The following is a 288,358-nucleotide window of genomic DNA, read 5'->3' as shown; positions in this document are numbered from 1 at the left end:
ATGTCCATAAAAAGATTAATGAATAAACAAATGGTAGTATATCTATGTATTGTTAAAGTAGTTAGCAACCAAAAAGAATAAACAATTGATATGTGTAGTAACATGTTTGGATCTCAAAGTAAGAATGTGTGGTGTAGCAAGAATAATGGGGGTGAGTGGGAGTCAGGGATTGCATAGTGTTGGTGGTGATAGTTTCATTATCTTAACTGTGCTGAAGGCTTGAGAGTAAAATACATATATTCAAAAATCAAATTACTACATTAAATATGTACTATTTATACCAACTGTACCTCTACAAATACTAATAAGCCCCAAACCAGCTATGTTGGTTGAATCACCTTTTCCAAAATTCCTCAAAGCTTTGTTCTCCTTCCTAAACTATTATTTTTTTACTGCTTCTTTAGATTTTGCCTCCTTCCAAGATCCATCTCATACTCCTTTGTTTTCATAAACTCTGTCCATAGCAGTTAACCTGATTGACTTGAAAAAACTGAGTCTTAAAAATTGTCTTATGCATGTGCTAAATGCTTTTCAAATTGTCAGTTATATCCATAATGGGCCACACCTTATACTCATGTACCATTTATAAATATAATGTTCTTCAAACTAAATTGTTACTACATAACAATAACATGACTGAGTCCTACATAATGTCAAGCAAAACAAAACATGTATGTATGTATATACATATATATATGCATATTGCATCATCATATTCATAAAAAGCTCAAGAAGAGGCAAAACTAGTCTGCGGTCATAAAAGCAGAATAGTGGCAATATTGAGGGGTATTGGTTGGGCAAGGTACTATTCTTTGTGTAGGGTTTCTGGACTATGTATAGTGTAGTCCTCCATGGTTATGTCATAAATGTACATATACTTTGTTACAGTTTGCTTGATAAATATCCAAATAAGAACCACATAATAGGGTTAGTCATTTTGTCTCCTAAAGGTCTTAATCTATAGTTTTTTAACTTCATCACTGACCTGATATTTTGTACTGAAGAATGATTGTTTGTCATAAGTATTTCCTAAAGTCTAGATTTTGTTGATTTCATACCCGTGATGTCAGTTGATAAGTTCCTCTTTCCTCAGCTTGTCCTATAAATTGTTGGTTGTAGATGTTCCAACAGATGCAAGCTCAATTTCTTTGGCAACATGGGTGGCGCAACATGTACAACATGGCAACCTCCTATAGAAGTTGCATAAGTTTCTTATGTCTTATTTTTGTGATGTTAGCAGTTGATGATCAATGACCATTAGGGACTGAAAAATTGTGACACTCTAAGTCTATTATTTACTCCCATTGTTGAGAAAATTATTGAATTTCTAGGGAGAAAAATCACCCTTCTTTCATTTTTCTTGTATCCTTTGGTAAATATTCTTGTGTACTTTCCACTCCAATTGCAATCATCCAGGAATGACGTGGATTAGAGTAGAAGAGATAAGACAACTTGGTCAGATTAGGAATAATTGAAAATAGCTAACATTTACTGAGCTCTTGCTATTTGTTCAACTGAAAAACACACAGAGCAGTAACTATGTTCCAGGCACTATTATCAGCACTATGTTAATTCCAATTCATTAAATTTAATTCTAGTGATCCTATCAAGCAGATATATTTGCCAGGTACAGGGTTCATTCCTTCTTATAGCCAGTAATGCTTCTGGCTCTTGCCAAATTCCTGTGCATGATTTTCAGGCCTGACTACAGGTGATTACAAAGACTCCACCTGGCAGATAGGTGGGGAAAGCGGCCAACCTGCACCAGATTTGCTGTCCAGTGTGCTGGGGAGTCTCTGGCAGGAGCTGCAGTCAATGCTTAGCCGTGGTTCTCACATGCATTTGCAGTGCTGACCTGAGCACCTTGGTAGTCCTCTGTTTGGGGCCAAGGCCTCCTTATCAAGAGGAGGAGGAGGAAAAACCTTGAAGACGATGCCCTCCACCCTGAACCAGTACTCCCACTTTCCTACTCCCAGACTCGCCCTTGTTTCCCCTTCCTACATTCACCCCCAGCTCCTGGGTCCACAGAACTGCAGGAGCATCAAGTTCAGGGGCCACTTAGCAAGATGAACTACAGGTACACCTAGCCCTGCACAGGCCTGTTCCATGGGGCAACATGGAATCAGGAAGGGTTGGTGGTTTCTTGGGTTTCATACCCTGTTCTACCCCTGTTTCATACCCCTGTAAGCGACTGCAGATTGACAGTTTCTTTTTGGTTTGTCTTTGGCCACTAATACCAAAGGGCTCAGCTCTCTACAACCCAGCTGAGGTCCTGCACATTCCTCTTTTGACTGGTCAAGTGGGAGATGGGAGAAACCCCATTCACAAATGAGGAGTCTGAGGCTGGCTGTAATTGTTGGCGGTCATTCAGTGAATAGTGTTCAAAGCAGAATTTGAACCCAGATCTATGTGCCATGACTTTACTTACTTAGAACAGGATTTTTTTTTTTTTGCCCAAATTACATGTTGTGAATAATTAATGGCTCTTGAAAATATTATAGTTGTTTCAACTAGATGTAATGCTAGCTGTTGTATTGTTTTTGCTTTTTTGACACTGGTTTCAACGATATATGCTAGATAAGCATTAAAGGACAAGGTCACAATAAAAAAAATATTATTTTAGCCACTGGTCAAAAAAGCTATCACGTGGGGCCTCCCCGGTGGCGCAGCGGTTGAGCGCCGGGTTGCGAGGCTGCGCGCAGCCTCTTCCGGCGCCGGTTCGATCCCTGGCTGCTCCCCGGCCACCGGGCGAGGGTCCCACATGGCGCGCAGACCTCTCCTGCCGCCCGCTGCTCCCCTCAGCAGTGTCCTTCGGTCCTTCTGCCTGCTCTGCTCCCCGCTCTGGCTCTGGTGAATCCTCTCACCCTCCCGCGCTTCTGACTGTACCCAGTGCTTGTATAAATAAATAAATAAATCATTTAAAAAAAAAAAAAAAAAAAAAAAGCTATCACGAGCTTAGGTTTTTTGCCATGCAATTTCATCCCTGTAAAAGCAAGCCTGTTCTCACTAGAAATGATCATATCTGTTGCACTGGATTTCTAAGTGTTGAAATGCCTACAGTGTGTGTAAAGCCTAACAGTGTTGTGTAAAGCCTACAGTGTGTGTAAAGCCTAAGTGTTGAAATGCCTACAGTGTGTGTAAAGCCTAACAGAAGCCTGACATCTGTAGTCTACAGGCACTGGAGGAGTCTCCTTGCTGAAGCCTGTACCTCTGTGTGGTGCACAGGGTTCCAGCCTACCCTGCAGCCTGTGCTTGTCTTGATTCACTCTCTCTCTCTTTTTCTCTTTCTCTCTCTGCCTGCTCCCCACCCCACCACCACACACAAATCATTGGCGCTTTTTACAATGTTTCTTAGTCCCAAGCCCCTCCGGATTCTGAAATGATTGAGAAAATAGATACAAGAAGCAGAGGGAAATCAAAATATTGGCATCAGCTGGACTGAAGGCCAGAGTTTATACCCAAGACTAGAATAGGCATCAAACAATAGGATGCAGTACAGATAAAGATTTTTTTTTTCAGTCTTGTTACTCAGTCAATGCCAGTTGTTAGAGTTTGTGTGAACCCACTGTTGCTGCTGCTGGAGGGTCCCTGTGAATTCCAGTGACAAGCAGAGACCCACGCAGTATCACACTAACCTTTGTCATGATCTTACCCTAATGAGTAATGAGGCTGCTTAAGCGTGACAACTGCTGCTAATGTTTAATCTCAGTCAAATCAATGACATATGTCCCCAACTTTATTGAGGCATAATTGACAAATGAAATTATAAAGCTGTGATTTTTCAATAGCAATGTCACTTTTAATTTTTTTTAATTTTTTTAAAAAGATTTGTTTGTTTATGTATACAAGAGCTGGGATACAGGCCAGAGATGCCGGGGATGAAAGGATTCACCAGAGACAGAGAGGGAAACAGAATGGGCAGACTGACTGAAATACACACTGTCGACAGGAGCAGCAAGTGAGACAGGAGAGGTCTTCACCATGTGGGTTTCTCCCTGGCCGGCCTGGGATCGAACTCATGCTGCAGAGGCTATGGGTTGCTTCATAGTGCGGTGCTTAAACCCTTGTGCCACCAGGGAGGCCCCAGTGTCATATATATTTTTCATTTTTGCACAATGTATGAACTTTCATGTTGTTTATATTTCCCATACAATTACAGCCCATTATTTTGACCCCAATCCCTGTTCTCCCCGCTCCCCCCACCTGTAGTGTGTCTCTGGTTTATAGTTGCTTATTGATTTTGATTTTTTCTTTTTATTTATTTATTTCTTATAGTTATTCTTTTTCCTGGTCCCTTATTTAGGTTTTCTAGATTCCTGCTATGAGTGAGATCATCTGGTATTTTTCTTTTTCTTTCTGGCTTATTTCGCTGAGCATGATCCCTTCCAGCTCCATCCATGTTGCTGCAAATTGCATGAGTTTATCATTTTTGATTGCTGAGTAATATTCTATTGTGTATATATACCACATATCTCAGTCTCATTTAGGTTCAGAATCCCCCTTTTCTATCACATATCTGTTGGCCCTTTCCTCCCCCTCATTCCCGGCTTTCATGGGCCACAGACATCTGGTTTTGGAATATAGCTTTCATGTCCTTTACATTTCTTTTGCCTACTCTCTGTGCTCCCTCTTGAGAAGGAATGGCCATCTCCCAGTGCTCAATTCTTTATATAATTGCCTGTTGATGTAAGTTTGCTCCCCCCTTTTACAATTATTTGTGATCTCATTTTATGTACTTAGTTGTTCGCTTGTCTCTCTCAGTGAATAGAAAGCAGAGTTCTGTCTTCTTGACTTCTCTACCCCTTGCCAATAACAGTTCTTGACAAATAATAGGCACTCGGTTAATACTGTGCTGAGCGATGACTCTCTGATTATCTAGCTCAGTGTGTGGATTCTAGATCCACAGGTGATGGGTCAGTCTGCTGATGCAGACACCTGTTGTGAGGCAGCCGAAGCAGTCTAGGTGTCAGGGGTTCCTGAAGGATGGGAAGGCGTTGGCGCAATTGTAGAGAAATGATAAGGGAGGGGGAATGGGGAATGAGGAGACTGGACACTTGATCAGGGTGCAGGCATCGTCCTGCTGAGGGTCTCAGCAGTCCTTTATTTATACATTTCAAGCAAACCATGGGTGCATAAGCATATGCATTAAGGTAGGACGATAACAATCATCACATGTTTTTTCAAGGGCAGCCAAAGGTCTGTTTGCCATCCTGCAGAGGTTATGACATTAATTATTCTTTGTCTTAAAGAAGGCACAGTTGCTAAACAAATTTTTCAAAATAGTTATTTACTTTAAACAACCAACAGTTATTATATTACTAGTAAAAAGCCCATGTGTCTGCAACTAACATTTCCAAGTTTGTCATGGTGAACGATTAACTAAGGGCTAGAGGAAGTTACCTGGGGGAGGGAAACAAAGGGATTTTTTCTAACTAACCTATAAAGTTTAGACTAACATATAACTAATCGATTAAAGTAAAAAACAGAAGGCTTTTATACAGAAATCATCATCTATAGTATATTGTTTTTATATTGATTCGATATTAAGGAACCAAGGGCCTGGAGGGCGTTAATGCCAGGCAAGCCACACTGAGTCTTCTTCCCTAGCTCCCAACTCTCAGTTAAGGGAGGAAGTTTCCTAATCTAACAAAAGAGTTTTTTACCTATCACTCCTCTACTTATCTAGACAGCCTAGTTTCCGTATCTAACTTGAAGATCACGGGACATTTCCATTCTCTGTGAGATTGCTGGTTGTCATTTTAAGGAACTACAAATATTTCATCAGGGACAGGGCCGGAGATGGTTATAGCTTTTGGTTTTCATTGACTATTTCCAAATGTATTATTTGTGCTGCCATGTTTATTAGCTTAACCAGTAACAAAATTGTTGTTGACTATTTTCGAATGCATACTCTAACAGCTACCATATCAATTGTTACATCCAAGGGAATTAGCCCTAAACAAATAAGAAAAATTTAGCAGGAGCTGGCTGTGGGTCTCCTGGCTTAACAGGAATTTTCTTAAGGACTTTGGCCAAGAGATGTTTACAGCCTTTTGTTCCCAGAAGTTTTTTCACTTTGTTAATATAAAGCCGAATGTTGAATTACTGCCTTTTGGCAGAGAACTACTAATTTTATAAAAAATGTAATATTTGTATCATGCAGTGCCATTTGTCATCAAATTGGTTATTTAGTAATTGATCAAACATCATTTGAAGTTTTACCTTAAATGCATATTTTAGCAATAGTAGAAACTAGCCATAAACAAATGAGGAGAATCTTGGAGTCAGCTAATGAGATTCCTGATTTTTCAGAAATCTGCCCCATGCCTGGACTTTTGTCAGATGACATGAGTAGCGCGGCTCCCAGTAGACACCCAGTCCCTCAGAGGTTTCTTCTTGGGGGTGATCCTCTTGAAAGATTTAGCTGGAGATTCTGTCTGGCCAACAGATGGAGGCATCGTGTCTATAGTCCCTGTTTTGTGTGCCTCTTTGCCCGTGCCCTGCCTGCACCTGTCCTTTGTGTCCTTATCTTGAGACCTGTGGAAACAGGGTGGAGCCACTTTCTGTGGAGGTGTGAGTGGGAGCACGAGGGCAGCCATCCTCTCTCCTCCAGGGTCTTCCCCTTTTGCCTGGCACTCACACAGGTTCCATGTCATTGCTTGGCAGTCATCCTGCCAGGGAACATCATGCCATGTCCTGCAGACACTGACACTCTACAGGGCTGCCCACTGCTCTGCCCCAGAGGAAGATACTGCAACCTGACCTCTACACTTTTAAAGAAGGGGATCAACCTCTGAGGTCTCCAGGTTTTTCTTTGTTTTCTTTTCCTTTTTGTATATACGAGGGGGACCAGGGCTTGCTATGGGTGATTCTTCTAGAACTCTTTCCATGATTTTGACTCTCATATCCACCTTCAATAACTCTGGGAGGTAAAGAAGGATCATAACAAGTCATTCATAACTTTTTAACATACTGGAAAAGGAAGGTGGACGAACAATAGGGGAGTAAAGTTAAAGCATTGGTTTTCAGCCTTGCCAATCAGTTAGTGCCAGCTCTTAGAGCTTGTGTATATTCCTAGTTCTCATGTGTACTCCCCCTAGGAGTTTCCCTATGAATTCCAGTGACAGGCAAAAACCCAGGCCAATCGGCTTTCCCCCTATCTTGCCTTTTCTGCTTTTAATCCTCATTAAAATACAAATTGGAATACGAATTGCTTCCTGGTGGCAGTTCCAAATGCTCTTTCCACCAGCTATGATCACTTGCAGTGGGACCAGAACTTCTGTGAAGGCCTGTCTCCTAGCACAAGTTGAGAAGTAAGACAAAGAGGGTGGAGGATTAAGAGGAAAAGCCAACTACATTCTCACAGTACTCCAAAGAGGACCAACGGGATCTGGGTGGACCATAGTTTGGAGCACTCACCTTTTGGCGGGAAATGCCTAAAGGAAGCTCTACCCACTTTGAGGAGAGCATGTTCCAGCTCTGCAAGGGTTTTTCACCCCACAAGGGTTTTTCAAACCCCCAAGGGTTTTTACCCCCGATAATGGTATTGTGACTATAGGAGAATGTCTTTGCTCTTGTACCCCTGTACTGAAGCATTTAGGAGAGGTGTTTCACAATGTCTTGACCTAATGGTTCTGGGAAGTGACAATTAATATGTATTTATTTATGGAGAGATAGGAAGTGGATATGAAAAATATGAACAATTCCTAAACCTAAACAAAGTGTAGGCAAGTATTCACTGCCAGATTTTTGCAGCTTAAAAATTTTCAGAAGGAGGGCCTCCCTGGTGGCACAGCGGGTTGATAGCTGCCCTATGAAGCTGTCTGCAGCCTCTGCAGTGCGAGTTTGATTCCTGGCCGGCCAGGGAGAAACCCACATAGCGTGGCAGACCTCTCCTGCCTCACCCACTGCTCCCCTCAGCAGTGTCTTCCGTACATCTGCCTGTTCTGCCCTCCGCTCTCTCTGATGGGTTCTCTCACCCTCCCTCACCTCTGACCTGTACCTCAGTTCTTGTTAAAATAAATCTTTATTTGTTTGTTTGTTTGTTTGTTTGTACAAGCACTGGGTACAGTCAGAAGCTTGGGAAGGTGAGAGAATTCACCAGAGCCAGAGTGGAGAGCAGAACAGGCAGACTGACTGACGAAGTACACTGCTGAGGGGAGCAGCAGGCGGCAGAAGTCTGCGCGCCATGTGGGACCCTCGCCGGCAGCTGGGGATCGAACTAACGCTGCAGAGGCTGTGGGCAGCTTCGCAACCCAGCGCTCAACCACTGCACCACCTGGGAGGCCCTAAATAAATAAATCTAAAAAAATTACTAAAATTTTTTTTTCAAAAGAAAGCAAAAAATCAAAATATGTCAAAAAATAAAACAATAATGAGCAGATTAAGAATGCATATATCAGCTTTCTTACCAGCAAAACTGGAATGAGAGTATGAAGAGTTAAAAGAAAAATAGGTGCTTCCTGCTCCTTCCTGAAGTCACCTCCTGGCAGAGCAGCTGGAGAACCCCAGGCATTCCCCACCTGCTCCCACAGGCTCCTCCCCAAAAATGCAGTCACTCTAGTGGGCCATGGGGAATATATTTGGTTGGGTTTTTAAATTCTTACCTTGTCACTTGACACAGAAACATAATAGCTTTATTTTCTAGAGTTCCTGTTTGTTTTTGAAGTCTGTTGATTTTCATTGTTTTTGGTATACTCATCACTGTCATTGCATACTATATCATAATAAGTAAAAACAAATTTATCCATGGTTATCTCATCCTGTATCTGCCAGTTCTCAAAGCAAGCATCCACTCTGATGAAGCAATCACATTTTTCCTCTTTGGCAATCTTGTGTCTGAAGTCACGCTAATTTGCGACTTGGAGAGGCTTATTGTGAGCAGATGTGAGAACTCTCCACTCTGCTCTCACCACCTGCCCCCATGTGGAGACAATCTCACACTCTCCCAATTATTATTTCTTAGAGCAGGTGTCTCACACTCCGTCTCCACCCTCTCACTGTTTTGAAAAGCAATAGCCCCTCAACCCTGATGACAAGCTGACTTTCGGCAATGCTCACTCCCTATTTGGCCTCCACAGAGGCCCTGCCACCTGACCCTGTGACTCTCAGAGTCTCCAGCCATGACTTCAAACCTCTAGGGCATCTACTTCTGTGCACACTCACCCCACTTCCACATACCCCCTTCTTGGCACTAGCCTGAAGAATCCAGGCCCCGTCCTGTCCTGAAACATTTCAGCCTTTACAGCAGAAGGTTAATGTTAACTCTTCATTGTCCACCCAGGCCCTGGTGAAAAGTTACGAAATCATTATCTTAGCCCTCAAAGTGGGCCATTGCCTGTGCGTATTTCAGCCTGGCTTATCAGCTCACCTTCAGTTTTTTCTCGCCCTGTGAGAGTTGTGGCATGGCTCCTTCAGCCTCTGCAGTGCCGGTTCGATCCCAGGCTGCCAGGTGAGGGTCCCGCATGGCGCACAGACCTCTCCTGCCACCCGCTGCTCCCCTCGGCGGTATTCTTTGTCAGTCTGCCTGTTCTGCTCTGGCTCTGGTGGATTCTCTCACCCTCCTGCACTTCTGACTGTGCCCAGTGCTTGTACAGATAAATAGATAAATCTTTTAAAAAAAAAAAAAAAAAAGAAAGAAGAAATGCAGAATGGTTTTGAATTTTATTCTTCAAGCCCCCCACTCCTCAAGGTTTTAACTGCTTCTTACCTATTTGCCAGACTGGATTGCTGACAAACAGATGTTCCTTTTTTCCAGGTGATGCAGGGACTTTGTTGTTTCCTCTTCCAAGATCTGCAGGTAGAGTTGTTCTAGTTCTCTCTCCATAAAAAGAGTTAAAAGCTTCCAGGGGGACACAGGAACATCTTTTCAGCGTTCGTCCTTGGGTGGACTAAAAGCCGTATGACCCGTCCACCATCTCGCATATAGGACTTGCGCTGCTTTGCTCAGCTGCCTTGTCAGTGCTTCCTTTTTCTTTGCCATCAGTTCCATCTGAGTCCACACACATGGGGACTATCCCATTTTGTTGTAGAATCATCCTCATCTGGATGCACATGCACAAGGTGTTTGTGGCATGGGGTGTGAAGGAAAGGTGGGGGCTTCCATGGCCTTTTTTATTTCTATCCCCCATTTTTCTGACAGTTCTCATACAATTTCCTCTGTAACACTTTAAACGGTCTCCCTGTAACACCATGTAGAAACTCTCTGACTGCAGTTAGTAAGTGGGATGATTTGGTAGCATTGATTCTACCCTCAAGTTTATTGGCAGGTTCTAGCTAACTAGTGAAGTCTGTAACTCTGGACAAGGTGTTTAGGCTAGAGATAATCATATTTTCTCAGTATAGATGAAAGAGTTTAAAAAAAGACACTTATGGACATAGTTGACAGCCAGTTGCCAAATTCTAAAAGATAGGATGGTACAATGATACATATAATTTCCATTTTGTGACTTTTTGCTTACTTGCAAATGTCACATTTTGCTTACTTGTGTCCAAAAATCATACAAATAAGGTAATTGATTCATCACAAAAATATAATTAAAAAGTAAATGTATTTATTTACTTTGAAAACCTGGAAACCCTCTCCAGAGAGATCTTACCTGTTGTCGCAGGATGAAAGCCCTTCATGTGTTCCTATTACATAATACAGTTTAATTTTCTTCATACTGTCTGTTACCAGCTGAAGTTTCATGTTTATTTGATTACTTATTTATAGTCTCCTGCATAAAATTTAATATCCATGAAACAAACACAAATCTTTCTTATTAACCACTTTTCTCCATGTCTAAAACAGCATAGGACCTATACTGAAGACTCACTGCTAGTTGAATGAACCCTAGCCACAGCTCAGGATTTTCCACTTAACATTATCCTCAGCCCCTTGTTCACATTCCAAAGGAAGGGGGGAACATCTTTGATAGTAACTCTTTTGGAAAAGTAAGGATGATTTCTTTTCCCCCAGAAAGCAAACACACAAAAATTCCTTGATGTAATTAGCCTGTATCAGGACATATGACCTCTCCTAAGCCAATTCCTTTGGCCAGAATTTGGTCTTCACTAATTGACTTGAGCCCATCAAGAGCTACCCATATTGCTGTGGGTAAGAAGAATCCACTTAAATCAATTTGTGAAGGATATGAAAGAGGCAGTGCCCCAAAAATATTCTGGTGAAATTACCATGAAAAAAGAGGCACACACTCTCCACCATACCACCCAACCTCAGACAAGGTGAGGACATTTTTGGCACTGTGGATAACAGGGGACTGCACCCAGAAAGCCTCTGACTTGTGTTAGGTGTACAGACAAAAAATGATGTCTTCCTTATAACATTCTTCACCTTTCCTTGGCGTCCACTCTTTACCTAAGTCATCCTAGGACACTAACTAACCATATACTCAATCTATCTTTATAAACCCTTTCCGTTCACAAGCAGCTGCTGCTTTGAAGTGTTCCCTGTTCCAAATCATGTGGCTTGGTGACTCTTTGTTCATGGTCCTGGTACAGTAACCACAACCCACAAAGGAGAGGGTGGTACTCTACCTTCTTCACTCCTGTGGTTTTTGTTTTTTTTTTTTAACTAGGTGGTCTGTGTGAGTGTCTGATCATATGAGTCAAAGGTTCCAACCAGACTATAAATAAGATTCAGCTCTTGGTCCAAAGAAGCCAATGTCAGATGGTACAAACCAGACCATATGAGGTACCATAACCCTGTAAACTATTGAAATCCATTCTCCATTAATATTTCTAAATGCATCCAAATGATATTTTTTATTGGGTTTCTAAAGTGGCAACTTTTTCTAAATAGCCCAGTCTTACTTTATGCATTGAATATGTATGAACGTTTGGGTATGTAGTAGTGTGAAATAAATAAACCAGTTAATCTGGGAAGGTTTACTTGCCTGGGCTTTTTCTACTTCCATTTGAAGCACTGGTTTTCACCCTCAGCACCACAAATCTATAAGAGCTATGATGGAGGGAGATTTGGGAGTGGAAATGGATAGGGCTGAGAGCCTTGTGCCAACACTATTTCAATTAGGACTTTGGCTTTGGTATATTTTATATTTATATTTTGGATTAGATTTCACGTGAATAAGTAGTCCTGCCATTAAAAAAAATAAGAAAATGGTTTAAATCAAAACCAAAGTGAGATATGATCGAGATATAATTAAGCAAATTGTGTCCTATTATCAAATGGTGAAGAGTAAAAGGTATTAGATGTTGCCCCACCTCCTACAGTCACCTCCTACAATCACTGTCAGTGACTAGAAAGTGTGTCCCTTTTCTCTCTTGTTCATTGTATTAGGTACAAATGTATGTGTATGAATCATTTACAGGGATGAATGTGTATAAGAATCATTTACAGGAAAGAAGGAGAATCTAGACAATGGTATAATTGAGAAAAACAAAGTTAGGATATTAATGGAATACATCATTTTGAGCTTCCAGTTAGCATTATTTGTGATTTAAATGTTGCATTAACAGGGAAATGGCTTTGTGCTTCAGGTATTTATCATCCCACATGATCATATAACACACTGATGTGAACTGTTAAGAGAACAAGGTCTTGTTAGCAATGTGTTAAAATTCTGATTAGTTACATTTCTGTAATGAAATTTATCTAAGATTCTCTTTTTAAATCTATTAGAATTACCCTTTTCATGAAATTGATAAAGATCATTTTGTGAGAAATATGCAGTGATTTTCCTAATCGGGGTTCAGCCCAATTACCCTCCACGCCATTGGCCTTTTCTGGGCATCCTCATTCAAAATGGAACTGCTTGATTTCATCTGGTCCTTTCCATCTCTGAAAGTCTGGTGTGGCTTTTTCCATGATGTCTGTGCTGGAACACATGGAGGGAGTGGGAAAGTTCCAGTTGGTTTTATTGATTTATTTTTGCATTTCCTTCCACCTTAATTCTGGACTGCTGTGGCTGGGAGGGAGTTAGGGGGTTGGGAGGGTAAGCTTTGTATCATTATTTTCCTTGAAAAATAAAAATCCTTGTCTTAAAAATAAGAATAATTCTGAAGGAATAATTCTTACTAGGAAGTTTCCTGTTTTTCACATACAATGTTCTTAGAGGGGAGTTTTTCAAAGCAAGGAAAGAAGTCATGCAGATGTCAGGCTCACAGGTGGACTTGTCTGCTGGTGCTGAAAATGAAGAGTCTTCTTTCACTCTATTTCTGGGAAGATGGCTCACTGGGGGTATTGAATCCTGCAGCTTCATTATCCACCTTGCTCATTGTCTTTCCAAATGTGGTTTCAATTTTAAGATGGGTCTAGTTTCCTTTGGCTACTCCCTGAGTCTAAAGCCCAGACAGCTATCTGTCATCCGTGTTTTCAATATTCCTTTCCTGATATTATGTACTAACATTCCACGTGCTTTATCATATTGAACAAAGACTTTTGTTGCCATTTAAAAGTCTTCCTATCCATCCCAAGTGCTGTCACCATCTCAAATGACGTGAAATGCACTTAATGTGACCTGTGCAACACCCTGCTCCCTTTGCTCCATTTCTGTTCTTCATGTCATGACTATAATTTGGTCTTTGTTATCATTCTGGAGTGATGACTTCATTGATCCCAATAACTTAACCATACTTTCTATTCTTCCATTCTTCCCACTTTCCGCCTATACCTTGGCTGTACTCTGTGTGTTCACCCATCTACATCCTCTCTTTTATCCAGAATTTCTCTTTTGCATACATCAACATGATGAATTTTGAATAGAGAAGGATACACAGAGGCAGCAGTCTAGAGGGGTTGGAGATGTCAGGGCTGGGGAGTGGAGAGTAGAAATGGTGTGGAGGCCCACACCTTTGGTGCCAAGTGAAGGATCTGAACTGCTCCAAATAGGTGTAACTCAAGCACAGAGGGCAACAGAGAAAGTACTCTAGTCTACAATTCCCTCTCCTCCACCCCTCAAGATCTGGGTGGGCATCTTGAAGAATATGTATTATTTTATGTATGCATTTGTAGTATTTTTATAATATATTAATATATAATATCTCATTATATATTGCATTATATGTGTTATATATACTAATATAATAAAATACTATAATATATAAAGTAATAAAATAGTATTTTAGTATATACTAAAATATATAAAGTAATATAAATTCTATATTAATATATATCTGGTATACACTCTCTGTATATATGTGTGTATATATATAGACATATATACACTAATATGTAGCATATATATTATGTCCTATATAAGCTAATAATATCCTGTATACAGACATGTTAGGTTCATTCCTTCACATGTGGTTGTCCAGTTTTCCCAACATCATTTATTGAAGATGCTTTCTTGCTCCATTATATGTTCTTGACTCCTTTGTCATAAAGGAATTGTTTATATATGTGTGGGTTTATTTCTAGGCTACCAATTCTGTTTCATTAATATGTTTGGCTGCTTTTAATCCAGTACCATGTTGTTTTCAGTATTATCACTTTGTAGTGTAGTTTGAACTTGGGGAGTATAACATCTCCCTTTTTGTTCTTTTTTGGGATTGTGTTGGCTATTAGGGGTCTATTGTAGTCCCAAACAAATTTTATGATTTTATTGTTCTATTTTTCTGAAGAATGCCACTGGGATTTTTGGTAGGGAATGCATTGAACCTGTATATTGATTTCTTGATAACATGGCCATTTTAACAATGTTAGTTCTCCTATTCGATGGACATAGTACATCTTTCCATTTGTTTGTGTCTTCATTTACTTTCAACAACATCTTATAGTTTTCACTGTACAGGTCACTTCATTGGTGAATTTTTTTCCTAGCTGTTAAATTCTTTTGATGCTATTGTAAATTGGTATTGTTTTCCTGATTTTACTTTCTGCAATTTCATTGTTTACAAATAGAAATGCAGTTTTTTTTAATGTATTGATTTTATAGCTTGACACTTTAATGCATTTATTTATTAGTATTTCTAGCATTTATTTTCACTACAGTGTTTGGGATTTTTAAGTATATTTCCCCTGCAAGCAATCTCACTTTCATTGTTTCCTTTCCATTTGGATAGTTTATAGTTCCTTTTCTTGTCTGATAGCTCTGATTATGACTTCCCATATTGTGTTGAATGATAGTGGTGAAAATGGACATTCTTGTCTTTTTCCTGATCTTAGAGGAAAAACTTCCAATTTTTCATCTTGAGTAAAATTTTGGCTATGAATTTGTTATGGGTGATCTTTATTACATTGAGGCACAGTCCTTCTCTACCCATTTTGATTACTATTTCAGTTTCCTTACTGATTCTATCAGATTTTCTGTTATTCTTTATTCAGTTTTGTAATGTATGTTTCTAATAATTTGTTCTTCTAGATTGCCCAACTTGTTGCCATATAGATGTTACAATATTCTCTTATTATCCTTTCTATTTCTATGTAGTCCATTGTAATGTCTTCTCTTTTGTTTCTAATTATTTTAATTTTTTCTTTCTTCTTTGTGAGCCTGCCGAAAGGTTTATCTATTTCATTGATCTTTTCAAGGAATCAACTCTTGGTTTCACTCACCTTTTGCCATAGTTATTTGAAACTCAATTTCATTAACCTTTACTTTCATTTTTACTATTTCCTTTCTTCTACTGACTTGACTTCACCTTTTCTTCTTTTACTAGATTCTTTAGGTGTACAGTTAGATTGTGTGTGTGTGTGTGTGTGTGTGTGTGAATTTTCCTCTTTGCTAAGATAGATATCTATTGCTGTAAACTTTCCTCTTAGTATCACTTTTGTTTGCATAGGTTTAATCTGATGATTCATGTGTTCATTTTAATTTGTCTCTAGGAATTTTTTGGTTTTCCTTTGATTTCTGCATTGACCTAATATTTGTTGTTTCCAAATATTAGTGACACTTTCCTTCTTTCTCTACAGTGTGTATATATATCCTGTGTATAGTAATATATCATTTACATCCTAAATGGTATATATACATATATAATTATTGTATTAATTATCCTCTCTGTACTATATAGTTTATATATTCCATATATAGTATATATCCTACATAATATTTATCCTATATATCATATGAATACTAATATATATTCTATATATCAATATATAGCCTATATTTACTATATATATATATCACATATGGCCTATGCTTACTATATATGTATATTATATATATGCTCATATATACTATATATCCCTATATATGCTAATGTATTTTCTATATACTAATATATATCCTATATACATACTGCTATACATATGTAGGTACTAATATATATATATATTATATATCAGAACATAATAAGTACTTATGTACATACTACTTATTATGTAACTTTCAAACATTAAGATGCAATCTCATGTGTAATCAATATATAGAAAACAAATCTAAAAAACAAATAAAGAAGAGTTGCTCTGTTAAAGGGTCCCCACACTCTTGAATTTCCCCATATTATGTTGAGTTGCACTTGTGTGGTATTTCTTTGGGCCCCAGAAGAAGAGTTTAAAATCCTCCATGTCAGACACTGGAAGAAACCCTTAACTCTGATAAAGAAAGTCTTTCTCCATGCAGATCGTGCTCTTAAACCATACATTTAGTATTTACTAAAGCTATCTACAGCATTGTCTAACAGGCATCCCTAACATGTTTAAATAAAACTCTTGCTATCTTATCCTTTGCCTCCTCTACCAACAAAGTCATTTCTCTCCATCTTCCCCATGTAATAAATATCCTCACCATTAACTATATTAAGCCAAACCCTAATTCCTTTCTGTCTCTCACTTCATTTTTATTCTGACCTGCTTAAAAACCTTTCCACCTTATCCCACAGCATGTAGTAGAAAATTCAAGCAAAAATACAAGCAATCAGAGCTGTATGAGATTTGATCTGACCCTTGCCTTCTGCTGCAGGAGGCCTTGTTGCCCCAGGCAGATAAGACACTGGCAAGCAGCGAAGCTAAAGGGCCTCACACCGTGGGGCGGAAGGTAAAGGGCCTCACACTGTGGGGCTGAAGATTCCTTGTGCCTCACACCGAGGGGCTGAAGATCTAACATTCCTTCATTTTTTGTTCTTTGTCATAAAGAGAGACAAAATTTATCAGAAAGTAGATTTAGGCAATAAAGTATATGTATCAGCATACTGTAAGTATATGGCATGGAAAATTATCTGTTTAGAAATTAGTTATTAAACAAATTGGCCCACTTGACAATGGGAGACAATTTATTGTGTATATCTGACAAGCAATCCAGCACAACTATTATAGTAAGTCCTTCTTTTGCTTTTTCAGAAGTTCTTTTTAATTTAGAAGTTTTTAAGAAAGTTTTTTAATGAAGTTAACTGTGTTAAGAAGTTTGTAGGTAGAAAAAGTTCTGATAGCTGAGTAGCAACTGGTCTCCGGCTAAAGGCCATATGAATAGAATAGTCTTTTGATGCTTAGACTTCAGCTGATAGAGATGTACTGGCGGCTATCCACTGTCTTAGGTAATTGTCTAACTGAAATAATAAGTTTTAGTGTTAGGTTTGGTTTTTTATCTATTAACCTTGAAGGCTACCGTCTAGCTGGGACCCGTAGGAGCCAGTAGTCCATGGAAATAAAATACACTAATTGTTTCTGCTTTACACATGATAATGTATTTTTTTTCTGCTTACTAAAAATAAATAAATAAAGACCTGCTGAGTCTCTCAGCAGAAGATACTTGCACCTCATCCAGTGTCAGTGTCTCCTCACTACCTCATTCCCTTCCCCTCAGCCCTTAAGTTTCAGCCCCTTACAGGTCGCCTAGGCCGTCTCATCCTTTCAGGAACCCCTGACACAATATTTTGCCAGAGGCTGGTCCCCAGCAGCCTTCTTCTCCAGCTTCCTGGTTGCTTTTCTGCTGGGAACATGTGTCCTTCCTTAGGACTCTTGTGCTTCATATTCCTTCCCATCTATTTTGATCATTGTGGAAAGGTTTTCTGTTATTTGCCTGGATATGTTCTTAACCTCCATCCATGCTCTTATATTTAAGGACAATTTTGTTTTACATGTTTATCACTGTACTTTCAGCCAGCTAAGTCATATGGCTTATAAATCCTCCAGTCACTTTACTTTACTTTACAGCTTGAAGAGATTGTTTGTCCAACAAACTCTTTCCAAAAGAAAGCCAGAGGCCAAATCATGGAGGGTGTTTTGTGATTCACCAGAGAACCTGGACTTGATCATGGAAACTATGAAGTTTAAATGCAAGAGTGTCTTACTCAGATTTGCATTTTAGACAGATTTCTCTGTCACCCATATGGATGCTACTTTAATCTCCATTTTCCAGGTGAGAAATTTGAGCCTAATGTTCGATAAATTCTAAGGGAAGAAGCCAGATTTGAATCATGATTTTCTAGCTTTAGCCTCATGATTGTTCCCTTAACTGAGTGAAAGGAATGAATTTTCTTAGGCTAAAAGTCTATTTATCCTTTCCTTTAAAATCACTTACTAAAATGCTTACAATGTGCTTTGCCTGGTCCTGAGAATGAAAAAATAAGACGATCCAGTGCTCTTTTGAACTCGTGGTCTTTTTATTTGTTCACTTTGATTTGATTTTTAGTAAGTCTGTATTTCTCTGCTCCAGGTGGTGATTTGTTCCTTTCCCCATCCTCCCTGGTGTGAAGTGAACACAGAGGCATAGTATCCTTCTGTGGCATTTGGGTGGAAATTGCCCATGTTTCAGTCTAAGAGCAGCCTGACCATTCTTGTGGCAGCTGAGTTGGGTTGGAAGATAAATAGGAATGTGACCAACAGCTACACTTGACGTTGTTCCTACATCATGAACAAGTGTTCTAAGGACTCTGGTTACACAAACCATCCCAAAGTTTCCAAGAGAAGGGAAACTGAACCAATGAGACTCTGAACCTCACCCAAAAGGAGTGTGTGTCCAAAACAATCAATGGTCTCTTTAATATTAAAAGAGGAAAAGAAAACATTTGTACATTCTCAGAGGTTTAAGCATCCTTTCAGTGTCTCATCTCTGAAAATATTGCATTAACCCCAAGGGTCATAATAACATTTTTGGTTTAAGGACTATTTTGATTAGATGAAAGATGATCTTATACAGTGAACAGTGTGGGGTCATATAGCAGATACATAATAAGTTCAGTGATGGAAAGTAATGATTAATAGTGCTAAACACTTAAATAGGACTTCAGATTTCTCAAACCACATTCATTTTAACCTTGTAAGAACCCTGTGGTTAAATGGAGAGCAGGTACCCATGTAACAACCAAAGAAAACTAAAGCACAAAAGGCTGACTCATTTTTTTAAAGTATCAATGATTGTGCTGAGGTTAAAAGCCAGGTCTCTAAACTTCCAGATTAGATATTTCCTATGAAATTATACTCCTGAGGTAGAATCAATGAGAGTGCAGTCTTAGAACTCAGACAGATCTAGCCATGACCTTTCTGTGTGCCACTTCATTTGTGCCTGGAGCTTTTCTCTATACTGCATCTAGGTTCACTCTTATTATGTTTTAATTTGTATGAAATATTGTTGTTGCTTTACCTGAAATCTAGTAAAATCTAGTATAAGGAATCTTGGGTGAGAGAATTTAAAGTGCTATTAATCATCTTTTTTAGCTACAACCTTGACCTGTGAAGAATGAATAGACCACACCTGTGTACCTTAAGCTACACTGCAGTGGTGGAGAGCACATGTCCTTGAGGAAGAGAGTCTGAATATATGTGCTGGCTCATTTTTCATCTGTGTAAACTTGGACAGTTATTTAATATTTCCATGCCTCAGTTTCCACATATATTAAAAACTCTACTTCATGGGATTGTGAGGAATAACTGAGAGAATGCATGTAAAAACACTTAGAAAAATGCCTATCACATACTTGGTGCTCGTTAAGTGATAGCTACTATTGTATTGTTGAAATTATGTAATTTTGAGTCACTCATATATGAGAAACTCTCCTAACTCTAGTAACTGGATATTTTCTTTTAATTTTTTTTATTATTATACTTAATTATTTCCCAACTGAAGCCAGATCATGGCAGCCAGCCCTCAGATATTCCATCTTGCCTTATAGACTTAATACAGTTAACAATGGTAAAGACAGTTAACTTTGTTTTAGCACGTTATCTTTCCTTCTAAAGTAAATTCAACTTCCTTGGATAACTGTGCTTTACTCTGTTATGAAAATGCCAAGGCCATACTTGGAAAACATATATGTATATTGACTTTTTCTTGATTAAATTCATTCAATAAATGTCCATTAAGTACCTTGTGGTCCCTGCCCTCAAGAAATGTATAGTCTAATAGGGAGAAAAATTATTTACAAATAATTCTAACTCTTAATCCCTTTTCAAGCTGATTTTGAGATAAAGCATTGCATGCAGGTGGTTCACATGAGAATGTGAACCAGCAAGGACATGAAAGATGGGGCACCAACTTTTTTCAGTAAGAAAAAATGCACTGAAATTGTGTGTTGTAAAGTTGACCACTGCTTCAGGTAGCTGTTGCTTGATTTTCAAGGAACCTTATGAAATATATCTGCACAGGAGACAGGAAAGGGATGCGTGTATCCATTAGTTCCTGTATTCCATTGGCCAAGTGTGTGCTCACCAACTCAGACTTCCCTGCACTACCTAATTACATACTGTGGGTGGTGAACTAATAGCCACAGACAACCCATACAATGGCATCAAAAAGGCCATGAACCAGAAAGCCAGAGGTACATATCATGAAACCCACCATGGGGCACTGCCAAATTTCAACTCCATGAAGCTTGTCAAAATCTGAGCATATATGATCTCCTCTACAATGGCTGGTATGAAATGTGAAGTTTAGAATACATGAGACTGTGCACAAGAGTACATGATTCAATCCATCCCTCCAGTTTGTTCTAGCCCTCTATTTTTTTTAAAGATTTATTTTATTTATACAAGAACCAGAGTACAGGCCAGATGCAGGGAGAATAAGAAGATCAGAGACAGAGTGGGGAACAGAACAGGCAGACTGATGAAATACACTGCTGAGGGGAGCAGCAGGTGAAACAGGAGAGTTCTGCTTGCCATGTGGGTTGCTCTGAGGTCAGCAAGGGATCGAACTGGCACTGCAGAGGCTGTGGACAGCTTCACAGCGCTGCGCTCAAATACCTGCGCCACCAGGGAACCTCTGCTCTAGCTCTCTATTAAACCCAGCACATCATGGGCTCTGCTTTAAGTGGGGCGGCCATTTCACAGTCTCTGCAAAGACTTCATGCAGGTTCAAAGTTTTTGCTATTGTTACTGGTACCAAGTCAATAACTGGTATTCATTGTCTCCCTCCTCCACTGTCCAGTTTAGATTTTTCTCACATTTGTCAGCACTCCAATTTATCTGTATTTCCCGTAGAGTTAATGCAGACCTTCATCCCCTGAGATAAGCTCTTACTTGTCTCTTGTCAGGAAATAAATGCTGTCATTGCCCATTTGTTACTAGCAGTAGACATGGAAACAGCAATAGATGTCAGCTGTCTCCAACCTCAAGCACCCCATCATTTCCAGAGGACCCATGAAGGTATATATGGTTGCAGTTAGTGGGGTTATGCATGGGTCTGCAGAATAGCATCCTTCTAAAAAAGCCTAATTTAGCTCCTGCCATGGCAGAATGTCTGATCTGTCATTCGAGAGGTCCATTGTAGGCTCTTAATACAGTGTGGCCAGTCACCTACTTGAGAGAAAGTTGAGTGAGTATATCAGATCCCTTTAATCCTGGGGCAGTGATTTATCCTTGACAGAATGATCCATTCTAGATTTGGATTTGCCTTCTCTACCCAGAGAGTAGTTCCTTGACAGCAACACCATTAGAAAATTTACAGAGTAAGTCATCTGTGGGCATGTTGCCCCACATAGATGATTTTAGACCAGGAAACCTGTTTTATATAATAATAAAAGAGGTACAGGCTGGATGCACAAGAACAGGCTATTCATCTTACCATATACCTCACCATCCTGAAACACATGACATATTGGGATGGTGAAATCCTATTAAAAATTCAACCAGAGAGCCAGCTTGGGGCTAATGCTGACCAAATGTCAGGGTGCTGTCTTCCACGACATGGTGTTATTGAATCAACAGTAAGTATATGGGGCAATGTCCTCTCTTATTGTTGAATATCTTAAACAACAGAAATCTTTTTCTCCCAGTTCTGGAAACTGGGAAGTGCAAGATCATGGTGAGGGCAGAGTCAGAGTTTGCTGAGAGCCTGCCTCCCTGCCTTGTACCTTGCACCTTCTCCTTGTGCCCACATGCCCTTTCCTCTATTGTACCAGTGGAGAGGGGTCTCTTCCTCATCTTAGAAGCACAATAATCCCATTATGGACTTTTCTTCTCATGACCTCAGCTAAGCCCAATACAGGTAGACCCTGCTTGGCTTTTATAACAGATCTACATTTGTTAGTACCTGTCTTCACCAACAAGAAGAAATATGAAGAGGATCCCCCTTTTCATAACAAAAAAAGTCAAAAACTACAACCAATGTCAGCGTGGGTTTGCAGCAGCCCTTCTAGAGGCCATGGCACCCCAGCAGAGAGGATGGCCCTGCAGGCTCCTTCTCCAGGAACTACTTCACTCAGGCTGTGTGTTTATTATCGCATTCCCGCTTTTACTAGATGTGAGTGTGATTAGGTTTCATGTGGCATTTGGTATGATTTGGTAGGTTATTTTGGGGTCTGGGAACCCTCAGAAATGTTTCCATATAAATGAATGGTAATTGCTTCTTTGCTTTTTGCCTTTTCCACTTAGGAAGTTTTCGTAGAAATGTCTGTTTTTGGATAGTGGGGCAGATCTATACCTACTAAAGGGCCCACCTCCAAATACTATCACTTTGGGAGTTAAGGTTTCAATGTATGAATTTAGGGGCACACAGGTATTCCATTCATAGCAACATCTCCAATCCTGTCCTCCCAAAATAACCTTAGCCACTTCTCCATAAGTGAGTCAGGCATCTTTCCAAGTAATTCTGTTGCTGAAGCCAACAGCACTAACTTGTGCTCATGGACTCTGTTTTAGTGAGTTACACATGGGAGAGAGTCATGTGGTCAGGCTCTGCTGAAACCAGTGGCAAAATTGGCATTCTAAGCCCAGCTGCTGTTTCTAAACAATGCTAACTAATGGGTGGTGATATTCTGTCCACAACCAACTCAGACTCATGATCACAACATAAAATTTCTCTCAGCCCACGCTGTTGCTCTGGTCAAGGACCAGGCCCATGCTTTAGGTAACTCTGGAGAGAAGCATGTAACCCAGGCAGGCTGAGATTACCCTGTGCTATATGCTAGAAACCAGCAAATGTTTTCTGTAGGGGCCAAATAGTAATTATTTTAGGCTTTGCAGGCCACATGATCTCTGTTGCTCTATGAAACTTGGCAATCACGGCATAAAAGCAACTATAGACAATGCACAACTGAAGGCATGTGGCTGTGCTTCAGTAAGCTGTATTACCAAACCAGGCAGGAGGCAGATGGGGCCAACAGCTTGCAGCAGCCTAAACCCAGCCATATGCCATCCTCCTCCTTACATCTAGACCCTCTCCAAATCCAAAACAGGAACATTTCTGGTCATTGTAGCACTATAACTTGCCTGCACTTACAGCCTTCCTTAGAACCACCTTCCCACCATTCATGCTGTCCCCACTGCTCCTGACTGGTGAGTGAACCAGCACTGTACCCCCGTTCTGGAAACTGACTTCTACGAACCACTCCTTGCTTACTGTAATTTGGCTGCCCTGAGAGCAGAGACTGAGCTGAGGACTTGGGTGATGATGTTTTATCTGGGATACTATCACAGGACCCAGGAGTAAAATAATGAGGAGAGAGAGACAGAGAGAAGAAAATGTGAGAGAACATTATCAGAGCCTCTGTCATGGGTCTTGAGGACCTTAAGAGAAGTGTGCACAGTACTTTCTAGAATGGTCACTTACTAGTCCAAAGAACAGGAGGCAGTGGTCCCAGTATACTGGCTTTTGTCTTTTGATGATATTGATGGCTCTGAATTCCTGGGCTTGTGCATGGCCAAGCAGAGTCTTTTGGGATCTTGCAGAGTTGGAGCAAGCCCTGGAACAGAAAATGAAAGGACACGAGGAGTCTTTTGGCTGTGGGTGCTGTGGGTGATCGAAGGTCGTGCTGAACATTCATCTCAGCAGTGGGCCAGGGAATGACCCAGCATGCCAGATGGAAAAATGGGCAGGTGAGCTCCCCCTAAAGGAAAAGGAAAATCCAGGTGGAGTGCTAAGTAAGGAACATTTAAATGCACAGAAGCTTCTAGAAGCTGACAGACTGATGGGCGAAGGGGTTGGTCTCACAGGCCAGCCAGTGGGAAAGCTACTGTGCCTAGGCAGGGGGCAAAGCTAAGACCAGTTGTCTGAATGGGCTTTCACTTCCCTGTCAGAGGTATGTCTGGTTTGGAAGCCCAAGGTTGTAATCCATGGTAGTTCAAGACAAAGCAGGGCGAGTCAGTCCCAGAGTCAGCCTCTTAGCCTTTCTTCTATCTTGTTCTCCAGAACCAATAAACTGCTGCTTAGACAACCAGAAGCTTCTCTCTTTGATTTATTTCCCATTTTACTCCCAAAGAGCCTCAGGGTAAATATGATATGACCTAAACAGAAAATTAAAGAACAGAAAAAGAAAGACACCAGTAAGATCAAGATGTTTGTGTAATTCTATGTTTAAAAATGAAAGAAATAAGCTATAATAATAAATCTAAATGTCAAAAATATAATTGTCACATAAATTGTACCTATTTTAACATACCCCATGCTATTAAACTCATAATTTAACAATATTCAAGTATATTAAGCACAATATTCAAGTGATCTCAGTATGAATGTAAGTGTGAAAGAGCAGAATACAAAGCTCACACATTATTAGTGAGTCTTCATTTTATTTTATTTTATTTATTTATTTTTTAAGATTTATTTATTTATTTATACAAGCACTGGGTACAGTCAGTAGCGCGGGAGGGTGAGAGAATTCACCAGAGCCAGAGCGCTGAACAGAACAGGCAGACTGATGAAATACACTGCTGAGGGGAGCAGCCAACGGCAGGCGAGGTTTGTGCACCATGTGGGACCCTCGCCGGTGGCCAGGGATCAAACCGGCTCTGTAGAGGCTGTGGGCAGCTTCGCAGCCCAGCACTCAATGGCTGTGCCACCAGGGGAGGCCCGTGAGTCTTCATTTTAGGCTAGTTAGGTGCTAGAGTTTATTTTTACTCCAGGCTTGACTTGCCTATTGAGAGCATTCCAAGACCCCCAGAATGATGTGGAAGCGAACTGTTCAAGGAGTGACCACTTAAAGAAGGCGGAGACCAGGTCCTTGAAGGTGGGGTCTCAGGCTCATATTCCTCTGAGCTTAAACAACTGAAACACTTCTGTTCAGGTCACAGACCATGCACAAATCTTCAGATAACTTAGAACCACTGTGAAGTGTCTGCTCAGCTTAGCAGAGTCCTGTGGTGCAGAATAGAAGTGGTGCAGGGGCGTGGGGCCCTGTTGTGTGAAACAGTCTTGGGACAAAGAGGACTTTCTCCTCAATACAGAAACATCAGAAATGAAAGCTGTTGGTAGCATAGCAGCGCAGCTTGCAGTGACTGATGTTCTGTGGCCCTTTCTAGGATAATAAAATGTAACAAAGTATATGGAGTTTGGCCTTAAAATTATTTCAGCTATTTCAGGAACACAGTCCTGGACAACTTGTTGACACCCTGGCAAAAGAAGGATCATTCTCAACTCAGTACATCATGTCATGAAATAAAGACAATGTCGATGATCTGAGGGACTCCAAACCTGAATAAGAGGGAGAAAGGGAAGACAAAGTTTGTAAACTAGCATTTTCAAGAGGTTGGTTGGAAATGTTGTAATTGGAAGATCCTCATTTGCAGATCAGAGGTGAGGCAGGCATCATTCACTTGAGTTCTTGAGTGGCTTAAAATATCGACCTTTTATTTTGTGTTCCAGTGGTGGGGATCACAGACAATGTCAGGAGCACCTATCATGGCAGGAGGGTAAATTAGCAGTCCTCCACCTCTGCAATGATCAGCTGTAATTCTCCTTTACTTTGGCTGTATCTAATGTCCCTTCAAGTCAGGAGCAAATTTGGCTTTTGCAATTATTCAGTGATTATTTCATTCCTAACCTAGGTCTGTTTCTGCTTCTGAAATCAGGGAACTCCTTGGTTCTTTGGATAACAAATCACTACCTCAGAGATAAAATAGAAAGGAATCTATCTTAAGTATATAAAGCCTAAGTAACATGAAATTTTGGAAGTTTCAAGATGGACATACTCCTAATGGAAAGAAAAGTAGAAATTGCCATTTATTTGTATCAAAATTTTAAAATATTCTTCCAGTGATGCAGTAGACATAATGATTTAATGAAACTTGTCTCTGTTTAGTGTAGTGGCAATATTTCTGGACATCAGCAGAACTAGAGCATAAGTCTTTGTGTCACCTTCTGAACTATTGAACTCCCAGTACCTCTCTGGCTGTTAGTTCTCTCTTTCCAACACCTTGGCTCTTCCATTTCATGAGGATCTGTTTTGAGTTCATTTTCAGTGAAGGACAAGCAACAATAACTCTAAGTCTTCTTGCCTAAAACAAATATTCTACCAGGGAAAAAGAAAAACATGATATGTTACTTATAAGATATAGATAGAAACACCATAATTTTATTAAGTCATCTACTCTCTTGGCAAACAAAGAATAATCCAGTTCAAGTACTGACTCACACCACCTGGAAGAGTAACTACAACAAAAGCAACTAAGATTACCCATCATACAAATAACTACCACGAGCAATTTAGCCAGCTGAGAAAGCTATCTAAATAAATTACTGGCCATCATATATTTTAGTGCCAAATGCTCAGAATTCTTTTTTTTTTTTTTTTTTTTTGTGGGACCCTCGCCGGCGGCTGGGGAATGAACCGGTGCTGCAGAGGCTGCGGGCAGTCTCGCAGCCCAGTGCTCAACCGCTGCACCACCAGGGGAGGCCCCAGAATTCTTGTTTCTATCTTTTCTAGAGAATAATGTTCTGTTCATTTAGTATTTTCGTGCTATCTCTAAAATATAACTACAGCAACAACTCAAACACAAATAGCAAAAGTGAACTGTTCATTAAATGCACACACACACACACACACACACCATGTGGTCCTGGTGCTTAAGGGGATTTACAAGCTTTTCAACATTCCAGGCCAGTGGTTTTTTAAGACACAGTATTACTCGATTCATTTCTTCTACAAACAGAATAAAAATTAAACAAATAAGGTGCATTCTATGAAGTGGGCATAAATTGCAATTTCCTAACAATGCATTTCTCAGAATGTAGCCTGTTAAGTGATATATAACCTTTCACAAGAACATGAAGATGCAGTTCCAATTGCGACAGCTCCTTCCCTAACACCCCTCCCTATCTCTGGATTAACCTGAAGTATGAGGGGAAGGTGCCTCAGTTTTACCAAAGCATTTATTAATCAAAAATTCACATTCTAAGTTGTCCAGCTCAGCTCAGAAATATCCACAAAAAAGTACATCTACAAATATCACCCACCAGCAAAACTGTAAGAAGGAAAATGGTTCTTGAGTGGTAATAGATATTTTACTAGTAACTTTATTCATTCATAAATATCATATATGCAGCCTGTAGAGTTCCATTTTATCCTCTTCACCAGACTCCCTTGCTCTTCTTCTGATGAAGAAACTTGAAGAGGCCAAGTGATGAGTCCTGATTCCTGTAATAAGAGGCAGAACCACTGTTCAAACTCGGATGTGCTCATGTTCTTTTCATGACCTTAAAGCCACTGTCATGATTTTATATATTGATGTTTTAATTCTTTACATTCATTTTATTATAAAGGAGTAGTAAATTTTAAACTCTGTCAATCATTAGATCTTTAAAGAGAAAAACAAACTGAAGATAGAATAACCCCTGGACCATTTCAGTGGTTTTCATGTAAACTCAGCTTCCAAATTTGAGATCTTCTTCCTCCAAGTTTCTTATGCAGAATCAGCATTCTAGTAGTGCTGTGTCTCAGGACAATTAATTTTGTCATTCAGTTTCTGACATTTCAGGTCATAAGTGATTTATTTATCAGCTCAATAAAAATTTGGGGAACATGGTGTAAGAATCTGTCTTTGTGTGGTTGTGATTCATAGAGCTTTTTTTTTTTTTTTTTTTTTTTTTTATAAATTTTATTGTTATATTCCCCATACAATTGCCGCCCCCCATTCTGACCCCAATCCCTCCCCTCCCGCCCCCGCCCCCTAAAAGTGTCTCTGGTTCATAGTTTTTTGTTGATTTTGATTTTCACTTTCTTATAGTTTTTCATTTTCCTGGTCCATTATTTAAGTTTTCTAGATTCCTGCTATGAGTGAGACCATCCGGTATTTTTCTTTTTCTTTTTGGCTTATTTCGCTGAGCATGATCCCTTCCAGCGCCATCCATGTTGCAGCAAATTGCATGTGTTTATCTTTTTTGAATGCTGAGTAATATTCCATGGTATATATGTACCACATCTTCTTGATCCAGTCATCTATTTTTGGGCATTTGGGTTGTTTCCAAAGCTTAGCTATTGTAAACAGTGCTGCTATAAACATAGGGGTGCAGGTGTTCTTTGGAATTGATGTTTCTGTGTCCTTTGGGTAAATACCTAGGAGTGGAATTGCTGGGTCATATGGAAGCCATAGAGCTTATTTTAAAGCTTATTTTTGAAATGAGAAAATTGAGGTTAGAGAGCTTTGGTGAATAACTACATGTCCCATCATCATTTCATGATAGAACTTTATTATAAAGACTTTCTTGATATCTAAAACAATATATTTTTTCATTATGTCATAATTCTGGGTGTTCTACCTGCTGGTTATATTCACCTTATATTCATTTGGGAAAAATACTTTACTTCTTAAACATTTTTTCCCTTCTGTCAAAGGGTTTAATAGTAAAATATATATATTGTGGTATATGTTTTAAGAGTAATTTCTTTTTCTCCTTACAAAGTAACTTCTTGTTTCTATTGGATGGTCACCCTCTTCCACACAACTTTTGTAGCAGCTTTTCTGTCTGGGATATATCCTTAGTCTTCTAATGCAGCCTAAGAAACACTCCCCTTGTCAATAGTTGATATAGGGGTGAACATAGTACCTAATTATGACTATTGATTTTTGAGAGGTCACATTATGAAAGAATAAATCTACCAGTAAAGACTTAGCACATTTTAAAGTGATATTATCAAAGAAGGGGGGAGAGAAGAAAAAATTATAGATCAATTGTACCTCATTAAGCTAGACACAGATTTCCTCAACAAAATATTTCTCAAGAAATTCTAACAACATATAAAACACATATTACATCATGTCCCAGGAATGCAAGTTTGATTGAATTTTTGAAAATCAGTAAAATTCATCATATGAACCCAAAAAAGTAAAAAAAATCATTTTGAAAATTGCAGAAAAATAATGAATTCAGCAACTACTCGTAACAAAAACACTCAGCAAATAAATAATATAGTGAAACTCCTCAATCTATTAAAGGAAAACTATAAAAAATACAAGTAATATAATAGATAATGGTAAAACTAATTCTTTCACCCTAAAATCAGAATGTCCATTCTGTTCTCCTTACTACTGCATAAATTGACTTAAGCCCCTGTGCTACAAGCATGATCAAAGAAAAGGCAGGTCCATTTCTGGGTGTAAACACTAGAAAGATGATAGATAGAAAGATAGATAGATTTAGTATACACATGTATTTATGTATATACACAGTGTAATATTTTATTCAGCCTTAAAAATGAATACTTTTTGCAACCACATGGATAAACCTGCATCATGATGTGCTAAATAATCCAGACACACAAAAACAAATATTGCATGATTTCACATGTATGTGAATCAAAAAAACTTTGAATTCATAGAAGCAGAGTATAGAATGGTGGTTGCCAAGAACTGGGAAGTGGGGAAAATTTGGACAAGTTTATAAAAAATGTACCTTTCATCTTGAGAGATGAGTAAACTGTGGGTCTATCACAGTATGGTGACTATGGTAATATATATATATATATATACTTAATGTTATATTATTAAAAATTGCTTAAGTAGATCTTGAGTAAATTCATCACCAAAAGGAAACTACAGATTAACTACATGCAGTAGTGGATATCTTAATTTACTTGATTATGGAAGTCATTTTACAATTTTTTCAATTTTTTACATATATCAAATCATCGTGTTTTATACCTTAAGTAATTCTTATTTGTCAATTATACCTCAATAGAGCTGGAAACTATTACTCAGAGGAGAAGAATCTTGTTGGCATATAGATGCTACTAGATTGGTTGCATGCAAATTAAAGTTGAACCAGGAGAGGTGTTCAGGGATTGGGGGAGATTATGTAACTGTTGTCTGTATCACCAGTCTGGTGATCACCAAAGTGAAGCAAGAAGATATACACAGAAATGGCTTGTGCAAGAGTGTTTTTTTTTTAACAGCGTTAGCCCCAAACTGGAAGAACTTCAAGTGGCCAGCAGCAGTAGAAAGATAAACCTTGTTGTTTTCATACCAACGAATACTACTCAGAATTGAAAAAAAAAATCAAATACTGATCCATGTAACAAGATGAATCAAAATCAAAAACATTCCACTGTGTGAAGTTCCAGAACAGGCACAATTTTATGGTGATAAAAATCAGCACAATGATTGCTCCAAGGAGAGGTGGAAGTGGAAAAATTGACTGAGAACAAGGAATTTAGGATCTTTGTGTTTCACTGCATTTAAATTATACTTTCCTTTTTCATAAGTGTTGTTTAAAAAAGCCAAAATGATACAGAGTGGGTCTTGCTCCTCTTCTGCTGCATAATCAAATTGCCCTTACTAAAATAGGTATTAGATGAAGGCAGGAATTTTTATCTGTTTTATTCATAATTTTATTCCCATTCTCTAGAGCAGTGCCTGGCACATTTTAAATTTTCAATAAATATTTGTAGAGTGAATGTTGGTGTTGCTTGGAACTACTACTGACATCTTAAAATCATGAGTCCAATTAACTGAGAGCAAAACCAAGAGGCTGAGACCAAGGACAGAGTATATAACTTGATATGGTTGGGCCACTGATTATCCAGCTCAAAATTTGTTTTGTCTTGTTTCTTGTGAATATGAAAGAGGAAATTACATTTCCTAATTGTTTGTTTAATGTTGTTTTCAGAACTTTACACATTGCTTCCTGTGTTTGTTGAAAAGATCAAATGAGATTAGGAATATGAAATGCCTTGTGTAGGGTAAAAGTGATGCCAGAAAATGTAAGCTACCTGAGGATGATGATTATTTGCCATTATAACATAATCCTTCTACCTAGAAAATTAGATAATTCTTACATGGCACACACAATGGCATAGTTGTGTGATTTTTTTCTCTTTTTAAAAAATATTTTTAGATTTGCTGCGGCAACTCGCATATCTAACCTAAGGTGCACCAGCATCAGAAAGATTCAGTAACCTCTGAAAACCCTCTTCAGTGGAAAAACATTGAGGACCATGCCACTGAGGAAATGCCCTGGATGCTCGCCTGCCACATCTTAGTTTGAACAGGGCTGTTTGCAGATGAGGAAGGTAGGATTCCCGCAAAACAACAGTGAGAGCTCTTCCCCAGCTTGATTCTGATAAACAAGCTTTGGGCTCATGGCTGAACATTGGCTAAAGACAGAACCATCTGGAAAGCAGAGTATAGAATGATCTCTGTTTTTCCAAGAATCAAAGCAAGGTGGAACATTTCTGAATGAAGCTTTGGATGTTATTCATCAAATCTGGGCCACATGAGGTTAGAGGCATATTGATTTCCAGTCTAGGGATGAATTGGCCATGGTTGGCCTTTCAGGAAAGTGACCACAGATTAAGCTGATGAAAAACAGATGCCACTAGTTGAAGCTTCAATTAGAAAGCCCTAAATGGGCTTGATTGGCAAAACAGCCATAACAACTGTGTCCTGCCACAGATTGACGGAGGATGACAAATGTTTTAATGTGGTGAAGATAAACTTGGGTCTTGCTGCTTCTGAACAAATGATCTAGCCAGTTTGAAAATGTTTGCAGGAATCAAACTTGCCAATACTTACCAAGTTCTGGGAAGGCCTTATATTTGACCAATTCCATGTTAGGATTAGTTTTGAGAATGAAACACTATTTTAACAAGAATGTTTTCTTAGATGCGTTCCTTGAAGAATATCCACACCTAGCAGAGCTTTGAGAAAGTACATACATAGACCTGCCCCTGGCTTGTCTGGAATGCTCAGGCCTCCATCTTTGCTGCCTCTTTCTCTCTTTGATTTGTCCTTCTCTTGCCATTACCCAAAAGCCTGATAACTGACTAACTAATGTTGCATTATTTGCTTTTATGGATAAATCTACAATGCTTAAGTCAGTGAAATGTATCATTAATGATTGAATATTAGTCTCGATGATATTAGAGGCATAAAATGCTCAGTATAATTTATTCATAAGGGAAGTATTGATATTCCCTAATAGAACATCTTTTTGTAAGTTGTGATGAAAAATATTCTTCCCTCTAAGAGTTTACAAATAGGAAAGTTAAGAAATTATGTGCACAAAAAACTATTCATCTGGTGCCTGATGTAGGTCATGTGACTTTATTTTTTTATTTTTTTAATATAAATTATCTTATTTTATATAATTCTTACATAATCTTTCATTTTTGCATAATGTATGCATTTTCATTTTGGTTTTATTTCCCATACAATTCCCACCCTTCCTTATTCTGACCCTAATCCCTCTTCTCCTCCCCTGGCCCCCACTGTAGTGTGTCTCAGGTCTATAGTTGCTTGTTGATTTTGATTTTTACTTTATTGCAATTAGTCTTTTTCCTGGTCCCTTATTTAGGTTTTCTAAATTCCTGCTATCAGTGAGACCATCTGATATTTTTCTTTTGCTTTCTGGCTTATTTCACTGAGCATGATCCCTTCCAGCTCCATCCATGTTGCTGCAAATTGCATGAGTTTCTCTTTTTTTGATTGCTGAGTAATATTCCATTGTGTATATATACAACATCTTCTTGATCCAGTCTTCTATTCTGGGGCATTTGGGTTGTTTCCATAGCTTAGCTATTGTAAATAGTGCTGCTGTAAATATAGGGATGCAGGTGTCCTTTTGAATTAATGTTTCTGTGTCCTTTGGGTAAATACCTAGGAGTGGAGTTGCTGGATCATATGGACGCTCTATCTTTAGTAGGTTGAGGAATCTCCATACAGCTTTCCATAGTGGTTGGACCAGTTTGCACTCCAACTAGCAGTGCAGGAGAGTTCTTTTTTCTCCACATCTTCACCAACATTTGTTGTTGCTAGTTTTTTTAATATGTGCCATTCTCACTGGTGTAAGATGGTCAAATAATCTTTGACAAAGGAGCAAAGACTATGCATTGGAGCAAAGAAAGCTTGTTCAATAAATGGTGCTGGGAAAACTGGGTCACTACATGCAAAAGAATGAAGCTTGACTACTACCTCACACCATGCACGAAAACCAACTCAAAATGGATTAAAGAACTAGACATAAGACCTGAAATCATAAAATATATAGAAGGAAATATAGGCAAAACACTACATGACATGCACTTCAAAGACATCTTTACAGACACATCACCCAAAGCAGTGACAGTGAAGGCAAAGATAAACAGCTGGGACTACATCAAATTAAAGAGCTTCTGCACAGTAAAAGACACAATAACCAAAGGAAAGAGAAACCCCACCGACTGGGAGAACATTTTTGCACCCAACACTAATGATAAAGGACTGATCACAAAAAATCTACAAAGAGCTGACAAGACTCAACAAAAACAAAGAAAATAATCCAGTCAAAAAATGGGCAGAAGAGCTAAAAAGAAACTTCTCCAAAGAGGAAATGCAAATGGCCATCAGGCATATGAAAAAAATGTTTAACTTCACTTGTAATCAGGGAAATGAAAATCAAAACTACAATGAGATACCATCTTACACCAGTGAGAAAGGCACATATTAAAAAAATTAGCAACAACAAATGTTGGCAAGGATGTGGAGAAAAAGGAACTCTCCAGCACTGCTGGTGGGAGTGCAAACTGGTCCAATCACTATGGAAAGCTGTATGGAGATTCCTCAACCTACTAAAGATAGAGCTTCCATATGATCCAGCAACTCCATTCAGGTATTTACCCAAAGGACACAGAAACATTAATTCCAAAGGGCACCTGAATGCCTACATTTATAGCAGCACAATTTACAATAGCTAAGCTTTGGAAACAACCCAATGCCCAAAAGTAGATGACTGGATCAAGAAGATGTGGTACATATACACCATGGAATATTACTCAGCAATTTGCAGCAACTTGGATGGAGCTGGAAGGGATCATGCTCAGCGAAATAAGCCAGAGAGAAAAAGAAAAATACTGGATGGTCTCACTCATAGGAGGCAGCTTAGAAAACCTAAATAAGAGACCAGGAAAAAGAATAACTATAATAAAGAAAAAAAATCAAAATCCCAAGCAACTATAAACCACAGACACACTACGGGGGGCAGGGGAGAGGAGGGATTGGGATCAAAATAAGGGGGGGGCAATTGTATGGGGAATATAACTAAGATGAAAATGCATACATTGTGCAAAGAGGAAAAAAGATGTTAGAATTATATAAAAAAATAAAAAGAAAGAAAGAGCAAAAGAAAGAGAGAGAGAGAGAGAGAGAGAGAAAGGAAGGAAGGAAGGAAAGAAGGAAGGAAGGAAGGAAGGAAGGAAGGAAGGAAGGAAGGAAGGAGGAAGGAAGGAAGGAGGAGGGAGGAGGGAGGGAGGGAGGAGGAGGGGGGAGGAGGGAGGGAAGGAGGAAGGAAGGAAGGAAGGAAGGAAGGAAGGGGAAGGAAGGAAGGAAGGAAGGAAGGAAGGAAGGAAGGAAGGAAGGAAGGAAGGGAGAGAATATATATCCCGTGAAAGTTCAGAGAATGGAGAGAGAAGTTCTAAATGGAGTGTTCATGGAAGGTTTCAGGGATGAGGTTGACCCTGAGTTGTCCAAGAAGGATGGGAGTCATGAAGCTGGCAGAAGAGACACAGTCTGGGTGGGGGAAGGGACTGAGCACAGGTGTGGAGGAAGGGCAGGTGTGAAGAGGGGGCATCTCTAATTTCTGCATGAGTGACTTCCAAGGACATGTGGACAGGATGATTTTCTTGACTGTGTTACAAGGTCAAACTCTGTTACAAGGTCAAAGCTCTTTTTTTTTTTTTTTTTTAAACACAGAGAAGAATTTTATTGGTGCAAGCTAGGTAATAAAAAAGCTGGGCCTCCCCGGTGGCGCAGCGGTTGAGCGCTGGGTTGCGAAGCTGCCCGCGGACTCTGCAGTGCCAGTTCGATCCCTGGCTGCTCCCCGGCCACCAGAGGAGGGTCCCACATGGCACGCAGACCTCTCCTGCCGCCCGCTGCTCCCCTCAGCAGTGTACTTCGGTCCTTCTGCTTGCTCTGCTCCTCGCTCTGGCTCTGGTGAATTCTCTCACCCTCCTGCGCTTCTGACTGTACCCAGTGCTTGTCTAAATAAATAAAGAAATCTTTAAAAAAAAAAAGAGCAATCATCCTTTACTGGAGTAAGTAGTGCTAACTGAGGGTATGCCTGGAATTATAAGATACAATGTTGGAAAATGAAAAATCTTTCATTATTTGCATTCTATTTATTTGTTGTTTTACAGAACAAAGGTTTATTTTTATTTTGCTTAGCTCATCTGTTTTTTTCTCTCTATACCACACATGAGTGAAATCATATGCTGTTTGTCCTTCTCTATTATTTCACTAAGCTTAATTCCCTCTGGGTGCATCCATGGTATTAAAAATGGCAGAATTTCATCTTTTTTTCTTTGTCATTTTTTAAACAGTAACTTACTCAAATAAAGGAAACTTAACTGATTGAGAACTGAAAGTAATTAGAAATCTATATACAGTAAAATGTGAATAGTATCCACACTGAGAACTATATAACACCCTCGTTTTAATTTTTTTAGATTTATTTATTTATGCATACAAGAGCTGGGGTGTAGGCCAGAGGTACGGGGGTGACAGGATTGACCAGAGACAGAATAGGGAGCAGAACAGGCAGATATGCTGAAATGCACTGCTGAGGGGAGCAGCAGGTGAGACAGGAGAGGTCTGCTGTGCCATATGGCTTATCTCCCTGGCCGGGGATTGAACTCATGCTGTAGTGCTGCAGGTAGCTTCATAGTGCTGAGACTTAATCCCTTGCACCACCAGGGAGGCTCCTAGTGTTTATTAAAGTCTATGTACTAGCCCAAAACTGGAAATAGCCAAAGTACCCACCAGTAGATAAATAGATGAAGAAAATATGCTGTATATACACAGTAAGATGCTTTTTCTTCATTTTTTTTTTCCATTCTCTTTTCATATAAGATTCAATATCTCTTGAGAGCCACTTGGTCTACTAGTTTATATATGCCATGTTTGAGTTATACTTTAAAGGTTTATCTTACAGAGGGAAAAACAGTCCTTAAAAGCCCTAGTTTTCTTTTCCTTCTCCTTGCTGAATCAAATTAAATTCTCTATATTCTGTCTGAAATTACCAAACTGTTTTCTTCTTTAATAAGGAGAAAAACACTAGCAATAACTGCATCCTCAAAATAATCTCCAGAAATTAGCTGATCAATACTTCTGTTTATTAGTATACTTATTTTATTTCATAAACAAAGTTTTTGTGTTAATGGTTTGAGGAATAAGCAACAACTTAAATAACCTGGATTTAACATAATAACTAGGAAATTAGCAGAGATCATTGTCATAATTATTTAGATAGGAATTTTCTCTTTGCGGGGCAAGGATTCAGACGTTTTGTCCATTAAACTTGCACAAGGGTTTGAGATACCATATTTGAGAGAATGGTTGTCATTGTTGGTATTATCCTAACTTTGACGACTTGCATAATTATAACGGATAAGACATCTATACAAGAAAGTTCACTCAAAATCTGAAGCGCAATGACTAGTTTCAGCATATTTATATCTTCCTGACCGACACACATGGACAGAAAATTTTATTAAATGCTTTTTCTACATCAGTTGAGATGATCATACCATTTTTATCCTTTGTTCTGTTAATGTGGGATATTACATTGTTCATTGTTTGATTTGCATGTGTTGAAACATCCTTCATCATAGGGCTAAATCCCAGTTGATCATGGCATATGCTTTTTATAATGGGCTGTTGCGTTCAATTTGCTAGTATTTTTTGAGGATATTTGCATCTATATTCCACAGGAATATTGCCCTGTAATTTTCTTTCCTAGTAGTATCCTTATTTGACTTTGGGTTATAAAGATCTAGATACCTAAAATGAGTTTTGAAGTATTCCTGCTCTTCATTTTTTGGGAGTGTTTAAGAAGGATTGGTGTTAAGTTCTCTTTACGTGTTCGGTAGAATTTATTCATGAAGGCTTGTGACCCTGGCTTTTCTTAGTTGAGAAGTTTTCATTACTGCTTTAATCTATGTTCATGACTATGATTAGTCTTCTTAGATTTTTAATTATTTTATCATTCACTCTTGGTATATTGCATGTTTCTAAGAATTTGTCCATTTTTTCTAGGTGATATTATTTGTTGGCATATAAATTTAATTCTAGTTAAAGTTCCAGTTGAAATTATGACTGTATAACATTATTGCATCACCATTTGGTAGCCAATGGGCCTGTGTCTCTTGGATATTAGGGGCATCTAAATAAAAGGCAAAATGGATGCTCTGTGGCAAAACTGGTGACTCCACCACTCTCTGCATGTCCTCGTTCAGACCTATTCTCTACCTTTTCCTGCCTGTCTGGTAGGCTTTGGCCAAGGGAAAGCACTGACAGATTTTGGAAGGCAGAAGAAATGAAATGTCATCTTCCTCTCTGTTTCCTCCCTGCCTGTCTCCATCATGTCTGGTGTCAGCTGTGTCCCCTAAGTCACAGCCCCCACCAGCCCTGGTCACAATTTTCCCTCATGTCTCAAGGAATAATTGCTCTCATTTCTGATATCTTCAAGGCCCCCTGCCTTTCTTGTCCTCTGTAGTATGTCTCCTTATCCCCTATACAGGTCTTTCCTTTGAACCATCTGAATTAATCTGATGTTTGCCAGGTCTCTAGATGATGATCACACATTTGCTTCTACACACCCCTGTATGCACACCTGTGTGAAGGTACACACACAGCAACCCTATCTTAGAGCAGCTGACTGTGTGGAGGAAGGTATCAAGTTTCATGTGACAGGAAGAGGAAAGACACTAGGACAACTTATTTAAATAAATCATGTTGTGTAGCCCCTTAGCAGAATATATATAATTATTTCAAACATATTTAATTATTTTGAGCATCACCATTTTCTCCTTTCTAGGTCTCCTTTGCAGGGGGAATAAAAATTATAGGGTAGACATATGACCCAGCAATTCTACTCCTCCTTTGGAATCTATCCAAAGGACAAAAAAACATTAGTTCAAAAGGAAACCTGCACTCCTGTGTTTATTGCAGCACTATTTACAATAGCTAAGATATGGAAACAACCCAAATGCCCAAAAATAGGTGACTGGATCAAGAAGATGTGGTACATATACACCATGGAATATTACTCAGCAATCAAAAAAGATAAACTCATGCCATTCGCAGCAACATGGGTGGAGCTGGAAGGGATCATGCTCAGTGAAATAAGCCAGAAGGAAACAGAAAATAATGGATGGTTTCACTTATAGGAGGAATATAAGAGAATGAAACAAGGAGTCAGAAAACAAAACTAGCAGGCAACTGTAAATCAGATATATACATACAGCAGGGGAAGGGGAGGGAGAGGGATCAGAACAGGGGAGGGAAGAGCACAGGGCCTGTGTGTGATAGTGCATAGGAGAATTGGTGGTGGGAATTTTAGGGGAACGACACCTGAGAGGAGAAAGCATATACTGCACAAAAATAAACAATGAGGTTAAATAGAAAGAAAGAAAGAAAGAAAGAAAGAAAGAAAGAAAGAAAGAAAGAAAGAAAGAAAGAAAGAAAGAAAGAAAGAAAGAAAGAAAGAAAGAAAGAAAGAAAAATAAAGTTGTTTATTTCGCAGCATCCCAGAGAAAAAGGACAACAATGCCTTCACAAGCTGTTTTTCATCCTCAAGGTGAAATCACATATTGTTATTATTTTGACATAATTTGCCAGTGACGCAGGTTCACCTACCATCTCTCCATCTCATTTTTATTCCCAACATCAGATGTCCCTCTGGAAATCCCAAGTTAGGATCCACTGGTTAGGATCCGCTCACCAGCATCCACATGACCCCCAGCTGTCAGGGGAGTAAGCCGTCTTCTTCCCTTGTTCCAGTTCTATGCTTGGATGATTTATTGTTTCTGGAAAGTTGGCCTTGATGTTTAAGATTCCTGGTGGAGACCTGTCATTTCTCTTATGGACATGTGACAGGCACACCAAATCCACCCTTTGACCAAATACACTCTCACTTCTGACTTTTGACCAAGATCAAGTTAGGCAATGGAAAGGATTCTTGCTGAACCAAGAAGACAAAGCTGATGAACCAACGGTGCAGAGGTCCTGTGGAGGAGGCCAGGGGAGGGGCATGCTGCCTCCCAAGCCAGCCGGGCAGGCACCAACCTAAGTGCCCCTCACTGTACTGGATCTGGGATATGCTTGGGGTATTTTTCCAGATCTCATAGCCACCAAGGGTGACTATTCTTCCTAGGAATTCATAAATCTAGCCAATATCCTTCTACAGATTTTTCTTTTGAACCTCAAGTTCAAACAAAAATTGATTCAATTATTTTCCTATACTGGCTATCTTATAAAACTGTTCTGTTTTATTTCACTGTTGCATTTTCTGATTCCCTCATTCTCCCCATTGCCACCACCAAAGAAACTTACTTTAATGTCTCGGTATACATGCAGGGATGTGTATGTGTGTGTGTGTATACACATAGCATGATATATACATATATATATATATACACAAACATAATTTATATCATATCATATATTATTATATTTGAAAAATGAATCCACTGGTCTAGGATTATGTGTTTTTAAAGATCTGTGTTTCTGTGTGTACCTATAACATTGCCACGGAGTGAAACATAACAGTCTTCAATCAGTTTTTACTTATCCTTTCTCCTGATTATGAAAAATAAGGTTGCTTCCAACTCACTGATACCATAAGCAATGCTCCTGTGTGGACATAGGTGTTCTCTCTGAAGTTTACCTGGTGAGGATGATTGACAGATCATGCAAGATACAAAGAGTGGCTCTATCCGGCTGCACACCCCTGAGGGAGCATTCTGCCACTCTTACTTTTCCAGTGAAGAGTGCTGCTCATTTCCCTGATTACAAGTTCACTTCTTTTACTTTTTATAGGTGTTAGCTACTTCTCTGGTGAATTTGCATTCATATCCTGTATCCATTTTTCTTTTAGTTTTTCCACATTTTTTATTATTTATAGATTCCTTCTAGACATTAATTCTATGCCAGTCTTAAGCCTTGAAGTTATTTTCTCCAAATATGACATTTACCCTTTAACAAAATAAAATAGTTTATGCTTTAATTATACAGCATTTATTTCTATTGTTTACATTTTAGAACTTGGACTCAAACAAAGTCCGTTAAGGTATCTTCCATTTCTTTGGTGATCGATAAAGTGATTTCCAAGGATTATTATTCTGATTGATGAAAATCCTAATGCTTACATGGTTTCATGGAAATTATTCTCTACCTTTCCCTATGTTTCTTATGAGAAAAATCCATTACTTCCTCCTAAATACGACATATTGTCTATAAAACTGTCTCAAAATAGTACAAAATAGAAAGTTTCATTAGCTGTTGGCCATGCCATATTCATTCTAGGTGACTGTAGTTTACACAAATTATTTCCTTGGCTGTTATTAATAAAAAGAAAATAATATCTTAATATCCTAGGGAACATATTGTTGAACTAGGAGTTTGAGACTGTGCTATTTAAACCTCTATAGAATATGCTGTGGTTAGTGATGATGGCTCAAGTTTCTCAGAAGTGGACCCTGAGTTCTTGACTGTCCTCTTCCCTTGTCCCCACACCGCAACTCCCTGGAGCACAGAAGTTCCTGCTGGAAGAGACATTGCTTTGCGTAATTGTTGCTCTTGCTGCTTCTCCCAGGCCCCTGTGTAGCTCATACTCCATTGTCTTAGGCTCCTCCAGAGTAACACAACCAGTAGGATATGTATGTACATAGAGAGAAATTTATTGTAAGAATGTGGCTCACGTTGTTAAGGATACTGGCAAGTCTAAAATCTATAGGGCAGGCTGGAACTTCAGAAAAACTTAATACCATGGTTCAAATCTTACTCCATTCAGACCTTTAATCAGAGATGCCCACCCACATTGTGGAGGACAATCTGATTCATCCAGTATTCACCAATTTAAATGCTGATCTCCTAAACATTTTTTTTAAAGATTTATTTATTTATACAAGCACTAGGTACAGTCAGAAGCACGGGAGGGTGAGAGAACTCACCAGAGCCAGAGTGGAGAACAGGCAGGTAGACCGACGAAATACACTGCTGAGGGGAGCAGCGGGCACAGCAGGAGAGGTCTGCGTGCCATGTGGGACCCTCGCCAGCGGCCGGGGATCGAACCGGCACTGCAGAGGCTGCGGGCAGCTTCGCAGTCCAGCTCTCAACTGCTGCACCACCAGGGGAGGCCCTCCTAAACATTTTTTAAAGAAAATCTTGATATATATATATCCCTGCTAATTCAGGATAAATCACTAAGGAGGAATTAGTGACACCAAATGTTTCTCCATTTTGAAAAATCTTGTTTTTCTCAACACTGACAGTCAAACTGCAGCTATGAACACCCTTGTTAGGGTCAGAGGGAGCTCAGGGATAATCCCATTTGAAGATGAGCCTCTGTCTTTAAAATGACATTTGGGAAACTCAGAAAGGAGCGAGGGATCCTAGATGTGCAGGAAATGATGCCTGATGAGATGAGCGCTTTCTCCCTCTCACAGGAGGTGCACACCCCACACAGAAACCCCCTGTGGGAGCTACCTGGAGGCTGGTGCTGTTGTCTGAGAAGGAGGAGTTGAAGAAGCCACTGATGATTCTCATGATCAACTCGGTGACACACTTCTCCAGGGAGGTATCAGTGTGTTTCCTGCCTGTGGTCCTATTGCACACCTGGAGAGAAAAGTGACATGGTTATGTCTGGCCCCACCTTCAAACTGTGATTCCCTGCTGGAACCTTCCAAAATGATCCTGAAATGGTTGTTTACAAAACTGTCTTCTGCTTTTTCTTTCTTTTTTAAATTTATTTATGCACACAAGAGCTGGGATATAAGCCAGAGGTGCGGGAGAAGGGGGGTGATGAGGGCAGGGATGAGAGGATTCACCAGAGCAGGGGGCAGAACAGGCAGATCTACTGAAATACACTGCTGAGGGGAGCGGTGGGCAAGAGAGGATTGGTCTGCTGTGCCATGTGGGTCAGCTCCCTAGAGGGGATCGAACTCAGACAGCAGTGGCTGGCCATAGCTTGATAGTGCTGACACTTTAACCCCTGTGCCACCAGGGATGCCCTCTCTTCTGCTTTTTAAAGGTGCTCTGAATAGAAACATTTTGACCTAAAAGCCATTAAAATCTTGTCACTCCTTAGATAATAAGAAAGTAAATAAATGTTAACCTCATCCAAAAACACCCTCCCAGAAGCATCAGAATGTTTTCTCATAGGTGAGCACCATGGCCTGGCCAATTTGGCCCATAAAAGCCACCATGGTACTGGGAAGCTGCACTGTCCTCCCTACCTTAGCAGGGAATTGGACATAGGCGGTGGGCAAGGTTGCTTGACTTTCCAGTGACCAGGCAATAAAGACAGACTCAAAGGATGTTTTTTCTGAAAAGATCCTAAGGGAAATGAGAGAACAGCAGCCCAAGAAAGATGGTTGAAGGCATGGCTGGTGTCCACTCCATTTTAACCTCCACTCCTCCAGTCTCCTCTCTGCCTCTGCACCAGCCCTCCCATCTTGAGTTCCTGGACGAATCCCCGTGAACCCCATTGTGGACCAGAGTAAGATGGAAACAGACTGGGCTCCCCGGGCCTCCCTTTGAGCTGATGTGTCCTCAGGGGTGCGTGTCACCAAGCTTAGAAACAGGAATTTGCAGAGCATCAGGGGCGTATTTGCAGATCATTCAACAATTAGAAAACTGATGAGGAGCCGGGATGCTATTCATCACCAGCATGTGTTTGCAGTTTCAAACAAGATGGTGATGTAATACTCTCACCACCCCACAGACCTCCCCCACCACCCATCTGTCAGGCCCTGACATGCAGACGCTTCTGGAGCATGCATGCATGTGCCAAACAGCTGCCTCTTGCTGCAGCCCCCACAGTGCAGACATGGAGTTCTCCAGGCCAAGTGTCTGTCTCACCCCACAACCCCTCATCCCACGGTGGAGGCCAGTAGGCAGGGACACTCAGTGCATTGTGTTAGAGGCAAGCTAACACCCCAGGAAAAAGGCAAGAACAGAATTTCAGTGCCAGGGTGACTTGGTTTCATTTACTCAAGAGACATTGAGGAATGAAAGCACACACAGCAGGAACAGCAGCTCACGTGGGGCATGAACTGGCCTACATAGCTAGGTGCTCATCCCCCCGATCAGCGCCTGTGGGGGATCCTATACGCCAAAGATACAAGCCACAATGTAAACCACTTTCACCTCAGAAACAAATTCAGAAACAAAGACGCTGTGACACCTGCCATGTGCTGGACAATGTTCTCTTCCGGAGGCTTGGAGTATAGCAGTGGGCGGTACACACAAATGGGCGATGTGGGCACTCCTGCTGCTTTAGTGAGCCTACTAAATCAAACATAAACATTCCTGTCTAGCAAAAACATCAATTTTCAGTGGCAGACTGTGTAAGCATACAATGAGGAAGGAAATGCTCTCCTTAGCGCCTGACACCTGGTCACTGGTCTTCCCTGGAAACATCCGGATCCACTTCTTAGCAGAGCAGGTTTTCTTGTGTTTTTCTCAACTGGATGACCTGTTAGAAAATGGGGAACCCCATTCCCTCTCAAAGAGGCAGCCATTGATAGGTAATGTGGTTTTTCTGTTTGCTATTCTTTTTTTTAAGATTTATTTTATTTTTTCATTTTTAATTAATATTTTATTTTATATAATTCTTACATCATTTTTCATCTTTGCACAATGTATGCATTTTCATTTTGGTTATATTCCCCCTACAATTGCACCCCCCCTTATTTTGACCCTAGTCCTTCCTCCGCCGCCCCCCCCCAGTGTGTCTCTGGTTTATAGTTGCTTGTTGATTTTTACTTTGTATTAAATAGTCTTTTTCCTAGTCCCTTATTTAGGTTTTCTAAATTGCTGCTATGAGTGAAATCATCTGGTATTTTTCTTTTTCTTTCTGACTTATTTCGCTGAGCATGATCCCTTCTAGCTCCATCCATGTTGCTGCAAACTGCATGTGTTTATCTTTTTTAATTGCTGAGTAGTATTCCATGGTGTATATGTACCACATCTTCTTGATCCAGTCATCTATTTTGGGACATTTGAGTTGTTCCCATAGCTTAGCTATTGTAAATAGTGCTGCTATAAACATAGGGATGCAGGTGCCCTTTGGAATTAATGTTTCTGTGTCATTTGGGTAAATACCTAGGAGTGGAATTGCTGGATCATATGGAAGCTCTATGTTTAGTAGGTCAAGAAACCTCCATAGTGGTTGGACCAGTTTGCACTCCCACCAGCAGTGCAGGAGAGTTCCTTTTCTCCACAACCTCACCAATAGGACTGAGATTTTTCCTTCCACCCAAGGAGGGCTGGAGCAGAGAAAGGAGTTACTAGTGAAGAAAGGCAGAGGCGAATTTTTCAATTTACTCATAGAGATCCACATGCTTTGCACAGTGGGAGGACCAGAGGAAAGAAGAGTGTTTCTGGGATAAAGGTGTGCCAGTCATGGTTAGTGAGAAGCAACATTACAAGGTCATTGGTCTCTTGAAAGGTTCTTCATCACTTTGATAATGTATTCTCATTATGACAGATACAGATGGGAAGCTGCTTCAATTCAGTATTTAAGATTGGTTATTGATTTTATGCCCAAAGCCAGAAAGATTTTCTCTTGATATAATGAGATGAGGAAAATGCTTCTGTAAATATAATTTTTAATTGTGCCAAGGGAAAAAACGTGTGCAAAATTTTGTGCCATTGCTACCAACTACTAAACTTTGCAAAGAGGATCTCTGTTGGCAGCTCAGCTCTTCATTTCCCAGGCCTGAAATGCTTTCCAGAAAGTTACCCCTGAGATTAAAAGTGATGCTGGTTGGGATGCTCAGAAGGGCCTCTTTCCACATTCTGCCTCTTAGTTGTCCTTCCAAATTGTGAGATATGTGGATGGTTCTGGCCCGGGGAAAATGAGACACGAATGTCATATTATACTCAACAGTATTCTTACCATTCTACTTTTCAGACAACTTTCCGTGTTTTAAATTGCTCTCACTGAAATATACGTAAGTTAAATAGCAGATTTCTGTAACCACCAATGATCACCCAAAGCACAGATCAAATTAAAAGAAAATTTTTTAAGAAAAAAGAATGGAAAAAGGAGGGATAGTTGCCCCTTTTTGTCAGGGTGCTGTACTAACTACAGCAATGCAGTGTATTAAGTGTATTAAGTGCAGTGTATTAAGCCGCTATGAGTTTAGAGGTTACCTGTTACCGCAGTTAGCTTCTATTGACCAATACAATTAGACCTACTGTCGGGTTTGGTTTGAACTTTGTTGTCTTATCGTGCCCATGTTATATTGGGCTATAAGATCCTGTTATAGTACTATTAATGTGCAATGTGCTATTATTAGAATAAGTGAATTTCCACCACACACCACTAGGTGTCCTCTACTAATAATTTTCACTGAGCTCTTGAAATAAGAAACACTTTGTCATGCATCCCTTTAACTGTTCAGGCTGAACTCCTCAAAGCTGGACCAGGACTCCACCTTCCTGAAATCATGGCTAAAACACAGACAAGTTCATTAGAAAATTAGAACCATGAGCCCTTTATTTTTTAAAACAGTTAAACGTGTCATTCTTCCAAGGAATAAAAGTGGACTTTGTCATATTATAAAGTTGACCAGGTAACAGAGACTGGCTGATGACTTATATGAACCTGTTGAAGAACATATTTAAAAGAGGCAGTTCTTCTGCACACCTCCTTTATCTCCCTCCCTTATTCTCTAGTCCTCTAGCACAGTCAGGAAATGTCCCAGACAACATCAAATTCCACCTTGAAAAGGAGAAGAAATTACCAAGCGGGATGTCTTGGAAAGGAATGGCTCAAAGATACTTCTCTTGATTTCCTATATGTACTTGAGGGGAGACACTGGGACTGGCTTAAGATCATCTTAAATGGCTCTTGGTTAAACCACCCCATCCTCCTCTAGCTCAATATTTCTATTGGATAAGAAGAGAATAGGAATGAAGACCAGGAGATCAGGCTACTTAGGTAGGATAGCCAAGAACCAAGATGTCTAGAACTCAAGCAATGGAAATGGGCAGCAAGAAAGGGAGATGGATTTGACAGTCATAAACCAGGTAAAATAGACAGGATCTGGCAGCCACTGTGTGTTTGGGGTGAGAGGGAGAGCCTCTCCAGAGTTCCAGCGGCAGTGCATCTGAAGCAGTGGTGTCTCTTCCTGAGGTAAGAAAAATTGAAGGAAAGAATTGCAGTACAAGGAAGAAGGAATATGTTTTTGCTTTTTTTACATTAGTTTTGATGTATCTGGGAAATATCCAGCTGAAAATATCGAATAGACTGCAATAATTCTGAAGAAGATTTTTGGTTCAAGAAGAGGGAACAGTGGAATTTTTACTCTTTTCTGCTCCCTCAAGCTCCACCAAAAACAAACAAAAAAAGTAAAGGGAAAATAATCTATCTTCAATGAAACATGGAAACGAACACAACCACAAGCCACAAACTAGGAGGCTTAACTGCCAAATACTGTGAAGTCTAGACTAAGATGAAGAAAGAGTCCAGAGAGCCAACCCTTAGTACCTAGACCAGGATAACCAATTTCCCCAAAAGTTCATGTCACCAACAACTTAAAAATTCCTTTGATTCATATGTCGAGCTGTATGGGTATAAGGACGTGAGAAAGAAGGAATGTCCTTTGTGAGACCCTGGGTGACACCCAAGGATGCAGGAAGGGTGCAGTAGAAGAAAAAATAGTGCTGACCTGCCATGTGTCTGCTGTGAGGGGCAGGAGGAGGTAGGTGGGGTGAGGTATCTATAGATGAGGGAACAGGAGAGGGAAAGCAAGAAGACTCCATCTTCTAGCCAAGGGAGACCTCTGAAGGTGAAGTAGGGTGAAAGAAGGAGGGGAAACGGTTATTGCTAGTCTGAAACACAGACCTTGTGACTTGAAAGACTTTGCTGTTATCCTCAACCACTCTTAACCACAGTATTTATTATTTTATTTATGTATTTATTTTTAGCAAGTGGTTATCTTCCATTTGAAGATGAGTAATAATTATAAGGAAACCAGCATGGGCTAATATATTAAAACACTGTGTGTGTGTGTGTGTGTGTGAGAGAGAGAGAGAGAGAGAGAGAGAGAAATTACCTCAAGGAAATAGAGGAATTACCCGAGAAAGTAGATAAAGAGTGGTTACCCACATGATGTAGAAACCTTGTGATCTCTGTTTAGAAGAGACAATGGGGGTGAGATAGGGTTTGCCACAGATATTTGCTGGTTTGACTGCCAGGCCTCCACTTCCTCTTCTTTTGGTAACACTACCCACCCTGCTTTCAGGAAACCAAAATGTTTAAAAGAAAATGCCCTCTCCCCCCATCACCCCAACTCCAGGGATAATATTTCAGGAATGGACCAGAATGGTTCAGGAATGGACCTGTGACCTAAGTCAGTCAACTCATAATGAGGTTGTTATTTCTGTACAACATTTGGGTTAGGAAAAACCCTTTGCTCTTTTATTTCCATGTAAATGAAAAATGAAGTCCTGGAAACTGCTGGGAACCATTTTATAACCACAAGGGGAGCTCTTGCCTGAGAATGGAGCCAACAGCAAAAAGACTGATTGCCAAAAGTGAGAGGGAGAAAGAGAAACTGTCTTTGAACATGTTAATTTTAACTTTGAGTAAACTCATTACCCCAGATCTTCAAGATCCAGTCAGTTTTCTCTTATTAAGCCAACTGGATAAGAATTATTTATTTATAATTTCAGACACATTCTTAGTTGAAACACAAGAGATCAAGGAAAGAAATTTAATTGTAATAGATGACATTATTGAAAGTTCCTTTTGTACCAGGTACAATATTAAGCCCTTCCTCTAGGGGTATAATTTTGATATCAGCAATTCTAAATGGCTACGATTATTATTTCCACTTTACAAATGAGATAACTGAATGGTGCATATGAGATAAACAATGTTTCCAAAGCCACAGAGCTAGTGACAAATTGAGCAATAATTTGAACCAAGTAAATCTAACTTCAGTGTTACACTGCAGCTGCTTCTACAAAAGATCATTTAGACAACATAAGAGAATAAATAAAATATATATATCTAAATTGGAACATAGTAATCTGTGTTATATGTCATTCTCTTTGTACGCCATCAGTTTGTATCTTCTTTAATACGTGCAAGTCGGTTCTCCTTATCATCTTCCATATTTATAATCTTTTCTATAATGATGTTTATATCCTTGTTCTTTCACAATTTTGTCAGATTCCTTTAAGGCTCTTCATAGTACTTTGGTGACATTTACTGAATTTGTGAAAATTTATTTGCTTTATAATATTTTCTGTTTATTTCTTCCTCTTCTGACATTTCATCTCTTGTTTAACCACTGACATGCTCAGCCTTGCACAAAATGCTAAGAAATCTGTGAAAAAGTTACTACAATTAATAAAAGAGTTTAAGGAAGTTATAGGATACAAGGCTGGTATACACAAGCTAATTGAAATACTATATACTGGGGCCTCCCCGGTGGCGCAGCGGTTGAGCGCTGGGTTGTGAAGCTGCCCGCAGCCTCTGCAGTGCCGGTTCGATCCCCGGCTGCTCCCCGGCCACCAGAGGAGGGTCCCACATGGCGCGCAGACCTCTCCTGCCGCCCGCTGCTCCCCTCAGCAGTGTACTTCGGTCCTTCTGCCTGCTCTGCTCCCCGCTCTGGCTCTGGTGAATTCTCTCACCCTCCTGCACTTCTGACTGTACCCAGTGCTTGTATGAATAAATAAATAAATAAATAAATCTTTAAAAAAAAAAAAAAAAAAAAAGAATACTATATACTAATAATGAGTATTTGGAAATTAGAATTTGAAAGGCAATACCATTTGCAACAGCATCAAACAATATAGAATAACTAGAGCTAGATTAAACAAAGTATGTGTAAGGCCATACACTGAAGACCACAGGCACAGCTGAGAGACATGTTAAAAGCCATAGTGTAGGGATATGCTATATTCATAGATTAGAAGATTCAATAGTCTTAAGAAATCAATTGTGCTTAAATTAGCGCATAGAGTCAACAGAATGCCAGTCAAAATCCCGAAGGGTTTTTCTGTAGAAATTGTCTAACAAAATTGGAGGACTTGTGCCGCGGACCTCAGGGTTGAGAGAAGCATGCAGGGTGGTCAGGGCGTCGGTGAAAGAAATGACAAACAGACACACTTCAACAGTGAAAATCTGAGTGTAATTTTCTTTGAGTTTGTGACCAATATATATATGTTTTCCAAAAGCACAGGGACAATGAATATCAATGAAATCAGCTTGCTCATGGGCTCAGTCGATCACCATCAGGGAGGTGATCTACATAACAAGCAATGACTTTTATAGAAGAAAGAAGGAAGTTTAGAAAGACAAATAAGGGATTAAAGTTTGTAGTTCTAGAAAGACAGGATAAGATTTTTAGCATTCTTGTAGTGGTTCCTGGTGGTCCTTATCTTTTGATAAGCTTCTGCCTTTTCAGGGAACTTCCACTGTACTTCCTCTGCTTCAGGGTGTTATGCTGTTCTCCCCCTGCGCGCTGGTTGCCCAGCCGGACCTAGGGAAGGTTAACCCTAAAGGTCACTGCAGGGGGAGGTGCAGCAACTTGCATTAATATTTACTATAATTACTATAAAGCTTCAATCAGTACTATAAACTGCAATAAGTAACAATAAAATCCTGACATGTAGCTATAAACCATGCCACAAAACATGGAATCCAGAAATGAAACCACATATATATGTAATAAATTGATTTTCAACAGAATTATCAAGGAATTAGTGAAAGTATAGTCTTTTCATAAAATCATTAATAATGACTGCATATACTTAAAAAATCAAATTAATCTCAACTGTAACTTTGTACCACATACAAAAGTTCATATTAATTAGATCAAACAACTAAATATAAGATGCAAAAACTATAAAACTTCTAAAAGAAAACATAGGAAAAATCTCTGGATCTGGAATAACATCCATCTTGCATAGATTCCTAAAATAAACCACACACATAAAATAGGTCATTAGAGGAAAAAATGACAAATGTTACTTCATTTAAGTTAACACTTGTGCACTTCATAGAGTAATGTTTATAGAGATAAAGAGAGCCCCGGGTAGGGAGACAGTATCACAATGTGGTTATTTGACAGTGGGCAAGTGTCCAGAAAATAGTGAAGAACACTTGCCACTCAATAATAGCAAGACTAGCAACCTAATCTTTTTAATAGGCAAAAGATTTGAACAGACACTTCACCAAGACATATAGGAATAGCAAATAAGCACATTAGATAAATTTGTGTCCTGAGACCAATTTCCCATGTGGGGAGAGGAGCTTCCCCATAACTACAAATAAGCATGCTCAGATGCTAGCAGGTTATCTGAGAGTTCAACTGAATTCATCTCAATTCTGACATGTTCTACCCAAAGATAGTATCAAATTCCACAACAAAAGGACTCATTTTACCCAAGACCACCCTGCTCTTTGGATGTCAGTGGAAAGCCCAGGCTATGGCCTGTGCTTCCAATCCACTGGCTACAAATTGGAGGTTCCAGCCACCCTGTCCTTAGGCTACAACTATTGGTCACAAACCCAGTTTATTGACCTCTGCTTCTGAATGATTAATTATAAATAAGAGGTTTCCATATTTGATTACTTCCTAATATTTGATTACTTTGCAAAATTGTTGATAGCTCACAGAACTCAGAAGTAACATTATGTATTCTGATTTTGTATCTTATCACTTCATCATGATCACCTCATTTATTGTTTTTAATAGTTAGCCAGTGAAATCTTTGCTTGTTTTCTATGTGCATTAACCTGTTATCTGAAAGTAGTGGTAGTTTGACCTCCTTTCAAATTTGGACACCTTTTATAGCTTCTCCTTGCCTTATTGTTCTGGCTAGGACTATGTTGAGCTATAGTGGTGGTAGTGGACATGCTTGTTTTGCTCCTGATTTAAAGGGAAAAGTTTTCAGTTTTCACCATTAATTATGCTAGTAGCTGTGAATTTGTCATAACTGGTCTTTATTATGTCAAGGTACATTCCTTCTATACCCATTTTATAGAGGGGTTTATTATAAATTGGCATTGAATCTTCTCAAATGCTTTTTCTGTATCTGCTGATATGATCATATGATTTTTTATCTTTCCTTTTGTTGTTGTATTACATTGATTGATTTGTGGATGTTGAGCCATCCTGACATCACCAAAATAAATTCATCTTGGTCATTATGTATGATTTTTTTAATGTATTGTTGAATTTAATTTCCCAAGATTTTTGTGCAAAATTTGCCTCTAAATTCATAAGAGATGCTGTCTGTAGTTTTCTTTTCTTGTGATGTCCTTGTCTGGTTTTGGAATCAGAGTAATGTTGACCTCATCAAATGAGTTGGAAAATGTTTCTTCTCTTTCAATTTTGTTGGAAAAAATTGAGAAGGCTAGTTATTAGATCTTCTATGAAAGTTTGGTAGAATTTTCTAATGAAGCCATGTGGTTCTGGGATTTTGATTTTGGAGAATTTTGATTACTGTTTCAATTTATTTCCTCATGATTGGTTTGTTCAAGTTATCTATTTCTTCCTCATTCAGTGTTTGAAATATGTGCAATTCTAAGGATTTGTACATTTTTTCTATATTGTCCAATTTGTTGGTGTATAGATCTTCATAGTAGTCTTTTATGATCCTTTGTATTCCTTTATTATCTGTTGCAAATTTTTCACTTTGATTTTTGGTCTTTTTATTAGGGTTTTCTCTTGTTTTTTGCTTAGTGACCTTCCCTAAAGGTTTATCAGTTTGGTTTTACTTTTCAAGAACCAGTTCTTGATTTCATTGATTTTTTAGATAAATTTCGTATAGTAGGCCATAGTAGTCTGTGTCTTTAACTTTGTGTATTTTACTTTGTCAAATTGTCCACTATGTAAATTTCCAATATTTGTCTTTGTCATTCTGACTTGCTTTACTACACATAATTCCCTTGAATTCCTTCCATTTTTCTGTAAATGGCAGCATTTTATCTTTCCTTATGACCAAATAGTATTCCATAGTTTGGAAACCATATCTTTTTAACTCAGTCTTCTGTTGATGAGCATTTAGTTTGCTTCCATGCTCTAGCTATTGCAAATAGTTTTGCAATAAAAATTATAGAGTATACAATTTTTTTTAGTTGATGTTTTCATATTCTATGGATAGATGCCCAAGGGTGGGACTTCTGGGCCATGTAATATTTTCATTTTTACTCTTTTTTTCTCAATTGTGTAGTCCTAACTCCTGATTGCAAGTTAAGAATTGATATGTATGTGGCTTTATTACTGGGCTTTCAAGTCTGTCCCATTGATCCATGTGTCCATTTTTATTCCAATACCATATTGTTTAATGTTGCTTTCTAGTAAGTTTAAAGTCATATAATGTGATGTTCCCATTTTCCCCTCTTTTTCCTCAGGATTACTTTGTCTATTTGAGACCTCTATGCTTTCATGTAAATTTCTATATTTTTTTCTTCAATTTCTTTAAAAAATAGTGTTTTCAAATGGCTTGCATTAAATTTATTTATAGATTTAGGTAGAACAGTCATTTTGATTTTGTTGATTATCCCTATCCATAAACATGGAATGTCTTTAATCTTATGTTTCTATCTAAATCCTTTAAAAATGTCCTGTAGTTCAGAAGCGAGAAGAACTCCCAATTACCATAATCAAAAGAAAGCTATGGCAAGATACCTAATAGTAAAGCTTGCAAGAGTCCAAGACAGGGAAAAAATAATGCAACTGGCAAGAGGGAAGAAACAGATAACTTATAAGGGAAAACCAATCAGGTTAACTTCTGACTTCTCTGAAGAAACATTATGGGCAAGAAGAGAATGGAGTAACATGTTCAGAAAACTTCAAGACAACAAATGCCAGTCAAGAATACTTTACCCTGCAAAGCTCTCCTTCCTCTATGAAGGAAAAATATGGACCTTCTCAGACAAACAGAAACTCCAGAAATGCATTAAAACTAAACCCCCACTCAAAAAAATTCTACAAGAAGTCCTAATGTCAAAACCAACAGAGGAATGGACAAGAAGAACAGAATAAAGCAAGGAATAAAATCACAAAAAAGACAAACAAAACAGCAAACACAGATGCCAACATATCAATATTAACTCTAAATGTAAATGGATTAAAATCATCAGTAAAAAGACACAGAGTAGTAGACTGGATTAAAAAACAAAATCCAACCTTCTGCTATCTCCAGGAAACACATTTAACCACAAAAGATAAACACAGACTGAAAGTAAAAGGGTGGAAAACAATCCCACAAGCAAATGGACCAAAACAGAAGGCAGGAACAGCCATACTTATATCAGATGAAATAGACTTCAAATTAAAAAAAGTTAAGAGAGATATAGATGGACACTATATTATGATCAAGGGGACAATACATCAGGAAGATATAATGCTCATCAACATATACTCACCAAATATACTCATATACTCAACATATATCAGCTCTGAAAACAGAGATTAAAGAAAATACATATATAGTGGGAGACTTCAATACCCCACTCTCACCAATGGACAGATCAATGAGACAAAAAATAAACAAAGACACTAGAGCCCTAAATAAAGACATAGAACTCATGGACTTAACAGACATCTATAGGACACTGCACCCAAAAAAATCTGAGTACACATTTTTCTCAAGTGCACATGGATCATTCTCCAGAATCGATCACATACTGGGCCACAAGACAAACATCAACAGATAGATGAAAATCAAAATCATTCCAATTATCTTCTCCAATCATAAAGGCATCAAGCTAGAAATAAATCATGAAAAGAAAACAAGGAGCCTTCCCACTTTACAGAGATTGAAATCCACACTACTGGAAGACCACTGGACTAATGAGGAGATCAAAGAAGAAATTAAAAAATACTTTGAATTGAATGACAAGGAGGACATCACTTTCCAGAATGTATGGGATGCAGCAAAAGCAGTAATAAGAGGAAAATATATAGCAATACAGGCTCACATGAACAAACAAGAGAGAACTTAAAGAAACAACCTAACCTCACATCTCAAAGAACTAGAAAAAGAACAACAAAAAACCCTAAAGCCAGTAGAAGAAAGAAAATAATAAAAATCAAAGCAGAAATAAATGAATTAGAAATTAAAAAAAAAAACAATCCAAAAGATCAATGAAAGCAAAAGTTGGTTCTTTGAAAAAAATAAACAAAATAGACAAACCTCTAGCAAGGCTCACAAAGAAAAAACAGGAAAAAACATGTATAAATAGGATTATAAATGAAAGAGGAGAAATCACAACAGACTCAGTAGAAATCAAAAGAATAATAAGAGATTACTATGAACACTTATATGCAAACAAATTTAACAAGCTAGAAGAGATGGACAAATTCCTAGAACGATATAATCATCCAAAGCTGGACAAAGAAGAAATAGAACAACTAAACAGACCAATTACAAACAGCAAAATTGAAGCAGTAATCAAAGCACTCCCCAAAAACAAAAGCCCAGGCCCAGACGGCTTCACAAATGAATTCTACCAAACATTCAGCAGTGAATTAGTGCCTATCCTACACAAACCCTTTCAAAAAATTGTAAAAGAAGGAATACTACCAAATACATTCTATGAAGCCAACATTACACTAATACCAAAACCCAATAAAGACAGCACAAGAAAAGAAAATTATAGGCCAATCTCCCTAATGAACACTGATGCAAAAATCCTCAACAAAATCCTTGCCAACAGAATCCAACAATACATCCATAAGATAATTCACCACGACCAAATAGGATTTATTCCAGGGACACAAGGATGGTTTAACATCCTAAAATCAATCAATGTAGTCAACAAAAAGAATTACAAAAACCATATGATAATATCCATAGATGCTGAGAAAGCATTCAACAAAGTACAACACTCATTTATGATAAACACACTTGAAATTCTCGGGCTACAAGGAACATACCTCAACATCATAAAGGCCGTCTATGACAAGCCCACAGCCAATATCATTCTCAATGGTGAAAAGCTGAAAGCATTCCCATTAAGATCTGGAACAAGATGAGGATGTCCACTCTCACCACTGCTTTTCAACATAATACTGGAAGTCCTAGCCAGAGCAATAAGACAGAGAAAGACATACGAGGAATCCAAATAGGCAAGGAAGAAGTCGAACTATCACTATTTGTAGATGATATGATAATATACACAGAGAACCCCAAAAACTCCATAGAAAAACTGATTAAACTAATCAATCAGTTTAGTAAAGTGGCAGGATACAAAATCAACACTCAAAAATCAGTAACCTTCCTATACACAAACAATAAATCTGAAGAAGAAGAAATCAAGATAACCATCCCTTTTATTATTAAAACAAAAAAAAATCATATACTTGGGAATAAACCTAACAAAAGAAGTAAGGGACCTATACAAAGAAAACTATAAAACACTGTTAAAAGAAATAGAAGTAGACACAAAGAAATGGAAAGACATCCCTTGCTCATGAATCAGAAGAATTAACATTATCAAAATGGCCATCCTACCAAAAGCAATTTACAGATTCAATGCTATTCCAATTATAATTTCAATATCATTCTTCAAAGAAATAGAAAAAATATTGATGAAATTCATATGGAACAATGAAAAACCCCGAATAGCCAAAACCCTCCTGAAAAAAAAGAAGGGAATGGAGGCATCACTTTCCCAGATTTCAAACTATAATACAAAGCCATAATATTCAAAACTGCCTAGTATTGGAACCAGAACAGACACATGGACCAGTGGAACTGAATAGAAAACCCAGAAATAAACCCATGGATCTATGGTCAACTAATCTTTGACAAAGGAGCAAAGAATATGCACTGGAGCAAAGAAAGTTTGTTCAATAAATGGTGCTGGAAAAACTGGGTCGCACATGCAAAAGAATGAAGCTTGACTACTACCTCACACCATGCACAGAAAGCAACTCAAAATGGATTAGAGAACTAGACATAAGACCTGAAACCATATGTAGAAGGAAATATAGGCGAAACACTACATGGCATTCACCTCAAAGACATCTTCACAGACACATCACCCAATGCAGTGATAGTGAGGGCAAAGATCAACAGGTGGGACTACATCAAATTAAAGAGCTTCTGCACAGCAAAAGAGACAATAACCAAAACAAAGAGAAACCCCACCAACTGGGAGAACATTTTTGCACACAACACTAATGATAAAGGACTGATCACAAAAATCTACAAAGAGCTGAGACTCAACAAAAACAAAGAAAATAATCCAGTCAAAAAATGGTCAGAAGAGCTAAAAAGGAACTTCTCCAAAGAGGAAATACAAATGGCCAACAGGCATATGAAAAAATGTTCAAAGTCACTTGTAATCAGGGAAATGCAAATCAAAACTACAATGAGATACCATCTCACACCAGTGAGAATGGCACATATTAAAAAAATTAGCAACAACAACTGTTGGCGAGGATGTGGAGAGAAAGGCACTCTCCTGCGCTGCTGGTAGGAGTGCAAACTGGTCCAACCACTATGGAGAGCTGTGTGGAGATTTCTGGACCTACTAAACATAGAGCTTCCATATGATCCAGCAATTCCACTCCTAGGTATTTACCCAAAGGACACAGAAACATCAATTCCAAAGAGCCCCTGCACCCCTATGTTTATAGCAGCACAATTTACAATAGCTAAGCTTTGGAAACAACCCAAATGCCCAAAAATAGATGACTGGATCAAGAAGATGTGGTACATATACACCATGGAATATTACTCAGCATTCAAAAAAGATAAACACATGCAATTTGCAGCAACATGGATGGAGCTGGAAGGGATCATGCTCAGCAAAATAAGCCAGAAAGAAAAAGAAAAATACCGGATGATCTCACTCGTAACAGGAATCTAGAAAACCTAAATATGGACCAGGAAAACGAGTAACTATAAGAAAGAAAAAAATCAGCAACAACTATGAAGCAGAGATACTCTTTGTTGCGGGGTGGGGGGTGAGGGAAAGAAGGATTGGGGTCAAAATCGGGGTTGCAATTGTATGGGGAATATAAAAATAAACAAACAAACAAATAAATAAATAAATAGATAGATAGATAAAAAATAAAACAAAAAGGGGCAAAAATGTCTTGTAGTTCTCATAGTATAGGTCTTTTAATTCTTTGGTTAGGCTGTAAAACAGTGGTACTTCATTTTTTTTTCTTAATGGGGGCAGATCCCATTCTTTATTATTATTATTATTATTATTATTATTTTATATATTTTACATAATTTTCATTTATGTACAATGTATGCATTTTCATTTTGGTTATAGTCCCTGTAAATTCCCACCACCCTTGTTTTGCTCCTACTCCCTTCTCGCCCCACCCCCCCATAATGTGTCTCTGTTTATAGTTGCCTGTTGATTTTGATTTTTACTTCATTATAGTTAGGCTTTTTCCTGATCCCTTATTTGGGTCTTTTAAATTCCTGCTATAAGTGAGACCATCTGATATTTTTCTTTTTCTTTCTGGCTTATTTCACTCAGCATGCTCCCTTCCAGTCTCATCCATGTTGTTGCAAATGGCATTTTTTAAAAAGTATCTAAGGCATAAGGAAATTCACTTAATAAAAGTATTTTCTATATTAAAAAATATTCTTCTAGTTGTTTTTTGGTACATTGAGTATAAAATGGAAAGCTGGATTTTATGTTGCATAGAAAGAACAGTTACACTGTTGCTGCTTTTGGATATGCGTGGATTATGAAGAGGCAGTGTACAGGGTTTTATTTGGATTCTTTGTAGTATTCTTTCAGAGTCTTTTCATTTTACTCTAGTTTTAACAGGTTTCTATTTGAAATAGGGATTCATCCTTTCTTTTGGGAACTTTTATTTTAAAAGTATTTTACACATTTCCATTTGCTTCTCGTCACTTCACTTTCCTTCAGGCAAAGCCATTTGCAGTCAAGGATCATAGTTACTTTTCTGAAACTGACCGACTGCTGATTCATCTTTCACTTAATAATGAGAAATGGTAAAGCTATACAAAGAGTAAAGATTGTTTAATAGTATCTTGTTGTAAATGCTTCATGACTACTTTTTTGACAGAAGTAATAATTGAGGAAAATTACTTAGCTGCACTGGTGAAGAATTTTTAAAAGCAATTTTTTTGTTTGTTTTCAACTTTAATCTTTATTTTTTTTAATTTTTTACTTTTAAAAAAAATATTTATTTATTTGTACAAGCACTAGGTACAGTCAGAAGCGTAGGAGGGTGAGAGAATTCTCCAGAGCCAGAGTAGGGAGCAGAACAGACAGACTGACGAAATACACTGCTGAGGGGAGCCACAGGCAGGCAGGAGAGGTCTGTTGGCCATGGGGACCCTCGCTGGGGGCCAGGGATAGAACCAGCACTGCAGAGGCTGCGGGCAGCTTTGCAGCCCAGCACTCAACCGCTGCTCCATCAGGGGAGGCCCTAATTTTTTACTTTTAATGTATATATTTTTCACACCTTTGTTCATTCTCCTCTCAGGTGTAATCCCTAGAAAATTACCACCACCAAGACACCCGTGAACTTACACCGTTGCCTCTTAGGCTCTTCCCTCCCCTGTTTTGATCCCTTTCCCTTCCTCTCCGCAGCTTAATGTCAGCAATTTATAGTTTGCCTGCTAGTTTGGCTTTTTTTTTTTCCTGATCCCTTGTTTGGTTCCCCTATATTTCTTCTATATGTGAAACCATCTGCTATTTTTCTTTTTCCTTATGACTTATTTCACTGAGTATAATCCCTTCCATCTCCATCCACGTTGCTGTGAATGGCATGAGTTTATCTTTTTTGATCGCTGAATAGTATCCATTGTGTATATATGCCACCTTTGGGGATCCAGTCATCTTTTTTTGGGCATTTAGTTTGTTTCCATATCTTAGCTATTGTAAATAGTGCTAGTGCTTAAAAGAAATTTTTTTTTAAAGATTTATTTATTTATTTATGCAAGCACTGGGTACAGTCAGAAGTGTGGGAGGGTGAGAGAATTCACCAGAACCAGAGCAGGGAGCAGAATAGGCAGACAGACGAAATACAGTGCTGAGGGGAGCAGCAGGCATGGCAGGAGAGGTCTGCGCGCCATGTGGGACCCTCACTGGGCGGCCGGAGATGGAACCTGCGCTGCAGAGGCTGTGGGCAGCTTCGCAAGCCAGCGCTCAACAGCTGTGCCACCGGTGAGACCCAAAAAAGCAAAAAAATTTTAAAAGCAAGAATACGTTCAACAATTCCACTTCTGGTTATGTACCCCAAAAATGAAAAGCAGAGATTTGAGCAGATATTTTTAAACCAATGTTCATAGAATTATTTGCAAACACCAAAAGGTAAAGATAAAGATAATCCAAATGTTGATCAACAGATGAATAGTGAACAGGTACTTGAAAATGTTATCAATAAATCTAATCATCAGGGAAATATAAATCCAAACTGTAATGAGATATCACCTCGCACCTAAGGTGACCATATTCAAAAGTCAAAAGCAAACAAGCATCAACAGGATGTGGAGAAAATTTATTCCTTGTGCACTGTTCATAGGAATACAAATTGGTGCAGTCACTATTGGAAACAGTAGAGAGGTTACACAAGAAATTGAAAATTGAACTATCATATCATATGATCCAGCTATCTCAGAACAAATAAAATCACTATCTCAAAGACATATCTGCACTCCATGTTCATTGCAGCATTATTCACAATAGCCAAGACATGGAAACAACCTATGTGTTGGTTGACAGATGTAAGAGAAAGAAAATATGTGGCATACACATTCAATGGAATACTATTCAGCCCTTGAAAAGGAAATCCTGACATTTGGGACAACATGGATGAACCTAGAGGGTTATATGCCAAGTGAATAAGCCAAACACCAAAAGACAAGTACAGCATAGTATCACATTTACGTGCAAGCTAAACAAAGTCAATTCATAGAAGCAAAGAGGAAATGGTGGTTTCCAGGCACTGGAGACTGGGAGAACAGGAAGAGGCTGATAGAAGTATACAAACTTCAGTAATAAGATAAATATAGCCTGAGTATCAATGGGTAACATGGTGGCTATAGTTTATAGTAGTGTATGACTGGAATTTACTAGAGTAGAACTTGCATTCTCACAAAAAAAAGATAAATGTTGGAGACCTTTCAAAATGTATACTGCATTAAATCATCATTTTCTTTTTTTTTAAGATTTATTTATTTATTTTATACAAGAACTAGGGTACAGGCCAGATGCATGGGAGGGTGAGAGGATTCACCAGAGACAGAGCAGGGAACAACAGGCAGACTGATGAAATATACTGCTGAGGGGAGCAGCGGGCGAGACAGGAGAGGGCTGCTTTGCCATGTGGGATTCTCGCTGGCCGGCAAGGATTGAACCGGCACTGCGGAGGCTGCGGACAGCTTCACAGCACGGTCCTCAACCGCCTGTGCCACCAGGGGAGGCCCTAAATCATCATTTTCTATACTTTCAACAAATTACAATTATTGTGAGTTATAAAAACAGGAAATATCAAATTTACTCCTTCTCAATCAAGGTGAATATTGCTGTGAACTTTGTCCAAATGAAGAAACTGAAGCTAAAGAATGTTAAGCAATTTGCCTGAAATTAGTAACTGGTGGCAGAGTGGAAATTAGAAATGGAGTCTAATTTCAAATCTCATACTCTGAGTCATTACAATATTTGTGAATATCTCCATTTTAGTTCCTATCACATGTTATGACTTCTTGTATGTATGTGTTTGTCCTAAAGTTGAAAGACATGATACCACATCATCCATGACAAAACTCTATGGTGTCCTCCAGTCTTAAATTTTACATGTCCATTTCCTTGTCCAGCATTAGTTCAAGCTGATGTCTAAAAGCCTCCTCTATCCTGCTCCCCCGTCAACTTGCCTATTTTGATGGAGGAAGTACACATATGAATATTTATAAATCATCTTTCAGTCAGAGATGGAAAGAATGGAAGAAAAGTATCTGGAGACTCTGACTCCTTCACAAATTCCAGAGCTCAGTGAGCTAATGCAGAGAATTATGTCTCTATGCATGTGACATGCTCACCTGGAAGTGGCTAAACATATGGCTTTACATAATTTGGGCTCTGCACTTGTGGATTCAGGTGACACCCACCAGACTTATTCTGTTTCCTCTCTTACAAACTTCTTAATTTTTTGTAGGAAGCCACTGTAAAATGCCTAGACTCTAAAAGTCTTTATTTAGGCTGTGTAGAAATATAAAAGTAACATGGAAATCTGGGCAACTTCTAGATAAGTCTTTGAAGAAAAACTTGATCAAAAATCGCACCTCAGGGCCTCCCCTGGTGGCGCAGAGGTTGAGCGCTGGGCTGCGAAGCTGCCCGCAGTCTCTGCTGTACCGGTTAGATCCCCGGCCGCCCACCAGGAGGGTCCCACATGGCTCACAGAGCTCTCCTGCCACCCACTGCTCCCCTCAGCAGTGTATTTCATCAGTCTGCCTGTTCTGTTCCCCGCTCTGGCTCTGGTGAATTCTCTCACCCTCCCGCTTCTGACTACCCAGTGTTTATAAATAAATAAATAAACAAATCTTTAAAAAAAAAAAAATGTGCACCTCAGGCCTCCCTGGTGGCACAAGGGTTTAAGACGCAACCTATGAAGCAATCCACAGCCACTGCAGCACGAGTTCGATCCCTGGCCAGGGAGATACCCACATGGAGCAGCAGACCTCTGGTGACTTGCCCACTGCTCCCCTCAGCAGTGTATTTCAGTCAGTCCTCCTGTTCTGTTCCCCACTCTGTCTCTGGTGAATCCTTTCACCCCCCCATACCTCTGGCCTGTGCATAAATACATAAATCTTTAAAAAATAAGTGCACCTCCTCCACCATCCTCTATTTTTAGAATCTTGCTTTTGATGAGTAAATATTGATATGTTCTTATTAACTAAAATGCATAGTTTATATTAGAGTTCACTCAATGTTGTACATTCTGTAGGTTTTAACAAATGCATGACAGGATGTATCCACCATTGCAGTGGATTTAATACCCTAGAGAATAATGCATCAAGTTCCCTGCCTTAAATATTCTCTGTTTACTTCCTTTTCACACCTCCCTCCCCCAACTTTTGGCAATTCCTGAACATTTTTCTGTCTATGTATCTTTGCCATTTCCAGTGTCATATTTAATAATTGAAATCATACAGCCTGTAGCCTTCCAGATTAATTTCTTTGACTTAGTGATATGCACTTTTCCTCCATGTCTTTGTGACGGGGTAGTTTGTTTCTTTTTGGTGCTCAATCCGCTCCATTTTGTGGATGTACTATGATTTGCTCATCCATTCACCTAATGAAGGATATCTTGATTGCTTCTTAGTTTTGGCAATTATGAAAAAAGCTGCTATAAATATCCATGTGCAGATTTCTGTTTGTGAGTTTTCAATTCAATTGGGTAATATCCAAGAAACATGATTGTTGGATTGCATAAGAGCTTGTTTTATTTTGTGGAATGCTTTTTCCAAAGTGGCTCTCCCATTTTGCTTTCCCACCAGCAGTGAATGAGAGTTCCTGTCGCTCCACATCATCATTTGGAGTTATCAGCATTTGGAGTTGGTAGATGCTGATAAATGTGCAGTGGTCTCTTGTTTCACTTTGTATTTCCCTCATGACTTATGATGTTATCTTTTCATATGCTTTTTGCCATCTGTTTTAATGAGTTCAGGTACTAAGTCCAATTTTTAATTGGGTCATTGGAATTTTAAGTTCTTTGTATATTTTGTTGCACAGCCCTTTATCAGATATGTCTTTTGCAAGTTTGCTCCCATTCTGTGACTTCCCTTTTCACTATCTTACCACTGCCTTTTGCAGTGCAGGAGTTGTTAATTTTGGTGAAGTCCAACTTAATCATTTTTTCCCTTTTATAGATGGTTCTATCAGAGTTGTAGCTACAAAGTCATAGTTAAGCCAAAAGTTGCCTAGATTTTCATTCATGCTATCTTCTAGGAGTTTCATTGTTTTGTGTTTAACACTTGAGTCTTAAAAATACTATTTACTACTAAGTTTGTCTTAGCATTTGAAAATTCTAACAAAAAAAAAGCTTACTGGTCTGACTGTCTGGCTAATTATTTTCTGCTTTCTCTAATGGATTTAGATGGTCTCAATCTATACATTTTTTTAAAAAAATGAGTATTTTTCCTTGCTACAATTTTCTGTTTCATTTCTCTTAATTGTGTGAGTTTAAAATAGATTGCAGAGAAACTGCTGAATTAGGTAGAACTATTACCTTCAGAATAATAATACAGGGCTTTCTCTTAAAACTTGACCTGAAGTTTTAATCATCTTTATCACAACAAAAGCAATGACTCCATCAAGTAGTCTATGATTTTTCAGGTCTCATTTTCAAGGCTAGGACAGACCAAGGGGAAGCAAGAGGGTACGAGAGTAGAGGTAAAGGGCAGGCACACCAAAAGGAAGCCCCTAAACTCAGGAGTTTGAAGGGAGAGTGCCCAGGGTAGTCCTCAAAGAGTATGAAGCTGGGGCTTTCTGCAACTGTGGGTGGGCATTTTCTTTTGATCATTACAGTGTCTCAATATAACACATTTTAGATATTAAAACATTTAGAAACATTTCTGTTTTTAAGTACGAAAAAGAAATAAAAGTACAGAATTTAAATATGTAAAAAGATAGAAGGAAAACATTACATATGTAAAATTAGATCAAGTAAAATAAATTGTGGCATCTGTAATGCTCTCCATTGGCATCAGATAGAAAAGGAAAGATACTATGGAATCTGATGATGCTAGCCAGAAAGACTGAGATTTTATTAAACATCTCTGGGCAATGAAGTCTTTCAAATGTTGATAGAATCTGTTCCCACTGAAGATGTCAAATGGTTCTTATCATCAGTGAACATGTTGCAGAAATAATGAGGCCAGTCATATACAGAGGCCATGTCAACTACGACTTTGCATCTTGGAAACTAGGACTTATGTCAGTAAGACCAGGATTTTTTCTTTTGCTGAAAACAACAAAATTCCCTTAAATTCCCTTTTTCATTCAGATAAAATATTTTTCTGTGTCCCTGCTGGGATGAAAGCAATTGTTATGATTCCAGGTTGAAAAATATGTTTAAATGTTGTGGATACTCCTCACTATGTCAATAATTTTTCATTTTTCTTTCATTATGTGATGACTCTACCTAGTATTTATAGAGTACGGTACAATGCCAGACACTGTACTATGCAACTTGCATTGGTTATCTTCTTTGGTTTTCATAGTACTTGATAAGATACCATTATTTTCATTCCCATTCTAGGTAAGAAGATGAGACTTGAAGATTAAGAGCTTGACCAGGATCACAAAGTGATGCGCTAAATCCAAAATAAGACCCCACTCCAGAGCTGGCACCATACATCCATGTGATGTTTTCTTATAAGTACCATGAAACTGGAATTCAATGATATTTTTCCAGAGCTCCAGATTCCTCCAGAGCTCCACCTGGTTTCTTACTTTCAGGCTTGTTCCTCTCAAATGTATCCCTCACAGAGTCACTATTGTGATTTACTGAAAATGAAACCTACTCATTTTATTTTCTGCTTCACGTGAAGGCTTCCCTGTAGCATGAAGAAGTCCAAAGTCCCTTTGCAGAACATTCCAGAGCCTCTGAGGTTTAGATTCCTGCTCCACAACCCCCAGGACCTTATTGCAGCAACACAGACTGACTGATGATTCCTAACATGCACTCGATGGTCTCTTCTCCAGTTTCTGAGAAACACAAGCCTTGTTCTTCCACATGCACAGCTCCTGGCCCCAGGTAGGCAAAACCTCCTTCAGCAGGGAAACATCTCTGACTCTTCCCCGATAATCCTCACCTGACCAAACATTCCTCTGCACCTCACATGCTTCCCTGGGTAGTGCACCCTCCCCTGCATTGTCAGCTCATTTCCCGCAATGTCATTTTTGACCTTGTATTAGTGCTGTGATGCAAGGGTGGGTCCTCGCCATGCAGTGCAGGGACTCTGAAGGCAGGATGTGCCACATTCACTTCTGATTGCATAGACACACTGGACAAAGAGAAAGCAAGATCACTGCTGGAGGTAGCAGAGTGGTCCCAGCACCACTCACATCACTGAGTTATTGCTGCTAAGAAAACTCAGAAGTAGAAAGAAGGAAGCCTGGTAGCCTTTGCTGAGAACTGTAAATCCAGGGAGCTCCCAGCCGTAGTGTTTTCAGCTTGGAGCTCGTGAGGACATGACAGAGCCTTCAAGAGTGGTGAGAAGTGGGCCTCCCCGGTGGCACAGAGGTTGAGCGCTGGGTTGTGAAGCTGCCAGCAGCCTCTGCAGTGCCGGTTCGATCCCCGGCTGCTCCCCAGCCACCAGAGGAGGGTCCCACATGGCGTGCAGACCTCTCCTGCCGCCCGCTGCTCCCCTCAGCAGTGTACTTCGGTCCTTCTGCCTGCTCTGCTCCCCGCCCTGGCTCTGGTGAATTCTCTCACCCTCCCATGCTTCTGACTGTACCCAGTGCTTGTATAGATAAATAAATAAATAAATCTTTAAAAAAAAAAATAGAGTGGTGAGAAGTGGGAGAGAACTCAGTAATCAGCTGTCACATCAGAGGAAGGGGCTGGGGCCACTTGTTGAGTCAGTGGTCACAAAACCCCCTTGCATCACCACTTCTTTAGAAAGATCCTAACTGAAAGCGCCCATGTTTCACCTCAGGTCTGGCCTTGCACATAACTGCCACACCATGAAGCTTAACACACCGGCTTCCTGTCACACTCCTACCAGCCTGGCACAGAACAAAACATCCATGTTCTACATGACAGAGTTCTTTATCTCCCTCCAGTTCCTTTTAGAATAATGAGTGATCAAAGGCCACTGCATCCCATTTGGCAAACCTGACACTGCTCACTTATTTCTTGGTCCCAGCCACTTGCCTCATGGGTCTGTGTCCCAGGAGAAGGCGGCACATCACAGAACACCATGATGATCTGAGCGTCAGGGCTGAGAATGCCATTTTGAAGTGTAAGACACTGCTCCATTTATTTTAAATAAATGGAGCGCACATTAATTATCCTGTTAGATTCCCCATCCCTTTCCTCTCAAATTGTGGAATAAGAGGAGCAGTTGCGTTATTTCCCAAGAAGCAAATATGTCAAAACCAAGGATGGAGAAATTCAGTTTTGCTCACATTCACCTAAGTGCATGCTCTTTGTCTGTCTCTGTCTGTCTGTCTGTCTCTCTCTTTCACACACACACACAATTTTAGGCTAAGGTACTCTTCCCATTCTCCACTGCCATCAATGTTGGATCTTTCATCTAAATATATTATAAATTTAATTTACTCCAACTAATTTTTGGTGGTTTCACCTGTCAAGTAGGGAATGATAGTAATGCCTTAGAGCAGTTGTGGGGGTGAAGCGTGCAGTTATGTGGAAAGTGCTTACTTGGGTGTGGCACATGCTCAGGTAAGTATGTAAGTGTTAGGTAGCACTACTTGATAATCTAATTTATGCCCATGCCTCCTGAATTTGTCAACATAAATTAGAGGAAATGTCTGACTTCTAAAAATATTATAGCTTTTGGATAAATAATAATAGCTGACTCTTAACTGATATGTATCTAATAGGGATGTACCAGATATTACTACAACAGATATCAAGTAGTGCTACCTAACATGTACCTACTTACCTAAGCATGGGCCACACCCATGAAGGTGCTTTCCATAGAATTGCAGGCTTCACCCCCAAAACTGCCCTAGGCAATATTGTCATCCCTACTTGACAGGGAAACCACCAAAAATCAGACGAAAGCAGAGATGCTGGAACTAGCTGAGCAGGGCTGCAGAGAGGGGGTGCATTCCGAGGGGAATAGCAAGTTACAAAAAGGAGGAAAAAGAGGCAGCCAGCAGAAGAGGGGGATAGGGCAAGGCAGGAAGGTTGGCATCAGGTGAGAAGAAAAGTGAAGATGAGGTGAAGACTGCAAATGGAGTCTGAACTCACCTGGCCAAGACCAGGCTGCCAGCCATCATAGAAGCAGAAGAGGAGAGAGAGCTGGAGGAATTGTTTAGCTCACAATATCCAAGCAGTCCTGGCCTCAAGGTGGTCACTGGTGCTTTTCAATATGATGAAAGTGCCAGAAGTTTGTGAAAACAGAAACTTTAGAGTCTCTGAATAGCTCCTATTTTATACACAGTACCCAAAAGGAAATGTCCCTGTGCCTCCAAGCCATGGCTGCTGCTTATTTAATGGAAGTTGGCAAAAGTCTGAGCCTGTGTCCGCGACAGAAAAGGGCATTTGTACCAGCAGAGGCCTGTCAACAGGTGCACGTAGTCCTGGTGAATGGGGTGACACAGAGCCCTGACTAAGCCACGAAGAGACACTGAGATGGGCGTATGCCACCATTCACAGAGTTATCTAAGGGTGCACGACCCATCAGTCTTGGGCTTTCTTTGCTCAGACATATTTTCAAAATTTTTCAAGCAAGCTTATTTGACTTTTATTTTTTTAAAGATTTACTTATTTATGCATGCAAGAGCTGGGGTACAGGACAGAGATGTGGGGTGTGAGAGGATCCACCAGAGACAGAGTGCGGAGCAGAACAGGCAGATTGACTGAAATACACTGCTGAGGGGAGCAGCTGGCTAGACAGGAGAGGTCTGCTGTGCCATGTGGGTTGCTCCCTGGGTAGCTGGGAATCGAACTCATGCTGCAGAAGCTGTGGATTGCTTCATAGTGCGGTGCTTAACCACTTGCACCACCAGGGAGGCCCCTTATTTGACTTTTATAATTAAAAAATTTTTTCAAGAGCAATTAAAAAATCACCAAACTGAAGACTACGAAGGCTGCTCCCCGGGCACACCTGAGACTCCCTGCTCACACTCAGCAGATCCAGCCCCAGGCACCAGCAATGTGCCTTCACTAGCCAATGGCCTTCTCTCAGGCTCAGGGGGGCGCGCTCCCCACTCCCTGAAGTGACACCATCTCACTCTCAGGCCCCAGCTCCATTTCCTTGGGTAAACTGTGCAAGACACAGACCGCGCATGTGTCTTTATGCCCCGTGTAGGGTAAAGAAAATGTCAGGCTTTTCTGCCCTCCCGCCATCAGGATAGATGATGGATCCTTGTCCTGAATGCATGCCTGATGGCGGGCACCTGGAGTAGATTGTGGGCATAGGTAGATGGGATTCAGCTGAGCTAAGACTGTGCTTTCTAAGGGCGGCGTCACGGGGACGCCAGCAGCAGCAGTAGAAGCCAAAGTAGAAGCCGAAAGAGAAGAAGCCCGAAGCAGCAGCAGAACGAACTCCAGAGAGCTCAGATAGAGTGAAGACTTGCTGGGGGCTGGGAGGCTGGCAGGCCTCCCCCCAGCCAGCACCCCTGCCTGCCATATGCCTGGTGAACTCCAATAAAAAACCTGCAAAACTACTGAGGACTCTGACTCCTCCTTTACCTGGTCTGCATGGGATCAGAGAACCTGCACTGTGCCCGGTCCTGGCCCTTACACCCCGTCATCTGGAGAACCTTTGGTTGCTGCTCGGTTGACCCCTCTGATTAGATGCACTGAGTACAGTTGTTTAATGGAAAACCCCTGAGTTTTGGAGGCAGCTGGACTGCAGTTTGGAAGTCAGTTCCATCAATGATTCACTGCATGTTAGTTAATCCATGTTTCCATTTCTGAAATTATAGAAGGAAGGAAGACTGTGTGTGGCTGAAAGGTGGATTTTGCTTAATTGACGTGGCATTGCTTCATAACCTCAATCACAATCCAGGTGTGCAGCTCTGAGCTTCCACATGAGCACGCCCTACATTCAGCTGACCGCTACATCCTTTCCCGCATCATGTCCTCTGTCCCTGGATTTGCCCTTCCCCTCCCCTTCTCGTCTATAATCACTGTTGCGTTTATGATCCAAAAGATTATTTTGTTTTATTTAGTTCATCCACTTGTGGTTTCTCTATATACCACACATGAGTAAAACCATGTGGGGTTTGTCTTTGTCTGAATTGTCTCACTAAGCATCATCTCCTATAGGCCCACCCATGATGTTGCAAATGGCAGGATTTCATCCTTTTAATAACTGCAGGGCCGTCCACCGCGTATCTGTAGCGCATCTTCTTCACCTGGTCATCAGTCAGTGGGCACCTAGGTTTGTTTCCAGTTCTTGTCGATGGTGCTGCAACAAGCAAGGGGGTGCAAATCTCTTCAAACTAGTGTTTTTGTATTTGGGGGGCAAATACCCAGAAGTAAGATAACTGGATCATATGGAATTTCTATATTTAGTTTCTTGAGGACTCTCCAAACTGCTTGCTGTGGAGTCTGCACTGTTGCCTCCCGCCAGCAGTGTGCAGGGTTCCCTTCACTCCACATACTCTCCACTGTTGCTTCTCCTCATAGGTGATCTCTCACTGTGCTTTGATTTACAATTCGCTAATCATAAGAGATGATGAACATCTTTTAATGAGGCTGCTTACCATTCATATGTCTTCTTTGGAGGAAGTTGTCTATTCAGATGGAAGGTGGATATAAAGTGCTTAGTACAGTGTATGATAAAATATAAGTTGCTCAATTTAAAAACAACCTGCGGGGCCTCCCTGGTGGCACGAGGGGTTAAGATGCAGCCTATGAAGCTACCCACAGCCACTGCAGCACAAGTTCGATCCCCAGCCAGGGAAGTGACTCACATGGCGCAGCAGACCTCTCCTGTCTCGCCCTGCTGCTCCCCTCAGCAGTGTGTTTCAGTCAGTCTGCCTGTTCCGTTCCCCACTCTGTCTCTGGTGAATCCTCTCACCCCACTCCCCATACCTCTGGCCTATACCCTAGTTCTTGTATGCATAAATAAATAAATCTTTAACAAAAATAAAATAAAAACAACCTGCCATTACTGTTATGTTGGGAAAACAATCTAATACAATTGTCTTGGTGCTTAAAGCACTTGCTGTTTACTTGGGAGGCAGAGACCAATATGTCCTATCTGGCACAGATGGCACTGGAACAGGTATGTACTGGGGACATGGAGGGTGGGGACACTCATCAAATTGCTAGGGGATAGGCTTCCTAAGTGATGCTTAAGATGAATCTTGAAGGGAAAGTGGAACCACAACAGAACCAGGGAGCAATGAAACAGTGAGGCTTTTACCCCAGGCACAAAATTCAAGGAGGCCCAACATGCTCTTAATTGGTATGAATAAATCATTATTTTAAAAAGCTAAGGGCTTCCCTGGTGGCACAAGGGGTTAAGATGCAACCTATGAAGCTGTCCGCAGCCACTGCAGCAGGAGTTCAATCCCCCACTGGCCAGGGAGCTACCCACATGGCGCAGCAGACCTCTCCTGTCTTGCCTGCTGCTCCCCTCAGCAGTGTGTTTCAGTCAATCTGCCTGTTCTGTTCCCCACTCTGTCTCTCGTGAATCCTCTTACCCCCCACACCTCTGGTCTGTATCCCGGCTCTTGTATGCATAAATAAATAAATCTTTTAAAAAAATCAACTGAATTGGCAAACTACAGCCTGCAACTGTCAGTGCCTGTTTTTAAAAAGTTTTATTGGGACAGGGGCTACTTTTAGGGTGAGGTGAGCATGGCAGGCTTATGGAAAGATGGTCAGATGCTGTCTTTATTTAAAATTTTTATATTTTCCTCATGGATGTTGAAATACGGTGTTACTATGTTGTTAATCTTGATTACTGTGCCTATTGGCACCCCCTTAGATGTCACACGTGTGCTCATAGTGCTGGAGACTGGGAGTGAGACCAGACTTCCTATGTGAGGACATGGACGCTGCTGTCACAGTTCATGAGAGGTCAACTCTGTGGGCTGGTGCAAAGGGGCAGAGAGAAAACAGCAGGAGGTGAGGTCACAGAAGAATTTGGGGCCAGATTTTGAAGAACTGCATGTACAAGCCTAAAGTTACTAAAATCTGGAGTTGCACTGATAATTCTCATGAGAACAGTAATAGCATAACATGTTTGCTTGAGGAAAAATAATTCTGGGAAGAGTCAAGACGAAGGCATATAAGAAGCTACTGTACCCACGCGCTCAAAACGACAGTGATGTGAACTCAGTGGGAAGAGAGAAAAAGGTTTAAGGGGTGGCATTTAGAAGATGAGGGAAAGCTGACAGAACACTGAAAATACAGATTTTGGTGTTTTCTTCTAATCCTCTTGAGCCCCTACCATTTGTAGAACGTCCACGGACCGTCCTTGTAATGTAAAAATCTGTAGGTAGTGTCACTCCGTTTCACCTGGGAAGTCAAAAGACCAAAGCCTAGGGTACGTGCCTGTGGGAAGCAGAGGCCCACATAGTGAAGGCAGTGAGGACATGGGCAGATTCCAGGAACAAAGCTGAATCATGAAAGCAAAGAGGAATCCAAAATTGCAGGCTGACCATGGGAGACACAGGGACAAAGTTTCTTGGATGGTGAGTGCATAAGTGGCTTCTCTCTGCCTCATTTTTCCTAGCTGAAAAATAGGGATATTGTAGATACTTCAGCAAAAGATGTTGTGAGGATGAAATGAACTAAGTGTATGATATCCTTGGAACCAGGAACACAGTAGACATCATGCAAATGTCTTTTACAAAATAAATGATAGGCTTTTTAAAGACTTGACCTGTATCAGGCCTCCCCTGGCACAGCGGTTGAGCGCTGGGTTGCAGCACCAGTTCGATCCCCGGCCACTGGTGAGTGTCCCACCAAAAAAAAAAAAAAAAAAAAAAAGACTTGACCTGTATCAGTATGTGTCTCCTTCGGATACCGAGTAGTTTTCACTCACATCACAGCTGAAGTTCACCCACAGCCAAATGTATATCCAGCAAATTTCTAGGAGCAGACTTCGCTGAGCTTTCTTGGTTTGGCTTACTTGACTGTCTATGTCTGGGTTTGGTGAACCTGAGGCAATGACAAGTCTGCCTTTGCTAGTTGTTAAGGTCCTTATAAGGAGAACAGTTTCATTGTGTTCCAGTATAGATGCCAGTCGGGGCACACCGATCTACCACAAATGAGTATTTTTCAAATTGTAGACAACTCAACAGAAGCAACCACTCTGTGTCTCTTCTGATTTTTATTACTATAGGCTAGCTTTGTTGTATTGGTAATATGCATCTGCTTTGATTTTTTTCTATAAACTATGTGATTTCTGATTCTACATGAATTCTAATTAATATATATGCAAGTCATTTGAAGCAATTCTTAATTGGCAAGAAAGAAAAGAGAGGGAAATTTTTCTACTACATGTTCTGTGCTTTACACATCTGTAGGGTAAGGGAAAATGTCAGGCTTTTCTGCCCTCCTGCCATCAGGACAGATGATGGATCCTTGTGGTCCTGAATGCATGCCTGATGGCGGGCACCTGGAATAGGGTGTGGGCATAGGTAGATGGGATTCACCTGGGCTGAGACTGGGCTTTTAAGGTCGGCGTCACGGGGACACCAGCAGAAGCCAAGGAGCCGAAAGAGAAGCCGAGAGAGAAGCAGAGACGCAGAGAAGAGAAGCAGTAGCAGTAGCAGTAGAAGCAGAAGCCGAGAGAAGGCCGGAGAGCCCAGAGTGAAGACCTGCTGGAGGCCGGGAGGACTGCCAGCCTACTGGCCCCCCAGCACTCCTGCCTGCCGTGTACCTGATAATTAAATAAAAAACCTGCAAAAGCCACTGAGGACTCTGATTCCTCCTTTACCCGGTCTGCTGGATATTAGAAAACCTGCACTGTGTCCATTCCTGCCCCTACAACATCTAATTCTCAATACAAGCTTATAAATTTAACATTATTGTCCCCCCATTTTTACAGATCAGAATGACAGCAAGAGTAAAAACAAAAGCAAGCCAACAAGAGAGAGAACCTAGAATTATTTTGTATAATTACACCCTGAAAATCATCTTAAACCTTGACAACTTATTTTGTCCACCTTTTCTTAAAGAGTGAACCCCATGTGAATGATGATGTAATTGAAGTAATGCAATGTTGTATTTTGAAATTTGAATTTATCTTTGGACTTCAGGCCCTTCTAAGACCCTCACAGGCACTACTCACTGCCTACCCTGGTAAATGCTTGATTTGTACATCCGACATTCTCACAAGACTCCCCAAATCTTCCAGGAATGAAGGCTCAGACTTGCTCAAGAGAAAACATTTAGTGCTGTGTTTGAGTGTGGTTAATTCTGACCATCTAAAAGCTGTTGACAAGGTTTAATGGAGTACCCGTGGGACAGGTGCCTTTTTATTAAAAAACACAGCTTTCTATAATGACATTGCATCTTCGCAGCCAAAAAATTTTACCCAAAACAGCAAAAGGAGGAAAAGTTACCTAATTTCAGCCTTTAACTTTCCAGATTTAGTGGAGTGGTATTTTTGTTTTTGAGGGCTCTAAGTAGATCAGCTGAGAAGAATTTCTCCTTTATCAGGTGCTTCCCTAAAAAGCTTCAAAGCTGCTTTGTTCAACAAAGCAAAATGATGGCCAAAAATATCATCCAAAACATCCCCTCATCTCCTCTTTCTTCTATATTTTTTCTTTGGTGTCACCATCTAAAAGTACCAACATGGGGTTTTTACTCTTGCTTTCATGATGATCTGTAAAAATGGGGGAGGGGGGGACAAGATGCCATTGCAGAAATTTATCAACTGATAATTATGCCACTTTAAAGTATTTTTGTTGAAATTTAAATAAATTACATCTATCTAATTTGAGCAAAAAAATAAATGATTTCATGGGAATAGTATGATATTTGTCAGAACCCAGGAAAAAATAAAAGATGGAAAGCTAGGAAGCTCTGGGGACCCAGTTGCAGAAATGTTGTCTAGAGTTATTGAGCTTCCAGAAACTTTTAGAATCTGTGCCTTTTGGTTCATAATTCTAAATTCCTAGAAGGGAAAACCTGGTCTGTTTGACCAGGTGATCAGGTGATCTCCTGTGGATGAGTCAGTTCTGATTACAAGATCAGAGTCTTAAAACCCTTGCATAGCAATATTGCTCTTCACATCAAGTCCAATAACTGACAGGACCTACAGGATCTGGCATCATCTGGTTCCTGCCTATTCTCCAGAGTCTTCTCGAACCACAAGTTCTACTCCCTACACATTCTTGCTGACCTTTTTTCACTTGTTCTCTCACCCCATCACTCTTTGCTACTCTTTCTGATCTTTAACTCTCAGCCTCAGTGCCATCTGATGGAGCTCTTCTTTGGTTGTTAGAACATAAAGCAGGTCTCCTTATTCTCAGTCCTGTTCTGGTCCTTCCAAGCACCTAGCACAATTTGTAGCCCAATATTATCATTGGAATATCATTAATCTCTCTCTAACTATAATCTGTGAGAGGTCAGAGAAACTTGGATTCTTTTGTTCCGGCTTCACAACTGGGATGGTACCTGAAAGGCAGCAAATGGTCCATGAACATTTGTGAGTGAATGAACAATGACTGGTGGAGTACACCCTTGTTTCAGGGGAAGTTCTCAAAGAGGGTAACAGGTTATTGCCATATGTAATATCCAGCAACTGAATATGGGGACAACTGACTGATTCATTTGAAAAATTAAAGACAAAATTGGTAGGATTTTTACCCAAGAATGATTCAGAATCACATTACTTTTCACTTTACATAATTGATTTTCCTTTACCAGAAAAGCAAAACCTGATAATATTTATTGGGGGCATGTATCTAAATAAGATTTAGATCTATCTAAGTAAGATTTAGTTTGATTTACATGTGCCCGATATGACAGTTAGATGGCCTTGGTACAGTTAGATGGCCTTGCCCGTGGTAGGGGCTGTTCTCATGAGCCATGGGATCCCATAGCATCTGACTCTACATCTACTGCAAGGATAGGACACAAGCCTGTTATTTGGGAGGGTGAATTAAGAGCAGGCTTACCAGTCTTCTTGCCGCAGGATTCTGCAGTTGCACTATTTTACTCACCCCTACTTCCCACAGCCATCTTTGACTTCATTTATTCTTGTCAACTAGACACATTCAACGTCTTCCTATATGCTACCTGTCAAAATCATTCTTTTTCTTTCTTTATTAATAAGCTTTGTTTTTCGAGCAGCTTCTGGTTCATAAAAAAAGTAGAGTGGGAAGTGTAAAGAGTTCCTGTATGTTTCTCTCCCCCCAAACATGCACAGCCTCTGACACTTGCACATCACATGGATCAGTTTGTCATGAACCTACATAGAGGCATCATTTTCATCCAATACCCACATTTACATTAGGGTTTACTCTTGGTCTTGAAGTTTCTGTGGGTTTTGACAAACATAGAGACATATATCCACCACTGTAGTGTCATACAAAATAGAGTTACTGGGCCTCCCTGGTGGTGCAAGGGGTTAAGCACTGCACTATGAAGCAATCCGCAGTCTCTGCAGCACGAGTTGGATCCCGGCTGGCCAAAGAGAAACCCAGATGGCGAAGCAGACCTCTCCTGTCTCGCCCTGCTGCTCCCCTCAGCAGTGTATTTCAGTCAGTCTGCCTGTTCTGTTCCCCACTCTGTCTCTGGTGAGTCCTCCCACCCCCGCATCTCTGGCCTTTACCTCAGCTCTTGTATGCATAAATAAATAAATCTTTAAAAAACAAACAAAAAAAAAAACAAAATAAAGTCACTGCTCTATAAACCCCCTGTGCTCTACTATTCACCCCCCATTAATGTTTCACAATCATTAGACTTCTTACCATCTCCACTATTTTGCCTTTTCCTTTCTGTCATATGGTTAGAATCACACAGCATGCAGTCTGTTCCGATTGGCTTTTTTTACTCAGTAACATTTACTTTGATGTACTCTATGTTTTTTCATGGCTTCGTAGCTCATTCCTTTTTATCACCAAATATTTCACTATCTGGTGGGGTATACAGCAGCTTATCCACTCACCTACCACACACTATCTTGGTTACATCCAGGTTCGAGTAATTATGAATAAAGCTGCTGTAAGCATCCATGTTCAATGTTGTGTGGTCATAAGTTTTAAGTTCATTTTAGTGACTACAAGGAGCACTGTTACTAGAGTGTGTGATAAGAGTATGTTTAATTTTGTCAGAAACTGCCAAGCTCTCTTCCAAGGTGACTGTGTCATTTTAAATTTCCACCAGCAATGAAAGGGAGTTCTTATTGCTGCACATCCTCATTGGCACTTGGTGATATTAGTGTTTTGGACTTTGGCTATGCTAACAGGTGTGACCACTATATTTGCCCCATTGTATTTATTGCCTTTGCTCCTTTGTCAAAGATTTGTTGGATATATTTATGCAAATCTATTTTTGGGCCCTCTATTCTCTTCCATTGATCTATTTCTCCCCTTCACCAATACCACACTCTTGATTACTGTAGCTTCTTAGTAAGTCTTGAAGCTGAGTACTGTCACTCCCCCAACTTTGTTCTACAACATTCAATTGTCTCTCCATATATGCTCTGAGGTCTGTTGCTTTCCATAAAGTACCTTGTGACATTTTGATTGAGATTGCACTGAGAAAAAAAAAAAAGACAATATTGAGTCATCCTGATCTTGAACATGTACTATCTCTCCATTTACTTAGTTCTTTGACATCTTTCATCAAAATTTTGTGATTTCTTTATATATAGATCTTATACATGTTTTGTTAAATTTGTACCAAAGATATCATTTTGGGGTTGCTAATATGAATGTGTTTTTAATTTCAAAGTCAACTTTTTCATTGCTGGTATATAGGAAAGTGAGTGACTTTTGTATAACGTTGTACCCTGCAACCTTGGTAGAGTTACTTGCTAGTTCCAGGAATTTTGCTGTTTGTTGATTCTTTTGGATTTTTTCTCCCTAGATGGTTATGTCATTTACTAGCAAAGAGAGTTTTTTTTTTTTTGGTCCTTCCCAAACTGTATACCATTTTTTTCTTTTTTCTTTTCTTTTTGCATTAGCTAGGACTACCAATACAATGTTAAAAAGCACTGGTAAAGGGAACATTCTTGTGTTATTCCCAGTCTTGGAGGGAAAGATGTGTTTCTCATCAATAAGTTTGATGTTCACTGTAGCTTATTTGTAGATGGAGTTTTGCCAAGATGAATAAATTCTCATATATTCCTAGTCTGCTGAGTTTTTATCATGAATGAATGCTGGATATTGTCAAATGACTTTTCTGCATCTATTGATATGATTATGTAATTTATCTTCTAATCCTGTTGATGTATAATGGATTACATCAATCAAATTTTATTTGTTGAAACAATACTTCAGAACTGAAATCAATTTTACTTGGTCAATTTTAGACATTCGGGATTCAATTTCCTCATAGTTTGTTGAAGAGTTTTGCATCTATTTTCATGAGAGATCTTAATCTGTAGTATCTTTTTTTCTTGTAATACCTTTATCTGGTTTTTATATTAGGGTAATGCTGGCATCAGAGAATGAATAAAGAAATATTCCCTCTACTTTGTTTTTGGGAAGAGATCCTAGAGAACTGGTACAATTTTCTTCCTTAAGTATTGGGTAGATTTTAATTTTTTTTCTTTCTTACAGTTATTCTTTTTCCTGGTCCCTTATTTAGGTTTTCTCGATTCCTGCTATGAGTGAGACCACCTGGTATTTTTCTTTTTCTTTCTGGCTTATTTCACTGAGCATGATCCCTTCCAGCTCCATCCATGTTGCTGCAAATTGCATGTGTTCAAAATCAACAAACAACTATGAACCAGAGACACACTATGGTGGGGAGGGCGGGGAAAGGAGGGATGGGGTCAAGATAAGGGGGTTGCAATTGTATGAGGAATATAAAAATAAAATTAAAAAATAAAATATTATGAGCTGTCAATAAAAAAAATAAAAAATAAACCCCACCAGAATATAGTATCCTCTGCTATCAACTAATAGTGTCACAAAGCATAAGACATGGGTCCACAGAGACCCATAACATATCCTAATATAGTCTTATTAATGAAAACCTATGAATTACCTGCACCATTATCCACAAGTTGCAAAACTTCAATTTTTCCACTCTGTGATTCAATGAAAGCAATCACATTGGCTCCAAGAATGGGTGTATAACCTTGGAGAACTTCTACATAAACAATCATTGGGCTGGGAAAAAAAAAAAGTATTTGGTAGAATTCAAATATCTGGGATTGTTTATTTCTATTATTTCTATTTTGGAAGGTCATTAATTATTGACTCAATTTCCTTAATAGATATATAACTATATCAACTATATCATCTATTTCTTCAGTGTGTATGTGTGTACATATACATATTCAAATTTATTTGAGATTGGTTTAATAGCAACAAGGTCATATTATGAATGTTTTACAGCATATTACTTTCTTTACACACTAAACCAATTGCTTGTAAGTAATTTAACTAGCATAGCTTTATTTTATTTTATTTTTCAATGTCTTTGTAAGAGTCACTAAAAAGGATAGGCCTTCTATTAGTTCCCTATGGCATTCTCATAATAACATTCTCAAAAGACCCTTGATGTTTTGACCCACAGTTTGAGAAACTGTTAGCTCAGAGTCTTCTACCCTTTTTATCAGGAAAGCTGAGTTTAGTCTTCACTTGTTATACTTTAACAACTTTCAATCAAGAAGTTACATAGCTTTTAAAGACCTGTATATCTCCATGGGGAGAAGAAGACATAAAAAAGAATTCTGTAAAGATCCATATCTAGATGCTTCATAAAAATGGTCACATAATGAAAAATAAATTTCCTTATGCAAAAGAAACTTGATAGAGAGCAACACTCTGTTTTTATTATTGCTGCCACCTACCCTTTAAGTAAGTGCCAAGTCAGCAGAATCCAAGATGGCACCAAATCACCACTCTAGTGTCCATGCCCTGTATAATGCTTTCTTCTTAAGGGAGTGAGACTGTGTCTAAGGTTGGTTTTTCTCTTGTGATTATGTTAACCAATAAAAATGAAGACCCCATAAAGTTGGGGTTCATTGAAAGTTCATTGAAAGTTTTGAGTTCATTGAAAGTTAGATTGTCTAAGGTGGCCATCATTTAATTGGGTGGCAATCCTTAAAATGGTCAGAGAGTTAAAGAGAGAAATATTTTCTTCTGCTGGCTTTAAAGAAGCAAATGCCCATGCTGGTTGCGTGGGTCCAGGGGTGGAACAGGCGGGAACAGAACACTAACAGAGTGGCCTTGGACAAGATATTAAGTTTAGTATTCCTCTATGAAGTGAGACCACTTTCTAGTTCTATCAGTAGAACACTATGTTTTTATAATTCTACCATAGGTCAAAATTAAACTCACTCCCATGATACCACCAGTCAACAAAAACAGCATTCACTTAACAGATAGCATTGGAGCCTGTTTTGGAATACTGGAATTGATTACAATCTCCAACTTCTGGAGTTATTAGAATGATATGACATATGATTTTACATCTAGCACATTTTCTAAGTGTTTTGCATCATAAATAAAAACTCAGGCAGGTTTACAAGGAAACATTTGGTTTATGGGGTTGAATATAATGGTGAGTCCTTGATCAAGGGGGAGGGAAGGAGGGAGAGAAAACTTTGAAAGTAAAGGTCAATTGTAATAATAAACACCGTAACAATAACTAATTTCTCAAGAATGACCATGAGCAGCAATGGTTTTGAGATAAAAATCTGAAGACTCTCCTTTAATCAAGCCAACATGGAACTGAGTTCCTATTCATGGGAGTTGTATGTACAAGGGTCTAGAACAATTGAACCCATTTCACAATATCAGAATCCTCTTCAGTTTCAGCTGCATCTAAGGAGTTTTAATTTGAAAGATGATGAAATCTTTGGCATGTTGTCTGCTCATTTCTTTAAAAGTAGATGAGAATTAAAAAAAAAAAGACTCTTTAAAAAAATCCATTTGAAATGATCTTAGACCATGTGTTCTTCTTTCAAGGAAAAAACAAAGAAGTCAATACATGGACTTCTCCCCCAAAGAGATCTCCTGTCTCCGTGTCCAGGACTCTGGAGTAGATTGCTGGGCATCTGACACAATAGGAGTTGCTTCTGTCACTGCTCTCAAGGCTAGAAGCCTGATATAAAGGTGTGGCTGGACTCCTGGAGGCTCCTGGGAAGAACCCTGCCTTCTCTCTCCCAGCTTCTGGCTGTCCACATACCTTGGCTTCATTGGTTTTTGCCACCTCACTCTAATTTCTGCCTGGGTTTTCTATTCCCTCGTGTAATGTGGACAGGTATCAAATCTTGTGCTGCCTTTGTCTTATGAAATCACTTGCCATTGGATTTAGGACCCACTTGGATATGCCAGGGATTTTTCTCAACATCTTTAACTTTATTAAGTGTGCAGAGACCTTTTTCCAGATAAGGTGACTTTCATGATTCCAGGATTTGCACTAGGACATATTTTGGGGAGCGACCATTCAACCCACTCCCTTGCCTTTGTTTATTATCTGATATGAATTAATTGAGTTCTGTCTTTTTCCCTATCATCCCCTTACCCCCATACATATACACCAAAATCAATACTCCAGTTAAGTCCTAACCCTCAGTACTCCAGAAGGTAACCTTGTTTGGCATGAGCTGTTGCAGATATGATACATTCAGTTCAGAAGATGTCGTTAGAGTGAGCCCTATTCTGATATGATTCCAGTACTTTTTAAAAGGAGAAATTTGGGGGACTCCCTGGTGGCACAGCAGGTTGAGTGCTGTGCTGTGAAGCTGTCCGCAGCCTCTACAGCACAGGTTCAATTCCCAGCCGGCCCGGGAGAAATCCACATGACTTGGCAGACCTCTCCTGCCTTGCCTACTGCTCTCCTCAGCAGTGTCTTTGGTCCGTCTGTCTGTTCTGCTCCCTGCTCTCTCTGGTGAATTCTCTCACCCTCCCACGCCTCTGACCTGTACCCCAGTTCTTGTATAAATAAATAAATCTTTTAAAAAATAAAATAAAAGGCGGGCCTCCCCTGGTGGCGCAGCGGTTGAGCGCTGGGTTGTGAAGCTGCCCGCAGCCCCTGCAGCGCCGGTTCAATCCCCGGCCACCAGCGAGGGTCCCACATGGCGCAACAGACCTCTCCTGCCGCTGGGGCTGCTCCCCTCAGCAGTGTATTTTGGTCCATCTGCCTGTTATGTTCCTCGCTCTTGCTCTGGTGAGTTCTCTCACCCTCCCGCACTTCTGACTGTACCCAGTGCTTGTATAAATAAATAAATAAATCTTAAAAAAAAATAAAAGGAGAAATTTGGATGGACACACACGCACACACATACACACACACGGAGACCATTATGTGAGGGTGAAGGCAATGATTGGAGTTATGCTTTTACAAGCCAAGAAGAACCGAAGATTACCTGCAAATTATCAAAAACTAGGTGTGAGTCATGGGAGATTGTCCCTATCCAGAACCGTGAAAAAATAAATTTCTGTTGTTTAAACCACCTAGTCTGTGTACTTCATCCTGGTTGCTCTACCAAAAGAATACATTATCCACATGTGAAAATCATTTGAGGGCCTCCCCTGGTGGCGCAGCGATTGAGCGTGGGGCTGTGAAGCTGCCCGCAGCCTCTGCAGCGCCGGTTCCATCCCCAGCCAGCGGCGAGGGTCCCACATGGCGCGCAGACCTCTCCTGCCGCGCCCGCTGCTCCCCTCAGTGGTGTATTTCATCAGTCTGTGTGTTCTGTTCCCTGCTCTGGCTCTGGTGAATTCTCTCACCCTCCCGCACTTCTGACTGTACCTAGTGCTTGTATAAATAAATAAATCTTTAAAAAAATTTATTTGAAATGATGGTAATGAAATTTTGAATTTTGACTCTACAGTAATGTTGCATTTTATTTATCAACATTTTGCTGAAAGTAGTTTCCAGCTTATAACATCATCATAAATACAAAATTTTGTCTATATGACAATTCCCTGTTTGTGGCTTATTTTCCTTTGGATACATTCTGAGAAAAAGGTTCAGAACAATAAAAACAATTGGGTGACAACATTTTATGCCTTGGATATATGCCACTAAATTGTTTTCCAAAAGAGTTGTAACAATTTATCTTCTCCCTGCTATGTAATGAATGGCTTCAACACATTCTCACCAACATTGGACAGTATCATTCAAGTACTTTCATACATGTTTCCTGAAAACACTCACATGTATTGTTCAGAAGAGGAGGGGTTAACAAAGAGCTTATTTGTTTAGTTCTAACTTTTCCTTTCTTGCTTTCAGCCAGTTACCAGTGTCTACAGACTAAACTTTGCTTAAGACAATCACTACAGAAGGTGATTCAAGATGGGTAGGAATTAAAATTTTTATTTAAGTAACAGTGGTTTATAATATTTATGTAGGTTTCAGGTGTACCACATCATAAGTCAGCATCTTATATAGTGTATTGTCTTTACTACTAAAGGTCTAATTTCATCCTTCACGATGTAATTGGCATCTTTTACCTATTTTACCACCACACACACACATCCTCCCTTCCCTTCTGGTAACCACTAATTTGGTCTAATAGTCTAGTAGTTTATTTTTGTTTCATTTAGTTCATCTGTTTGTTGGTTCTCTATGTACTACATAGGAGTGAAATCACATCATGCCACACCTGTCTTCTGCGTTTCCACCAAGCATCCTTCTTCTAGATCCCACCATGTTTGTGCAAATGGCAGGACATGTATACACCTGAGTAGAAGTTCATTATGTCTACATACCACCTCTTCTTTGTCCATTCATATCTGTCCATGGACTTATATCGTGTGCCTTTGTTTAAGAGATGAAATCACTCATTTCATTAATCCACCCTTCATGAATTAAATCTTTTTCTTTAGTTGTGTATCTATTGTAACGAGGAGCATGAGGACAGTTTATAGGGTCATATTCCCTTTTGGTTTTCTTAACACAGCCTATCAGGGTTTATCTTCACCTTGTCCAAGAAATTAAACTGGCGTTGGAAGCTTCAGCCTGTCCTGAGAGGAGGGACTCACAGGCCTGCTTATGCCTCTACAATCTTCCTGACGACAGATCCAGTTTTTCCGTTAAAAACTGAACAATGACCAAACCGAATCTCAGAAAAGCTGTTTCTCCCCTACCCCCTCCCTTTAATGTAGAGAAGCTCTACTGAGCAGGTCGTCCTGCACCGCCGGTCTCTTCAGTCTCCATTTGCCTACATGCACACGCACACTCACACACATGCACACCCGGGCACCTTGTGTCCACACAGCCTGTGGTGTGCGCTCCCCACCCAGATGGGAGTGTGCCGCGCCCCGGGCCCTCCTGGGGTTTCTAAGGCGCCCTGCGTGGCTGCTCAGGGCGGGCGTCTCGCGGCGTGCAGCGGACTGGAGAGCATCCCTCCCCGGTGCGCAGTGCAGACCAGCTGAGCCAACTCCGCGCGGCTGTCTTTTCAGCTTGCGTGGGTGGGAAGGTGTGTCCCCCGAGCCTTCACCCTGAACCTCTGAATGACTCTGTCTGTCTCTCCCCTGCCCCCCGCCCCCAGCGTTGGAGCTCTCCCTTTGCACACCAGAGTGGGGCGCCTTCCCCTCACCCACCAATTAAAAAATGAAAAAATAAAACCCCACCCCACCCGGAGCCGGGCGAGCGGGCCGGCAGGTGCGGCAGGAATGGAAACTGCGGGGCGGGGCTGCGCGGCCTGGAGGCCCCCGCCCGCCCCTCGCCCTCCTCCCGCCCGCACCCGCCGCCCAGGCCGGGCGGCCCCGGGCGCGGACGCAGACGGCCGTCTCCTCCCGCCCCGCACCCAGGCTCCGCGCCCGAGAGCCGGAGTCACGTTTGGGAGCCGACAGACGCCAGCGGTTCCCGGCGGCCGGAGTCCGCGCCGGTGAGAGCACCAGGCTAGCCGCACCCCGGCCGAGGTAGGAAGGGCGCCCAAGCCCCCGGCGGGCGAGGATCCGGCTGGGGCCGGGAGGGCCAGGGCGGCGGGGCCCGCGGGGCCGCAATGGGGGCGCGTGGTCCCCGAGGCTGGTGCCGGGGCTGCTCGCGGACCCCTGCGGTTAGGCGACGTCCCCGCAGGTTTGGCTCCCGCAGAGCCGGTGCAGCTGGGGCGCGTGGGGAGGCCGGGGGCGACGGGTTCCAGCGCCCGAGAAGGTTCCGCCGGGGCCGCGGGGACTGGGCGGAGAAGCGCCGGCGGGTCACCCCGAGGCGGTTCCTGGAGCGCGCCGACCCGAGGCCACGTGTGCGGTGGCCGCTGCCCTGCAGGACCCCGGGCCCGGCGCGCTGCCAGGACCCCGGGAGCGGTCCTCACCGCCTGCGCCCCACCCGGACCCGGCGCGCCGAATCCCGCACTGGACCTCGCCAAGGTGCCCAACCCCGGGCTGGCAGGGATCCGAGGGCCAGGGCGGGCCCGTCCCTCGTGGAAGTTTTCCACCTCTTTCTGTGACCTCGGGCGTCGCGGGAGCTCCAGTTAGAGAGGCTGGCGGGGGGCCGCGCGCGTGGCCGCGAGTGAGCTCACCTGCGCCACCATCCCCTTCTCCTATCGCTGATGACCAACTAGCAATGGGGTCCACCTGCCAACCTCCTGAGTCTTCTCACCCCTGGGTGGGCGGGCCGAGGAGCGCTTGTTCTCTCGTGGCTAACTTACCTGGGCTGAGCAGCCACCCTTCTCCTGGGGCTGCAAGAGCTTGGGTGATTGCCTGCCCATGTAGTGTGAGGAGCTGGGACGCCGTGAGACCTGGCAAGTGAATCATGTATTTTTATTAAATAGAGGTTGCGAGGGGAGAAGTAGACAGCAAGCGTGTGGACGTTGGAGAATCGCCCTCTGGCTTCGGTTACCCATCACCGGTATCGCCGCTTATCCGACTCCGAGATTTGGCTGAGGAGTGGATTTAGTTTAAGTCACATAGGGGAAAGGGAATAAAGGAAATTTCAAGATGGCTATTCAGACTTTTCAGCAAAACCCACGTTTAGGGATGTTTGTGTGTGAGGCTGTCAGAAGATGGCCCTGGGGGTTTTAGGACAAGACTCAAGAGTCACCATTTTACCTATAGTATTTCTCAGGATGTAGGTCTTTTGAGTAATTTTTCCCTGACTGAGGACAACTTCTGCATCTGTTTAATTAACAAAAGTCCTTATTCTACTTTCAAACATTGGATTACAATTCTTTATAAAACAGGTCAGTCAGCAAGAGGTGGTAAACCTTAGGTAATATGTTCCTTCACATTTAAAGGAGGGGATGCAACATCTAATTACAGAAGAATTAAGAATTAAGAATTAGGGGGTGAAAGCAAAGAAAATACCTCATTTGGGTATTGCTCTGGGATTTGTAAAGATTCTGGTTATCTTGACCAAAGTTTTACCATTTGCTAATCTTCTGAAGATGCCTTATTGGTTGCATTTCTTCTTTCAACATCCGAGCACCTTACGAATGCTTTTTGGTATTAATTCCCATGCATGCATGAAAACTCATTCATTCACAAACACTTCTCCTGAAGGGTCACGTGCAGACTGCTTGCTTGCCTCTGCCAGTGTATTCTGATGCTTGTGAAAGCATAGACTGCTCTCGAGGAAGTGTTTTTAATGTTTTCTTTTGTTAATAGATCAGTTTAAGAATCTTATAAAAGCTGTGGAATATGAAACATATAACACATGAAGCAAATGTGTGTACATTCACAGAATTCTGCCTCTCATCTATGGAGTTGACAGCCTCCTTAATCTAAAAGTCAGCCTTGCAGAGATCCTGTGCAGGGCCAGCCTCTTGGTGGTGATGGGAATGAGGGTGTCACACAGGGCCTGGGCTAAGAAGGACCCCATGCTTGGCTCCATGCCCTGCTGTCACTGCTGCTGTCTTAAACATTCTGATACAAGGAGCTCCGAATTTTCATTCTTTGCTGGACCCTGAAAATTCTGTAGCCATTTCTGACCCCCATAGACAAGGCTGTTCTAGAACTTTCAGCATTGCCTCTTAGCAATCTTACATATCTGGTGAATTCTCCAACACAAACCTGGGCGGGGATTTATGTTTCTCAATGTCCCGCTCCTCATTGTCTAAGTGAAGGTAACAGACAATGCCTCTACTCTACCCAGCTTAAAATGCTGTTGTGAAGACACTCTAGGTAAAGAGATAATTGTCAAAATGCCTACTTCCCCTGAGCATTTCTGTGCCAATAAAGATGGTATTATGGCAAACTTCCCTTTTTCACTTCATTTTTCAGAAGCAGCTTGAGGAAGATTGGTTAAGTACAGTAAAAAGGTTGCAGAACTTTTATAACCCTTATATTTTGGTGGATAAGTCCCCCAAAGTAGCTAAGGTATTCAGTATTTTAAATATTTCTTCAAAATTATTGTTTGAACAAGATCAGAATTTGGCAGTGAAAAAAGTACAGAATATTTCTTGGGGCCTCCCTGGTGACCTAGGGGTTAAGTCTCAGTGCTGTCACCACTAAGGCCTGAGTTCATTCCCCTTTTCTTCTATTCCCAGCCAGGGAGCTAACCCACATGGTGCAGCAGACCTCTCCTGTCTAGCCCGCTGCTCTCCTTGGCAGTGTATTTCAGTAGATCTGCCTCTTCTCCCCACTCTGTCTCTGGTGAATTCCCCACACCCTCCTGCACCTCTGGCCTACACCCTAGTCCTTCTATGCAAAAATGTAAATAAATTTTTAAAAAAAGGTTCACCTGAAAAAAGAAAACAAAAAACTTCTTGGTCCCAAAGATAATTCATTGATTAAAGAGAGGTTTCGGTCAAATTCATCCAAAAATTGAACAATGGAAACTTGAGTCAATAATTTGAAGTATTTTGAGGAGGTGATTGTAGTGGCAGGATGGGCACAGAGCAGGTTTTCTATGATTCAAGCAGACTGGGTAAAGGAGGAGTTCTGGAGTCCTTGGTGGCTTTCTCCGGTTTTTATTGAGCTTTTACATGTAGTGCAGCAACCAGGTACACGGCAGGCAGGAATGCTGGGGGGCCAGAAGGCCTCCAAGCCCCCAGCAAGTCTTCACTCTGGCCTTCTCTGGCTTTCTTTCTCCCCTTCTTTATCCTGCCTCTGCCTCTCTTGGGAGATATCTCAATACTGCAGCCATGGCCAGCAGAAGTAAACATCATAACTTATAACAGTGTAACAAATGCAGGTGCCCCATCAGGAAGGGCAGTCCTAATGGCAGGAGAGCAGAAAAGCCTGAAAACCATTTACCCTACAGTGAAAACCATATACCCTACCTCTTTGATAAATTAAGATTTGAAAATTAGGGGCCTCCCTGGTGGCACATGCAGTTGAGCCCAGTGCAGTGAGGCTGTCCATAGCCGCTGCAGTGTGGGTTCGAGCCAGGCCGGCACGGAGATACCCACATGGTGCGGCAGACCTGTGCTGTCTCGCCCACTGCTCCCCTCAGCAGTATATTTCAGTCAGTCTGCCTGTTCTGTTCCCTGCTCTATCTCTAGTGCATCCTCTCACCTTCCTGCACATCTGGCCTGTATCCCAGTTCTTGTATAAATAAATCTTTAAAACAAAAAAAGATTGAAAATTTATATTTTCCAAATCTCTATCAAGTCACTGTTAAATATTCTAGCAATATTTAACAATATTGTATACTTTTATAGCAATAATATACTTATATAGCATAATACTTTTATAGCAATAATATACTTATATAGCATAATACTTTTATAGCAAATAATATACTTTTATAACAATAAAAGTATACCTACCTAGTCCCTTGCCAAATTTTCACCTGTTGTAACACTAGGGGAGGAACTGAGGAACTTTAAGGAAGTCTTCTGTCCCTACACTGTTCCCATTACCTGCCTCTTTGCCCCCAGGCCTTGCCCATTTTCCAGCTTTCATCTCCACCGTAATGGTAACACATTCTGAAGAACTGGGGAAGAAAATAAAGTGAAGAGAAATGAGCCCAATTCCTATATCAGAATCCTATAATGGGGCCCTTTAGGGGCCCATGGAGATGCCTCCATACAAGCATGTGCACAGGCAGTCTGTGTGCTTTAGAATATGTGAAATCTTTAATGAGACAAATTAATGCAATGTAAAGTGTTAATCGGTAATATCAGATTAGCTGTTTTAAGGCAAGATTAGGCAGCAGATGAATGATACAGAAAATAAGCAGTGAATTCCCAAGAAGAGAATAAAATACATTGAAATGGTTAGTGAAGCTTAAGAAGTGAGATTTATGAGATGTTCCTTAAAGTCTGCTCCTAATAGAGGTAAATAAAGACTTCTGGGTGATTGATGTACATAAAGGTAACAATCTAGACAGCCTAAATTTCATATAAGTAAAAACTGGAGATAAAACTAAGAGAATGGTCCACTGGCTGTTCAGTCATATAAGATGTCAGTAAGCCCATTCCTTAATGACTCACGGTGCTGATTTTTCTGCATTTAGCATTGAGTAAAACAGATGTGTTTCCTTTCCTTTGGGAACTTACAGTTAAAAAATTAAATAGTAAGAAACTTGAGAGTGGTACAGAGAACAACCGTGTCATGAAAAAAAAGAGAGGCTAACTGACATGGTGCTCTGGGCTGGTTTCTTGGACAAAGAGTAATTTAAGTCGATATTTGAAAGAAGCATTGGGTTAACTTGGCAAAGAAAAATGGGGAGTGGGAAAAGCAATCTGGGTAAAGAAAATAGCAAATAAGACTGTAAGGAGAGGCACAGAAAGCAAGACCCAGTGTTAGGGAGGGGTGTGCTAGCTGGACAAGGCGGGGTGACAGGGCCAGGGGCTGACACACCTCACAGATCTTCATGGAGACTTTGAGTTGGATTTTCATGGGAAAGCATTGAAGACTTCAAGGGCAGGAACTGTCCAGTTTATATTTTAAGGAGATCTTTGGCTGCAGTCAAGAGAACAGACTGGAGAGATAACAGACTAGAAGTAGGAACAGAGCTGGCAGCAGTGCTGACAGGGAAGATGGAGAGCAGTGGGGAGACTTGAGGTCTCAAAGTAGAATTGAAAGAACTTGGTGATGGATTAGACATGAGTGGTAAGGCAGAAAGAAGAGTTAGAAGGAGTTGATATTTCCTCATGTTTGCAATCTAAAATAGTAGGTTCCCATGCATGTGATTTAGAGTCGCCACCATAACAACTGAAATGGACATTAAACTGATAACCCTTGTAGGACCGATTTCTCTCCCCAGAAAAGGCTTTTACCAGGATGTTCACAGTCGGCCTTTTCCAGCAGGTGTCACCTTGGCACACAGACTAAGGTCAGGGAGGTCCCTGTGGGCCTTACCAGAAACCGACTCCTTTCCTTACCAAATGCAGATGACCTGATTTCGGAACCTCTCCAGAGGTACCAGGCTGTGGGGTCAGAGATCAGGGAGAGGAAGGAAAAGACTGGCTTTTCATACTGTCATTCGTACTGTTGAGATTATTTTTCAGATCCACGTGCAACTGATCATTTTTTAGAAGGTTGTAGCCTCAACAAAGAGTGTTCCTGTTTCTTGGGCTTTAGCAATGGAATGAACGTGGGGTCATTTCCTGAGATGAAAAGACTAAAAAGAGAAAGACCTGATCCTCACCAGACAGACTGTTGTGAACCCGACTCACGGCTTTCAGCCTGGTCTGCGTGGGTGTGGGTGTCTGTCCCTCATTATAACATTAAGTGAAGGGGAAAAGCAGGCTTCCTTGATCCTGTAAGTTTGAGAAACACTTGATTTAACCTAGTTCATCAGTTTTATTGCAGGAATCCTCAGGGCCTTTAATATACTAATGAACATAAAGCATCATCAAGAAAGAAGGGATATTTTATGCCACATTTCCTAGACTTATTTGACCTTGAAATGCTTTTTTGGCGGAACATCTAACAGAGTCAGCACTCAGCCTAACACGCTTGGGGAAATCTTGCCCTACATTAATAGATTAAACCTTTCCACATCCAAAGCTCTCCATTAACCATCCGCGCTCTCGTCTCCTTCATGCTACCTAGTTGGACCGAAGCACGAAACTGGTAATAGGCTTTAGGATGATGATGACAACAGTTCTGCCTTATGGATAAGATACTGAGACACCCAAAAGCAAGATGGGCAGTCTGATTAAAGACATTTTATTTTCACGTATGGTTTCTTGGCAAGGCTATGCAGGACTCCCCCGAGGTGATTTCTGTTCAGTGTAGATTACATGTGGGTACCCGGAAGCATAGACTATGGGACGACTTGACACAGCTTCTCTGAGCTCCTTGAAAGTCTGGCCTTATTTGATCTTGTCCTATATCTCCTGCTGAATCATGGCAGTGTGAGTATGCAGCGTAACTATGAATCCAGGCACATCCTTTCCTGTCCCCAACGTATTTGCATGTTGAGGGGTTGGAGGCAGGAATGCAGTCTGTGGCCATAGTCATCAGCCACAGTGCCACAGAGCAGAGCGGGAGCACAGGCTCCTGGGGCGGTGGACACCTTGCAACCCCACCACTCAGGTGCGCTGGCCGAGGGCCAGATCTGGCCCCTGCCTGCTTCTCTATGTCCCTTGAACTAAGAAAGGTTTTGCTATTTTTAAGATCAATCCAAAGCAGAATAATGTTCCATGCTACACAAAAATAATATGAAATTCAAATATCTGTTTGCAGAAATAAAGGCTATTGCTGTCCACCTTTTCATCATGTTTTCTGTGGCTGCATCAGTGTTTCACCAGTGAGCAGTTATGACCTGGAAAACCATTTTTTTTTTTAATTGAGGTTATTGGTTTACAACACTGTTTATGATTCAAAGGTACAGAACCATACCCTCCAGATGTAACATACACACCCACCACCAGGCCACTCCTTGTCCTTCATAGTCTATTGGGGCCTCCCCCTACTTTGTTCTGCCTCTTAACCCTGCCACTCTGGGCACCTCAATTCTACAGTCGAATTTCTAGGTTTTTTTTTTTTTTTTTTTTTTCAATTGATTCAGTTGTAGCTGACCCTTTGTTTTGTTCCTCTTTATTCCATATGAGTGAAATCATCCAGAATTTGTCTTTCTCATTCCGACTTATTCCACTTAGCATCATTCTTTCCAGTTCCATCCATGTTGTAGCAAATGGCAAAGTTTTTTCTTCTTTTTTTTTAAATAGTTGAGTAGGATCCCATTGTGTTTATATACCAGATCTTCCAAATTCGCTCATCTGTCCATGGACCCTTAGGTTGCCATTGTGACTTGGCTATTGAAATAGTGCCACAGTGAACCTAAGGGTGCACATACCCCTTCAATTTAATGTTTTTTCATTCTTTGGGGGGATATCTAGAAGTAGAATCACTGATCTTATGGTAGGTCCATTTTTAATATTTTAAAAAACCTCCATACTGTTTTCCAGAGGGACTAGACCAGTCTATATTCCCACCACCAGTGTATGAGGTTCTTTTTTCTGGTCTTTTTGATGTGGGCCATTCTCACAGTTGTGAGGGGTTGTGGTTTTGCTTTCATTTCCGTGATAAGAGAGGCTTAACATTGTGTTTCTTCTTTGGAGACATGTCTCTTTAGTTCTTTTACTCATTATTTGATTGAGTAAAAAAATGCTTTGTTTTGTTTTGGTTGAGTTGTGTGAGTTCTTTGTAGATCTGGGCTATCAGCCCCTTGGCAAATGTATGATGTGCAAATATTTCCTCCTATTCAGGAGTTTGTCTTTTTGGTTTAATGATAATTTATTTTGCTGTGCAGTGCTTTCTTGTCCAGGGGTTCTAGTTCCATTTATTTATACTCACTTTTGTTTCTTTTGCAGTTGGAGATAAATTCACAAAAATAACACTCAATCCAACATGATGGAGTTTTTTGCATGTTTTCTTCAATGTGTTTTATGGTTTGGGGCCTCACATCCATGTCTTTAATCCATTTTGAATTAATTTTTGTTTGAGGTATGTAGAGAAGGCAAAAAGATTGCCTCTCCACTTAGCCCTTCTTCAACCTCAGCTGAGGAGTGGGGGTCAGGGACATCCCCTGGTAAATAACAGATTCCTCAGAGGAGGCAGGAGTATTTCCTGAGCCAAAAAGTGAGCAATTAATTATGAGAACACTGTACATTTTAGACCATTGAAGAATGGTGCTTTATTGATCTCAGCTCAGAGAGAAGATGCATGCCATTAAGGACAGCATAGACACAGGGTATCTTTGAGGGCAGGACTGTGGGAGTTAGGAAGACCACAAGATTACATCTCTGGCACCTGCATATTTGAAGTCACGTAAGCAGTTCAAGCCAGTGTACAGCGCTGTCAAGAACTCTGGGGACCACAGTGATGTAAGGAAAAAATTAATTAAAAAAAAAAAAAACACTGTCAAGAAACCAGTGGAATCTGCCAGGAAAATAGCGTACACTGAACACAAGAAGCTGTGTGTGGCAGTTTAGTACATGTGCATGTATTAAAGATGTTTTCTCATTATTTTCACAAAGGGACACTCAACACTAAAAGGGGTATGGATAGTAGCAATATATCTCATCCAGTAATAAAAACTCTTACAGAGGGACAGTGATCATTTGATAACAATATAGTTGTGTCTAAAACTTAAGAGGAATTGTCCAGTTAAATCCATATAATACATGAAGGTAAATAAGATGCCCCACTAAATATTAATGAGATTAACTTTCTGTGTGTATTTTTGCTTCTGTTAGACTGCAACAGAATTAAGAATATTGCAGCCATTCAGATTGTTGTCTCATTCTGAATTGAGTCTTCAATTGTGTTTCGTTCACACAAGACTTTCAGGACCTGTCTTCCCTGAAGATCACGGTGTGATCTCAGAGATGGAGACCTGTTCTTTCACCAAGAGACTTGGAAAGCATTAAGGTCGACTTAGAAAACTCTCAAATGGCAGCCATCTTTGATGGTTTGAAAGAGTTAATTTTGCACATCCACATGAGCAGTTTCCCCCTTCTTCAGCACCCTGTGCTTGTTAGCTCTCTCCTCAGCAGACTTGTGACACTCCCTCTTCCTCCTCCTCCTCTTTCAGCCCAGGCCTGCTGAAGCAGTGGTTATGCAAGTGCCCCCGAGAGTAGTGCTGATCACAGGACTGCACGGAGGTAAATTTAGGTCTCCGTTTCTTTTAGGACAGAGCAAAACGTCCTCAAATTAGACTACCCTGAACTCCTAGACGTACTCTATGTTGGCACATTTCACACCATCTTATCTACTCTACAGTGTAATGACTGTAGATAGCACTGCCCTGGCTAAATATATTCACAGTGGAAGTTAGTTAGTTCAGTCCTTTCTCTATATTTGGTCTGGTTCCCCCAATTTTTAGAAAAGCCAGTTGCAAGGACAAACAGTGACTTGTCGCACTTCTGTCTAATGAGGGGCTATAAACTAGTACCGAGTCTTACCAGTCGAGGTTCCATGACCCTTCCTTTCATTTTCTTATTCACTCATTGATCCTATTCACTCCAGGTCTACCATGCACTAGACTGGGTGTTCAGCTCTGCAGACACAATGGTGAGCCTGCACCTGCCTGAAAGCCTTAGCACCCACTTCTCTTTGGGTAACGTTTGACTAGTTACAACTTTGGGGTTTGTGAAGTCTTTCTTTAAGGATCCTCAGTGTAAAAACACAAAATACTTACATGTCTTTATTCTGCCTTCTCTCCCTCCTAACCTGCCTCTGTCAATGATTTTATTTCCCACAGTTCTGAGCAGTTAACACCAATAAGGGCATGTTGAGAAGTGGAGTTAAATATTAAAAGTCTACAAGTTAGATAATGCAAATTCTTCCCAAGGAAACAATGTTCTACTTTATTCACCAAAAGCACTGAAAATTAATTAGCCTTGTACCCTCCTCTCAGTTACTTGGTCTGTCCCCAGGTCTCTTCTTTCCCCAAAATGGGTTCCACCCTCAGACCACCATGTCTTGGTGTGTTAAGTGATTCACTGCTAACCATTGTGGGCTGGGCCAATGTAGGGAAGTTGCAAGTTCAGAATGTTACCTTTGTCTTGCCATAGGGCTGTCGGTTAGTTGCTGGTTCCTTCTGAGATGATGCCTGCAGCCATCTACCTTTATTTCTAGAAACAAAAGAAAAATTTCTCTGCCTTAAATATCTTTTCCTGGCTTATAATCTGGATAAGTGTAGGCAATTGATGAGAGGATCATAGCTTTCAACAGACTTTCCAAGAAGGCGTGGCCAACACCAGAGTTCGTGCTCCTTCAGGAACTCTCCAGAGGTCGTGGCCAAACAGGATGCTGTGGCAGAAATCCCGTGGCCCTTACTCTCTGAAGTGCAGTGGACCTCAGCCACAGGTCAGGGGGATCCCTTGGGAGGCTTTCTCATGGGGATCGCAGAATAGTTTGGGATGCTCAGGTTTGTCCCACATTCAGTATATCTCATGCCTCAGAGCACAGCATCATTACAAAACAGAAAAAGGCACCACTGGGTCAGTTCCCTGCATAATGTCATCCATGCCCCACCCCCTTACCTGAAGGAGCCCTTGCAGGTGGGATCCTAGTTTAGTGTTGCGGCATGGGGGTGGGTGTCCCTAGTGAGAAGCCTTTGGAACATTACCATCACTCCTACTCTCAGGCTGGGTGTCTGCAGGCAGGTCACTTAACCTTTGGGCTTCTCATGGTGTGCTGTTTGCGTGGGCTACTGTAATAAAGTGCCACAAGCCGAGTGGCTTAAACCACAGAGCTCTACTACCTCACATCTCTGGGGGTTGGAACCCAAAATCAAGGTTGGTTTCTTCTGAGGGAAGGCACTGTTCCAGACCTCTCCTCTTGGATTATAGGTGGTCGGTTTTTTGGTTTTTTTTTAAAGACTTTTTTATTTATACAAGCACTGGGTACAGTCAGAAGCGTGGGAGGGTGAGAGAACTCACCAGAGCCAGAGCGGGGAACAGAACAAGCAGACTGACGAAGTACACTGCTGAGGGGAGCAACGGGCGTGGCAGGAGAGGTCTGCGTGCCAAGTGGGACCCTCACCCGGTGGCCGGGGATTGAACCGGCGCTGCAGGGGCTTCGGGCAGCTTCACAACCCAGCGCTCAACCGCTGTGCCACCGGGGAGGCCCTAGGTGGTCGTTTTCAAATCACCTTAGCTCTGTGCTGGTCTGTGTCTCTGTCTCTATTTCCTCTTTTTATAAGGGCAGCAGTCATGTTGGATCAGGGCCCACCCTGCTCTGGTCCGACCTCGTCTTTGTTACATCCCTAACAACTGTTTCTAAACAAGTTCACATTTTGAGCTGCTGGGATTCAGACTCACACATCGGAGGTGAGGGAGACAAAAAGCAACCTGAAACACCCAGAACACTAATACCTGACTGCCTTATCACAGCGGAACATGGTTACAAAACTGTATCTGCAAAGCACTGTGTTCTAAAAAAATGCCCTAAATGCATTTTAGGTATGGGTTAATAATAAACATTAGTAATGGCCATTGCCTTCACCAAGAGTTTCTTCTCCATGTGATTTTATTGTGTTTTATGAGATATATAACTTACATGTGGAAAAGCAAATATATCTTAACTGTAGTAAGTTGAATATACTTAAGCATTTCTTAGATTCCAGCTTCCAGATTTAAAAAAACAAAACAAAACAGTTATAGGTAACCCAAATGTCTAGTCATGCTTTCATTCAGTCACTACCTAGTCCCCCAAGAGTAATCATCCTCAATTCTGAGTCATAGATTAGCTAGAGTCAAACAAAGATTAACTTTCCCATTTTTTGGAGTTCATATTAATGAGATTATATGGATTGTATTCCTTCATGTCTGACTTCTTCACTCTATGTGGTGTTTGTGAGACTTATACAAAGTGTGTGAATTTGTAGGTCATTCCTTTTCATTGCTGTGTAGTACTCCTTGCTGGGAATATACTCCATTTAACTTACGTGTTTGAATATTGATAAAGAGTGATTTCTACATGGAGTTCTTAGGAATGTTGCTGCCAAAAACGTTTTTTATTAAATATCTTTGTTGAAAATATTACACATTTCTGTTGGGTATATCTTGGTATGGAATTAATGTAGAGAGCTTTAGTGAAACCTGCCAAAGAGTTTTCCAAAGTGGTGGTTCTTTTTTTTTTTTAAGATTTATTTATTTATGCATATAAGAATTGGGGTACAGGCCAGAGTTGTGGGGGATAAGAGGACTCACCAGAGACAGAGTGGGGAACAGAACAGGCAGACTGACTGAAATACACTGCTGAGGGGAGCAGTGGGCGAGTCAGGAGAGGTCTGCTGCACCATGTGGGTAGCTCCGTGGCTGGGGATCGAACTTGTGCTGCAGAGGCTGTGGTTAGATTCATATTCATAGGTTGTGTCTTAACCCATTGCGCCACCAGGGGAGCCCCAAAGTGGTAGTTCTATTTATCCTCCCTAAAGTGGTAGTCAAGAGATCATCTTGTTCCTCATCCTCATCAGAACTTTGTTTTCTTGCCCTTTCCGTTTTAACAATTTGGGTGTGAGAGTGATTCAACGACATAGTGGTTTTATTTGTATTTCTCTGATCATAGGTGAGACTGAACAACTTTTCAAAGACATATTGGCCATTTGGATATCTTCTCTTGAGAAGCGTCTACTCCTTGCTTTATTGTCCATTGTATTGATTCTCTTTTCCATAATGGTTTGTGCATGTACTTATATATAGTGAATGCAGTTCCTGTCTTAGATTTATTGTGAATGTCCTTTCCCAATCTTTGGCTTCCTTTTTACTCTTCTTATTTTGATGCATACAGATTCTTAACTTGAATGGAGTTCAGTGTATTAGTATTATTCTTCTACAATTAGTGCATTGTGTGCATTCACGGATCAGGGAGATAAATGTTCTTTTCTAATGGCTTTATTGTTTTGCCTGGCATACCAAGATCTTCTAGCTATCCAGAGTTAATTTTTATATGATTTGAAAAATAAAAAATTCTAGGGCCTCCCCGGTGGTGCAATGAGTTGAGTGCAGCACTGTGAAGCTGTCCACAGCCTCTGAAGCACAGGTTTGATTCCAGGCCAGCCAGGGAGATACCCACATGGTGTGGCAGACCTCTCCTGTCTTGCCTGCTGCTCCCCTCAGCAGTGTTTTTGGTCCATCTGCCTGTTCTTCTCCCTGCTCTGTCTTTGGTGAATTCTCTCACCCTCCTGTGCCTCTCGCCTCTACCCCAGTTCTTGTATAAATAAAATAAATCTTTAAAAAAAAGAAAAAGAAAAAATTCTATCTTTCCAGATGTATATCCTCCTATCTCTGCACCACTTATTATCATGTGACTTTAGATAAGGGGACACAGTGGAAGTCAGGGCTCCTTTGTTTGAACAAATACATTTTTTAAAATTTTATTTTATATTTTTTTACATCATTTTTCATTTTTGTACAGTGTATGCATTTTCATCTTGGTTATCGGCCCAGTAAAATTCCCACCCTCCTTGTTTTGATCCTACTCCCTTCTGCCCCCACCCGCTGCCCTCATAGTGTGTCTCTGGTTTAGTGTTGATTTTGATTTTTACTTTATTATAATTAGTTTTTTCCTAATCCCTTATTTAGGTTTTCTAAGTTCCTGCTATGAGTGAGACCATCTGGTATTTTTCTTTTTCTTTCTGGCTTATTTTACTGACACATTTTTAAGGCATAAAGTAATTTAATTCCTATCTCCCTTTAATGACTTCTGAAGTTCATTGTGACTGTGAATGTTTTAGGTCAATGATAGGGTAAAAAAACTTATTTAACCTGCTTGCAGAAATCTTATTCCTAGTCTAATGGATTATGAGAAAAAATATTTTATTTCACAATCTAAAGGTGATATATAAAATCGAAAACAAGCAAATAGTTACTGTGCATGAAGAAAATTATTGTGCTAATAGTGTGATAAGTTCATAACCAAAATTTGGGGAATGGAGTTCCTGTGGCACAATTGGTTAGCACATGGTATTTACACAAAAATTTGGGGGACAACAATTAAAAGGCATATTATTGGTTATTAAGAAAAAAGGTAAGGGAAGGGTTTCCTTGCTTATATTGTCTTTGCACACTAAATGCCTCACTAATTTCCCCAACTCACTTCAAGATAAAAGGATTTGTAACAATAAAAAATTAAAGGTAAGAAGATTAGCTAAATGAACTTTCATTTTCATTCTTCCATGTATTCATTCAACAAATATATTTAGTGATTACTGCCAAGTATTGCGTCAGATCCTGTGAGTATTTTTCAATTGAGGTATAATTGACATATAAGATTATATTAGTTTCAGGTGTAGTGCATGATGCAATATTTGTATATATTACAAAACAATAACTGCAATAGGTCTAGTTAACATCCACCATCATACATAGTTTCAGAATGTTTTTTTCTTGTAATGAGAATGTGTAAGATTTATTCTCTTAGCAATTTTTGTATGTACAGTTCATGTTATTAACTGTAGTCTCTATGCTGTACATATAACCCAATGTATGATGACCTGTATGTTTTATCAGTGGAGGTTTGTACCTTTTGACTCCCTTTACCTATATTGCCCAGCCCAGACACCCTGACTGTCTACCACCAATCTGCTCACTGTGTTTAAGAGCTGTTTTTTTTAGAGTCCATATATAAGTGAGATCATGCAGTATTTGTCTTTCTCATTCTTTTAGCACAGTGCCCTTAAAGTTCATGTATGTTGCTACAAATGGAAAAATTTCATTCTTTCTTAATGGTTGAATAAGATTCCATTCCTATATACATGTGCATATATACACACACACATGCATGCCACATTTTCTTCATCCGTTCATCCATCAATGGTCACTTGGGTTGTTTCCATATCTTGGCTACTGTAAATAATGCTGCATGGAACATAGGGGTTCATAGTCTTTTTGAATTAGTATTTTCACCTACCCAGAAGTGGAATTGATAGATCATTTGGTAGTTCCGTTTTTCATTATTTGAGTACTGTCTGTATTTTTCATAGTGGCTATACCAATTTACACTTCTACCAACAATGCATTGGGGTAGCCTTTTCTCTATTCTTTTACCAACACTTGTTATTGTCCTTCTGATAAAAAACCATTCTAACAGGTGAGAGGTAATAGATCATTAGAGTTTTGATGAGTAATGGTGAGCATCTTTTCATATGTCTGTGGTTATTGACATGTTTTCTTTGAAAAAATGTCTGCTCAGATTATCTGCCCACTTTTTAATCAGATCATTTGGGTTTTTGGCTCTTAAGTCTTAAGGGTTATTTATATATTTTGGATATTAAACTCTTACAGTTATATGATTTACAAATATTTTCTCTCATTCAGTAGGTTACCTTATTTTGTTATTGTAGAGTCTGTGAATATTAAAAAGAATAAAACACAATCACTTCCTGTAAGGTTTTTGCAATTGAGCGGAGCAAACAGACCAATTAGGAGTCTCTTACACAGAATGTAGTACTGAGAACAGGGGTCCTGAGAATTTGATTTCAATTCAGCTCAGAGTGAGGGAGAATTTGAACCAGCTTCCCCTGAGCTTTGCCCAGGGAAGTGTAGGGCATGGCAGGTATCCTGTCCTTCAAGGAAAGGGTAGGTTTTGGCGGGATGATCTAGGACTTGACCTCTGAAGCTAATCAACAGGCTATGTCACCTGAGATCATTTCTCCATGCTGTCATTTCCAATTTGTAAAATGGGGCAAAAATAGTAAATACCATAGAGTTGTTGTAGAGATCCAAAACTTCTTACATGTAAACCATTTAGGAGAGTGACCAGCACTGACTCAGTGTTCCATGAGTCAAACTGTTGTCATATACCTGGGTTATTACTGGTCCTGAAGCTCTGGAAAAGAAAAGAGGTATTATCAATAGCATTAATGTGATGAGGACATAGGTAGAGAAAGAAGAGCAGATCAGAACTCAGGAGTACAAACTCACGACAGGTGTGCATTAGAGAAATGACTAGATTATCTCTGAAATCTCATCCAGTTCTCATGTCCTGTGACCCTGCGGGTCCTGTTGAGATAGACTTAATAAATATTTGTATTCTAGTGGTAGAGAAATGAGAAAATAAATGAAATTTGATTCTGAGATTTCCATCTAGGTGACTGGGTGAGCAGTGATATCATTCGAGAAGAAATAGGCAAGTCACAAGGCATTGGTCTAGGGAGATGAGAATGATAAAGCCAGATTCATGGGTAGGATTTTTAGATTGAAAGAAACTGTTTCTGTCATTTAAACTCCATGTGGTAGAGAGGCAGTATATCTCAGGAGTTAATAACAACCATAGAAACAGGAACCAAATCATCTGGGCCCAGGCTGTACACTTCCTAGAAGCTTCTTAAGTGTTTGCCTCTTGATTTTATATGTAAAATGCAGGCTGAACCATCCACAGTTGCCATTAGTAGGTCAGAGTAGTTGTTTTTTTTTGTGACTCCATGTGGTTCAGTGGAGTAGTAGACATCCTCTAAGGGGTTGTCCTGAAAAGTAAATGTGTCCCTGTGTGTCACTTGCTAAGGACAGTGCTGCACATGTTCTACAGTGCCATAGAATCTGTCTCTGACCACTGAGGCTGTTTGGTTTGCTCCAAGTTTAACTTGGCAAAACAATTAGGCATGGCATAGTATGTCTCTCCGTGCCCCCTTTCCATCCTCACGTCGGCAGAGGTCTGGATTAGGCACTTCATCTGTAAAGGTTCAGCCGAATATGCTCCTACCACCATTTTGCTTTTTTCCAGTGTTCATGTGTTTTAGTGTTCATTGATTTCTACACTTTTCCAGCTGCTTCTCCCTCTTCTGTCCTCTCCAGCCTTTGCCTAATTAGCTTCTCCCTCCGGTGCAATGTGGGCATGGTGCTGGCATGGTGCTGGCCTCCACCCTCCAGGTTCTTAGGTGTTCAGACACCAGCCTGGCCCTGCAGGCAGGGTAAATGGGGCTACTTAAGGGTGCACCTGAGTGGAGACCCAGATGAGGGGACTTGGGGATGGGGGACAGGCTAGCTTTAAGCCACAAGCTGGGTTGAAATTACTGGAAAGCCAGGCTCTGCTTTGTATGGCTCTGACAAGCATTGGTGCATTTGTAGGATGAGGATCCAATTGTGCATGAACCCAGGTGCAGAGGGTTATTAGAGAAGGTACAGAAAAAAGAGAAAGCTGTCAATGAGCTTTCCTAAGTAAGAGCAGGCCGGCTGCTGCAGTTCCTTGCATACTGTCCACTGGCGGTGACCACGTCACTATGCATGCACCACTCACCTTGTTGGGCTGGTATGACATTGGTTTGTAATTTGTCTTTTGATTTGCCTTTTGCTGTGTTTTGAGGAAAAGAATATCTTGCTGTTAGTGTTGGTGCATTTAGCAGATGTCTTTTCTTTCTATTGAACTTTGTGTCTTGTTTAAAGAGAGCCTTCCCTAGCAGCATCACTTTTTAAGTAATTTGTTTGAGAACCTCTCCTCAGTTGGGCTGTGGGGTCAGCCTCTAGGCTTCTGTGGTCTGTTTCTTCTAGATGGTGTCAGCTCAGCACAGTTCCCACAGCGAAATGCCCTAAGGAAGAAGTGCAGGATAGTGCCTCAGGCCCTTCTGAAGGTTTAACAAGCCAAGGTCCTGTGCAAGGCACGTCACAAATATTGGCTCACCTCAACCTGTTACAGATGAGCAAACGGAGGCCCGGGGTTTAAAATATAGCCAGCAGGCAGGCATTCACATAAAAATCTAGTCATAACTGAAGCATAACTTCAGTGGAGAGACTTGCCAACTCAAAAATCTATTTCGAGAACAAACCTAAAAAAAAATGCCTTTTGTATTGAAAGCTTTGGAGACAGTAGATGTGTTTGTATTAAGAGTTGCAGCATCTTTTCCTGAAAGTCAGTGATGATTCTATACTCATTTTGATGAGCAGTTAGTTGCTTAGGAGCAGAATCATGGGTTTCTCTTACTACCAAGGGATAGTTTGGAAAATAATTGTACCCATAGTAAATGTGTGAAGCCTCCAAGTGGAAATAGGCTGTTGAGGTGGAGTCTCCTTAAACACTGAGTACCTCAGAGCACCCACAGTGCTAATTTTCTAATACCTGATGGTCATGGAAGACACCCAGAGCAGGGCCTGGGGTGTGCCAGGTGTTGTAGGAAAAGCAGGAAGCAAATGAGCACCTGCTTTGAGGCTTGTTTTCCCTCCTTACCTCTGGAAGTCGGGAGCCTTCAGTTTCTTTTATCAAAATGTAAGCATTGGCTCTGTCGCTGGTATTGGGCTTCCCCAAGTCTGATGACTGTTGCTCAGCTTCACATCAAAGGATAGTAGCATCTACACGGTCCCACCACCTCCAGGTTGTCAAGTGAAAGTACTGGAATGTGCACATGAAATACTTTAAGAACTATTCAGATCAAGTGGGAGCTATTATGAGAAAATTGCTCATAGTAATAGTAACAGGTGTTGAAAGCAGATGAGTGATGATTGTGAGAGAGAGAGAGAGAAAGAGAGAGAGAGAGAGAGAGAGAGAACACAGTGATAATAGTAATCCTGTTGAAATGATGGTCAATGCTCCTTGAGAGCCTTTCGGTGCCTTCTTTCCTGTGAGCCCCAGAACAGTCCTGGGGGTGTGGGTCCCGTGCCCTCTGACCCTTCCATGTTGCTGGTGTGTATTTATTCCCTCCATCCTAAGAAAGCCTCTCCCCTTTAGCAACCACTGTAAGCCTTGTAGCTATCACCTTTCATCTCCAGATCGTTCTCTGATATTTGTCAAATGTGGGCTCATATTTATCTATTGCTTTCCAACTCCTGAGTGTGCCCTTCAGCTCATGGACCACATGGAGGGACACTGAGGTATCTGGACTTCACACCTTCACTAGCTTCATTTCAAGCACCAAAGCATCCCATTTTCAGATACCAACTTTCAAAATCAACCCTTGGGCTTCAGACTTTCTGCAACTGCTCCCACTGAAATCTCTACGTGCTCACACTTGTACCATGGCATCCTTCCCTTCTAATGCTCTAACTGTCTCCTCCCAAAGATCCTGTTCCACTCAGAAAGACCTCCTGTTATCTGACTCCATTTGGACGTGCACACACACACACTTTCTCATAGCCCATGAGCTTCCTTTAACTACTCTTTTGTCAGCTCCCTCTATCCCCTACCTTCTCCATTTATTTCCCCCTAAGGTTCCACTGCTCACGCCCCCCAAGTTTAGATCTTGCCAACAATTCATTTTCCTTGCTCCAGCCACAGGCCATCAGTCAGTTATTGGTGAAGAAAGCCAGGTAAATATTTGTGTGCCACATGACAATACAGACCTGTCCCTCCTCTCGGTTGGACTATCCCTGCCCGCTGCTTCTTTGCTGGCTCTGGTCTCTTCTCTTTCTTGTCAAGAGCAGTGGTTACAAATATTTACCTCTTTCTGGAGGCTCCTTCCTTTACTTGCATCTTTAACTGACAAAATGTGGTCTTGCCTCATACTCCTTAGAGAAAAGAGAAGTAGCCAAAGATCTCTCTGAAGCTCCAACCTTCAAACCTCCCAACCCCTAAAAACCTCCTCCTTTTTAGGGGTCAGGATAACCTACCTGGGTTCAGAACTGATGTCTCAATCTTTTCTACCAATTTTACTCCCTCTGAACTTCTCCAGAACCTCAGTTCCACTTGCTTTACTTTTCTCCTTTTCTCTTTAATTCCCCCAGATTAGGTATATGCTTAAACATCCATTTTAAAAACCCTCCCACACTCATGTTTTTATTTCTTCTAATTATCTATTCCTGTCATATGGAGCATTTTGCCTCTGCAGTTGAACTTCTCCCAGAGGTAAGCTCACACTATCTGTTCCAGAATTGTCATAAACCATAAATCAAAAAACAGTCCATAGATTATTCTGACACTTAGTTGGGTACTTTACAGCGTGACTTTCTTCTTTCTTTTGACATTTTACCTTAACCAGTAAGAATGATTTCTTAGCACAATATGTGAAAAGCACTTGCTGCTTTGACCAGAGACTGGACATGATATCAGAGCACCAACTCCAAAATCTCGTGATGGAAACAAAAGCTTTAATTTAGTTATGGGGATTATAGGGGAAATTCATTATTCATTACTGATACGAAGTTCTTAGAGAAACAGTGATCAAAAATAAAAGATGCAGGGCAAAAGGATAAAGACAAGGTGGCAAAAGGTTAAAGACAGTGCTACCAAGCTATCACCAGCCACTGCAATATAAGTTCGATCCTCAGCCAGTACATAGCACAGCAGACCTCTCCTGCCTCTCCTGCTGCTCCCCTCAGCACTGTATTTCAGTCAGTCTACCTGTTGTGCTCCCCACTCTATCTCTGGTGAATCCTCTCACACCCTGCACCTCTGGCCTACACCCCAGTTCTTGCATGCATAAATAAATAACTCAAAAAAATAAAAATAAAAGGTACAGTCAGAATAACTGCATGTCTACAGAGATGAAATACAAATGGTCTCCGTACTGAGGGTCCTAAAAAAGATGGCGAGGAGGATCCGCTGAGAATGTGTCTGTGAGGCATCAACACAGGTGCCAGGGCAGCCGCCTCTGGGCATTGTCTCCTGGCAGGAAACCAGTGACAGGTGGGAGTTGCTGGACTTTGCTTCTTGCTCTATAAAAGAAGAGAGTGCAATTATTTGAACACTCACCTCTGTTTATAGGAATTCCTGAGAGCTATGATGCAGTGAGGGCACATGGGAGACCTTTTACTGTTCACAAGTGTCAGGTTGCCCTGATGATAGTCCTGGGCAGCTCCAGAGTGCTGTGTTTGCTGGGGGAGCAGCCCCGGAGGGTGCTAATTTAGTGCATGTCTAGTTGCTGCCAAAGATCTTTTGGAAAGAACAGACTCAGAAAGAAATGTTTAAAAACAATTCAATTATAAATAATAACAATTTAACTTGGAAAGATGCAAGAGTGTATTTTAAGATGGCTCATATACTTTACTCCATTCAGATGATGAATAGAAGAATGTGATGTTCATGTAAAGATTCTGTTGTACACTCTTTCTGTGCACATATTCATAATGAATATTCTGTTTTTAAGAGTTAAACCTGACTTAGAAAGTCAAAAGCATGAAAAGAATTGCAAGGAGGTTTGCTTCAGGAGGGACTGCTTGACAAACCAAGAATAGTTCATCTTTAGAAGGAATCATTATCCTCATTTTATAGATCCTTTGCTAATTTTCCCCAGGATTACTTGTAGTCATCAACTTTATAATTAAGCAGAAATTGTTAGCCTAAAAATTTCAGCTTCTGTCTGTCCAGAAACAGATTACCTTTATGACCAAGAACCATTGAAAATGATGGGAGGAAAATTGAATTTATCTGTGAATGAACTATATGGCAGTACAGGATCAGTGGATACTCTATACCTTGCCTCCAAAATTTCAAATTCAATTAACAGCCTCTGCTAAGAGACACATCACTCACAGTCCACTAAGTGGAAGCTAAACTAGTGATTTTCATCCGGTGGTCAGTATAAAATTAATGGCCCTCAGAAACAGTCATTTAAAAGATGCAGTTCTGTTGTAACAATTACCACAATAAAAGTAGCTATAGCAAGGAATTCTCAATAAAATTGATTTCTTGTACTGCCACTCTTTTATGTTCTTAGATGCCACTTACGTTAAGTGATTTTTCTTTAAATGCCAATAAAATTAATGTTTTTCTTACAATAAAAAGGCGGGGAAGCTTTGTTTTTCTGGAAAGACCAGGCTCTTTGATACTGCCTCTTGGGATATAAAATACATGAGCTAGAAAACTGTGCTAGATGACTTATTAGAAAACTATCCTCCTTTGCTGATAACATATGGCTTGATTTATGTGTTTAGTGAATTTGTAGACTTTATTTCACAGGATAAATTCACTAGGGCTGTCGTAATGAGGTGCCACAGACTGGGTGACTTCAACAACATATGCGTGTGTTCCATTATGTTCACCACTACAGGTGCAATTCTGTCATTTACTATACAATGGCCCCCTTGTACCTAATTTTTTAAAAAGATTTATTTATGCATACAAGAACTGGAGAACAGGCCAGAGGTGTGTGTGGGGGGTGAGAGGATTCACTAGAGACAGAGTGGGGAGCAGAACAGGCAGACTGACTGAAATACACTGCTGAGGGGAGCAGTGGGCAAGACAGGTGAGGTCTGCTGCACCATGTGGATAGTTCCCTGGCTGGCGGGGGATCAAACTCGTGCTGCAGTGGCTAGCAATAGCTTGATAGTGCTGTCTTTAACCCCTGTACCACCAGGGAGCCCCCCGCCCTTGTTCCTGATTTACTCACCCCATTTCCTTCCTTTCTAGTAACCACTAGTCTTATAACCTAAAAGTTTTTTTTTTCTTTAGTTCATTTTCCTGTTTGTTTTCTCTATACACCACGTATGAGTGAAATCATATGGTGTTTGTCTTCCTCCATCTGGCTTATTCACTAAAAATAATTTCCTCTACTTGCAAATAGCAGGATTTCATCTATTTCTATAGCTGAATAATATTCCATGGTGTGTGTATACCATATCTTTTTAGTCATTCCTCTGTTAATCCAGCTCTTGACTGTTGTAAATAATGCACATGTCTCTTCAAATTAATGTTTTTGCATTTGGAGGGTAAATGCCCATAAGTGAGAACACTAAGTCATATGGAATTTCTACTTTCAGGTGTGTGTGTGTGCATGTGTGATTTATTTTTTATTTTTTAAATTTTATTTATTCTCACATTGTTATTCATTTTTTGCAATAAATGAATAAATCCCCACAAATCTCCCACCACTACCTCAAGAATCGTCACTATAGTCCCTTGTGCTCTTCGCACCCATCTTGACCCCTCCCTCCCTTTCCCCTACTGTATGTCTCAGATCTATAATTTGCCTGCTAATTTTGTCTCTTAAAAAAATTTAAAAATGAAAACTTGCAAGCAAACTGTAGATCTGAGACACACAGCAGGGAAATGGGGAGGGAAGAGGTCAACACAGGGGAGGGAAGAGCACAAGGGACGGTGGTGATGGTCCACAAGTGAGGTGGTGATTGGAGATTTATGGGGATTACACCCCGGGGAGAAATCGAATATTGTGCTTTAAGTTTTTTTTAATTTATTTATTTATGCATACAAGAACTGGGGTACAGGCCAGCGATGAGGGTGGTGAGAGGATTCACCAGAGACAGAGTGGGGAACAGAACAGGCAGACTGACAAAATACACTGCTGAGGGGAGCAGCGGGCACGACAGGAGAGGTCTGCTGCACCATGTGGGTTTCTCCCTGGCAGGCGGGAGATCGAACTTGTGCTACAGAGGTTGTGGGTTGTTTCACAGTGTGGTGTTTAACCCCTTGCACCACCAGGGAGGCCCTGTGCTTTAAGTTTTTTGAAGAATCTCCATACCTCTTTCCATAATGCCTGCACCACCAAGCATGGACAGCTTCTCCTCTCTGATGTTTGTTGTTCTTTGTCTTTCAGATTACGGCCATTCTCAGGTGTGAGGGGCTAGCTCCATGTTTTGATTTGTATTTACCTAATGATAAATGATAATGAGCCCCTTTTCACGTGCCTGTTGGCCATCTGTATGTCTTCTTTGCCCAAGTGTCTATTTAGGTTCTCTGACCATCTTTAATCAGGTTTTGTTGTTGTTTATGAGTTCTTTATATATTTTGGAAATCTACACCTTGTCATATGTATGGTGCAATTATCTTCTCCCAATTAATAGGTTTCTTGTTTATTTTTATGGTGGTTTCTTTCATGGTGAGGAAATTTTTTAGTTTCTTGTGGCTCTATTTGTTTATTATTGCATTTGTTTCCCTTACAGTTGGAGTCAAATCTTCAAATACATCTCTAAAACCAATGTCAAGGAGCTTTCACCAAGGTTTTCTTCTATGTATTTTATGGTTTCAGATTTTACGTCCAAGTCTATTTTGAATTTATTTTTTTATAACTTGATATTTTAAAAATTTTATTTACTTATTTTTACATAGAAAAACTAGGGTGTAGGTCAGAGGTGCGGGGGGTGAGAGGATTCACCAGAGACAGAGCAGGTAGCAGAACAGGTGGATTTGATGAAAAACACTGCTAAAGGGAGCAGCAGTGGGCAAAAAAGAGGAGGTCTGCTGTGCCATGTGGGTAGCTCCCTGACTGGGGATGGAACTCAGGCCATAGTGGTGATAGCTCTGAGACTTAACCCCTTGGCCACAAGGGAGGCCCCCTATTTTGAATAAATTTTTATGTATGGTGTAGATAGTGGTTTAGTTTCATTGTTTTACTTGTGACTGTCCAATTTTCTCAGTACCATTCATTGAAAAGATTTTCCTTGCACCACTGTATACTTTTGACTACTTTGTGGTAAATTAGCTGTCCACATTCTTTTGGTTTTATTTTGCACTCTCAGTTCAGTTCCATTGGTCTCTGTATCTGTTTTTATTCCAAAGCCAGGCTATTTTTACTACTATTGCTTTGTAATAACGTTTGAAGTTGGGGAGTGTGACCCCTCCATTTTTGTTTTGTATAAGGAGTGCTTTTGCTATTTGGATGAACCATATGTCATGATTTTTTGTTCTATTTTATGAAGAATGCCTTTGGTATTTTGGTATGCACTGCATTCAATCTGGATTTCACCTTAGGCAATAGAGCCATTTTAATCATTTGTTTCTTTCATTAGCCCTGGATATATTTCCATTTCTTTGTGCCTTCTATATCTTTGAAAAATGTCTTACAGGTTTCAATGCACAAGTCTTTCATGTCTTTGGCTAAATTTATTCCAAAGTATTTAATTCTTTTTGATGCAATTGTAAATGGTATTGTTTTTCTCTTTTCTCTTTCTGTTAGTTGATTATTTGCAAATGGAAGTGCAACAGAAATTTTTTTTAATTAATTTTGTAGCCTATTACTTTACTGTGTTCATTTATTATTTCTAATAACTTTTTTGCTGGAGCCTGAGATTTCTACATCTATTACCATGTCATTTGCAATTAATGATAATTTTACTTCTTCCTTTCCCTTTCAGACACATTTATAGCCCCAGCCCCAACCCAATCCCCCCCTTTTTTTGTCTAATTGTTCAGATAAGGCTTCCAACATCATATTGAATAACAGTGGTGAGAGTGGTCTTCCTGACCTTGTCCCTGTTTAGGTTTGGAAAAGCTTTCAACTTTTTGCTAGTTGGTTGTGGCTTCATAAAACTGTTTGCAAGTTTCCCCACCTTTTCAATTTTTTGAAGACAGAAATATAGATATTTGTTCTTCTCTGAATGTTTGGTTCAGATTTGTTACAGTTCACTGTGAAGCCATTTGGTCCTTGACTTTGGTTTTGGGGGAGGCTTTTGATAACTATTTTATTTTTTTTTGACCTGTGATAAATATGTTTAGATATTGTTTCTTTCTGATTCAGTCTTAGAAAGATGTATGTTTCTAAGAAGTTGTCAACCTCTTTATTGTCCAATTTTTTGGCATCTAAGTCTTCATAGTACTTTCTTAAGTTCTATTTTCTCTTTCTAGTTTGGGTTATAACCTCTCATTTCTGATTTTATTTATTTGTGTTTTCTCTCCTTTATGAATCTGCTAAAGATTTGTCTACTATATTAATCTTTTCAAGGATCCAACACTTGGTTTCATTGATCTTTTTGTATTTTGATCTTTATTCCTCTGTAGCTTTTATTCTATGATTTTCAGTATTTTTTTTTTTCTTTTTGTAGTATCCTAGTGTGAAAGCTTAGCATTTTTATTTGTGATTCTTCTTTTCTGAGGTAGGCCTGTGTTATAAACTTCCCTCTTAGTACTGCTTTTGCTTTATCCCATGGGTTCTGATAAGTCATGTTGTTACAGGGCAGGGAGAGGAGCAGCCCAAACCCCACAAACCTGCCATGCACCGCATTAACACAAAACATGAGACTTTAATGGGAAGGAACTTTAATGCAATTAGGAAACAATACAGGAAAGGCAAAGAATCTAGTTTCTAAATGAAGCACCCAAAGTTACCTGTCCCCTCGTGGGTAAAAGTCCATCCAAATGGGATTGGCCCAGAGCAAGGCCCCAAAGCCTGCCACAAGTCCAAAGCATCTTCCAGTGGGGACCCACAGAAAAGGGTCGGAAACAACCAGACAAGCCCGGAAGGAAAAGAGCAAAATCAAAATCAAGATAAAAGCTGCCACTGTCACCTCCCCACGGGTCTCACCCACATCTGTGTCACCCAGTCCATGACCAAAAGACAAGCGCAGTTTCTTCACATGTCACTAGGTTCCATGTGCCTCCTCCAGGCTCCTTCTGGCTCCATCATGCTTCCTTCCTCAGACTCCTCTGCAGCTTCTTCTCTCCCTGCTCAGCTCCACCCTCCCTTGGGTGGGACTGGAAACCTGGAACCTCCCCCTTTCCTGGGGACCACCCTGTTACAATGTCTCATTTTCATTTGCCTCCGGGTACTTTTTATTCCATTTTTGATTTCTTCATTGACCCAATAACTGGCCAGTAGCATGTTGGCTCTTCTCTATGTGTTTGTGGTTTTCTCTCTTCTTTGATTTGTTTCCAGTTTCATACCATTCTGATCTGAGGAGATGCTTGATATGATTTCAGTATTCATAAGCTTATTGAGACTTGTTTTTTGACCCAGCAAACAAGTCCTTGAGAATTGTCCATGTATACTTGAGAAGAATGTGTATTCTGTCATTTTGGGGCTGAATTCTCTGTAAATATCTAATAAATTCATTTCATTTCATTTCATTTGTCTTTTAAGACCATTAATTCCTTGTTGATGTTCTCTCTGGATGATCTGCACTCCTCCAAGTAGGTTTAAACAACAGAAAGTGTCTGATATCTGAGGGATGGATGTCAGAGATCAAGGTGTAGATAGAATTAGTTCTTTCTGAGGGCTATGAAGGAAGGGGCTTTTTAATTTTCTCTCCAGGCTTGTAGATAGCTGTCTTTTTCTTTTATATTTTCTTCCTTCGGTGTATATCCAAATTTCCTTTTTTTATTAGAACAGTCATAATAGATAGGGTCTACCCTAATGACCGGTTTTAACTTAAGTAAATTGCAAAGATGCTGATTCCAGGTATGCTCACATTTGGAGGGACTGGGGATAAGGAATTCAGCATTTGATTTTGGAGGATATAATCCAGCCAACGACACTGGGTAATTTTTTCCCCCTTCCATCATTCCATATTTTTTTTTTGGCAGGGGTACGTGTACATACCCCCAAGAGCGCATATTCAGAAATGCATTCTCCTCTGTATTAGTTTGCTGCCATAACAAAACAGAGGACCACCGTGGTAGCTTAAGGGTTAAGTCTCAGTGCTATCACCATTAAGGCCTGAGTTTGATCCCTGATTAGCCAGGGAGCTAACCCACATGGCACAGTAGACCTCTTCTGTCTCACCCCCTGCTCCCCCTAGCAGTGTATTTCAGTAAACCCACCTTTTCTGCTCCACATTCTATCTGTGGTGAATCCTCTCATGCCCTGCGCCTCTGGTCTACATCACAGTTCTTCTATGCAAAAAATAGGTAAATAAAATCTTTACAAACAAAACAGAGGACCACCGTGGTAGCTTAAGGGTTAAGTCTCAGTGCTATCACCATTAAGGCCTGAGTTTGATACCTGATTAGCCAGGGAGCTAACCCACATGGCACAGTAGACCTCTTCTGTCTCACCCCCTGCTCCCCCTAGCAGTGTATTTCAGTAAACCCACCTTTTCTGCTCCACATTCTATCTGTGGTGAATCCTCTCATGCCCTGCGCCTCTGGTCTACATCACAGTTCTTCTATGCAAAAAATAGGTAAATAAAATCTTTACAAACAAAACAAAACAAGAAACAAAGCACAGACTGAAAGGCTTAAACACAGAAACTAATTTTTCCAAGTTCTGAAGGCTGAAAGTGCATGATCAAGGTGTCAGTGGATGTGGTTTCCTCTGGGGCTCTTTCTTTGGCATGCAGATGACTACCTAAACACACACACACACGCATATGCATGCACGCACGTGCACACATGTATACCTGGTTTCTAAATTTCATTTTCCTGGAAGGACACCATTCTGATTAGATTAGGATCCATCCTAAAGCCCTCATTTTAATTTAATCACTTCTTTAGATAATGATCTCCAAATAAGGTTATGTTCTGAGGTACTGGGGCTTAGATTTCAACAAATGAATTTGGGGAAGGAGGAAACAGACAGTATCTGAACTTCATTGCATCCGAATCCTGAGGCCAACATTCAGGAAGTAGCTGAGATATATAAAGCAGAAGGGGAGAAGGAGGAAACCCACCATTTGTTATGCTTCTCCCCTGTGTGAGGTGCCACCCTAGGAAGTTAGACATCCACATGCCCTGTGACCATCTGCAACTGCTTTGCCCTGTGCCAGGACTTCTGCTGATACTGCCTAAGAGCCTCACAATGGAGCTTCAAACCAAGCATAATGCACACTTAACAGAAGGCAGATTGATGCACACAGGTGATCCACACCTCCCAGAGGTAAAATTCACACCCAGGCCTGTCAGACTACCACTGTCCTTCTGTCTTCCTGCCAGCAGGGAATGGTGTGCCTGCCTTCTCCTCTCCTCACAGCACTCCCTGCTGTCCAACTTGCACCGCCTCAGTCCAGGAACATTTCCCTGATATGTGGAGAATGGAGGTCCAGCGAGACCTGACCCAGCCTGCCCCCTGTCTCCTCCGCTTGTGTGATCTGTCATCTGAATCAGTTACTGCATTTTAAACTATAGTTGTCTCAGTCAGATAGAGAGGTTTACAGCACAGAGCATTGTTGATGGAATAAAATGGCATATTTTCCATATCCAGCAGCCCCCCTAATCTGTGGGAACACACCCCCCCTAAGGAATGCTTGAAGTTGCAGTAGTACCAAACATTATATTTACTGAGTTCTTTCCTATGATAGCTGAATTTATTTTCCTAGGTTCTGAAGACTGAAAGTGCATGATCAAGGTGTCAGTGGATGTGGTTTCCTCTGGGACTCTTTCTTTGGCATGCAGATGACTACCTAAACACACACACATGCATGCACGCATGTGCACACATGGACCCATCATGTTGAATCCCATTTGTTTGGTGGAAAACAAAAAGAGAAGTTGTCGGTGACTCTGATAGCCACAATAGCTAATAATAAAATAGAAGTTAAGATAATATACTGTAATAACAGTTGTGTGAACATGATCTCTCTCAAAATATAACTTATTATAAATAATATATTTGGACCAAGTCTTACTACAGGTAACTGAATCCATGGAATGCAAAATTGTAGACAAAGGGAGACACTACTGTAAGAAGTTTAATTCTGCTAATACTCAGTCCAACAAGAGAAAAGTGGCGAAGGGAAAACCATCCCAACTTACAGAGTTGAGGGATGAGGTATACTGTATCAAAGAGGTTGGTGTTATCTCATATTAGAATTTTCCTTTTTAAAAGGAACTTTGAAACAGACCCTCCCCTTGTGGTGCAGGCGGTTGGGTGCAGCGTAGTGAAGCTGTCTGTAGCCATCCCGGCCGGCCTGCGAGAATCCCACACGGCACAGCAGACCTCTCCTGTCTCATCTGCTGCTCCCCTCAGCAGTGTATTTCAGTCAGTTTGCCTGTTCTGTTCCCTGCTCTGTCTCTGGTGAATCCTCTCACCCTCCTGCGCATCTGGCCTGTACCCTGGTTCTTGTATGCATGAATAAATAAATCTTTGGAAAAAAAAAAGAAACAGTTAAGTGATTCTCAAGATTAGTCAAAAAAAGCTAAAATCAGCCAGCTTCAGGAGAAACATAACAAAGATTTCTTTCAAAGGCTTTGTGTTGCCAGCAGAAGTTGTGTGTGGCTAACTTAAAGGCAAATTCACTGTTGGTGAAATAAGAGAATGCATAGTGAAGCTGTGGATATCTCCTCTTTGATCTAAAAAAGAAGAAGAAAAAAACATAATGCTTTGTAGTACAGGAAATGTTGCTCACTACACCCTAAATGTTTTGCAGAACATCAGTGACCAAGTGGTCATGTTAAAAATGATTCTGCAGACCCATTTTAGATTAGATCATAAAGACATGCAAGGGCTTCAGTATGCCTCTCAGCAATTAGCTTCTTTCAAGAGGAATTTCACTGCCCTCATGCTGCCTAATTGCCCTCTCCTAGTGAAGTCTTCATCCCTTATCCTTGACCTGGAGGGAACTTCTCCACCTAAATTCTCCATTCACCTGTGGCCCTCCTAACCCAGTCTTTTACAGTAATTAGAGAAATGATGCAGTCACCTTACAGGTGGCCTTTGCAGATAGTGTTTTCAGTCCTAAGGACTTTTAGGGGGGAGGTGCTTATTTGAGGGATTCTTGCCTCTCTTCAAATAACTTGTATTTCCCTGAGATCACCTGCATTATTCAGTGAGCTCTGGCTGTCTGTCTTCCTATAGTTCTGTTGATGTGTGTATCTATCTACTCCCATCCACCCACTCTCCTCTCTCTATAGTCTATCTGTAAAAACCACTCCCCCCAAAAAAATATCCTGGAAATTTCTGGAATTACTATCAAAGAATTTGTCAAACATTTATTAAATTATCCTATGTGCAGAAAGAACTTGGTAAAGGTGGTGACTGTGTGACATCATGATGTATTAAATGTAACTGAATTGTACACATTAAAATGACTTATTTTATGCTTTGTGCATTTTGCATTAGTAAAGGAAAAATCAACATAAATGCAGAAAATCTGAGACCCATCTTCTTCCTCCATGAAAGGACCTACATAACTATTGATACACCAGGAAAATTCTCTATGCAGGCCACAGAAATCAGTTTGAATCTGCAGTTCTGGAAAAGATTAGGCCAGGGTTTACATAAAGAAGTTGTAGGCTAGTTAAACTGTCACTGAATGCATAAATATTACTGCAGTCCAAGAACTGTACTTCTAAATTACGTGTTTTCACTGTGATAAATTATATATGCTGATTCCCAAGATTCATTTAGAGGTTGATCTATATCTAATCTTTTTGTTTTGTTTGTTGGTTTATTTTGCTGATTATGATGTATCAATATAGGTTTACCAGTTGCAATGAATGTAAGTGATATTGGTGCTGGGGGAGGCTGTGCCTGGTTAGGAGAGGAGTTACATGGACATTAAATGAGCTATTAATATCACATTTTGTCAATCCTTAATGTTTATTGAGGTGATTAATACAGTGCTTGGCATGATTAAGCAATAAATATGGAATTTGGATTCATGGTACAGCAGGGCATAAAAACCAAAGAATAAATACACACACACATGCACAAACACATGAACACAATCATGATCTCTAACATTTGAGTCGTATGAACAAAATAAATTAAATGAAAAACTCATTGTTCAGTGAGGGTCTCAGAAAGGTGTATGAGGGCTGTCAGAGTTGTCATAGGGCAGCTAAGAGGCCAGGATGATGGTTTCCTCTGAGGGCTCTCTGGCCGATGTCCACATTCTTGTGGGGTCTGCACTTGGTCCCTCCTCTGTGTCTGATTGCCATGTGTCCAAGTTTCTTCCTCTTATATGGACCCCAGTTTGATTGGATCAGGAACACATACCTAATGCCTTCGTTTTTACCTAGTCACTTTTTTTAGGCTCTGTAAATATAGTCACATACTGAAGTACTGGATATGAGTACTTAAGGTTCAACTGATGGGCTGGGGGGCAGGGGTGGTCTCAGTTTATAACAGCGATATCATCTTTGTTCTTAAAGATCCCTAGAGAGGGATTTTTTAAAAACATTTGCTGGCATTGTCTAGTATCTCAATCTGACCCTCAATATTTGCCAGTTTCCATAAAATCTCTCCTTTAGCTTTCAAGTGCATTTCTTTTATTTACAGTTCCCTATCAGAATAGATAGCAGTTGATCTAAACCCTGTGGATACTGCAAAACATTCATATTACTGCCGGTCTTCACTCACCAAACTTCACAAGCTTATCCTACAAGTTTTGCTTAATACATTTTAATCCATCTTTATTTTGTTTTTTTATTATTATTTTATTTTATATATTTTTTACATTTTTCATTTTTACACAATGTATGCATTTTCATCTTGGTTATATTCCCCATACAATTCCCACCCCCCCCCCTTATTTTGACCCTAATCCCTCCTCCCCTCCCCCCCAGTGTGTGTGTCTCTGGTTTGTAGTTGCTTGTTGATTTTGATTTTTACAGTATTTTCATTTCCTATACCATTTCACAGGGTTCCAAACTAGATACAATTGTTATCCCAACATACATGTGGAAAGGTTAATTTGTTCTTTCAGTGTGCTGTCCTTTTCTTCTCTGCATGCAAATACCATCACACATTACTGCTGCAGTGAATTAAACTGTGCTTTCACACTCTAGTCTCATTTGCTCTCTGTCAACCCTGTGTTCTTTCCTTATGTAATGCTGTGTTATGCTCTGCCTTAGGGCTCAGTTTGAATTCTAAGTCTGGGTGTAATGGCAGCTCTTGTCTCTCTGAAATGTTTTGAATTCTGTGCATGTTTGCTATTAAAATCCTTTTGGTATACTTCACTCCAGCTCCTCCGAGTCTGGAATTCCAATGCTATTTCCAAAACATCCGGCTTTGAGCTGGGACAGACTATTCTTCAGTGTCTTGCTCAGGTGGAAACAGATGCTTTGTCATCTTTGCATGAACGTGAGCAATACCAGAATAGACCAGAACAGGACAGGGGAACAAATCAGGAAGCAGGTGAAGCCATCCCAGGTGGTGTGCAGCCAGAGGCGCCACCAGGATTAACACAGAGACCACACAAGAGCCACAAGTACAGAATATGAAGCTCAAGTGCAACCACTCCAGCTCTCTCCTGACTTGGGAGGGGAAATTCTGAGGCTTGGTGTATTAACTTGCTATTGCTGCCAGAATAAAATGCCACAGACGGAATGGTTTAAATAGCAGACACATATTTTTTCACAGTTCTAGAATCTAAAACTACAAGATCAAGGTGCTGAGAGGGTTGGATTTCTCCTGAGGCCTCTCTCCTTGGCTTTCCTTCCCTCTGTGAGCGATTTTTGGGTGTCTCTGTTCATATTTCCTCCTCTTCTAAAGACATGAGTCAGACTGAGTTACAGTCCTCTTTCTAACACCTTCACTTATGGTTAATCTCTTCTCTAATGACCCTGTGTCCAAAAGCAATCACATTCTGAAGTGCTAGGGGGTTAGAGCTGCAATATGATTTTGAGGGGACACAACTGAGCCCATAACAGAGATTTTACCACATTTTATGGTATTGGGCTAAGAAATGAAGGCCCATTTGCTTATATGGTAGCTGGCTTACTCTTGCTGTTTGGGGTGTTTGCCATTCCTTTGCCATACCCCACTATCCTCAGACATTCCATGATTCCCACCAATCTTCCCCTCAAATTCTTTTCTCAGAGTCAGCTTCTAAGGGAATGAAAACTAGGACATACACAAAGGAGGAGAGACATCACAGTGCTTGGGGATGACAAGGAGATCACCAGCTGCCGTCAGATGCCCAACATTCAACTTCTAGTCTCAAATTTTGCACTGGGAGCCTCAGGTTGCCCACCTCCTTAAACCTCAGTTTCCCCTCAGGTAAAATGGAGATGATCAGAATGGAAGAATAAAGCTTCTTTCAGTTGCTAAATAAATGTATACAATATCATTTATTTTTTAATATTATCATTACCATAGTGAGACATAATTCTCTGCCCTCAAATTATATCTGTGAAATTTGGATAGGCAACATGTGGTATAATTTCAAATGAATGATTGATCCCACTACCATAGTCACTGCTGAAAATATTAAATAACACCAGATTCTAACTCAACCCTGGAAGCTCTTCTGACCACTGGATCTCTTTACTTCTCTGGACTCTATTGTTCATTTGTTATGGAAGAGAGAGTTTGTATTAGAAAGTGTTTCTGCCGTCAGAGCTGAGGATCCTGCTTTGGCACAAGCCTGGTAAATAAATGAATTCAGAAGCAGCAGGTGGCAATTTGCTAGAATGCTGGCAGGGTAAATTTCATACACATGTAGAATGTCATACAGGTAAACATGAAGGGTGATTTTGTAGTTCAACCCATGAGTAAGTCTGTCATTAGACACTGGGCTCAGATATTAAGAGAGAGTAATTTTCATAAAACCATGACCAGAAAAGGGCTTTAATAATATCACAACTGTAGCATCATAAAAATCCAGCACTGGTCAGAACCTTAGCAATCTCCCAGCCTATTCTTGGTTTTCAGCATAGCGTGAATTCACCAACCTTACCCTAGGGTTTCTGGACTGGTGAGGGTGGTGTTTGGGGCTGTCATGATTGAAGACTAGAAAGCAGTGGCAGGTGGGACCTGAAATGCTGTGTGTACTGAGATGCAAGGGGGCGTGCCTGCCAGCATGGCACTGTCCTGACCTAGCCCCCCACTAGCTTCCCACTTGCCTCCCCAATCTGATGTTTAGAAAGGTAAGAGGTCCCTCCCAAATCTCTGGGTCACAAATGGTGCTCTCTGATAGAAGTACCTCATGAGTTATAAATGCAAGCTATACTTAATTTTGAATTTGCTAATCATGTTAAAATATTTTAAAACTGATGAAATTAAAAATAAATTTTATTTAACCCATTGTATAAAATATTATTTTAATATACAATGAATATAGAATTATTCATGAGCTATTTTATGACTTTTTGAACTAAGTCTTCAAAATCTGGCATATCTATCTCAATTCAGGCTAGTCACATTTCAAGTACGTAATAGCCTCGTCACCTGCCCCCAGTGGCTCCATATTGCAGCTCCAGGAGAGTCTGTGTTTTCCTGAACTATCTCTGGTTTTTGTCCACGAGGCATGTTACCGGTGCAAAGTGAGTGTCACCCTCAATGGAGAACTTTCATTATTCTGTCCCTTTAATCACAGAAAAAAATGAGATCGGACTGACTGAATGTGTTTTTCAGAAAACTGAAGTCAGGTCAGTTATTATTTTGTTCCTTCTGATCTTCTAAGCTGCAAATTGATTTCTGGATGAGTCACTTTAGTATTTTTTTTTTTAAGGTATAAAGCAAAATTGACCATTTTGTAATTCCAGGATTGACGTTTTTTGAGAAAATAGGCAATCTTTTTGCCATTTACCACAATTACTTTCATTATTCATACAGAATGTTACCTGCACACAAATTTTTAGCCTTTCCTGCTAAAATTTTCTATAGCTTAGTTTTTAATGACTGTTTAATAGTTTGCCTGAATTTTCCTTGCTGAAATTTCCACAAGTATTCTCACATATCTGCCAGCTAATAAAGCTGTTTCTTATCCATTTTTATAAGATCAATTTTAGGTTTTGCTAAGTGCCTTCTGGCATTTTTTCATGCGGTATTGAATATAATTATTTTGTCCATTTTTTCATTTCTCCAGAGCTCAGTTATTAAGTGATAACCACTTTCCTTCGGGTATTATATGATTATTTTCATAAATATTTTATTTCTACTGACTTTCAATAAAAATAACCCTGAAGTGAAACACATAAATACACTTTTTATATTCAGATATCAAGTATATGACACGTGAACTTTTAAATCTTTAAACCCAGCAGGAAATAGATTTTATTTTTTTTTTAAAGAGGCATGTATTTTTATTTATTTATTTGTTTGTTTGTTTGTTTGTTTATACATGCACTGGGTACAGTCAGAAGCGCGGGAGGGTGAGAGAATTCACCAGAGCCAGAGCGGGGAGCAGAGCAGGCAGAAGGACCGAAGTACACTGCTGAGGGGAGCAGCGGGCGGCAGGAGAGGTCTGCGCACCATGTGGGACCCTCCTCTGGTGGCCGGGGAACAGCCGGGGATTGAACCGGCGCCGCAGAGGCCGCGGGGAGCTTCGCAACCCAGCGCTCAACCGCCGCGCCACCGGGGAGGCCCCAGGAAATAGATTTTAAATTGTATTGAACCTGTATATCAGTGACTTAGATATGAAAAAGAAATAATCATGTCTTCTGAAAATGTTTAAGTGACTGATTTATCCTCATTTTAGCTAGAATTTGGTAACTTTATAGTCTGAAAGTAGACTAAAGTAAATGGCCATAACTAGCTCACATACTTTTTTTATTGTCTAATCCTCAACTAAAATATAGCAGGGAGCCTCCCTGGTGGCGCAAGGGTTAAAGTCTCAGCAATATCAAGCTATTGCCAGCCACTGTGGCATGAGTTCGATCCCAGGCCAGGGAGCTGACCCACATGGCACAGCTGACCTCTCCTTTCTAGCCTGCTGCTTCCCTTAGGAGTGTATTTCAGTAAATCAGCCTGTTCTGTTACCCACTCTGTCTCTGGTGAATCCTTTCCCCCCTCCACTGTGACCCCCACACCTCTGGCCAAGACCCCATTTCTTGCATGCATAAAATAAATCCTAAAATAAAAAAAAAATATAGTATATAGTTTTATATTCCAGGCAGTGGACCTGTCTGCTTTTATTTAAGTGTCCTGGCTGAATTTTCTATAAAGATATACATTGTAAATATTTTAGGCTTTCTCTACCCAGAGTTCTTTATCCATCTGCTGTGGTTGCAGGAAAGCAGCCCTGTAACATGTGTAATGGTATCAGCTTGGCTATGTTCCAATAAAACTTTATTTATAAAAACAGACCAGGGGTTGGATTTTGCCTCATGGGCAGTAGGTTTTTGGCCCTTGTTCTAGGTAGTCCAGAAGCACTCACTTTGTTACAGGGCAGGGAGAGGGGCACCCCAGAGCCCCAAACCTGCCTGCTCTAAATAGATTCTGCCATCCGCTGCCATCAACACAAAACATATGAGACTTTAATGAAAAGGAATTTTAATACAATTAGTAAACAATACAAGAAAGGCAAAGAATATAGTTTCTAAATCAAGCACCCCAAGTTACCCATCCCCTCATGGATAAAAGTCCACCCAAACAGGATTGGCCCAGAGCAAGGCCCGAAAGCCTGCCATAAGTCTAGAGCACCTTCTAGTGGGGACCCACAGAAAAGGATCAGAAACAACCAGACAAGTCTGGGAGGAAAAAAGCAAAATCAAAATCAAGACAAAAACTGCCATTGTTATGCTCCCCACGTCTTTTACCCACATCTGTTTCAACCAGTCCAGGAACAAAAGGCAAGCACAGTTTCTTGATATGTCTCTCTGCTCCGTGTGCCTCCTCCAGGTCTCCTTGTGTCTCTCCATCCTGCTTGTTTCCTTCCTCAGTCTCCTGTGCAGCTTCTTCTCCTCTCCTTAGCTCCCCCTTCCCCAGGGTGGGGCAGGGAACCCAGAACTTCTGTGCTTCTTGGGGATCACCCTGTTACAACTTCTCTTTATGCATACAGGCTCTTTGATCTCCCATCCTGATTCTGGCATAATCTTGAATTTTTTAACTGAGCTTTGAATACAAAGAAATTAGGCCTAGAGAACACTTGCTTTTCCCCATCCATGAAACTGTATTGTCTTTCCAGTTCTCGTAAATCGTTTATACTTCTGCTTTTAATACCAAATGAACTCAGTGTTTACATTATTGTTTTATTTCAGTAGTTTCCCTAGTTTCACCCTCAGCTTTGAGTCCATCAGTTCCTTACTTTCCGTCCTTCATTTTTTTTAAAAGATCTATTTATTTATGCACACAAGAACTGGGGTACAGGCCAGAGGTGCAGGGGGGTGAGAGGATTCACCAGAGACAGAGTGGGGAGCGGAACAGGCAGACTGACCAAAATACACTGCTGAGGGGATTAGCGGGCCAGACAGGAGAGACAGGAGAGGCCTGCCCCACCACGTGAGCATCTCCCAAGCCAGCCGGGGATGCAACCCGCACTGCAGAGGCTGGAGACAGCCCCACAGTGCTGTGCTCAACCCCCTGCACCAGGGAGGTCCCCTCCCTTCATTTTTATTTATCTCCCACTTTGAAGACTGGTCAATACTCCTAAATGTTCTGACTTACACCATAGTGTAAAAACAGCTTTCTGATTCACCAAGGAGAATCTATCATAATTGTTACTCCATAAATGTGTAAAGATGCATTGGCTAAAATTGACAATTGCAAGATTATGTCTTGTTGCAGCCATCACCACCAAAAGAAAAAATTTGAAAAGTTTAAAAAGAAAAGTTTCAGATGGTTTCACTTACAGGAAGAATATAGAAGTACTGAATAAGACATCAGGGGGAAAAAATAACAATACAAAACTAAACAAAAACAAACAGACAATTATAAACCAGAGACATCCTGCAGGGAAGGAAGAGGTAGAGGGCTTGGAAGGAGGGAAGGAAGGAGAGAGGAGCACAGGGGACTGAGGTGATAGTGCACCTGGTGCATTGGTGAAGGAAATTCTATGGGGACTACACCTGAGGGGAAAAAAAGGCAAACATTGTTTAAAAATGAACAATGATGTAAAACATATATAAATAAATAAAATAAATAAAAAGCTTTAACCAGTAAAATCTAAACACAATGCTTTTGAAATACTGATAAGAGTAAACATACCCAAACAAATTCAGCAAAATAACCAAAACTGTTCAGTGACAGAAAGGCTTAAAAACCACTAAAGAAATGCATTCTCTGGTTGTGGGTACCCTGGTGGTTACTGTTGACATGTTAAGTGGCCAGGTTACAATTGCTATGGGAACTGTAACTGAAACTTGACCTTTGATACATTTTCATGTTCAAGCCTAACAACTGTATTAACTGGCTTTTGCATTTGCCCATGTGTTTGCAAGTGGCTTTGCCTCAGGTTTTCAAGTAGATTCACTTTGAAAGATTGAGAGAAAGAAGGCCAAAGCTTGATCCTTTTTAGAATCTCATCCATTCCCAATATCAGAGTTTTCTTCTGCAGAGTCAGTTTATGGCAATGCTTTCAGAGTCAGTTTATGTAGACTCCACCTTAAAAATAAATAGTGGACACTTATTCATCAGAAAGTCAGTTGCAAGCCTGTTTGTCTTGGTTGATTAGGGCTTTACCTAATCAGGTTGATTTCCTGTGACTTGTCAGAAAGTAAGAGGAGATTTGCAGTGACCCAGCGAGTGGCATGTATGAAAATAAACATCATTAATTCTCACTTTCCCCATTGCATCAATTCCAAATTGAGTGAATCAGCACAATACAGTCATCCTCACCACTATTTCTTTATCGAACCTCCACTAATTAAATCAATTAAACTATCCTTTATGACTGCAAAGTTGAATATTCTGAGTAGATACCAACTGTCAGGCTCATGAAACCCATATGGGGTTTGAATGCTGTATAAATGCTATCTCATTTAACTCTCAAAGATTCTCTGTGCAACGAACCTACATTACAGATTTTTCAAGAGATTATTTTTAAAGTTGATAATAAAGGTGTTAAAATCTGATTTTTTTTTTCTAACGTTTCAACCTTAACATTTACAGGAGGGAGTCAAAAGCTGGCCATACACTGCTTTATGAAGTATTTTTTTAAAGTGTAGTAAAGTGTTGTAACAGACAATGTAACAGAACAGGGTTGTTCTGAGTTGTGATGCAAGAATGAAGCTTAGCACATCCATTTTCTGTGCTGGTCCATTGAAGTTAACTACTGCCCCCTGCAGGCATTGGCATTTGCCTTCCCCAGCATAGAGCTGTTCCTGCAAATGAAATGTGTATTGTTTTTTTTTTTTTTTTCATTTTTTTAATAATTATTTTTTTTATTTTTTACTTCATTGTTCTTTTTTAAACAATTATTTTTTATTTTTTTAAGATTTATTTTTTATATTCCCCATACTATTGCACCCCCCTTATTTTGATCCCAATCCCGCCTCTTCCCGCCCCCCCCCATAGTGTGTCTCTGGTTTATAGTTGCTTGTTGATTTTGATTTTTTCTTTATTATAGCTATTCTTTTTCCTGGTCCCTTATTTAGGCTTTCTAGATTCCTGCTATGAGTGAGACCATCTGGTATTTTTCTTTTTCTTTCTGGCTTAGTTTGCTGAGCATAATCCCTTCCAGCTCCATCCAAGTTGCTGCAAATTGCATGAGTTTATCTTTTTGATTGCTGAGTAATATTCCATTGTGTATATGTACCACATCTTCTTGATCCAGTCATCTATTTTTGGGCATTTGGGTTGTTTCCAAAGCTTACCTATTGTAAATAGTGCTGCTATAAACATAGGGGTGCAGGTGCCCTTTTGAATTAATGTTTCTGTGTCCTTTGGGTAAATACCTAGGAGTGGAATTGCTGGAGCATATGGAATCTCTATCTTTAGTAGTTTGAGGAATCTCCATACAGCTCTTCATAGTGGTTGGATCAGTTTGCACTCCCACCAGCAGTGCAGGAGAGTTCCTTTTTCTCCACATCCTGGCCAACATTTGTTGTTGCTAGATTTTTATGCAAATAGCCAACAGGCATATGAAAAAAATGTTCAACATCACTTGTAATCAGGGAAATGCAAATCAAGACTACAATAAGATAACATCTTACACCAGTGAGAATGGCACATATTGAAATGTGTATTATTTCTTAAGGAAATAAGCAAGAAAGGTGTGCTGTCATAATCCATTGCATGAGTTTCCACATTCTTTTTTTTTTTTGAGGTTTTTTTTTGAGTTTTTTTTTGAGTTTCCACATTCTAACGACTAGTTTTCAACTTTTTAGTTTATGAAATGTGTCATGGCCTTGTGTTTAGCATTGATAAGTTTCAATGGAATGGATTCTTGGTGTATGAATGAACAAGAAATTGATGTATAAACTAGAATTCTGGTTTATTTTCTCTTGAATGTAGTTTTCTTCTGGGTGCTAAAATTATTGAGTCATCTTCTCAAGGGAACTTCCTTCCTGTAGCATGGTGCCTGAGTGTTGTGAGCAGCCCACGCAGTTGAATGGATCTACATCCAAAATTTGGTTTAGATTTCCAAATTGTTCATCACACATGTGAGTGGGGCTGTGCGAGTGTGTATGTATACGCGCACACACGCGCGCACACACACACACACACACACACACACACAGAAAGAAAATAAGAATTTATTCCAATAATGAAGCATTCTGGGAAGAGTCAGGCAGACCTCTTGAGCTAATCTGAAAATTACTTTCGAATGGGTAAAAGGAGGCTGGCTCTGAGTTTTATGGTAGTTGAGGCCAGAATGTGGGTTTTAGCATGTGGTTTGAATTTATTTCTTGTGATAAAAGGCCTGAACTTGCTTATCAGTTTCACCAGATGTATGGCAAAAAGAAGAGGCAGTTTTGTTGCCAAACATCAAATGATGGGATTAAACTATTACATCACACTGAGGCCTCAGATTTCTAGGAAAAAGACTGTCAGTGAAAATGGAATTTGCACTTGCAATGAATCCTCTTGAAATGTTCCTGCCAAGGATACGAGGCAGTAAACACTAGTGGAGGCCAGCTCCAACAAGTTAAGTCCCGTCAGCCTTCAGAATTTCTGACTTTTATGTCTTCGCAAGTGCTGGGGGGTGGGGGGTGGGGAGATGTCTATAAATTCTTATTCTTCTGCTCATGAGATTTTTTTTTCTTAAAACATTCTTTGACATTAGAGAATTCAACAAGCTTTCTGCCAGTTCTTGCTTTTTAACCTAGAATCAACGTATCTTTTTCAGTGGTTTTCTCAGATTCATACATCTCACCTGTTGTGGATATAATGAAGCCATTTTAACTCCTAGTGTCCTAAGGAAAATGTACTACACACCTTCTACAACCACTGTCAATTGGCAATTTCCCCCCTGCTGCCTTATGGGGTTTTATCTCGTACATTATTCCAGAACTCTGACCCTGGTCTAGCATGTCATCATTTCAAAAGAAAATGCTGTGTGTATTGTGAAATATTGGTAACGGCAGAAAAATTTCCTATAAACCACTATGTAATGCATGCAGAGTTAAGTAATAGAGTTGAGATCAGTTCTGAATGGCTGACCTTGTGCCATATCTCCCCTGAGGGGAGAACAAAAGAATATACTCAGAGTAAAATAGAAAAGACTCAGAATACACTTGATAAACATCTGCAAAGCCAAGAAAGGTTTGGAGAAAAATCTTCTTGTCATGGGTCTCTTTTAAGCTGTTTATTTTTCAGTCTGCTTCTAAGAGCAAAGTAGGTTTGGTGCCTGCAGCTGTCCATGTCAGTGGTCCTGGACCTGTTTGGGATCATAGATCTGTGGGAGAATTATTGAAAATCCTCAGTGCAGAGAAAATTTGTGCATCAACATTTTCATTTGACTTGTGATGTGCATTATGTTATATAACACTCAACTTGATACTGAGTGACAGATAAAAGTCATTCCAAAGGACAAGAATTTGTTTTGTGAAGTACTTAGTCCCTATTAGAGAAATTTCTCACTATTGGCTGGCTATATTCCTTTAGCGTTCCTAGTTTGTCTCTGAACTTGTCTTTGTTGCATTTTGTTATTCAAGTAAGACCTCATTTTTGAAAGTGAAATATGTCACAGTCTTATATTTCTATGTTTATATTGTGGATTAAAATGGCCCCTCAACTGGGCTTGCAAGATTAGAAAAGAAAAGAATAGCAACCTTTGAATGAATGGCTACCATGTCCCAGCACAGTACAAGGCACTCTTCCAATTACATTACCAGGCAGGGATTAGTCCATTTCATTTGTGAGTAAGCTGAGGATTAGAAAGGTTAAGGGATTTGCCTAAATATTTATTAAGCACCTCCTGAATGTCTGATGCTACAGAAGATAGAAATGAAACAAAACATGGACTTAGTCAACTTCTAAAATTGGAAGTTTTTCTTAATAGCATTTCCAAATGTCTGTGTGTGAAATAATGAAATGCAGTTTCCAGCCTTATGGTTTAGTTACATCTCAAAGTAGTGACGTGGAGAGCTATCTCCTTCAACACTCTGTGAGTATTCATTTAAGAAAAAATGTTTCCCATCACAAGCTCTGTTGATGTTGGCAACTGAGCAAGCAAATGGTCCCCCCTATAGATGAACTAAATGCAGAACAAAATCTCAGACTTAAATGCAAGACCACTTTTATGAACCAAGAGCTCATCTTCTTGGTTTGTACATGTAGGAGATGATGTATACATCTAAATAATGACATTATTTATACCTAAAACAGATGTGTCTTTGCTGACTCTTTATAGCTGAACAACAGTGTACTTTCACAATAAAGCTCTTTTTAAAAAATGAAAAAGAAAAATGTGCATGAAAAGTTTCTTTTTCTGATAGAGTATTCATACTTTGAGGTAATTTTGCCCTTTTATAGATTTAGGTCTCTCTGAAACAAAAATGTGATCAACTATCCAATTCCACCTATAAGGCAGAAAAAGTGACCTGAAGACACTCTGTGTCATGAGCATTCTTTTCCTTCCTGTACCACCTCCTTACTCCACTTTCCATGATCTTCCAGAGCCATCTGAAGTTCATTAATATCCTTCCTTTTCTTTCCCTTTGACCATCACATACTTGTTAATATTTATTCTGAGGGCCTCCCCCGTGGCGCAGCGGTTAAGCGCTGGGTTGAGAAGCTGCCCACAGCCTCTGCAGCGCCGGTTCGATCCCCGATCCCTGGCTGCTTCCCGGCCACCGGAGGAGGGTCCCACATGGCGCGCAGACCTCTCCTGCCACCCGCTGCTCTCCTCAGCAGTGCACTTCGGTCCTTCTGCCTGCTCTGCTCCCTGCTCTGGCTCTGGTGAATTCTCTCACCCTCCCATGCTTCTGACTGTACCCAGTGCTTGTATGTATAAGTAAATAAATAAATCAAAAAAAAAAATAAAATAAAATAAATTGAAAAATGTTTAAAAAAATTAAAAAAAAAATATTTATTCTGAGATGCAGGTACTAGGCAGTGTCAGACATGCAAAGTCAGAACCATATTCCTGAATTCTGGGTGAAAGTCTAAAGGGAAAGATAGATTTGGGAGCTCTTGCAGTGACCCTAGGTAAATACTATCGGAGTTTTAGAAAGGACCTTTGACCCAATCTGAGGGGTTCAGTTGGGCATGTTAAGAAAGCCAAACATAATGTCTTTGACTAAAGTGTAGTCATGAGTTAGGAGAAGTGGTAGAAGTTAAAAAGGAAAAAGCCTGCAGAAGCAGCTCACCTATTCCAGTTCCATACCACAACTGGGAATTCAAACTTCATCATGAAATCATATCAAAATGAGACAGAAACTTTGAAGACCCTTTAGCAGGAGAGTGATATGATAATATATGACATAATATAATAAATACATTTTGGAAAGATTCTGCTATAAGCCAGATGAAGTAGAATGGTCCGGGTTGCCAGAAAAGACAGTGGGCCATCTTAGGGGTGGTTAGCGCTCCAGGCAGCTGCTGAAAGAACTAGGGATGCATGCAATAGAGAGACTGGGGTAGAAGCTCCGGATTTCTAGATGGCTCTTACTTGGAAAGTGAGATGGAGATAGTTCTCAAATTCTGACTTGAGGTGTCTGGTGGACAGTGGTAGTGTTAATTAGGATTGGGGATCAATCATCTTTTTAATATGTTGTGTTGGCAGTGCTACTGAGCATCTTCATAGAACTGTGTTAAACCAGTTACCCTTGAGTCTCAGGCTCTAGAGAGAAATCTGGACTTGGGATAATGCAATGATTTAAGAGGTGGCAGAAAGGTGGTGACTGAAGGCAGATATGTGAGTGAGGTCATCAATAACTAGATTAAAAATGAAGGACAATGGATTGGTCCAACTGTTATAGGACAGGGAGAGGGTCAGCCCAAACCCTGCAAACCTGCCTATTCTACATGGGTTCTGCCAACCGCCGCATCAACACAAAACATATGACGCTTTAATGGGAAGGAACTTTAATAAAAACTAGGAAACAATACAGGTAAGGCAAAGAGTCTAGTTTCTAAATGAAGCACCCAAAGTTACCCATCCCCTCGTGGGTAAAACTCCATCCATATGGGGTCGGCCCAGAGCAAGGCCCCAAAGCCTGCCACAAGTCTAAAACATCTTCCAGTGGGGACCCACAGAAAAGGGTCACAAACAACCGGACAAGCCCGGAAGGAAAAGAGCAAAATCAACATCAAGATAAAAGCTGCCATTGTCACCTCCCCATGGGTCTCACCCACATCCGTGTCACCCAGTCCACGACCAAAAGACAAGCGCAGTTTCTTCACGTATCTCTAGGCTCCATGCGCCTCCTCCAGGTCTCCTGGCTCCATCCTGCTTCCTTCCTTCCTCAGTCTCTTCTGCAGCTTCTCCTCTTCCTGCTCAGCTCCACTCTCTCTTGGGTGGGGCAGGGAACCTCCCCCTTTCCTGGGGACCACCCTGTTGCAATCCCCCCTTTTAATTTTTACTCCACCATATCTATGGTGGCACAATCTCAGGGTGTAGTCTTAGGAGACAGTCTTTTTTAGGGTTACAATGTGTGTAAGAGAAGCAACAATTAGTCAGCAGCATTGTCTATGAATGTCCAGTATGACAGTTTTCCATTCTGAAAAATAGTCCATTATACAAGCCGAAAGAAAAAAAATTGGAGCGTTAGCTAAAACAAGACAGCAAATATATCAAAATCACAGGGAAAAAATGTTAAAATGGTTCAACTTATGCAAAAACGAATTCTCTCAACCTTGATCCCAAACTTTAACAGCATAGCAAAAGTTTGCAAATTAAATTTACTTTTAAATCATTTTTCCTATTTTTGCATAAAATCACAGGGCAGAAATAACTAACAGCAATTTTTAGCTGGCTTTGTTGAAATACTCCATACAGGATCAGAGCGAACCGGTGGCATCCAGTCGATGTATGCTTCAGGTATAAAGTTGGTCTCATCAGACTCCACCTGGGCTTTCCTCTTCTCGAGGGTACCAGGGCATTTTCGTTGGCCGGGTTGTCCAGTCCTGCCAATGGAGGCAAGCTTCCTCACCTTCTTTGGAGGTCTCTGGAACCCTACAAACAAGGCAAACAGGTTCTCCTCTTCTTGGTTCAGCTCTTTTTAAACTTTCTGGAAGAACTCTACACAAAGCCACACAATCAAACTCACGTCCAATTTTCGTTAAAACAGACAAAATCCCTATGGAAGTTATGCAAAAACAGACTCTAAGATAAGTAGCAAAAATTACTACCACTATTTGTATGCACAACCACAAAGGAAAGCTGTGTGGACATTCCACAACTTATGAAAAATGGATCTACCATATGACTGAGCAGTTCCACTCCTAGGAATCTATCAAATGTCACCAAAACTAATTCAAAAGAAAATCTAAGATATGGAAACAACCTAAATGCCCAAAATCAGATAAATGAATCAAGCAGATGTGGTATATATATATACACTCAGCAATCAAAATACTACTCAGCAATCAAAAAAGATAAGTTCATACCATCTGTAACAATGTGGATGAAGCTAAAAGGGATTATGCTCAGTAAACTAAGCCAAAAGGCAAAAGAAAACTATCGGATGGTTTTACTTATGGGAGGAATATAGGGAAACCAGACAAAGAGGCAGGGAAATAAAAAGACAAAACTAGTAGGAAAATTATAGATCTGAGACATACAGCAGAGGAGGGGGAGGGATAGGTGTCAAAACTGGAGGGAAGAGCATAGGGGACTTAATGGTGACAGTTCACAGGTGATGTGCTGGTGGGAGATTTATAGGGACTATACCTGAGGGGAGATATAAAATACTGTATAAAAATGAACAACAATGTAAGAAAATAAAGTGAAATAAAATAAAATGAAACGAGGAACAGTGGATGGCACCCAAGTCAAGTATTGCTGTCTTGGGGGCCAACCTTGGGAGAATTCTAGGCCACAGGGCACCTTTGTTTGCATTAGAAATTATAAGCCAGATGTAAGTTAAACTATGCAGTATTTGTCTTTCTTCTCTTGACTTAATCTCATTTGCTTAAGCCCCTGTAGGTCCATCCATTTGTTGAAAATGGCAAGAGTTCATCTTTTCTTGTAACTGAGAAACAAAACTTATAACTTTTCTTATAACAGAGAAATAAAACAAATAACAAACAAAACTAAACCAAAACAAACCCTAGAAATTTGACTGCAGAATTGAGGCTGCCAGAGAGGGAGGACAGGGCGCAGGAGCCAAGGGGCGACAGCAGCCAGCGGACTGTGGCGGGAGACTGGAGACTGTGTTGATGGCGTGGCGTGGGAACATATATCTGAGGATGTGTGAAACTGTAACCGTAAATCATATATGGTGTTGTGAACCAACATTTCTTAGAAATAACACACAAAAAATAAAAACAGCCAGAGAGCTGTTGTGGTGACTGTGCCCATCTCTGGAGTCCTGTGTGAATGGTGCCCCTGATCAGGGCACAGCCTCCTGCAGCATGTCAGTGGCCAGTAGGGACAAGTCCGCTGGGAAGGAGGACAGACAGAAATCAAGTGGTGTGGCAGAGATGAGGAGAGCAGAGTTCAAGGGCAGAGAGCACGGCTGGTACCAGCACTGACTCAGATGTTGGGTAGATGTGGGCTGACACTTCTAGGGAGATTGTTTGAGGGACGCTCCATTCTGTATCTGTCTCCCCCTAAATGTGGCAAGTCCCTCCTGCTGATGCTTTAATGCTAGCCACTGGCCTCCCGCTCTCCGCCCATGTCACAGGGAAACCCCACACATGACCTCCCTGCCTTGCACTTTCCCTTCTGCTTCAAGAACTTTCATTCTCCATTTTGGATCTTCATTTGTTTTATTTATTTATTTATTTTGTTAAAGATTTATTTATTCATTTACACAAGAGCCGGGGTACAAGCCAGATGTGCAGGAGGGTGAGAGGATTCACCAGAGACAGAGCGGGGAACAGAACAGGCAGACTGATGAAACACACTGCTGAGGGGAGCAGTGGGCATGACAGGAGAGGTCTGCCTCGCCATGTGAGACCCTCGCCGGCCAGCCCAGATCAAATCGGGGCTGCAGAGGCTGCGGAGAGCTTCACAGCGCTGCGCTCAACCGCCTGCGCCACCAGGGAGGCCCGATCTTCATTTGTTTTAATCTCTTTCTCATCCATTCCCATTCACAACTACCATGACCTAACCCAGTGTGCTAATTTCACTTTAGGCATCAAAAAACATCTGTTTTTATCCCAAGACTAGTAGACACCATTCCCCTTTAGACAGAATCGTGAGCATTGATATTTGCTTACAGGAAAATCTTCTCACGGAAAGGGACGTCTTTCTCATACTCACCCACATCTTCTCAGATAAGAAGAATCTTATCAGCCTGGCTTTAGACAGCCCTATCAAAAAACCCGGTGTCTTCACTCAAGTGAGATTTCTGCCACCTACGTCTTGGCGTAGGCTGCGAATAGAGGTCAAGGGGTGTGCTTGCCAGGAGGAGAGCTTCTCTCAAAGTCCCTCATGATGTGACTGGTGACAAGATGATTTGTGAGTCTCAGGTACACGGATGATGGCAGTGTTCCTCTTCATTGTGAAAGCTGACCTTGCTCCACCTAGATCAAATTTGAGCTCATTATTTCATCAGAACTGCGCTGTCCAGTAGAGTCATTGCCACAGGTAGCTATTCCAGATTTAAATTTAATTCATTAAAATCAACAGAAAACCAAAGTCACTTCCTGTCTAGGGTTGCTGGACCCAGTTCCCTCCTGAGTGTGGGTGCTTCCCACACCGGAAGCTTGTTCAAGGATTTAGCTCAACTCTGATACAGAAGCCTCTTCTTGCCCCATAGGCTCTTAGAAATTTGGACATAAAGGTTAAAACCACAGTGACAGTTTCTGGCTTCAGCGCTTGGAGTGGAATCCCTGTCTCCTGAGACCTACACCAAGTAGGGAAAGAGCAAGCAATGGGGTGATATGGGCACCAGCCCCCCCCACCCTCTCCTCCCGATCATCAGAAACAAGATCTCTCAGGGGAACAGCCCCTCCTCCCCCTCTGTGTTTTAATCCCCTCCCTCCAAATTTAATGGCCATTGGATTCTCTCTTAAACTCTTCCTCTCAGGAGAACTTCCTCTCCCGCTGCTGGACATCATGGGCTGCACCTTGTGTTTCTTGGTCTGAGTAGACCTCAGTCAGCCATCCAGATGGGTATGCTGCCATCTTTTGTGCTTCCTTATGGTGCCCAAGTGTGTGTGTGACCAAAGTAGGCACAGCCCAGCCCAAAGTCAGTGTCTCTCCTGCAGACCACTGCACCCCAGGGTGCCAGCGTGGGCCCCATCTATCAGCCCGGTTCAGACCTTTCTCTGAGGGAATCTCTGAGTCTGTTGCTGCCAGTCCTTATTGGCAGTTGTTCTTCCAAGAATCAAGAGCACCGTGTCTGTGTTCGGTGTGGCTGGTTGGCTGCCTTGTCCCCATGTCCAGTCATTTCTGTGACCTGGGTGCACACCAGCTGCCATTGCGCAGGGCTGTCTGCTGCTTCATTGCAGTCACCTCCCAAATCTAGCAGGGGGTTCCTCTGATAAGCATCACATGTCCTACTTTAAAGTAACCTTCATATTTTCATAGAGCACCCTTTTTTAAAATTTATTTTTCTTACATTGTTATTCATTGTGGTACAATAAATGAATAAATCCCCACAAATCTGCCACCACCTCACCTGTGCACCATCACCATAGTCCTTTGTGCGCTTCCCTCCCGTTTTGACCCCTCTCCCACCCCCCTGCTGTATGCCTCAGATCCAGAGTTTGATAGGGCGCCCTTTAATACGCCAGGTTGCCATTGCACCCCCAGCTGACCACAGGACCAGGCCTTTGATTTCCAAAGCATGGGGCTTTTATTACTGCTCAACAATACTGTCAGGGCTGGGAGTCCAGTGTGCAGTCCAGCGCAGTGAGCACATTTGTTCTCACCTTCCTTCTTCTGAGTGTTGACCTTTCAAACAGATGTTGCCCACGAATCAAGCAGCTGTTTGCTGCTCATTTGCAGACCCTTTAGAGGGCACAGTGTAAGTGACCATAGATCCAAGATCCTCAGAGGTTGGTTCCAGTCAGTCCTAGGGGCAGAGGCCCTTCACTTGGGGGTACCTCCTCCTTGGTTCCCCAGATAGCTGCTACCAGATAAACTGTTTCCATCTCACTGTGCAACTCATCTGGGCAGTGCCAGCCTCATGGGTGTTTCAGGGCTCTTGTCCACAGTCCTGGAATCCTTGCTTGAGGCCCACCCAGTCATATTCACAGGCAACACTCTAGGGAGGGCCCTCGCAAAGCAAACAAACTCCCTGCCCTCCCCACTCTTGTGCTTCCATTCCACATGGAATCTGCTGGATTCCCATTTAACACAGCCTGAAGGGTAGAGTCACAGGGTTCTGTCTTAGATTAAAAGGAAGGGGAAATCAGATTCATTGTCCAACCCCATACTATAATCAGGTAAAATCTACTGAGTTCTGTACGTAGTATCTGCTTAAATGTTCCAACTGCAGGCGGCCAGCCCTTGTGGCTACTTTCTAATTGCAACCTAAGCATGGAACTGCATCTAGTGCTCTGGGTCCCCAACCTGGAAGCTGGGACCCCCAAAGTCCCTCCTTTTGGGGTCTTGTGAAGGCGTCATTACTTAGTTATGATTGATTTAACTGCTCATTGGCAATTGAACTTAACCTATAGCCTCCTCTTGAATTCCAGAAACGTGGAACTGGAAGTTTCAAATTTCTTATCAGATCCTTGGTTCTCCTGGCAGCCAGCCCCCAGCCTTCTGTGCTTCCCCAAAGCAACATCATCTACATAACAAAGGATACCTTTATCCCTCTTACCACTTAGGAGATCCCAAGAGTGTTGGTGTCTGAAAGCTAGGGACTGTAGATGATATGAGGAATAGTCTGGTCATCTGTATGTGTTGTAGATCACATATTGCACATCCCCAGTTATACAGGCAACAATTATAGTGCACAGTAGCCACACGTGGCTCATGGCTGCCATTGGGGAGCACAGGTGCAGAAAGTTCCCCTTCGTGAAGGGTGTGTGAATATAATAGTTTTCCTTCATGGAAAAATTGTGTGGCTGACAGTGCCCCAGAATAGCATTGATTTGTCCTGTCAGTCACTATTTTTGTGATGACTTTGAGGAAATTAGGATGTGTCTCAGCTGTATTGCACAGTTTACATTATACTACATGGAGGATTTTTTCTTTTTGTTTATTTAATATAAAAGGGAACTTCTGTTATAGGGCAGGGTGAAGGGCACACCAGAACCCCAGACCTGCCTGCTCTAAATAGGTTCTGCAATCAGCCGCACCAAGACAAAACCTTTAATGGAAAGGAACTTTAATACAATTTGTGCATAATAAAGAGAAGAGATGGGAAAGAATAGATAAAATAATGTACAAATCAAGCACTCAAAGTTCCCCATGCCAAACAGGAATGGCCTAACGCAAGGCCACTGAGGCCTGAAAACTGTCACATGTCTGAGGCACTTTCTGGTAAGAACCCATAGGAAAGGGACCCACAGTACATCTGGGATAGAAGGAGCAAAATTAAAATCAAGATAAAAGCTGCCATTGTTAACCTCCCCATGGGTCTCTCGCCCATATCTGTTTTAATCAGTCCAAGACCAAGAAGCAAGTGCAACTTCTTCACAAGCCTCCCTGCTCCGCGGGCCTCCTCCAGGTCTCCTTCTGGCCCCATCCTTCTTTCACCTTCTCTAGTTTCCTCTCCAGCCTTCTCCCTCCTGCTCAGCTCCAACCTTCCTTGGATGCAGTAAGGAACCTGGAACCTTCCCTTTCCCTGGGGATCTCCCTATTACACTTCCAAATAGCTCCAAGTATTTATGTCCACTGTCTTATTTCCACTCATATTATCTTGTTGTCATCATTTTGCAAATAAACAAAATAAAGTTAAGAGAGAACAAGTGGTGGGATCAAAATCAAACTCCTTTCTGACCCAGAGCTTATTATTTGATACCTTCCCTGGATCACCATATGACTACATTTTTTTTTCCTGCAAGTGAAGTAAGTATGGATGTTTGGGTTATACTCAGAAGATAATAATAGAACATTCTATTTAGGTTTTCTAAATTCCTGCTATGAGTGAGACCATCTGATATTTTTCTTTTTCTTTCTGGCTTATTTCACTGAGCATGATCCCTTCCAGCTCCATCCATGTTGCTGCAAATTGTATGAGTTTATCTTTTTTGATTGCTGAGTAATATTCCATTGTGTATATGTACCACATCTTCTTGATCCTGTCATAAGGACTAATTATAATAAAGTAAAAATCAAAATGAACAAGCAACTATAAACCAGAGACACAATACTGGAGGGGGGAGAGAGAAGTGAGTAGCATCAAAACAAGGGTGGTGGGAATTATATGGGGACTATAATCAACATGAAAATGCATACATTGTGCAAAAATGAAAACTGTTGTAAAAATATATTAAAAAATAAAATTAAATAAAAAAATAATAGAATGTTCTAGATCCTTCAAGGAAGTTACTGTTTTCTCAAATGAACATTTATTTAACTGATGAACGTATTGGTAAATAAAATGTTCACACTTTTTTAAGAACTCACTAAATAGTTCATCTATTTTCTTACCATCAAACAACATGTCCTGGCTGAACTCTCAGTGATATTACAGCAGAACAGTGACCCCAGTGCCGTTCTCAGTGGGTCTTCATGGTGAATGTGAGAACAGTTAAAGAAATGAGTCTCAGTAATCTTTTTCCAGAATATGGATACTGTTTTGGTCAAATTATACACTAGACACTGGGAATTCATGGAGACACGATAGTATATGTGGTTTTGTAGTTTATTCAAAAATGAGGAAAGAACTGATACTTGGTAGTTAGCATCATACAGAGAAGAGAAGCCCTTTACCAAAGGACTCACGTTTGGATTTAAAGCAGTGGTTTTGGTTTGTGTATAGTTTTGGAATAATTACAGGTATTTGTTATATTGTTGCTTTCATGGAGAAATTTAAGATTATCAATTGAATTATTGTGAAACCTACTATTTGGAAGTATTCATTCCTTCAGTCTATAAAAATCACTAGTATATCTGTGATCAGGTGTGGTCATAAAAGTTGTTACACTCAGGAAATGTTGCTCTTTGGTATCCTACCAGAAATGAATCATTACAGAGATTTTTCAGAGGTTATGGAGAGAGATTTGTTATGCATGAATAAAATGCTGTTTCCTCTGCTCTCCAGAAAGATCAGGCCTGGTAATTTTCATTATATTTTTATACTGTTAAAACCTCTGCTTTTTTACCCTACCTGTTCCACTGATCTGAATGCACAAAATTTGCATGTTTGTTGAATGACTAAATGAGGGGAAAATGAATGAAATGTAGATATGTGCCATATTTTCAGCTCTTGCTATTTGGGTGAACATGCAGTGAGAGGACAACCAAGTGGCACCCAAAGCTAAGGGCATGCTCTGTCAAAAGACAATTAAAATGGAGAAAATGCCTCATCTGATACTTTCAATAGGAATACAGTATTGGAAGATGCCACCATCAAAGGGTCTTACATAGAAGGGAGAACACAAGGCCTGTGCAGTTCTCAGGTGTCAGGCTTGAGGAAACCACAGCAGGCAGAACACTAAGGAGGGCTGCAAGAAAGTAGGCAAAGTGCAAAGTGTCATTCTTATTTTCACTTATCTTCAAAAATAAATCTATATTTTATTTTTCTGACTTGTGGCTACTAGATACCCATTATGGAAAGCTTATTTTAAAACAACTTAATTCCATCACTTTGCTTAGAGCCCAGGGACTGTGTCTTAAGGACAGGAACTCCCAGAAGCAGATACAAGGTTGTAGTTTCTTCCACGGCTGCTCTTGAAGCAACTCTCCAACACCCAGATCCCTGGGAAGCATGTCACATGCAAGTGTGTCCTCACTTGGTAAGTCCCGCACCTCCTGGCTCCTGGCACATTTCCCCAGATCTCGGGGAGAATCATTGGGGTCCCAGATCCTTCACCCTTGTGCAGAATTGGACCTGGCACTAGCTTTCATCATGGCTGTGTCTTGGATCACTCTGTCTTTTCTAGCACATATGAACTTTTACTTGTTGCGATGTACATGGAAGAACACATGTACCCACTACTCAAAACAATTAAGAGTTGACAAAGTGATACTCAAGTTTGCTTAACACAAATTCTCAACTCTTTGGCACTAAGATTGAGAAACTGCGCCAGCTTTTCCCATTCTCGGCTCCTGTACAACAGTGAGAGCTGCACCTGCAGCCCTGCAGGGTGCGCCCTCCCACAGAGCCACGTGGGCTGTTGTGCAGGGAGCAATGCTTTGGCTTCACTTCTGTGCTTTTCACCCCTTTCAGACAAGCAAGGCTATTTATCGACCCCTAACTAAATGGCAGGCAGAGTGAGATTCTATGCTCATTGTTTGCACCTTTAATTGGAGAATTAAGACACAGGGACATTTGGGGAAGGGAAAGAAGAGGGCGACTGCTAAATAAGAATTAAAGATCATTGCAGGTCATGTCCTGAGGCAGCTGGTGATTAGTGGCTGCGTGGGCCTGTGGAGGGAGAAGATTGCCTGTTTCCCCGGCGGGTGTCCTTCATGAACTTGGACTTGATTCTCACCCTGGGTGGTTCAGTGGATTTGAGTCTTCCTGGACATGAACATCCTCTGGAGAACTTTTTAAAAAATGCCAAATGGGATACCCCAGACAGGTGTAAGGAGGCTTGGGGGTGCCATGAGAAGAAAGAGAAATTTTAAGAAGTCAAGCTTGTTTTGGTAAAAAGTTAGTATAGGAGGAGAAAAGGAAGCAGACTATCCAGGTTTCTACCTGGTTTCAGGTAGGCCCGTGTGCCCAGCTGGGGTCTTTAGGAAACTTATTTGGCTCAGATGGTGGGGTGCAATTAGTCCCAATGCCTGATATTCACATGTGGAGAAATGTTACAGTCAGTCACTATAACAGAACTTCACATCTCGCTCTTCCACCCCTGCTTAGAAACCTACCTTTGACAGAAATTAACTGTAGCCAGGTCCTCGCTATCTCAGATCCTGGGTCACAGCTATTGCTCTGGGGATGTGGCAACTCATAAACTGAGTGCCACTGCAGTGTCCAGGTTGGCTGAGAAACAGCAGGAGGCATGCCCCCGAGGCAGCACATCTAGTCTCTCCAGCTCGGTGACCACCCACACCTGCTGGCCTCTGCTTTGCCTTGGATGAAAGGACCCACATGGTGCTGCCTTCTCCTGCATTGCACAGATGCTTCCAACTTTAAGCCACTGGCTGCTTTGTTTTGTTTCTCTACCTTTTTCTCTTTTACCTTATTCAAAGCTAGGACAAAGTTCCAATTAGCATGGCAAATGCTGGGCTGAGACTAGATGGATGAATGGATGGTGGATGTTGGGTGGATGGAAAATTTTCTGAAAACCCCGAAAGTAAAAGGAAATAATTCAGCATAAAGCTGGATTTTCAGAAGATTCGCTACACATAAAATGCTGTTAGATCTTAAAAGATAAATTTCATACCAACATTATTAGTTTAGGAACTTCAGCATAGCACATAGCAACATTAGTGACAGAACTCTGTCTATTTACATGCTAATTTATGACCCCGACTGATTTAAGTCTGCGTGTGAGTGTTCCATGTCTTTGCCTCACCTCTGACTTAGAAGCTCAGGCTGTCTTGGTGAGATAAGTACAGGCTCACAACCCCATGGGGTAAAACCCATATTCTGAAAGCAACTGAACTCTTGCTGTCCTCTGCCTCTTAGTTGAAATTTAAAGATCGTTTTCACTTCTGCTGGCTGCCACGGGATGCGCTCGCCTCCCCACCACCACCACCATCTTGCACCCCTGAGCAGCCACAGTGTTCTGGGTAAACTCCAGTAATGGGGGACTGGAGTCCTACTACCTAGCCCAGTGAAATAAGAGAAGACTTTTCTCAGGGGCCAAGAGTCAAAGAAGACTTCCTCTCTGATTTTTTATTTATGTCTTGTTTGTATCGCCTTTCTTAGCAGAATGTGGCCAGTGGCTATAGAAGCCACCACACTTGTTCATTTCTTTATTCTTAATTTCCATTTCTCCTGTCAGTAACTGGAAGGTTTACTCAATGGATTCTGTAAGAAGAAAAGCAGTTGTCTGTTATTCAGTAGTAGGAGGTGTTATGGAGAGTGCTGGTCTGTAACTAGAGAATAGGAAGAGAAAAGAGTGTGTCTAGCCCTTAAAACTCTGCAGACAAGACTATAAAATCTGAGCCAGTTGAAGAATAAATGACTCCTACAGGGACAAGCTCCCGCAGCTACAGAACAAGCTCTGGGAGGGTGTGGTCATGGCGCTGGTGTGCTTATCTGCACATGGGGTTGAACTCATGTGTGGGAGGTAATGTTCAAGTAGTGGGAGCAAAATAAGCAAAATCAGGGGAGATTGTACCAACGGCAAAATGCAACCTTGCTGCGATAAAATCGAAGCTGGTACAGGCAGAGCAATCTGCTTTAGTCTGGAGAAGATATCCATAAATCTCCGGGAGGGGGAGTACAGGTAGGAGGCTATTGCAGAATTCAGGTAAGAGGTACTTTGGACTGAAACTAGGATTGAAGTGCTCCATAGGAAAAAGGAGAAAAAGCAAGAGGGATTTCATTGAAGAGCCCAGAGATGCAAAATCTAGGTAAAAAGGAATTTCAGCCATCCGATTGTTCAAAACTAACAAAAGATTTTTCTCTGGTATCAGTGTTTTAAGCAAAGGTTTTGTCTTTAGCATGTTTTGATTTTGCAATGGTCTTTATAGTCTTGTCGCTACCATTCCCTTTTTTACCATAGATGAGGTACTTGAGGTCAGTCATCAGCATGTTCATGGACTAGCTTGGGCTCCACATCACCCAGAACTGAACCTGCACACTTCAGAAAGTGCCGCCTGCCTTCCTGACAGGCTTCTTTGAACATTTAGGTTTGAATAAATCATGGAGGATGACTTCACCTCCTCAGCCTGTGGAAGGAAGTAATCACTGACCTGGACTTCTAGTCCTTAGGGTAGAAAAATGGAGATGAGGCTTATGAGATTAACCAGGTGTGCCCCCAGATACTTTCCCATCTACTGACTGCTTCCTTGGCAAGCCCTGGGGTTTCTTCTTCTTCCTTACACTTCTCTCACTTTTTCTCAACACCATCCTAACAGTTGTCATTGCGAGTTCATGTAGAAATGTTTCCTGTGAGGGCCTCCCTGGTGGCACAGGCAGTTGAGCGCAGTGCTGTGAAGCTATCCGCAGCCTCTGCAGGGCTGGTTTGATCCTGCCGGCCTCGGAGCAACCGCATGGCGAGCAGACCTCTCCTGTCTTGCCAGCTGCTCCCCTCAGCAGTGTATTTCATCAGTCTGCCTGTTCTGTTCCCTGTTCTGGCTCTGGCGAATCCTCTCACCCTCCCGCGCATCTGGTCTGTACCCCGGCTCTTGTATAAATAAAATAAATCTTTAAAAAAAAAAAAAAAAAGAAATGTTTCCTGTGAGATCAAAACTGTAATCAGGGCCTTCCTGGTGGCTTAGGGGTTAAGTCTCAGTGCTGTCACCTCCATGGCCTAAGTTCAATCCCTGGACAGGGAGGTGAACCACATGGTGCAGCAGACCTCTCCTGTCTGGCCCGCTGCTCCCATCAGCAGTGTATTTCAATGGACCCACCTGTTCTGCTCCCCACTCTGTCTCTGGGGATCCTCTCATCCCCCGCACCACTGGCCTACACCCCAGTTCTTCTATGCAAAAATAAATAAAATCTTGAACCTCCCCTGGTGGCGCAGTGGTTGAGCACTGGGCTGCGAAGTTGCCCACAGCCTCTGCAGCACTGGTTCGATCCCTGGCTACAGGCAAGGGTCCCACATGGCATGCAGACCTCTCCTGAAGCGCCAGCTGCTCCCCTCAGCAGTGTACTTCATCAGTCCGCCTGTTCTGCTCCCCGCTCTGGCTCTGGTGAATTCTCTCGCCCTCCCATGCTTCTGACTGTACCCCAGTGCTTGTATAAATAAATAAATAAATCTTTAATAAATAAATAAAATCTTAAAAAAACAAAAAGAAAAGAAAATGTCATTCATTGATTTATTTAAAAAAAAAAACAAACAAACTATAATCAAGAAAGCAGAAGCTCAAAAACATGTCCAAAGCCCAGGACTGATGTCCAGGCCTGAGATCCATGGGCTGCCTCCCGCTGAGGATGCCTGCAGCCCATGTCCGCAGCTAAGAGTAGGTGGCAATGGCTTGGCCCTGTTTAGGGAAAAAAAAACAACAACAAAACCTCTAGTGTTTAGAGGCATTACCATGTCAGTGAGAATAGCGAGCTCTTCCATAGCTGCACAGATTTTTTATTAAATATCCATTTTGATTCAGTGTTAGTAAGCCAGCCCAGATTTAATTTTTTTTTTATTTTACTTTTATCAAAAATGTAATTCCTATAAGTAGGGAAAGTCATTCTTTCTTTTTACATCTATATTGTTTGCTGAGAGCAGTATATGGGTTTCCATGGAGCAGACCGAGTTCATGGGGCCTGCTGAGTTGCGTTCTTCCTGTTGGCATCCAGGCTGCTAGGTGCGGCTGACCTCCCTGCCTCTCGTGTTCTCTTCCTGGAGTGCACGCAGTCCGCTGTGTTTGACTGTCACCTCCTGTCAGCGCATCGCGACCAGATGTGTGTCTGCAAGTTGAGAGAACTAATGGCCCAGAAGTTCAGATGTCAAAGGCATACCCTGAAACCTCATGATGGGTCCATGTTTGCCAAGAGGTAATGGTTGATATGAATAGTTAAGGTGAAGTCATATTGAAGAAGGAGGAACTGTTCCATGGTGACAGGTACCCTTATGAAAAGGGGAAATTTGGACTCAGAAACCCCTGTGGAGATGGGAGCTCTGCTGTCTCCTGCCAAGGAACTACCACAGGCAACAGAGAGGCCTGCCCCGCATCCTGAGGCAGCATGGCCTGCAGACACCTTGATTTTGGATTTCTGGCCTCCAGAACTGAGAGGAAATTAAGTGTGTGTAGCATTTAGCCCCACAGGAAAATAGTGCAGGGGATTGTGGAACAGAGGGTGCAGAAAGGCAATGTAAACTACATTAAAATGGGAGTAAACTCAGCTTTTTTCTCTGACTATCTATATTGAATAAGACCATCCAAAAAGTAAAAGATAAATTCAGTGTTATCCTGGTATCACGCTAACTTGTGTTATAGATGAATAGACTTTCATGTTTGGAAGGAAAGAAAAAGTTCTCCTAGTTCAACCCTCTACTGGATACTGGCATGTCCAGTGGTGTCCCGGCAGAACAGCTTTCTAGCCCCTGCTCAAATCTGCCACTTACTGCTAAGGCGGTCACTCTATCGGCAGCAGCTGTAATGATTAACATAGGATTTCTTCCATTAAACCTACTGTACCTATGTGGAGCTTTCACCCATTTATTATAGTTCAATTTCTTAAAGCAAGAAAGAACAAATTTAATTCCGTTGTGGATGTTATCCTTCCGATGTTTGACAGCCAATGTATCCTCCCAAAGTAATTCGTTCTCTAAATTAACCCTGAGTTCTTTCAGCTGTTACTCAGCAGAGTTTTTAGCTTTGTGTCCTCTGCGGTCAGCTCCATGAAATGGATCCAAGTTTGTCTTATCTCTTTTAGAGTGAAAACACCCAAATCTTGATTATAGTCACAATAGTGCTCATTTGAACAGAATTAAACATGCTACTATTCTAGTAACTAGTCTTCAGTAATGCTTAGCTTTGGAGGGGGTGGGCATCAGTGTTCAGTAATACTGTCCTAAAATTAACTCAGTTCTCATCTCTCTCCCCATTAGATGAGTACACAATGACAAGCTTTGCTTTGGCTGTCAGCTGTCGGAGCTGACATGTTATTTAGTAAGTGGGTGAATAGATACCCTAATGCTGACCCACACCTTCCCCGGGACTTGCACCCTGGTTTTCTTCACATTTCAAGCAGAGAGCCCAAGCCTTTTGTTTTTGTTAAAGTTAGAGAATATGTACCTGAACCAGTCAAGGTCCTGCCACTTGTCATGTCTTTCCAGACATCAGAGCTCTCCCTTGTGTTTATGAATCGCTGTAGCCTCTCCGGCTGCTTTCAGTAAAATAGCCATCTTAAGACTTGGCCCATAGCTGTTCTTTAACTGAGACTTACTCTATATTTCAGACAGTTGACTAAACTCTCTGTTTTCTCCATCTGTCAGTGGTACTAATATAGTGTGTGTGTGTGTGTGTGTGTGCGTGTGCATTAATTTAGTAGTTATATGTGTATAATTTACAGATTAGACACGTTATATTTTTATGTTCAATATATTTTATTTTATATAATTCTTACATAATTTTTCATTTTTGCACAATGTATGCATTTTCATCTTGGTTACATTCCTCAATTGCACCCTCCTTATTTTGATCCTAATCCCTCCTGTCCTCCCCCTTACCCACCGTAGCATGTCTCTGGTTTATAGTTGCTTATTGATTTTGATTTTTTCTTTATTATAATTAGTCTTTTTCCTGGTCCCTTATTTGGGTTTTCTAAATTCCTGCTATGAGTAAGATGAGATGGAAGAGATCATGCTCAGTGAAATAAGCTAGACACATTATTTACAGATAACCACATATAACAGGATTTTTACACTAATGTAAAAAGACTATATTTTTTGAAGATTTACTTATTTTTGCATACAAGAACTGGGGTATAGGCCAGAGCTATGGGGTGGGGATGGCGAGAGGATTCACCAGAGACAGAGTGGGGAACAGAACAGGTGGATTGACTAAAATACACTGCTGAGGGGAGCAGAGGGTAAGACAGAAGAGGTCTGCTGCACCCAGTGGGTAGCTCCCCCCTGACTGGCCAGGGGTCTAACTGTAGATAGCTTCACAGTGCTGTGCTTAACTTCTTTCACCACCAGGGAGGCCCAAGACTATATTTAGATCTTTGTTAGTAGTTACTTAATAATGCAGTAAATTAGGAAGCCAGTTTTGGACTAGAAATATAAAACCCAAAAGTATTAATTTATGTAAAGAAGGAAAGTGTGTCAGTTGTATTCTATTTCCGTTTTTCCAAATGAATTATTCAGTCTCCAAAGGTAATTGAGTTGATTGCTTGTGCTAATTTTCCTATATATTGAATGAAGAAAATCTTTCTCCATGACTCACAGAGATATTAAAGGGCTGATGGTGTTCCATTTATAAAGCAGTGTATGAATTAGAGGACACAAACATTGACCAAGAAAAATCAGTGTTTCAGAGTTTTTTTCTTAATAAGTAATTTTTCACAAGCAATATTTTCAATATCTTGAATTCTCTAGTTGACATGCTTTGCCTTTCTTTGTTGTCTTACCAAAGTAAATTGTCATTTTAATAAGAAAATACTTAATGATTTCAAATGAAACATGAAGAGATCTTCAGTTTTCCATTTAAATGTCAATCAAAAATTCTAAAGCAAAACATAAAAACAGATGGTCTGTAAGGTTTTGTTTTCGTGACATCTGATGCACCCACATACTTCAGTCATGAATGAAGCCCGTGGCACACCAATAGACACCAATCGAAAGGTTTCCACTTTGTCTTTATTAGAAGAGCAAGTCAGAGAATCACTGGTAAAAGGTGCCAACGTGATTTCATTTGAAATCTCTTAATGAAAAAAGAGATTGGAATATAACATTGTCTGTAAGTGACTCAAAGGGCATAGAAAAATGACACATGCCAGCCATTTCTATGTCGTACCACTTACGTAGCTATGCGTTCGGGCATGCCAGCCCCAACTCCTTAGCATGGTGCCTGTGGCCAGACGCTATTTTCAGGTAAATCCAGTTTCAAATATCCTGTTTTATCATTTCTATAAGTATAGTCTTTATGAACTAGAACACAGGAAATGATATTTTTTGCTTAGTGCATTGACATGTGACATGTTTTCCATATTATTACACCCAGCCACATTTTAATAGCCCACTGTAATTCATTACATGCCTAAACTAATTTCTCCAATCTCCTTTGGTCAGATACTTGTTTTCAGTTTTTTCCCCTGACTATAAGCAAATCAGTGATAACTAAGATCAAAATTTGATTAGGGAAAATGGAAAATTATAGAGCATGGGGCCCATCTCATAGGTCTTGGGAAATGGAGAAAGAATAAACAGCTTGGGTGATACTGGGGCAAACATTGGGGGTGTTGTGCTGGAAAAGTAGGCTCCAGGAAGAAAGAGAGGGTATCCAGGGTCTACTTGACCTCCCTTTACAATCCTACCTAGAACTATCACCTGCTTGTGAGGAAGATACACCCAACTCTTCCAGAAGCTACAAGACTTCACTCAAACCAAAGACAAAAGATGTCCTAACTGCACATTTGTGGTTGACATATCCTCTGTGTTAGTGATGTTTTGGTTAAATGCTTTAAAAATATGTGGTTGTTATAAATTCCCCAAGTATGTTTAGAAAATATTCTCTACTTTTTACTGAGAATAGATAAATGCTCATCAAGATGCTGCCAATAAAAGTATCTGAATCTGAACCTGAAACAATATAAAATCTGGCTTCTATTCCCACCTCTGCCCTCAAAACTCTCTTGAGAAAAAAAATGGCCTATTTCTAGCCTTCCTCTTTGATGCCCTGCCTGTCCATTTCGCTCTGATCACTTCTATCTTTTATGGCTCCAATTTGTAGTTGTCACCTCTGCCCCAGGTTTCTGTTTTACTTCTGTCATTCGCTTCTGACTTATTTTTCATCTTTTATACATAGAGCTCCTCATAATTCTCTTTAGCCCCTTTCTCTGGTGTCATCCTCTTCTGTTATCCTTGATATGCTGCTGTATATGCAGGTGCCCCCAAAGTCTGTACCCAATACTTACCTGTTTCTAGATTCACCACAAAGCATGTTACAAAGGTAATGACACCTAGAAAACTACTCTGAAGTGAAGATGAGGAGAACAATCTTAAAATCTGTTGGAAGAGGGGAAAATTGCATTCAGAGAAACCATAGTAAAAATAATTACTAACTTCTTAGAAGATATGAAAGTCAAATAATGGAAGGATACTTTTAAAATGCTGAAATAAAAGCCTCCCCATTTAGAATCTGTAACTAAGATCAGTATTTTATTCCCCTCCCTTGTAGGGCTGTCAGGAGAATTAAATGGGTTAATATTATAAATCACTTTGAATATTATCTGGCCCATATAAGTGCTAAAGATGTGTTTATTCCATAAAATAAAAGTGACATGGCAGTTGGAATTGTAAATTGCTACATTCTCTCTTGGAAAAAAAAAATGCCTGAAGCCAATGGAAAGGTATGAGCTGTTCTTACAAGTGGTATTTATTTGCTTCTTCATCCTTTTCTATAATCATGAGCTATGACTAATATTAAAGCAGGATGACTGTGATGGGAGGTGTGCCCCCCACAAGCAGGGACTTTGTGAGCTGTGTGCATCAAGGTGCCCCTCAGCCCTTGAGAAAATCTTTACTTAATGATAATTTATACTCTGTGTGCTGCAACTGAGTAGACAAGAAAGAAAAAGAGAAGGAACTATTAATGTTGAGACCAATTTAAGTCCTTAAAAACTAAAATTGGGTTATTTGCATAACTATGAGTAAGTCTGCAAATGCTATTCGTCTGTAGTACAGATTGCAGCTCTTTCATTTTCAAAAGACCCCCAAGGAGGAATGTAATAGCATCATTTGGTTCCATTTTTTCCTAAAAGCTTTAGTGTTTCTTATAATTCAGATGCAGAAAACTTTTGTTTTCCTTTTTTAGAGATCAAAAAATGGAATGAACAAGGGAAGCATGCCAGCAGATTGAGAAACCTAGAAGCCTGAAATGTTAAGGACCAAAGCTTTTATTACACTCCCCATTACCTGTAGTTTTAGAGCCAGAGAATCTCTTAGGGAAGCGGCTCTGCACATCACAAGGAACAGTTGGGGTCAGCAAAGTGACCACGGGAACTGTAACTCAGGACTTCTCTTTGACATTTAAGATCAGCTTATAATAGACTTGGGCCTTGGCAATTTTCCTTTAAAAATCTCTCTCACTTTCCCATCCAAACCTTTTCTTTGTTAGCTTTTCCTGCTAAAAGATGTGAGATCAGAGCAGTATTGAGCACTTTTTGGGAATCCAGTGGGAGGCTTATGCTAGCTTCTTCCCATAGATTAAAAGCAATAAGAATCCTATGAGTAAATTTCTTTGAGCATATTAGAAAGATTTTTAATTTGCAGTAATCCTAAAGGTAGGTACATTTATTCTCCTAAATGAGTTGCTGTATCCACTATTAATCACCTGGATGGCTTTGACATTATAATATAGAAATCTAAAACTTGAAATTTAAAATCAAGGACTTTTTACTATTTATAAATGTATCCTTCAGGGAAAATAGTGATTTACCTATTAAAAGTTAAAAGTGATTTATAATGAATACTGTAAAGTGTACATTTCCCTCCAATTATCAGTATATTTCCTCTCTTTTACCATTCTCATCTCCTAATTACTTTTCAAAATATATCAGTCAGGCTCCAGAAATGCTGTGACTCTTTAATTAGAAAAAAACTATCATAACTAGTTATTAATTCCTCTTCTCTTCAAAATGTATTTAGGCTAAGCTGAAATTGAACCACTTTTAATGCCCTCTCCATTTGATTCACTTTTTGTTTTCCAGTTTGTCAAATTATTTCAGACGCTTTGTTTCCTGCTAAACGGTGTACCGCCACAAAGCCAGTTTTCTCTCCTATTTAATCCTGCAGTTACCATTTTCTTATAAATTGCATTATTATTTCTGATAAAGCATTATTATTACCACCAATGTTAGCAAATGAGTTTTAGAGTCAGCACATCTAGTAACCTCTTATTTTAAACGTGTGTGTGTGTGTGTGTGTGTGTGTGTGTGTGTGTAGAACAGGGATGAAGTCCAGAGGTGTGGGGGTGAGGGTGGTGAGAGGATTCACCAGAGACAGAGTGGGGAGCAAAAGAGGCAGATTTACTGAAATAGTCTGCTGAGGGGAGCAGCGGGTGAGACAGGAGAGGTCTGCTGCGCCATGTGGGTCACCTCCCTGGTCAGGGATTGAACTCAAGCCATAGCCCTGATAGCGCTGAGACTTAACCCGTGGGCCACCAGGGAGGCTCATAACCTCTCATTTTAAATGAGAAAAACAACTACAGATAATGGCTAGGGAAGCAGTTTACACTTCCTGTGCCTTTGTGATCTTCCCTGTTCACCTTCATCTCCCTACTCTTTTCATCTCCCTACTCTTTTGAGAAAATCTGTCTCTTCCTGCCAAGTTCTTCCAGTCTATCTGAACATTCCCCTCCTTACTATCTGTAGAGACTTAATTATGTATCAGTCGTAGTGCTACTTATTTCTGTTAAAGAGGAATTACTCTGATAATTTCTTGTTTAAAATGTCAAGAAAGATTTTATTCAAGAGTCCTGCATAAGGGGAGAGAGGTTGAACCACAGAGACACGTGGGGATTATTGCCAGTTGGCAAGATGAGGAAGTCAGAGGAAAAGTACTAGAAACTTGTTTAGCTGTCAAGGTCAGGGGTGAGGGGTGGAATGGCAAGGGTAGAGGAAGAAGAGCTTGATTGACTGTCGAAGGGTTTTCAGTAAAATGACTTTTTGCAGGATTTTTTGCTGAAACTGGGGTCAGAGGGGTCAAGGTCCAGATCAAGGCATGGCAGAGAAGACTCAAAGGAACCTGGTCAAGGAGGGAGGGGTCTTTGTTACTGTAACCTTGCTAAATTTTATTTACCTAATTTAGAATGGTAGAGGTACTGGCTTGTTCATTGCCTTGCAAAATAAGCTCCATCATTATTCATGAAGCGATTAGACATGAGTGACACCAGCTGTCTGCATCAAAACAAAACCTTCCAGCAGAACTGCATGTACAATGACGATTTGTTTTATGTGAAATCTAGGAAATATGATTTATGTCATAGAATGAAATTATGTGCTGTATTTACACTGGCTGACTATTTGCCAGAAACTGTCCTGAGTCATTTATGAGGTTTAACAGCTTTAATCCTCCCTACCATCTCCCAAGGATAATCCTATTGTTGCCCTCACCCCAGGATGGCAGCAACACTTCCGCACTTAGCACTTACACAACTAGTCCAAACTTAATCAGAAAACTCAGGGTTGTGATTGGAACCTAACCATCTGAGGAGGTATTCCTACTGTGTCCCCTGTAAAACTGTTCCCTCCCTTTCCCCAAGTAAACACATAGAAGTAGAGATGGATAGACAGGGTGTGATGATCTGTATGTGTGGAAATCCATATATATATATATATATATATATATGTATGTATGGATTGCGTATATATATGCACTCTTCATGGTTAGAACCTTTTATCTCCAGCACCCAGGGTGGTAATGCATACAGAGAAAGTCATCAGTAATTGTTCTTGTGGAATATATGATGGCTTGAGTGAAATACCAGATGACAGATAATTATTTTCTGATTAGTTTCAAGATAACCAAATTGTATTTCTCAAATTCTAATGTGTTGATGATTACAAAGGCAGCATCTTAAGACCTGAAGGTATTGTATGCATTTCCCAATGCACGGGATGGCAGCTGCCCAGGTAAAGCCCAGCCCTCAGAACCTTCCAGTGGCAACTGAGGTGAGCTGGAGTTCAGGCACAGGGATATAATAAGGTGATGGAGCAGCCCTTTCCTGAGGTTCTAGAACCCTTGACGAGGACTGCTGGCTGTGGGATGCAGGGAGTGCCTCTTGTGGCTTTAGACCTGACTTTAGTTCTTCTGTCACATTTCCTCAGCATTAATCCACTCCGTCAGGTTTTCAAGAAATCTGAAGTCAGAGAAATAAGACAACAAGGTAAGATGAAGACAAGCAGTGATGTCTCAGGTGTTGCTGAAGCTGTTGGCAGGAAGACAAGCTGCATAAGTCTTGGAGGGTGAGAGGCTGGTCTTTGTACCTCATTTTCACTCTTCCCTGGGCTCCATGATAGTTCATCAGAACTCATTTATCTCAAGGAATCAATGACTAATTTCCTGTGAGGTAGCACTGATAAATCTGCAGTGTTCTGTATTGGTTAAAAATGAGTGTTTCTTTCATGCGGTGCTGTGAAGTACAAGCCAAATAATTGTTGCAAGTTATTTAGATGTTTGAATGAAGGAAAATTGCTTTTCACTGTGACTGTATGACATGAAATGCTAAGCTCTGTGTGGAGGTGGGAATGGGTTGGTGTGGGGTGGGGTAGCCACGCTTGTTGCCAGTCTCTGAAATTCAATTCTCCCGAGCATGTGCCTCACCCAGTCTCTTTGGCACATCTGGTGCAGATTTATAGTGGAAGGATTTTCATATGGGATTCAGACATAGATGAAAGCAGAAGGCAGCTTGAAAGCTCCAGGGAAGAACATGATATTTCAATTGCATTCGATCATTTTATTGAATTTTCCTGGAAAAATCAATTAAACAGAATTTAATTTTCATACTCTGATGAGAGGTTATTCATGCCAGCTCATGTCTGACAATAGTTTTTTGTGAACTTTTTTTCCATTAAATAATCAACTCCAAAGTGCTCAGAAGGCTAATTGTTCTTTTCTGTTGGGCAGGGGGATTGGAATAGGGCCTTCGTTCCATGAACATTTCACCCACGTTTCTTCCTTTAACTCGCTTCTCCGTGGAGCAGGTGCCAACATTAACACACACCGATGCAGTGATGTCTTAAGCGCAAGCGGTATTTTCAGAAACCTAGTATCAGCCTATCTCAGGGGCACAGTGCCAGGTGCCCAATGGAAGGAAACCCATAGGTGGCTACCACATGCATGTTTAGTTCCTTTTGGGATCAAAAGGATACAAAAATGCTGTTGGGCCTCCCCGGTGGCGCAGTGGGTTGAGCACAGCGCTGTGAAACTGTCCGCAGCCTCTGCAGCACCAGTTCGATTCCCAGCCAGCCTGGGAGATTCCCACATGGCGCGGCAGACCTCTCCTGTCATGCCCGCTGCTCCCCTCAGCAGTGTATTTCAGCCCTTCTGCCTGTTCTGCTCCCCACTCTGTCTCTGGTGAATCCTCTCACCCTCCCACACCTCTGGCCTGTATCCCAGCTCTGGTATAAAAATAAAAAAAATCTTAAAAAAAAAAATACTGTTAACTAACCACTAGTTAACTTTGTAAATAAAAATCTTTCAGGCAAATGGCTCGACCTGTTTGAGCCTCAGTTTTTTCATCTGTCATATCTGCCCTGGCTTCGTAGGCTAGTTAAAGGATGAAATGAGACAGTATGAAAAGTATTCTTTGCTCTTGTTGTCACTATTTAATATTATTGTTGATCAAAGTTTCCTGTTGCAGGACAGCTCTGGTTGCAGTGTCTAAACAATTAGCGTAATTTTTTTTTAGTGGGAATATGGGATGCAGGGGACTCTGGAGGGCCCTGTAGTCATATTTTTAGTGAGAGTGTCTTGAGGTAGGATCAGAGCTCACACAGGTCTCTGGCCTTCTGGCAACTCAGCAAGGTAATTAGGGCAAATTTTGATGAGCCGCAGTTGTTGTGAAGGCAATCACACTCTCCTGAGATGCAGCTTCTGGCTCTGCTCAGCAGTCAGCACATGATGCACCTTCAGGTGACTCCAAGCCTTACCTTGCTCCTAAAACTATTGCCAATCTAAGTAATAGTTCCCTGGGCCCAGAGAACTCATTTTTCACTTCATGGCATTACCGGAAGGGTTGTATGAGAAAGTCAGTGCATGTCATAGGGGACATGGTGACAGCTCAGTCACTGTTAGCTAGCCATTTTTTTTTCCTTTGGTTGGATACCGTTGGCACTAAGAACTTCTGAAAGATAAGTTGACACTTTTAAAAATTTTAAGAGTTTATTTGTGCAAACATTGGCTAGAATCAGGCAGTGCGAGAGTGAAAGTGATTAGAAAGCCTCCACCTCCACGAGACCTTCATAGAAGAGATGAAGCAGAGCCAGGGATCACTTGATGTGATCTGTCTGTTGCATGAGCAGGTACATTACTTGGGGAATCCTAGTTAGTTACTGGTGATTTGTTGTCCTTGGCTTTTTATTTCTTTTTACTTTTTATTTCTATTGAGAACATTGCATTGTGAGTTTCAGGTGTTCATCATTGAAAATCAACATGTATCTCTAGTACATTAAGCTCACCACTGAAAGTCCAGTTCCATTCTTGCACATATGGTTGACCCCTTCTACCTGATTTACCTACCCACCCCCCCCATCTCTCTTCCCTTCTAATAACCACTCATTGGTCTTAAAATTTTTTTTTGTTTTATTTAGTCCATCTGTTTGACATTTCAATATACCACACATGAGTGAAATCATTCAATGGCTTATTTCACTAAGCACAATCCCCTCAAGGTCCATCTATATTGTTGCAAATGACAGAACTTTGCTTAATATAGCTAAATATTAGTCTAACTTTGAGGCATTATAGGCTTAGATTTTGTTTTGCTGATGTAGGGTGCTAAGGCACTAGAATTACCTCAGTCTAATGGTCTCCTTGTTTAATGCTTTTAACAGAACTTAGATGTCGTTCTGGTTTTAATGTATGGTTCCCCCTGTGAATTAAGTTGACTCAGAGTAAAGAATTAGGAGAAAAGGGAATTAGAACTCTTGGCGCCAAAACCCGTAGTTCAAGCCTCCCATAATCGCTTCATTTATTAACTTGATACACAGAATCTGAGAATTGTCTTCAAATTTAAGCTGTTCCTCTTTTCATTTCTGTACTGAAAGGCCACAAAGTATTGACACAAGGTCTTTGCTACTAATGTAATTGAAGGAGTTAATTAGCTAAAGGTTAAGAGATGCAAATTTTGTACTGGAAAAAGGTTTAAACTATTAAGTCTCCTTTCCAAACTCTTCTGGAAACACAGACCTAATATTGATGGCAGTTCTCCCCAAATGAAATCCTAATAACACAAGGTCATTCTGATTTAGCATTGTGGAATGGACATGGGCTTTCTGCCTATCACATCAGAGTTAGGTTATATATACAGTTTCACTCTTATGTTCATCCCATTTTAGTGGGGGTCCCAACCTGTTTCTGAGCCAACACATGGCACCTCTAAATTCCTCTAAACAGACATTTTGCATAATGATATAGAACACAACTGAGTTCTGTTAGAACCAAGCTGCAAGATGGAAATAACCTAGCAGAACATCTACAAAAGCACGATGGCTTGGTATATTTGAAGGAACAAGGAACATATTTTTTGAAAACTAATGTAGATCTTTTAAAATTAAGATTAGGGCCTCCTTGGTGGCCTAGGGGCTAAGGCTCAGTGCTACCCACACAATGGCCTGAATTTGATCTCTGGCCAGGGAACTCTCACATGGCATAGTAGACCTCTCTTGTCTTGCACCTGCTCCCCTCAGCAGTGAAATTCAGTGCTTCTGCCTGTTCTGCTCCCCACTCTGTCTCTGGTGAATCTTCTCACCCACCCCCCATACCTCTGGCCTTTACCCCAGTTCTTCTATACAAAAATAAATAAAATCGGGCCTCCCCTGGTGGCGCAGCAGTTGAGTGCTGGGCTGCAAAGCTGCCCGCAGCCTCTGCAGCGCCGGTTAGATCCCTGGCTGCCAGCGAGGGTCCCACATGGTGCGCAGACCTCTTCTGCCATGCCTGCTTCTCCCCTCAGCAGTGTATTTTCATCAGTCTGCCTGTTCTGCTCCCCACTCTGGCTCTGGTGAATTCCCTCATCCTCCTGTGCTTCTGACTATACCCAGTGCTTAAATAAATAAATAAATAAATAAATAAATAAATAAGAAATTTTTTAAAAACAATAATAAATAAATAAAATCTTTAAAAAAATAAGATTCGAATATAAAATCCAAAGCAACTGTAACTTTCCCCTTGATGAGGATTTTTTTTCAGACTTGATTTCTGAGAGTGTAGCAGTTCCCAGGTTTCTGCAGAGCACCCTGTGTGCTAAAATTGTTATATTTCTGACCTCTGGTATTTATCAACAGATTTAGCTCCTCAGCTGCTAAGAGCTAGGAAAACATTTTGTGTAAGATATATTTGATTAGCAATATTAAAAGAAGTTATTAAAAATTGTTGAGAGTGAAAGAAAAGACAAACATTAAAACAAAACCCTCTGGGCCTCCCCTGGTGGTGCAGGTGGTTGGGTGCAGCACTGTGAAGTTGTCCGCAGCCTCTGCAGTGCCAGTTTGATCCTGGCTGGCCAGCGAGGGTCCCACATGGTGTGGCAGACCTCTCCTTTCTCGCCCGCTGCTCCCTTCAGCAGTGTATTTCGTCAGCCTGCCTGTTCTGCTCCCCTCTCTGTCTCTGGTGAATCCTCTCACCCTCCTGTGCCTCTGGCCTGTACCCCAGTTCTTGTATAAATAAATAAATAAATCTTAAAAAAAAAGAAAACAAAACCCTCTGAAATAAACTGTCAGTGTAAACGTATAATAATTTTTCTGCTATGCCTGACACAGTGGTTTCTTCTGACAGTGAGCAAGCGTTCTCCCTGTCATTTTCCTTAGGGCTAATGAACAATGAATGGGTCATTTTAAAATATAGGTAAGCAGCACATCCCTTTTCTTCCATAATTGGCTTTTCTGTTGACCAAGCCACTTGCCCCCAGGCTTTCGGCACTGTCCATTTTGACCATTTTGCCTTTGACATGGGAGATATTCCAGTGATTATCTCCAGGTGTCTTATTCAGGCAGATTGCGTCATGAAACCCATGAAACCTATTGCTTCATGAATCCCAATTTTTCAAGAACTTTCGGAGACAAAGAGTTTTAGTGTCAGCCAAGGAAGACCTGCGAACAGGCAGCATTCTTTTCACTAGGGGAAAAATTCCTTTTCCTAAGAATTTTTATGTTGCATTGAATCTCCCTGGCTCATTGCCATCTGCCCTGTTCTAGACTTAACACTCAGACACAGTAGCCACCAACAGGGTAATGTTGGGGGTATACTTTGCTAAAGTCAAGAAAAATGACTTCCATTTCAAGAGTGAGTTATTTAAACCTCATTACTCTCCTAACCCAGTTTACCCTTTCCTGAGTAAAATATTCCAACAATCCTGTATTTCAACTTTTGCTACTCGTTGTTTTGTTTTCAAATGAAACAAACATTAAAATTTTTAATTGTAAAATATTGGGGTGCTGTCTTTGTTTTTTCCTCTGAAAAAGAATCCCCTCTCTTAGGAGCACCCATACTCTAAAAGATTTAAATTTTCACCAAGTTAATTATCTTTCAGTATTATATTATCAATTTTGACTGCTATGCTAAATACAATTTTAAGTATTGTACTAAAAGCTTCATTTGGGAAAATTGCCCTAAAATTGATTATTTTTGTAGTGAGTCTTGTCAGATTTTCCTCATATGCTGGCAGAAAATCGTAATATTCCCTGAAGTGTGGCTGTCCCTGACTGCCACCCTGTAGCATCTTAGGGTGAAACCCATGAAAGAGTGTCTTTCTTTTGGGCGGGGGGGGGGGGGAAACAAAAAACAGAAAGACTGTTACAGTCTTTCTTCCTTGTTTACAGACACTCAGCAATGTTTTTTCTGTAGTTACTCTGTTTGGACAATCTTGATAGCAAGGTCAGCAGTGTGTGTTTTGAAAAGCATTTCCACCCCTGGCAGAGTGTATCTTCCCTGCTAAGCTTCCTACCTGTTACAGGACAGTGATCCACTCTGGAGTTGTTTTCATCCTTCTTCCCATACAGAAACAAAAGAAGATAGACTGTGAGGAGCCTGAAAGGCAGCTGGGAATTTTTAGGAGATACAGATGGAAACCCAACCTGGGTGCGAGCTCGGGAAGCTAAGTCTTAAGCTCCACAAAAGGTCCAGACGGTCACCCCTGTACTAGCAGCCCCCCTAAGTTCACGATGTACCTGCTGACACCTTCAGCACCACGGCACCTGCTCGTGTGTGCCTTTGGCCACATGCCTTCCACAGCATCCTTTCTGCCATTTACCTTTTGCACAGGGACATGATCACTGGTTGTTTCCAACAATTTGAGGCAACTCAATTTAAGGAAGATAGACTGAAAAATACAGTAGTTTTGAGCAATAAATAGAAACTGGTTGGTGGAATACAGGTATGGGAAACTTTTTGAAAGGAGTGTATCCAGTTTGTTCCTTCATTCACTCAAGAAACTGTTTTTTAAAACAATTTGTTTCTTAAAGTAACGTTGGCTTACAGCATGGTACTTGATTGAAAAATATAGAATCCTACTTCTTCAGCTATATGTCATCACACCACACCCATTACCAGCACCCCCATATTCCTCCACCAGAGCCCATAGAGCCCCCAAAGGAAACAATATAGTTGGGAGGAGTTGAACCTGTGCTGGGGTGACCCCTGTGGGCCTCTAGTCCATTGCTTCACCACTGGACCATGACTACACTCAAGAAGTTTTTATTGAGTACCCACAGGGCCAGGGCCTGGGACTGAATCCTGAGAATGCAGTGATGAGCAGCAGCACAGAATGTTCCTGCCCTCATTGAGTTTAAAGTCTAGTAGGGGACAGATCAGACAGATAAGTGCAAAATTATTACTGCGTTAAGTGATATTAGAGGAAGGTACAGGGGAAAGCTTCAATGTCGGATTGAGCTGAACGTGGACGGTCAGGAAGATTTCCTTGGAGAAGTGACAGTGAAACTGACATCTGAAAGATGATTGGGAGCTGATAAGTCCAAAATGGGCCGAGACCAATAGAGAGGAGACGGCATTCCTCATGCCACCACTCTGTATCAGTACTGAGAGAATCCCTCCGTGAATGAAGTAAAGTGCACACACACACATATACACACACACACATACACAGGGATTACTTTGTAGTTCAGGGAGAAAGAGACTGTGAACAAATGACCAGATAAATATAAATGATGCCCGGTAGTTATAAGCACTATAAAGAAAAATAAAGGATGAGTTTAATAGATAGTGCTGGGTGTGGAATGGAGGTGGGTATTTTATAGGCACAGCTGGGCTGTCGTCTCCCTCACAGATGCCTTTGTGCTGAGACTTGAGCGGGGACAGCAATCCTTGCAGCTTTGGGCAGGGGGTGAGTGGGGAGGTTGGGGGAAGCAAGAGAGCCCTTGGGGTAGAGTCTCCCGATCACATTCGAGGGACAGGAGGGACTGTGCCTGAGTGTGTGGAGGCAATGGCAGAAGATGCCATGGGAGAGGTATGATGGGGCCAAATCATTCAGCACCTTTTATGTGATTAAAAGGGCACCCTCTTAGCACAGAAATGACAGGTCTCCCTTGTTCTTGAGAAGGGCCCAGGCCATCATTAGGGCAAAAGCAAAAGCGACAACAGCGAGAACCAGGCAGACCTTGTTACCATCATGGCTTGGATGAGTCTGGCATAAGCACAGGTGGTAAGAAGTGGTCAGATCCTAAATGTGCTTTGTAAGCAGAGTTGCTGAGGCCTACTGAGGACAGGATGCCGCCCAGACACTTGCTAAGTTGTGTAGTTTATAGAGCTTGACATGACAGGAAACTGCATGGCAAGTCCAGGGGACCATATTGTCCACGGCGCTGGAGAGGTAGCCTGGCCGAGCCACCTCAGGCCTGGGAGGTGGCCTTGGAGATCCCGGCCTTATCCTAAATGTATGGGAAGACACAGGTGTTCAGGAATATGTAAGTGTATCAGGGGTTGGTGTGGGTAAGAGTGGATACAGGAAAACTCATCAGTGTATACAGCAATCCAGACAAGATGCTGTGGTGGTCACGTGGTGGTGGTGAGCCTGGGAAAGGAGGCAGTTGGTCAGAGTTAGCAAGCAAACATCAGGACATCTCCCAGGCAGATGTGGAGATGAGCGAAAGGAGGTATCAAAGTTTTGGCATCTTACAACACAGTGCACATTGATTTCACATAAGAATAGAGGGAAAACTGAAATAAGAATCAGTCTTTGGGGAAAGATAAGGTTGTCTTGCTTACATGATCGCAAGTGGAAATGTCAAGTAAAACAGCTGTGTTTCTGGGGCTAAAAGCAGGGCTAAGGTCTCAGCAGGACAGATTAATTTGTAAGAGATACACCAAGTCTGAAAGGAAGGTTTGTTTTGAAAGAGGCTGATTGAAATGCAAGAGAGGGAAAGTCACATTGCACCCAGAGCAGACTGGGGAGATGTACAAGCAAGATGCAAAACCAGGCAGGGTTCCCTCTATGGGAAGGTTGAGTACAGACACAATAGATTGCTTTGCATGCTTCATTCATTCAGCAGACATACATTGTACACCCACTGTGTGTCCTGCAGAACTCAAATTGCTGGGGACAGAGAATAAAGGGAAACAATGCTCCCCATTAAGGATCTCCCAGTGCAGTAAGAGAGATTGTGCTTGTGCAGCCACAGAACAGAGTTCTGGAGAGCAGTGAGAACGTTGGGCATGGTTAGATACACACTCTGGAGCTAGGGAACAGAGGTTTTCTAAAGTTCAGAGACTAGATGGGCATGATATTGCAGCCAGTGATGCTGAAAGGAGCATTTTCCAAGGGGGTTGGGAACCCGAATACAAGAGCTGGGGTTGTATATTTCATTCCTAGGAAGAGACATGAGCTGTTTCTAATGCAAGGCAAGACTCCAAAGATTGAGTAAATTGTTTGCGGTCGTAGTCTGATTCTTCCAAGACATTTTCCCACTAACTTTGCTTTGCAAACTGAAGAAAAGGCCTCCACCTAGACTTGTTATCAAGCCTCCCATACTCCAGGGAACCACGTTGACCCTGTGCGGCTTCCACGGGCCTCATCCTTTCCACCCTTGGCTGATTCCACATCGCAGACCTGTCCGCCCCACACTATGGCCTCTCTGTTCCTCTGAGGTCTTCTCTCTCCCCAGCACTTCCTTCTTCCCACCACCTCCCTCCCTCATGATCATTTCATCATGTTTGTGAATCCCCTCTGCCTTTGTCACCTCCTTGTTTTATTTATTTTTTATTTAAATTTTATTTTTATATTCCCCATACAATTACAACCCCCTTATTTTGACCCCACTCCCTCCTTTTCCTGCCCCCACCCCCCATAGAGTGTCTCTGCTTCATAGTTGTTTGTTGGTTTTGATATTTTCTTTCTTATAGTTATTCATTTTCCTGGTCCCTTATTTAAGTTTTCTAGATTCCTGCTATGAGTGAGACCATCCGGTATTTTTCTTTTTCTTTCTGGCTTATTTCGCTGAGCATGATCCCTTCCAGCGCCATCCATGTTGCTGCAAATTGCATGTGTTTATCTTTTTAGAATGCTGAGTAATATTCCATGGTATATATGTACCACATCTTCTTGATCCAGTCATCTATTTTTGGGCATTTGGGTTGTTTCCAAAGCTTAGCTATTGTAAACAGTGCTGCTATAAACATAGGGGTGCAGGTGCTCTTTGGAATTGATGTTTCTGTGTCCTTTGGGTAAATACCTAGGAGTGGATCATATGGAAGCTCTATGTTTAGTAGGTCAAGAAACCTCCTTGTTTTACATAGAAATGTAAATATCCCATTAGGCGCTGTGTCAGATCATCCACTCTTGCATCCTGAGGTCGGAGGGTATTCAGCACTCTGATATCATAGGCAGTGCACTTCCAGATCTCTCTTTTGTAGGCCATGCAAATGAGATTATTATTCTCCCCAATATCACTCCCTAATATCATCAACCCCTTATCCTTTTCCCCCTACTCTTACATAAGTTTGATATCTGAGTTGTCTCATCTTATTCCAGATACTGCTACGTCAGTGTGGCCCACCCAGCAAGTAGCTTATCCTCCCCAGGGTTCTTTGGCCTGATCACTCCCAGTGGTCTTCAGGAGAACTCCTCGTTAACCACTTTCCCCACAGCCACATCATGGACCTTATTAGCTGGAGGTGCTTTGTCTCTGTTGCCCAGGTTTCTGTCTCTTGCCTCCTGAAAACTATCTGTTCTTGAAGAATTGGAACTCCAGGGCTGTCATTACTATTTGTGCCCTCTTACCTCAATGAGTGTTCCGGTCCCTTACCCCTTCATTATCTCACAGCCTGCCAGCACCCTCTTCCCAGGCTTCATCTCTACTCCTAATTGGCCTTGACTCCATAACTGTTAACCATTCTCCTAAACCATTTTCTGAAACTATACACTCAATTCCCTTGCTACCTTCTGGACTTACTTCCAGAATCCAAATCCCAGGGAAACTCAAGTGCGCACCTCGTCTGCATCTCTTCATGCACCATCTGTGGAGAACTGCACATGTACAATGAGGTCTAGAGCCTCAACGTTCCCAGTAATACATTAGCCTGCCCTGGACCTCTCCTTCTTGCATTCCTTCAACCGCTCCTTCACTCACTCACCACCATCCTTACACCCTTTCACCCAGAGTTCCCCATGTCATTCTCAGCTTCTCATTTCCTAACTCTTTAGGTTGAAACTGTCCATTTATCCTTGATTATATCTCAAGCTGACAGTGCTTTAACTTCCTTCTCTTCCCCCTGGTCAGTCCCACACCTACTTTCACTTACCTTATGGAAATAAGATCAGCGTGTCTCTCCTGGCAAAGCTTACTTCATGAACTTGCCTCTGGTTCGCATCTGTATTCCTCTCTCCTTTCTCTCTATCAACATTCTGTAGTATCTTGGCAATAGGAAAGAGCTTCATAAAGAAGCCTGGTAAGATTAATAGACTAGAAGAAAATGAAGTTCCTGAGTCAGGATTACAAATAAATAGTGTTTGGAATTTTTTAAGTGCAAATTAGAAGATCTCATCGTATTTTCAGTATGTACATGTTGGGAATGTAATTTTGGCAGCTTTGTGCATTATGAAAATGTACCTTTCCTCATCTCTCAGTATTTTTCCACAATTCATTCACTTGAACATTTGCTGTTACTGAGCCACTTCCTCAAATAGGTCCTGAATTGTACAAACAGGAGGTACTGCTCTGGGAGTCCTACAAGAGGGCAGCAGAGTGAAGATGCCATCGCATAATCACAACTAAGTTGTAGCAGAGCATAGTAAATAACCCCTAAAAGACAAATGGGCAGCTGCAGTGCTCACCAGGAGCAATGGTCCCACAGAAAGAGGTGGGAAAAACCTTTACGGAATTACATTCACTGTGAGAGCAGGGCAGGACCACCCACAAGAGGGAGGGGGGCTGCCATATGGAAACCACCGAAGCTGTTGACTTAAAGGCTCCTGCCCACACTGGGGACTCTTGACAGCTGGCACTGCCCTGGAGAAGGGACAACACAGTTGGCATCCAGGGCAGAGGTGGCACTATTGGGGAACTTTAGGAGTGGTGGCGCTAAGTGTTGATTACTGGTTTGAGCCTGAAGTTCCCAATAAGGAGCCTGACGTTCCACAACTGGAGCCACCCCACAGAGCCAGGTCAGGTTGCTATGTCTCTTGACACGACATGAGGCTGTTGCTTGCAGCCAAGGCCATGCTGTGTAGCCTTTGGCCTCCCCAGGGCCAAACTGAGACAGCCTACTGGTGGGAGTTGCTTCATTTGTGGGGTTTCCTGCCTTTCCTTCCTGCAGAAGCCCCTCAGCCATTCTGGGGAGGAGGTGTGGGCTCCTGAGACAGGGCTGATGGGTGAAGCCAAGCACCCAGAGTGCTCATCTATTAGGTGAGGAGACACTCCCTTCCTGCCCAGAGCCCACAGGGAAGTCACCTCGCATCCAAATGCGGGGCCACGGAGGAGTGGAGGGCTGAGTCGGCTACTCCACACAGGCCTGGCCTCGGGATCTTTTCATCCATCCATTTCAGGGCACAGCATCTCTTGTGACACAGAGGATTCACACAAGTGTTGACACGAAACTTGAAGATTTCTAGGAAACTGTGTAGGAAAGTTTGTGGGAATTTCCTTTAATATCTTTACTCCACTTAGATCTGGGTGACCTGAAAATGATGACTTAATGCAATAACTAAAACAGAAACCCTCCTTTCTATAGAATTTTATTATCCTTAATCAGCTCCCCTTCTTGGTCTGTTAATACCATGTACAATCAGCCCCTCTAGCCATGGGTGGGGAGCTGCTTACTAGCAGATTTTTTTCAATAAATTCTTGAGGTATCAAATAATGCAGTGCAGTATAGAGAAACAGTGTTAAATCGTTTATAAATGTACAGCAACAGTATTTTCTCTATTTTCTTTAGAATTATTTTATTAAATCATAAATGTACAACAGCTTCTTAACTCTACACACACTTCTCTATAATTTTCCTAATAACATCTTCCGACTTTAATTCTAAGAATACAGTAATACATGTAACATACAAAATATATGCTAATCAATTATGTTATCAGTAAGATTTGTGGTCAGCAGCAGTGGTTAAGTTTTGGAAGGGGTCACATTTATATTCAGATTTTGACTGCATGAGCAGGGAAGGTCAGCAACCCTGCCCCCGCATGGTTCAGTGGCCAACTGTGCTAGTGAGTTTGTCCAGGACTCTAATTTAGTGAATGTCTACATGCTAAATTCTGCATCCAGGATCTAGCTTGTTCCTTTCACATGCCTTTAAAGTTACCTGAAGGCTCTCATCCAGTTGTGAAATGCCCTCATTCCATCATTGGGGTGCAGCAGAAGTAGGCAGCATAGAGGTCCCACAAATCCATGACAAGACTTAGTTCCCATGAGCAACGTAAGTGTCTCTAGCTTCCAGCTCCAGACCTATTCACATATTTGATTCATGGGAAAGAAAGATGGAATTAGGGTTCCCATTACATACTTCACCTCTGAGTGGCGCAACTAACCCTATAGGAGTAATATCCTCCTCGATGGCCTGGAGAGTAATATATCCTCACCCTTGAAAGATACAGGTATTCACTGCCTCCTAGGAAAGATACAGGTGTTCCAGAAATGCGCAACAGAGGACAGTGGAGTGAAAGCCTCTTTTGTCTGTTCTACATTTGGGTCATGGCACATGGAATAACTTTGGAATGAACCTCACACTGCCACTTGAGTGATCCCATTGAAAAGATAATCTCTATAAATTCCCTTGTCTGTAGAGTGCATGTAATAGCTGCATGGCAGTGAATGGAGACCAAACGCACGTGAAGCAAAGGCTATATATTCCAAGCTCGCTGCTGTGCAGGAGTCAGTCTCCATCACCACCTGGCAGAAGGTGGAGGAGTGGAGGAGTTTGAAGGTGGAAGAGGGAGCCTCGGATGTGTCCTGAGGGGTCTGTTGGCCTGGGAAGGCAATTGGTGGTTGTACTTGGCTTTCTCTGCTAGATTGGAAGCAGAGACAAAAATTAGGGAAGCTGTGAGTTGTGAATCAGTCCCCGGATGTTTGGAGCCAGCTGTTAGAGGAGTTATTGTTACCTTCCTGGATGGTCACTAGAGATAATAAGTTGACTTCCTGAAAATCTGATTTATAGCAGGTAAGCTTCCTGCATGGTGTGTTGGTAATGGGCACTAGTTTCCAGAACAGGTTGTGGGTCCAAGTTCAGTTTTTCTTTCTGCTCAGGCCATTGCCTATCTATGCAGCTGCTCACCTGCACCTGTGGAAAGGGTTCATCACCCACTGCCTGGCTGCAGGCCCTCTATGAAGTGATGTGGAGTCTCTGCTGTGTGTGAACACTCTCCCTGGTATGTTTTTCTGATGTCAGTGCAGGAGTTTGGGTCAGAGTAAGCCAGATTATGCTGGGAAAAAATTCTGTGGGATTATATCCTATCTATTTCGGCCTATCAGTTGTTCACAAAACAAGTGTAAACCCCTTGGGAGAGGCTGAACTTGTCCATTCTGTTTGCTTTGCTTTTGGGAAATGTCCAAGCCCAAAAGAAACTCCAGGATCCTAATGGGTCCCTAAATTCTTCCTGAGTTTAGGATGTGTTCTGGAGAAGCCTCTGAGCAGAAAGCCAGTTGCAGTTGTTTAGAGCTCTGTAATAAGAACTTGCAGGCAACGAGACACAAATCACCTTATCCCGAGAAGGTAGGTGTCCTGTTCATCACGTTGTGCTCAGCAGCCAGCACAGATCAAGTGCTCCATAATAAACATAATCCTGGAAAAAAGGAAGAAGGGAGGGACAGAGGAATTTCCCAGTACAGATCAAGTGACTGTCATGAAGCTAGCTCGTGTCACTGTGTCCTCTTTGCCTTGTAACTTAATTGTGCCTGTACTTTTTTTTTTTTTTGCCAGATCTCCTAGTCATCTGACTGAGCTAGAGCAAAAACAAAAATAGATTTGCTTGCAGAATTTATCGCAATAGGCAAAATCAGAAATGACTATTTTAGGAATCATATACAGTCTTACGAACCAGTGTTATTTCATTAAAAAATGACTGTTAGGGGGCACTTCCTCCCCCTGAAACCCTGAAATCTGGATAGAAATTACCAATGAACATGTTAAGTGAAATTTTAAAATACTGTTCAATGAACAGGAAAGAAAGAATGACTTAAAATAACTTCAAATTCATATTCATGTGAATTGGTGATGAATTTGAACCTTAGATGTTAAATGTGTTGAAATGACTTTGCAGAAATATGTTCCAAACCAGTTGGTTCCCACAGCCTCTTGGGGACAGTCCATCTCAACAAAGAGGTTCATCCTTTTTTACCGCAGAATCCCCAGAGACCTGCATTTCAGAGACAGGCACCCCGGCTCAGCATCTAGCCATTCCTAGTGTGCTCTTTATCTGCCACTACCCGTTTCTCTGTCCATTTGCTCATGTGTTCATTCACTGAAGTTGCATTGATGGAGCGCCTGGTAAATTCCAGGTGCTCGGGGTAGAAAGTGGATCTCCTGTCCCTGCCCTCCTGGAGCTCAGGTGTCTGGCAGGAAGTCAGGGGTGAACACAAATGCAGCTAGCAACAAGATCTGATAGAATGTATTCATTCAGTATGGTATCTGGACTACAGAATGATGAGTAAGGTCTCTGCTGTTGAAGAACTGAGCTCTTGTACAGCAAAACACTCATGGACCCAAGCAGACAAGACAGAACATGGAGGAAGGGAGAACGCAAAATGCCCTTCCAGTGTTACCAGGCCCATCCCATTCCTTCTGCTACAGCTTCCTTGACCCAACTGTAAAATGTGCTGGCTTCTGTCCACCCTCTTTTTCTTTAACTAAATCTTCCCAAGATTATTGTCTTCACTTTATAAATGAAGAAAGAGTATCTTCCGGTGGCTGAGTCAGTGACCTAAGATCGTGGCTGGTGAATAGCAGGGCCACCTGCCTTACTTAGTTATCGGGACTTGTCTGAGAATATTAATGCTTTTCACTTATAATTAATGGCAGCCTCATCCCAATCTCTAAATCAAGATGGGAAAAGAGGTGGGAAGGAGTCTCTGAATCTGCAGTTTTAGCAAGTGGACACCCCAGATGGATCTGGACTGCTCTATAGTGTGAGAACTGCCTTGCCCTGGTGAGCTCCTCCTCGCCCATGGCCTGAGGACTCCAAGTGTGTGATTTACTCTCCATCCTCGGCCCCCTGTGGATTTTCATCCCCTTGCTCAAAAATTCCCAGACCCTGTGAAGACTCATCTCTCTATCGAGGCATTGAAGCTTCCAGTCTGTTGTCGTCTGTTCTTTTAGCCTAGAATTCCCCGCATTCTCTGTAGGAATTCTCCATGGCCATACAAGTGTGTGCTCAGAATCCATACTGGACTTTCTCATGTCCCTTTCCTTTACTATCATCAGTGCCCCAAATGCCCCAAATGGTTCTGAATGTCCACGTCTTCAGTAACACTCACTAAAAACCAGTACATGAATGATTGACTATTTGCATCTAAAGAGGTAAGAACTCCCAGTCATCACAATAATATTTTCCATTGTTATACATGTTAGATAGTATTTCATATATTACAGGTTTTTCCTTTTGCTGTCACAGTACATATATTTTCTTTCTCATTGGAAGTAGACTCTTACAAGACAGAGAAGAGCCTAGACAAGTCAAAAGGAGATGAGAATTTATTTTTGATTGATAAATATGCATAGTCATTTGCTCTAGATACAAAATAATTAATGGAGCCTCCACTGTGGCCTAGGGGTTAAACCTCAGGGCTATCACCCCTATGGCATGAGTTCGATCCCCTGCCAGGGAGGTGACCCACATGGCGAAGCAGACCTCTCCTGTCTCGCCCGCTGCTCCCCTCAATATTGTTTTTCAGTAGATTCACCTGTCCTGCTCCCCACTCTGTCTCTGATGAATCCTCTCACCCACCCACCCCTGCCATATCTCTTGCTCACATTCCAGTTCTACGCAAAAACAAATAAATAAAATTTTTACAACAAAACAGGTTAATGATAAACCATATTGACATACAAATTTGGAAATAATGATTCAGATTTAGACTAGAGGGCAGAAATTAGGTTGTGAAACAGCAGCTGTAATAATTTGAATGTTTGATCCTGTCCATAGAAAAATAAACAGTGATTTTATTGTCCTACCTCATACCATGAAATGCATATGAAAGTAGCCGGTTGGATGGAATAGTGTTCATTATTTAGCATTTTTAAGAAAGCTTAAAATAGAGTCAATATTCATTTAAATTACATAATAACTCAAGATGCAAACTGCCTTTTTATTTTTCCTTAATGTTAAACCATTAAGCAGGGGAAGTTTGGGAAATGCTGCTCTGCTCCATCATGACTTCTAATTGTTTGCCCCTCATCTCACAAAACTCATGTTTTTCTACCCATACTATATAGCCACTGCCCACAGATTACTATGGCTATGAAATATCCTTTTCAGATCTGTGCCTTCAAGATTTTGTTGATCTTTAATCTAATTCATTGCTACATTCAGTAATATAGTTGATATATTTAGTGGTATATCAAATGATATAATAATAATTTTCTGTAATTATCATGAAAATAAGTGCTTTTTATGGCTTATTTTTTTCTGACATAGGTCTTTCACAAAGGCCTAGCTGTCTATCTCTGAACAGCTTATCTATGTTTAGACATTTCCAGAGAGACTGTCAGTTTATTGGCACAGGTTCTGACCTATAACTTCCATTAGGAAATAGAGACTTCCAATTTACCATACTATATACATTTATATTTAATTGATTAACCTTCATATTAACATTTTAAAAATATAATTTCCCACATGATTCAAGAATAATGAGTTGGAGTATGGCAATGACTAAGATTTTCTTTGGACAGATATAGTTAATAAATACTATTTAATACATGCCAAAGTCCAGTAACCCACATAGGTTCAAAAGAACTAAGTGTTTTCACATGTAAACCATTGTAATTTTTTGATGCAAACAATTTGGTCTTTGACTTTGCAGCCATTTTTCAGTGTTACTCTATCAATTAGTTATCTTCTTGGTGGACTAATCTCATGATCTTAAATGACTACTTTTATTTTTATTTTTATTTTTTAAAGAATTATTTATTTAGTTTTACAAGCACTGGGTATAGTCAGAAGCGTGGGAGGGTGAGAGAATTCACCAGAGCCAGCGTGGGGAGCAGAACAGGCAGACTGATGGAGTACACTGCTGAGGGGAGCAGAAGGCACAGCAGGAGAGGTCTGCGCACCATGTGGAACCCTCACCGGCGGCCAGGGATTGAACCGGCGCTGCAGAGGTTGTGGGCAGCCCCATAACCCAGGGCTCAACCGCTGCACAACCAGGGGAGGCCCAATGACTCGGCTTTTAATCTGGCCTTGTTAAAGACCTGGACATATTCCAACTCGTTTATTCCCATGCAGTTTTCTTGGTTGAATGAATGGTTGAGATGTAGTTGTATAGACTGGGAAATAGAAATCTCTCACTTTATTTTGGAACACTGCTTGGATGAGTCTGAGTAAGTCTTTTAACCCAAATGAGTGGCAGACTGTATCTTGTCAGAAAAAATGAGCTCCTTGTGATAGATAACCCTTTCATGCCAAGGCAATGCAATATGTCTATTAATCATTGGGAAGCAATGTTACTATGCATAGAGTTACACTATATTTTATTTTATTTTTTTTAAAGATTTATTTATTTATTTATACAAGCACTGGGCACAGTCAGAAGCGTGGGAGGGTGAGAGAATTCACCAGAGCCAGAGCGGGGAGCAGAGCAGGTAGAAGGACCGAAGTACACTGCTGAGGGGAGCAGCGGGTGGCAGGAGAGGTCTGCACGCCATGTGGGACCCTCCTCCGGTGTCCGGGGAGCAGCCGGGGATCGAACTGGCGCCGCAGAGGCCAACGGCACCTTCGCAACCCAGCGCTCAACCGCTGCGCCACCGGGGAGGCCCTACACTATATTTTATAAAATCCCTCCAGTAGCCATTTTGTTTCAACTTTCGAAAGCAGTGACACAGAAAAATGCTTGATTATTTATGTTCATTGGTACTTTCTTACCAGATTTCAGCATTTCAGGGGGAGGAAGTGTCCCCTAACAGTCATTTTTTTTTATTTATCTGAAAAGATGTGTCTCCTCTCCACCTCTTTTAGTGCAGTGTTGTCATGAGCCAGAGTGGTGAGCCCTGATGCTCATAGTAAACATTTAAACAGTCTCTCAATCAGAATGACCTTGGTATAAGCCAGAGGTCACTGGAACACAGACCTGGGCTGCTGTATCTATACCAAATGCACCTACTGCTGCTTTCTAACTGTGCTATCCAAATTCTACTATCATCAGAAGTGAGAATTCTCAAGGAAGCTGATTATTTTATGTAACTTTTAAGAAAAATAATGAATCACAGCGATGACATAGGTTTACACTGAAGATGCAAAAAGAGGTACAAAATATGATTTAAGATCAGAATACACTTGGTCACATTCCCTACATGGGCACACCTCGTGCTACTTGCACCTGAGTTAGCCAGAATGTTCTTTAGCATGCATCCACCTAGGCCTGACCTCAGAAGTTCTAAATCAGAATCTCAGGTCTAATAAAGAGCAATGTTACAAACTTCCCAGATGATTCAGTGCCCACTGGGTACTGTGAACCACCTCTGACTTTTTATTGATTGACTAACTGAATCAGTCCTTTAGTCCCAGCTGATGCAATTATTGAGCCAGTTCATTAAGTAGCACTGTGCAAGTTAGCTTGGGAAAATGGTACAGTGTAAAAACACAGCATCTTCCCAAGATGTTTTACTACCTAACTGAAGTGGCAAGATGTGTTCTCAATATTTATTAAAAAATAACCACAAGGTTTTTGGATTCAAGGTCAAAGCGGCATTGATACCATGACATGTGATGTCTAAAACAAGAGTAATGTCAGCTCTTCTGGACAGATAACATTAACAAAGCACTCATCTTGCTTGGCCATTACTTTATTTGATTATTTAAACTGTTATATGAAATAAGAAGGAATATTTAAAAAACTAGCAACAACAAATGTTGGCGAGGATGTGGAGAAAAAGGAACTCTCCTGCACTGCTGGTGGGAGTGCAAACTGATCCAACCACTATGGAAAGCTGTGTGGAGATTCCTCAACCTACTAAAGATAGAGCTCCCATATGATCCATCAATTCCACTCCTAGGTATTTACCCAAAGGATACAGAAACATCAATTCCAAAGAGCACCTGCACCCCTTTGTTTATAGCAGCACTATTTACAATAGCTAAGCTTTGGAAACAACCCAAATGCCCAAAAATAGATGACTGGATCAAGAAGATGTGGTACATATACACCATGGAATATTACTCAGCATTATAAAAAGATAAACACATGCAATTTGCAGTGACATGGTGGAGCTGGAAGGGATCATGCTCAGCGAAATAAGTCAGAAAGAAAAAGAAAAATACCAGATGGTCTCATTCATAGCAGGAATCTAGAAAACCTAAATAAGGGACCAGGAAAATGAATAACTATAAGAAAGAAAAAATCAAAATCAACAGACAACTATGAACTAGAGACACACTGTGGGGGGTGGGGGGCAGGGAAAGGAGAGATTGGGGTCAAAATTGTATGGGGAATATAAAAATAAAATTAAAAAAATTAAAGATAAATAGTCTCACACACACACACAAAAAAAAGAAATAAGAAGGAAATTGCTTAGCAGAAGAGAAAATGGAATCCCTAAATGGCCCAGGTTTGAGATTCAGTCACAGAACAGTTAGCAGTGAATTTCCATCTAGATACTATGCCTAGTCCAGTGCTCCCCTTTCTGTGTCCACCTTGTACCTCAGTTATTATTTGGTTGCTCTTTGCACCATCCAGACACAGAAGAGTTGAGATCCAGTGAAATTATTTCAGTAATGAATACTTCAGTAGAAAAACAAAAGAAAAAATTCCAAATCAAGTAAATGAGACTTCCTTCCTGTCAAGGAGTATGTTATGGCCAGTTGCTGTCAAGCAGGAAAATGTTAATGAAAATGTGGGGGAAGTTCTGAGCATGACACATGTGTTGGGAGGAAATAGGGTGATGTGATAGTCAATTTTATGTGTCAGTTGACTGAGCCACAGAGAGAGAGGGAGGGCGGAGGGGGGCGGAAGGCAGGGGGATGCCTCTTCTGCCAGGGCTAGAGCTTAGAGTGGGACCTGCTGTGATTGAATTGGGAAACTTATATGCCAAGTCCCAGTGCTGCCCCTCAATGCCAAAGGCAAGGTCATCATGGTTACCATAGGACATTCTGCCTCATAGACTGGAGGCACTAGCTATCTGGTACGGTGCTCCTGGTATGAGATATATGGGAAGCTACGAAATTCTCACCTTATCTGTATTAGCCAAGAAGTTCTAGGCTCACTAAACAGAAATCAAACTTGAATCATCAAAACCAAGTCAAGAACCTTTAAAAAAAAAAAAAAATATATATATATATATATATCTTCATAGAAGAACTGGGGTATAGGCCTGAGATGCAGGGATTGAGAGGATTCACCAGAGGCAGAGTGGGGAGCAGACAGGTTAATCCACTGAAATCCACTGCTTCCATCATGAAGGGAGAGTTTTTATTCTTAGAGGAATAAACACTTCGGATATGGATTTCCCTTCCTTGCATGAAATGTTTCTGCAAAAAATACCACAGGTGGGCTTGTAAAATGTGTTATCTACCACCATACTGTTCCACACAACATTGCTTCTCTTCTTAACTCACTTCACAGCAAATGAAGGGCAGCAGTGGGCCTGTGCTCATGGAATTCACTGGTTTTATCGAGTCCCCGCCATCCTGAGCAACTGACTTACAGATAAGTGGAGTGGCCTTTGGAAGACTAACTTACGGTGCCGGCAGGGGTCAGTCCCTCACAGGTTGCGCATGTTGCGCATGTTTCTCCAGAGGCTGTAGTTGCTCGGTGTCAGCATTCAGTACATGGCTGCTTCTCCTGTAGGCAGGCCTCACAGGTGCAGGAGCCAAGGTGGGGGAGAGTTTGGGAGCTACACCCCTCACTACAAGTCACAGGGACCGTTTCCATGATCCTATGCTCTACTGACTTAGAGGTGTTAGTTCCAAAGGGAGGAATGCAATTCCACCAGGAGACACTACAGTGATTCTGTTGCTGGAAGTTAAGACTGCTACCCCGCCATGTGGGACTCCTCTTGCCTCCAACCCAGCAGGCAAAGAAGAGTTACTGTGCTGACTGGGGTGATTGATCCTGAAGACGAAGGGTAATTGGACTGCTCCTCTGCCATAGAGTTAAGCGTGAGTATGTCTGAAATACGGAAGACCCTTAGGGATTTTCTTGCTATTAGCAGGCCCTGTGATCAAGGTCATTGGGAAACCACAGCAACCCAATCCAGGGAGGACTGCTGATGGCTCACACTGTTCAGGAATGAAGGTTTGGACCCTTCCAGGTCAAGAGCCATGAGGTGCTGTCTGAGAGCAAAGTGCATATGGATTTGGAAGGGAAAGAAGTTCATTATAAATACCAAGTACAACCATGTGGCAAGGACTATAATTGCTATGTGCATTCCCTTGTTTTGTTATGAATATATTTGAGTGTATAAAGCAAATAAATCATTGTTTTCATCCCTCTGTCATCATCTCATTGAATAATGTAAGTATTGATTTTATATCATAGTATTTAAATATTGTTAACTTTACATCATCATATTGAAGTTATGGGACAGCAAAGAGAAGAGCAAACAGCACTCAAGACTTGGCATCCACTCCTAGGGCAAGCAGCACTGCCTTTCCAGTTGTAAGTGACATGGTTGTGTCATGCTGCATGGGAGTATGATCTTGCTTCTGTCTTTACTCAGAGGTTTGCCATGGTGTGATCGGGCTGTTGGCAAGGGTGGACTTATTTTTTTATTTTTTTTTTTCTTTCTTTTTTTATTTACAGTGTACACACTTTATTATTTTTATTGTTATTTTTTTAAAATTGAGATGACATTGTTTATTGTTTTTCTTTTTTCTTATTTAAATTTTTTACATCATTGTTCATTTTTTTTTTTTTTTTTTTTTTTTTATAAATTTTATTGTTATATTCCCCATACAATTGCCGCCCCCCATTCTGACCCCAATCCCTCCCCTCCCGCCCCCGCCCCCTAAAAGTGTCTCTGGTTCATAGTTTTTTGTTGATTTTGATTTTCACTTTCTTATAGTTTTTCATTTTCCTGGTCCATTATTTAAGTTTTCTAGATTCCTGCTATGAGTGAGACCATCCGGTATTTTTCTTTTTCTTTTTGGCTTATTTCGCTGAGCATGATCCCTTCCAGCGCCATCCATGTTGCAGCAAATTGCATGTGTTTATCTTTTTTGAATGCTGAGTAATATTCCATGGTATATATGTACCACATCTTCTTGATCCAGTCATCTATTTTTGGGCATTTGGGTTGTTTCCAAAGCTTAGCTATTGTAAACAGTGCTGCTATAAACATAGGGGTGCAGGTGTTCTTTGGAATTGATGTTTCTGTGTCCTTTGGGTAAATACCTAGGAGTGGAATTGCTGGGTCATATGGAAGCTCTATGTTTAGTAGGTCCAGAAATCTCCACACAGCTTTCCACAGAGGTTGGACCAGTTTGCACTCCCACCAACAGTGCAGAAGAGTTCCTTTTTCTCCACACCCTCGCCAACATTTGTTGTTGCTAGTTTTTTTAATATGTGCCATTCTCACTGGTGTAAGATGGTATCTCATGGTAGTTTTGATTTGCATTTCCCTGATGACAAGTGATGTTGAACATTTTTTCATATGCCTGTTGGCCATTTGCATTTCCTCTTCAGAGAAGTTTCTTTTAAGCTCTTCTGCCCATTTTTTGACTGGATTATTTTCTTTGTTGTTGTTGAGTCTCATCAGCTCTTTGCAGATTTTTGTGATCAGTCCTTTATCATTAGTGTTGGGTGCAAAAATGTTCTCCCAGTTGGTGGGGTTTCTCTTTGTTTTTGTTATTGTCTCTTTTGCTGTGCAAAAGCTCTTTAATTTGATATAGTCCCAGCTGTTTATCTTTGCCTTCACTATCACTGCTTTGGGTGATGTGTCTGTAAAGATGTCTTTGATGTGCAAATCACGTAGTGTTTCGCCTATATTTCCTTCTATATATTTTATGGTTTCAGGTCTTATGTCTAGTTCTTTAATCCATTTTGAGTTGATTTTTGTGTATGGTGTGAGGTGGTGGTCAAGCTTCATTCTTTTGCATGTAGCGACCCAGTTTTCCCAGCACCATTTATTGAACAAACTTTCTTTGCTCCAATGCATAGTCTTTGCTCCTTTGTCAAAGATTAGTTGACCATAAATCTGTGGGTTTATTTCTGGATTTTCTATTCGATTCCATTGGTCTGTATGTCTGTTCTTGTTCCAATACCATGCAGTTTTGATGATTATGGCTTTGTAGTATAGTTTGAAGTCTGGGAGTCTGATGCCTCCATTCCCTTCTTTTTTTTTCAGGAGAGCTTTGGCTATTCGGGGTTTTTTGTGATTCCATATGAATTTCATCAATAATTTTTCTATTTCTTTGAAGAATGACATTGAAATTTTGATTGGAATAGCATTGAATCTGTATATTGCTTTTGGAAGGATGGCCATTTTAATAATGTTTATTCTTCCAATCCATGAGCAGGGGATGTCTCTCCATTTCTTTGTGTCTTCTTCTATTTCTTTTAACAGTGTTTTATAGTTTTCTTTGTATAGGTCCTTTACCTCTTTTGTTAGATTTATTCCCAAATATTTGATTTTTTTTGTTTCAATAACAAAAGGGATGGTCTTTTCGATTTCTTCTTCTTCAGATTTATTGTTTGTGTATAGGAAGGCTACTGACTTTTGCGTGTTGATTTTGTATCCTGCCACTTTACTGAACTGATTGATGAGTTGAATTAGCTTTTCTGTGGAGTTTTTGGGGTTCTCTATGTATAATATCATATCGTCTGCAAATAGTGATAGTTTGACTTCTTCTTTTCCTATTTGGATTCCTTGGATGTCTTTCTCTTGTCTTATTGCCCTGGCTAGGACTTCCAGTATTATATTGAAAAGCAATGGTGAGAGTGGACATCCTTGTCTTGTTCCAGATCTTAATGGAATTGCTTTCAGCTTTTCACCATTGAGAATGATACTGGCTGTTGGCTTGTCATAGATGGCCTTTATGATGTTGAGGTATGTTCCTTGTATCCCAAGAACTTCAAGGGCTTTTATCATGAATGGGTGTTGCACTTTGTCGAAAGCTTTCTCAGCATCTATTGATATTATCATATGGTTTTTATATTTCTTTTTGTTGATGTGTTGGATAACGTTGATTGATTTTCGGATGTTAAACCATCCTTGTGCCCCTGGAATGAATCCAACTTGGTCGTGGTGAATTATCTTATGGATACATTGTTGGATTCTGATAGCTAAAATTTTATTGAGGATTTTTGCATCAGTGTTCATTAGGGAGATTGGCCTGTAGTTTTCCTTTTTTGTGTTGTCCTTGTTCGGTTTTGGTATTAGTGTAATGTTGGCTTCATAGAACGTGTTTGGTATTGTCCCTTCCTTCTCAATTTTTTGGAAGAGTTTGTGAAGGATAGGCACTAATTCGTCTCTGAATGTTTGGTAGAATTCATTTGTAAATCCATCAGGTCCTGGGCTTTTGTTTTTGGGGAGGTTTTTGATTACCATTTCAATTTCGCTAATTGTAATTGGTCTGTTTAGGTGTTCTATTTCTTCTTTATCTAGCTTTGGGTGATTGTAGAGTTGTAGGAATTTGTCCATCTCCTCTAGATTGTTAAACTTGTTTCCATATAACTGTTCATAGTAGTTACTGATTATTCTTTTGATTTCTGCTGTGTCCGTTGTGATTTCTCCTCTTTCATTGATGATCCTGTTTATTTGTGCTTTCTCCCTTTTTTCCTTTGTGAGCCTGGCTAGGGGTTTGTCTATTTTATTGATTTTTTCAAAGAACCAGCTCTTGGTTTCATTGATCTTTTGGATTGTTTTTTTAGTTTCAATTTCATTTATTTCTGCTTTGGTTTTTATTATTTCTTTTCTTCTACTGGTTTTGGGGTTTTCTTGTTGTTCTTTTTCTAGATCTTTGAGCTTCGAGATTAGGTTGTTTCTTTGCGTTCTTTCTTGTTTCTTGATGTGAGCTTCTATTGCTATATATTTTCCTCTTATTACTGCTTTTGCTGCATCCCATACATTTAGGATATTGGTGTCCTCCTTGTCGTTCAATTCAAAAAATTTTTTAATTTCTTCTTTGATCTCCTCATTAGTCCAATGGTCTTCCAGTAGTGTGGTTTTTAATCTCCATGAGGTAGGAAAGTTCCTTGCCTTCTTTTTATGGTTTATTTCTAGTTTGATGCCTTCATGGTCAGAAAAGATGGTTGATATGATTTCAATCTTGGTGTATCTGTTGATGTTTGTCTTGTGCCCCAGTATGTGATCGATCCTGGAGAATGATCCGTGTGCGCTTGAGAAAAATGTGTACTCCGTTTTTTTGGGGTTTAGTGTTCTATAGATGTCTGTTAAGCCCAATTGCTCTAGGTCTTTATTTAGAGCTTTGGTTTCTTTACTTATTTTTTGTCTTGTTGATCTATCCATTGTTGATAGTGGTGTGTTGAAGTCTCCCACTACGTATGTGTTTTCTCTGATGTCTGTTTTCAGAGAGGACAACAGTTGTCTGATATATTTTGGTGCTCCTTCGTTTGGTGAGTATATGTTAATGAGTGTTATTTCTTCTTGAAGTATTGTCCCCTTGATCATAATGTAGTGACCATTGGGGTCTCTTTTTATCTTTTTGAGTTTGAAATCTGTTTTATCTGATATAAGTATAGCTGTTCCTGCTTTCTTTTTTGGTCCATTTGCTTGTAGGATTGTTTTCCATCCTTTAACTTTGAGCCTATTTTTATCTTTTGTAGCTAAATGTGTTTCCTGGAGACAGCAAAAGGTTGGGTTTTGTTTCTTAATCCAGGCTGCAACTCTGTGTCTTTTTATTGAAGAGTTTAGTCCATTTACATTTAGAGTTAATATTGATATGTTAACATCTGTATTTGCCATTGTGTTTGTCTTTCCTTTGATTTTATTTATTTATTCTTTAATAACTTTTTTTTTTTTTTGGCCTTCTTTCATTGTTATTCGTCGCTCTGAGGTTCTGGCTTTAGAACTCCTTGTAGTATTTTTTGGAGTGGGGGTTTAGTTGCAATGAAATTCCGGAGTTTCTGTTTGTCTGGGAAGGTCCATATTCTTTCTTCAAAGAGGAAGGAGAGCTTTGCGGGATAGAGTATTCTTGGTTGGCATCTGTTTTCTTGGAGTCTGTTGACTATGTCCCTCCACTCTCTCCTTGCCCGTAGTGTTTCTTCGGAGAAGTCTGATGTCAGCCTGATTGGTTTTCCTTTGAATGTTATCTGTTTCTTCCCTCTTGCCAGCTTCATTATTTTTTCCTTGTCCTGGATTCTTGGGAGCTTTACTATTATGTGTCTTGCTGTATTTTTCCTTTCGTCGTGGAAGTTTGGTGTTCTTCTTGCTTCTTGTATATCAATTTTCAGCTCCTTCTTCACATTTGGGAAGTTCTCTTCAATTATCTCTTTGAATATTTTCTCTGTTCCTACATCTCTCTCCTCTCCTTCTGGTATTCCTATAACTCTTATATTTCCTTTCCTCATGGAGTCCGATAGTTCCCGAAGTCTTTCTTCGTTCTTTTTCCTTCGTACTTCTCTTTCCTTCTCTGTTTTGGTTCTTTTTATTTCTGTGTCTTCAAGATTACTTATTCGTTCTTCCATTTCATCTATTCTGCTTTCATTGCTTTTCCCAGAATTCTTTAGTTCTTCCATTAATTCTTTGATCTCCTGCATTTCTTTTACTTCCCTCTTTAGGGACTCAATTTCTTTCTTCTGACCATTGTTTTCCCTCTCTAGGGACTCAATTGCATTCTTCTGATCGTTGATTATTTTTCCCTTATCATTGTTTTCCTTTATGACTTCTGTCAGTTTTTTAATCACGGCAATTTTAAATTCTCTTTCTGGAAGGCTCAGAAATTCTTCCAAGTTATTGTCGTTGCAATCTGGGGGCTGGCTTTCTTTTTGTGGTGTGCTTTTTCTCTGGAGAGTTGCTAGGTTGCGTGTGGTTCTTCTCCTCCCTACTGTCTGTTTTCTAATTTGCTGTATGCGTTGGGACACTGTGTTGTTGGGACTTGCCGGCATCTTGGGTGGGCTTCTCTGTTCCCCTCTGGTTCTTCCAGGAGTCATCTGTCAGTTTCAAGCAGCCTTTACTGGAGAAAGGTCCCTGTTCTAAAATGCCGATGTGGGGACACACTCCCCTGTGCGCCTGGTCTGCCCCGGCGGTGGGTTCCTGCTCCCCTCTGGGCTTGGACTGCAGGCCAGAGGGGGTCTGGCGTGGGCGAACTTCCCCCGCTCACCTCTGGCTCCTGAGGAAGCCTTCTGCAGGTAGTCTTTACTGAAGAAATGTCCCTGTTCTAAAATGGTGATGTGGGACACACTCCCTGCGCTTCTGGTCTCAGGCACACTATTCTGCGCGCCTGGTCTGCCCCGGCTGTGGGTGCTCGCTCTCCCTGTGGGCTCAGACTACTTGTTCAGAAGGGGCCCGGTGTGGGCTAACTCCCCAGCTGGCCACTAGCTCCTTCAGTAGCCTGTGCTGGGGTCAAGTCGCTAGGTGGCACCAGAGATCTCTCCTAGAGCCCTTGGGGAGCTGATTTTCCACCCCGTGGGACAGGGAGCAGAGCGGGGATGGTAGGGTACACCTCAACGGCTTTGGGGTGCTGTGTCTGCCTTGTGCCCCACCGTCGTGGGGAACCCACGCCCCTAATTTCGTGCCCCGGGTCTCAGTTCCAAAGCCCTCAGTTCCAGGACGCGGGCTGTAGCCCAGATCAGTGGCGCGGGAATGGCGCCTTTTGAATCCCGCTCCCCTGCCTGGGCGCCTTGTTCCTGCTCACTCAGGGAGGGCCTCCGCCCGGGTCTCAGTTCCAAAGCAGGGTGGACTTATAATGGCTAATTTTATGTGACAACTTGGCTGGGCCGTAGTGCCCAAATATTTAGACAGACATTATTCTGGATGTTTCTGTGAAGTGCCATTCAGATGAGATTAACATTTAAATCAGTGGACTTTGGGCAAAGTAGATCATCCTTCATAGTGTGTGTGGGGGGGTCTCATCCAATTACTTGAAGGCTATAGAGGAATAAAGACCAACCTCCACTTACCATCAACAGTCTATCTTTAGACTCCAACTGGAACACATCCTTGACTTTCCAACCCGCAGATTTTGGGCTTGCCAAGTCTCCACAATCTCGTGAGCCAATTCCTTAAAATCTCTCTCATATATTTAGGTATGTATCTGTGTTATATGTGCCTCCTTCCTGCTGGTTCTCTTTCTCTGGAGACAAGCATACTAACACAGTGATAATCCATGTCATGCCATCTTCTGAAAGGAGTCTTTAATTCCAGGCAGAGCCTGAAAAAAAGTGTTGATTACTATCCATCTCATTGTGCCAATATATCAGCCTTTCTTTTCTTTGTAACTTGACCCAGTTTGTAATTCACCAAGAGGAAACCAAAAGCATCAAGATTTACACTGGATTGCAGCTCTCTTGGTATCATCTTTCCTTGCTGATGGAGGTCTGACTTACCTCTAAACCATAACAATACAATGCATCCTTATCAAACATGACCACTTAGCAAGTCTCTCTATTCTTTATTCACACCTCATAAGGGGCCAAAACACCTACTTAATCAATGATAATGAAATGATGGATTTAGGCCCAATCTCTTTCTTTTTCATTTCTGTTAAATTTAAAGGTTTTGGTTTATTTTTAAAAGAATTACTAAGAGGGCCTCCCTGGTGGTGCAAGGGGTTAAGCACCATACTACGAAGCAATCCGCAGCCTCTGCAGCACGAGTTAGATCCCCGGCCGGCCAGGGAGCTACCCACATGGCGAAGCAGACCTCTCCTGTCTCGCCCGCTGCTCCCCTTAGCAGTTTTTTTCAGTCAGTCTGCCTGTTCTGTTCCCCACTCTGTCTCTGGTGAATCCTCTCACCTGCCGCATCTCTGGCCTGTGCCTCAGCTCTTGAATGCATAGATAGGTGAATCTTTGTGGAAAAAATAAATAAAAATGAAAGAATTACTAAGGAGCTAAACAGAAACAAACTAGAAAGAATGTGTTCGGATGACTGCTTTAATTATGTGTTCTTAAAACCTGCCTGGACCATCTCTTCCTGGCTGGGACTTTTTACAGATTTGATTTTTATTGACTTTGAAGCAGTATTGCTTCAATTAGTGGGGTCTGTGCTAAACAGCTGCCTAAAATATGGCTGGGACTTGATATTCTCCTATTAAGAACTAAAGAGCTTTCCCAGACACTTTATAGAAGAAGCCCACAGTGAAAGAACCTTAGCCCATTGCTGAATTAGATACCTTAGGGACAGACAAGGGAGCTCAAGAGATAAAATGAAAGAACTCTGTGATAAACACTTTTCACTAAGTCCTTAAATAGATATCAGACTGATGGACAGATTGCTAAGGTTTGGATGTATGAGGCTTCTCTAGCTCCTCATTAAAGACCTGCCCATATTTTCACAAATGTGTGAAAACCAAGAAGCCATTGTCTTTCTTCCATGCTGCAAAGATGGGAAAATGAGAGTGACTCATCTGTTCCACCATAAAGGTTTACTCCATAGCTGAAAGGTTGACAGTCGCATTGTCAAGAATTATTTCACACTCTAATTCAAACATGGTTCATGTGTGTTTGTGTGTCTTCATCTGCTCACGCTGCTGTAACAAAATGCTGCAGAATTAGTGCCAGAAGCAGACATTATTTTTCACAGTTCTGGAAGGAAGATGTTCATGAGGCAGTGCCAGCAAGTTTGGTTTCTGGCATGGGCTCTCATCTTGACCTGTAGACAACCGCCTTCCCCTGCATCCTTATGTGGCCCTTCCATGCTGCCTATTTGTGGAGAGATAGCCCTGGGTGTCTTCTCCTCTTATTAGGACACTACCCCTTCAGTCTAGGACCTCACCCGTGTGATCTCCCTAACTTCCCCCAAAGGCCAGATCCCAATGTCCTATCCCACCAGAGGTTAGGACAGGACGTACTAACTCTTCTTATAATAGTGATTTATTTTTTTACCATTTAGTTCTGACCTGGCATTGGAAGATGGATTAGACTTGCATCCTTTTTGTAATGTGTGTGATAATTGTACAATGTGAATAGAATAAAATGAATGCATGTAAAAGAAAAAGTAAAAAAATTAAGTCCACAGCAGTGCGTGATAACAGCTGGGCCACACTTTTCAAAGTAATTTAAATGCACCCAAGGGAGTTTGTTCCACACATTTCTCTACTAGTGCCCATGGCAAAAGAAAAGATTAAAAATAGCTGACATTACTTTCTAAGAACTTCTTCGTTTGAAGTACATATTACTAAGTTGTCTTTTCAAATCATAGAACGAAATTATGAAATGAAGCAAAACTCTCCTTTTAGCCCCATTATGCTGCTATACAACTGTATCATACACTTCATTCCTCTTCAGTCTTCCACAAGAACCAGTCAAGGGCATTATGATGTTTTACAAGTTGGTGTTCTTTTGTTCACTGAACATTATTTTGTAAAGGCATTTTCTTAATTCATTTTTCTTAAAGCAGTTTCTTATTTTCTTAAAATACTTCCTGAAGAATATCTGTGTTTCGTTTTCATGAAGCAGAACTTTTCCTTACTGAGTTTTACAAGAAAGCATTGATTTTTTTTTTTTTTATAGATTGGCCCATCATCAGCTAATACCCCGCTTGTCTATGTGAGATACCTCTTAACACCAAGTATGCATGGTTTCTTCAAAAGAGGCAGCAGAATAAGCTATAAATGAGTTTGAACTGATTATACATAGAATGATTAATATATAGCAACAAATACTTAACTTTTTTTCCTCAGCTGATCTCTTGATGGTCCGATTGCCATTCTTTTTACTTTGCCTGTGATAGGTGTAGGAGGATAAAACCAACAGGCTTGATCTCTGGGAGAGGCAAGGGCTAGTAGACTTATAGCACAGAGACTAAAAGAAATTTGGTAAAATAAAAAGTCAGAAATCTCACTCTGGATAAATCTTCTTTCATCCTCTTTTTGAATACTGTCAATGTAATTTGTTTGGGGACATGTAATTAGGAAAGGTTTGACAGGAAAAATAGGGCATGGCTAGTTTCCCAAGCAGCAATTTAAGCCTCGATTTTTGATTCTTAGTAGATGTGCTGAACATTATAAAATGAGAGTTAAAGACAGTCCTAGCACAGTGGTTCTCCAAAGGGGCCAGTTTTCCACCAGAGCATATTTAGGGAAGTCTGGGGGGTAGTTACCAGATGATCCTCTGAGTCGAGGCCAGGAATGCTGCTGGACGCCTGACTGCACTGCCCTCGATGCAGAGTTGTCTGCCCCCAGAATCAAGCAGCACCAGGATCAAGAAACATTGGTCAGGACTGAATTCGGAGAGGCAAAGTACGTTGTTTGCTTTTGCAAAGTGTTTCTTTCTAAAGGACTGCCGAGAAATTTGGAAAAACTTAGCTCCTTTAAATATTTGAATTCTAACTTGGAATCTTCCAGTAAAGCTCCCCAAAGAAAATCCATATTACCATATGTGGCACCCAGCAAAAAAATGTATCACTTGGCACAACTGTGATGATTCATGATTTTTAAATGAGAACAACCTCATTTCACTATCAAAAAAGAGAGTAAAAATTTTCTTCTCAGGACCATGGGAAACTGGTGATGTTCAGGAGAAGACAACCCAGAATAGAAAGGGGATATAATCCAAGGTGACTATGTCTGTCCCCGCTTGTCCCAGTGCTTGATGTGGCTGGCACATAATAGACAATATAAAGACACACACCGGCCTTCATGGTACCTCCTTGTTCTCATTCAAGCTTCAGATATTCTGCATTATATAGGATGATTCTGGAGATTGTCAGAGTGACTTAGCTTCTCACAAAGCCCGTCATGAGTATGAGAGGTAGCAAATTATCCTTTGCTCTCTGTGTCGGTTACGTGAGTGGTGTGAAAGGCAAACAGTACCTGGTCAGCTGTTTTGAACATATTCCTCCTCCCCGCACTAGACAACCTCCATGACTGAATGCATTTCAATTGTTTAAGTCCTTAATTATTTTAATGAATTGTATTAAGGGTTAATAACTCCTGGATCTTGCAAAGCTATGGTATGTGCAATTGGGTTTCCAGCAGCCAAATTTTGTATAAGAGTTTCTGGGATCAAGAACTAAGCCGTATCTTGAGAGTGGAAAGAAAAGGTAAAAGTCTCTCTGGTGCAGCTTTAAATCCTCATCTGAAGATGAGGACTTCTCTTTGATGCTTTTCTGAAATACTTGCCCTCACTGTCATGGCCACACCACCTCTGGACCTGTTGTGACAGTCACAGCCATCAGAGACCAGGCTCTGTGTTTCACTTCCCCTCGAAGAGCTCAGTGTGCTCTTCTCTGCTTTCTGTGGGTTGAGAAGTGTTTGTGCAGAGGCAGTAAGTGAATTCCATCCTTTGGGGACTTGTGGCCCCTTCTTTGGTCTCACAGGGAATGGACAGCTGGACAGCTGTTTACCTGCTTTCTAGGACTTGCCATTACACATTGTAGACTATGTCTGGGGCCACAGTATCTTAAAGTATACTGTTCATACTTCTAGAAAATATGATTCAGTGAAGGCACGTAACCAGGCAAAACAAGCATCTGACCTCTTCAGGACAAATGAGGTTGGGGAGTGTCTCTAGCCAAACTCAGTCTCACTACTGTATTTTCCTGCCAACCGTGCTCACTCCTGCCTGTGCTCAGAGAGAAGGATGCCAAGACATTTTTTTAATGTAAAAGAAGTGGCAAAGTATATCACCAAGTGGGAAAACATATACTTGAGTTACAGTTTATCTCCCTTTTCCAAAAGATTATATATGAAATGCCAAGGCAGAAATATTTGACATTTAAAATGAATGTCAAAAGGAAAATCCAGAAACCATTTAAATTAAGAAGAAAATGTAGACCCAGTAGCTGAACTAACAGCCCATGTTTGCTGGTTATACACCATCTGTAATTTATAGTCCATGGGGTTTGCATGTATTCTCTCATATGCTTCTTAGCACGGCACTGTTAAGGGCATACATCTGTTACCCCTCTTTTACTGATGAGCAGATGGCAGCACAGAGTGATTAATAACTTGCCTGAGGTCACACAGCTAGTAAGTAGTGGAACTGGGATTTGATTTCAGACAGTCTTGCCCAGAACCCATGTGATGACTAGGATGCTGCCTTCCAAACCTAGTGATTCCACTTTTCTGAGCTCTGTTATTTAAAAAGGAATATTCAGTACTTTCTCCATGCAGTAATGGAATGATCTCTTGACAAAGTGATTGGGTAGGTTATAATATGAGTAACATTCTATAAAATGACAAAAATGATCAGTATTTGCTGTTGTGTACAATGGCCAAGTATGTTTTTCCAAATGGTTCCCACATCCACCCTCAGTAAAAAGGGTTTGAATAGCACTCGACAAATATAGCTCTGTAATTTGAAATCCAGATTTCCAAAACTGGATAGCATGGACAACTCCCCCTCGCTGATCCTGTTTTATTACTTGTGTCACAGCCTGCAATGCTCCTGTTTATATATCCATTTGCCTCTATAGTGCTGGCCTCCCCTGCTAGAGTGACAGCAAGGATCTGTCAGCTCTCTTCTTCTGTAAATCTTCAGAACTTCATATTGAGTCTGGCATGGCAAGTACCCAAAATGATTTGTTGAATACATTTATGAATGAAGGAATCCCCAAAGAGAAAGTGTTCTGCCCAAGAATATAGCCTCAAGATCCTCCGAGTACAAATGGTGACCACAGCTTACAATGAACCCGTGAAAAGTCTGTGAAAAGTCAGTTTCCTGAAGAGTTTCTGGCAGAGGCCTGGCTTAGGCTTGTGGAGGCAGGGCTGGCCCCTTTCCCTTGTGTTTTCCTCCTCCTTTTTTAAAAAAAAATTATTTATTTATTCATATAAGACCTGGGGTACAGGTCAGAGGTGCAGGGGTGAGATAATTCACCAGAGACAGAGCGGGGAACAGAACAAGCAGACCGGCTGGAATACACTGCTGAGGGGAGCAGCAGGCAAGACTGGAAAGGTCTGCTGCGCCATGTGGGTAGCTCCCTGGCTAGGATTGAACTCATGCTGCAGTGGCTACGGATAACTCCTTTCCTGGAAGCAGGGCCTGGCTGAGCTCTTTGTGGCACCGGTGCCCTTTCAGGGCTGCCCCAAGCCCATGGCCCGTGGCTTATTTACTTAACCTCTTTGCTCTTTTTCTTTGCAATGTTTTAACACTGTGCCCTGGCACAGGCTCCACTTTCAGCTCAGAAGGAGAAAAACACTTATTAGGAAAGAGTAGGGTAGGTCAGGACCTGTTAGTTCAAGTGAAACCAAAAGCTATTTACTCCCATATTTTCTTTAAATGAAACTACAACTGAAACACTAATTCCATCATGATTTTTGTAAAACTTGGGAGCTGTTCTCGGTGTTGCTGTCACATGTGTGGGGCCATCCTGTTTATATCTCTGCCACACCAGGTCTCTTGTATTTCCCCCAGGAGGAACCTCGTACCTGTTTGTACCTGTCTGCACTTTGGCCTGGGGTGCCCTCACCTCTGCCTTCCCATTTCACCTCAGGTGTCACCACCTGTCGGGGCCTTCTGAAAAGTTCCAGGTCCTGCACTGTACTCCTTCTCTGCACTCCCAGGGTTTTAGTGCTTACCTGTGACACCCATCTCTGTGCCTTTCTCCTCTGCTAGTTCCTAGAGAGTGGGAACTATGGCTCACTCAGCTGTTGCCCACATTCCTGGCATCAAGTCTGGCGCATGGAGTGACCTCAGTGAATGTTGATGGAAATGAATCGTATTGCCAGTGGAATGCGATGCCGTCACTCTGGCTTTGTCTGCACTGAAAACTTCTGGGAGGACCAGAGACATTTTCAGTGACTGCATTTTAGAACTTCTGAGCACATCATCTTTTGTTCTTGCTTTTGCTTTTCAGGAACCTCTTTCTGGAACTGTAAAAAACAAAGGGAAGAATCATGTCGATGATTGCAGCATACTATGCGAACAAGTCCATCCTCATCACCGGGGCCACCGGTTTCATGGGCAAGGTGTTGATGGAGAAGCTTCTGCGCACCAGCCCTGATCTGAAGGTCATCTACATCCTCATGAGGCCCAAGGCAGGCCAGACCCTGGAGCAGAGGATGCTTCAGATGCTAAATAGTAAGGTATGTCTCCTGGTTCAACCTCTGGGCCCTGGGACGCACTGCAGTGTTCCCTCTTGAGCTACAAAGGGCGGGATGCCTGCACAGACAGAGGAAAGAGACAAGCGAGACAGTGGCCAGCTGTCTGGGAAGGTGCTCAGGCTCTGTTCAGGGCAGGCAACCAGATCATCGAGGTTCTGGAAATGCCTGAGAAAGAGTCGATACACTGGAACTCCCAGATTATGCTCAGACACCCACCAACCCTCAGGAGTAATAACCAGTTTTGAAACCTATCCCAGTTCATTTGGATGCTTCTCTAATTTTCCTCTAGCCTCAGGCAGATATTCTGTGATGTCATATTATTTATTCTGTCCTGTTCCATTCTATTCTCTGTCCCTATTCTGTGTTCCCTGTGAATATATATGATTACTCAGTAGCCATCCAGCAATAGTTTTCAGTTGTCTAAGCACCAGCAAGTTTAGCTGATCTATATTTGATCTGGGATAACCTGCTATTTCTATTATTCCATAAATCCCTCCAAAGTAAAAACATTGAAAAGGACATACTCTGGGTGGATGAGCATCTGGTATGGCCCATTCACTCACTGAAAAAAATATTATGCAAAACTTCTCACGGTTTAATTTATAAATTTGGAGGTGATATAGGTTTCAGTCTGAAACTTAGATGGGCTCAAATTCTGTCTTTGTTTTCGTTCTCCCTCTTTTATTTTTAAAGATTTATTTATTTATGCATACAAGAACTGAGGTACAGGCCAGAGGTGTGGGGTGTGAGAGGATTCACCAGAGACAGAGTAGGGAACAAAACAGGCAGCCTGACTGAAATACACTGCTGAGGGGAACATCGGGCAAGTCAGGAGAGATTTGCTGCGCCATGTGGGTAGCTCCCTGGCTGGGGATTGAACTTGTGCTGCAGAGGCTACAGTTAGCTTCGTAGGTTGTGTCTTAACCCCTTTGCGCCACAGGGGAGCCCCCCCCATTCTCCCTCTTAAGCTAACTGACACGACAGCAGGTAGGCCTCCCCGGTGGCGCAGATGTTGAGCGCTGGGCTGCGAGGCTGCACGCAGCCTCTGCAGCACCAGTTCGACCCCCAGCCACCGGCGAGGGTCCCACATGCATGCAGACCTCTCCTGTCGCGCCCGCTGCTCCCCTCAGCAGTGTCCTTCGGTTCCTTCTGCCTGTTCTGCTCCCCACTCTGGCTCTGGCGAATTCTCTCACCTTCCTGTGCTTCTGACTGTATCCAGTGCTTGTATAGATAAATAAATAAATCTTTAAAAAAAAAAAAAAGACATTGGGATTGCAGGGGAATGAAGTGAAAAATAGCACATGTCTGTTTCAGCATCCTCTTTGTAATGTATGGGGTCACTTAAGGTTAGAAAAGAACATTTTAAATCAGATTTTTAAAATAAAAATCCTTTCTCATGTGTCACGATGCTGGCAACATCTAGGGACGTGTAGCTCATTGGAGACACGCCCTCTCCCTGAAGAGCACGTTCATCCACAGCCTGGGATGAGAGGCCTCTCCTGGGTCTCTTGGTCTAGTTCCGACTCTACCCACATTTCTGGCACTTAATACATGCAGACACTATTCAAGGGTGCAGACTTACCTCACTGAATTTTACAGCACCCTGTCAACTAAGAATTATACATTTCCTCCCTTTACAAGAAACCGAAACCTGGAGTGTTAACTTACCAGAGAGCCCCCAGCTATAAGTGGAAAGTCAGACTGCAGACCCCACAGTATGGCTCCAAGGCAGTGTGCTACCCTACTCTGTGCTGCCCACATTATAGCAAATGGAATCTAGAATGCATTCACAGATCCTTTTTCAGACAGCAGCGCTCAGCTGAATGTCCCTGATGGACTTGCTTTCTTCACTTACTAACCAGCTGATTAGTAACCGGTTGATTTCCAGATGGATATCGCTGCCTTATCCTGCACTCTGTACTACAATCTCCACCTTCGATTCCTTTCCATGTTTGGTATTTGACAGCACAGCATCATTGCTCTTGTCCTGGAATTCTTGACTGCTCTGTATTGTAACTTTTCTGGGAAAACAGCTTACAGGTCCCTGCTCCCTGTCCTGTGATTGGCTATTAGTGTTAACTGCTGCCTTGCACCACAAGGGGTTTGCAAAGTTTGCTCCACTGACCAGCAGCTGCAGCATCACCTGGGAAATATCTGTTGTTAGCACAGGAAGCTTAAGACCCTGGGCTCCAAAGACAGCAGAGCTGGATTTGAATCTCAGCAGGCAAGTTAAATACCTTAAGGAGCCTGCATTTCCTGATCCTTGAAACAGGATAATACCTTGCTTACTCCAGAATGTGTCTCTCCAACTCTCCCTCCCTTCCTGGATTCAAGTCCTCCTCTGACGTCATCAGGTATGGCTTTAACCACTGTCTCCTGTGGCCTCACTTTTCACTAAGGTTTGCTAATTAGAATTTATTTATATAGATTATTTTCCTCTGTAAGCTTTTCTAAAAGAATTGTGGGAGGAAAGGAAGCTGTGGTGATTACATAACTTAAAAACTATATTCTTTGTGGTACATCACCGTGTCTGCATGCCACTTCGCAAATCTCTTCTTTGGTGCTTTTGTTTATTGAGTGCTTTGGACACCTGGAGAGTTTTGAGAAGTTTATATACTATGTCTGATTAATTTTTAAGGAAAGTTCTACTTCCTCTGCTACCACTTATAACTAAAAGGTGCATTACTGAAAAGAACAGATTATTAAAATGACTCTTAATTAAAAACAAGCCTACTGATGTGCAAATATCTGCCTTAGCACTACGCAGAATTGGGTGCCTGTATAAAGATTTTCCATGGTAAAAATGAATTATTTTAATTCACTTCTGGTTACTCCATGGCTGAAAAGTTTCCACTATACAAACCACATCTGACCTCTGACCTCAGAATATGGAGACACTATTGTTGATTGATGGCAGATAAAGTTCTGAGCAGATCAGGAACAACTCCCCGATAATTAAGACCATCTAGTAGATACGAGGTGTGCTCATGTTCACTTTGAACTAAAAATTCAAAATAAAAACAAGTAAGATTGTATATTTTTATTTATATGAATGGATAATTTTTGAATGGCAAAAGAAACCTCTAGATTATATTAAAATTCTTACTTAAAGATAAATATATTTGGAGTCGGATCCCAATGGGGTATTGGGAAGCCTCCACCAGGGCAGACCGTGGGCATAGGAAAGTGCATTCCGAACTTGCCATTTTAGAATAGGGACCTTGGCTTCAACAAAGACTGCTTGAAACTGGGAGAGGGCTGCCCCCACAGCCAGAAGTGAGCTGGGAAGCCCCCTCACACCAGACCCTGTCTGGCCAGCAGTCGGAGCCCCGAGGGGAATCGGGCAGCCACAGCCAGGGCAGGCTGCGGGCACAGTAAAGTGCGCTTTCGACTTGCCATTTTAGAATAGGGACCTTTGCTTCAACCAAGACTGCTTGGAACTGGGAGAGGGCTGCCCCTGCAGCCAGAGGTAAGCTGAAAGCCCCCACAAGCCAGTCCTGCCTGGCAGGGAGTTGGAGCCCAGAGGGGGATCCAGCGATTTGGAGCCCAGCGAGTAATCCAGCCACCCCACCTCCAGGGTAGTCTGTGGGACTTCAAGACACACCTTTGGAATTAAACAAATACAGAAGGAGGAGATATTCTGTGACAGCGACCATTAACATATTCATAGTACCACTGCTCTACTGGACTTCTGGCATAACAGTATTTGACTTGATTGGAGACCAGTTTCCAACATCCCAGAAAGTGCACACCAGAAAGATGCCAGCCAGTACCAGTAACATAGTGTCCCAACGCATAGGACAAATTAGAAAACAAGCATCAGGGAGAAGAAAAACTACAACCAACAAAGCAAGTCCTCAGGGAAAAGACACACCACAAAAAGAAAATCACTCACCAGATTGCAACAACAGTGACTTGGAAGAACTTCTGAGCCTTCCAGAAAGAGAATTTAAAATTGCCATGATTAAAAAACTGACAGAAGTCATTATGGAAAACAATGATAAGGGAAAAATAATCAATGATCAGAAGAATGAAATTGAGTCCTTAAAGAGCGAAGTGAAAGAAATGCAGGAGATCAAAGGATTAACGGAAGAGCTAAGGAACTCTGGGAAAAGCAGTGATAGCAGAATAGATGAAATGGAAGAACAAATAAGTACTCTCGAAGACACAGAAATAAAAAGAACCAAAATAGAAAAGGGAAGAGAAGTATGAATGAAAAAGAATGAAGAAAGACTTCAGGAACTATCTGACTCCATAAGGAAAGGAAATATAAGAGTTATAGGAATCCCAGAAGGAGAGGAGAGAGACATAGGAACAGACAAAATATTCAAGGAAATAATTGAAGAGAACTTCCCAAACATGAAGAAGGATCTGAAAATAGACATACAAGAAGCAAGAAGAGGGCCTCCCCTGTGGCACAGCGGTTGAGTGCAAGGTTGCAAAGCTGCCCGCAGCCTCTGCAGCACCGGTTCGATCCCCAGCTGCCGGGCGAGGGTCCCACATGGTGCGCAGACCTCTCCTGCCACCCGCTGCTCCCCTCAGCAGTGTACCATCAGTCTTCCTGTTCTGTTCCCTGCTCTGGCTCTGGTGAATTCTCTCACCCTCCTGCGCTTCTGACTGTACCCAGTGCTTGTATAAATAAATAAATAAATCTTAAAAAAAAAAAGGCAAGAAGAACACTAAATTTCCATGATGAAAGGAAAAATACAGCAAGACACATAATAGTAAAGCTCCCAAGAATCCAAGACAAGGAAAAAATAATGAAGATGGCAAGAGGGAAGAAATAGATAACATACAAAGGAAAACCAATCAGGCTGACATCAGACTTCTCCGAAGAAACAATATGGGCAAGGAGAGAGTGAAGGGATATAGTCAACAAATGCCAACCAAGAGTACTCTAGCCCACAAAGCTTTCCTTCCTCTATGAAGAAAGAATAAGGACCTTCCCAGACAAACAGAAACTCTGGAATTTCATTGCGACTAAACCCCCACTCCAAAAAATACTACAAGGAGTCCTAAAGCCAGAACCAACAGAGGGATGAATAAGAACAAAGCAAGACAAAAAAAAAAAAAAAAAAAAAAAAAAAAAAACAAACTAATAAAACCAGAGAAAAGTCAAACAAAATGGCAAATACAGACACTAACTTATCAATATTAACCCTAAATGTAAACAGACTAAACTCTTCAATAAAAAGACACAGAGTCTCAGGCTGGATTAAGAAACAAAACCCAACCTTTTTCTGTCTCCAGGAAACTCACTTAACTACAAAAGATAAAAATAAACTGAAAGTAAAAGGATGGAAAACAATCCTATAGGCAAATGGACCAAAACAGCTATACTTATATCAGATAAAACATATTTCAAACTCAAAAAGGTAAAAAGAGACCCAGACAGTCACTACATTATGATCAAGGGGACAATACTTCAAGAAGGAATAACACTCATTAACATATACTCACCAAATGAAGGAGCACCAAAATGTATGAGACAACTATTATCATCTCTGAAAACAGACATCAGAGAAAACACATATGTAGTAGGAGACTTCAACACACCACTATCAACAATGGATAGATCAATGAGACAAAAAAATAAGTAAGGACACTAAAGCTCTAAATAAGGATCTAGAGCTCATGGGATTAACAGACATCTATAGAACACAAACCCAAAAAAATCGGAGTACACATTTTTCTCAGGCACACACAGATCAGTCTCCAGGATCGATCACATACTAGGACACAGACAAACATCAACAGATATACCAAGATTGAAATCATACTAACTATCTTCTCTGACCATGAAGGCATCAAACTAGAAATACACCATAAAAAGAAGGCAAGGAACTCTCCTACCTCATGGAAATTGAAACCCACACTACTGGAAGACCACTGGATTAATGAGGAGATCAAAGAAGAAATTAAAAAATAATTTGAGTTGAATGACAAGGAGGACACCAATTTCCTAAATGTATAGGATGCAGCAAAAGCAGTAATAAGAAGAAAATATATAGCAAAAATATAAGAAACAAGAAAGAACTCAAAGAAACAACCTAATCTCAAAACTGAAAGAACTAGAAAAAGCACAACAACAAAACCTCAAAACCAGTAGAAGAAAAGAAATAATAAAAATCAAAGCATAAATAAATGAAATAGAAACTAAAAAAACAATCCAAAAGTTCAACAAAACCAAAAGTTGGTTCTTCAAAAAAAATAAATACAATAGACAAACCCCTAGCCAGGCTCACAAAGGAAAAAAGGGAGAAAGCACAAATAAATAGGATCACAAATGAAAGAGGAGAAATTACAACAGACACAGCAGAAATCAAAAGAATAATCAGAAACTACTATGAACAGTTATATGTAAACAAGCTCAACAATCTAGAAGAGATGGACAAATTCCTACAACTCTACAATCACCCAAAGCTAAATAGAGAAGACATAGAACACCTAAACAGACCAATTACAAGCAGTGAAATTGAAATGGTAATGAAAACCCTTCCCAATAGCAAAAGCCCAGGACCAGATGGATTTGCAAATGAATTCTACCAAACATTCAGAAACAAATTAGTGCCTATCCTTCACAAATTCTTTCAAAAAATTGAGAAGGAAGGGATAATACCAAACACGTTCTATGAAGCCAACATTACCCTAATACCAAAACCAAACAAGGACAACATGAAAAAAGAAAACTACAGGCCAATCTCTTAAATGAACATTGATGCAAAAATTCTCAATAAAATTTTAGCTAACAAGGCCTCCCCTGATGGCTCAGCGGTTGAGCACTGGGCTGGGAAGCTGCCCGCAGCCTCTGAAGCACCAGTTCGATCCCTGGCCCCTGGCGAGGGTCCCACATGGCACATAGACCTCTCCTGATACACCTACTGCTCCCCTCAGCAGTGTATTTCATCAGTCTGCTGTTCTGTTCTCTGCTTTGGCTCTGGTGAATTCTCTCACCTTCCCGCACTTCTGACTGTACCCAGTGCTTGTATAAATGAATAAATCTTTAAAAAAAATTTAGCTAATAGTATCCAACAGTGTATCCATAGGATAATTCACCATGACCAAGTAGGATTTATTCCAGGGATGCAAGGATGGTTCAACATCTGAAAATCAATCAATGCAATTGGGTTGTTTCTATAGCTTAGCTATTGCAAATAGCTAAACAAAAAGAAATATAAACATTAACAAAAAGAAATATAAAACTGATGTAATATCAATAGATGCTGAGAAAGCTTTTGACAAAATACAACACCCATTTATGATAAAGGCCCTTGAAATTCTTGGTATACAAGGAACATACCTCAACATCATAAAGGCCATCTATGACAAGCCCACAGCCAATACCATTCTCAATGGTGAAAAGCTGAAAGCATTTCCATTAATATCTGGAATAAGACAATGATGTCCACTCTCACCACTGCTTTTCAATAAAATACCAGAAGTCCTAGCCAGAGCAGTAAGACAAGAGAAAGTCATACAAGGAATCCGAATAGGCAAGGAAGAAGTCAAACTATTACTATGCACAGATGATGTGATCATATACATAGAGAACCCCAAAAACTCCACAGAAAACCTAGTTACACTAATCAATCAGTTTAGTAAAGTGGCAGGATACAAAATCAACACACAAAAATCAGTAGCCTTCCTATACACAAATGATAAATCTGAAGAAGAAGAAATCAAGAAAACCATCCCTTTTATTATTGAAACAAAAAAAAAATCAAATACTTGGGAATAAACCTAACAAAAGAAGTAAAGGACCTATACAAAGAAAACTATAAAACACTGCTAAAATAAACAGAAGACACAAAGAAATGGAAAGACATCCCCTGCTCATGGATCAGAAGAATTAACATTATCAAAATGACCATCCTACCAAAAGAAATTTATGGATTCAGTGCTATTCCAATAAAACATTCAATGACATTTTTCAAAGAAATAGAACAAATATTGATGAAATTCATATGGAGCCACCAAAAACCCCAAATAGCCAAAGCCCTCCTGAAAAAAAAAAAGAAGGGAATGGAGACATAACATGCCCAGATTTCAAACTATACTACAAAGCCATAATAATCAAAACTACATGGTACTGGAACAAGAACAGACACACTGACCAATGGAACCAAATAGAAAATCCAGAAATAAATCCACAGATTTACGGTCAACTAATGTTTGACAAAGGAACAAAGAATATGCACTAGAGCAAAGAAAGTTTGTTCAATGAATGGTGCTGGGAAAACTGGGTTGCTATATGCAAAATAATGAAGCTTGACTACTACCTCACACCATGCACAAAAACCAACTCAAAATGGATTAAAGAACTAGACATAAGACCTGAAACCATAAAATATATAGAAGGAAATATAGGTGAAACACTACATGACATGCACCTCAAAGACATCTTTACAGACACATCACCCAAACAGTGATAGTGAAGACAAAGATAAACAGCTGGGACTACATCAAATTAAAGAGCTTCTGCACAACAGAAGAGACAATAACCAAAACAAAGAGAAACCCCACCGACTGGGAGAAAATTTTTGCACACAACACTAATGATAAAGGACTGATCACAAAAATCTACAAAGAGCTGATGAGACTCAACAAAAACAAAATAATCCAGTCAAAAAATGGGCAGAAGAGCTAAAAAGGAACTTCTCCAAAGAGGAAATGCAAATGGCCAACAGGCATATGAAAAAATGTTCAACATCACTTGTAATCAGGGAAATGCAAATCAAAACTACCATGAGATACCATCTTACACCAGTGAGAATGGCACATATTAAAAAAACTAGCAACAACAAATGTTAGCAAGGTTGTGGAGAAAAAGGAACACTCTTGCACTGTTGGTGGGAGTGCAAACTGGTCCAACCACTATGGAAAGCTGTGTGGAGATTCCTCAACCTACTAAAGATAGAGCTCCCATATGATCCAGCAATTCCACTCCTAGGTATTTACCCAAAGGACACAGAAACAGTAATTCAAAAGTGCACCTACACCCCTATGTTTATAGCAGCACTATTTGCAATAGCTAAGCTATAGAAACAACCCAAATGCCCAAAAATAGATGACTGGATCAAGAAGATGTGGTACGTATACACCATGGAATATTACTCAGGAATCAAAAAAGATAAACTCATGCAATTTGCAGCAACATAGATGGAGCTGGAAGGGATCATGCTCAGCAAAATAAGCCAGAAAGAAAAAGAAAAATATCAAATGGTCTCACTCATAGCAGGAATTTAGAAAACCTAAATAAGGGACCAGGAAAAAGACTAACTATAATAATAAAGAAAAAATCAAAATCAACAAGCAACTATAAACCAGAGACACACTATGGGGGTGTAGGGAGAGGAATGATTAGGGTCAAAATAAGGTGGTTGCAGTTGTTTGGGGACTATAACCAAAATGAAAATGCATACATTGTGCAAAAATGAAAAATGATTTATATAAAATAAAATATAAAAAAATAAATTTATTTGAATCAAAATAAAACTGTCTCCAGATATTTCCATTTATCTTAATATCTAGAAACATTTAGATGACATTCCTGTCTTTGGGGTTTAATTTATTTATATTTGCATTTGTTTACCTCAGTTATGCTATTCAGTATAGTAAATGTGAGTGGCATGTATCTCTTTAAAGTCAAAATAATTACAATCATGAGAACTAAAATTCAGTTCTACACACTGAAATTCAGTGGCTCACTTCAAGTGCTCAGTAGCCCATGTGCAGAGGCCTACCCTTCATGGGGCAGGCAGGCACAGAACATCTCCATTATCACAGATCAGCCCCCTCTGCCTAATTGTGATTCAGGTCTCCATGCTGGTCAACGTTTTCATTGATTCTACAGTTACTGAAGTGCCTCCTTGGGGTTAAGAGTGCGTAAGGCTATGAAGACAAACGGTGACTTGGCCAAGTCAAGTGGTAACGACAGTCATGTCAAACACGATCATAATGTGGCAAGTTCTCCAGGAGCAGGAGAGCCAAGGAATGTGTTAGCAGAAAGACTCATACTGACAAATGCATGAATGAGGTGGTGTGTTTTGGAAACTCTGGGTTGTCTGTTTGGTCCCAAACAAGTGAAACTAAGGACTAGAAAGGTATGCTGAGGCCTTAAAGACTACAAATAATTTGTATAATTAGGTTACCTTCAGATGAAAGTAAACCCAGTCAAAACTGACTTGAAATACAAAGATGTCATGTTGATCACAAATAGGAAAAAGCCAGGGCTACCGCAGCGAGCGGCCTGACTCAGCTGGAATCTGCTGCAGGGGTCCTCGAGCCTCCCAGCTCTGCCAGCTGACTCCAGCTTGATCCCAGTTATAAGATCCTTGTGTATGTGCATGTTTGACAATCTTTGGATGAGGAGAGATAGCTCTGCCTGAAGCGCTCTCTCAGGATCAGTGAGCCCTATTTTCTAGAAACTCTTAGTAAATTTCCCTTCTTTTCCACAACTGGGTGACCCAGTTCTGACCCATGCGCTGTGGCCTAAGGTATGCCATGTATTGATTCATTGGAAAACATCAGGTCTGAACTAATCACTAGCCGGAGGGGAAGAGTGCCCTTAGATGGATAGGCATTTGCCCTGAAATGGGGTGGTCATTTTGTCCTGTCATGCAGAGCCTCTGTGAGCAAGCAACCCTATCTGAATGCCTTTAAGCTAACTTAGCAAAAGACATAGGAATGGGTGTGAGAAAAGAACAGGTCTCAGGAGTCAGACCAGAGCTGGGGTCCTCATCTTACCCCCAAGCAGCGTGCCTGCACATCCTGAGCCTCAGTTTCCAAATGTGACACTAGTAGTCATTGTGTTCTGCACTGTTGTGAGCAGTGAGCAAGTTCATCCAGGCAGGACACTTAGAACAGTGCTGTTCGCTGGTAAGGGCTTAGAAATAGTGGCTTTCACTGTTGCTCTTTGAACAGGGGCATCTACTCTCTATGTTTTAGGGTATGGGCCTCCAATGAAAGGTCTTTTTCGTCCTCTGACAGCTAGGTGGTTTCCTATCATTTAAATAATAATGAAGTTGTACTCAAGCAATCTGATTGAAGATGGAAATTTTTGTGGGAGCTGTGATGAGTTTATTGAGTGTTGCAACAGAAACCATGCTGTTTGGCCCTTTACAGAAGTTGTGTGCCAGCTGCTGAACAAAAGATCAGAAACCATCCCTTCTACCACAGAACACCGAAGCCCGCCCACCTTTTGAAAAGTAAACCTCACATTTTGTTTGTTTAACATCTAGACCAGCAACTTAGTGTTTAGCTGCTATCTTTATCTTTTCTAGCAGGTTGAGCTATAGCTCTCTTGATTGATTGATTGATTGATTGACTGACGGACGTTTATGCTGACTGTTAGGTACCCCCAGACAAGCATGGGGTGGTGACAGAGATGCTGCTGTGTCAGTGGGGAGGGAGCAGTGGGGTAAAGAGGGGGTCGTGATAAGGAAGAAGTGGTTCTTGTCTGTGGCCCACTGTTATCCCTCCTCTTTAGGGTCTCAAGTCTGAGACCCGACTGTTTAAGGGCTGCCAGCACACATCACTGTGCCAGCAAAGGACTGGAGTAGGGAAAGGGAGTGTAGGCTCAAGCATTTTCTTAAGTACCTTTCTCTGGGAAAGGGACCATTTTCTCATTTTCTCTGGAGTCCCAGGCAGTGTGAAGCACTTCTGCTTCTCTACTTTGGTCTCTTGGTCCAGGAACATGGACTTCTACACCATCTTTGCTCTCTCATTTCCAGAGCTTTGGTTATCATGGCAATCCTGCTCTTTCTGCTGCTTCACTGTCCTTCTCCACTCACCTCCTGTCACACAGATCTTTGGTTCTTTCTGTGTCCTTTCTAATGTATTCTGTGTTGGTCTCTGTGGTGCAGGGGTGCTCCTGCCTCACCCTCGTGCTTAGAATTCTCTCGGTGGTGTCCCATTCCCAAGTAGTTAAGAATTGTTCCTCTCAGGAAGTAGAGCAAAGCAAGGAAGCTCCTGAGTCACCATCTTAGTGACATCGCTCCCAACATTTCTCAACAGTCACACTAGTAAGCCATGAATTCTGACTCCCCTTAAATAATACCATGTTCCTAAAAGTAGATTCATTGTATCAGGAATGAGGCTTGGAAATTTTTCTTTGAAGCATAAGTAAAAATATTAGCAGTGTGGAGCCTCCCCGGTGGCGCAGCAGTTGAGCTCTGGGTTGCAAAGCTGCCCGCAGCCTCTGTAGCACCAGTTCGATCCCCAGCCTCTGTAGCACCAGTTCGATCCCCAGCCGCCGGGCGAGGGTCCCACATGGTGCACAGACCTCTTCTACTGCCCTCTACTCCCCTCAGCAATGTACTTCATTGGTCTGCCTGTTCTGTTCCCCACTCTGGCTCTAATGAATTCTCTCACCCTCCGGCTCTTCTGACTGTACCCGGTGCTTGTATAAATAAATAAATAAATCTTTAAAAAAATATATATTAGCAGTGTGACTTTGGTTCCCGCCATGTCTCAAAGAAACATGGTTCTGCCCCTTCTATAAAATTCATGCATCTGCTTTGTTCCTTCCCTTTCATGGACAGGCAACTCCCAGCTCGCACTTACTGTTTCCATGCTTTCAGAGGGAGCAGCTTGAAAGTGGGAGATGTTTTGAAAAGAAAGCTACTTTTTTTAAATTGTATTATTTTTATTGAGGTAATGGTTTACCACACGGTATATGATTTAGGGATATAGGTTCACACCTCTTTAGATGTTTGTTACCCACTACATACACCAGAAAAGCATAACCCATTTCTCCCTTTCCTCCTTTGCTACCAGCCTCCATCTAACCATCCCATTCTCAATTTATTTATTTATTTATTTATTTAATACATTTTTACATCATTTTTCATTTTGCACAATGTATGCATTTTCATCTTGGTTATAGTCCCCTTACAATCCCCAACCCCCTTATTTTGACCATAATCCCTCCCCCCCCCACCCCTGTAGTGTGTCTCTAGTTTATAGTTGCTGTTGATTTTGATTTTTACTTTATTATCATTAGTCTTTTTCCTGGTCCCTTATTTAGATTTTCTAAATTCCTGCTGTGAATGAGACCATTGGGTATTTTTCTTTTTCTTTCTGACTTATTTCACTGAGCATGATCCCTCCATGTTGCTGCAAATTGCATGTGTTTATCTTTTTTGATTGCTGAGTAATATTCCATGGTGTATATGTACCACATCTTCTTGATCCAGTCATCTATATTTGGGCATTTGGGTTGTTTCCATAGCTTAGCTATTGTAAATAGTGCTGCTATAAACATAGGGGTGCAGGCGCCCTTTTAAATTAATGATTCGTGTCCTTTGGGTAAATACCTACAAGTGGAATTGCTGGATTATATGGAAGCTCCATCTTTAGCAGGTTGAGGAATCTCCACATAGCTTTCCAAAGTGGTTGCACAAAAACCAACTCAACATGGATTAAAGAACTAGACATAAGACCTGAAACCATAAAACATATAGAAGGAAATATAGGCGAAACACTACATGACATGCACCTCAGTAACATCTTTAAAGACTCATCACCCAAAGCAGTGATAGCAAAGGCAAAGATGAACAGCTGGGACTATATCAAATTAAAGAGCTTCTGTACAGCAAAAGAGACAGTAACCAAAACAGACACCCCCCCCCCGACTGGGAGAACATTTTTGCACACACTATAGATAAAGGACTGATCACAAAAATCTACAAAGAGCTGAAGAGTCTCAACAAAAACAAAGTAAATAATCCAGTCAAAAAATGGGCAGAAGAGCTAAAAAGGAACCTCTCCAAAGAGGAAATGCAAATGGCCAACAGGCATATGAAAAAATGTTCAGCATCACTTGTAATCAGGGAAATGCAAATCAAAACTACAATGAGATACCATCTTACACTAGTGAGAATGGCACATAATAAAAAAACTAGCAACAACAAATGTTGGCGAGGATGTGGAGAAAAAGGAACACTCCTGCACTGCTGGTGGGAGTGCAAACTGGTCCAACCACTATGGAAGCTATTTTTAATCCATTGGTCACATAAAATGGCTTCAGACTCAGAAGAAAGTCTCAGTTTCATAGGTATTTTTCAAAGCACTTCATGGAACATGTCAGTAGGGGCAAAGCTATTTGAATTAATGGCAGATTTTTGAGAACTTTCTCACAAAGATAACTAAAGTCTCACTTTGAGAAAACAATTAGAGATACACACAAAGTACTAACATATTTCTTGCACTCCATTGAGTGGAATCTCTAGCAGGATGTGTCAACATCTCAAGAGCATTGCTTTGTTAGACGCCTTAAAAGTAGGTGATACTCAGGTCAGGCGCTGACCTGAGTGTTCCACAGTGAAGGAATGAGGAAGTAAACAATGATGCATACAGGTGCTGGGCTAGTATGCAGGCTTTGAAACAAATTAGTTAAAAATATTAAATAATATGAGAAAATTCTCATAATCACTTGGGGGAAAAAAAGACACAAAGCTCTATGCAGGATCATCTTAACTAATGGCCCTAAATGTTGATAGAATCTTGGGTGAGGGCCTCCGTAGGTGGCACAGCAGTTGAGCGCTGGCCTATGAGGCTGCCTGCAGCCTCTGCAACGCAGGTTCATTCTCCGGCCACCGGCGAGGTCCCACAAAAAAAAAAAAAAAAAAAAAAAAGAATCTTGGGTGAATTTCTCTTTGGGAAGTTCAAAATTTTCACACTGTCATTATAGTGAGCATATTTATTTTTATGGTAAGTAAAAAAGCACCTATTTAGAGTGAAAACATAAGAGCTGTAATCTTTTTCCAAAATCTTCCAAATATAATTGCAATGAGTATGTTTCACTTTTATAGTGAGGGGGGAACCCCCTTTTTACAATTGCAAATAAATAAGGCAGCAAAGCCTCATGAGTTTTTAATATTGTATCATCAGATATATGCTCAATTGATTTTTAGTTTTGAAGCTGTTTATATAAATTAATTTTTTATGAAAATTAATTTTTAGAAATATTCCAATTATCTGACATTGTTTCATTTTTTCAAAAAATCTTATTTTTTTCGGGGTATCCCTGATGACACAGGGATTAAAGTCTCAGCACTACCAAGCTAATCACCAGCCACTGCAGCATGAGGCATGAGTTCAATCCCCAGTCAGGGAGCTACCCACATGGCCCAGCAGACCTCTCCTGTCTCACCCACTGCTCCCCTCAGCAGTGTATTTTAGTAGATCCACCTGTTCTGCTCCCCACACTGTCTCTGGTGAATCATTTCACCCCCCACACCTCTAGCCTACACCCCAGTTTTCTTGTATACATAAAATAAAATAAATCTTAAAAATAAAAATCTTTTTTTCTCAAAATCTGGGAAGCTGAAAAGGAAAATAAACCAGACTTCCTAGGCTGAAATGTGAATGCACTTACCACACACCCACACTGTTCATCCTTGGGTCCCCAGAGTTCCTAAGCTGGAAACTTACTCTAATTATGAAATGTGTGCTCATTTAATTGGGAGCCAGTCAGCTCTCATAATCAGAACATTTTAGCAAGATTGATCATTTTCTCTTGAATATGGCTTTGCTTCACAAGATATGACTTAACCCTCTGTAACAGGCAGTGAGTAGCAAATAAATCATCCAGTTGTGAAATTCCAACAAATGTTGAAAGCATTTTGGGATTCTTTAGTATATTAAAGATTTTTTTTTTTTTTTGCTAACATCACATCCCATTTATATCAATATAGGATCCTAAGTTAATTGTAATCCACTCTGAATAAGGAAGTTTCTATAAGGACACTTCTACAAGGAAATGTCAAGAAGACAGTATCTATAACTTAAAAACATAATCGCAAAAGTGCAGTAGTTAATTAAAGGTGGTTGTGAGGCCAGAGTCTAAAATATGTTTCACTGAGAGAATATCAGTAATGGTTGGGTCAGTCCTATAAATCTAGTAACCAGATAGGGAAGGGGGAACAGTGAGATCATGCTGGATTTAGAATGTGTCATCTGAGAAGACTGGGCAAAACTCAGGGTTTCCATTAAGGGACCGTCCCATATGATGTCACTGGGAGGTGGATGTATGGGCAAAGACAGAGCTTGGCAAGTTGTATGGAATATCTCAAGTGAACTTCTCTGGAAAAAATGTGAAATAGTCCATAAACCCTCAGTTGCCCCTGACACATCAACTTTGAAATACCCTGGTCTTCATTCAGTTGGTGTTTCTGACCTGGACCATGTTCCAGCTATGGAACATGTTGAAAAAGAAGCTGCCTGAGCCACCTACCCAACCTCCAGAGTGAGTCAGGGTCTCTGAGAGGGTCGAGGAAATTGTGTTTGACCAGTCCCGAGATTTTTCTTATGTTCATACAAGTAGGGAAGCACAACCAAAGGGAAGTGGGTCCCATGCAGTTGCTAATCAGCCATTCTCCACATTTAAGCTCCAACTCAAGAATTTCTCAGCATCAGTTAAAATCAGCTAGGGAAATGCAAACTGCTTGGTTTGCCCAAGAAATTTCTTACTCAGTGGGCATGTTATTGTCCTGGGAATACACACTTTTCATCTGCCTGCCAGCAATTCCAGTGCAGTTGATTTGGTGAGAAACTTTGAAGAGCACTGGGCCATGGATGGCCGTTGAGTGGAATCTCTAGCAGGATGTGTCAACATCTCAAGAGCATTGCTTTGTTAGATGCCTTAGAAGTAGGTGATACTCAGACAGGCAAGTCAGATCATCGAGCAGCGGTGTTACCATGAAAGGGTAGCACTGGGGTTTGAATTCATGCAGCCAATGCATTGATTTGTCTTGAGTGATGCAGTCAACTACGACCTGGATCAGAAGCCTGGACTCTTTTGTTTTAGTTGCAGTTTATTCACTCAGAAATGCTCTTGATTTGAAAGTATAAATCAATAAATAGAATACAGATTGGGACATTATTTCCTGGAATAGGAGTGAGTTCCTAAAATAGTAACGCTGTAAGTTGGCTCCATTGCTGTCCACGACTCACAGGTTGTTGGAAAGTATGACGTGAGACAACAGTATCCTCTGCCTTTTAAAGTCAGAAAACTAAAGGCCAGAGAGAATTCTAACCTTGCCGCTCGCTTGGAACCTCATTGCACCAGAGTGGACCCTGATGTCACCCTCACTTCTTGCTCTCAAGCAGCCAGAATTCCCATAGATGAGTCCAGCTCCACAAAACCCTAAATAAACTTCCAGTGAATAAAATCTATCATGCAGGTTCAAAAAAGAGCCATTTACAAATTCAGTTAATAAAGGGGGAAATTGCACAAATCTTAATTAAATGAACTTTTCCAAGCATGTATATTTGTAGTACAACTAACATGAAGGACAACACTTGGCTGGCAGCAGACATTTAGCTTGTGCTCCACCAGGTTAGAGTTGCTAACTGAATCCTGCTGAATGAGAAAGACCTATCAATCCCAGGTGTCAAAAAAAGCATTGAGGGGCCTCCCTGGTGGTGCAGCGGTTGAGCGCTGGGTTGCGAAGCTACAGGCGGCCTCTATGGCGCCGGTTCGATCCCCGGCTGCTCCCCGGCCACCAGAGGAGGGTCCCACATGGCGCGCAGACCTCTCCTGCCGCCCGCTGCTCCCCTCAGCAGTGTACTTCGGTCCTTCTGCCTGCTCTGCTCCCCGCTCTGGCTCTGGTGAATTCTCTCACCCTCCCGCACTTCTGACTGTACCCAGTGCTTGTATAAACAATAAATAAATAAATAAATAAATAAATAAATAAATAAATAAATAAACATGCGTCTATATTTAAAAAAAAAAAAAAAAAAAGCATTGAGGATTAACAGAATATTTTCAGAATGGCAATAATGCCCCACTGAGAAGATTGACCATAGAACAGAAAGATGGTAGCTGAGCAACAGGGAGCACTGGCCTCCCCAGATGGCTCTGAATGTGACCCTCTCTGACAAGTGGTCTTGGTTTCTCTAAACACCCGGCCACAGTTTCTATGCCCAATAATGGGATTAAAGGCGAGAAGATCCTCTTTGCTATTTATTGTATTAAAACCATAAATTTAGAACCAAAAAATTGTTTTCTCTGCTCTTAGCCTTTCTAAAGGCTTACATTTCTTCATTGTTGATACTAGATGCCAGGACTACAGTAAATTGGTTTTATCAAAATAGTTTGGGACTCAGGTCATTTGGGACTCAGATATTTAAATCATACTTTCTGAGAAAATGGAAAATACCAATTTAATTTAAGAACTTGTGTGTGGAGAGGAAAGTAGAGATTCTGTTGCATCTGAATAATTGTAATAAAAGCTGCCAGTTCTCTTTTTTCCTTTCTCATCTATAAATAAAAAGATTTTAAAAATCAATTAAAATCCTATAAAAAGTACTTGTGCTCATCTAATTTTCTTACTGGAAAATAGCTGCTATTTATATTAGAATGACATAAAGTTTCTTACTTATTTTTCCCATTACAAATTTGCCTAATTTCTCATTTTCTAATTTTATGTTGATGCTCCCTGCGTATCTGGGCCAGTTGACCAAATAGTCTTGAATTTGCATTCATGAGTCCTCTTTTGTAAAGGATGATGATCTTGTTGGTAATTTGTAAAGGCTGGTAATTTTGCACTGAAAACAGTGTTTCCCTGCCCACATACAAACATGAAACTGCCTTCCCGAAGCAGAATATAACTTGCTCGCCTTCACCCCCCAGGGAAGTTCAGACTCCTCACTGCTGATTGGAACTGTTTCAAATGTCTCTCCAACTAAGAGGAGCAGGAATTGGACTAAGCTGACTTTGAATTGCATGAAATGAAGCAAATATCTTTTGATCAGATGCCTTCTTAGAGTGCTCCTATTACAATTAAAATCCATTTTTGAGAATTAGAATGAAACCTGTGGGCACAGGCAAGAGCAATGTGACAGTGAGGATCTCTGAAACTGGACTCTCATTTCTTTCAGCTGTTTGAAAAAGTCAAAGAGGTTTGTCCAAACATTCATGAGAAGATCAGACCTATCTATGCCGACCTCGATCAGAATGACCTGGCCATCAGCAAGGAGGACATGCAGGAGCTTCTGTCCTGCACCAACATCATCTTCCACTGCGCAGCCACCGTGCGCTTTGACGACCCCTTGAGGTACCTTCCACTCCCCACCCCACCCCCAGGGCTGGTGTGTGTGCATGTGTGTACATGCACATGGTGTCATTTGCTTTATGGTTTCTGTTAACAAAAAAGGAACATTTGCTATGAAAAAAAGACAGAAGTAAAACTTCTCCAAAATCTTACCATCCTGAGATATCCACTTAATATGGGGGGAAAATGTCCTCCCCAACTTTCCTCTGTATCTGTCACTAAATTTATATTTAATTTTGCCAGAAGAGGGCATCCTAGTGTGAATGATTTTTTGCATCCTGCTCAATTGTATAATTGGCTCTTATTGTCAATAATCATTTTCTTATCCTATTATACTTATATAGAATATATTCTACCAGTTCTGTATTGGTGGACTTTTTTTTTGGTTTGTCCTAATTTTTCATAATTATAGACAGCTCTGCAGTGAACATCTGTGTGTGTATTTCATATATATATATTATACCTTTGTGTCCTTTCCTTTGGGTAAATTCCAGGAAGTGTTAGGTACATGCAGGTGCCCAGGCTATAAACAGTTATGCCATAGAGTGCCAGGTTGCTTTTTCCATGTGCTCTCATTCACACTGTTCTCTGCACATAATGGCTCATCTCGGACACCATAGCCATCCTGAGGTAGCATATTTAGTTCTTACTCACCGGTATGATAACGGAAATGGTATTGCATGCTTTGATTTTTATTTCCTTGCTAATTAGAGAGGTTGTAGGCATTTAGATGATGTTTAGCTTTTTATTTTATTTTTTCTTGAAGTGTTCCTTCATGTTCTTTGCCCGTTTTTTGAATAAAACTTTTTTATCAATGTTAACTTTTGTTGGAAGAATTAGCATATTAACTATCTTTTATAAGGCTCAAAGTAGTTTAGCATTTGTTCTCAATTTCTATTTTTATGCAGTCATTCATAATTTCATCTAGTGTTTTTATTTAATTTTCACATTCAAATATTTGACTCACTGAAAATTTGTGTTGCTGTGAAGAGGAGTAGTCAAGAAAATGTTATAAAAAGAAGTGTGTTATAGCTGTGAAAGTAGAGTAGCTTTTTAAAGATTTCTAACAGATGGTTCCTTCTTCAACAACCTTTATTGAATGGTTTATTTTCATTCCTCACTTGAAATGTAACTCTGAAACTAAATTGTCATTTTTTAACTCTTGATTTTGTTCTGTTAAATAAATGGAAAAGATTTTCTCTTCTAATACCACAGTATTTTAATTACTGTCATTTTAATTTTATTATACAAGTATAATCATCATTTTTAATAGAATCTTGTTGACTAGTCTGACCTGCTTATGCATCTTAATTAAACTTAGGAAAATGTTGCCAAGTCTGTAAAAGGTGGGGAGTTCAATTCATTTCACCTAATGATTAATGGATTAATTTAGAAAAACTCAGCATTTTAAACATTGGTTCTTCCTATTGAAGAACAACTAATGTCTGTCTATTCCTCTGTTCTTTTAAGGATGTTTTACGATTTTCTTTATATAGTTCCTGGTCACTTAATGATTTATTTAATATAGGTTTTACATGTTCCATTTTGAGTATGTGCACCTTTCCTCCATCATGTTCTCTGATTGTTTTTTCTAGGAAAGCTTGTGATTTTCTCTTCATAACTTTGGGAAATGGATACCCTGCTAAATTGTCTTAATATACATCCCAGATTTGGTTGGGTTTTGATTTAGCTGCTGCTTTTTGTTTTCTGGATATACAGGAAAGTCTTCTCTTGTGATTTTGCTGACCATCTTTCCAGTATTAGCATGTCACTTGTTTGTTTCCTCTCTCATTTGCAAGGCTGAACCTTCAGAGCAGTGCAGTGATTGTGGGGGCCCTCCTAGATCCTGGCTGTCAAAGCTCTCGCTTCTCACTGTTAATCAGGATGCAGGCTGGCCAATAGAAATATGTACTTTTCATTCATTTTGTTCCTTGTGAACATTCATTTTGTTCCTTGTGAAAGTTTTTAAATTAATTGGATTTGAATATTGAATGTTGCTTTTAACATTTCAAAATTTTGTGGAGGAACAGGGAGTTTTTCTCTTGAATTATATTAGGAGGTTTCCTAATATAGTTGAAATCACATATTTCTGACATGAACTCTTTCATCACTTTTTGCATTTATAATACTTTGTGTTCTATTTGCTAAAATTTAGAATTTTGATTTCAGTTTTCATGTCTGACCTGTCCCTTTGCCAGGGAAACTTACATTTTCCATTCTGCAGCCACTGTCAACTGTTGCTTGCCTCCAGTTCATTTGAATTTTCCAGCTTCTTGTGTGAGAGGGTTCATTTGTGTGTTTCTAGGCTTTTCATGGCTGGTGTAGGAGCCCCTTCACACACGCAGAGGAAGGCAGTTTTTTCCTCCCCATTTATTTGGAACTAAGTGGCTTCTAGATGCCGAAGAACTTTAATGCGTAGCATTTACGTGTGCAGAATGCGACAGCGACGTGCCACACATCCCAGGGTGCACTCCACCAGGTCGCCATGACCCTGCTTTTCTCCCTGCTCCTGACTTATGCCCTTCCTGGGAACAGGTGCATCCCACAGGGTGGAGACTAACTGGCCTCCCTGTCTTTCCTTCTGCATGTCTTCCACAGACATGCCGTGCAGCTGAATGTGACCGCCACGCAGCAGCTCTTGCTCATAGCCAGCCAGATGCCAAAGCTTGAGGTCTTCGTGCACATCTCCACTGCCTTTGCCAACTGTAACCTGAAACACATTGATGAAGTTGTCTATCCCTGCAAGGTGGAGCCCAAGAAAATCATCGACTCCATGCAGTGAGTTGGGTTCAGAAGGGGAAGAGGGGAGCTTGTTGATTTCTTTGCTTCTTAGAAGGCGTCAGCGATGAGGGCACAGAGTAGGATGCCCTGCTGCGGGACACCCTGCTGCAGGAAGGTGCTCTTTTGCTGCCCTGCGCCTGTTCCCATCATCCCCGAGGGGATGACAGTGGTTGGGAATGGGCTAGTCAGGATAGGACAGTCCCACAGAAGCGTTGTCTTAGTTTAAGATTGTGCAGGATGGGTGGGAAGACCTCGCATAGGTGTGGTTCGTCGCTTCCTGATGAACTCAGTGCTGTCATACTGACATGAGTTTGACTCACAGCTCAGCACCCTACTCACTGTGTGATCTTGCACGAGTTCCTTGGCCTCTCTGAGCCGCCATTTCTTCATTTTTAAAATGGAATTAAAAATAGTGCTCATCTTGCAGTTGTGATGATACAGTGAGTTAGGTAAAATAGTGATTGCAGTGCTGGGGGTGTTTAATAGCTGTCAATCAAAAGGTCAGTAAAGGAGAACTAACAGAGAGGAGAGAATCCGCCTGTCTGGCTGAAGAGGTGAGCCTCTTAACCTGTTGTGCCAGAGAAACTGTGTCTGAATGTTTCTTTTCTTGCCAACTCACTGCAACCACTTTCTTCGCAGGATATGGCTCTGCTCTCAGAATTTTAAGTATGTTTCTGTCTTGATTGTCCTCCATTTACAAAGTTGATCTTGTTATTGTCCTAAACTCTGCATGAAAAGTATTATAGAAAAGAGATTTTCCCAGTGAATGTGTCAAATTTTAATTTCATATACTGTATTTCTATTTAAGATATCATTTTTAAAATGAAGCTTACTAAACCAAGAGTTCATTCCCCTTCAGGACAAACATTTTATCTCATACAGCTCTGAGCGTTTACTTGTCACTTAGAAATATCCAGGACAGGGCCTCCCTGGTGGCATAAGGAGCTAAGTATCAGCACTGTGAAGCTATCCACAGCCACTGCAGCATGAGTTTGACCCCTGTTCCCCTCAGCAGTGTATTTCAGTCAATCCACATGTTCTGCTTCCCCACTCTGTCTCTGGTGAACCCTCTCACCAACCCCCAGCCCAGTCCTCTGGCCTACACCCCAGCTCTGTATGCATAAATAAATAAAATAAATCTTTAAAAAAATATCCAGGACAAAGGACAGTATCCAAAGGAACTGGAGGTTACTGAAGAGTTGCTAATAAACAATTGTTTGCTTAGTTGGTGCAAAGGGAACTTTCATAGTCCCGAGATAGCCAGGATTGTTGAAGACACACTGCGGCCTGTGAGCTAAGCCTGGGTGCCTTCTGGGCAGCATTGCTCTGTCCTCGCAGTGTCCTCTCCCAGTGAGTGTGTGACACATCCAGGAACAGAGCTTACACCTGCAGCCAAGGTCCAGGACTCACTCCACTGCAGACGCCTCCCACATGGACAGACAGGCAGCAGAGGAACTTGAGGGTTGAGCAGATATAGGAATGAAATTCAGTTCACCATTGGGATCTACTTCTCCAGGCACCCCATATTGCACCTACCTCCCTCCTTGTCCAAAGCCCCAGGCCTACCAGGAAAGGCAGGCCCTTGAGCGTGACCTGTGACAAATTATGATTGACCAGGGCTCTGTATCTGTCTGTCTGTCATTCCTGGCTCTTCCAGGGAAGCATTAAATATATAACCAAATTGAACTAAGGATGGCAGTGCAGTTTATCTCAATTAACTACATTGGGAATGCAGCTCAAGAACCACAGTGTCATGTTAACTGGAAGTCTGGCACGTTCATTCGCTCGGAAGTATATTGCAGGGCTCCTGTCTCCCCAGCCCCCTCATGTGGTAGCACTTCCTTTTGGCCCAGACACTCTCATGTGCTCTGCCTCTGCCTTGATGCCACTCTCTCTGGAGACCACTTCCTCCTGGGCGCCCCTGGTGGATCCCCCCTCAGACACCTAGTCCTAGAAGTCCAAATCCAGGCTGGCCTCACCTGGTGTCCCCACAGTGCCCTGTTCTTGTCCTGCCTGAGGAGCAGGACACCCCATTCTAAAGACCCAAGCTTTTCTCTGTGCACCCCAGGCCACCACGAGCCCCTTGGAGGAGATGGGTGTCTCCTGCACCTCGTCGCTGGCCAGGGCCAGCCCACAGCAAGACTCAAAATCTGCTGAATGAGTAGCAAGTGTTTGATAGTGGTAGATCATTGTTCATGGCCAGGTTACCTTTGTTAGTTTTCTTTATTTTGGCAAAAGCCAGAATAGATGACAGAATTCCATGGCCAGCTAGTAACTGGAGATGTAAAGTCTTGGTGTAAAGACCTATATGCTCACAATTTACCCCACTCTCTGACTGCCCTTTTTTTTTTTTTTCTTGTTAAACTTCAAATAAAACCTACCTGTTAACTTTTTTTCATTTTTTTATTTTAACATTTATCATTTTTTACATTTTTAGACAATATTTGCTCCCCCCACCCCCTCAGATTGAGTCCCCATAGAATCTCCTTCCCCAAAGCACCCGTGCACCATCACCTCAGTCCCCTGTGCTCCTCCCTCCCTCCCTCCCTCCCTCCCACCTCTCTCCCTTCTCCTCCCCTACAGTATGTCTCTGAAAAACCTACCTGTTTATTTTTAAATAATTGTTTTGATAAGGTCCAGCAGCCCCTTCGCAACTCCCCCAGCTATTTTAGCAAACTCTGTATCAGGTAAATCTATCTCAAGCTCTAGAATGGCAGATAGCATTAGGTCATTCTGAATCAAAATTAATTCGGCTCGGTCCAGATTTAGTTGGTTTGTTTTAAGAAAGTATTTTTCTTTGATTTCTTCTTGATGTTGCAGTTGGCCTGCGGTTGAATAATGAAATTATTTTCCATCATTGTTAGATTTCTATTTCCCTTGGGGATTTTTATTAACAGTAACCCCCTAGGTGGCACCTCATGGCTGTCATTGTTCTTAGTATCTCGGTGGTTCTCAGATTTAAAGAAGAGCCAAAATACTCTCCAAGCTGTGCCCTAGGCTTTGTGATCTCAATGTACCCATCCACGTGGATGTGTTAAGTACTCAGGGGGGGCCCCTCACGGTCTGTCTATATAACAAATCACCACCATGTATGCTTCGGCTAGCGCACAGTTCTGCTTGTCAATTATGCCTCAGTTAAGCAGAGAGAAAGAATCATTTAAGGAAAAAGGAATTGCCCATGGAAAAGTTAAATGAACCTTTCCTTTTCCAGAAAACCAGTTGGATGGGGATTTCAGAACTGTGAAATAAAAGATGCATTGCCCTTTTTGCCAGGAACTTTCCCGGTTGCTTAGGTGTGAGGTTAAAAAAAAAAAAAAAAAGCATATGTGGTCTCTGCCCCTGGTTCCTGGCACAGAGCAACCGAAACACCTGTAAATTCTCAAGTGAGAGGAGCATCTCCAGTTCCAGCGAGAGGCTTTCAGGGGTTCCCAGATGGGCTGCTCACCGGGAAGACTGAACCAGGTTTATAAACCTGAAATTGTCATTCCCATCTCCCAACCCCCAGAGAGGGCAAAGGGACTAGAAACAGTTAATCGATCATGCCTACATGAGGAAGCTTCAATAAAGTGTCAATAAGTAGGGGGTTTGGGAGCTCCCAGATGGGAGAGCACATACACAGGGGGATGCAAGGCACCCCAGCTCCACAGTGACAGAAATTCCTGCACTCAGGGCCCTTCCAGATTTCACCCTGTGTAACCTTTCATGTGGATGATCATCTGTATCCTTCATCCTGTGAGGCACCCTAGCATAGTCATCAAACCCAAGGAGGTGCTCTGGAACCTTCCATCTAAAGCTGGTTGGTCTGAAGCACAGGTGACAACCTGGGCTGGTGACTGGCACCCAAGGTGGTCTTGTGGGACCTGAGCCCCCAACCTATGGGGTCTGGCACATTCTCTAGGCTGATAGAACAGGGTTCAACTATAGATAACCAACCAGTGTCACAGAATTGCTGGGTATGAGGGAAAGGCCTACACATTTGGGGACCAGAGATAAAACGTTTTGTTTGAGTAACCAGGGATTCTCACAGGGAAGAAACACACAGTAGGGAGGAACTAGATTTCTCTACATAGGAAGGAAAAAAAGCTGATTCCTCTTTACAGCAGGCCCACATGCCCCAGCTCTGTGTTGTTAATAAGGGAAATACAACTGAGGCCCTAAACTCCATACCCATTCCCTGCCCCTCCTCTCAGGTGAAAGCCCCCCACCCCTTGCTCTACCCAGCCCATCTTTTGTGCATCCTGTAGCCCTGGAATACCAGGCCTCAGTCGTCCCTTCAGCTCCTATCTCAAAACTGGCAGGATTGTTTCCAAAGCTTAGCTATTGTAAACAGTGCTGCTATAAACGTAGGAAACAACCCAAATGCCCAAAAATAGATGACTGGATCAAGAAGATGTGGTACATATATACCATGGAATATTACTCAGCATTCAAAAAAGATAAACACATGCAATTTGCAGCAACATGGATGGCGCTGGAAGGGATCATGCTCAGCGAAATAAGCCAAAAAGAAAAAGAAAAATACCGGATGGTCTCACTCATAGCAGGAATCTAGAAAACTTAAATAAGGGACCAGGAAAATGAATAACTATAAGAAAGTGAAAATCAAAATCAACAAACAACTATGAACCAGAGACACTCTATGGGGAGTGGAGGGCGGGGAGGGGAGAGATCGGGGTCAAAATAAGGGGGTTGCAATTGTATGGGGAATATAAAAATAAAATTTATTAAAAAAAAAAAAAACTGGCAGGATTACCTGGTCCTGAACATCCCCAGAAGGTGCGGGCACACAGCTGTGGCACATTCACGCAAGCACACATTAGTAATAACTTGATGCTTGTCAGTGGTGTGGCTGGTGTGGCCTCCAGTCTGTGGTCAGCATTCATTCTCCTACCTCTTGACCTTGCAGGGTCTTGTGCCTCATCCCCGCTACCACAGACACCTTGCCACGTCACCTTGTCACCCTGCCACCATCCTTACTCCTCTCTGTTTGCTGTTTGCAGTTTCCACATTTGGTGATGTTTACCTCAAGAGACTCTTGTGCAGAAATTAATTGGGGATTGCCTGTGAGCTTCCCAGAGTAACAGTTTGAGTAGCGCCCACCAGGGAAGGACACAAGCCAGATGAGAGAAGGGAGAAAGCAAGTGAGGCAGCAAGTCCAGCCCCAGCTCCTAGGAGGCTTCTTGCTAGGGTGTAAGAAAATGAGGTGGAACAGACATCTTCCTCTTGTTACTTCATCCAATAAATGCCTCCGTTACAGAATTGTTGATGAAAATAGGAGATTGATTCAATGATTTTCAAAAAGAGCGTCACATTTTAAAGGACATTGCGTATGTTTATTACTTCAGAAATTTTCAGTAATTTTGTGCCTCTTTTGAAGCCATTTGACTAAAAATTTAAATTTGGGGGGTTGCATGGTTTCAAAACATCTTAAGTTACACTGAAGGAAATCTGGCTACTTTCAGAAATACACTTTGATATCTTTTTTCCAAGTACCTTTCCTTTTTAAACACATTGACACTGAATAACAACAAGGTGAACTTGGTGTCACAAAGAGGACCCCCTCGCTCTGAGATGTGCATCCTGCACTCTGGTCTGGAGCCTGCAAAGCAGGTGAATGAGACAGTAGGTGCTCTGACTGAATCATTAAAGAGACTTCATTCCATTTTGTAGGCCTTTGCTTCTGGGAGGTTTTACTGAATAGAAGAGTGCCTTGGGGTTCTGGCTCATTTTGTTGTAATAACTTGCCATGCATTTGTGCCTAGTGCTATTAATGCTCACAATAACCTGAAAACTTAAAATAGATGTAATTGTTGCCATTTTTCACAAGCGAAAAAGTAGGAAACAAAAAATGTAAGACAGGAGACTCCAGGTAGCTAAGGATTGCAGGGCAGCCACCGATGCCTCCCCCTTTGTGTTTGTGTCCTTAGAAATCTGTGAGATGGAAAAAAAAAAAATTAAAGAGAAAAAAAGAAAGCTGTGAGACCCGTATTTCCTAAGAGAAGCTGGTGTAGCAAATATTGTAAGGCCTCCAGGTGTTACCCTCCCCCCTCACCACATCCACATCAGTGACAGCAGCCCCAACCATGTGAACTAAGTCCTCCTGTCTTGCTTGATTCTGGTGTCATCTTAGAATCTTTTTCTTTTCAGCCTTATTGAAATTTGATTGTATTTCTTCTGACCCCATTTTTGTAACATAGATGCTTTCACAGGTAAAAGAAAATGTCCTTAGGCCAGTTAGTCCACGCTTGGCCCACAGATAAAATAAGGCAGAGATAATATTACTGTGGAGATAGAGAGGTGCCTCCATTATCCCACACTCTCCCCCAACCCTCATGTGGCCCTCTAATTGGAGTGTCTTTTATTTTTCTAAGTATTTAGAGTTGTTTTTAATTCTAGGCATCTCAACCTTTTCCTAATGAGTTTAAGTCAAAAGGCACAAGAGCATCTAGAAAACACTCCACAAAGCATCGTGGACAGTGATCATGTCCCATGTTAATATCAAGTGAGTCATTAACATTGAGAGCGGGGTTCTTGAAGCAGCCTGAGTGTTAAACACATACGTGCCCAACAGTTTGTCAGCATGACAGCCGCATTTTTTTCTACAATCAAAATAGTATAATTGAGCTCACTTCTATAAAATGGGAATAAATGGACTAGTTAATGGATTATAAAAATTGTACCAACAGCTTCTGGTTGCCTAATTTTTAAAAACTGTATGAGAGAAGAAGTTTTACCAAATAGATCTGCCAGCTAAAAGAAGTTTTAAATAATTAATGATCACGTTGCTCTCTTAGAGAAGTGTAGTTTTATCAAAATGCTTCTGACATATTTTTAAAAATAGAGTAGGTTGATGTCATGGTAACCAGTTCATGATATGTCTTGTAAGGAGAGGTGTTCAGTCAGTGCTCTGTTATATATAGCTGCTTCAGAATACTATAATCCCTCACTTGGCAGACTATCCATCATTACTAGAGCACTTCAGAATTCGCTGGAATTTCTGCGAAGAATGACCAGGTTGTCAGCATTGACTCTAAACAGACCTTCAAAACATTTCCCTAAGTTGCTAAAATAGATGGCAAATCTGCCAAATGTCATCGCTTGTATTAGTGGAGGCATGGAATGGAATTTTTTGAATCTAAAGGCAGCAAGATTGGTGCATTGGGTTTTCACTGGACAGCACCAAGTGAGCTGGGCTGCCTGGAAGCCACTTGGATGAAAGCCTCACTGACTGCAGCAGTTGGCACAACACCGGGTATGTCACAGACATGTTCACAGTGTGTGTCCTTACACACACACAGTGCAGGTAAAGTCACAGACTGCATAGTTGTTGCATCTCTCTGTCTGGGAGAGGGAAGCAGGTGTTGATGGTCAGGTTGGGCTCCACATTGCGGAGCCAAGAGCTCATCCGTGAGCTGGGACTGGGAGAGTTGTACGCTCCACTGTGGTTTTCGGTGATGCTTTTGCATTCCAGAACTCGGGCTAGAAAGTGCAAGTTTTGTTTGATTGCCCATGTCTCCCATTTTCTTCTTGGTCTGTTATCCCACATAGTTGCTAGAAGCCTTTTTCGCTCTACCTTCAGATGGCTAGATGATGCTATTATCGATGAGATCACACCCAAGCTGATCGGGGACCGGCCCAACACCTACACCTACACCAAGGCCTTGGGAGAGGTGGTGGTGCAGCAGGAGAGCGAGAACCTCAACATCGCCATCGTCAGGCCCTCCATCGTGGGAGCCACCTGGCAGGAGCCCTTTCCGGTCAGTCCCCCCGCTGGACCCCAGCTTGGCCTTCACACGGGCCTCCTCCCAACGCAGTACTTTCTCCTCTCCCTCTGATTTTTCTTCTCAGGGTGTGCCTGGGTTCAGAAACTCAAACACCAGCCTGTTATATATTAAGGCAAAGTTCCATGTTGGGTTCAGGATTTACCTACACTGACACTGACATCCTAGAGGTGGTAGAGATCTTAAATAATTTCTCCTTAATCCTAGTCTCAAAATTCTCATGGGGGGTTTTAATTTCTTGGCTTTCTGGCCATTGTTTAAATATTCCAGAATGTTCTCAATGGCCAGATTTGTGATTTTACAGATGCCAGGATTAATAGGAATCACAAAACAGATAGAAGGTTGTCAGCTTAGGAGTAATATCTTTACCCTCTGTATAACTCTATATCCTTTTTTTTTTTTAAAGTACTTTAAATTATGCCATCTCCTCAGAGCCCATTCTATGAAGCTATAGGGCCAGACAATTCAAGCTCCAGTACTTACTAACAGCACAACCTTAAGTTGTTGCATCTGTCAAACAGGCTAACACCACCCACTCTTGAACATCGATCAAATGAAAAATAGAGGAGGAGCACCTGCTCCCTCGTAAAAGGCTCAAGATTGATCGCTTCATCCTCTCCTACCTCCTCTCCCATGTGACACACACATTTTGACTTTTGCAGATAAGCAGACATAAAACCAACTCACTTGCTTAAAGCTTAGAGATTTTCTTCTAACTGCTCCTGTACATATCTTTAACATCTCTAAGCATGCTTAACACTTAATATATGAACACTGTGACTCTTTAAGTTTCCAAGGAATTTCTTCGAATCATCTTTGAAATGTTCCCCTAAGAGATTAAAATCAGGCCCCAGGAGGTGGAGAATGATGCTGGTGAATGGGTCAGCAGATCATGCTGTTAAAGACAACGCCCAGTGTCATACCTAAGGGGTCACACAATAAATTGAAAACATCCTTGACTCCTGCTATGAGAAAATGCTGCAGAATTTTAAGGCTTGCACAAATCAAGTGTAGAAAATACCCAGTGCTTTGCCTCTAATCTTTGCTTGTAATCTTAGAAATGCTGGATTAAGGAGTTCTCTTGTCTGGGGTCTTATTGGTCTTACTGGACATTCATAAAATTTGACTGCTTATGTTCCAAAGGTATTGTGATTTTTCTCACACATGTAACCAATCACTCCTTTTCTGTTTTAGGGTTGGGTTGATAACTTAAATGGACCCAGTGGACTCATTATTGCGGTATGTGGAGTGATGTGGGGGAAAATGCTTTGATAGTTCATAGGGGGAGTAACAGGCTGCTTAGTACATGACCCGAAATCAGAAATGTTACTTTAGCACAATTGAAAGTAGAGATAAGGCAAAATTACTCACTATTACCAGTAAATTTTATTATCAGGAAAACAGAGCAACTGTGATCTCATCAGTCCCCATTTATGAGGGGTTTTGGGGAAGCATTGAGAACACCAAGCACCATGTCTGTATTTCCCTTGTGTTACCACAAGGTGGGGGTATTTCCGCCTTTTCTCTGTTACTTGACAGCTTGAATTACTGCAGGGAACCGGGTTTGCAATAAAAATCATATTTACAGGGATGATTAAATTCTTGATTATAAAAAAACAAGTGTTTACATGTGTGTGGATGGAAACTATATAGACATAAAATACTTCAATACCTTTTAAAACTACAAGAGCGCTACCAATGAGAGCAGATGTTTCAAGTATAAAAACTGATGAACAGAGGGCAGCTTTTTCAACACCAGCCTTGGGGTGGAGGAGCAACTGCACTGGGTCCCGTGGGTCAGCAGTCCTCTGTGCCCTCTCCTGGTGGACGGCCAGCCTGGCCTCCATGCTGTTGCCTCCCGGGTCGCACAAAGGCATTTCAGGGCCCCAACTCCACTTTTTAGGATAAATATATTAATATATTCAATGTTCTAATGGGTCTAAGTCTTTTTTAAAAGAAAAGATTTATTTATGCATACAAGAACTGGGGTACAGGCCAGAGGTGAGAGGAATCACTAGAGACAGAGTGGGGAGCAGAACAGGCAGACTGACTGAAATACACTGCTGAGGGGAGCAGCAGATGAGACAGGATAGGTCTGCTGTGCCATGTGGGTAGCCCCCTGGCTGGGGATTGAACTCGTGTTGCAGTAGCTGCAGTGAGCTTCATAGGTTGCGTTTTAACCCCTTGTGCCACCAGGAAGTCCGGGGTCTAAGTCTTATTAGGGATCTCAGGCTTTAGACTCTACCACTGTTCTCAGAACTAGGTCCAGCATCAACTGAAGTACAAACAGGCAACAGTAATTTGTGACTAGTTGGCAAAGAGAGGAATGAAGGGATAAGCTTTGTGATTTTTTTTTATCTAGCTGTTACTGTCGTTCTGTTTCTTACCTCTCTTTAATTCTTTCTTACTTAAGACTCACTTGGGCTAATGTTTGATAACTTAGAACATGATTCTTTTAACATAATCCCAGAGTGAGTTTTATTACATTGTTTATAAAACTGCATATTCAAATTTGTTCAAGTTTCCAAGCTAGTTTCTTATGTTTAAAAAGGGGCATCAATGGGACCTCCCTGGTGGCACAGGGGTTAAAGTCTCAGTGCTATCAAGCTATTGCCAGCCACTGTGGCATGAGTTCGATCCCAAGCCAGGGAGCTAACCCACATGACACAACAGGCCTCTCCTGTCTTACCTGCTGCTCCCCTTAGCAGTGTATTTCAGTAGATCTGCCTGTTCTGCTCCCCACTCTGTCTCTGTTGAATCCTCTGACCCCCTGTACCTTTGGCATACACTCCAGAAATTGGTACCCTAAGAAAGTGCTAACCATTTCAAATTAATGTTAGAAACATGCAGGGTATAAATAATCAATTGCGGGCCTCCCAGGTGGCGCAGTGGTTGAGCGCTGGGTTGCGAAGCTGCCCGCGGCCTCTGTGGCGCCGGTTCGATCCCCGGCTGCTCCCCGGCCACCGAAGGAGGGTCCCACATGGCGCGCAGACCTCTCCTGCTGCCCGCTGCTCCCCTCAGCAGTGTACTTAGGTCTTTCTGCCTGCTCTGCTCCCCTCTCTGGCTCTGGTGAATTCTCTCGCCCTCCCGGCTTCTGACTGTACCCAGTGCATGTATAAACCAAACAAACAAACAAATAGATAAATAAGACATGCCTCTAGAAAATTAAAAAAAAAAAAAATCAATTGCTTCATAAAGTAAATAAACATGACTTTTTTTTATTAACTGACATATTTATTGAAATGACTTTAATTAATGTGAATAATTCCCAATTCTTGAGTCTATCTGCGTGTTAAAGAAAGTTACTAAAGAGGGCCTCCCCTGGTGGCACAGCGGTTGAGTGCTGGGCTGCGAAGCTGCCTGCAGCCTCTGCAGCGCCTGTTCGATCCCCAGCCGCCGGCGAGGGTCCCACATGGTGCAACAGACCTCTCCTGCCATGCTTGCTGCTCCCCTCAGCAGTGTATTTCGTCAGTCTGCCTATTCTGTTCCCCACTCTGGCTCTGGTGAATTCTCTCACCCTCCAGCGCTTCTGACTGTACCCAGTGCTTGTATAAATAAATCTTTAAAAAAGATTTAAAAAAAGAAAGTTACTAAAGAAGTGACTTTTCCCCAAGTAATAAAAAAGGTTTTGTTATATTACTTCATTAATTTTTTAAATGTTTTCTTAAACTTTGGGTCTCTACTATTGCATGTAATTTAGTAAACAATAGCAGAAAACCTCCTCATTTAAATGGCAAGCTAGTATTATGGGAAATCTTTATTCTTAAAATGTCTTATGAATTAATTTTTAAGATGTGAAAGCCTATTCTCGGTGTTTAATTAACTGAATATATTAACCCCTCAAAAATTTGAGGCATTCCACTGCCTCAAAGAACGTGAGACGTAGTAGTGGTTCATGGAAATGGTGGCGTTTGAGATGAACTTGGCTTGGAGGTTGAGTAGGCTGAGATCAATCAGCTGTAGCCTGATGACTTGGTAAGCAGTGAGTCAATGTTAACACTATTACTAACAGCATTAGTGTTATCTGTCCAATAAATACTTTAGCTTCAGCTGTTACATACAACCTGGTCGAATATTTTCTGATCTTTTTCTCCTGCAGGCCGGGAAAGGGCTACTTCGGGCTATAAAAGCGGCTCCATTGGCAGTGGCGGATTTAATTCCAGTTGATACGGTTGTCAACCTTACCTTGGCCGTGGGATGGTACACAGCAATTCACAGGTATGGATGCTTGAGCTAGCTCGCAAACATTTGATGAGGAGGAGGGTAAATAGGCATATTTCCAAAATACATGCACTTGATTATAGAAGACCCCAAATATGAGATGGTGTCTGTTTCAGTAGTTTTACACAAATCCAAGTGTGCCTTCACATGTAATACAAATATGCTTTATAGATGCTGCCTGCTACTTGGTTGACCATAAAGTAATAAACTCTTTTCCCTTATCTTTTTCCCATTAGTTCTCCATCTTGTTATAGTTAACTAATTTTTATTTCATTTTCCAGACCTAAGTCAACATTAATCTACCACTGTACGTCTGGTAGCCTCAATCCCTGTAACTGGGGCAAGATGGGTAAGTGCACAGTGATATAACTTTGACTGCTTGAATCTGCCAATATGCTGTTAGTGTGTGCTGCTGGGGAAAAGTGGACAAAGTGTCTTGGAACGTAGGGTTTGAGGGTAATAAAGACAAAGAGGAAGTCAAGAGATCAAACAGTTGCAAATTGTACGTGTATGATAGTGAGCTACGTGGCCTCCCAAGGAAAGGAATTGGGAGAACACCTCCGTAATTGTAAGCAGCACAGGGTCCAGCCACCATAGAGATTTTTTTAAAAATAAAACCAGGTAAAGATCAGCAATTATAAGCAATGTCAGTGATAATTACTGCCTGTCAGGCAGTTGCTTCCATCCACATACCTTTCCCCTCTTGCTACACCACAGAGGATATGAAATGGTAGATGACCAAGTAGATGTAGAAAAATTCAGTAATAATAATGGCTTTTTTTATTAAGTTAATCATAATCTTCATCAATTTATATGTTAGCCAGAAGTGTAACCTTGAAAATTTCTTATTGAAGTAATTTATCCTGCTTATAATAGAAAATTATTTTATCAAGACACTCTTAGGTCAATTTAGGATTTAATTTTTTTTGGGGGGGGCTGTTGAAGAACCAGGTTGTAGGCCAGAGGTTCAGGGGATGAGAGGATTCAGCAGCAGAAGAGTGGGGAGCAGAATAGGTGTATCTACTGAAATACACTGTTGTGGGGAGTAGTCGTCGGGACAGGAGAGATGTGCTGTGCCATATGTAGATTAGCTCCCTGGCCAGGAATTGAACTCAGGACGTGGTGGTGATAGTGTAGAGACTTAACCCCTAGGCCACCAGGGAGGCCCCAGAATTTGATTTTCTTGTGAATATCTAAAACATTTCAATCATTTAGCTGTTGTTTGAATAATAGTAGTTTTTAGGGAAAAAAAGAAATATACTTAATTGGTTAGAATCAGATTTCCAATTCAGAGCACGCACACTGCTTTGTATTATTCTATTCACAATTTTTACTTCCGTAAACATGAAATTAAATTAACTATTACCATCTAAGTTCTCTAGACTATACATCCAGTTATTTAAATCATATATCTAAATAATTTTGAAAGCATTTGGAATAAAAATATATCTCCTTTACCTCAATAACAAAATTAATATATTACTCAGAAAAGAGGTACAAGTAGAAACAAATAAGATATCTTAAATTAAAAAATTGCTACCTCGGGCCTCCCCGGTGGCGCAGCGGTTGAGCGCTGGGTTGCGAGGCTGCCCGCGGCCTCTGCAGCGCCGGTTCGATCCCCGGCTGCTCCCCAGCCACCAGAGGAGGGTCCCACATGGCGCGCAGACTTCTCCTGCCGCCCGCTGCTCCCCTCAGCAGTGTACTTCGGTCCTTCTGCCTGTTCTGCTCCCCACTCTGGCTCTGGTGAATTCTCTCACCCTCCCGTGCTTCTGACTGTACCCAGTGCATGTATAAACAAAACAAACAAACAAATAAATAAATAAATAAAACATGCCTCTATTAAAAAAAAAAAAAAAATTGCTACCTCTAAATTCTGCTTCTGAGAGTCAAAATATTCTTTTCCATACTGTTTATCATCTGTTTTATGGAATTGTAGAATGTTGTACTTGAAAGTGGTCTTGAAAATAACCTAGGGTGCTCATTTTACCTTACACATGCAGTCCAGAGACAGTAAGTGCTCCACTCAGACTAGGAGGGGGAACTGTTGCTTTAAGTGGAAATAGAAAGCAAGTCTCCTGCCTCTCTTGAAGGTATAATAACCACTCCGCTAGTGATTCTTATGATTGAATTCCAATCCCTGTAAGAGGGAGACTTCAGATTCCTGGGTCCTAGGCCTCAGATGGTTCTGAGGAACTTGTATTTTTAATAAGCATCCAGATGATTCTTGACACTGGTGGAACCTACTTGAGAAAGCCTGTAGGACACATACCCTCTGTTGATGAGTCTACATGTAAGGGGTGGGATCTATTCACATAAAACCCACAGGAATGTCTCTGAGTCCAACTTAAACTTCTAATGGTGATGATGGGTAGGTGTATGTCATGTTACCTGCAGAATTTCTTATTAGCTACTAATATACCTTTGCTTTCCCAGTGACCTATGTGTATAGGTCAGACTGTACACACATCCCAGTGTGAGCCAGGACACCACACTAGAGTGTGACTGTGGGATGCAGGACACCATGCTCGTTCTGTGATAGGTGTGGACATGTAGAATGTCTCTGGCAAAGACAAGTACCTGGCGCGCATACCCCCTCTACCCTCTCATACACATGGCAGACATTTCTGGCTGATTCAGCACTCATTCCGCTGCACCCAAGCTCTGTCCTGGCATGTTTTTTAACACAGACTTTCTGGAAATTGTGACCAGTTAGTTGAATTGGATTCAAGCTAAGGCCCATTTATGCTTCCTTATCGGACCTGTAAAGGAGAGGTCAGAACACTTCCTGTGGAGACCACTAGGCCTGGGATGGAGCAGGTTGGACATGCATAGCCTCTACTGATGTTTTGAAGAACCCAGGAATCTGAAGTCTCCCTCTTACAGGGATTGGAATTCAATCATAAGAATCACTAGCGGAGTGGTTATTATACCTTCAAGAGAGGCAGGAGACCTGCTTTCTATTTCCACTTAAAGCAACAGCTCCCCCTCCTAGTCTGAGCGGAGCATTTACTGTCTCTGTGTATGGTAAAATGAGCACCCTAGGTTATTTTCAAGATGACTTTCAACAGTGATTGAAAGCTGGCCTTGTGAGCTCAGGATCATCCTCCCATCTTCTTTAATCTCCTTCAAAAAAATGTGTATTCTGGTGCATATGGTCTTATACATCTTTTGTCAGATTTACATCTAGAACCTAGGTAATTTTCACTTTTTGCCTAATTTTAATGGTATAAATTATTTTCTAGTTGTTTGTGGTTGGTGTGTAGAAATGCAGCTGACTTTTATACATTAACCTTATAGCCATCCATCTTGCTAAACTGTTGCTCCTAGTAATTACAAAGAGAATCCTTTCAGTTTTCTATGTAGGCAGTTATTTGATCTTCAAATATTGGGTTGTTGGAAATGTCATGAAGTATTTTTTTCTGTTTTTTATGCAAAAATGCATCATGTCTCTTCTGCCTTTGCATGCCCAAATCTTTATTTTCCTTGTCTTACTGCACTGGAAACAACTTCTAATACAATATTGAGTAGAAATGGAAGTAGTGGTTATCATTGCCTTTTAATCAGAAAGCAATTTGTCACTATTTTTTAATCAGTATTAATCAGTTTTAATCACCCAAATATTTTCCTATTTTCAAATGTTAAAACTTCCCACCAGCTTACACTTCCTGGATGGCCCAGCTCATCCTGGAGCCTGTTGTCTGCTTTTTGTTTCCACAGTGCTTGTCTAATGTAGGCATCCAGTTATCCACTTCATAGAATGTGTTGAGGTGAATTTTTTTTTCATTTTTCTTTTCTGAGAGCTTGTGTCAGATTAGAGTGATCTATTCACAAAAGGCCTGGGTTTGTGGGTTTTTCTGAGATTATTTTACCACTTCAAGTTCTTCAGTAGCTCTAGGATTTCACAGACTTTGTTTTCGCCTGAATCAGTTTGGTTATATCTGTCTCTGTTACTAAGACTCTGTATTCACATAAAATTGTTGATGACAGCACTTCAGTGTTTTTTGCCCTGAGCTGTATCTGTAATTATGTCACCTGTAATTGATATCAGTGATTGCACTTCTCTTTTTTCCTCAATAACCTTCCCAGAAGGTTATTTTTCCAAAGCACCAACTTCTGACTTTAATGATTCTTGAAACTTCTTTATTTTCCAGTACTTTGATTTCTTTTCTCTATTACTCCCTTCCTCTTATTCATTTTCCTTCTTTTTCTTTTCTTTAACTTCGAAATATAGCTCATGAATATTCAGCTTTTCTAGTGTAAGCATTTCCCTCAAATGCCACTTTTGCTATATCCCACAAGTTTTAATCTATAACATTTTGATACTATTTATTTTTAAGCATTTAAACTTTTCCATGAGTATGGACCATGACCTATGAGTATATAGAAGTGTGATTTTTAATTTCTAAATTCAGTTTTCCAATTGTGTATGAGATGGCTTTGGGGTCAGAGGCTTCAGTTTTGGACTCTGAAGTCAACTAGACTTGGATTTAAACCACAGTCCATTCATTCATTCCTGTATTCATGGAACACACACTGCTCTTGGTTGTGAGGACACAACACCAGACAGAGCCCATGACCACACAGACTGTCTGCTGTGCAGCCCCCACCCTGTACTAGGCCCTACCAACCGTTAGTTGCATGAACTTGGAAAAATCACTTCATTCTCCATGCAGGTCAGTTTTGAGTCTTACTTGTCTTACTTTTTTTTTTTTTTTTAAGATTTATTTATTTATTTATACAAGCACTGGGTACAGTCAGAAGCACGGGAGGGTGAGAGAATTCACCAGAGCCAGAGTGGGGAACAGAACAGGCAGACTGATAAAATACACTGCTGAGGGGAGCAGCGGGCGGCAGGAAAGGTCTGCGCGCCATGTGGGAACCTCCTCCGGTGGCCGGGGAGCAACCGGGGATCGAACCGGCGCTGCAGAGGCTGCAGGTAGCTTCGCAACCCAGCGCTCAACCGCTGCACCACCGGGGAGGCCCTTACTTGTCTTACTGGACAAGTAAGAACAATATTCTACTTCAGAGAGCTCGTGGGAGGATTGAATGCGATGGAGTTGTTAGCCCCGTGACTGGGTCAGTAAATATCTGCTGTTGCCACTTGGACAACTTTCTCAGGAAACCTTTCCTAAGCTGCCTGCATGCCACCCACCCTGGGCACCAGAATCAAAATGCTTCCTGTATATTCCTCCAGCGCAAAGTGTGCTGGGCTCTGGCATAATTCTCAGGTACTAAATGTCAGTGTTAGTTGTCTGCATCCCCTAGACTGCCAGTTCCTAAGGACAGCAAACATGTGTGCATTGTACCCCACCACCTATCATAGTGCCTGACAAGTATGTAGTGCTAAATAATAATAGTTAATGTGTAGAGTCAAGAAATGGAAAGTAGTTGTTGTGTTGCTAAGACATTCATCCATCTATTCATTTGCATAGTGAAAAATATTTACTGGGTGATAAAATCATCCAGCTACAATGCAAGGTACTAAATACATATGAACAAAACAAAATAGTTTGATCTCTAGTACTATTTTCTTATAGGGAGAAATACATACTAGATATGACTCCGTTCTAGAAAGAAAATAAAGCAAACTAAAGAATGAACTGCAAATGTGCTGTTTTGTATTTGTCATTAAGAAAAGCCCTTATCAAAGATAAAGTGGCATCTTAGCAGAGATGTGAATGAAGAGAGAAAGCTGGAGGAAGTTTCCTAGGGGGAGGAGAAATTCACACGATGCCCTATCTTCATGTTCAAGGACAGCACGGAGGCCAATCTGGCTCTTGCAGAGACAATGGAAGGGACAATGGAAGAAAGTAAAGTCCACAGGCCTGGGGTGTAAGGAGACACATTGTAGAAAGCTGCATAGACTGGGAATAGGAGTCTGACTTTCCCTTTAAGTGATGAGACTCACTGCGCCCTGAACAGGGAAGGCATACATTCTGAGTTACCCTTTCAAAGAGTCACTTTGGTGGCTCTGAAGAGGGCGGCAGATGGTGTGGGGTCTTGTAATGGCTGAAGCCACTGAGCACACACATGCGGTGTTACAAGTTGCAGTCATTTGGATTGAATGGGTTGTTAAAGAAAGAGAAGAATCAAGGATGACTCCAGAGGTTTTTGCTGAACAACCAAATACTTGAATTAGCACTTAGAGGTGGAAGATTGATGAGAAGCAAATGTTGTCTGTGTATTTGGAAAGGCTGAGTAGGAGTCTTAAGGGCCCAGCCATAGAGCTGCAAAATACCAGCCTTTATTACGCATCCCAGTAGATGTGTGGATCAGAGATCAATATAGTGGAGTCTCTCATATTACAGACTGTGCACGGCTTTTGGTTTTCCCTCTCAAGCACCTATGCCTAGGCGCCAGATGTTTCTTTAGAACCTCTTCTCTGTAGGGCATGTAACTTTCACATAGATTTCCAGGTATTATGTTTCCAGGAGGCAGTAATCATATTACCTTAGTAACTGATATCTTGTCATAACTGAATGGTGAACTTAGGCGTATTCTATGAGAATTTCACATAAAACCAAAATGAATTCAATGAATATCTTTTGAAAAGGAATTACTGAATTTAAAAATATACATTAAAGGTTTAGCTAGGTTTTATCTGAGCAATAATATAAATAATGAGGGAAAAAAAAACCTCTGACATGAGCATGGACAGTGGAGTCCAACATATTCCCACAGGCATAGACTGGATGTCTTGCCATTGCTACAAAGGCCTCAGGAAGATGTTGGCTTTCCTGATAGTTCTGCAAGTCATGACCCAACCAAAGAAACAAGTACCTGGGCTTTCAGATCAGACAAGAGAGCCTGCAAACTGAATGGCAGCTCTAAGTTCTTGACAATTCTTGACTGTACTGACCAAAACTCTTCCTCTTAAGAAATTTTAGGGTAAAAGTTTTAATAAGTGGGCCCTATTCTTAACCCTTTCACATTATTTGGCTTTGTGGGTGACCACTTGCCTGCTCTCAGGAATTGTTTCTTGACTCTACACAGCAAATCCTTAGGCTTTATTATTCTGACACATTGCAAATGCCACCGTCCACCATGCATGGGCCTCGACTTACAGCTCACTCAGTTTCTCCCCCCACCACCTTGCAGGACTCCAAATCATGGCAAGCTTTGAAAAAATCCCATTTGAAAAACCTTTTAGGAGGCCAAATGCTGACTTTGCAAGCAGCAGCTTCACATTCCAGTGCTGGAACGCAGTCAGCCACTGGGCTCCTGTGATCATCTACGACTTCTACCTGCAGCTTACAGGAAGGAAGCCCAGGTAAGAAGATGAATCAGTAGCTTCAGGAGTGTCCCTGCATGGAGGACTATGGCCCTAGAGTCCTTAGCCTGCCCTTCAGCTCGGGATCAGAAGCAACTGAATCAGATGTACACATCTAAATGTGGGCAGCAGTGAGAAGCACCTCACACCTAAAAACCCTCTGTCATAAGACAGGAAGCTAAATGTGAAGGAACTTGCTTGATGAATTCAGCAAGTAATCATCTCCCCTCCCCAAATAAAAGCAGTTGAGCTACTTTGGGGTTTCCTAAATAGGTCTTAGAATGTATAGTAATGTCACCACACCTAACTGGTGGGATGGTGTGTAACGGCTCCTTTTCACTTTCACAACCCAGGACGATGTTCTTGTCCCAATTGTACACATGAGATCTCTTTTATAAGGGCACTAATCACTGTCAAAATCTCCTCCTCCAAATACTGTCAAATTGAGGGGATTAGGTTTAAACACATGAGTTGGAAGTGGACAAATACTCATCGACAGTAGATGTCAAATGATAGTAACTAAATGGAACCCTATTATGATGCTTATTTTCAATTTTACCTCCTATCTAAGAATTTCCCATGAGACAAAGAGAGAAATACCTCACAAGTTATTAGGTATATGAGCATTAGAATTTGACCAGAAATAAGACCAAATTCCCAAAATTGCATGAGTCATTCCTGGGTCATTACTGAACCCTCCATCAAGCTTGGCCTATAGGGTTACAATAAAAATCTGTAAGCCAGAGGAAGCCTGAAGACAGCCTGAAGACCTAGGTGCAAACATGAGCTATTAATCCTCTTGTAAGATGAAGATAAACACAAAGCCTGATTACTTCAGAGTCCTGTTCAAGTACTGAATAAGATGAGATGCTAAAGTCTTTGTAAATTGTTAAAAGTTGAGACGGTGACATAGCAGTTGGTCTGAAGCCTGACCACAGATCAGATGTGGCCCATCTTAAGCAATGGTCATGGGTGGTGACATTACGAAAGCAGGGGCTTTGTCAGGTAGGTCAAACCGGGTTGGAATTTTGGCTTTGACACTTACCATGGTGGCTACTTCATCTTAAGATCACTTACCCATTCATAAGAATGCAGGTAAGATACCTACCTGAAACATTATGAGAATTTAGAGAGATGTCTTTTCAACCATCAGCTCTGTGTCCAGCAGCATAGGGTATGAACAAAGAAGTTATTGCCTCTTAAATCTGTATTTCACTTGACAACTGCTTTTAGGTCACGAATGCAGTCAATACCTCTGCTAGGACCTCAAATCAATATGTATTTTTTTAAGTCCCAAGAAAATTCCATAAAGAGGAGGAACCATTTTTCTAATTGCTGATTTCAGAATTCAACAAACAACAGTATGTTGTCAGGCAGGGTAGTTATTTTGCTCAGGTTATTTTTTTTTATTTTATTTTGGCTTATTCTTGAAAAAGAGATGAAGAAAAGAGGAAAGGGAGTTGATATTAAAATTCCTGATAGAATAAGCTTCTTTCAGTTCATCCCCTTTCCTTCATTTAACAGTATGGAAAGGAAATGACGCTTAAGGAGAAAATGGGGGTGGAGGATGGATAATTTTTATAAATTCACAAAAATCATTGGTCATAGTCCCTATAGAGTAGGGGGAAGTCTTCACGTGGGGTGTGCTGACATTTGCTCCTGTCTGGTCTTCACCTCAGGTTCACAAAGCTCATGAATCGCCTCTTAAGGACCACGTCCATGTTGGAGTATTTCATCAACCACAGCTGGGAATGGAGCACCTCCAACACAGACATGCTAATGCTGGAGCTCAGTCCGGAAGACCAGAGGGTAAGGGCAGCACTCACAGCCCCCAGCTGCGCCCTCTTGGCCTTCACTACCTGACCTGCAAGGCTGATGAGCAAAGGAAACATATTTACAGAATTTCCTTTCTTTTGTTAAGAAAGTTGGTCAACACAGTTGTCCCAAATGAGTGTCATGTAGGCAAGAACCAAGGATCGTGGGCCCCCGCAGCCGTGTTCACATCCTCAACCCTGTGCTCACTCTCGGCAGGTGTTGGTACCAGTAAGCCCTCAGGGCCTGTCTTTCCTCTAACCTCCACTGCATCTAATTTAAGTGAAAATAACTTTATTGTTCACAAACTCACTCACTTTCATGGTCAAATCAAAATCATCTTTTATCTGCAAAGCTACAGTTATGTTCTTTTTTTTTTTTTTTAAAGATTTGTTTATTCTTACAAGAGCTGGGGTAAAGGCCAGAGGTGCAGGAGGGTGAGAGGATTCACCAGAGACAGAGTGGGGAGAAGAACAGGGAGATGGGCTGAAAGCACTGCTGAGGGGAGCAGCAGGCAAGACAGGAGAGGTCTGCCATGTCATGTGGGTATCTCCCTGGCTGGCTAGGAATTGAACCTATGCTGTAAAGACTGAGGACAGCTTCACAGTGCTGAGCTCAACCTGCAGCGCCACCAGGGAGGCCCTACAGTTATGTTCTTTTTAATGGAGAGATATTTTACTGAATAAACTGATGGCATTATTTATATTAAATTTGGAGGAAGAATTTAATTCAATTTAATTCAATTTTGTTAGTAAAATAAATTACTATTTTTATATTGACATAACATTGGTTTATAAGTTTGAGTTCAGATGTGCAGCTCTGTATGTGCTATGTTGATTCCCATCAAGTCTGGATTCTGTTCATCACCACCATGCAGTTGATCCCTCTACCCAATCAGTCCACCCCTGCCCATGTCCCCTCTGGTCACCACCCATTCCAATGTCAGAATCTAAGGATTTGTTGTTTGTTCACTTGCTTTCATTCTCTATAGTCAAAATACGTGTAAAATCATATTGTATTTGTATTTTTCTGACTTAATTCACTAAGCAGAATTTCCTCAAGGTCCATTCATGTTGTTAAAAATGGCAAAATTTCATCTTTTATTGAAGTTGAGTATCCCACTATATATATACCACATCATCTTTATCCAACCATCTATCAATGAACACTTGGTGTTCCTTCATCTTGGCTATTGAAACAATGCTGCAGTGAACACTGAGGTGCAGTTGCCTTCTCAAATTCATATTTTCTTATTCTTTAGCTACCCAGAAGTGGAGTAACTGGATGATATGATACATCCACCATTAATTTTTGAGAAATCCCCATGCTGTTTTCTATAGTGGCTACACATATTCTTACCAACAGTGCACAAGCTTTCCCTCTCTTCCACACCCTTATCAACACTTGTTTCTTGATAATAATTCTAATGTGTGTGAGGTGCTGCCTCATTGTGGTTTTGATTTGCATTACCCTGTTGTGAGGTGATGAACATCTTCTCATGTGTCTGTAGACCATCTGTGTATCTTCTTTGGTGAAGTATTTAGATCCTCTGTCAATGTTTTAATCAGGGTGATTGTTTTTGCTGTTGAATTGTATATTTTGTAAATCTTATTAGATATGATTTGCAATAATTCCTTTCATTCAGTAGGATAGTTTCTTTTGTGCTTTTTTATTATTCCATTTGTTATTCCATTTGGTTATTTTTGCTATTGTTTCTCATGCCATTGAAGACAAATCACAAAATCAGCTAAGACCAATGTCAAAGAGTTAGTTTTCTTCCGTGTACTTCATGTTTTCAGGCCTTATAGTCAAGTGTGATTCATTTTGAATTAATTTCTTATATCGTGTTAGAAAGTTGAGTTCCAGTCTTTTAAATTTTAGTTGCTCAGTTTCCCCAAGACCATTTATTAAAAGTCTTTTGATATTTTTTCATTGTATGCTCTTGGTTTCTTTGTTCTAAATTAGTTGTCCAAATATATGTGGCTTTATTTCTAGGGCTCAATCCTGTTCCACTGATCTACATGTATACTTTTAGTCCAATACTATACTGTTTTGGATTTCTATAGCTTTGTGGCATAGTTTGAAGTCAGGGAGTGTGATAACTTCATTTAGTTCCTTTTTGTGCTACCTTCACGTGCTAAAGATTTTGTTTTCACCTATAAGCCTCAAAAAAACATGATTCAAACCCAAGTTCTAGATTTACTTTATCATGGAATCTAGTGGTTACTTGTAACTGAAATTATGGTTGAGTACCTGTAAAACTGAAGTGGAGATATGTCAGTCACATTTATATGCCTTGTATAGGTAAAATTCACTTAAGCACTATGTTTGAGATGATCAAACATGTTTTTAAAAACCTGGCTTCAAGTTTTATATAGGATTCTTATCTTTACCTTTTGGGATAAAGAACCAAACTTGCAATAGAGTTAATATATACTTTAAAAAAATCTTAACAAAGGTAGTAGTCATGAATATTTGCATTTACTAGCCAAACTGGTGTGGTTCAGAATTCAATCTGATTCACCCAATGGAATCAGGATTCCAAACAAGGGTCTCACTGAAATCTAATGTATAAGTATGAAACAGTATAAAAATAGGGTACTATTTATGTAATTATTTAGTGATACTTTTTGGAAAGCAATTCAGCTGTTTATAAAGCTTCTAGGAATGTGTTAATCTCATCTGCTCTTTTTGAATTACTCCAAATTATCTCCCCCAAATTTGAGGTATCTTGCAATAAACACATGTAACAATAATAGAAATAAAACATACAGCCAGGGAAAATATGAATTAAAATATAAAGGATAAGAAAAAATAGAATATCCATATAGTCTAGAAAAGACTATTAGTCACTGCAATTAGGTAGAATCAGTTCTTGAGCTTCTGGTGGCAAAGGACACTCACTGTCCAGAAAGAGGACATACATATTATTCAACAAGCAGCAGATTTTCCTTCTGCTTAACTCCTAAAAGAACTTCATATAATGGCTCACTGAGAGACATAGTGGAAAACATCTCTGAAGCAAACATAAACATAAATTCTGCTAAACTACTCCTTAAACCTTTGCTTCCCAAAGTTTAATCTGCATAGTAAAACACTAAAATTTAAGAATGGAAAAGATGCATAATGTGTTTTGGTCCCCAGTATATTATTCCATCACTTTTTAAAAGTCCTCATTTACTTGAAATGAAATTAGCTTTCACCAGGCATACCAGTTCCCCTATATTTTTCTCAATTTCCTGAAGGCCAACAATTTGTGCTTGATGTTTAAATTTTGCTGTATAAATAGTAATCCATCCCATGTCTTTGAAATAGCAACTCAAGATACCCCCTTAGACAGGACCCCTAAGTGTTCCAAATGGCACCTCATGTTTGTAAGTCAAGTGGACAAAGTCACTGTTAGCAGTGCAATTCTGAAAATCCATCATCTCTTCTTGCCTTTCAGGTATTCAACTTTGATATACGCCAGTTGAACTGGCTGGACTACATTGAAAATTATGTGATAGGAATTAAGAAGTACTTACTGAAAGAAGATATGTCTGGTATCCCAAAAGCAAGACAACAATTAAAAAAGTAAGCATGATCAGCCAGTTAGTATTTATTATGTGCATCTGATTTTATACAGACAAATTTGAATGAGGGGTAGATGGGTATTTTTTTTTAAAGATTTATTTATTTATACAAGCACTGGGTATAGTCAGAAGCACGGGAAGGTGAGAGAATCCACCAGAGCCAGAGTGGGGAACAGAACAGGCAGACTGACAAAATACACTGCTGAGGGGAGCAGCGGGCGTGGCAGGAGAGGTCTATCACTCTATGTGGGGCTCTAGCCAGAGGTCGGGGATTAAACCAGTGCTGCAGAGGCTGCGGGCAGCTTCACGGCCCAGCACTCAACCGCTGCGCTACCAGGGGAGGCCCTAGATGGGTATTTTTAAGCAGCCACTGTATTACAGGTCCTCTGCTATGGATACTATATCCTATAATGTGCACTGTGTCATTCAGTCTTCACCAAGCCCTGTGTGGCTAGTAGTATTTTATCCCATTTTTATCAGAGATATTTAGGTAGAAAGGGGCTAAGAAACCTGTCCATGGTAACTTGGTAAGTACAGGAGCCAGCTTTGAACTCATTTCTGTTTCCTACACTTCCCCCTCATAACGTTATTTAGAGGGAAACCAATGGTCCTACTGAACATGGGCCAGTCAGCTAACCACTCCTAAAGTCTTCAGCTGCCTTACATTCCTTTCCATCATGAGTCTGTAAGGACAAAATTATAGCAGTCTGCTATTATTCTGCTAGAATTCTGGTAGAAGCAAAAGATTTCTAATGCAGAGATGATTAAGATGGAAAAATAGATTGCAAACAGAGGAACCTTGAGTAGGAGACTGAGAACATTAGTAGTAAACAAGCACCACTGAAGATCTGTGATGTAGTAATACGATCTAAGTATATTTAAGAATAGGGCCTCCCTGGTGGTGCAGCGGTTGAGCGCTGGGCTACGAATCTGCCCGCAGCCTCTGTGGCGCCGGTTCGATCCCCGGCTGCTCCCCAGCCACTGGAGGAGGGTCCCACATGGCGTGCAGACCTCTCCTGCCGCCCGCTGCTCCCCTCAGCAGTGTACTTCGGTCCTTCTGCCTGCTCTGCTCCCCGCTCTGGCTCTGGTGAATTCTCTCACCCTCCTGCGCTTCTGACTGTACCCAGTGCATGTATAACAAACCAACAAAACAAAGCAAATTAAATAAATAAATAAAAACATGCCTCTATTAAAAAAATATATATAAAAAAAAATTTAAAAAAAAGTATATTTAAGAATAGAGAGAAGTATGAGAAATGAGGTGAGATTACATTACAGGCATCTGCTCATTCAGCATAACTGCAGCAATGCAAAAAGACCAAAGATCACACGCCACACGCACCCTGGCAGCGCGCACGAAACATTGCATTTGCACTTCAGTTAACATAGTCGTTTTTCAGTTCTGTTTTAACTCTGGTTTTGTGTGTTTCCCAGGCTACGAAATATCCGCTACTTCTTTAACACTGTGCTCTTCCTCATCACCTGGCGCCTTCTCATCGCAAGATCTCAGATGGCTCGGAATGTCTGGCTCTTCATTGTAAGCTTCTGTTACAAATTCCTCTCCTACTTTAAGGCATCCATCACATTCAAAGCATAAACATTCTACAGTCTGCTTTCGTCCGGAACCTCTCAGATACCTCTAAAACAGCAAACTTCAGTTCTCAAGATTAGGAATAATCAAGAACATGCCCCAGCTCCTCGCCTGGCCAACATGCTGCCATGTGGTCATCCCTTTTACTTTCATTGAGAAAAAGAAAGTTGTAACCTAGCATATAATCATGCACAATTTTGGAAAAATTATTCTTCCCTTTCATATAAAATAGCAACGTACACCCCCTTTCTGTGGTCATCTTTTCTTTCCTCCTGCACAGCATTAATTTCGACACAATAAACCTGGAAGAACACATTGCATAAGCTAAGGAATGGCAGTTCTGATCTGGGAGCCCTTCTGTGATATCCAGCGTAAAGATTTAAAATCAAAACCGAGGAAGAATGACCTTAGAATTGCCATCAGAAATGTAATTCTTCCCTGAAAAGTCTCAGCTTCAATTCTGTGTTACACCATGGAGTCCTGGTTGAGGGGTGCAGAATTAGCAAAGTGGGTTCACATTCAACATTACGCTTAAGGATACCCAACTTGAAACCCAAAAAGAACCAAGAGGTGTAAATAATTATATATAGGAGAAAGACCCACACATATTTGCATTGGAACTCTAGCCTATTGACAACTATCATTTCTAAATCTTTTGACTCCACAGTTACCCTTCTCTCAAGTTTCCTGCTTGTTTCCTCATTTTGTTCAGTCCTCGATTACAGTGATTAATGGGAGAGAAAGGTAAAGGCTATAATCATACAAAACCCAGTCCTCTGGCTTTGCTGTGAGAAAAAAAGAAATCCACCAAAAAAAAAGAAAAGAAAATACTAGCTTTAGTCTTTTTGTATAAAGTGAGGAAGATTATTCTTCTGTGATCACCAAAATATGTTACTATGTCATTCCAACCGCACAATGTAAATAGTACAATGTAGAGCAAAAGACACTTAAGTGACTAAGCTAAAGAATAGGTGTTGTTTCATTTGTTCAAAAGTATTTTCTGTATAATGGAAATGAATTAGTAAAATAAATATTTATTCTCAAGTTCCTATATTAATATTTCCCCAACTTTCCTCACATTTAAGATCGGTGCATGTAGGATTTCACCAGTTCATGTTACAACAAAATTTCCAAACACACTACCTGAAGCCTAAGCAACGAAAAATAACACAACTATTAGAAAATTACAAGCATATTAATGGTCATTATATTTATGCTCACTTTCTGGAATAACAGTACTCAGACAGGTACATTTGGATACTTGAAATGTACAGGCCTTGAGAGAAGTTTCTAGCCTAGTTATTACTTGAGATTTTTCTAAACTCATTAAGGGCATTTTTGAAAGAACACTACCGGGCAGTGTCTTTCTCAATCTCATCCAAATTCTGAAAACGACTTTCCAGGACAGCTAGCCCAGCTGTGTAACAAAGCCCTGGGTGATCTTTAGTTTGCAATGTCTACATAATACTTGTAAGTTACACTGATTAAAATATTACAACTATGAAAACAAAATACAATTAAATGAAAATGGGTAAAATATAATTCTAAGAATGTACTCTTTTCATTATTGTATGCGTACAATTCAGCGCACTGTATTGAATTGTATTTGATTATTGTGTTTCAGTCATTCAATAAATTCCACTGATCAAGTGTTCACATTTTGACTTTTGATTAAACACAAATTTGAATTAAAAAATGCTTTTTCTCCAAGTGTTGTATCTGTGTTTAACTGCTGAGTTATGCATGTAACCTTCCAAAGATACCATGAGAGGAATGTAAATTAACATATGATACATGCTTTTTCTGATGCTCTTAGTAGGATCACATTGACACACTAAAGCGTGTTCTCTATGGCATTAAAGAAATGAGTTTTCTTGTGCTGTTAAGCAATAAAAGTCGGTATCTGTAGGAAAGAAAATTCCTATATCAAGACCAATGAATACCTGATACATACAATTCAAGGAAAAGAAACTTTTACTTTGGTGGGGGAAAAATTCAAAGAAAATGTGTCTAAAGGGAAGTTCTGGTAACCTGTCAGTTCTGCACCCACCAGACAGGCAGATACAGTATCGAAGACAGTCCCACCAGGGGCAGTTATTACTAGAAAAAGTTAAACTAGATGGGTACACTGATAGGAAAAACATCTAATTTTATACTAACCAAACATCATTCTCTCTAGGTAGCACCTCATTTCAATAACTGATTGAAACCTCAAGGTAAACAGACTGATCTTAGAAGGTGTTAATACCCCAAAAGAGCATCACTTCACAATGAAGACACAAAGGTCAACCTGAAGTTTGTAAAAATAATTTTTGAAGGTCACAGGAATTAGGTGTATTTCCACACAGCTATTTTTCTGGAACAGCAAGTCTAATTATGTTCTGGGAATATAAGCACTGCCTATCTGCCCAAAGGAAGGTATGGAGAAATGCTCACTGCCTAGATTAAGTTTTAAGATGTAAGTGGCTTGAGACAGTAGTGCCCTGTGAAATATACTCTATTATGGCAAAGAATTACTCATTTAACTAAAAATGCGTCAATAGCTAGAATCAGTTCTTCCAACACACAAATCAACATTCAAAGTGTGGCCTTACTTTATTTGAAATAATGATTCCAAACTGCAACTATAAATATGTGGGGAGAGGTGAGGCAGGCAACTCTAGTCATTTCTAAAAAACACTCAAAAGAAATTACAGTACAAGAAATCACTAAATTGATTTGCAAAATTACCTAACAGAATTTACAAGGTATATGTTTTATAGTTACATCAATTGTTGTTAAAAGTCTACTTCTTAGTTATGTAGCTTTCATTTATACTTTTCCTCACACATTCTCAGTTTTACCCTGAATTACACAAAATAGCATAGATGAGTTATATTTGGAAGAGCTGTTAATCCAATTCCTTTTGGTAAATATTAAAAATAATTTGGAGGTGATACAACAAAACTAAATGTTTCGCATAAAATCTCATATTCAGCTCTGGTGATTGGCTTATGTTCAATTTTTATCACACATTTAAAATACGAAAGTGTGAGATAAATCCAGTCTCACACAGTAATTTAGCTCCATGTACAGGAAAAAGTAGATGAAACTAAGTAAAATTTAAATGTTGCTGTAGTTTTCCTGTGAGAAAAGGCGGCTTTATTATGAGAAAAAGGCTTACTTGGAGAACAAAACTTTTATGGTTTATCACTTAATTTGGGGGCCCTCACGCTCAAGACTGAAACACTGAGTTTATGTTAAGAAAACAAATGCTACTAAATAGTGCAGAATGATTTCAGCACCACAGTAGTAGTTCAAAAGGAGGGACACAGCAATAAATATGTGGCTTGCTTACCTTTGCTCAAGGCCTGCTAGAGCTCCCAACAGAAGGGGAGGGAAAGTCTTACGTAAGGCCATGTTGAGATTTTTAAATACGTATCCTAAGACTCAGGTTTGTTAAAATAATAAAAAATATGTATAGAATTCAAGTTCAAGAAGGTATTTTAAATTTTGAAGTAGCGGAATTGTATGTGACTTTAATTTTTGGGGACTTGAATTACTAACCCAAGATATAAAAAGATAGAATGCATAAATACACCTACTTATACTGCTAAAAAATTACTTTTTAGTCATTGCTTCATGAGTTCCAAGGTTGCTTGTATTAAAAACTGTAAACTGTTTACATTAGTAAATAATTATAAAAATTTAGTCCTTGCTATTATAAAATGTGTGTAAAAAATTAGTATTAATGACCTAAATTAAGAACTTGAATTTTGTAATTCTGAGTTGTCTTTTCCAAGAGGTAGTCCAGAATATATAAACACTGCAGCAGTGACTTATTCCCCCAAATATTTTTTTAGACCAATATATGCAAACACAATTTCTTAAAACCTATTTCACAACATTTGAGCCTCAACATTTAAAATACTTAGGTTGAAATACATACATGTAGATATTACTAATACCCCAGTACGATGAAAAGGCTGAGTAATAAACATGGGTAACCTGGATGAAGACACCCTGGCACAAAAGCCAGAGCTGCACAGCAAGTGGGCAGTGGAGTTCTCTGTAAAGGAAAAGAACTCGGTGATGTGGTCTCTAACAGATCTGAACGTGCAGGCGACTACACGTCACCCAGAGGGCTGGTCAGAATGTAGTATCTTCACCAAAATTCTGACTACCCAAGAGGTTTGAAATGGGAACCAATCAATGGCAAAGGAATATTTTGCTTTAAAGAAAATGCTTTTAGTTGGTTTTAACGGAAGAGATCAGTCCTACTATAGGTGTTTGGAAAACATGGAATAATTTTGAATCACATGAAAGTACCAAAATAATTTTTAAAATCCCTTTAAAGATACTTAACTGTTAGAAACCTAACTGAATGTAATTTGAAATCAATATTTTTTCTTTCCATTAAAAAGAAAACTTGACTGACCTCTGACAAGCAGATTTATGTAACATTTAGGCTTAAAAAGCTAAAATTTAAATTCCTTCCAATAAAAATTCCTTTTGAGAGATGTGCTGTCTAGTTTAACTTGTTGGGAATAATACCCAAAGAAAAGATACACAGATAAAGCTCTTTCACTATTTGGAATCTGCTGGATTCAAAAATCTTTCAATGTGTGTCATCTGCATTAATCAGTTAACTTCAAGGTACATGGCATAAGCCATGAGGCTTGTGTTATTTTCTACAAATGCCAGTAGATAAGCGTTTCACTGCAGAGTAGTTTTATCAGTATTTCTCGTCTCCATTACATTATCTATTTCAACTGTTTTTAAGAAAAGCTTTTAAAAGATACATTTTAAACTATGACATCTTTGTTTCTAAAAAACCTGCATTTTTAGTTGCTTGTTGATTTTGATTTTTACTTTATTATAATTAGTCTTTTTCCTGGTCCCTTATTTAGGTTTTCTAAATTCCTGCTATGAGTGAGACCATCCGGTATTTTTTTCTTTCTGGCTCATTTCACTGAGCATGATCCCTTCCAGCTCCATCCATGTTGCTGCAAATTGCATAAGTTTATCTTTTTGGATTGCTGAGTAATATTCCATTGTGTAAGTAAAAATCAGAATCAACAAGCAACTATAAACCAGAGACACACTACGGGGGGAGGGGAGGAGAGGTGGGATTAGGGTAAAACAAGGGGGGTGGGAATTGTGTGGGGACTATAACCAAGATGAAAATGCATACATTGTGCAAAAATGAAAAATGATGTAAAAAATTAAAAAAGCCCTGCATTTATAAATCTAGGTTTCGCCTTGGCCTTCTTCCTTACCGGGTCTTCTGTTTCCCCGTTTCCCTAAGTAAGTTAAATAAACCCTATCACTATTGTTCCAGGATACACAAGGAGAATGGGTGTGGGCGCACGGATTTCAAATACAGCTTTTAATGGCACCTGTAAGATAGCTCCCTGTTTTCAATATTCATATAGTGAGCTTTTGAATCAAGCCTTAAATAGTAAGAAAGCTGGAACAACGCAATCTAACATGGAATCAATACATTCAGGACACTCTGAATGCAGATACCTCTTTCATAATCAGGTTTTACAATTTAATGGCTTAATGCGATGAATTTAATGGTTTAATATGATGAACTCTCAGACTCAACATTATCTTGCCTCACTTAAATATTTGCCTCACACTTGCATATCATTTAAAGTTACCCTGCTGCCCACTCACCACAATGTGTATAAAATATTCTCCTTTTCCCCTCCATGTTTTTACAAACTGATCATTTTCATCATCAGTAGTGAGTCTTTTTACTTACCTCCTACCCCATCTCCCACAGCATAGCAAGAACAATGATCAAATTTGGAAATTTAGCTACTGTTTAAAAAATGGGCATCATTCTTCCTAAGTCCCCACTATACAATTTGTACCTGACACCTCTGTTACCTGTTAAGAGACCTATGTATGTACCTGTCCCCATGAGAATTCATCGTAGTCTCGGTTTTGAAAAGGTATAAAAGTCCACAGCCAGAATTTAAAGAAATGCAGTTATCTTCATAAGACCAAATCCTTGGACAAAGGGCAGTGTCATTATGGCTTAACATTAATATGGCTATCCCATGGGGGCCATCCCTGTTCTCCTTCATTAACAATGTAACCTGATAACAATTTTTTAAAGTCTAGACTACTTTTCCGTATGTTTGACATATTTTATTCTCACATCATATCTTTTAAAAACAAAAAGACGCAAACATATGCACTTATCAAATGCCTTTTTCTTTAGAAGTGATTTGACTTCTTTCCTTCGGTTCTTTGTCACCAAGAAGCAAGGTCTGATTCCAATACTGCCCAGGTGCTGTGAAAGTATCAGAAGGGATCCTCTTCAAAGCAATACTCCAGGTGGGCTTACTCAATGATTTGCTGCTTAATTTCTTCTATGACATTTGTAACAAACACTACATATACAGGATTTGAGTTGGGGGGGCTTCTTATTTTTTCTAGTTGTAATTCCTGCTCCTCATTCATATTTTCTTTTCTTTGAATATATTGCACAATATTTTATTATTAAAAAAAAGGCTTTATGTCTCAGGCAGAAAGTTTTTCTCCTTCACTTGGGAGGTGCTAATGTGTATTATTTTCTAGAAGAGGTAAGTGGTTGTCTGTGTGGCCATCCTCAAAAGAAACCTGGAGAAGAAGAAAAGACCAAAGGGTTAGTTTGATTCCCAACACCATTTCCTCTTTCAACATGCTCCCTTTTGGGGCAATTGCTTTCTGGGCACGGAAAGCTATGACTTAGATATAACAGAGACTGGGAGAGCAACAACGCTTTTACTACCCCACTTACGGAATTGACGGGTTTGTAGGATCCAGGTCTGAAACGACAGTAAATTATTTCAACGATAAATTTTCCAATTCCATGTAACATGCCTATAATAAAAAATAAGTGTATGTTTTAGTTAAATTGTGCTGCTAATGAAATTACTTCCTAAAATCATTATTTCATAAGTTGCCTTAAGAATAAATGAAACAAAGAGGAAAATGAAGTGGTTTTCCTTATTCACTTCCATGATTAAAACAATTAGGTATCTTTTTGAAAGAATTAAGGCCAAATAATCCTTGACCATGACAAGACAATCTTTTCAAAGTGCTGAATACATCTCACACCCACATAATTTTTAAAACCAGTATCAGCACTACTGGATTTAAATGAAGCTGTGACAAAGACTTTCATTAAAAACAAACAAACAACAAAAAAAGAACACTTTACTTTAAAAATAAATTTCAAAGTTTATAAACTAGCATCTCCATGTAATAGTGAATAGAGGTTGAGGATAAATATAGAACTGCCCTTTCCTTATCTACTGTGCTTAATTCAAATCTTCATAATTACAACTCTACAAGTTATCTTTGAGCACAATCTGACTTCTCAGTCAAAAAGGCTAAACATGATAAAAACATTATTGGCTAAAAAAACTTGGTTTCCTGCATTGCATAGCTCAAGGTACTGTAAGATATGCTTTGAAATACTGTAGAGTTAAACATATCTTAAATTCAAAACAATTCATATTAGTGTCTGCGATTTCTAGGCATTCTCTCCTTTAACCCTACAGCACACTTTTCTCTTACAGTAACAACTACCATTTTCAGAAATGAGGAAAGAACTTTAGAAAAGGGAAATGACCTATTCAAGACCACCACCATGTAAATGGCAGAATTTAGATTAAATCCTAGGCTCTTGCTACCTCATCCAATAATTTCCCGTAGAACATCAGATGTAGGGGACTTAATTATGTTCAGCACATAATGTAACTTTGGAGGTTTGGAATTGTATCTTAAAGAAAAAGTTCTTTAAATAGCAAAACATGAAAATGTATACATTTCTCATCCCTTTTAAGGAAAAGCATCTTAATTTCAGTGTAAGCAACAAATCTAGAAATTAGACAAGTAAGGAATCGAATTTAACCTGTTGTTGAGAAGATTCCTCCAACAATACCACAGAGTCTTACAAAGAACTGCCAGAAAGGCATATGCTCCTCCGTCACAGTCACCATCAGAGAGCTGAGGTCATATTTCATGAAGATCCCCGAGACTCCGTGGCTGCCCGCAGCATGGTTAATGATGCGTTCCTGCAAGGAAAGCAAGAGGGCCAGGAGAGGCAGGAGGTCAGAAAACAAGCCCCAAGTCACCAGGTCCTTGACAAGGTCTGCGAAGTCCTCCAGCCCTACTGCAAAGAAGGGACACCAGCCACTTCAAGAACAGCCCTGCTGGACACCGCAGTGCAGGGCCAAGCAAATCACTCCTTATTCTTGGTAAGATGAGCTTTTGAGACAAACTAAACAGCAGGATCGTTCTCTATTTTCTCTTTCTGAGAAAATGAGCTTACAACTGTATGTCTCATTCCTTTCTAAACCAAATCAAACAAAAAGTTACACTAATATTTTGCTGTGCTTTTAGTGGTATTTCTCTGCTAAAAATTAATAAAATAACTAATTACTATTATTTGAATGATTGATTTATAAACAATTTCACATCCTGTTCTTCATTTTAAACGATATGAGATACACTGAGGATGAAAACAACACATTACTTTGAAAGACATCAATACTTGCTATCTTTGTTTCTTTCAATATCTGATCTTTCAGATACCTTGGTTCAGTTTGTAAAGGTAGAATTATTTTTTTTCTTGAAAGGAACATAACTAAAATTATACACTTAACACAGTCCCCCCAATGAGTGAGAAAATATTCTATTTCATTCCGTTCTTATTACATTCCAAGCAGCTACCACACTGCCTTGCTATGTGATGGTGTGCCAGGCCCTGCCTCCTTTGACCAACCTGTAACTAACCTGCACATTTTAGGAATTCAAATAAGGAGCTTAATTACTACCAAGGGACACTGAAACAATTCTCTATTAGCATCATAAAGCACACCCTCCACACACACATTAAAAACCAGAGCCTAAAGATCCATCAAGTTTTCAATAAAGTAACTTAATCTGAAGGCCTTGATATATTCAATATCCTGCCACAATTACAAATACATTGTCACTCCCTACATGGGTAGAAGCTATTTCAGGGACCGGGGTGTCTATGCAACAAAAGACTGATTAATTGTGTGTTCCAGGATCAACAAGCTCTCCCCCCTTTTCCATTCCCTCAACTCCAATTCCTTTAAACAGGAAAAGAACTTTAGAAAAGGCAAATGACCTATCCAGTTAGTTCATTTCTTTTTCAAGCGAACTATAACTATCTGTCACCCTGTCAGCACAAAGGTTAAATGCTCTGGAATTCTTGTTTTCGTTTGATTTTGCTAATTAAAATATAACCATAATTCCCTATCAGTACATAGGTACTGTTTCATACTTCTTAATTTACAAGTTCCTCTACTATGAGGATAACCCACAAGTTTTCTACTACTACAAACAAGAATGCAATGAACAGGTACGTACACACCTCATTTTTGTATTTTTCTGCACTATCTTTGGATACAATTTCTATAAGTAGGATTGCTGGGTCAAAGGCCAAATGCATCTGTCACTTTACAGATTTCGCCAAGCATCCCTCCACAGACTAAGCCACGTGAGCTCCCTGAGCAGTGGAAGTGTGCTTGATTCCTACAAAGCCTCACCACCATGTAGGTTCATGTTGGTTCAGGAGACCCCCACTCTGAGTGAGCAATGAAATCTTCCCATCCCTGCAGAAATGTTGAAAAGCACAATATATGCCCATGGACACTTGACCTAGTTTCCCTCTCTTTCTTTACACACACACACACACACACACACACACACACACTTACACTTGATTTTCCCCTAAGTATTTAAAAGTGGCACTCAGTCCTAAAAACTTCAGTATTTAATTTCTATATTACTAACTACTGTTCAATCAATGAAGACATGGCCATTGTGTTATAAGACAATTAAAAGAAAATCCCACATGGAGCAATGCAAATTTTAAAAAGCACTTAAATTTCACCTCAGAATTTTTCTGGATATGCTACTGGCACAGAAATATTCACCATTCTCAAAACACAATAATAAGAAAACATGACTCCAGAGTAGGAAAGAAACTGCCCAGCTCCAAATTCTGATCCTCACCGTTGTTGCCTACTTATAAGATGATATCCCCCGCCCCCGAGATTGCAGAACATGTCCTCTCAATTAGTTGAACACAAAGCACTGCTTAGTGAGCTCCAGAGTGAGGTGAAGGGCTGCAATGCAGCAGAAACCATGAGCTGGGGCCAGGCATTGACTCCTGGCAGTCTGGCTGGTGGCAGCATAAGACTGAGTCCTGTCTCCACCTTCCTCCCTTCTGGACTTGAGGAAACCTGAGATCAGACCAAAACCCACCGCCAACCACAGGGGCCTGGAGCCAAGAAGAGGGAACCAGGAGCACAAGCTTTGGGTACAGAACAGAAACTGATCCAGTCATAAGGTTACTTAGGTTGGCCCCCATCCCAAGAGAGTGCAGGAGTCTGTCTCCTTCCAGTCTTTTCCCACCCTAACACAACACTTATAAGCAAAAGAGAAACCCAAAATTGAAGCCCCAGTGCCATCTGCTGGGAAAACAAAATGCCCAAAGCAAAAGCGCCAAAAAGCCAATTTAGTAATAATGTACAAACTGAAAGAGAAATCTCCAGAGAGCAAACTGAAAGACACAGAATTTAAGGATAAGATGTTAAAAATATCATTTAACAGCATGATTCAACTTACCCTTTCTGTCACAGAAAACTGATGGGTGTCTGCTGAAATTTTGTATGTATGTAGTTTTGTTGGCACAACTGTAATAAAATATTGGAACATCTGGTTGTCTAGAATAAAATAAAATGTTTTTTTTTTATCAATCCAGAAGCATCAAAACTAAAACAAATATATCCTTCCTTCCATTAAATACACCAACGTGAAACCTAGTGCCATTTATGACTTAATATCTAACAAAAATCTCACAATTTCAAAAGAATAATAGCAATATATTCATACTTGGTAAAACAAGTTCTCAGTAAGGCACACGCATCTATTAGATGATGTTAAAAGATGAACTAGTGAGTTAGTCTGACATCATCATCTTCATGTTATCAAATCTGGAAAATAAATGTGGCATTTCTTTATAATACAGAAACTAGTAAGAATAAAATACAGTTACAACAGTATAATCACCACAAGGCTTCTTCTAGTAACATCTCAAAGTATCTAAATAAACCAAAATTGAATGAGCCAAGATTTGGGTAAACACAAGGAACTGATACCACAACCAGAAGATAACTACAGGGCCTCCCCAATGGCGCAGCAGTTAAGCGCTGGCTTGAAAAGCTGCCCGCAGCCTCTGCAGCACCGATTTGATCCCCAGCTGCCAGGCGAGGGCTCCACATGGCGCACAGACCTCTCCTGCCGCCCGCTGCTCCCCTCAGCAGTGTACTTTGGTCCTTCTGCCTGCTCTGCTCTCCCCTCTGGCTCTGGTGAATTCTCTCACCCACCCGCGCTTCTGACTGTACCCAGTGCTTGTATAAATAAATAAATAAATCTTAAAAAAAAAAGATAACTACAGAAACTACTCATAATAATCTGGCATTACTTACAGTATAATCACTAGGCACTTCTAAGGATCAATACAAGTCACAGATACCATTATTTTGTCAGTTATTAATTTAAAATATTAACAGTTCACATAAAACTCACCCATGCGATCACCACCACCACCAAGATATCAAACACAGCATCGTCTCAGAAAATGCCTTCGCACCTCTTTGCTTCATCCCCTCTATATCTGGTCTTACCCCAATCACTCACACTACCTCGCACTTTGCCTGTTTTAGAATTTCACATAAATGGAAAGATACAGTATGTACTTTGTGTTTCTTGCTTCTTTTATTCAACGAGTTTTCATTTCTACCAAACTTCTGTCTAGTATCTCAGCATAAATTAGATAGAGAATGGTAAAGATAGGAGAGGCAAGAGTAACAATCTCCTCAAACACTGATGTTAAAGTTTTATTTAATTTTATTTACAAAATAACATTTATAATAAAATTTTTATAAAGTTTGTAACAAAAAAAGTAAATCCTGCCTTTTTTCATGTACTACTTCTACCACTAAAATTTTCAAAAATGAAATTTTGACAGTTCTATCATTAATTTCAATTTAATATTCCAGATATTATCACAGATAAAATCAGGGCAAAGGGGTATTACTTTGTCTACCACCCATCAATAAAAGGTAGACAGGTGCCAGTTTCATCCTTTGAGTTGGTCTTTGATATAAGGTGAACAGCTGAATTTGTGCCTTAGTTTTGAGGTTTCTGACAAACTCCATGTTATAAACAAAGAGGAGGAGCTGGAAATGCTAGGTGAAAAGGATGTTCAACCATTAAGAATTTATGAAAAAGATAAAATGGAGAGTGGTGAGGAAACACCAGTGCTGTACACACTGCTGGGAAATGTGGGGAGGTGGGAGGGGCCAGGAACCTTACCATGTGGAGGAGGGAAGTACCAATGCAAGGACTGTTAACCAGAGAGAATCAAAAAGAAACCTGAAGCTGTCTGTGGCCAGAGGAAACACTGAACACACCTCTATCTGATATTTATTCAAGGAGTGTCAGCGTGCTGATAACCAATGACCAGGCTGGGAGAAATTCTGTTGAATCAACTTTCTCTCAAGGCGAAGACTTATCCAGAGTTTAAAGAGCTGTCCAAATCTGTACAGCATTAAAGATGTTAACTGCTCAAGAGTCACCTAAAAACTTCTGAAGAACATGACCTGAACACATGAGACATGGAGTACTGATTTTTTCTTTTTGGTTAAAGAGGCCCTATGGAAGATGTATTAGGAAGCAGAAGGGTCCATCTGTCTCCAATCTCTGAAAAACCTACCAACACTCAGCTGACAACATTGTACAACTTCTTAAGACTTTCTGAATTTAGGAACCCATAGACTTCAGTTTAGTGTATAATGAACATTACCTCAAGTAAAGATGAGATTACAATGAATAAAGGTCCCATTTCTCTCATGTCTCTACTTACACATTTCTTAATTTAGTACACTAAAGTTTCTGTAAATGAAACAATCCCACACAAACAAAATTCTCCTGTATGTTAAGTATTCTAACTAAAACTCCTTGAATATATCTGACTACAATACAAAGCTAAATGAGTAAAATAATTTAAAAAAATTTTTTGAATAGAACCTAAAATTCTTAATTAAGTTTTGCAAAATCCAGAATTCCTAGCAGCACAGAAAACTTCAGAAGTCCTTAACAGGTGTCCTAAGGGAAGCACGCTGTGCAAAATGATAATCAAGAACCTTGTGGAAATATAAACTAGATTATCTGCTACTGAAGAAGGAAAAATTCATCCATATTAAAAAAAAACAGAAATTACAAATGAAACAGGAGGTTAAAACAAACATTAATAAAAGGTGAGAGTACTGTTGTTACCACTTCTGTAATAGCCAAGCCATTACAGTAACATTCTAGGTTTCAGACGCCTATCAAATTTCTCTTACATGGTTTTAATATGGTAAACATGCACTTCAGAACTTTGAATTTTACAAAGAGCAAAATTCTCCTTATAATAATTCTTTCTTTGAAGAATATGGAAAAGCAATTGTATCCTATTAACCTTATGTAGATTTAGAGAGCTTCTAAATTCTACTTGTCTTGTAATCTTCTAATTTCTTATTCTTTTCTGTGGCCCATTTTCTTAAACATTTTTTATCCACTACCAGGAAAAACCTTCATACAAACCTCCACTTAAAGACCATCAGCCATTTAAATAAACTAAAAGATATCTTTTGTTGCAGGGGGGTTAACAGGATTATTAAAAATGTATTAATATTAAAGTTATAGGAACCATTGCCTAATGCAAATTCCAACAGTATTTATCAAATACTTACGATCTAGAGCAATTTTTTCCGTTCCATCCAAAGGATTAATAATTCCTGGAACAAGCTCTCCAAAAGATAAATGATCTATTCTGTGAGAAAAGTTGTAAGCTAAAAGGCAAAAAATAAAACAATTAAATTCTTCAAAACTATGTTACAGATTGATTCATATTCTTATCTAGTCTCAAATGAAACCATCTAAAATCTGTAGCTATAATATAGTCTCTAAAGCCACATTTTTGGGAAAACAGCTATATAGTATGTAAGAATTAAATGTATAGGAATAAAGGAATTCTGATAAAATGTTATCTCAAATTCCAAATTTAGATATAAATTAGCTTCTATGAATAATACTGTATCTAATCCTGACAATCGAAAAAGAGATTTCCTGGTCTGAATCATCACCGAATATAAGCACTGTGTTGCTTGAAAAACCACAATACCCATATTGCTAAATAACAAATCTCAAAAGACATAATTTTAATACAAATCACTGTTAAATGTGACCAAATTTACTTTCATGGAATTACTTGTTTCTGTTCTCTAAAGCAGACTTTAAAAATATACTTTTTATGACTTTACATGAAATGAACTCAAATATTTCATATGTACATGTGTGTGTCCACATATACTTCGGAAGTGTATAAAGTGATACAAACAAAGTACACCACAGCCTTTCTTCCCTAAGCTCAACTTCTGAGCCATGACTAAATAGAAACACAGGTAGCTCAAGATAAAACTGATTCAGAGTCAATGAAATTTAATCAGTTATTTTCTCCTTTGCACATCTGTTTTCAAAACAAGTGACTGTGAAAGTCCCAACTTACACCAGCACTAAAATTAAATACGAAAAACCCTTCTCAAGGCCATCTTTACTGAAACCAATGCCTGACTACTTACAGTCATGGTTGACAAGTGCTGCCAAGTGTGCGTGTCCCCGGGGATGTGGAATTGCCCTGAAAGGAGGAAAAAAAGGTTAAAGAAATGACATCTAAACATGAAACTTATTAAAATGAGAAAGGGGATCTTTCTTTAAATTACATCTTTTTCTTGATATAAGAACAGACTTTACTATAATTTAAGCAGTTACGTCTACTCATCTCATGGGACAAAAAACTAGGGGCTGACAAACGTTTCCTTCAAAGGAACCGGGTAGCAAGTATTTTAGGCTTTGTGGGTCAAGAGGCAAAACTGAAGATATTATGTAGTTACATAACAAGAGAAAACAAATTTTCACAAGCTTTTTATTAATGAGATTCAAAATATAATAATAATATTCAATAATTGAGGATTTATATTTATAATACAAATTTTTTTTGCTGTGGAAACATTTTGTTTAACTGGGGTTAGAGTTAGTTTGTCCCATTACAACACTGATCACAACTGTTTATTATCCACTACCATCTTGGAAAACATTCATCCACAAGCACTGGTTTGAATTCACCATCTTCACTGCCTGGAAGGCTTTTACAGATTTGTCTCTTGGCATTTAATTGCTTTTTATCACGTCATTGCATCACAGATCAATCACTTGCAAACTATGGCAGAATTTCCTCAAATTTGCAGTTAAATGGGCTTTGGAACATGAAGATTTCTTCTGCACTTGTATCAAGTAAGAAAATACATCCAAATATAAGAATGGAGATTTTGCTCCTTGTTTTACCTTTTGACAGTACAGGTATCAATTGCTGAAAGCCCCATAACCCTCCTATCCAGCCACAGAAACCTAAATTCCACTGCCAGTGTCTACTAGTTTACACTTGTTTTGCTTTGTCAGTCCATCTATATTGTTTCCTTATAATATATATGTGAAATCATTCAATATGTCTTTATCTTTGTGATCTAATTTGCTTCACCTAACTCAAGTCCTTTCCATTTTACTGTACATCATAACATTTCATCTTTCCTGATAGCTGAGTAGTATTCCACTGTGTAGACATACCACATCTTTATCCAGTCCTCTGTCAGTGGACAAAGGTTGCGTCTACATTCTAGCTACTGTAAATAATACCATAATAAACACTGTGGTGCACACAGATACCCAAAAGTGGGATTTCTGAATTGTATAGTTATTTCTATTTTTATTTTATGTTAAGTCAAGACTTGCTTTCCAAAATGGCTACACCAATTTACATTTCCACCAACAAACTAATAGGATTCTTCTCTCTCCACAGTTTCTGCAACACTTGTTGAAAGTTTTTTGAATTAAGTATTTGTAACTCTGTCCACTCAACAAGAGCTAGGGAGAGTTGCTCAAAGTCATCTGGCTTGCCTTAATGTCTTCGGCATTAGCATACTCACTCTACCCAAAGATTATTTATCCAAAGCAATTGGATATCTTCCCTGGACTCACTGCTCTGCTTGCCACAATCAATTTCACTAACTAACCAGTAATGAATTCTTTACTGGGCTAATCAATGAGTTACTTGGAAACTTTTTTTTTTTACAATTTATATGAAGAAATTCTATTCATGTTTATAAATATTCCATTTAAAATTTTTAGATTTTTCTAACCATTGCTTTCCTGTGAGTTAGGAATGAAGCGATGAGACTTTAGTCTGGTAATTATGAAATAAATAGTTTCCCTGTAGCACAGCTACAGTATGGTTGCACACTTTAATAAACACAATGTCCTGGGCCTCCCTGGTGGTGCAAGGGGTTATGACACAACCTATGAAGCTATCTGCAGCCATTGCAGCACAAGTTCGATCCCCGGCTGGCCAGGGAGCTACCCACATAGCACAGCAGACCTCTCCTGTCTCACCCGCTGCTCCCCTCAGCAGTGTATTTCAGTCAGTCTGCCTGTTCTGCTCCCCATGCTGTCTCTGGTGAATCCTCTCACTCCCAGCACTTCTGGCCTATACCCCAGTTCTTGTATGCATAAATAAATAAATCATAAAAACACCCACAATGTCCTGATGTCAAATTTGATACAATAATCTACAAGTTCACTGTTTTGAAAGTACACATGAAGCCCACCAGTTTTTTTTTTCTTTTTACAAAATTAAATGTTGTAGAACAGCAAAATACATGGCACTTGCAATGCTGTCAAGCTGTGACTACAACACTGCCAGCGCAAAGCAATGGATGTCGCTGTCCACACTCTGCTCTCATCTATTAGAGCAAAAGTAGCCACACATGAACCAGTTAGCACTTTATCTTCTCACAATGAACTTTATCTTTGCACACTGAAATTTGAACTTCATATATTTTTCATGTGTTATATTATCCCCTTTCTAATTTATTTTCAAACATTTATTTTTTAATGATTTATCATGAAGCTTTATTTTTTTAATATTATTATTTTTTATTTTTTTACATCATTGTTCATTTTTAAACAGTATTTGCTTCCACTCCTAGGGATCTACCCAAAGAACACAAAAACATTGATTCAAAAGAACACCTGTACCCCTATGTTTATTGCAGCACTATTTACAATAGGTAATACCTGGAAACAACCCAAATGCCCAAAAATAGATGACTAAATCAAGAAGATGTGGAATATTTTTGGAATATTTTTCAGCTATCAAAAAAGATAAACTCATGCCATTCGCAGCAACATGGATGGAACTAAAAGGAATTATGCTCAGTGAAATAAGCCAGAAGGAAAAAGAAAAATATCAGATGGTTTCACTTATAGCAGGAATAGATGGGACCCAAATAAGACATCAGTGTAAAAAAATAACAACAGTACAAAACACAACGAAGCAAAAATGGACAATATAAATCAGAGACATCCTGCAGGGGAGGAGGAGGGAGAGGGATCAGAGGAAGGAAGGGAGGAGCACAGGGGACTGAGGTGATGGTGCACGGGTGCATTGGTGAAGGAAACTCTATGGGGACTCTGAGGTGGGGGTGGGGGAAGCAAATATTATTTTCAAACATTTAAAAAATCAAAACACTATTCCTCCTCTTGGATCATACAAAAATAGGTGATGGGCAGTACTTTGCCTGCTCCTGTAGTAAATTCTTGACCTCCGTTTCACTCTAAGCTGCCAAGTCTCCAATTAAACCTATTCCTTTACATTTTTAGAATAACTGCAATCATTCCTTATTCTTTTTTTTTTTTTTTTTTTAAAAAAGCCTTTCAAAAGATCACCTTGAAGATCTCCTTAAATAATCCTTTATTCCTGCTCTACCTGGTTGCCAGTTCTAACAATTAACTAAAAATTTGACAGCAAAAACTCTTCACAAAACACCTTGTTTTTATTTATAACCAATGAAATGCCACTGTCGGTTTTAGAATCTGCCCTGATGGGTCTGAGTATTTGTTGAAGTTAGGGAACATCAACATCCCACATCGAGCACAACATCATCCTGGCCATAGAACTGCTCCCTGTGCACCGGCACAGCTGCGCTTATTCATTAAGTGTGTTACCTCAAACTCGTCACAAAAAAGCAAGTCTACTGCCATCAGTTTCCATCCCCACTAACACCATCCATCAGTCTAAAAAGGATGTCTGCCATAGTTGTAAACAAATTTGGAGAGAGGAATTTTTCTGAATAACCAAACTACAACAATACACTGAACTTCAGTTGTCTCTCACCACCCAGATTTTATTCTGGGAGGAAGAGAGAACCATTTTAAATTATACTTTCTTGTCTCTCTTTTTGGGTGAGAATGTTAGTGACATACTCAAATATTTATGAAAAGCATAATAATCTTCCTTGGAAAAAATAAAGATCAAAATAAACCATCCGAGTACAGAGGACTGTAGTTCTCTAACATTGCTAACTCTGTGCAGGAAGGCCAGATGTTCCAAATTTACCTACTGCTTTTCCAGTGTACTGTATTTTCTATCCCACCAGGTAAGAATCTAGCTCATATGAATTTTATAGAAGGAAAAGTAGTTTTGAATATTGGGGGCAGCTGTGAGGACGTATTTTGGTTGTTACAATTATTGGGGAGGTGTTGTTTTGGGCCCTTAGTAAATGGTATTCAGGGAAGCAAGCATCTTGCAGTGTAAAGAGCCTCAAACAAAAATGACAGTTCCACATCACACATGGCTTCCAAATGCTCCACATGCCATTCACAGAGATGAGAAACCTGAGGATATGATCTGAACTTAGCGCTGAATTCATTTAGGTATTAAAGCACTATGTTGTAGTTTCAATATACACTAAGTTTCCCAGGAAACAGAAGATTAAACTTTGGTGCGTTCACAATATTACAAAGAGCTTTCACTGTTGCAGTACAGCACCTTCTCTGCTCATGACATTGAGGGTGGTGCATGTACTTCAACCTGAAGCTGCACTGATGTCTATCTGCCAATTCCACATGGACTAGGAAACCATTTGCCTACTTATTACCCCCTCTACTGTATTCACGATCAAGCATTTGCATATTATTATAAATCATGTTCTTTTTATTTTCCCTTTATATTACAGTTGAGAATACTATGACTCAGAGGTAATGAGATCTCCCCAAAAATCAATACTGAACTTGATAAATTTAATACCAAAAAATTAAAGTGGGTTTTTACAATATCCCAGAAATCATATGGACACGAAGCAAATGCTTTTCCATGTGAACCCTCTTATTGATGGTATGAACTATCACAGGCCTCATCTTACTGATGGTATGAACTATCACACAGAGAAATAAAAATAGGAATAAAGGGTCATGATATAGAGGATCAGAGACTGACGCTCTTTCAATTAGTTGTGGAGGATATTGTTTGCATCTAAAGATGTAATAAAATCTTCTAAGTATTTGAGCCAAGTGTTATTGTTTCCTTCATGATACCAAGAAATCCTAAACTTTCTAGCTACAGATTAGAGATATAAAGAACAGGTCCTAATAACAGTAACAAAGCATGACTGCCCAGGAGAGTGGGACAACAAAGGCAAACCTGATGTCTGATGGGACCATTGTCAACACTGAAATCACTCCATATGACAGGCTAAGTGAAGTTTTCTCTTCCTAAGTAAAAGTGTCCTGTCATGCTCCTTCCTGCTTTATGGACTTACCCTCCATTCTTTTTCTCTCCCTCCAACAGAAAATTCCTAAACATCCACTAGAGTCCAAAGGTTTTCCTCAATAAAGCTTCTGCAGATTTGCAAAGTAGGGTGGGTATCCTGCTGTAGTTTCCTATCTGCCGTACTGTACTGTCCTTTACAGCTTCAGTGTAACTAAAGTAATCAGTGTGATTCACTGTTTAAAGCTTGGGTTCTCTCATAGAATGTCAACAACATAAAAGCAAAAATGTATTCCCTTATTTTCACTGTTTCATCTTTGGTATGATACTTTGCACAGAGCAAAAAAAAAAAGTCTTTTACAATGAATTGTTTAAATTTGCAACTTTAGATAGAAAGGGGCAGGGGAGCCAAGGGGAATCAAAGCATCTGTCAACTCAGTCAGGAATTTACCAAGTTTACGTGACAGTGTCTGTGCTGGGTGCTGCTTATGAAGGCAGGTGCTCTGCTGTCTTTCCTAAACTTTTACCCAATTTAATGTTACCCCAAATACTTGTAATTTCTAGCTCCATCCAAATACTTGTCTAGAATTAATCAGGCCTCATTGATGAGGTCTAAAAAAAAAGGGGAAAAAAAAAAACCTAACACCACCCAAAACATGAGCAAATGGATGTCTATTTAAGAGCTTTTCTGACTATAAAAACATGGCAAGTAGAAGGTTTCAAATTATATTTACTTACAGTTCATTCACTTTACTATATAAAATGTGACAATTGCTTTATTTTTGTTTTGAAGGGGTTTTCAAAGTTATTTTCTTTCCTGCGATTAAAGCCCCAATTATCAGTCTCAAGACCTCAAAAATACAGACCCAACATTTTAATAAGCAGTACTGTAGCAGTTAAGACATATATTATTTGATTAACAAAGACTCTGCCTTTAACGAAACTGCCAACTTGTTCAAAATATTTTCAATAAGTAAAAAGAACATACTTGCCCACAGTTATGTGAAAATTCCCTGCTACTTTATTGACATATAGATGACCACGAATTCTGCAAGCATCGGGAGGCAGTGATGAATCATCTTCCCTGATACAACAAGATATGTTACGGTTACTTAAGAGTACATGCAACAGCATCACCATTTCACGGAAGAAAATTTTGTAGAGAGGGAAAAAAGTCCTTACAGATTAACTGATAAGTAATGTTTTGAATGTCAACAGTAAAACAGCAGTTTTTTTAAGTTTATATACTTATAAAAAAATCACATGTTTACAAAATGGAAAATAATTATTACTTAAATATTCTATTTACAAAGATCTAAAATTCCATAGTTCTTCAAACCTAACTAGCAGACTAAGTCCAATGAGAGAAGACAGAAGCATAATGAATACTTAACACATTTAGGACATACATCTCACCTTGGTGGAAGTGCTGTTGATGCACTTTTAAAAGCACTTTTAAATATGACATCTTGAAGTGAATGTTCTTCTTGCAGTCTACTCTGAATCACCTGTAGCATCCTAAATACAACACAAACAGGCAACAATTCAGAAATACAGTAAGGTTCATGAGGAAAGCTACTGCTTATTAAAAAATAACAATGGTTAGCTCACTGAGTTAAGACATATAAGGACTCTATTCTAAAGTATCAAATATTCTCTAGTCATCTCCTTGAAAGCAGGAAAAGTGAGGGAGGGTAGCTCGAGGCCCAACAGCTGGGCTTCAGAAGCCTTATTCCAGCAATAATGATGTGTAGGCAGGCAGGGTTACCAATTTGCTATGAACTACTCTAAAACTACTCTAAATAACGGACATAATATTTATATAAATGCATGTTGGCAAAAGAAAAACAGGCAATTAAAGGAAACAAATGTCTAGTAATACTTTATATCCCACATAATGATAAAACCAACATTTCCCAGAAATGTGCATGAGATATAATAAATACATGAGGCATCAACTAAAATGACAAAACTATTTAAAATAACAAGTCATTTTTACACTGTAATTTCAAAACAAATCTTAAATTGAGAAGTAATGACAGAAACCAAAAAGGCTATGTCCAGGGTCTGAGATTTACCACTACAGAAGGAGAGGATAACTTGGACCCTAAATACTATTTTAAAAAAAAAAAAAATACAAACAGAAAACTGAAGTTTTTAAGCAAATTCTAAAGGCAAAGGACATTTTGGTATGTACATTATTCAAGAATATGTTAGCACATTTAAGAATGTATGTTTAGGAGCAGAATTTGAAGATCTAGGAAGCTTCAAGAAGCCAGAACCCATCTTCAGATTTATGTCTCAAGACTTAAACTCTTTAGATTCAAAGACAGCAGAAATTAAAAACCTCATATTTTTATGTAATTGGTATTCCACTCTTCAATTTTCCAGTTTTTAGTGTTGGGCAGTTGGAAAAGTGCTGGACAACACCAAACTCTGTGTGTGTGTGTGTGTGTTATTTCTGCCACAATTGTACCAATAAATATCAAAGCTTATATTCCATATATGAAAGTACATAGAAAGCTCAACTATGGTGAAAAATGCCCAAACTTTTATAATAAAAACATAATCTCTGCCTCTATTTGTTACTAGTCTTAAACACTGAGTAAAATTCCAGCTAAAAAGAGACCTTTCACTTTAACATTTCTGAATTAAAGAACACATTCCAAAAGCCTGACAGCTTTTTATTCAAAGGATTAGGAACACACAGACACCTAGTGGTTTGTACTTTTGTTCTACTGCATTCAATTTCAACTGTCATTTTAAAATCTCCCAAAATGGGGAAATTAAAAGAGAAAGAAAGGCCTTTAAAATGTACTTAGCAGTTAGGAAAAAAAAGACTAAAAATAATTTGTAATAATTATAAATTCAGTAAAATCTTTCTAAGCACAAGACACAATCTACAAACTCAAAAAAAGCAATATATGGATGTGAGGACAGGGAACAAAGGATTACTGAAATACATAAAGGATACTTAAAAGTAAGAAAAACACCAACAGTCAAGCAATATGGGCATAAGATATGAACAAGAAATTTCAAAAAAGAAGAAATACAAGTGGGGAAAAAAATCCAGAAAGACATTCAACTGATTCATAAAGAAATGCTAATCTGAAAAGCGCAATACCATTTCACCTATCAATATGGCAAAATTTGGTCTGGTTATACCCAGTTACTGAGGTTGTATATGTAGTTTTGCAGGATAAGTGAAACTACTTTAGGCCGATATTTTGGATTATTAAATGGTTTATTAAACATTCTTATTGAGAACTGACCTAGAATACTGCATGTGTTTAAGTAATTAGATACGTATGTATAGACTGTGAAATGATTAGCAAAGCAAAGTGGTTGGCATTCATCAAGAAAATTCTTGTGCTTGTGATAAGAACTTACTGAAATGTTAAATATCTGAAAGAAAAATTACATTTCTAGAAACTTTACATACATTTGCATACATTTTCACACAAACACAGAAAGAATTAGGTTCAAATTTTTTCACTGAACATCGTTTTTAACAGCAGCATCCTGGATGCAAGGTAGATGCCTGTCAGCAGTGATCCAAAATTAAATTTCAATAATTCATCTATAAACTCTACGCACAGAAGTATCAGGTTATTTGGGAAAAATAAGTAACAGAACAAATGAATGGACTGATCCCATTTTTATAAGAAAGATATATATTTAAGAAAATATACAAACATAAAATCACACATGAAATTTTCTAGAAGGCTACACAATAAGTTTAATGTTATTACCATGAGTCAGCAGCACGAGGCTTATAAAATAAAGAGAAGATACTTCAACTTTACATCCTTTCTATTCAAATTGATTTATATGCAATGATCAAGTATTACTTAAAGTAGTTAATAAAATTTCAACAGAAAACTAATTCTATTTAAAACTCAAAGTGCATTAGAGAAAAGATTATGCAGTGTCCTAAGATCTTCTATATCTGTGAAACCAAAGGCTATTATCTACTATATTCTATTATTTCATACAAAGAAGTGCCTAAAGAAATGAAAATTTATAAATGATAACAAACAAAATATAAAACATCTAAATTCCTACAAACCCCAATATTTTGTTTATTACCTCTGCCACTCTTTTTGCTGTGGTGAAAGATCAAATAATGTCTGAAAGAAAGGAAAACTCAATTACTAGCACTGTCAACTTCTCTTGGCTTTTAGAGCATATTTTAAAAAACTGTTGTTTAAATAATTTTATAGTCATTGTAAACAAATATCCGTGATTTATATTTAATCTTCTATAAGTCAAGCAAAAAAAATTGAACATGTGCTTTTACTCAAAAACAGTATAAAGATATTTCACTCATTGCAATATTTTCGTATTATAGTTACCTACATTTATAAGAATGGAAACAAGTGGGAAATCTATCCATATGTACAATGTGGCTCTTCAGGACTTAAAGCACCTAAGTCTTGCTAGTGTAAAAATCACAAATAAAAATTGAGGTTAATATAATAGTTAAGCAACCAAAACCTATGTTCTTGCTGGGCAAAAGTCTGATGAGATCAAGTTTTTGCAACAAGCTGAACAATGGCACTGCAATTCCCAAATGTATTCATCAGTGAAGACAATGTGCTATCTGAACACCTTCTTCTCAACTCAAAATCAGACTTGGCTCCCTGGAAACTCATAGAGACAAGCTTCTGCTTGCTATCACAATATGCAAGATTTAACTTTGTAACAAAAACTCCTCAAAACTTTCAATTTCTAGGAAGGCAATTCATAGCAAAAGGTATTAATTCTACTTTCAAACTGTCAAAATTATTAACTATATCTGGCCTTCCTGGTGGCACAGGCAGTTGAGCACTACACTATGAAGCTGTCCCCAGCCTCTGCAGCATGGGTTCGATCCTGGCCGGCCAGAGAAAAACCCACATGGCGCAGTAGACCTCTCCAGTCTCGCCCACTGCTCTCCTCAGCAGTGTATTTCATCAGTCTGCCTTTTCTGTTCCCCACTCTGTCTCTGGTGAATACTCTCACCCTCCTGCACATCTGGCCTGTACCCCAGTTCTTGTATAAATAAATCTTTTTTAAAAAAAATTATTAACTATATCTCCATAATCAAGCCCGAACCTGCTGCTCTCGCCTAACAAATCCCTGCTCTCTATCCGAAGTGGAAGAATCGCTAATTTTCTACAGCAGTTCAAACTATGAGCCTTTGGATACTGAATCACATTAACCTGGAACCTTCCTCTCCTGTAAGTGTGACCCTCGTGTCTATCTAAATTCTATATACCACATGTTCCAGGTTACACTGACCCCATGTCTGTGATGAATCAGATTAAACTACTTGGATTACTCCTCCCACCAAAGTGTTCACAGCATTTTCAAATCATGCACACAAGGAATTCTAACATCTGTAAAACACACCATGACAAACAAATGAGGCTTCTTGCAACTGCACTCTAGCTACCTTGCAAATGAAGCCATGGGAGTAGGGATGGTCTGACTCTCGCTTTGGCTTTCCCAGCATGCCCAGTGTAGCACTAGCAAAGGTATAAAGGGACTCGTGAGCCCCCTAGTTTTTGCTACATACTCTGTTCCTTACTTCCTTATCTAACTTAACAACCTTCTGCATTTATTTTTTCCTTTTTGCATATGAGGAAGGATTTCACAAAGCTAAGGGTTTTTTTTTTTTGTTCTGTTTTTTTTTTTTTTTTTTTTTTCCAAAATCACAGCTAGGATGAGTCAGTCTATAAACCCAGCTCTGTCACTTTCCATTTTTCAAATTCTTGTTCTTTAAAGAAATGGTAATGAAATAAATAGCAAAATGTAACCATCACAGCATACTGTGTGATTATGATTGGGAAAGCAGTCAAATTAATATGGTTAAGTTTTTAAGATTCACAGTGCATATTAAAACACTGAGTAAGAATTTAAAAACAAAAATTACCTTAAATGACTTTACATTAATAATTCCTACTGTAATATAAATTAGACCAGGGAATGAACACCTAACAGATACAAAGTTAAACATTTAAATTACTGATGAAATGTTTACAATAAAATATTTTTAAGTTCCTAACATTCTGGCTAAGATTCAACTTTCAATTATCTGATAGATTTCTTTTTTTCCTTTTAAGTAATTCATCAATTGACATTTAACTGAGGTAACATTTGCATATCCCCATTGGGTATTACCAACACAGTGCACTAATCCACTCACCCATACTTCACTACCACAGACCATTCTGCCTCCCTCCTAGTTCTTTCCCCTCCCACACTCTATCCACCTCAGTGGGAAGTTTTTCAGCTTATTTTTATCTATTAATTTAGTTGCTTTATATGCTACATATTAATGACACCATCCAGTATTTATCTTTCTCCTTCTGACTTATTTCACTTAGCAATATCTTTCAAGTTCTCTCCATACTGCCACAGATGGCATGAGTTTATCTTTTTTAATTGCTGAGTAGTAAGTATTCCATTGTGTATATATACCATAGCTCCTGAACCACTCATCTGTTCTGGGGCACTTAGGTTGTTTCCATAGTTTAGCTATAGTAAATAATGCTATGATAAACATGGGTGTGCAAGTTTTCTTTCAAATTCATGTTTTTGGGCCTCCCCTGGTGGCACAGCAATTGAGCACTGGGCTGCAAAGCTGCCCACAGCCTCTGCAGCGCCAGTATGACTCCCGGCTGCCGGCGAGGGTCCCACATGGCGCACAGACCTCTCCTGCCGCGCCCGCTGCTCCCCTCAGCAGTGTATTTTATCAGTCTACGTGTTCTGTTCCCCACTCTGGCTCTGGTGAATTCTCTCACCCTCCTGCGCTTCTGACTGTACCCAGTGCTTGTATAAATAATCTTTAAAAAAAAAAAAATTTGTGTTTTTAAATTTTTTTGGAGAGATGCCTAGGAGTAGAATTACTGGTTTTATGGTGGATCCATGATTAATGTTTTGAAATACTTCCACAGTGTTTTCCTTAGGTGCTGGACCAGTTTACATTTCCACCAGCAGAGTAGGAGGGTTCCCTTTGCTTTGCATCTTCACCAGCATTTGTTTCTAGTATTTTCGATATGGGCCATTCTCACAGGTGTGAGACTCATTGTGGTCTTGATTTTCATCTCTCTAATAAGTGATTGTGAGTTTTTTTCATGTACCTATTGGCCATTCTAGTGTCTCCTCTGGAGAGTTGTCTGTTTAGATATTTTGCCCATTTTTTGATGACGTTATTTGTTTTGTTTTGCAGTGTTTTATGAGTTCTTTGCATATCTTTAATATCACTCCTTTGTCAGATGTATGGTATGCAAATATTTTCTTCCTTCGATAGAGGGTCTTTTCACTTTATAGTTTCTTCTGCTATATAGAGGCTTTTAGTTTGATGTAGCTCCAGCTATTTATGTTCTCTTCATTTTCCTTGCTGTTGGGGACAAATCCCTCAAGGCATCACTAAAGCTTACCTCATGAAATATTTTGACTATGTTTTCTTCTCTGTATTTTATGGCTTCAGGGTTTACACCCAAGTCTTTGATCCAAGTTATGTTGTCCTTGATGTATGGTGGTGATGTTGTGATCTAGTTTCATTCTCTTGCATGCAAATGTCATTTTCCCAACACCATTTATTAAAGATGCTATCCTTGTTCCAGCATATACTTTTGTTTCCTTTGTAGCAGATTAACTATCCATAGATGTGAGTTTATTTCTGGGTTCTCAATTATGTTCCACTGCTCTGTAAGTCTGTTTCCATCCCAGTACAAGGCTGTTTTAATTATTGTGGCTTTATAATACAGCTCGAGGTCTGGAAGTGTGATACCTCCATTCTTTCTCCTTTCTGACAATAAAATATAATTTTCCTAATCCTCAAACAATTGGCAGAAATTGCTTACAATGAAACATTAATTATCTTGTCATAATGAAATAATCTAACAATTCACAGCACCTACAAGGCATTATGCTATTATTTTCAGAACCATAAAGAAAAAATAAAGTTAATGCTTCTCAGCTTGAGAAACAAAACATCCAAAAATAAAAAAATCCAAAAATTAGGACCTTAATAATATGAAGAAAAGAGTAGGAGTGACACTCAGAATATGCAGAGAATGCTACAGAAACTTTAGATTAAGGTCAAGATGATTATAAGCCTCCTTATAAGCAAATTCTCACAATGTCCAAAGAAACATGAAAATAAAAGCTAGGATACTATCTATGATCATTATTTTAAATCATTTTAAGTTAGCATACACATGTTGGAAATTTTCAAGAATTTATGCAAGTCAGTAAACAAGAGAGACTAAACTGACAATAAGGACAACATACTATTAAAAAAGTTCACAGAGGCAGCAAGTAAAAGGTTTCTCCAATTCAGAACAACAGAAGTAACAAGTGACACAAAGTAACCGGGCACTTGCTACTAGGTGGTCTCTCTAGCCTCAAAACACTGGCAGCAGTGCAGTCAAGTGTCAGAGACCATGTAGAAGGAGCACCCACATTAGTACTATCCTAGCTGATACTTGGCTTGGACAATAAAAGCAATAAAACACACTGAGAGCTGAATAGCTATTCTGAAAATAGTATGAAATGTAATTCAAAAATTAAAGTGTTGGGGCCTCCCTTGTGGCGCAAGGGGTTATGATGCAACCTATGAAGCTGCCTGCAGCCTCTGCAGCACAAGTTCAATCCGGCGCCCCCAGGGAGCAACCCACATGGCGCAGGAGACCTTTCCTGACTTACACGCTGCTTCCCTCAGTAGTGTACTTTGGTCAATCTGCCTGTTCTGTTCCCCACTCTGTTTCTGGTGAATCTCACCCCCTGTACCTCTGGACTGTATCCCAGCTCTTGTATGCACAAATAAATCAATCTTAAAAAAAAAAAAAACTAAAGTGTCTACTAATAATCAATTAATAGCTTAATGTGCTATGATGTCATACCTTAACTTGTAAGGTACCAAACCTCATAAAAAATCACCATGAGGGCCTCCCTGGTGGCGCAGGTGGTTGAGCGCCGCACTGTGAAGCTGTCCACAGCCTCTGCAGCGCAGGTTCGATCCCGGCCGGCTGGAGGAATTCCACATGGCAAAGCAGACTTCTCCTGTCTTGCCCACTGCTCCCCTCAGCAGTGTATTTCATCAGTCTGCCTGTTCTGTTCCCCGCTCTGTCTCTGGTGAATCCTCTCACCCTCCCGCACATCTGGCCTGTATCCTGGTCTTATATAAAAATAAATAAATCTTTAAAGAAAAAAAAAATCACCATGAAACCAATTGTTGTGAGTGGCCCACAGGAATTATAGAGGTTCAGAGTGACAATAACAAAGCCACTTTTTCTCTAAAAACTTGTATTTAAAAAGTGTGTGGTATCCAAAGACATAATGTACATTTTTCTGCTTGACCTATAAATAATTCAGCAATCAAAACTGATCAAAAGGCTTTCTCCTGTTTCCTTCCTCATTTAGTTACTTTTAATCCTCCCCATCACCTCTGGCATTCACTTTGCAATTTTCCTTAAAGGGTTCACAATGGTAATGGTAAATGAAAAAAATAAGAATGTCTGGGCAAAGGAGAGTCCTACAAGGCCAATAGATGAGCAATTCAAAGTAACTGCAAGTCCATGCTTTCTTCTCAAAAGGTTCCGTAGAATTAGTTCTGACTGTGACTTGTTATAACTTGCCCCCATAATGTAATGGTGTTTTTTGATAATTCAATTATGTTATAATTTGTGCAGGAAAACAGCTAGAAATTTCAGAATCTCACTAGCTTTAGGAAATGGAGATGGGAAGGAAAGGGAAAGAAGTAAATGCAAATAAAATTTCTCTTTGCTGCTACTTCATTTTTAAGGATAAGAGAAATGCAGCTCAAATCTTTTTAAAGACTTGAATTTGGTAAAAGTAGAATGCAAACAGACATAGAATTTCCAAATCATTAGCTAGTAAGAAAATTTCATCACTCTAGCAAGTGTAAGAAAAGGAAACTAGGAATTGCTTCTCAGCCTATGGCTAAGATCAAGTGAAGAAGAGGAAACTAGGAAGCATTAACAAATATTAAAAAGAGGTATGAAACAGACTTTAGAGGCTTATCCAATATGCTAACAAAGGTTATCTCAATGCTTTGGTATTAGATATAACTTTTCTTTTTTTCTCCTAAATTTTAACAAAGAACATGGAATACTTTGAAATAAAAAAAATGTATATAAACACTAGCTCATCAAACTGAAAGCACACATGTATTCTGTCCTCAAGAGAATACCATATCGCATACTATTAAAAAAGCAGGTGAATCAAACTTACTGGCTCATAAACTAGACCATCTGCAGATGCAACCATTGTTTCTGCTAAATCCAGTACATCTGCTCCAACATCTGTATAAAAGAAATTATAAGTTTTACATTCTATATTCAAAGCCAAACTATATCTGATATAAGCTGACCAATTAAAATAACTAACAGGAAACTCAAATAAGTGGAATCACTTTCCTATGCAGCTTATTTATTTAACAGTTAAACCCGTAGCATTAAATGGCTTAGTGGAGATTATTCCAAAAATTAATAATGCTTTTTCACTTCTTGCTCAGTAAAAATTATGACTTAGAAGCCCACTTGTAAGCCCCTGAAGAAGTCTGCAAAAACTGGCAAGAACCTATAGACATGTACAAAATGGCTACTAAACAAAATATTAATGGATAAGAACTAAAAGAAATCTTCAGACAAAGCTATTGATGCCTTTAAAAAAAAAATACAGGAAAAGTTTACTTTTAGAAAGACAAAAATTTCAATGCTACTTAAAAATCTAAAATGAAGCAAAATACGCTATATTTAATGGTAACAGTACCTCATAGTTTAAAGTATTTCTTTTTCTCTTAAGACCACTGATATAAGGAAAAATAAATGAGAAAGGAAAACTGACTTAAAGCAGTTCTGAGATAAATCTCTCAGAAACTATCTCCTTTGTTGGGTAAAATGATTTCAAACTTTAGAAAATCTTGTCTAAGTACTGACCTCTTGGTTGCTACTTTTTAAGTAGTGATTTTTAAGTAATTACTAATACCTTTCATGCAAAAGCACAGTTGTTTTTGAAAGCAATCCTGATTCAAGTATTATCTTCCTGGAGTATTAATACCTCTGTACTGCCACTGGGATAATCAAATGATGTCAGTGAAAACTGCAAAGGGTAATTCATCACTATCAACTTAAGAGACTTGGATCTGCATTTTATTTATAAATATTTCTTTAATATTTCAAAATAGAGGGTAAAAGTAAAGGATAGTAAACAAACAGTGAAACAGGATTTGCCTTTGGAATTTGGTTATAAAACTGGTACTCCAAACAAGAAAGATAAACCACAATTAATTGACAAAACTTTCCTCTGATTATCTTCTATTAATTGCACTGATGGAGAAAAAATTTACAGAATATTCACTGAGTGGGAAAACAAATTGCATTATTAACACAAAAAAAATTTTTAAAAAAGTAAAATAAGTTACAACATAACCCATATACTTATTTTTACAGCCAAGTGTTTGGACCATAAGCCACACGTGGTCATCAAAATGAAAGGATACTTACACTGACACTTCATGGCAACAGTGATATCTATGTTGATTCTCAACTTACTAAAAGACAAAAGGCAAACATTAGTAACTATAAATTAATCAATAAACACAAAAGCTGCAAATTCACTGGTCTAGGAAAAACCTGATTTAAAAAAATATATGCCAGTGCACTTGGAAAACATTTCTTATGGCCAAAACAAAAGCACTTTAAAAGTAAAAATTCTAGGTCCTCCCTGGTAGTGCAAGGGGTTAAGCACCGCACTATGAAGCAATCCGCGGCCTCTGCAGCAGGAGTTCAATCCCGGGCCGGCCAGGGAGCAACCCACATGGTGCAGCAGACCTCTCCTGTCTCGCCCGCTGCTCCCCTCAGCAGTGTATTTCAGTCAGTCTGCCTGTTCTGTTCCCCACTCTGCCTCTGGTGAATCCTCTCACCTCCCCCTGCTTCTCTGGCCTGTATTCCAGCTCTTGTATGCATAAATAATCTTTTTTAAAAAATTAAAAAGTAAAAATTCTAGTTTGAATTATTCCAAAAGCCTTTCTGACTTTAATTCAACAATATCCTTTAAATTCAATATCCTTTAATTCAACAATGAAAGGACTATACTAACTCTGAACAACTCAGAAAAAAGTCTTAATCTTTATATAAACTGTATACAGAGCAGAGTATTCTTTTAAGAATGTAAAACTTGGGGCCTCCCTGCCAGTGCAAGGGGTTAAATCTCAGCACTATAAAGCTATCAGCAGCAGCAGTTGCAGTCTCCCCAGCCAGGGAGCTAACCCACATGGCGCAGCAGATCTCCTGTCTGCAGGCTGCTTCCCCTCAGCAGTGTATTTCAGTCAATCTGCCTGTTCTGCTTCCCATGCTGTCTCTGGTGAATCCGCTCCTACCTCCTCCCTCCCACTCCTGGCCTACATCCCAGCTCTTGTACGCATAAATAAATACAATAAATCTTTAAAAAAAATAATGTAAAACTTTGAAAATCAGAAGTTTGGAGTTGCAAGTCTTCTATCAAGTAAATGTTGGATGCCCTGCTAATATGACCTTCCTTATTCCTTACCACAGTCCTTTAAGTAAAGTTTCACAGTTGTGCAGTGTCACAGATATTCAGCTCGGGGCAATGTAAACACCTGGCTTAAGAAAACATAAGCATTGGGCCTCCCTGATGGCGCAAGGGGTTAAAGACAATCTATGAAGCTGTCCGCAGCTACTGAAGCATGAATTTGATCCCCGGAATAGCCAGGGAGCTACCCACATGGCGTAGCAGACCTCTCCTGACTCGCCTGCTGCTCCCCTCAGCAGTGTATTTCAGTCAATCTGACTGTTCTGTTCCCCATTCTGTCTCTGGTGAATCCTCTCACACCCCCACATCTCTGGCCTGTACCCCAGTCCTTTGTTCGCATAAATAAATAAATCTTTAAAATAAAAAAAAAAAGCATTGAAGCGGAGTATTATAGTCTGTGTGAACCAGGAAAAGGGCAACCAAATTGCCAGAAAGAAACATCTAATGCTTATTTTTGCATGGCCTTTTTAAAAGGCTCAACCAATGCTTCATATTCAAATGATCAGTTAAAATCAAATCAATTTTCAAATGCCAGAATTAAGTAACCACCATGAATAACAGAATGAGTACAATCAAAATCAGTCCTGTCCTGTGTTTTCAATGAAAATTTTTTCACTCTGAGGGCCTCCCTGGTGGCGCAGCGGTTGAGCGCTGGCTGGGTTGTGAAGCTGCCCGCAGCCTCTGCAGCACTGGTTCGATCCCCAGCTGCTCCCCGGCCACCAGAGGGGGGTCCCCGCATGGCGCGCAGACCTCTCCTGCCGCCCGCTGCTCCCCTCAGCAGTGTACTTCGGTCCCTCTGCCTGCTCTGCTCCCCGCTCTGGCTCTGGTGAATTCTCTCATCCTCCCGCGCTTCTGACTATACCTAGTGCTTGTATAAATAAATAAAAAAATAATCTTTAAAAAAAAAAATTTTTTTTCACTCGGATCATTTTCATATGGTTCCACCAAGAATTACTTATTTTGAGAGCTTCATTGAATCTTACAGTTGCATACAGCTCAAACTGTCCTCCAAATAACCCTCCCTTATAGGAGATGCTATAAGAATCAAACGTTGAGGCCAAGTAAATATCCCCATTACATGGTGAACCAGGGAAGACTGCATTTGGAAAACATAAAAACTGTTTTACTGGCACTAAAAACAAATGGTGTAAGAAAAATACTCACTATAGATGAAGAAACTGAGGCCCCAAAGAAACAAGTTACGTGACTTGCCAAGATTACGCAGCAAGTTTACAAATGTTGACTAATTTCTCATAAAATCCATGGGAAAAGTACTATCAGCCCCACTTTACAGAAAAGGAAACTGAAGCACATGCAGATATAGAGTTACTAACTTCCTAAAGTCCTATAGCTATAAAATGGAAACCCTATGGTTGGAACTGAGAAAGGAGATGGTCTCCCTTTGTAATGTGATGCTAATAATATAAACCAATTATCTTTGGTCAATGAAAAATCAACAATACAAATAAATGTAGGTAAAATATTTTTTATTTCCTTATGAAGTTATTATATTTTTGATATATTTACATTAAAATTTGGATTAGAGGGCCTCCCAGGTGGAGCAAGGGGTTAAGCACAGCAATGTGAAGCTGTCTGTGGCCTCTGCAGCACGAGTTCGATGCCCAGTCTCCAGCTGGCCAGGAAGAGACCCACATAGCACAGCAGACCTCTCCTGTCTCGCTCGCTGCTCCCCTCAGCAGTGTATTTCATCAGTCTGCCTGCTCTGCTCCCTGCTCTGTCTCTGCAACTATGGCTTGTACCCCAGTTATTGTATGCATAAATAATCTAAAAAAAATTAGATTAGATATATTCTATAAAAGTCAAGTACATGCAGTGTTCCTTTAGAAAACATTGCTCAGCTCTACAAGATATTAGAAAATCTATAAAGAGCAGTTTCAAAATATTAAACAATTTCCACCATTTAAGGAAAAATATGTTCTAAACTTTTTAAACAAGTTTACATTGAATCAGAGACATTCTCTTTTAGAATTGAGCCAGTACATAAAAGATTCTAAAATGTTCCAAACCAATGCAAGCAATTAATGAAAATCTTTCAGGAACATTTCTTTAAAACATTAATCAAATACAATAGTTTAAATTTTAAAAAAAAATGTTTCTTAAAAACAATTTTGATGTATAAGTCTTTCAAGAAGAAAAAAATAGTTACCTAGAAAAGTCTTTGTCTACTTCATATTCATACTTCATCCACGTATCTTGATATACTGAAAATTCCATTATGGTTAATAAAGCCATAGTGGTAAATGCTATTAGAGAAACTGAGAAAATGAATAAAGAAAAAAAAAATTAAATCAATCCAAAAGTACAAAACCAGAAACTATTTTAAGTGACATTAAAATTAGCAAAGAATGCCCTAATATGATTACATTTGAATGAAGATTTTTTTTCTTAAAATGTTTTTTCCTAAAACAGCTCAAAAATGAATATCTAATGAACACAGACATCACACCAACATATGCACTATGAGAAAGCATTTTATTCCCTTAATTTTAAGGGAATCTTTCAAGAGATTTGCCAAAATTTTACAAGGTACAAATTTACAAGGCACACATTTTCTTATACATAATGTCACACAGTATAAATGAAGAAAGTAAACATAAGCTTTACAACACAAACTTGATAATAGTCTCCTCAAAATTAAAAATGTATCCACGCCTATAGCGCACTTTAATAAACAAAAAACAAAACCAGTCTTAGTCTTTAAGTCTAAAAGGCCACCATGTGTGCTAGAAACTCAAACCACCTCTCCAAATCTCTAATAAACTTGCATGTCCTTTGTAATATCCAGCCCATTTATATCATTTCATTTATAGAAGCAAATGAAAGATGGGACAAAAAGGAAAGAATGATCATATACTATGATCAAAAAAAAAAAAAAAACACATTAAAATGGATGTGTACCAAGAGCAAATAATTTTCATTAACAAAACTTAATCATGAGATTAGAAATAGGAAGCAACTTACATATTTTACCAAATGAAAAGTCAATCTTTTGTAAATACACTATTTAATTAGCTCTTCATGGAGAAAGAAATAATAGTAATACATCTATCTGGATCAAGTAGTTTTCTAATAAGCATTGTATAAATATTAACTTATCTAATGTTTCAGCAACCCTATTTGGTAAATAATACTATTATTTCCATTTCCCAGAAGAAAAGAAGATTAGCTTCCTCATATTCAAGTAATTGGGAAGGGGTAGAGATGAGATTTTAATTCTGACTGTCTGGTTCCAAAGTCTAAGCTTGTAACTACTAACCCATGCTGCCTCTCTTTACTAAAAGGAAATGTAAGAGTTATAATGTCTGAATTGACTGATTTTAACCAAACTAGGACTAAGGCAGTCTTAACGTCATTAAATAACTTCTTCCAAGGTCAATTCTATTTAGAAATGATAATCTTGTTGATATAATTATACATAACTGAAGAGCACCAAAGCAGTGAAATTGGATTAAGTTGTTCAGTAATGTTTTAATAAGCACTGCTAAATGCAGGGTCAGATGCCCCAGAGAGCAGAAACAGGTGAACTTCTCACATGAGGACAGGCCAGTTACAAGGTTACTGCACATGGCATTGCTGAGTTCTTCTCAACCACTACTGTTGATGGAATCTGTCAGAAGCTGCACCTAGAGAAGTGTCCATGTGAACATCATGATACCCACCTGTACCCCCACTGGCTGAGGTTTCCACATAGCTGTCAGGAACCTTTGGAAAGGCATCCAACTCTTTCACCAAATTTAAGGTTTTTTTCCGATTCAATCGCCTCATCTTCAGAAAAAACTTCCTCTTCCTTCATATAGTCATGCTAAGGAATTAATGGTCAATAAATGAATCTTCAAAAAGATTGAACAAAGGTTTCTTTTAATTTTAGATAAGTAACAAGTCCTTGGAACAACTCAACATTCCTATTCTTCCTTGAGAAAGGAAACTGAACACTTATCCACACCACAATTTACATAAAGACATTAAATAGCAAAAAAAAAAAAAGGTAAACTCCAATCAATGTGTAATGTTTAAATATATAAATTAAGTTTTCTCCTATTAAATTAGCAAATATATAAAAAATAGTACATTCCCATTAATAGATGGCAATTAACTAAAACAGGTATGGTTACACACTGCTAACAAAAAAATAAATATTTGCCATTGCCTACGGAATTAAATAAATTCCTCTTTTAGTAATATATCCCATGGCAACAATGAGGGTTGTACACAAAAATTAATTATAAAACTATTTCTCATTGTTATTTTTAAATAGTTGAGTTAGAAATAAATCCCTACTATTCAATATACAAATTATGATGAATTAAAAGCTCTGAAGCTGTATTAGCACTGAAAATCTTAAAAAATATTTAATGACACAAGAAAATGCTTATGATACATTAGGGAAAAAAGACCTGGAGATGTGTGGGTCAGTTTTATGGGAAAGATATACAAGAAACAAATCCAAAGTCTATACACAAAAATATTAAAAGGAGATCACGGGAATAAGTTAACTGTTCTCGTCACAAAACTTTGGACTTTTCAAATCATCTATTTTTATGAAAGAAATATTTTTAAATTGACTGATGGCTACATTTAAACATGTTGCAAAGCTATACAAATGATAACTGTATTCTCAAATAATACTATAATTTTTATAAGACTGACACTACAATGCATCACCAGAAATCAGCTGCACTAATAAAATCAACAAATAACAGCATAATAAATCAAATGATTGCAGAAGTTGCTAAAAGAAAAAGAATGTCCCTAGAAAAAAGTAGAAAGACTTATCTGAAACCCATTGGGTGGGACACAGAAAAAACATTTGCATAGAGAGAAGAATGAGAGAAATCAAAATTGGCTGTAACAGAAGTCTGACCTGGGGCAGTGCTGACAAGCCCAGGAGCTATGCCCTAAAGGGCAACTGCAGACATCAATAGGTTGATTTCATTTGCCATTCAAAGGATCCAACTAAGTCCCTACCTGATTCCATGCTCACAAGTTTATATTCAATTACAATTTTGCTTCTTAGGCATATGGTTATTCTCAAAAAAAAAGAAAGAAAAGCATGTAGACCAACAGATGACAGTTTCTGATCCCCATGAAAGTCATAACATGACATTCTTACATGGAAATTAAGCTCCTGCAAGTTTGTTACATCTAAGTCATGCTCCCTACATTTGTTGAACTCACACAAAGTAGAGAAATTCATTTTCTGTACCTGCTTAGTGGTAACTGCAGATTGATCCTTCTTCAATTTTCCAACTTCTACTCATTCTTTCCTATTGGAGTTAAATATTAGATATGTTCAAGCCTCTTATCTTTAAAACAAACTCTCCTCTAAGCTCAAGTTCAATTCTAACTATAGATACATCATTGACTGCCACACCTAAAGGAAGCGTAGCCCCCTTCATTCACATGACTAATCCCTCACCAAGGCTCACCTCTTAACTAAGTCTATTCTCAATGAGCTGACTAACAAGTTAGTTGGTTAGTATTCAGTCCAATGGACACTTTGTAGTTTCCTTACTCCTTACCTCAATTTGCTTCTGAGAAAATGAAGTTTATTACTTCCTTCCTCTTTTTGAAACAGTCTCTCACCTGATACTACTAAAACCTTGTATTTCCTTCAGGTCCTCCTCCCAACCGCCACTTTCCCCAAGTGATTTCCCATCCCTTTAGTTTTTATCAAATCTTTACTCCCAGCACAAATCTCTGCAGACACGTACATCTTCACTCCTTCTGTTAGATTTTCACTGGTGCATTCCCAGGACTCAATACCCCACCAAACCTGTTTTTCCTTCTGCACCGCATTCTGATGATGACACCATGTACCAGGAAGCACAAGTCAGAAATGCAGGTCACAACCTTAGATAAAGCTTGTCCAAAATTTCTCTCAAATCTGCCTTCTCTTTTCCAGGCGCACTGAGGACCTTTGTCCTTACTTACCAGGATCCTGGCCTCACTGCCACAATCAACTATGCATTCCTTTAACCACCTCCAGGTTCAATCTTCCGATTAACTCTCCACACCTCAACTAGTAATCTTTCTAATACATAAAAATGATCAAACAACTTTTCTCTTAAAATTGCCAAAGAGTTTGCTGCTATCTTTAAAGAGTTTAAACTGTATCCCAATACAATTTATAAAGCCCTTGAAAACAAGTTTTTCTCTATATTTATGGAAGGAAAGGAGAAAGGTGGGAAACTTCAGCTGAGGAAGAAGGGCAGCAAAAGCATTCCAATCAAAACAAACTGTCTTAGATAAAGATACAAAAATTTAAGATTCTCAAGAAAAGAACTTTTCTCTCTTGTCACAAGAGTATCTCTAGTGTCTGCGACAGTGGTTGGCACCCCATATGTAGGGCATTACTGAGCAAATGAGAAGAATGAATTTTATTTTCTATACTTTCTATATTTTTATAAGAACATTCTTTTAGAGTTCATGTAAGTATAAAGATATTCTAAGTAGTGAGTTGGGTTTGTAAGTCATTTAACAATGCATACGGCCCATTCAGCACTGCTCTCTTAAAAGTCTAGGAGTACCCGGCCTCCCCGGTGGCGCAGTGGTTGAGCACTGGGTTGTGAGGCTGCCCTCGGCCTCTGCAGGGCGGGTTCAATCCCCGGCCGCCAGGCGAGGGTCCCACATGGCGCGCAGACCTCTCCTGCTGCCCGCTGCTCCCCTCAGCAGTGTACTTCGGTCCTTCTGCCTATTCTGCTCCCTGCTCTGGCTCTGGTGAATTCTCTCACCCTCCCGTGCTTCTGACTGTACCTGGTGCTTGTATGTATGTATAAATAAATAAATAAATCTTTGGGGGGGGGGGGAAGTCTAGGAATACCATGTCACTTGGCCACCTCCCAGACCATTCCTTCCATTCCTGTTTGCCATAATGATTATTCTAGAATGGAGCACCTCACCACCTGGCTACCCCCTCTTACTGTCCCACTCCAATAAGGTCAGCGCTAACATAATTGCAAAAACTCATTCCATCCCTAATACTTGCTACTCTACTCTGAGAGTTACTGTTCTGATGTGGCCAAGTTATCCACTAACTTCCAGTTTTTCTATAAGCCATCTCTTTATCTGCTCTTTTTTTGAAACTTGATGTTCTGCTTTTGGCAATTCCTTCCAATCCTCCTTACAGTTTTGAGCCTCAAAGGGTAAATGAGTAGCATGTTTTATCATGAGTTCTCAATCACCTCTTCCCTTTTCAAATCTATCCTCTTCTCATCAGAGTTAACACATATACACACAGAATTACAGCTCATTTTCATGCTGTGTACTATATATCATTTAAACACTTTATGTATTTACCCATTCAATTTGCTGAATGACTATGAAGTAGATACTATTTCTACTCTCACAAAGGAAGCTAAGGCACAGGGTAGTCAATCAATCCTTTGCGGGGTCACACAGCAGGCTGTCAAGACTGGATTCAGGGCCTCCCCTGGTGGTGCAGCGGTTGAGTGCTGGGCTGCGAAGCTGCCTGCAGGCTCTGCAGCACCGGTTCAATCCCCTTCCACCGGCGAGGGTCCCACATGGCGCAACAGACCTCTCCTGCCGTGCCCACTACTCCCCTCAGCAGTGTATTTCGGTACATCTGCCTGTTCTGTTCCCCACTCTGGCTCTGGTGAATTCTCTCACCCTCCTGTGCTTCTGACTGTACGCAGTGATTGTATAAATAAATAAATAAATCTTAAAAAAAAAAAAAAAGACTGGATTCAATCCAAGCAGCTCGGTTCCATTCTACAAGGCACATGGACTCTCATCAGTATTTGCTGCTAATCTCCACTAACATCCAGATACAGTTATATTTTCCTTAATGACTTCAGCAACTGCTTCATTCAATATTCTTTTCTTCCACCTTCTATGACCATCCTTTAGAACTCATGACCCTGCACCACTTGTCCTGCAGCATTCATTCACACTTTATGAAGCAAATATTAACAATACTAAAACGAGACAAAGCACATCACAAAAAACCCCACAAAATTACAGAACAGTACCTGTAATGAATACAGCTACAAAAATCCTCAGTGAAATATTAGCTAATGAAATTCAACAATACATTAAGTCATACATCAAGATCAAGTGGGATTTACTCCAGGTATGCAAGAATGATTCAACATATACCAATCAATAAACATCATACAACACATCAACAAAATGTTCATTTCAACAGTGCAGAAAAAGCATGACAAAATATAGTATCCTTTTATGAATAAAAGCCTACAAAAAATGGGAACAGAAGGAACATACCTCAATTTAATACATGTCATATGACAATCTTATAATGAACATCACACTCGATGACTTCATAGTCATCTCTTCCCTTTTCCTGAAAGCGTTCCTCTAAGATCAGGTACAAGTATGTCTACTTTCACCACTATTATACAGCAGTGCTGGAAGCTCTAGCTTTTGCAATTAGACAAGAAAAAGGATATAAAAGACATCCAAACTGAATAGGAAGAAGAAAATATATCACTATTTGCACGACATGTTAATATAAGCAAAAAAAATCCCAAATACGCCAATAAAAATCTATTAGATACAATACATGAGTGCACGTAGTGTCAGTCACAAAATCAGTATACGAAAATCTGTTGTATTCCTATACACAGAAACAATGAAGCACCGGATAGAAAAATTAGGAAACCATCCCATTTATTATAGCATCAAAATGGATTAAATTTAACCAAAGTAAAAGACCTCTATACTTAAAGGTGTAAGACATTGTTGGAAGAAAAAGAAGAGAACAGAGATATGGAAAGACTTTCTGTGCTCATGGACTTGAATAATTAACATCATTAAAACATTATATTCCCTAAAGCAATATACAAATTCAATGTAATCTCTATTAAAAATCCAACAACATTCTTCACAGAAATAGAAAAAAAAAAATAAAGTTCAGGGGAACTACAAAAACCCCAAATAGCAAAAACAATTTTGAGCAAAAAGAAAAAGATATCACCTTCTCCAACTTCAAACTATACAACAAAATGATTAATAATCAAAACACATGGGCCAGGGGAACAAAATAAACCCCACACATTTTTGGACAACTAATTTATGACAATGGAGGCAGAGTACACAATGGAACAAGGGAAGTCTCTTCAGTAAGTGGTGTTGGGAAACCTGGACAGCCACTTGCAAGAATGAAATGAGACCATGCTCTAACACATACATAAAACATATTCAAATGGATTAAAGACATGGATTTAAAACACATAGAACTACAAACACAGGTAATACATTCCTTGACACGAGCCTTAGAGATGTGTTTGAGAACTAATTCCAAAGACACAGGAAGCAAAAGTAAAATTAACAAATGGAATTACATCGAACTCAGAAGCTTATGCATAAACTATCACTAAAATGAAAAGACATCCTACTGAATACAAGACCTATGCACACCATACATCTGACAAGGGGTTACTATCCAAAATATATTTTAAAATTTCATAAAATTCAACAACTGAAAATAAAAGACCTTATTAAAAACTGGGCAGAGGCTCTGAAAACACACTTCTCCCAAAAAGGCATAGATGAACAATCACGTGAAAGTTGCCCATCATCTCTATTAGTGAACTACAACTCAAAATGACAAGCTTTCCCTCACATGTGTGAGAATGGCTTTTATGCAAAAGACAAGAAACAAGTACGGGAGAGGATGTAAAAGAAGAGGAAAAAGTGTACACTGTTGCTGGGGATGTAAACTGCGCCTATTTTGGAAAGCAGTATGGCAATTGCTCAAGACATTACAAACAGGGGCCTCCCCGGTGGTGCAAGGGGTTAAGCACTGCACTATGAAGCAGTCCACAGCCTCTGCAGCACGAGTTCGATCCCTGGTCAGCCAAGGAGCAACCCACATGGCGCAGCAGACCTCTCCTGCCTCGCCCGCTGCTCCCCTCAGCAGTGTACTTTGGTCAATTTGCCTGTTCGGTTCCCCACTCTGTCTCTGATGAATTTTCTTACCCCCTGCATCTCTGGCCTGTACCCCAGCTCTTGTATGTATAAATAAATAAATCTTAAAAAAAAATAGAAATCACTAGCATAAAATCCATATGACCCAGTTACCCTACTTCTGGGTAGTTACCAGAAATATGAAAACTCTAATTCAAAAAGATATATATTCCCCCGTTTACTGCTGCATAATATGTAATAGCCAACCTAAGTGACCACTAACAGATGACTAAATAAAGATGTATATATACACAATGGAATAGTAGTGTATAAAAAGATAAAATCCTGTTATTTCTAACAAGCATGGACCTAGAGGACATTATGCTTAGTGAAATGTTAGACAGAGAAAGGTAAACACTGTGCCTTCTACTCATATGGTATACAGAGCTACCAAAGAGCCAGCGAACTAAATCAAACAAAAATAAACTTTTAGACTATAAGACCAATCAGTAGTTACCAAAAGGAAAAGCAGGGGAGTGGCTACGCTAGGTAAAAGGGGTCATATGGTGAAGAACAGAATTGGACTTTCAGAAGTGAATTTAATGTGGTACACGCATGTTCAGCTCTTTAATCATGCACAGCTAAGTTATATGATATTATAATGCAATGTTAATGTTACTGAAATTACAAAAATCTGCCCTTTTTCTCACATTACTGCCTTTCTTTATGGGTGTCAAAATGCCCGTAATTTTCTGAAATAATAAAAGTAGATGACAGAGACCTTTTTCTTTATTTTTGTCTTGGAATATCCTTCTTGAGTAAAATTTATGATTCACTTTTCTGTCCTCAAATCCCAGCCCTTTCCCATTTTGTTTGTTCTCTTTTTTCTTGTACTAATTGAGGAGATTCAAAAATTTAGGAGCCAGTACACTAGATTCCTTTGCCCAATGGCTGGTGCAGCTTTTCATACGTTGACAATCTCCAGTATCATATCTGTTTTCTTCCATTTCTCTCCTAAACTATTCTACACATTAAAAAGCAAAACAGCCAAAAAAATTCCAGAGAGCCATGGTAACAGTCAAGACTTGTACACTGCTTTGGAAAACCACATAAAATATAATAAATTACATTTCATGCTGGGACAGGCATTATTAACACTCAATCTTAGAATGTCATCAATGTATTCCTTTCACTATATTGCGATTATCAATTCCCCCAAATTAAGAACACATGCCTTTATTTTACAGTCTACTTAATTAAGTTTAATTACTTCTCCAACAAAAATGGAGACAATTTAACTGCTGCTACCCATGTTTTAGGAATTAACTTCTATTTTTAATATACACCGGCAACAAGAGAACTGCTTAATTGGTTACTGCATAGAGCCATGTTTAGGGTTGAACTATGTTCCCCAAAACGATACATTGAAATCCTAACCCCTGATATCTGTGAGCTCACCTTATCTGGAAATACCTGGGTCTCTGAAAATAAAATTAGTTAAAACGTGATCAAGCTCCCCAAAATTCAGTGACCAGTGTTTTTGAAAGTTCATGAGAAGACACACAGGGGAGAATGCCATCTGAAAGCAGAGACAGGGATGTGTGACATCAGCTCATCTACAAACCAAGATGCTCCAAGGACTGCCCAGAGGTACCAGGAAGGGGTTGCCAACACCTGATTTGACTGCTAACCTCCAGAATGCTGAGTGAATTAATATCCATTGTTTTAAGATATCCAGTGTACAGCAGTTTGTTACAGCAGTCCTATGAAACTAATACAAATCAATGATTAGAATGACAAAGGAGACTAGTATCATCCATGCCATCTCTGAACCTCAGAAATGAAAAGTCAAAAGATAATTTGTAAATTTCAGTTACCTGATCACACTGGATAAGAATACAACAGAAAAGATAGTTTCTGTTGAAACTAGTCTGACGATTTCACTTTATAAACAATCATAATCAAGACTTATTAAACATTTCATTTGAAAAACTGCTTGCCCTACATAATTCAAATGAACAATGTAAAAAGATTTACTTGGAAGTGAAATATGATCAATGTTCTGAGATCAGAAAACTTGGGTTACTATCTAGGTAGTGACCCCAGAATTGATCTTCCTTCTGTGTGCCTAATGTATCCGTAAACTCTATCTTCAAATTGCTCATTTTCTTAAACTGTCACTCTCTGAAGTACTAAAGTACAAAACCCTGCCCTTCCACTCCTCCAGAGCCTTCCTGCACTGTAGCTCAGGTCTGCCACCCTTGTCATCTGGTCAACCCATTTTCCTTGCTTTTGAAGACATTCGTTCTACTGTAAATATATTTCATGCACACCTGACCTATTCCTTACCATGTTGCTTACAGTTCTTCCATTTTGGTCACTTTTATTGAGAGGTTACTAAGCCCCTCTTTGAAAAGAATATATTTATTTCTGCTTCCCACTGCTACAAGGTTTTTCCATACTGTTCTGCAGCCACCACTCCAGTCTTTTATCCCATTCATCTGTAGTCTCAGCCTACTTACAACATTAACTAACCTCAGATACACTCCCATTTCCTCCACTACTTTCATATAAATCTCAAACATGCAACAAACAAATCTTTGCATTTCTTCTGAGAATTAGAAGTAGACATTTTTTAAGTGACTCATTTTTATCTCTATTAAAAAACTGTGAAGTAACCATTATTCCCCCTTCCCTCCTTTTAAAATAAAATTATAGTAGAGAATTCCTAGAAATTGGGGTTCTTTACAAATTTGTAAATAGTAAGTAAGGGCCTACATAGCAACCTAAGTTTTTCTGACGACAACACAGTTATACACAATATATGTGCTTTGTGTATAAATGGATGAGACTCCAGAGTGACAAGACAGAGTCTGGAAGTGCTTCTTGGCAATGTGAAACAAGGACAAAGAATGGCTTGACTACAGGAAACAATAAATGAAGAAAATGGAAGAAGACTTGTGAGCATGTGTGAGGAAAAGGTGAGAGACATGAGAAATATATTTACAAGAGAATGAATGTATCAGACAGCAGGAATGGGTTGACTAGGGAGTAGAACTAACCTAGACTGTAGTAAGACTACATGGTAGAAAGGGAGGGATTTGTACTTTAGTAGTTCATAGGGTAACAGTTTAAGAAAGTGAGCAACTGGAAGATAGTTTAAAGACAAGAATGGAGGTCAATTTGGGCATCAGAAAAAAACTGAAGTATCTTTTTCAGTCTGTAGTTGGACTGACATGCCAAGGCAACAGTTTGTAAGTAACCACAAAAGTTAGAAAACAAAACTTAAAAAACTACAAGGGCGATCTCTTCATGAATGTTAACTGTTGCTAAATGTTTTGCATGCTTTAATTGATTTAATAATCACCAACCACTTTATAATTTAGGTATGATTATTATTCCCATTTTGTAGATAAGGAAACAAACTAAGGCATAAAGAGGTTGATTTTACTCATTATGACAATGAGACAGAATCAGAATACATATCAAAAAGCTGTTAAACAGAATTTGTAGCAGGTAGGGGCTGCCTGGAAGTAACTTTTATTAAAAATAAGTTTCACTACTTTTCCATTTAAATCACCAACCACCTCTAAGAAAATAAATGTCTGGTTCTTCACAATTCTCTGCTGTTGTCAGAGACTAGGACTGATTTCCTTACAGAGATCTTTCAAGTTTGATATACTTTATGATTTGTACCTGAAGTCATTACAAACCTCTTGTATCCTAAATAAAGATTATTATCCGAAAGAAACAAATCCTCCCCCGACCCCGGCCACAATGAAGTTTTTCCATGCTTTTCTTCTAAGACAGAACAACTGTATCGATTTAGAGAGATCCATCAACAAATTAAGTGAACGGGCCTGACTCATTTCTTTACGATGGTTGTAAACTGGAGTTCAAAGTATCGGGCTAGGCAACAACCTTAAATACTTAAGTACAATTTCAAACGCATGAAAAAATACAGTTTTTCACCGCATCTTCAATCGCCTTGGAAAGCCGGTCTTGCAACATTTTGACAGATATTATATAACTTTGTGTTTAAGTCTCGAGGGCACTAAATCCAAAAGCTCAAAGTTGCTTCAACGTGTGTTCCCAAACCACAACCTATGGACGCTACAGACTAAGGACAGCCCAGCTCACTCTCTACCACGAGCTGACCTGCACCCTCTCAGGGTTTCGGAACCTTCGAGGGTTTAAGAAAAGGAGTGACACTCGCACCTGTCCGCCCTACAGCATCGCGTCCTGCCCTGCCCCTTTCTCATGTTCCCAAGAGGCGTGCGAAACTCTCCTTCGAGGAGAGGCCAAGACCTCGGTCTTTCCTAAAAAGCTAGAACAGCGTGCAGCCAAAAAAAGGTGGCATCTCTTTCAGTAGGGGCCAGAGGGGCGGGGGGAGGACCGGACCCCCGGGGGCTGGGCTGGTCTTCCCCAGGCGGGACCCCGCCGCGGCCGGGGGCGCCGAGCCCGGAGCGGCCGGGGCAGGGGCAGGCACTGTCCGGGCAGCGCCCGCTCTCCCGCGAATCGCGCCCAACGGGCCGGGCGAGGGGGCTTCGGGCGCCGCGCAGCCGAGGGTCCTAACGGGGACGCCCCCGGGGAGGGGAGCAGCTCCCGAGCCGGGCAACGAGGCCCGGGGCCGCAGCCGGGGAGGACTCTCAACCCTTTCGACCACAACCGCGCCCTGGACAGCCCCGGGACAACCGGGGTCAGCGCCCGACGGGGTTTCGGTGTTTTACCTTGTGTTATGGTCCCAGCCAACCGCCATGTTTCACAGAAACCCGGGCCTCCCGAGTTCCCGTTTCCCCGGAAATATCGCGAGAAAAAGCGGAGCCGCCCACCGCGGAGATACGCCAGAATGGAGGCGGGGCGAGGGCGGGACCACGCGGCGTTCTCGCGGTATTTCTGTGTGCGTGGAGTGGCCCAGGTAGTCGAGGCAGGGCTGGGCGGTGTTGAGGTGACGGGCCGCTAGGTGTGACCGGCTGTCTGGCAGACAGCCCCTCCTGGAAGGGAGAGCTGCCCCCGCCAGCGACCTGGAGACCGCAGAACGCACTCGTCACTCTCGTCACTAATGCGAGCCCGGAACGCAGGCATTTTCACTGGCAATTCTGATACCGTCACGCCAAGTTCCGCATAGGTTTTCTGTCTGCTGCTCTTTGTAGTCTCCCGTCAGGAACATTTAAATTTATCTTTTGCAGACAGGTAACATTTTAAGTTATTAGCTCGTAGTTTTTCCTGTGTTCCAGATAGTAAGAAAGTACACTCAAAGATTTGTTGGGAAAGAACATACTAAACTCATTATTATACACGTATATTTTAATATATATTTTGTATCATTCTTCCTCTTTGTAAATGCATGCTTTCTCCTCAGGTGTAGTCCCGGTAAAATTCCCACACCAATTCACACGTGCACTGTCACCCTAGTCCCTTGTGTTCTTCCCTTCCCTGTTTTAATTCTCTCCCTTCCCTGCAGAGTGTTTTTGAGTAAACTCATTTTTTCCTAACACTTTATAGTATGAAGTAGTAGAGACTTCGGAAGGAGAAGTTAATTGGGAGCTGCTGGAGAACAAACCCATCTGTTGCCAATTTTTCAATCAGACATTGAAATTAATTTTCTTATTTTTTATAAAGGCATAATAACGAGTAATGCTTATACAGGAAGCCCTTTGTTTGTCTTATCTTATTTAATCCGTACAAGCTGTAAGGTAATACCATTTCTTATCTGTTTTAATAGGAAAGAAAATTGGTTCAAATGACACTTACGTGATTTAACCAAAGTCTCATAGCTGAAAGGTTAACCACAACACTAAATTTTCAAAGGAACAAGGCACATCATTTTATCTAGAGAATTAATGATTAGTAAATATGAAATTTCAATAAGTTTAAATTATCCTGTGTAATTAGGGCAGTTAATTTCTGCTGATGCAATTTCGTTTCCAGACTTCCACATCAGAATTAATCCAAAGACTTTATATCAACTTGACTTGCAAGTTTCTATTTTCTTCGCGTATTTAAGAAGTAGCATTGAGCAGTGGATAAGATCATAGACACTGGAGCCAGTATTTCTGGAATTAAAGTTCTGGTTCAGCCACTTACAATGGCATGTGAACTTGAGCACATTAGATCATCCCCATGTCTTCTGTTTCCACATCTGTAAAATGGCAGGAGAACATCTTATATGATTGTTATGAAAACTAAGTAAGTTAATATACATCCAAAGTGCTTCTTAGCCACAAAGACAACAAGAACTCTTCCCTTTTTGTGGGTCTTAGGCTAAGAACTCTTGCTTCATTGAAGACTGGCTATTAAATTTTACACCTGCTCCCTGCTTTCCTCTGTGGTCTGCTTTTAGGATAACGTCTTGATACCAGAATTGTCAGGCCTAGTCTCCCAGCCAGGAACGGATTCCAGGCTGCAGGGCAGTGCTGAGCCCCAGCCACTAGACCCCCCACGGGTTGGTGTCTCACGAAGCCCCAGCAGGAACTTTGCAGACGCTCAGGCAAGCAAGCGAGAAGAGGCAGGGCAGGTTTGTTTAGAAAAAGTTTATTGAGGAGAAAAAGAACAGAAATAAAGTGGGACTCCCAGGCCAGGGAACCAGGCCTGGGAGGGGCAAGGAAGCCAGAGTGAAGTCATGTCTCAGGGAATATATACCTTCTTTCCCTGATTATTCTAAAGCTCCACCAGTCTCTCTGTGATTGGTTAGTTCTCGGCTGTCTCACTTAATTTGCTACTGAGTAGGGGATCTTCACATTCCTTATCTAACAGCTTTCTTTTTCCCCATTTGTTGCATCTTTAAATTTATGGCCCAGTCCTCTGGATGGGCATCCCTGCATTGAAGTTAAACAGCTGCCCTTCTAATGTGTCCATAAATTAAACCACTCTCCATTTCTCCAATCTCTACCTCCCTTTACCACCTGAAGGAAACCAGGACTAGCATTAACAAAGTTGTCCTTGGTCCTGAGATGTTTGTTTTTCCTAGTGGAATGGGTTACTTTCCCTTGGTTGTCCTTATCTCTGAAGCCTCCCTAAATTCTTCAGAGGTCCCCTCCTGCACTGTCCCTAAAACTGCCTAATAACCCTAGCTTGCCCTGTCTCAGTCTGTCCTATAAGAGTTAAATTTCCCGGTATAGCCAAAGAGACTAATTTGTTCCTGTTAGTTTTAAAAACAGCTCAACATCTTCCAAGTTCTCGAAATGAAGACTAAATTTCCCCTAAAGATTGAAACCCTCCTTAACCTCAAAGGTTTGCTGTGATAATGATGTGTTGTTAGTGTTAGTCTATCTAGAAAACAGTGTGATTACCAAAAATAAAAAAAATTCATTGTGTCGAATATTATCTGCAGAAGCAAACTAGGAGATAGGCTTTAGATTGGAGAGGAACAACAGGTCCAAACAGTTTGTATTTACTACAAGTGCTCACTTAGTAGGTGTTTCCATGCCTCCCCACCACTCCCGTTTTTTCTTTCCTTTCTTTTTTTTTTTTGGCTTCTCTATAGATTGAGTAAATTTTAGCAAATGACAAACAAAATTAAGATAAACAAATAATAGTTTGCGGTATGACTGCCACACAAAATCCTCAAATTCAATATATCTCAGTAGGTTTTATAATTTGTACTCAAATTTAATCTCCTGTGTACCTAGGAGAATCTGTGGTATCACTAACTTCAAACTCAATTCCATTAGAAATCACTGTGTCTCCTCCTTCTCACTAGCTCCTATTACAATAACTAAGCAATTTTTCTCATTTGGTTTTCCCAGTTTTATGCTGCCATCAGGCCTGTCTGCACTCAATTCAATCTAGGTGATTGCCAATGTTATATTCAAAGTTTATATTTACATTTCAAACATTGTCATTTACACACTTAAATCTTTTCTATGCCCAGTTCAGGCTTAAAAACCTCAAATCACTTATTCACAAGCAGGATGAAATTTTGTACATCAGCTGATGAACAACTATTTCGATTTATGCAAGGTGATACAACCTGATATTGAATACCTCTGTTTCAGTAAAGTTACCACCAAGGTCTGACAAGCATTATTTGTGCAATATTCCAGTATGATTAACAAAGGATTAAGGGAGTACAAGTTAGTTAACTGAACTTGTGGTCTGGCCTTTCTTATAATAACTGCAGTCATTCCCTACCTTCTATATGACAAGTGGTGTGTAAAGTACAGACTACGACCTATTGACCAAGCACTATGATTATGACGAGTGTCATTTATAATACCTGCTAATACACTATTACCTTAATAGTTATCTGTATGCTATTCATCTTAATACTTATAATACTAATAATGTATTACATATACTCAACATTTTTTACTATCAGTTATAAATTTCAACACTATAGTCAGCTGAAATATGTACGACTGAAATATGTACGATGAATTTCATATAGTACGACTCTACATTAATTACATTTGAACCTGGTGTTTTACCTTTTATTTCCAAATATTCTTTCATCCATGTTCTCTATCTGTGCATCATAGATATATTTGCTTCACATAGACATATTTGATCCACATGTTTATTAGCATGTTTGTGAATTCTCAGAGTCCAATTTTAGCTCCTTATATATTCCCTGAAACTTTTAACATTACTAATTTTATGTAAACAGTGGATGAAATTCTTAAAATAAGTGCCTAAGGCAGAATACTTTAAGTCCAAAAGAGTTAACATATTTAATGCACATTTTACTTCAAGTCCAAAAGAGTTAACATATTTAGTAAAATATTAATTTCAGTAATATGACACGAACAGATATTCAGAAAGTCTGCAGGTCTCCTCACCTTTCGAACTCAAATGCCTTGAGGAATCAAATTGCACTCAGATCTCATCCAAATGCTTTAAATTCAGATAGCTTGACAACACCTTGCTAGCCTCTCAAGATGGAATTGTGACCTCCCACTCATACTGATACTCACTATCTAGCTTTCACTCTATGACAATCACTATCCAATTTTCACCTGTTAATGTTAACACGAACACATTCTTAAACCTGGAGGAAACTTGGATAATGCCTAAGTACATTGGTAAGTGTGTGCTTCCATATTTCTGTGACTGTTACAGATATGACAATTGTCATATTTACAAATAAAACGATCAAGGTAAGCTAATGGGGTGTCCCTCCCCAGTTAAATACCTTGGGAATGAATGAAGAATTATTAAAGAAAGAAATAGATATAAAAAAGAACTAGTAATTGGAGAGATACACTATATTCTTGAGCAACAAGTTTTAATATATTAAAATCAATCTCTCCCCAAGGAATGTTTGAACATGGTCTATGTGCTATGCTTAACAGTTTATTGCTGAATTTTAACTGCCTACAAATAGCAGATTTTATCCATCTTGGTAGAAGTCCTGTTATAAGAAGACCTAAGCAAAAATGCAAATATTCCTTTAAAAAGCTTTGTAAGTGTGTAATTTAATTCAGTGAGTTTAGTATATTTACCAAGTTGTGCAATCATCACCAGAATCCAATTTTAGAAAATCTCCATGGTCCAGTTTTTGTTATCTTCTCACTCACAGCCTAGATGACCACTGTCTGCTTGCTGCTGTAAATGTGCCCCTTTTATGCATTGCATATATATGGAATCCTAGCATATGTAGCCTGTGGAAACCAGCTTTTTTCACTCAGCAGAATGATTTTAAGGTTTAACTGATTTTTGTAACCATTTTTAACTGTGCTCTTTAGCTCAGAAAAAAAAAATGTTTAAAGGGTAGAGTAAGAAGACATCTCTTTAAGGCATTATTTTAGGAAGCTACACCAAATAATATAACTAACAGGAATTAAAAGCTTACTAGGTGTCAGTCCTGTTACAAATGATTTAAATGTATAAAAACCCCTTTAACTTTAGGATATGAGTAGGTATCTTTTATTACCTTCACATCATAGTTGGGGAAAGGGAGGTAAAATAAGCTCATTTGGATGGATAGCATGCAATTCTTCTCTGTCCCCACAGGAAAACTATGTGTCCCCAACAGCTTATGAAGGAGACTTAGAGCTGGTTCCAGACAGCAAACTGCTGCAGGAAAACCTTGCCATACTGGCTGGTATGGAAAAGTGATTCCAAGAAATTCAAGAAAAGAATCAAATGTAGCAGCTCTGACCTGGTCTCCAGGAACAATGCTGGGTGCCCCTGGGAGGAGGACAAGGCAGGCAGCTGGTGGCCCTCTCACTTCAGCTGGAACCACCAGGGAAGCCCCCCTAGGGTCTCCACTGCAGGGGCCCCTTGAGACACCTGCCCAACCCTGAGCCCCAGGACTTGCATATCCACAAGGGAATGAAAAAGCCAGGGCCAGGAGGCCAGAGAGGGACAGAGAACCACAGCCACATGTTCGTATATATTGGAGATTTGTTTGCCTTAGCTGCACATTCACTTTCTATATTTCTCTGCTTTGCAGCCTAGAAATCCCGCTCCATTTCTTAGTGGAGGCTTATTTCCAAGAACTGCAGAAGCTTGAAATGCTATGAAGGCAGAGATAGTGTACTCCAAGGAGGAAAAATCCTCTGGGATAAGCCATTTGGGAAATTCTATCAAGAGGTGGTTCATTAAATTCTCCAGAAACAGAAATGAGTAGCTATTAGTCTTTGTAGAACCTTCTGAAATTTGTGAGGAAAATGCTGTTCTTAAGTGAACTTTATCCTATATTCCCCTAAGGATATTACTAGAATCTTACTGAGAAGTAAGTTAAATTCCACTCTGATGCAGGCCTTTCCCATGGCCTAAAATACAAAAAGTGAGCTGCTGGAATTGTGGATCGCTTTTCTTATCCCTGAGAGAGAGAATCAAGGAATTAGTACCCCCGATTCTTCATTAAAGTTTAAAATTAATTTTATTACAAGTATTTCTACAGTAATAGTTTTGTTCTAAAGTATTTCACAAGTACTTTTAAACTCAACAGCACTTTATTCAAATATAGTGCTATTTTGGTGGGAAAAATAATATATTCTACATGAGAAATATTAAAAATATTAACCAAGAGTAACACTCTGCTTTAGTATCTAAACATTCTGCTAGCATGAGATTTTTTTTTTTTTAAAGATTTATTTTTATTTATTTATACAAGTACTGAGTACAGTCAGAAGCGCGGGAGGGTGAGAGAATTCACCAGAGCCAGAGCGGGGAGCAGAGCAGGCAGAAGGACCGAAGTACACTGCTGAGGGGAGCAGCGGGCGGCAGGAGAGGTCTGCTCGCCATGCGGGACCCTCCTCCCGTGGCCGGGGAGCAGCTGGGGATCGAGCCGGCGCTGCAGAGGCTGCGGGCAGCTTCGCAACCCAGCACTCAACCGCTGCGCCACCAGGGAGGCCCTAGCATGAGATTTTTTAACCTTTGAAAACTCTTAATCAGAGAAATCTTGATAGACTGCACAGTTGGAAAGAGCTCTGGAGATCTGTATTTGCTTTGTGAGACTCTGTGCCTGGTATTTGATGATTCTATGTGTATAATTTTTAAGATTTTAAAGAGAATGATGTCATTTTCATGAGATCTGGGGTTTGGTGAGCAGGGTCCATGGGTTACCTCAAAAGTTTCTGCGGAGTTCCCCTTTTAGTGGCACACAGAAAATTTACCCAGGAGATGAAGAAGTCTGCACAGACAGATGAAGACACAGACAGGCGAAGGTTACATTTTCAAAAGACAGTTTTATTAGGAAAAGGAGGAGAGAAGAAAAAGGGAAAGTGACATGCATCGTCACAGGCGGGCAGTCTTGGGAGGAAAGTTGTCTTTAACCAGTCCACAAATTGTTCTTATATGGTTTTCTTCTTTTGGGGAGGGGTTACTTACTTTGTTGAATTTTTATCTATTTATAAATTAATCACTTTTAGAATCATTAGGTTAATTCGTAAAAACCTGGATTCTCTATATCCCCACCTTTGGTCTAAACCTGGAGATATTTTCCTTCCTTTTTTTTTTTTTTGCATTTTTTCTTAAATGAATGCATTTTGTTTATTGTCAAATATTTTACAAATGTAATTTTAT

At 40.3% G+C, this 288,358-nt stretch overlaps 2 protein-coding genes and 1 long non-coding RNA gene across 4 annotated transcripts; 2 read left to right on the top strand and 1 right to left on the bottom strand.

Annotated features, from left to right (window-relative positions):
- Nucleotides 1-84,068: 84,068 nt before the first annotated feature.
- FAR2 (fatty acyl-CoA reductase 2) lies at nt 84,069-235,848 on the top strand. The gene is made up of 12 exons (XM_037514175.2): nt 84,069-84,164; nt 185,857-186,085; nt 204,989-205,164; nt 207,760-207,939; nt 215,522-215,699; nt 216,918-216,962; nt 219,823-219,941; nt 220,226-220,293; nt 227,043-227,214; nt 228,894-229,023; nt 232,472-232,599; nt 234,033-235,848. The coding sequence occupies exons 2-12, from the start codon at nt 185,897-185,899 to the stop codon at nt 234,193-234,195; spliced, it is 1,548 nt and encodes a 515-aa protein (XP_037370072.1). The 5' UTR covers nt 84,069-84,164; nt 185,857-185,896; the 3' UTR covers nt 234,196-235,848.
- A 4,785-nt stretch (nt 235,849-240,633) lies between these two features.
- ERGIC2 (ERGIC and golgi 2) lies at nt 240,634-281,204 on the bottom strand. Of its 2 annotated transcripts, XM_037514173.2 has the most exons (15): nt 281,116-281,204; nt 271,704-271,764; nt 270,160-270,302; nt 268,647-268,755; nt 265,432-265,478; nt 264,158-264,228; nt 258,002-258,042; nt 255,329-255,430; nt 254,901-254,996; nt 248,895-248,950; nt 248,007-248,105; nt 244,834-244,931; nt 242,084-242,246; nt 240,965-241,047; nt 240,634-240,804 (listed from the first exon to the last, which is right to left on the bottom strand). In XM_037514173.2, exons 3-15 carry the CDS (start codon nt 270,263-270,265, stop codon nt 240,742-240,744), a joined length of 1,134 nt encoding a protein of 377 aa, XP_037370070.1. In that variant the 5' UTR covers nt 270,266-270,302; nt 271,704-271,764; nt 281,116-281,204; the 3' UTR covers nt 240,634-240,741. The 2 variants fall into 2 exon arrangements, with proteins under 2 accessions (XP_037370070.1, XP_037370071.1); XM_037514174.2 differs by lacking the exon at nt 271,704-271,764.
- Nucleotides 281,205-281,281: 77 nt separating this feature from the next.
- On the top strand, nt 281,282-287,035 carry LOC129145973 (uncharacterized). Its single transcript, XR_008552239.1, has 3 exons — nt 281,282-281,578; nt 286,340-286,430; nt 286,782-287,035. It is a non-coding gene; the product is annotated as an uncharacterized LOC129145973 (long non-coding RNA).
- Nucleotides 287,036-288,358: the final 1,323 nt, after the last annotated feature.

Source organism: Talpa occidentalis, unplaced genomic scaffold (genome assembly GCF_014898055.3).
Source record: "Talpa occidentalis isolate TD23 unplaced genomic scaffold, MPIMG_talOcc4v2.1 talOcc4.16, whole genome shotgun sequence".
NCBI lineage: Eukaryota > Metazoa > Chordata > Mammalia > Eulipotyphla > Talpidae > Talpa > Talpa occidentalis.
The sequence above is the reverse complement of the archived record's forward strand: the minus strand, read 5'-3'. Positions and strand labels throughout refer to the sequence as shown.

Bases quoted from the DNA above. Each gene is read 5' to 3' on its own strand.
- FAR2 (XM_037514175.2), top strand. From the start codon at position 185,897: ATGTCGATGATTGCAGCATACTATGCGAACAAGTCCATCCTCATCACC. The intron at 215,700-216,917 runs GTCAGTCCCCCC...TTTCTGTTTTAG, and splicing joins CCTGGCAGGAGCCCTTTCCG to GGTTGGGTTGATAACTTAAA. The intron at 229,024-232,471 runs GTAAGGGCAGCA...CTTGCCTTTCAG, and splicing joins TCAGTCCGGAAGACCAGAGG to GTATTCAACTTTGATATACG.
- ERGIC2 (XM_037514173.2), bottom strand. From the start codon at position 270,265: ATGAGGCGATTGAATCGGAAAAAAACCTTAAATTTGGTGAAAGAGTTG. The intron at 258,043-264,157 runs GTAAGTTTGATT...CCTTTCTTTCAG, and splicing joins ATGGTCTAGTTTATGAGCCA to ACATTATTTGATCTTTCACC. The intron at 248,106-248,894 runs GTAAGTAGTCAG...TTTGCCTTTTAG, and splicing joins AGCACTTGTCAACCATGACT to CTTACAACTTTTCTCACAGA.